At 53.2% G+C, this 223085-nt stretch overlaps 11 protein-coding genes, 5 long non-coding RNA genes, 1 other non-coding gene and 2 pseudogenes across 64 annotated transcripts; 7 read left to right on the forward strand and 12 right to left on the reverse strand.

The window, feature by feature from the left end:
* Positions 1-6351: 6351 nt before the first annotated feature.
* Positions 6352-12615, reverse strand: FAM50A (family with sequence similarity 50 member A). 2 transcript variants are annotated; one of them, XM_078064998.1, is made up of 13 exons: positions 12406-12611; positions 11113-11197; positions 10911-11010; positions 10523-10668; positions 8273-8349; positions 8097-8163; positions 7956-8017; positions 7641-7717; positions 7364-7418; positions 7098-7146; positions 6927-6997; positions 6716-6826; positions 6352-6582 (listed from the first exon to the last, which is right to left on the reverse strand). In XM_078064998.1, the coding sequence occupies exons 1-13, from the start codon at positions 12514-12516 to the stop codon at positions 6574-6576; spliced, it is 1020 nt and encodes a 339-aa protein (XP_077921124.1). In that variant the 5' UTR covers positions 12517-12611; the 3' UTR covers positions 6352-6573. The 2 variants fall into 2 exon arrangements, with proteins under 2 accessions (XP_077921124.1, XP_077921125.1); XM_078064999.1 differs by lacking the exons at positions 6352-6582; positions 7098-7146 and having other exon boundaries at positions 12406-12615.
* Positions 12616-13375: 760 nt separating this feature from the next.
* GDI1 (GDP dissociation inhibitor 1) lies at positions 13376-19464 on the reverse strand. The gene is made up of 11 exons (XM_078064376.1): positions 19303-19464; positions 17949-18056; positions 17705-17804; positions 17424-17558; positions 16758-16956; positions 16355-16486; positions 15666-15765; positions 15099-15270; positions 14655-14799; positions 14469-14523; positions 13376-14379 (listed from the first exon to the last, which is right to left on the reverse strand). Exons 1-11 carry the CDS (start codon positions 19345-19347, stop codon positions 14227-14229), a joined length of 1344 nt encoding a protein of 447 aa, XP_077920502.1. The 5' UTR covers positions 19348-19464; the 3' UTR covers positions 13376-14226.
* A 524-nt stretch (positions 19465-19988) lies between these two features.
* Positions 19989-27670, reverse strand: ATP6AP1 (ATPase H+ transporting accessory protein 1). Its single transcript, XM_036092579.2, has 10 exons — positions 27475-27670; positions 27094-27220; positions 24650-24724; positions 24171-24364; positions 23656-23696; positions 22750-22835; positions 22069-22307; positions 21412-21459; positions 21093-21324; positions 19989-20840 (listed from the first exon to the last, which is right to left on the reverse strand). Exons 1-10 carry the CDS (start codon positions 27615-27617, stop codon positions 20631-20633), a joined length of 1395 nt encoding a protein of 464 aa, XP_035948472.1. The 5' UTR covers positions 27618-27670; the 3' UTR covers positions 19989-20630.
* Positions 27671-27863: 193 nt separating this feature from the next.
* On the forward strand, positions 27864-29103 carry LOC118535939 (uncharacterized). Its single transcript, XR_013444629.1, has 2 exons — positions 27864-28014; positions 28724-29103. It is a non-coding gene; the product is annotated as an uncharacterized LOC118535939 (long non-coding RNA).
* A 1530-nt stretch (positions 29104-30633) lies between these two features.
* Positions 30634-51257, reverse strand: TAFAZZIN (tafazzin, phospholipid-lysophospholipid transacylase). 43 transcript variants are annotated; one of them, XM_078064312.1, is made up of 11 exons: positions 50777-51257; positions 50480-50608; positions 49403-49448; positions 49071-49156; positions 40549-40596; positions 39646-39726; positions 39534-39575; positions 39283-39345; positions 39034-39140; positions 38536-38613; positions 36087-37741 (listed from the first exon to the last, which is right to left on the reverse strand). In XM_078064312.1, the coding sequence occupies exons 1-11, from the start codon at positions 50883-50885 to the stop codon at positions 37472-37474; spliced, it is 1059 nt and encodes a 352-aa protein (XP_077920438.1). In that variant the 5' UTR covers positions 50886-51257; the 3' UTR covers positions 36087-37471. The 43 variants fall into 43 exon arrangements, 39 of the variants coding, with proteins under 39 accessions (XP_077920446.1, XP_077920451.1, XP_035948490.1 ...); XM_078064315.1 differs by having other exon boundaries at positions 36092-37741; positions 39034-39086; XM_078064324.1 differs by having other exon boundaries at positions 37537-38384; positions 39034-39086.
* A 1343-nt stretch (positions 51258-52600) lies between these two features.
* DNASE1L1 (deoxyribonuclease 1 like 1) lies at positions 52601-59847 on the forward strand. 2 transcript variants are annotated; one of them, XM_078064385.1, is made up of 9 exons: positions 52601-52655; positions 52849-52934; positions 55914-56126; positions 56477-56565; positions 56650-56736; positions 57895-57995; positions 58139-58251; positions 58344-58592; positions 58675-59847. In XM_078064385.1, exons 3-9 carry the CDS (start codon positions 55995-55997, stop codon positions 58801-58803), a joined length of 900 nt encoding a protein of 299 aa, XP_077920511.1. In that variant the 5' UTR covers positions 52601-52655; positions 52849-52934; positions 55914-55994; the 3' UTR covers positions 58804-59847. The 2 variants fall into 2 exon arrangements, with proteins under 2 accessions (XP_077920511.1, XP_077920512.1); XM_078064386.1 differs by lacking the exon at positions 52601-52655 and having other exon boundaries at positions 52701-52930.
* An 861-nt stretch (positions 59848-60708) lies between these two features.
* On the reverse strand, positions 60709-63404 carry RPL10 (ribosomal protein L10). Of its 2 annotated transcripts, XM_078064387.1 has the most exons (6): positions 63232-63399; positions 62282-62340; positions 62088-62195; positions 61760-61898; positions 61007-61169; positions 60709-60922 (listed from the first exon to the last, which is right to left on the reverse strand). In XM_078064387.1, exons 1-6 carry the CDS (start codon positions 63252-63254, stop codon positions 60770-60772), a joined length of 645 nt encoding a protein of 214 aa, XP_077920513.1. In that variant the 5' UTR covers positions 63255-63399; the 3' UTR covers positions 60709-60769. The 2 variants fall into 2 exon arrangements, with proteins under 2 accessions (XP_077920513.1, XP_077920514.1); XM_078064388.1 differs by lacking the exon at positions 60709-60922 and having other exon boundaries at positions 61008-61158; positions 63232-63404.
* On the reverse strand, positions 61217-61350 carry LOC144380653 (small nucleolar RNA SNORA70). The gene has a single exon (XR_013444875.1). It is a non-coding gene; the product is annotated as a small nucleolar RNA SNORA70 (small nucleolar RNA).
* A 2858-nt stretch (positions 63405-66262) lies between the features above and the next one.
* Positions 66263-67123, forward strand: LOC118547834 (uncharacterized). The gene is made up of 2 exons (XR_013444822.1): positions 66263-66524; positions 66749-67123. It is a non-coding gene; the product is annotated as an uncharacterized LOC118547834 (long non-coding RNA).
* A 4445-nt stretch (positions 67124-71568) lies between these two features.
* LOC118547824 (uncharacterized) lies at positions 71569-73815 on the forward strand. Its single transcript, XR_004923288.2, has 3 exons — positions 71569-71712; positions 72420-72531; positions 73530-73815. It is a non-coding gene; the product is annotated as an uncharacterized LOC118547824 (long non-coding RNA).
* A 5699-nt stretch (positions 73816-79514) lies between these two features.
* Positions 79515-81842, reverse strand: EMD (emerin). Its single transcript, XM_036111209.2, has 6 exons — positions 81634-81842; positions 81440-81547; positions 81199-81276; positions 80842-80975; positions 80334-80380; positions 79515-80251 (listed from the first exon to the last, which is right to left on the reverse strand). The coding sequence occupies exons 1-6, from the start codon at positions 81713-81715 to the stop codon at positions 79918-79920; spliced, it is 783 nt and encodes a 260-aa protein (XP_035967102.1). The 5' UTR covers positions 81716-81842; the 3' UTR covers positions 79515-79917.
* A 6077-nt stretch (positions 81843-87919) lies between these two features.
* On the forward strand, positions 87920-113314 carry FLNA (filamin A). 2 transcript variants are annotated; one of them, XM_078065363.1, is made up of 48 exons: positions 87920-88031; positions 91117-91604; positions 94596-94844; positions 94953-95050; positions 95164-95311; positions 95834-95952; positions 96027-96104; positions 96196-96358; positions 96454-96654; positions 97196-97333; positions 97418-97541; positions 97635-97771; positions 97857-98050; positions 98214-98327; positions 98427-98570; positions 99234-99357; positions 99449-99609; positions 99695-99785; positions 99874-100043; positions 100312-100429; positions 100527-100789; positions 100985-101582; positions 101677-101850; positions 101933-102095; positions 102174-102334; positions 102424-102594; positions 102994-103117; positions 103210-103366; positions 103981-104170; positions 104326-104349; positions 106611-106858; positions 106956-107051; positions 107218-107320; positions 107407-107547; positions 107639-107767; positions 107959-108132; positions 108229-108390; positions 108485-108688; positions 108766-108918; positions 109041-109163; positions 109290-109556; positions 109704-109841; positions 110021-110136; positions 110688-110820; positions 111559-111735; positions 111922-112140; positions 112228-112428; positions 112808-113314. In XM_078065363.1, exons 2-48 carry the CDS (start codon positions 91232-91234, stop codon positions 112993-112995), a joined length of 7941 nt encoding a protein of 2646 aa, XP_077921489.1. In that variant the 5' UTR covers positions 87920-88031; positions 91117-91231; the 3' UTR covers positions 112996-113314. The 2 variants fall into 2 exon arrangements, with proteins under 2 accessions (XP_077921489.1, XP_077921490.1); XM_078065364.1 differs by lacking the exon at positions 104326-104349.
* A 4326-nt stretch (positions 113315-117640) lies between these two features.
* LOC144380613 (uncharacterized) lies at positions 117641-119894 on the reverse strand. Its single transcript, XR_013444834.1, has 3 exons — positions 119751-119894; positions 118932-119043; positions 117641-117926 (listed from the first exon to the last, which is right to left on the reverse strand). It is a non-coding gene; the product is annotated as an uncharacterized LOC144380613 (long non-coding RNA).
* A 3479-nt stretch (positions 119895-123373) lies between these two features.
* Positions 123374-126077, reverse strand: LOC118547647 (uncharacterized). 2 transcript variants are annotated; one of them, XR_004923192.2, is made up of 5 exons: positions 125929-126077; positions 124934-125064; positions 124610-124709; positions 124008-124112; positions 123374-123887 (listed from the first exon to the last, which is right to left on the reverse strand). It is a non-coding gene; the product is annotated as an uncharacterized LOC118547647 (long non-coding RNA). The 2 variants fall into 2 exon arrangements; XR_004923191.2 differs by lacking the exons at positions 123374-123887; positions 124008-124112 and having other exon boundaries at positions 124335-124709.
* Positions 126078-128756: 2679 nt separating this feature from the next.
* Positions 128757-147477, reverse strand: TKTL1 (transketolase like 1). The gene is made up of 12 exons (XM_036111210.2): positions 147363-147477; positions 143920-144017; positions 142800-142991; positions 142593-142720; positions 140936-141129; positions 137483-137647; positions 136799-136955; positions 134898-135028; positions 132883-132966; positions 130615-130711; positions 130365-130484; positions 128757-128991 (listed from the first exon to the last, which is right to left on the reverse strand). The coding sequence occupies exons 1-12, from the start codon at positions 147444-147446 to the stop codon at positions 128819-128821; spliced, it is 1623 nt and encodes a 540-aa protein (XP_035967103.1). The 5' UTR covers positions 147447-147477; the 3' UTR covers positions 128757-128818.
* Positions 147478-160278: 12801 nt separating this feature from the next.
* Positions 160279-172003, forward strand: TEX28 (testis expressed 28). Its single transcript, XM_078064808.1, has 4 exons — positions 160279-160290; positions 163624-164354; positions 170879-171014; positions 171647-172003. Exons 1-4 carry the CDS (start codon positions 160279-160281, stop codon positions 172001-172003), a joined length of 1236 nt encoding a protein of 411 aa, XP_077920934.1.
* Positions 172004-172461: 458 nt separating this feature from the next.
* LOC118522192 (long-wave-sensitive opsin 1) lies at positions 172462-185711 on the reverse strand. Its single transcript, XM_036071062.2, has 6 exons — positions 185600-185711; positions 180970-181266; positions 178185-178353; positions 176568-176733; positions 175006-175245; positions 172462-172572 (listed from the first exon to the last, which is right to left on the reverse strand). Exons 1-6 carry the CDS (start codon positions 185709-185711, stop codon positions 172462-172464), a joined length of 1095 nt encoding a protein of 364 aa, XP_035926955.1.
* An 18596-nt stretch (positions 185712-204307) lies between these two features.
* Positions 204308-205597, forward strand: LOC118522190 (protein SET-like; annotated as a pseudogene).
* Positions 205598-210408: 4811 nt separating this feature from the next.
* LOC118546231 (small ribosomal subunit protein uS13 pseudogene) lies at positions 210409-210943 on the reverse strand (annotated as a pseudogene).
* Positions 210944-223085: the final 12142 nt, after the last annotated feature.

The following is a 223085-nucleotide window of genomic DNA, read 5'->3' on the forward strand; positions in this document are numbered from 1 at the left end:
GTGGGAGACAGAGACCTAGCTCCCAACAGCATCAGTATATTGACTCATTTGCTTGACCCTCCATGGACAGAACTTTCACAATAGCTGCACCCATATCCCCAGGACAAATAAACCTACTAAGTGGAGTTTAGGATTTATTTGCAAGATTTTGTTGTTTGGTGTCTTCTGTCTAGTCTTAAGACAGAACTATAATGTAAGAATGCTGTATTTAAATTTGCTTGGCTAGACTTTTTTTTTTACATTTCCCTTTAATATGGTCATGTTTTTCATGTGAAATACTCTTGCGATCATTTCTGTTTGTATTCAGTTTTAGCTTCCCCCCCCATTCTGTTTTTATTCTTCTGGTATATAAAGTAGCAACTCGTGTCCGGAAGTCAGAACTACACAAGAAGATACACCCTCCTGCCTGCACCCCTACCACCTGGTGCCCTCCCCACCCTCCTGTAGGTAACCAATTTCATTAATTGCCTCTGTTTTCTTTTTTCCCTTTAAAATGAACTTTACTGGGGTATAATTTGCAGACAATAAAATGACCACATTTTAAGTGTACAGTTCAATGAGTTTTAACAAATGTATGTACACCTCTGTGTAACCACCGTCGGGTCAAGATATAGACTGTTCCCATCAGCCCAGAGGCCCCTCCGAATTCCCTCTACATCCAGTGGCCCCATCCCTACGTGGCTACTGACATGGTCTCCGTCCCCGTGACGATGGTGAACATCTTCTCATATGCTTTTGCCATTCTTTTTTTTTTTTTTTTTTTTATTTATTTATTTGAGAGAGAGAGAGAGAGAGGGAAAGAGCAAGCATGAGCAGGGGGAAGGGCGGAGGGAGAAGCAGACTCCTCGCTGAGCAGGGAGCACACCGGCCACAGGGCTTGATCCCAGGACATCCCAAGATCATGACCTGAGCTGGAGGCAGAGGTTAAACCGACTGAACCACCCAGACGCCCTGCTTTTGCCATTGTTATATCATCTTGTGTGACATGTCTATTCAAATCTTTTGCCCATTTTTTAAAAAGTAGGATGTCTTTCTCATTTTTATTGACTTGCAAGAGTTTATATATACATTCTATATTCTGGAGATAAGGCCTTTGTCATAAGATATTTCTCTTTTTGTCTCCAAGCCAGTGGCTTGTCTTTTTTTTTTTTAAAAGATTTTATTTATTTATTTGACAGATAGAGACATAGCGAGAGAGGGAACACAAGCAGGGGGGGAGTGGGAGAAGGAGAAGCAGGCTCCCCACTGAGCAGGGAGCCCGATGCGGGGCTCGATCCCAGGACCCTGGGACCATGACCTGAGCTGAAGGCAGACGCTTAACGACTGAGCCACCCAGGCGCCCCCAGTGGCTTGTCTTTTTATTTTCATAATAGTATCTTTTAAAGAGCAAAAGTTTACGTTTTTATAAAGTCCAATTTATTAATTTTTCCTTTTATGATTAATGTTTTTTTATCCTGCCCAAACTTTGCTTAGCCCAAGGTCACAAAAATTTTCTCCCGTGTTTTAATTAGATTTTTTTTTTCAATTTGGGCTTTTACTTTTCGATCTATAACTCATGTCAAGTTCATTTCTCTGTATGGTCAAAACAAGGTGAGTGTCTTGGGGCTGCCCTAAGAAAGTCCCACATACTGAGGGGTTTAAAACAAGAGATATTTATCCGCCCCCCCTCGCTCCGGAGGCCGGAAGGCAGGAATCCAGGTGTCGGCAGGGCGGCGCTCCCTCCGAAGGCTCTAGGGGCCGCTCCGTCCTTGGCCCTCCCAGCTGCTGGTGCGGCCGGCGTCCTTGGCCTTCCTTGGCTGGTAGCCGCACCACCCCTGTCTCTGTCGTCCCGTGGCCTTCTCCCTGCCTATGTCTGTCTGTCTGCTCTCTTCTTAGGACACCAGTCATCTTGGATTAGGGCCCATTCTCCTCCAGTACAACCTCATCTTAACTTGATTCCATCTGTAAAAACCCTGTCTCCAAACCAGGTCACACTCAAGGGTACTGGGGGAGTACTGCAACATTTCTTTCTAGGGACACAGTTAAACCCATGACATCAGGGCTTAAGTTTACTTTTTCCATACAGATACCTGACTGCTCCAGCATCATTTCTTAACCATAAATGTAAGGACTTATTTCTGGACTCCTAATTCTGTGCCATCCTCCTAGGCTCCTACCCTAGTGCTTATACCACATTGCCTTGATTACTGTGGCTTCACAGTAAGTTTTGAAATGAGGTAATGTGAGCCCTCCAACTCTGCTCTTCTTTTTCAAAATTGTTTTTGGATTTCTCAGTCCTTCACATGTCTATATACTTTGAGGGTGAGCTTGTCAGTTTTTACAAAAAAGTATGCTGGGGTTTTGGACAGGGATTGAATTGAATTCATAGATCACCAGGGAAAGTTGTCATCATGGGGCACAATTCTAAGAAGGCCCCAAGCTTCCCACCTCCTAGCATAGAACCTCTGCACATGGTGGGACATTGTTCCCGTGGCTAGGTTACTAATCAGCTGACTTTGAGTTCCTCAAAAGGGGGAGTGTCTGGGTGGGCCTGGCCTAATCAGGTGAGCCCTTACCTAAGAAGGGACCCTTCCTGAAAGTAGAGATTCCAAGCATGAACAGGGCTATGGAGGGCACCAGGTGGCAAGGAATCTCAAGTGGTCTCTGGGAGCTGAGAGCATTCCCTGGCCGACAGCCAATGAGAAAACAGGGACCTCAGTCCTACAATCACGGGAAACTGACCTCTACAAGAACAATGTGAGCTGGGGAGAGGACCCCAAGTCTCCAGTGAGAAGGTAGCCTAGCCAACCTTCATGGCAACCTCGTGAGATCCTGAGCAAAGGATGCAGTGATGTCACGCCTGGACTTGTGAGCCGCAGAAAGTGTCAGGTAAGCGCCCAGCGTTGTTTGAAGCCCCTGAGTTCTCACTGATGTTACCAGGCAGCAGAAACGTAACACACACGCCCCGACTACTGAGTCTGCCAGTCTGTGAGCATGAAATGTCTTTCCATCTACATAGATCTTTAAGTGTTCGATTCCATTTATGTGAAATTTCCAGAAGAGGCAACTCCACATAAACAGAGAGTGGATGAGTGGTTGTCAGGAGCTGGGGAGGGGATGAGGGGAGACTGTTGAATGGGCACAGGGTCTCCCTTTGAGGTGATGGGAAGGTTCTGGGACCAGATAAGGGTGACAGTTGCACAACACTGTGAACATAGTAAATGCCACTTTGAAATGTACGTTTTTAAATGGTTAGTGGTTATTTTTGTTATGTGAATTTTTTCTCAGTTGAAAATTTTTTTAAAAAATTAAATAAGGGGCGCCAGGGTGGCTCAGTCGGTTAAGCATCTGACTTTTGATTTCGGCTCTGGTAATGATCTCAGGGTCCTGGGATCAATCCCCGAGTTGGGCTCTGCGCTCAGCAGGGAGTCTGCTTGAGGATTCTCCCTCTCCCTCTCCCCTTCCCCACCTCTTGCATGCTCTCTCTCTCTCTAGAATATCTTTAAAAATGAAATAAAACCCTATACTGAGAGAACACATGTTCTATCTCAGGTTGCGTATGTCCCCTGGTGGGGAGTGGCGGTACCCTGGGGGCAGGACACTCTCATCTGCTGGGGGGGTTGCTGCAAAATGGGACAGGCCCTCTGGAGAGGAATTTGCCAATGTCTGGAAAATTAATCATGCTGCTTTAGAAGAAAAGAATGAGGAGGCTCTGCATGCACAGACATGGAGAGACGCATAGGATACTCAGATGTGTTGGCAAGTGACCAAAGCAAGCGCTTCTCTGCTGGGGGCATTGTGGGAACTGGGCAGGGAGGGCTGGGCAGGAGGCAGGGCATCTCCATGTCCACCCTTCTTCTTCTTCTTCTTCTTCTTCTTCTTCTTCTTCTTCTTCTTCTTCTTCTTCTTCTTCTTCTTCTTCTTCTTCTTCTTCTTCTTCTTCTTTAAGATTTTATTTATTTGTCAGAGAGAGAGAGAAAGCACAAGCAGGGGGAGCGGCAGGCAGAGGGAGAAGCAGGCTCCCCGCTGAGCAAGGAGTCCGATGCGGGGCTCGATCCCAGGCCCCCGGGATCATGACCTGAGCTGAAGGCAGACGCTTAACCAACTGAGCCCCCCAGGCGTCCCTCCATGTCCACCCTTCTTTGCTGATGTGTGAACCAGGTGAAAACCCGGCCTCTGCAGAACTTCAAGGTAAGCAGGAAAAGATCAGCATCCACCCGTCTGGCTCATATCCCGGGCTCTACCTCTCTGACCTGTCCTCCCTCCCTCTCCTTCCCCTCCCACCTTCCGTCCATTCCAGCCCTGTTCACCTCCGATCTGCCTGCCAGTATCTTCATACTCACTGTCCCCTCCACCTGGAACACCCCGTTCTCCATTTTGGCATGGCTGACTTCTTGTCATCCTTGTCAGCTACCAGGTCATGACCCCAGAAAGTCCTCTTTATCTTGCTTGTTCATTTTTTTGTTTCCGTTTGTTGTTTATATCCACCCACATGCACACTCACCCCCCTCCACCCCCGCCACAGACCAGGAATGAGGCCTGGGCAAGCGAGGGAGGGCCGGCCTTTCTCTCTCGGTCGTGTCCTCAGGACCTAGCCCAACCCTGGCACACGCTGCTCCCTGGAAATATCAGTGGCCGTTCACTGAGCTTGGTGACTTCATGTAGTTCCCGAGTCTGACAGCTTCCCAACTTCTGTCTGCAGCCCACCTTCTCCGAGCTCCACGTTCATATGGGTCCAAGGTCCCCAGAGGGTTCCCGGAGCTAGACAGCCCCCTCCTCACGGGCTCTCTGGCCTGTGCCAGCCAAGAGTGAGGCCAGCTGCCCGGCGCCAGCAGCCAGGAAGAACACCTGCCGCCCCTACTTAGGCTGAGGGGCTCCTCTCTCGGACCCCACCCCCACCATGGCTACGTCCCTTCCCTGGCTGTAAGGAAGTGGGTCTCCTTCCCTTACAGTGCCCCCCTGCCCCTGGATCCTGACCCCCAAAAGACTCCCTCCCTGCCCCCCCACAACCTCCCATAGATTTAGTGGTGCTTCCGAACCAGGTCCTTCCCTGCCAGGACCCAAGATTGGGCCTTAAGGCGCCTGCTTTCCAGAAACTGTGGGGCCCGAAGGCAGTTTCCTTGGAAACCGTTTCAATTGGGTGAGCTGTCTGAGAGGGGCTCCCTTTCCTCGAGAAGCCTACTCTTCTGGTGGCTTTTCAAAGAGGGCAGGATGGGTTGGTGCAGAAGGCCAGATGATCCCCTCTCCAGGGTTCCCAGTGCCAAACAAAAGGCCCCATTGAGGTCCCCAGACTTGTCCCCCCACATCCAGGACCTAGGGTCAGGCTTGGCCACCCACTCCCTGCTGTGCCCCCAAGGTGCTCTACTTAGGCTACCTCCCTCCCTCCTCCAAATGGCCCCAGATGGCTCTGCCCCAGACACCGGGCCGGGAAGGCCAAGTGAGAGCTCCTAGCTGCCAGCCAGCATCCCCCATGCCGCGTCTGAACGGGACAGTCGGGGGAGGAGGGCACAGGAGCTTCCGCACCCAGCGGAGTCCCCCACTGTCAGGTCTGTGTATTTGCCAAGGAGGTGGGACGAGACGCAGAGCTGGGATGCTCTCTGCCAGCCAGGGGTTGCCCCTGTTCCCTCTGCTCTGCCTCAGGCCAGGCGAAGAATGGAAGCAGGGAGCGGTCAGGTTGTCTTCCTCAGCATTCTAGAACAGGACCTGCCTGCCTCAGCTTACCCAAAGGGAACTGGGGGATGTGGCTACTGATGCAAGAGGGCAAGGAGCAGGAGCACCCACCCCCAAGCCAGATTTCCCCCCTTGGGACTGGGAAGAGATGCTGGGAAGGGTGCAGCACCAGGAGGGCAAAGGTGGGTTTCCATAGCTGTGGTAGGGATGTCGGGTATCTGGGAGCCATGGGACAGCCATGTCCCCTACGGACTGGGCAGCTAGGAGCCGGACGAGGAGCCCAAAGGCCTGGGGGAGGGGGAGCACCCCTCCCACTCACCATAAAGAACCACAATGCCACGTAGGTGCCCTGGGGCGTGCAGGTTGGCCGCACAGACTCACGTTACTCTTCCACCCTCCCGCCCCCACCAAACACACACTTTTTCACCAGATACAAAGACCAGAAATACTGTATGATTTCATTTATGTGAAACATCCAGAACAGGCAAATCCATACAGACGGAAAGTAGGGGGGTACCAGGGGCTGGAGGAGACACGGCTAATGGGCACGGGGTCTCCTTGTGGGGCAACAGAAACGTTCTGGAAGTAGACAGACATGATGGTTGTACAACACTGTAATGTGTAAATACGCCTGAACTGTACACTTTCAAATGATCAAAATGGTGAATTTTGTCTCAAAAAAATGTTCAAAACAAAGCACAATGCAGGTGCTCCCACTCTGATGTGTGCATTTATTTATCATCAAAGAAAGCAGTGGTAAGTGACACCACCAGGGGTAGGAGGTGGCCAGCCCCCTCCTCCCTCACCCCTGTCAAGTCGGAGCTGAGGGAAGTGGGCACAGGGCGGGGGGCGGTTGCGGCGCCTGGAGTCCTGGAGACCCCGGGACGGGGCAGAGGACAGAGGGAGCCGGGGGAGCCTCCACGTTCACCGGATCTGGTGTGAGAACAAGAGGACAGAGGAGGCAAGTGGAGCCGAGTGGGGGGGCAGGCCGGCTCCCCTCCCCCCAGCGCAAGCTACCCAGCGCAGTGCCAGGGTCCCCTGGGGGGGGCGGGGGGAGGCTGCTCACCGTGTACTTGTCCCACTTCTTCTCAGGGTCATAGGGCTCCCAGCGACTGGCGGGAAAGATGTGCTTGTTCTTCTCGTACCAGCTGCGCAGCACCACCTTGCCTGCGTGGGACTGCGGGGGGACACGGCCAGGCCCTGCAGCTCACGGCCACCGGCCACGGACGGCACGGCTCTGAGCTCCCCTTCCCTCCGCGCGCCCCGCAGCCCCGCACCTCATCCTTCTCCACGGTGGCATCACTCAGCAGCCGCACGTCGTCGTGGACGTCGAAGTTGAAGAGCGGCCCTGCACGGAGAAAGCAGCCCTCGGACACGGCCCGCCGCCCCGCCGCCCGGGGCTGGGGACTAGGTCCCGGGGCACGGGAGGGGCCGGCCGGGGCACTCACCGCTCTTCCCTCGGGCCTTGGTGACAATGAAGTCATAGAAGCTGTGGTGCTAGGCGCAGAGGGCAGGAAAGCGGTGGCTGAGGACCCACCTCGGCTGCTCCCGCCCGCCGCCCGCCGCCCGCCGCCCGCCGCCCGCCGCAGGCACAGCGACCCCCGGCGGCCCCACCGGCCCAAGCCAGAGACCCGGGCGGGGACGAGCGCACCCGGAGCCCACCGGCCGTCGCGCGGCCGCCCCGCCCAGGCTGCAAGGACGAGAAGGGGCTCACGTGGGGGATGATTAAGTCCTCCTTGATGTACATGAGCTGCTCCACCCCCGCCGACCTGACGGAGGAAAGGCAGGAAGGCGTGGACGCGCCAGGCCGCCCCGGGCCCCTCCGCCTCCGGGCAAAGGACAGAAGCGGGCGCCCCCCCCGCGGAGCGCAGCGCCGCCGTGTCGCCCTGCCACCCTGCCACCCCGCCACCGGGGCCGTCGGCCTGGGCGCCCCGGGCAGCGCCCGCCCCCTCGGGCTCTCAGTCCCAGAGCCGCCCACCCCGCGCCCTGACCTGAGCTCGCTGAAGTCCTTGCGCAGGATTTCCAGCGCCTTCTGCAGGAACTGCTGCATCGTGTTGCCCTTTTTCATCTGCGGCGGCGGCCCGAGCGCCGGGAAACAGAACGCGGCAGCGTGGAGGCCCCGGGCGGGGACCCCGCAGCCCCTGGCCCCCCCACCCCCCAAGGGGCCAGGCCCTCTTGCCTGCTCCCCCCAGGACCCCCGGGGGAGCGCCCACAGGGAAGGACCTGTGAGCTTCTGGGGTCTTCCCAAGGAGCTCGGGGGGCCGCCGCGGTGGCCCGGGGAGCGGGGCGCGCTGCACGCCGCCTACCTTCACTGTCCGCCGGTGCCCAGAGCCATCCCAGTAACTGAAGGTGATTTCGATCTCCTCACCTACGAAGCACAGTTGCCCCTGAACCCCGCGGGCAGCGGCGCCGGCTCCCCCGGGGCAGGCCGCTCAGCGGGCACTCACTCTTGATCTTCTCCTGCTTGGCCTCCCACTCCTGCCGCAGCTCTTCGCGGAGCCGGTTCTCCTCTTCCTGGGAGAGGAAATGGGTCAAGGACGGAGGCCCGGGGCTGCGGGGGGCGCGTGGCACTGCTCGCCCGGAGCCCAGGCCTCTGCCGGAGCCCGGGCCGGGCGGCTGTTACCTCGCGGTCCCGGTCGGGCAGGAAGCTGGTGTCCACATCGGGGTTCTTCCCCAATTTCCTCTTCTTCGTGGTGACCTCTGGAGCAAAAGGCAACACAGGGCTCAGCTGCATCACGGGCCCCACCGCCAGGGCACCCTGAACCTTTGTTTCTCAAGCCTGAGCTCCGACGCCACCTCCTTGGAGGCTTCCCGAAGCATCCGCTCCGGGCCACAGCAGCCTGAGTGTGCTCTTCGCGGCGCTCCGGAGACCCAGCCTTTGCCAAGAGGCCCTGACCTCGGTCTCCGCCGCCAGCAGCTGGACACGGGATCGGGGACTGTTCTTACCCCGTCAGCTGGGACCCGAAGTGCCTTGGGGGACTTAAGGCATCAGTGCCAGCCTCCGACGGCGCCACGGCTCCTCTGCACGGGAGGAACAGGGCATCCCCAGGAGGCTGACGCTCGGGCAGGACCCCCCTGCCAGGAGCTGTGCTCAGCATGCTTGCACATCTGACGTGCCACCGAGTCGTCACGACAGCGCCAGAGCAGCACGGCGCTCCCCGCTCCCAAAGTCCCCCAGGTGCCAACACTGGAGCCAGAGGGGAGGAGGGAAGGGAGAAGCGGACGAGGGCTCGGGCCAGGCTCGGCCCATCAGGGACTCTGACTTGGTTTCTGCAGTTTGGATGTGAACGAACTCGCACGTTGGGTCTTCAGGACCCGCGGACACTCTTACAGGTTACTGAGGACCCCAGAGAGCCCTTGTCTACGGGGGCGGTGGCTACCGATAGTCACCAAATTTGAGATTAAGCCGGAGAAACACCGAAGACTCAGGACCAACGAAGGCACACGCTCTGCTAGCTGTTGGGACGGTGACATCATCACGCTGCAAGCTCAAGAGAGACTTCGATGCCAAAGGCCCAGAATGTTTTCGCACGATTATGAAAGTGTTTTGGAGCTTGCAGACCCCCCGAAAGGGTCTTACAGACTCCTAAGAGCGCTTTTTGAAAACTGGGGACCTAGGAGCCAAGCCTACGCTCCAGGGCCTGCCTGCGCGTTAGAATCACCCAGAGAAAACTCCCACACCAGTGCCCCATCGCAGGGCCCCCAAAACGAAACCACAGCAGGGGGGAGGAAGCACTCACGAAGCCCTAGTGACCCACAAGGACGTTAACAGCCGTCCCCCAGGTCCATGCTGTCCAAAACAGTGGTCCCCGCCACACAGACGCATTGCTCATGGGATGCTACTAACTACTACTAAACACTGAATATTGCTACATAGTACTGAAGTGCACGTCACCTGTTTCGGCTCTGGGACCACACAAGACCCCAGGAGGCACAGGCTCTTCCTCCTGACGGCGTCAGCCGCTCCCCTTGAGGCCACCAGACCGGGCCTGCGGCCGCAGCATGCACCACCATCCCCTGCCTCAGTTCCCTGGCCACCACGCTTTCTAAACCAGCCCAGGCCCGCCGTCACAGCCCCCCAGGTCTTCACATGTGTCCCCTCCTGCCGGCTCGGCTTCTGGGCACACTCACCGCTTGACTCTACATTTCTCCACCCGCCGCCCCCATCCCTCTGGTTGCTCATGAAATTCTCCTCACCCTAAAGGCCCATCTCAACTGTCCCCACCACAGGATGTTTTCCCTGGCCCCGAGCTGGCCCCGGACCCTTCAGCAGGGCACATACCGACCGATGGGACTCGAAGGCCCTGCCTCTGTCTGCCTCGCTGCTGGCACACGGGGGCCCCATGCTGGTTTCCCCCTTGCTACCCAGCCTTCCCGAATTGTCCCTGTCACCCCTTTGTCCCTCGGCCGAGAACTCTACTGTCCAGTTATGTTGCCCCTGAATGTCTGTGGCTGTATCAATTTACCCTGAAATGAATCAAACAGAATTAACGATTCGGTGTCCCAGCCACACAAGCTACGTGCCCGGGGGCCACCTGGCAGCACAGACACAACTTCAGGATCACCGCAAGCCCATCCTTCGTGGCGCTTACGAAGGGCAGCTTCTGCGGGCTTCTTGATTGGGCAGCAGCCTCCCTCTGGCAGCCTCCTACACTGAAGACCCCAGGCCCCTGCCGAGAGGCCACACGCCTGCCTCTGACTCCCTCGGCCCCTGGGGGTAAGCCCCACCCCCCGGAGCTCAGCACGCGGTGCAGACTCGGCCCTCCCCGTCCTGCCCGAGGAGATTCGGGACCACGCACGGGGTGGGCCCGCAAGGCTGGGCGGTGGCTACGCGTCCCCGTGCTAGAGCCTGGTCCCTAGGACCGGCCTTTACCTTCCCTCTCCAGCTCCTCCTCGTATACGGCCGCGTCCTCCTCCTCATCCCCTGCCTCCTCCTCTTCCTCCAGGGTGAAGGACAGGCTGGAGATCTTCCGCTTGGCCTCCTTCTTGCGCTCCTTCTCTCGTAGCTTCTCCAGCTTCCTACCAAGGCACAGGCACCATCACGCACCACGTCCCCACCCTGAGGCTCCTTCCCTGACCCACAGCTGCCCGTGTGCTCAGTGTGGGGCCCGCGTGGCACAGGCCCGGAGCGGTCCTCCCAGCCTGGGGCACTTCAAGCTCATGGGCAGGCCCGCTCTCGAGGGGCAAGAACAGCCTGGCCTGCCCCGAGCACTAGCTGCATCTCGAGGGGAGGACTGCCGGCCGAAATGACAGGGACCCACAGCTGCAGCTCCTTCGACTGCTCTTTCTTGGCCAACTGCTTCTCCCTCTCCTTCACCAGCGCCTCCTGCTTGGCCTTCATATCATTCAGGGTCACAAGACCTGTGAAGTGAGGAGAGATGGGAGCAGGGGCCGGTCACCCGGAGTCAGCGAAGCGGCAGGCCTCCGGTCCAGGAGAGGGGGGCACGCGCGAGCTTCACTCACCGACGGTGCTGGACTTGAGCTCCGCCTCCACGGCGTCATAGTGTGCCGAGAACTTCTTGTCAATGTTAGACTTCATGATGTTCTCCTGTTGGGAAGGGAGAGGAGCAGTGAGGGCCGCCCACCACCCCACTGTGGAAGTGGGGACCTGGGTTCCAGTCCCAGGTCTGCCTCTGGACTCACGATGATGTGACCTTGGGAAAAACGTGTCCTCTTTCCTTTGTCAAAGGAAGGTTCCATAGGTCTATGAGGGGCCCTCCCAGTGCTGAGGATGCCAAATGAGGTGGGTTTTTTGGCGACCTCCATGCTGTTCTGGCCCCTCCATGTCTCCTGCTGGGGACCAGAGTTCCCTCAGTGGCCTGGGGTCACAGGCTCTACCTGCCTTTGGTGTTTTTCATACCTAGCCTTTAAGCTGAAGGTGGAGACCCAAGCCAAGGGGTGACAGGAGAGAGTGAAGAGTGGTCAAGGGGCCTAGTCCCCCCCTGAGCAGTGTTGCTCCCTCTTGGCCCTAGATGTTGCCAACAGCTTCCCACGAGACCTCACTCCAGCCCAGCCCCATCCCACTTGGTACCACACAGGTCCCTCTCTGGCTGGTGGCCTCCAAAGGAGGGAGCCAGCAGAGAAATGCAACTCCAGCGGGCCAAACAGTTCACACTGGGACAGCAGGGCTGGGGCACCAGCGGGAAGTAAGGTCGAGCCAGGCCTTGGCATGCGGCTGCTTCCTTGGGCCTGGCTTCCACAGTACCTAAGGTAGCCTGCTCTTCGGACAAGTCTCCCCAAAAGGCCCCAGCAGAGGAATCCTTTCTTCCTGACAGCCCACCACCACTGGCCACTGACTAAAGCCCTTAGTGAACCGCTCGCACCCCAGACACTGAACTCTGTCTTTGTCCCCGTGCAAAGGGCTCTGGAATGAGGCTCAGTGGCCAGTGGATTGGCCAGGGCCCGTGGGGCCTGACTTTCCTGGCATCCAGAGGCCTCGTTCTCAGGGCCGAGGGGCCAGGTACACGAGGGGAGCCCAAATTCCACCAATGGGACCACTGACTATGGCTCCGCCCAGTTGGAGGCTTGTCACAAGCTTAGCTCGTCTCAGCCTTCTGGGCACATTTTACAGATGAGCAGACTGTCGCCGGACCGCTTCTGCCCTTTGCTGGAGGTGAGCGAGCAAGGGTCCCGCCCCGCCTCGCCATCGGGGCTCTGCGTCCGCCCGCCCCCCCCCACCCCGGGTTTCGCGGGGCCCCAGAGGGCCGGGGCGGCGGGCGGCGCGCGTGCTCCGAGACGCCCCGGCCTGGCCCGCACCTCCGCGATCCGCTGCTTCATCTGCTCCATCTGCTCGCGCTGCTTCTCCCTCTTCTTCATCAGGTGCATGGCGCGGCCCGCTTCGCTCGCGGCGCCCTTGTACTGAGCCATGGCGGCGGCGGCGGCGGCGGCGGCGGCGGCGGCGGCGGCGGCGGCGGCAGCGGCAGCGGCGACAACGGCCTGGTGGAGTCTTAGCGACTGCAGACGGTAGCAGCCGTGCAGTCAGCTGACTCCCGCGCGGTGACGTCGGGCACCAGGGGCCGCGCGGCCGCCCCGCCCCTCCGGCCGGCCCGCCCCCGCCCCGCCCCGCTGGCCTCCGGAGGCTGGACCCGTCCCTGGCTTCCTTGGTTCCCCATCAATTCCTCGACATTAACTCCTGGTCCGAGACTGGGTCCCCGGTCCTCCTTCATCCCGCTGACCCCAAGCCTGGGCCCCCAAGACCCTCCACTTCCTTAATGTTGAGCCCAGCCCAAGGCCAGATCCACACCCCACTCCAGTGCCCTTGCAGCCTCCCTGCCTGAGGCCACCCTGGCTCCCACTCCTTTCTTTCACTCCCCCACCCAAGACTGGGCCCCAGTCTCCTGTTTCCCCAGGCAGGGACGTGAAGCTGGGCCTGGGTGCCCTCTGCCTCCTCCTTGACCTGGACACAAGGACCCTGCCCTCTCCACTTCCACCCCTGCGCCCTAGGCCAGACCCCCTTCTCCCGATTTCCGCCACACTGACCCCAAGGGGTTGCAGTCCCGGTGCCAGCACTAATTTGCCGGGTGGCCTTGGGCAAGTCAACGTGACCTACTTCCTCCATACAGGTCCTTTTGGCTCGGGAGCTAATTCCCTGATGAAGGTGATCACCTTTCACACCCATCCCCAGCAAAGCTAACCCACAGACTGGAACCGATACGACGAACAGCCCAAGGAGCCGAGGCCCCGCCCACTGCCCAGTTTTTTGGGAAGCAAAACAAAAGATCTGGGCCCAGGTTTCAACACAGTTTTATTGGGAGGTTTTCTGTGAAATACACTAGAGGTTGGGGAAGGGGACACATTCACTTTGCAAGGTAAGGGTTTCCCACCACTAAGGGAAAGGTTGTGGGGTGGGGCAGGGCATACTGGGGTTTGGATCCATTTTCCCACCTCCTTCTGCTTTGCTCACATTTTTTTTTTCTCTCTCAGCAAATGCCAGAGAACACAAACACAAGAACAAGAAACAAAAACAGCAAGATCAACCTCCAACTGGGCCGCACCCAAGCCCTCTCCCCTCCCAGGCCGCACCAGAAGGCTGCGGGTGAGAGGCACAGTGCTCCCTTCTCAGATCGGGTGGGCCAAAGTTAATAAATTAGAATAAATTAACGAGGGGGGGGGAGGAATGCAACTTTGTGCTGGGAGGGCCCCTTCTCTCCAACACACAAGAGAGTTGGTGGGGGGAGGCAGGGGGCATCTCCAAAGGCCACTACAGTGGGGGTAAGAGCAGTGGGGACAGAAGTCAGCTTTTCCTCCACGTTCTTCCCAAACAGAGCAGAAGAGTTAGGAGTGGAGGGGGGAGAGACACACACAAGGAAATGAACCCTCTTTTCCCAGAATAAGGAAGGGCCAAGAAAGAGGATGCTATCCAACCCCCCGTCTCCCAGACCATCGCTAAGGTTAAGGATTTGGTCAGTGAATCAATGAGGTGGGTGACAGGAATGTAGAATGTGGTGGGGGAAGCAGAGAATGCTGGAAACCGGGGTGCCCAGCCACACCCATCTCCCCAGCCCTCAAGGAGAACAGACTTAGGTCAGGGGAGAGGGCACCAAGGGCTGGGGTGTGTGCGGGGAGGGGGGTTGTCAATCACTGGTCAGCTTCTCCAAAGACGTCATTCTGTTTGCGCTTCATGTTCTCAAAATCAAAAGCGGAGCCTGCCATGCGCTTGTAGATGTCTTTGATGTCATTGCAGGTTGTCTCGAAGTGTGTGGTGGCATCATAGGAGCAGGAACAGAACACCTGGAAATATCCAGAGCCCAGGGCCAGGATGAGTCGGGCAGGGGCCCTGGGTGGGCAGCTAGGAGCCGGGGCCAAGATGGCCTGCTTACCTGGCTCTCGGAACCATCGTCAATGGGCTCATATAAGTCACTGATGGCCACAAACCTGAGGAGCAGAGAGAAGGGAAGGGAAAGACCTCACAACAAGCCTTACTCTCCCTGGTCTCTGCTTCCCCCCCCCAGCTCCTTGGCTCCCTTCCTTCCCCCCCGTGAGGCCCCAGCCCTTCAGCCCCTCACTTCTGGTCAATGGGCTCCAGCAGCTCCAGGGCAGGTTCAACTTCCTTTTCCGGCTCTGTAGTCTCCACCGTGGTGCTGGCGATGGCGATGTACTTGCCCTGTGCAGCCACGTTGTGTGCGTAGGAGATCATGCACACGTAGATGTCTGCCCACAAGAAGGGGCTCCGTTAGCATGGGCACAGAGGGCCCCTGGAGGCTCGGCCCAATTCAGGCCTGCCTACCCACTCCTCCCCAGCCCTGCACAGCAAGCAGCATCCAAACCCACTCTCACAGAGGAGGAGAGTCCAAGCTACCCAATCGCTAGGGCCTCCAGCCGTGGGGATTGCTATGTAGGTCCCCATTCTTCCATGCAGGAATCAGGCAGACAGCCCCAAGAATGATGGGGAGAGGCAGAGTCACCCCAAAGAGAACACACTGGAGGAAGTCACCTGGGACTCAACCTACCTGACTTCCTGTTAACTTGGTTCTGGGGGATGATGATTTGGCAGGAGTTGGCGTCATTGGTGTTCTTGATGGGGTGGCTGAGGATGCAGATGATGCGGATAACCTGGCCGGCCTTCCGCACTCGGTCCGGAATGTAGCTGGGGTCACAGATCAGCTGCTTGCAGCGGGCCACCTGCGAAGACACCAGAAGACCTATCCAAACACTCCCCTAGGTGGCTGTGGGGCTGAGTCCACGCTGAGGGCTGGCACCGCACTCCTCTGAGCTGTAGCATATAGCTTCATCCTGTCCCTCAGGGACGTGGGCCCCCATATGCAGGGCTGGGAAAACCCTTCTGCTGAGACACTGTGCTCGAGAACACTCCCCGGACCTCTGACACAGCACGTGGGTTTGAGATACCTCTCACCAACAGAAACGGCTCTGTGGACTCTGGAGCTCTGGTCCCCAGCCCAAGGCTCTTAGACCTGATTAGCAGCAGACCCAGCAGAGCCAGAGTCACTGGGAAGACGGCCTCTAAGAAGGCCAAGCCCCACCCAGACCATCATGCTTGCACTGTGGTGAAGGCTTACCTCTCCCTCAGACTTCACACCCACCACCTTGCCATTCTCCATGATGATGTCATCCACAGGTTTGTTCAGCATGTATGTCCCTCCATAGATGGCACTCAATCTGTGGTGGGGAGAACGATGGTGGAGTCCCCGTCCCAGGAGGAAGACAGGGACTGGTGCCACTGTGCCCTCCCCCTGCCAGCACTGGGGTACAGAGAAGGCTGCCCTAGGCAGGCAGAGCTCAGGAGACCTGCTGGTTCTTCCCAGCTCTGTCACTGCCACAGACGCAGGACTGAACCTGGAGTGCTCCTTCCTCTCTGGAGCTTCAGCCTAGAATATTCTGCAAAGGGCTAGTACGAGGGTGGCATGAAGGTACAGCTAGCTCCTCAGGGGAACGGTCTGGGGAACAGAACAAAGGGCTCTGGAGAAGCCCTCTGACTCAAGGTTCAAAGGCCCAGGCCCAGCCCTGGTGCTGCCTGACTCGGGCTGGGAGCCAAGCGAGCCCGGGTGGTGAAGGCCTGGTTCTTCAACCCTGCACCTCAGCTGCCTGCCGCAGCACACCGCCCCCACCCTGTCGCCCAAGCACGGTACGAAGTAAATTAGACCACAGTGGGAAAGTTCGAATGCTACAGAAATGCTCAAGGGTGCCATTTCCATTCTTGGCTTTCGTCTTATTTAGTACTGTCAACAGAAAAAAACCACGTTCTCACCTTGCAAAGCCCTGGGGCAGCTCACCAAGGCCGTAAAGTGGGTATAAATAAGGACTCTTTCCATACCGAGCCAGGGACTCACTGTACAATTTGATGCGGTTGATGGTCTCAAGACAGGGCTGGTCCAGGTAGCTGGGGGGACGGGGTCAAAAGAAGAGGCTCCGGCAGCAGCACGCCCAGCTCACCCCCACCCAAGCACCAGGCCAGCCTTCCCACCACCCTCTATGGCCTGGGAAAGACTATGGGTCAAATAAATGCACAGAAAAAACGAAAAAGACAGTGGATAAGCATGTGGCTGAGTGCAAGAAATGTGCAGGCTGGGTCAAGGGAGCAGCACGCAGGAACGGGGAGGGCAGGGTGCAGGCCAGACGAGGGGCAGTCTGCCATGCCAGCTTCCTCTCACTCATCAGTGCGGTAGAGGGCCAGGGCATGGCCAGTGAAGTCGATGACATCCTGGCCCAAGTCAAACTTCCGGTAGACGTCACGCATGCTGGTGCTCTGGGGGTCAACACCCTCGAAGGTCTTGGGGTCATTTTCATCAAAGTTTGCCACAAACACCAGGAACTTGCGGAAACGCCGTTTCTCAAACATGCCCATCAGATCTGTAGAGGCAATGTGAGAAGAACCTTCACACCACAGAACATGAACCTCTCCTTCCCACAAGGCAGACCAAGAAAGCAGACACCCAACTCCCAGCTGAGTTTTGTTGCTGAGCACCGTGTAACCTTAAATTAACCCCTCTGCCCTTCTTGGCCTCAATTTCCCCATCTGTACGAAGAGGGGATTGGACTGGACAAGCTCTGAGGATCCTCCCAGCTCCAACACCTGGGGACGTTTCACCGGTCAAGTGCAACCCCTGTCAAAAGGCTGAAGTCTTTTAAGAAAGAGCAACCACCCGTGCACCCTCTTTGCGTGTGGACTTCCCTCCTGGCATCCACTGTGAGGCTCAGGGCAGTCGAAGGAGGACAGACCAAGGGGGCTTATGGTACATGGGGAATGTGACCTTGGGCAAGGGGCACCCTGCTCTGCCCCTCGCCATGATTCTCTGGCTCAGGGAACATGTACTCACTGGAAGCCAAGGCTTCAGTCTCGGTGGATGGCACTTTATAGATCTTTCCCCCTTTGTAGACAAAGCTGCCCTCCACCACCTTGAAGTCCAGGTAGCGCGTCACCTCTGTATACAGCAGCATCTTTACCAGCTGCCCTGTGGGGTGGTGGGGTGAAAACAACATCAGCACAGGCCCCCCCCCCCCGAAGTTCCCTAGCTGGTATGGCTGCCCCTTTTCTGGAGCCTGATCCTACTCTGGTCCTCCTACTCACCCCCCACAATACCTCTTTCATCTCTCTCACCATTGGCCATGAGGAATTTGGGGATCAGGTCAACGTTCCAGTCTCGTCCCCTGCCCATCGCCTCAGGGGGCCCCTCCAGCAATTGAAAACGCTTATACAGCTGCAAGCAGGAGAAAGAGAAAGAGAGGCACCTCAAGGACCACCCCCTCCTGCCCCTGCCCCCCTTCCCAGAAAACCTGGGGAGCTACCCTGACACCCTATGTGAGAGGTTAATGGAGGATGGGCCCAGGCCCAGCAGCCTCACCTCCTCCAGGGGTGTGATGGAGGAGCTCTCACCCCCATAGTAGGGGTTCCGGTCCATATGCAGCACTTTCTTGCCGTTCACGGACATGATGCCCGACAGGATACATTCCTGGGGAAGAGGGCAACACTCACTGCACTCCCACCTGCCCACATTCCCACCAGCAGCCCTGATTTGTTCCCCACCCTAAACCTGAGAGGAGAGCAAAGCTAGAGACTCGGCTCCAGTGAAAGCTCCTTCCACCCCTGGCTGGCCGCCTGGCCTAAAATCAGGGATGACAGTTTCATCTGACTAGTCTCTTTCATAACTTTGCTGACCAAAGGGTTGAACGACAGAGGAGAAATAACGAAGGTGCTGAGAAAAAGAGAGTGTCCACCAGACACAGGGATGGTCTCGCAACTACCATGCCAAGAAAGTCATCTACCTACGTAGGGCCATGCTAAAAGGCAGAAAAGACACAATGAGCCACACAGGAGATCCAGCTGAACAGCCAAGGGCACCAGAAAGGGAAGTGAAGAAAGGCTGAACACTGTCCTGCAATCTCAGGCCCCACCCTGGGCTGCTCTTTCCTCAAAGGACGGGAGCCTCTGACCCTGTGCCTGCCCAGCCTCGGGAGGGGCTTCTGCATCCTGACTGAGGAAGAGGAGTCTCTCCAGGGGAGTGGTCCAACAGGGTCTGGGGAAGAGGGAAGATAAACACCCTCACCAGTTACTGTCAGCAGGCCAAGGACAAAGGCTGCAAATACTACCCAGCCTGTAATCTCCATGGGAAACCGTGGTGGGGTAGCGGGAATGTGCTCACTGGCCCCACTGCTCCTCCTTCTGGAACATTCCCTGGGTCCTCGGGCCCCATAAAAAGCCAGGAACGCAAGATGAGGGCCCAACCGGGCGAGACCCCCTTACCCAGGGTCCTTGTACTTCATCCCCACCAGAATTAGCGCAGGATGGGGGGGGGGGGAGGGATGCTGGGTGCGAGTGATGGGTGGGGGCCGGGTGGGCGGGGTCGGGGGCACGGGGGGGGGAACCTCAGGCCGACTTGGGGTGCGTCTTCGGGCCCAGGAGGCCTTGAGAGAGAGGGAGGGAGGGAGGGACTGGGGGGGTCGGGCCCGGGGAGTCGAGGGGGCAGCTAGGTAGAGGGGTGCTTCTCGGAGACGGGGCCACGGCGGAGAAAGACGATGTCGCGGGCGGGGGAGGTGGGGGGGACGTTGGGCACGGGGCTGTCTTTCTGGGGACCCGAGCTCCGGGGAGGCAGCGCCGCGGCCGGCAGTGACGGGAGGATGGAGTCGGCGGCCGGGGGCGGCAGCGCCGCGGGGAGGAGGGGGCGATGCGGGGTCCCGGGAGAACGAGGCCGCACTTACGGTGAGGCCGGTCCCCAGCACGATCACATCGTATTCCTCGTCCATGGTCAGGCCTAGCTGCCAGCGCGCGTCGCTCCTCCTCCTCCTCCTTCACCACAGCAGCCGCCGCCGCTGCCGCCGCCGCACTGGACCAAAGATGGCGGCGACCGACGCCGCTTGACCCCTCCGCCGCGTCAAAGAGTCCCAGCCCCTCCCCGCGTCCCGCCGCGCCAGCAGGGGCCACCGCCTCCCCGCCTCGCCTCCCAGGAGGCGCAGCCCGGGCCTGGGCCCCAGCACCAGCGCGGTTCCGCAGGCGGCGCCGCTCGCCGAGGGCCCTGAGGGGACTGGAGTGGGGCGGGCCGGGCGGGGCGGCCGGTGCTGCGCCCCGCGAGGGATCCGTGCGCGGGAGCCGCGCGCGACCCGCCCGCCCCGCCCCCCAGGAGGCTGGGCGCGGCGGGCGCGCGCCGCTGCGGCAGCCGGGGGCGGCCCCCTCGGGGTGGGAAGCCGGCTATTGTCACGACGGTCTCCCCCCGCCCCCAGGCACCGGCCGCCGCAGCGCCTCCGTACCCTCGCCAGTTAGGGACCCAGCTTAACGAGGACCCTCCGGCCTTCCCTTTGGCCTGGCTCCGTTACATCCGGGCGCCTCCTCCTGCAGCCCTTAGCCAAGCGCATCCCCTCGTGCCCAGTGCAGAAATGAGTGACAAGAGTTCTAAGCATGGCAACCTGTCTTTATTTCATTAAGAAGGAAACCACCGAGAAACCCAGGCTCCTGCCAAGCACCTGGCTGGAACATGCCAGAAAACCAGTGATCACACCCAGGCCAGCTGCTGCGGAGGTCCCTTCCTTCTCAGGCCACAGAGAGAAACCCCAGTGTACTGCTTACTATTAGCACAACATCAGCAAAGGACAATGACACCAGCCACGCAGGACAGTTAAACAGTACTTCCGCCCCCCCGAACTCCAGCTTCTAGCTGCTACAGGGAGCCCCACGAAGCCTGGGGAGGGAGCATTTGCTACACAAAAGCACTATAAACAGCAAGGGGTGAAGATGCAGAGATGAGAATAAATAAGGGGGAGGTGGGGGGCCCTAGAACTCATGTCCTCTCCCCCCTATGATGACTGGGCCTGGGGGATTTGTCTACTATCTATGAAGAATATGTACACCTTGTTGGTAGAGATGGGGGGTGGGAAGCCCCTCAGTGGGTTGAACAGGGAACAAGACAGGCTGAGGGGAAGTGGGGTTCATGCTATGGTAGGAAGAGGGGAAGCCCTTCAGTCCAGTGTGCCTCGAGGTGGGAAAGCAACAACTTGGACACCATCACGCCTGCAACCCCCCCACAGGAACAGGGTCACACAATCTGGGTCAAAGAGATAGTGGGGCCCTTGTGGTCGTCAAAGCGGTCCATGGTCTTGAGACTGAGGATCATGTGTAAGCCATAGGTGAAGATGAAGAGCATGAACAGGGAAGTGAGCAGCCCCATCCAGATGCCTGGGGAGAAGAAGCCCGCACAGTCGCTGGCGTAGGAGAACTGCTCGCCGGTCACGTTGAAGGCTTGGATCTGTTAGGGGATGCAAAGGACCGTGTGGCCCCACACAGAGGGAGACCCAGTGAGGGCTGGGGTTCCCAAGTTAGTGGGTAGTCCAAATCTCGTGGGATGAGAGCACTGCGGGGACAGACGTCTCAACTACATTCCCATCCCCCATGCCCAAGCCCAAGCCCAAGCCCAAGCCCAGACCCAGAGATGCTCAGACTCATCCGGTCTCTGCTCCCTCCCTCCTGCTATCTCCAGTCTGGGCCCCACGTTCCCTACCTGGAAGTCCTGAAGAGTCATCTGCCAGAGAGAGGGCTGCAAGTGGGGCACGAGGAGATTGCCATTCTTGCTAAGGCTGCTGACATACTCGCAGTGAAAGGAGTAGACACTGGGCCCCGTGACCTGGGAGGCATTGAACTTGGCAACAGAGCCGTTGCTGTGGATTTCAAGGCGCTCCATGGTAAACCAGTGCCGGGCAGACACTGGGTAGAAGCGGTTGGCCAGAATGAACCTGAGGGAGGCCATGTGGGGTGTCAGGCAGCTGGGCAGGCTGGAGCCATGCCGGCCTGCCCACATGTCAACCGCCCCTCAGACTCACCTGAATGTCACTGTGGTACCAAAGAGTTGTTCATAGGTCAGTGAAAGCCTGCAGGACCAGAGTAAGAGGTGAGCTGTCAGGCTCTGGGAGGGCCTTTAGCATCTAGCAGCAGAGCAAGTCCCTCAGGTCTACTCTACCTCAGAGCCACCTTGAAGAGGCAGTGTCCTCACCTGACAAATGGCAAAACTGAGGCCCCATCACATCGAGGTCAGAAACCAGCACCCAGGTTCCCTACCTCCAGCTAAAAGCACCTTCCTCTGGTTTCCCTGAGCCCACTGCCCCTCCTTTCAACTCCCCCTTGGGATTGCTGAGAAGCATAGATTGGACTTTGGGGATAAAGGTGGTCTCTCTCGCCACACAGGGAGGGTACAGAAGCCCTCGAAGAACTAACTCAGGCCTGGTAGACACCCTTGGGCAGTCACCCTGAGGCGGTTCAAGGGTGGGGTGGGAGAGAGGAGTATCAGGTTCCCCAGTGATTGGGAAGTGTTAACAACCAAGGTTCCAGGCAAGGACTAGAAGGCATGGAGAGACAAAACTCTGAGCAAGCCCCATCCCAAGAGCCCTCCACCAGCCCCACCCCACGATCCCACCTGCTTCCCACAGTGAACGACCCCCCAGCACACACACCCACCTGCAGTGACAGGTACTTGCCCTTACCTGGCAAAGGAGTCATTCCAGAAGGAGCCCGTCAGGTTGAGCTCCTGGACCCCAAAGGTGAGGGAGGTCAGGTCCTCCCAATGGTCCCTGTATGCCACCGAGAAGTTCTGGGCCCAGAACAGGATCCGAGGGGCAGTGTCATTGTAACTCACAGGGGGATGGACCACAGCTGCCACTGACTGTTTCTGCAGCAGCTGACGACCTAGCCCCCCGGCCACCATGGCTACATCACGGGCCACCTGCACAGAAAACCCACAAGCCTTCTTTCAGCGGCCCTGAGAGCACGGCCCAGAACCAAGCCACCTGCCCTCACTGTCCCCACCGGGCACCCTCTCCAGCAGCTGCAGTCCTACTACTCATACTCAGAGGCCCTTCCTCCAGGAAGCTCTTCCTGGCTGACCCCTAAGCCGCTGAGATCTTCCTAGTCTCTCCAAATTAGGAAAACTTGGGATGTATTGTCCGAATACGCCAGCCCATAAGGCCCACTGGGCAAGATGGAAAGCTGCAGCCTGGAAGGAGGAAGCATGACTTCCCGGTTCATCCTCGTCCCCCCACACAGGCCCAGGGAAGAAACCAGCCCCCCTAAGGCCCTCCACTCTGAGCCACACACCCTCCAAGCCCACTCACCATGTGGCCTCTGCCCACACCTCCCAGAGCCCTGCCAAAGGGTACATTACATACCCTGGAAGGGCGCACCGCTGTGAGGGCCGCTGTGTATGGGACGTCTTCAGACCGGAGCGTGCTCAGCACCTGCCCAATGACCTCATCTGAGGAGCAATGGGGAGAGCAGAGAACCAGGTCACGGGCAGCTACTTACAGTAACATCGCAACGCCTGCTGGACACCGTCCGGCCGTCCCACAGCACGAGACAGCAGACATGAGGCTGTGCCCTTCCATGTGCCACATTAGTGGCCTCTCTTGATGCTGTTTAGTGGGATCACCTCGTTGAGGTAGGGACCACCAGATGTCTGCACTGTCAAGTCTCCCACCCCTGGCAACTGACATGTCCTCTGTGGTGGGACACTGAGACCTTCACAGAGCTGGCTCCCATCAACCTTCACTGGTGTTTTCAGTTTCCATCAAGGATCCCTAAGAGCAGCTACTTCTTACCCCACCCGCCCCCAGCCCCCCCCCCCCCCCCGGGATACCTACGGCCTCAGTAGACTGCTCCTTAATGCCAAGCCCTAACTAAATTAAATGAGAAAAGACCGAGAGATCTAGAAAACTCCAAATTCACTTATAGGTTTTCAATGACCTTTCCCTGGGGAATGACTGTCCTTTATAGCAGAAGAGCAGTCCTCAGCACTGGTTTTTGAAACACTGCTGGTCTATTAAACCCCAAACACTAAGATTCGCACTGCTGGAGTGGAGACTGACTCCACGGGCTCTCACACGGAAGGCCCCAGCTGAAGAGGGGTGAGGCCTGGGGGGGGGGGGGTCTGCATTTCTCTGCTCAGCTGCCAGTTGTTCTGAGAAGCAGGAGGGCCACCCTGGGAGTGGAGAGGGACTCAGGAGCTCTGAGGCAGCTCTCTGCAGCCAACGGCTAGATGAGGCTAGAAGATGTGTGCCCTCCCTGGCCCCACTCACCGTTGCCTGTGAGAACTTCCCTCGGTGCCATCAGACCTGAGCTGCGGAAGGGAGGCAGCGCATTAGAGCCCCGCAGTCCAAACAGCTCCCCACCGCCTTGGGACACCTCCCCTCCCCTCCTCCAGGCCACCGTCCTTCCCTACTAGCCCCATTCAGCAGCGCACTCTAGTTGGGGGGCTCTGGAAGCCACGCTCACTCCTCCCTCTGCACCTCCGCTCACTACATGGCCCTGCCCTTGCCCCTTCTGCCCCAGCTTCACGGTCGCACTCAGGCCCTGCCAGCCACTCTGTGGACGCGTCCCAGCTAGGGGAGTTAGCCCCCCACCAGCAGGGCCCACGTCGGCCTCACTCAGTACCAGGCACTAACGCCTGATTCACCGCTGACCAGAGGCCCTTCCCGCCTCTTCTGGACATACAAGGCACGTCCTGATACGGCTTCAAGGTACTGAACAGGAGGACTGTTGCCTCTGGCTGAGTTGCGCTCACCGCTCTCTGGGCTCCGAGGCTGGGACATACCTGGATGTGTAGGGCAGGCGGATGAGCAGCAAGGCCGGGAGGCTGGCATTGAGTTTCAGCTCCCGCAGGGTGGCCAGGTCCACATGCAGGGGGCTGGCGCCGAGCTTCTCCTGCAGGTAAGTGGTCAGAGTGCTGACCGCATACCAGTCGACAGCAGGAAGCACCAGAGAGGAAGGGGCCAGGTCCAGGGCATTCTGGGGGCCAGGGAGAGGCAGAAGGATGAGTTAGCAAGGGACCAGTGGGCCTGGGCCAGCCCCCAAACCTCTCTGGCAGCCCTCTCTGGCAAGGCACACCCATACCCACACCAGGGTCTTATTCGAGGTCAGGAAGAAGACACCCCACATTCCTGGCCCCTGACACCTCAGGCCTTTCTACCCCCAAAGCCAGCACCTCTGGTTCCTAAGGGGACAGTATTTATTGTGTTGGGGGAGGGAGTGCACGGCAGCCCCCATGGCCCTTGGCTGAGAGAGGACTCTTACCTCCAGGTTAGCAAAGGCACTATCCTGCTTGTTTCCAAAGACGCCACCATAGGCTGTGAAGTCCTCAATGCTCAGCTAGTAGGGAAGCAGAGAAGACGCCTCAGGAGGCGGGGCCCGGGCAGGGGCAGACACCTTCCCCGCCCATTTGCAGGGACAGCAAAATCTCATTTACAATCAGATAGGTTCTGGTCAAAAGATTGAAAAAAGGCACGTTTGGGGGTAGGGAGTGGAGGAATGGAAGGTTCTCTTTTTGTCTTTCAGCATCCTCCTGGTAGGGTGAGAAAACATGGAAGGTAGTCATGGGGTTGGGAGGAAATCTGCGGGCAGCTGACTTGTGGTAACCTCAGGATTAAGAGTCAGCCACCTGCCTTCAGATGAGGAACTGGGTAGGGAATAGGGAAGCTGGGGGAGGGGTTGGGGGCAGCGAGGAACAGTCACTGCAGGCCCCTCCCGCCCCGCCACCGTCCCATCCCACCCCCAGGGCGGAAGTCAGAAAAAAGGGGAACGTGCAGGCCAGTTGCAATGGCTAGCACTGCCTATGTCCAGTCTGGACAAGATCCTTTTTAAAAGAGAGCAAGAAGTTCCTTCCCTGCCTGGTTTTGGTGGAAGTGGGGAGAGAGGTGAAGATGTTGGAATATGCTGGAGAAAGCACTGAAGTCTTCTGAGCACTGCAGACCACAGTAACCATGACCACATTCCTTTTCCTCTACAACCTAGAGATGTCCTTCAACTCCTGCCCCTCCACCCCGACTCCCAGCTTCCTCTGGCTTTTCCCAGCTAGGCCCAGAGGCAATCTTAGTTTCCCTAACCTCATTCTGTTTAGTATACACACTTGCCCAGCCTCCTCTCCCTTCTAGACAGGAATCCTAATGCTGTTGGGCTGCCTGGGTTCTCATTCTGAAAGCCCAGGAACCACTGTGTCCTCTCGGTACTCCTTGCTCAAGACTGCCTAAAGCCTCCTGCCACATTTAGACTGCAACCACCCTTCTCCCCCTCATCGCCTGGCTACCTGGCTAACCATCCCCTACCCCTTTCTCTCCCTCACTACACTCCAGCCACACCAGCTCTTTCATGGGCTCACCAAGAGCACTCCTTGCCCAGGGCCTTTGCACCTACTGTTCCCTCTGCCAGGAACGCTCTTCCAGCCATACCCACATGGCTCTGTCCCTCCCTCCATTTAGGTATCTGTTCAGATATCCTTCCTCAGTGAGCCCTTGCCTGATCATCCTTATCTTCAACAGCCAATCAATCATTCTGTTCCCTTGGCCTGCTTCCTTCTTCTCTGAGAACTATAGCATTGACATTATGTCATACACCAACTTAGCATTTACCTGTTGCCCTCACAAGAATGTCAGCTTCCTCCAGGTAGGGGCTTGGGTTATTCTGCTCACTGCTATGTCCCCAACACCTAATGCCTGGTACATAGTGGGCAGTCCATATTTGGCAAATGAATGAATGGATGAATGCCATAAGGGGACCCCGGAGAGATGTTTTACAAGGACTGTAAGAATTGCTCCTCAGTCTTCTGATACAGGTGGTATCTTCACTTTACAGGTGAGGAAACTGGCATTCACAGATCATCTCAGACGTCCAAAGGCTGGTAACTAGTAGAACGAGCACTGAGGTCCAGTCTAGCTACATTATTCACCACCTCGTGGAAGGACTACAGCACTATCCGCCCACAGAGCAACAGAGCAAGACCACAAGAGGAAGGAGCCACACAGGCCACCACTGAGGAAGGAATAAGCAGAGGCTCGATAACCTCCCAAACGCCAATGCTACACTGCCCTAGAATCTGCTCGTGGTCCATATGCTTGCTTTGGAGGCAGAGACCTGCATGGCAGGGAAACTGTGTGCCAGAGCACAAGCGGGGGGCTGCCTCACAGACTCAGGCTGGAGCCAACTGTGGTGTGCATAAGCCACGGACCATCAGCCAATGGCTGCACCTCTACCAGCCTTAGTTTCCTTGGCAGTAAAACCAAGCTAATGGCATCAGCTTAGCACAGTGCATATGAAGCACTCGATAAATGATCATTTTTCGATTATCTCTATTATGATCATTAAAGTTAGAATCACAACTCTGTCACCCATTAGCTGTGTGACCCTAGGCAAGTCATTTACCGTCCTTGCACGTAAGTCTTCCCATCTGTAAAGAGGGCTGATAATCCCCACCACACAGAGTAGCTCAGATAAGCGCTTGGTACTCAGTAGGCATCTGGCCTCTGACCCCGGGGCTTCAACCCGATTAAGTCAGTGCCATTTCAAGGCCCTCCCCGTTCCCACGGAACCGTCTCCTGCAGGCCTTCCCAAGAGAAGAGCCACACGTCCCTACAGTTGGGACAAGGTCACTGAGGCTTCCCGTGGGGAATGGGCCTCAGTGTCCTGGGCGGAGGGGCCTGACTGCTTCCCGATGACCGAGGGAGAGAGGGCCGGGGCGGGCGCACCTTGTCCTGCAGGAACAGCAGCACATTCCGGGGGCCCAGCTCCAGGGCGGGGTCTAAGTAGGTAGACAGCTGCATGTCGCTGGTGATGTGGCCCTCGTGGGTGGTGGCCGCAGGACCCCACAAGTCCCTGGCAGGGGACAGAAGAGCTGCTGTCAAGTGGGGGCGCACGGCTTGGGGTCTGAAGCTCACGGGCTCCCGTCGTGATGCGTGGGGCCCCGAGTCCTGGCCCGGCTGGCTCGCTACGGGCCGCCGAGGAAGGGACAGCTGCCCCCTGCCCCCCTCGGCCGCCGCTCGCTGAGGACAGCCCTGGAGCCGGGCGAGGGCACCGCAGCCGCCGCGGCGCGCAGCGCAGCCTGCCCCGGCCCGGCCCGCCACGCTCACCGGTCACTCGACCACAGCACCAGCGGCACCTGCTGCTCCGCCGCCGCCACCGCCATCAGCAACAGCGGCAGCCACCGCATCTGCCAGAGCGCTGGGGCCTGCCGCGTCCCCGCCTGCACCCGAGACGCCGCCATCGCCGCCATCACAGCCTCGGCCTCCCCTGCCTGGGCCGCCGCTGCCGCCGCACATCAGGTGACCATCGCCCCCGCCCGAGCTCCGCCCCGCGCCACCATTGGCTCGGGCGCAGGCCTGCTCGCCAGGTCCACAAATGATTGGGCTAAGATCACGCCACTCACGGCCGCTCCTTTTCACGGATTGGCTGTACGTGTCTCCAGGCGCGCACGCTCCAAGTGGGAAAGGAGGCAGGGCGGAGCTCCGCCGGCTCCCACCGCGCGCCGCTGACACCGCGGGCTCCAGACGGGAGTGGGGCGGGGCTGGGACTGGTGCGCTCCCTCGGTCTCCCCCCGCGGGGTTCGCGTCTCCCTGCTTTAATCTTCCTTCCGCTTAAAATTTCCTACAGATGGACTCTCCCTGAGACAGGTGAGGAGAGAATGTCCAGAGGAACGTCCAGCACTGAAAATGGGCAGGGAGGAGGAGGGTCTAGAAGAGAGATCAGAACAGGAGCATCAAGGAGGAGGGGAAGAGCCAGGGACAAGTGTGGTTTCAAGGACACCAAGATTGACAATGTCAGTGTCAACTGCTGCCAGGAAGCAGGTGAGATGAGGACAGAAAACTGTTTCTGGAGACTTTGGCAAGAGCGATGTCAATGGGAGGAAGGAGACATGGTTGTAGATTGTCTTTTCTCGAAGTTTGCTTTAAAGAGAGGAAAGAGAGTGACAGCTAGAGTCAGAAGGTGGGAGACACCGCCTCAAACGAATTGGAAGACTTTTTATCTTTTTCTGGGCCATTTTTGATTTCTCAGATTGGTGACTATTAGAAACAAAAAGCGGGTAACTATAATCAAATATTGAACTCCTGTTAAGGATATGTACACTGATTGATTTAGGAGGAGGTGAACTGATGCCCGCAACTTAGTTTGAAATGCACCAAAAATAAAATGGAGGGAAGTGTGACTACAGATAGGTTTGTGAGAAAGCAACAATAGTAAAACGTTAATGGCAGAACCTAGGGGGTGGATCTATGGGTGGGCACTGTAAGCTTTTTTTGACCTTGCTATATGTACTGGATTTAACGGTGACCCCCTGGAATTCATTATCCATTCTGTAAGTGTGACCTTATTTGGAAATAGGATCTTTGCAGATGTGATCAAGATAAGGTCATGCTGGATTCAGGTGGGCCCTAAACCCCGTAACTGGTGTCCTTATTAGAAGAGGAAGATTTGGACGCAGGGAAGAAGGCCACGTGACAATGGAGACAGAGTGTTGCAGCCCCAAGCCAAGAAACCCCTGGACCTGCCAGAAGCTGGAAGAGGTGGGAGTCTTCCCTAGGGCTTTCGGAGGGAGTGTGCACCTACCTTGATTTTGGACTTCTAGCCTCCAGAACTGGGAGAGAAGAGATTTCTCTTGTCTTAAGCCAGCTGGTTTGTGGTAATCTGTTACAACAGCCCAAGGAAACCAATACACTGTATGTTTGGCATTTTCATAATAAAAATATAGAGAGAAGAAAGTATGATAATGCCCATTGTCGGCAAGGATGTTGGGAAGTAGAGTCTCACTTACACAGTGGTAAGAGGATCAATTAGTAGAACATTTTGGGGGGATGATTTGGCAGCATCTAACAAACTGCAAAATGTGTATGACCTTTAACCAAGCAGTTTCCCTTTTCCGGATCCAGTCAACGGAAATACTCAGCTGAGCACAAGGTGCATCCACAGGGAGGTCCACTGCGGTACTGTATGTGGCTGCAGTTAAGCTGGGTGCTCATGACTGACACCGGGACGCTACACCCAGCCGCTGCGGCTGCCGCCCCTGCCGCTCAAACACCAGGACATTTGTGACTTAAGCCAGGAGGCTGCTGAAGAAAAGCACCACGCGCAGGGCCGTGCCTCTCGTTAGCAGAATTCGGCTTGCACGCAGAGCCCTTGGTACAGTGCGGGATCCCGCGGGAGGGCTGGGTGCCGGGAGCCAGCTCCCAGTGTACAGCGGCTGACAGCTCACTGACTGCCTCTGCTTGTCAGAGAAACTGCTTGAAAGAGCTTGTGGTTGTGGTTGTCACAAGTGTGGCTCAGCCTGGGACAGTGGCAGTTCTGCCTGGGGAGAAGAGGTGAGCTTGACAGGACATGGTCGAGGAAAACAGTGTCCGAAGGTGGCTCTTGGGTCTCTCTGAGTTGGGGACTGAGAGGTAAAGCCAGTTGGGAACAGTTAAATTTAGGGTGTTGTGGGGCCCCCAAGTGGCAATGGCAGTGTCCAGGCCAGCTGCAGGGAGGGGTTTGCACTGGAGCTTATTCTATCCCCAGAGGGCTTTGAAGCCCTGCTGCCATTATCTGATTTTTATTTTAAAGGGCTGATCTGGCTGTGGTAAGCAGAGCAGACTGGAGGGGGTAAGAATGCTAGCAGAGACCAGTAGGAGGCTGTCGCCTCTCTGGGAGAGAGATGACAGGATGACAGGAGCTTGGCCAGAGTGATGGAGGGGCAGAGAGAAGGCTAGAGAAACCAGAGGCTGGTTCCTCGCCATTGGTCTGGGACTGAGGTTTGACCAAGTGGCATGATGGCAGGATGGGGGCAGGGGCCCTGGGAGCAACTGAACTGAGAAGTTGGAGCCAGAACCAGAGCTGGGGCAGCCAGCGGTGGGGAAAGGAGGGACCAGCCCACCGCACGACCCTGGGGCTCAGTTGCACTCCCTCATTCAGTCACTCACCGAAGTCCCGGAGAATCTGCCTGGGCTGGTGCCCAGTGGGGAAAGAAACAAGAACCCTAAATGGCATCCCAGTGTAGGTGAAGTCCTCCAGGCCCAGGACAGACCCAGCAAGTCACACAGTTTGGGAGGAAAGTTCTATGACAGTGCCACAGGAAGGAGTAGAAGAGGTCAAGGGCAGGGATGGACGCCCTGGGGACCAGGAGAAGGTGACACAGAATGACAGGAGCCAAACTGAAGAACACAATAAGCACTGTTTAAATCAAGTTTTGAAGCAAAGGCTTTCTCACAAATGTGATCTTGCTGGCCGGCAGTGTGGTCGAAATGCTCTCATCCTCAGTGGGGGAGCTCACCTGTTGCTGCTTTTATTCCTCTCTCAGTTGTCAGAGGTCCTTGGAGTGGCGACCCTCGAGGCTTCCTAAACGCTTGCTCTGGGCCAGGCACTGAGTCAGACTTGGACCACCCCCCCAAAGTTCACAATCTGACCTAGAGGAGATGCAGGACAGTAGGTCACAACACAGGGTGATGGATGTTGAAAAGGGGGAGAGAGGGCCCGGAGGGAGGCACAGAGAGGGGCACCCGCTTGAGGCTGGTCTGACCAGGAGGTGACATCTAAGCTGAGTGACTCACACCGATTGTTGACAGTACCGATGAGGACCTTCTGTCTGTGGGCTTCATCTTTAGGGTAAAAGCTTCAGGAATTCATTAAAACCCTTCTGGGCCCTCATCACCCCCGTGTCTTCTTAAATTGCTTTAATATAATATTGGACGTATACCAAAATATGTATAATATCTATGTGCTACACAGATTACAGACGTGTTACATGTATACGTGTAATCTAATTACCTGTATGTGAAGTATGCAATAAAAGGAATCCTCATAAACCTGCCCCGGACTTCAACAGGCCACTGCCAATTCCTTGGCCAGGCATCTGTGTCTCCCAAATCTCATTTTTCTGCCTCCCCCCAGAAGTCATTGCTAGCCTGAATTTGGTGTTTGCCTTTCTCTGGTTTTTCTTAGCAGGTTGACCACTTATGTATGTGCCCATAAACAGTCTAATGCTTAGTCTCCTTGTACTGGAGCTCGATGAAATGGCACCGTCCTGCCTTCCACAACGGATGGCTTCATTCTCTCAGGGGCTGACACCGGGGGTGCTTCCTGTTGCTCCCATTTTTTTTTTTTTTTGCCGTGAGGCCCTTCATGACCTACGAATGCCAGATGTCTCAGGTGCCCTGGGAGACGGCATCACCGTTCACAATTATTCAGCCTTCTCCTTCCCTGTAAGAGCAATTCTCCTTGCCCACTGCCAGGCAGGAGAGGACCTGGAGGTGCCAGATTTAAGGATGCCCCCACCATCGCTGTGATCCAGGGATCAGAAGACACCGTGGCTAAGTGGGAGCCTTTCAACCCCCTGGAGGATTGCTGTGCAAACCCAGAGCCCCATGCTGAGTTTGCTGTGAGGATGAGAGGAAGGGGGCCGCCACCTCACTCCCAGATTCCCAATCACCCCAAGTGCGGGCCCCCAGCAGGATGGAATCCACACCCAGGGCCCACTCACCCTGACCACGGCGCCGCCCTTCCCAGGCTCGCCTTGCCTGCACGCTGGCCTGACCCACATGCTGACCACAAAGATGGAAAAGGACAAAAGCACAAAACAAAGATATCCAGTGCAATGACATATCAAAGCAAACACTCCCTTGGCATCGTCCAGTCCAAGAACTCGAATGTCTATACCCCCAAATCCCCTATCATTCCTCTCTAATCGCCTCCCTCTCACTTCCGCCAAAGTGACCGTGAACCTGACTTGTATGATCCGCACTTTGGTTCTTAGGATTTTACCAATTGCATTAATTTGTTCCAGCTGTTTTAACAAAATACCACAGACTGCGTGGCTTATCAACAGCAGAAATTTAAAACATAATAGTAAAAAGAAAAAAGAGGGGAAAAAAAAGAAAAAGAAATTTATTGCTCATAGCGCTTGAGGCTGGAAGTCCGAGATCAGGGTGCTGGCAGGGTGGGTGAGGACCCCCTTCCAGGCTGCAGATCTTGCATTGTACCCTCACTTGGTGGAAGGGGCAGGGGAGCTCTCGGGGGCCTGTCAGGAAGCACTAATCCCAATGATGAGGGCTCCACCCTCAAGACTTAAGCACCTCCCACAGGCCCCACCTCTTAATACCATCAGGGCATTAGGTTTCAACACATGAATTTGGTGGGGGTGGGGGTGGACACAAACATTCAGACCATAGCAGCGGTTAAGCATGCATCTCTAAATATGATGGCTTTGTTGTGTCTATCTGGGGACTTTCTATACATGGAATTATTCAGTATTAGATTTTGCGTCTAGATTCTCTGCTCAAGAATGGGTGGTTAATGCCAGTCATCGCTTAATAGCAATATTGCTGCTTGGCATTCCCCTAGATAAATATTCTGCCAGCCACTGAGCTCCTCCACCGGTGAGGAGGTTTCCCATTTGAGTGGTTTCCCACTTTGGTCAGTAGAGCTAACAGTGCTGCCAACAATTGTGTATACGTCTTGTGTGCATATATATGTGCTTTTCAATGGGCATATACCTAGCTGGGGAATTGCTAGGTCCTAGGGTACATGTACTGGGTTGAATAATGTCCCAGAAAATTCATGCCCACCTGAAACCTCAGAATGTGACCTTATTTGGAAATAGGGTCTTGGCAAATGTAATTAGTTAAGATGAGGTCATGCTGGATTCGAGAGAGCAAGCCCTAATCCAATGACAGGTGCCTTTTTATTTATTTTTATTTTTTAAAGATGTATTTATTTGAGAGAGCACGGGGCAGGGGGCAGAGGGGCAGAAGGAGAGAGAGAGAAGAGCTTCAAGCAGACTCTGCGCTGAGCACAGAGCCTGACGTGGGGCTCGATCTCAGGCCCCTAAGATCAGGACCTGAGCCAAAACCAAGAGTCTGACGCTCAACCGACTGCGCCACTCAGGTGCCCTGGCTGGTGCCTTTTTAAGAAAGAGAAAAAGAGGGGTGCCTGGGTGGCTCAGTTGGATAAGCGACTGCCTTCGACTCAGGTCATGATCCTGGAGTCCCGGGATCGAGTCCCGCATCGGGCTCCCTGCAGGGAGTCGGCTTCTCCCTCTGACCCTCCTCCCTCTCATGCTGTCTGTCTCTCATTCTCTCTCTCTCAAATAAATAAATAAAATCTTTAAAAAAAAAGAAAGAGAAAAAGAGGGGTGCCTGGGTGGCTCAGTCGTTAAGCATCTGCCTTCGGCTCAGGTCATGATCTCCAGGCCGTGTATTCAAGCCCCGCATCGGGCTCTGTGCTCAGCGGGGAACCTGCTTCTCCCTCTCCCTCTGCCCCACCCCCTTGCTTGTGTTCCCTCTCTCACTGTGTCTCTCTTTGTCAAATAAATAAATAAAATCTTAGAAGAAGAGGAAGAAGAAGAAAAGACACAGACACAAAGAGGAGAAAGTGATGTGGAGGGGAAGGCAGAGATCAGGGGTACTTGTCTACAAGCCAAAGAATTAAGCCAAAGGGTTACTGGCCACCACCAGAAGCCAGGAGAGAGGCAGGGAACACATTCACCCTCAGAGCCCTCAGAAGGAACCAACCTTGCCCACACCTTGACCTCAGGCTTCTGGCCTCCAGAACTGGGAGAGAAGAAATGGCTGTTGCTTTAAACCTCCCAGTTTGTGGTACTTGGTTACTGCAGCCGCAGGAAACTCACAAGGTGTATATATTTTCTTTCAGCTCTACCATTTGTCATTCCTCTTCTGTGAAATGCCTGCTCCTATCAATCTTCCCATTTTTTCTTTCTTTTTTTTTATTTTTTTATTTTTAAAGATTTTATTTATTTATTTGACAGAGAGAGACACAGCGAGAGAGGGAACGCAAGCAGGGGCAGTGGGAGAGGGAGAAGCAGGCTTCCCGCCGAGCAGGGAGCCCGATGCGGGGCTCGATCCCAGGACCCCGGGATCATGACCTGAGCCGAAGGCAGACGCTTAACGACTGAGCCACCCAGGCGCCCCTCTTCCCATTTTTTCTTAAGTTGGCTCCAGGCCCAACATGGGGCTCAAACCCACGACCCCAAGATCAGGAGTTGCGCGCTCCACCGACGGAGCCAGTCAGGCGCCCCTCCTTTTCACTCTCTTAATGAGGTTTTCTGATGAACACAACTTCTTAATTTTAGTATAGTCAAATTTACCATTTTTTCCTTTATGATTAATATTTTTATGTCCTTTTTAAGAAACCTCTCCCTGCCTCCAAGAGTATGGAAATATTCTCTTACATTATCTTTTAGAAGTTGTTCTGTTTTTCACACTTTTATGGATGGTGTGAGGGGTAGGGTCAACTTTCTTTTTTTCCATAGAGATCTGCAGTTGTCCCAGTACCGTCTATTAAGATGAACATCCTTTTACCCACTGTCTGGAAATGCTACTTTTGTTGTATACTAAGTGTCCATATAGCTGTGGATCAGTCTTGGGGCTCTCTATTTCATTCCCCTGGTCAGTTTGTCTATCCAACACCACACTGCCCCAATTACTATAGCTTCATAATAAACTGATGCCTGGTAAGGCAAGTTCTCCCACCTGTTCTTTTTCAACAGGCTCTTCTTGGGCTATTGTGCTTCCATATAAATTTTAGAATCAACTTGTCAGATTGATTAGATGATTTCTAAAATCTTGATTGTTTAAAATTGTAGTGAAGTATAAAGTTTGCCATCTTAGCCAATTTTTTAAGTTTTTTTCTTGTAAAATATCCATAATATTAAATTTACCATTTTACCCATTTTTTTTTAAGTAGGCTCCGTGCCCAACACGGGGCTTGAACTCATGACCCTGAGATCCAGACCTGAGCTGAGATCAACAAACACTTAACTGACTGAGCCACCCAAGCGCCCCACCATTTTATCCATTTTTAAGTGTACAGTTCAGTGACATTAAATACATTCATATTGTTGGGCAACCATCACCACAATCCATTAGCAGAACATTGTCATCATCCCAAACTCAAAGTCTGTCCCAACTAAACACTTCCTCCCCATCTCCCCCTTCCCCCAGCCCCTGGCACCCACCGTTTTATTTTCTGTCTCTATAACTTAGACTACTCTAAGGACCTCAAACAAGTGAAACAAATCATAAAGTATGTGGCTTTTATGTTTAGCTTATTTCGCTCAGCATAATATTTTCAAGATTTAGTCACACTGTAACACATGTCAGAATTTCTTTCCTTGGGGCGCCTGGGTGGCTCAGTCGTTAAGCGTCTGCCTTGTCCTGGGATCGAGCCCCACATCGGGCTCCCTGCTTGGCAGGAAGCCTGCTTCTCCCTCTCCCACTCCCCCCTGCTTGTGTTCCCTCTCTCACTGTCTCTCTCTCTGTCAAATAAATAAATCAAATCTTAAAAAAAAAAAATTTCTTTCCTTTTTGTAGCTGAATACTACTCCACTGTGTGGCCACATTTTGTTTATCCATTCATCTGTCCATGGACACTTTAGTTGTTTCCACCTTTTGGCTATTGTGATTAATGCTGCTTTTAACACTGGTGTACAAATATCTGCTTGGACTCTGATTAGCTTTTGATTGGAATTTAGTCTATATATTTATATTTTAAGATTTTATTTAGTTATTTGAGAGAGAGTGAGTAAGAGAGCACAAGTGGGGGGAGGAGCAGAGGGAGAGGGAGAGTGTGGAGCCTGACATGGGGCTCAATCCCAGGACCCTGGGATCATCCGCTGTGCATTATTTTTTATTTGACAGAGAGAGAGAGAGCACAAGCAGGGGGAGTCGATTAAAAATAAATAAAATTTTTAATAAATAAAACCACTCTAAAAAAATTGTCTATATGAAAAAATCAAATTGCAGCATCTATACAGTAAATATCTGTAGTTGTTTGTTTAAATGGATATATGTGGGAAAAGTGATATTGTATTTGGACCTGCAAATGCAAATTGGCCAACAGTCTGTGTTCCCCCTGCCCGAGTGATTTTTTTCCCCTTCTGTTTTTTTTTTTTTAAAGATTTTATTTATTTATTTGACAGAGAGAGAGAGAGCAAGAGAGGGGACACAAGCAGGGGGAGTGGGAGAGGGAGAAGCAGGCTCCCCGCGGAGCAGGGAGCCCGATGTGGGGCTCGATCCCAGGACCCTGGGACCATGACCTGAGCTGAAGGCAGATGCTTAACGACTGTGCCACCCAGGCGCCCCTCCCCTTCTGGTTATTTTTAAAAACCTTGTATTTGGAAATAATTACAGATTCACACACAGTTACAGTCCTGATCATCTTTGAATCTTCTATTCCCGCTGGCTCACTCTTGTGGTTCCATCCTTTCTTTCCACATTTCTGTTACTCTCCATGATCTGTCCGACCCTGTCAATGTCAGAAGCTCCTACAGGTCTCAGCCTGTTGTTCCTGTTGATGCTTCGTTTCCTTATGTCTGGCGATCTTTGTGAAGTGTTTTGGGTTGATCTTAACTTATGGATGGGCTGGAGACCTAAACTGAGCTCACTTTTCTCTATAGGATTTTGCTTTTGCTTCTACCAGGAGCACCACCACCCCAGCCTCTGCTCCTACCAAGGGTCTGAAGCTCAATCAAGGTGTCCCCCCTCTCACCTGGCATCACAGCGCTTGTTGCTCATGGTGGCTTGCTGGGCCCTTTAGAGACCTTGTCCCTCCCGGGAACCAGCCTGGGGAGGATTGAATTGCTATTTGCTTCTCCCTACCTTACTAGATTTGAGTTTTGAAGCAAGTGCATTAGCCTCACTCTGCCTCCTTTGCGAAATAAGATTAATCCCTACTTTTGCTGGTTTGTTATGGGGATTACAGATAATGACTGAAGGTTTGTTTTGTTTTGTTTTTTAAGTAGGCTCCAAGCCCAGCATGGAGCCCAACACAGGGCTTGAACTCACAACCCTGAGATTAAGACCTGAACTGTGATCAAGAGTTGGACACTTAGGGGCGCCTGGGTGGCTCAGTCAGTGAAGCATCTGCCTTTGGCTCAGATCATGATCTCAGGCTCCCTGCTCAGCGGAGAGTCTGCTTCTCTCTCTCCCTCTGCTGCTCCCCCTGCTTGTGTGCTCTCTCGCTCTCTCTCTCTGTCAAATAAATAAATCTTAAAAAAAAAAAAAAGTGTTGGACACTTAACCAACTAAGCCACCCAGGCGCCCCGAGAATGACCGAAGTTTTGAGTGAGAGCTTGACGCCCATCTGCTCTTAAGGGCCCAGCATTCCTGTCCAGCAGCCACCTCCCATCCCTACCCCTATGAGGAAGCCAGAGGTCAAACACAACACAAATGCTTTACTGGTTACAAAACATGAAAACCCAGGCCCCATGGGACTCAAGTGATGCCAGGGAGGTGGAAAAGACAGAGCAGGTGGTGAGCCCCGGCCCGTGCAGGCTCCGTTCAGCTGGGTTCCACTTGTGGCAAAAGGCTGCTCTTCTGCGTGCAGCCCAGGGTTGGGCCCTGCCTGAGGACCCCAGGCCTGTGGGAAGTGTGGGCAGAAGGAAGAGGTGGCTGATGGCCATCCCTGAGGAGGTGGTGAGCAGCTCCCAGGTTGGAGCAGGTGGGTGAATGCCAGGCCAAGGGCCTCACAGACCCCTACCCAAAGTTCTGGCCTGGCCACCTGCCCCCCTTCAAGTACCCTCCATCCTGATGCCAGCCCTGGAAGAGAACACCTGAAGGCAAGAAAGGAGGAGGCCCCTGCCAAAATTTCTTCTTCCTTTCGTGGCCAAGTGGGAGGAGCAGCTGAAACCCCTCCTTCAACTGAAGAAGCTGAGCAGAGGGAATGCTCACCAACTAGGACAGGATACCCATTAGGGGTTATGCACAAATCTGTCTAAAAAAATGTATCTGACCTCAAAACATCAGTCCATCCCCCAGTTCAGCTGTGCTGGGCAAGAACCCAAGGGCAGCACTGAGAGCAGGCGCCTGGGGCTTGGGTTGGAGCTGCCTCTTTCCTGGGCCTGGCGGCCAGCCGCCCCCTTCCAAGAGGAAGCGAGGGCAGGATCTGGGTGGGGTGATGCCTATCTCCCGGGCTGCAGGTGGCTGTGGAGCTGCTCCGCCTGGATCTTCAGGCGCTGGAATTCTTCCTGAATGAAGTCAGTCAGAGCTTTGCGCATCTCCACCTGAGGGGAAGGACTGGGGCTGGCCTGCAGCCCTTGGGGAGCTTGGCCCAGGGGCCCTGGGAGGCTGAGGGTGCCGGGAAAGGCTAAGACAGCTACAGGGCAGCCCAGGGAAGCGGGGAAAAGAGTGGCGCGGGGGAGAAAGACAACTCACAGCCGACTTGTTCTCCGCCCGGAGCCGTTCGAGCACAGGCAGAGCACTGAAGGGCTTCCCGATCAGCACGGTGATTTTCTGTAGGGAGACCAGCCACCATCAGGTGACAGAAACAGGGAGAGTGCCCACAGCCACGGTCCAACCACCCCAGAGAGCCAGAAGCCAAGTCCTGCCCCTAATTTGCTGCGTGCTCCCTCATGGCCACGCTCCCTCTTTAAAACGAGGTGGTCAGGCTCAGTGACATTCAAGTCCTGCAGTCCATGCTCTAGATGTTCTGTTCTGCTCAAACCCCACGGCTCACCCCCACCCAGCCTGATTTCTTTTGTTCTCCTTCTACCGGCCTTGGTGCCAGGAAGTCCCTCTCTCTGTTCCACTCAGTCCCCCTGTTGCAGCTTCAAGCTCAGCTCCTCCTGAATCTGGCCTCAGTAGTGCTGAGTGGGGGACACGAGGCAGATGGCAGACAAGACAGACAGAGGAGGGTCAGCAGCTCCTACCCACCTGTCCAAAGCGGGGGAAGTAGGGCGGGCTGTTAGGAAGGACATCATTCATTCCTGCAGCACAATGGACAGAGGCCAGGAAGCAGGCATGGGGTGGAGCAGGGCAGCCTGGGAAAAGATGAAGCCCCAGCCCCCGCCACCCCAGGTGCCCTCTCCCTGCCACCCAGTGGAAACCCTCCCAAAGCTAGGGAAGCCCCCCCGCCCCGCCCCCATCCCCAGGCTGCAGACCTGGCCCAAGAAGGATGCTCACCGACGTGCCACAGTGGCAGAATGATGGGGTTGAGATGACACTCGGCAATGAGGCGTCCGATTCCTGCCCAGGGAGAGGCGGCAATGTTGGCACGAGCAGAGCTCCAGTGCCAGCCTATAGCAAAGCCAGCCCTGCCCGCTTCCAATTCAGACCAACTGCCCCGGTCCAGCCCCGCAAGGCAAGCCCTTGGTCGGCGCCTGCCTCCGTCCTGCTACCACCAGCAGCGCCCCCCGCCAGGCGGCAGTGCCTACCCCACTTAAAGCGTAGGAACTCAGAGCTCATGTTCACTTTCCCTGTTGAGAGAGAGGACAGAGGTGAGGCTTGGGAGCTGGGGGGGTGTGCAACCCTGCCAACTCCACTGACCTTCTGGGAAGATGTGCACCCAGTCCCCGTGGTTGAGCTTTTCCAAAATGAAGTCCATTCCCTTCTGGTAGACGCCATCTCCTGCCGAGAAAAGGCCTGCACCATCAGTCCCCGTTCTCCCAGGGCTCCCTGCTTGCAACAGCTCAAGGACAACCTCATCCCCCACTGCACCGGCCACGTGGACACCCTCCAATCACTGTCTCTGGGGACTCTGGCTGTACTGTGGCCCTCGACATCCTTTGTTCAGTAATAACCTCTAAACCTCCAAGTACCCGTCGTGTGCAAGGCAGCATCATTGTCTCCAACTGTCTCGAACTAAAATTCTGAACTGGCAATTCGTCCACCAGCCTCCAGCCCCACCTTCTGCCTGTCGGTCCCGCCACCACCTCACCCGCCGAGCCACGGACACCTGCAGTACGCACCCTCGCAGACCCCTGGCTCTGCTCACCACTTTCCTTGCCCTCCCTTCCTCTTCAGCTCTTGGAGCCTTCCTTCTCCTTGGGATGCAGATGCACCGCCCCTGGGGCGAGCCTACCATCTGCTGCCCCTGGCCCAGAGGGCACTGCTGGAGCAAACCACATCTATTCATGATCTCCAGCCCGCACCTGGGCCCCAGATCCTCGACAGCAGCCCTTTCCTGAGGTCTCAGCTAGGCCAGTCCCCACAGCCATTCCTCACAGGCCTCCCAGCCCTGCCTGAGCCCTCAGCCTCCACCATCCCTCCCTCCTGCCGACCGCTTCGCCCCTCACGGGGCTCCCCCTGAAACTAGACTCTCATTATCTAAGCCTCTTGGGAAAGGGAGAACATTTGATGCAATACATGGAGTCACTGAGAGTTGGGAAAAACTCAAACTTGCTAGGCTGAAAAAAGGGGGGATGCATTGCCCCCAAGGCTAACACTCACCTTGGAGGCACCTGGAGGCCATGACACTGGGCCCAGGTGGCCTGGCAGCTAGCAACAACACAGATACAGAATGCCTAATGCTACGTGCTGCCTTTCAACTGGGAGTCCTGTGGAGACAATCTGTGACTACAGGCAGTAAGAATCTCCTCAACCTTGTCCACATAGTGGGCTGTGACAGACGGACTTATCAACTAGGGGACACCTATCATAAAGAGGAGGAGACACACATTGGGACTATCTCAGGTCAGTGCACCAAGAAATGGACTTTTAACCTGTTCTCTGCAAGGCCGAGTGTTTAGAAGGTGCTAGTGGGGCATCCAGGAGTCTCAACCCAAGCCAACCCAATGGGGCCCTGGCCCAGCAGCTCCCTCAGGGGCTACAGTTAAGGAGCAAGCAGTCACCACAGTTTCTCAGGGTATCATGAGAGCGGGGGCTTCCCTACCTGGGATAGCATTACCCGGTAGGAGGGGGGCTTCAGAGGGGTTGTCTCCAGCTCTGCTAAACCCTGCTAATGCAACTGAGCCATCCGCCTTGAAATCAAAATTATACTAAACTACAATGCTCCTAATTCTTTGGGACACAGCAAAAGCAGTTCTTTTTTTTTTTTTTTTTTAAGATTTTATTTATTTATTTATTTGAGAGAGAGAATGAGATAGAGAGAGAGAGCATGAGGGGGGGAGGGTCAGAGGGAGAATCAGGCTCCCTGCCGAGCAGGGAGCCCGATGCGGGACTCGATCCTGGGACTCCAGGATCATGACCTGAGCCGAAGGCAGTCGCTTAACCAACTGAGCCACCCAGGTGCCCCGAGCAGTTCTAAGAAGGAAATTTATAGTGATACAGGCCTACCTCAAGAAACATGAAAAATCTCAAATAAACAATCTAACCTCACACCTAAAAGAACTAGAAAAAGAACAAAGCCTGAAGTTAGTAGAAAGAAGGAAATAATAATTAGATCAGAGTGGAAATACATGAAATAGACTTAAAAAAATCAATGACACCAAGAGCTGGTTCTTTGAAAAGATAAACAAAATTGATAAACCTGTAGCTAAACTCATCAAGAAAAAGAGAGGACCCAAATAAAATCAGAAATGAAAGAGGAGAAAGAACTGATACCACAGATACACAAAGGATTATAAAAGAGTCCCATGAAAAAGTATACAACAACAAATTGGACAACCTAAAAGAAATAGATACATGTTCAAAACAGAATCAGGAAGAAATAGAAAAGCTGAATAGGCTACTAGTAAATGATTATTTGAATCGGTAATCAAAAAACTCCCAACAAACAAAAGTCCAGGACCAGACGGATTCACAGGTGAATTCTGTCAAACATTTAAAGAAGAGTTAATACTTATTCTTCTCAAACTATTCCAAAAAATAGAAGAGGAAGGAAAGCTTCCAAATATATTCTATGAGGCCATCATTACCCTGATACCAAAACCAGTCAAAGACATTACAAAAAAGAGAACAAGGCCAATATCCCCAATGAACACAGACGTAAAAACCCTCAACAAAATATTACCAAACTGAATTCAACAACACGTTAAAAGGATCATTCACCACAATTGAGTGGGATTTATTCAAGGGATGCAAGGATGGTTCAATACCTACAAATCAATCAATGCTATAGACCCCATTAACAAAATGAAGGATAACAATCATACAGTCATCTCAATAGATGCAGAAAAAGCATTTGACAAAATTCAACATCTGTTCATGATAAAAACTCCCAACAAAATGGGTTTAGAGAGAACATAACTCAACATAATAAAGGCCATATATGACAAACCACAGCTAACATCATGCTCAAAGGTGAAAAACTGAGAGATTTTCCTCTAAGATTAGGAACAAGATGAGGAACAAGATGAACAAGATTAGGAACAACTGTCCACTCTTGCCATTTTTATTCAACATCATACTGGAAATCCTAGCCACAGCAATCAGACAAGAAAAAGAAAAAAGAGGGGGGCCTGGGTGGCTCAGTCAGTTAAGCATCTGCCTTTGGCTCAGGTCATGATCTCAGGGTCCTGGGATCAAGCCCCACGTCAGGCTCTCTGCTCAGCGGGGAGTCTGCTTCTCCCTCTCACTCTCCCTCTGTGCTTTCCCTCTCTCTTTCAAATAAATAAATAAAATCTTAAAAAAAAGAAAAAGAAATAAGAGGTATCCATGTTGGTGAGGCAGGAGTTAAGCTGTCTCTATTTGCAGATGACATGATACTATGCATGGAAAACTCTGAAGACTCCACCAAAAAGCTATTAGAAGTAATAAATGAATTCAATAACATTGCAGGATACAAAATTAACATACAGATGGGGTGCCTGAGTGGCTCAGTTGGTTAAGCATCTGCCTTCAGCTCAGGTCATGATCTCAGGGTCCTGGGATCGAGCCCCACATCAGGCTCCCTGCTCAGTGAGGAGTCTGCTTCTCCCTCTCCCTCTGCCTCTGCCCCTCCCCTCTAGCCTCATCCACTGAGCCATGGACACCTGCAGTATGCACCCTCACAGACCCCTGGCTCTGCTCACCACTTTCTCGTGCTCTCTCTCCTTCTCTCTCAAATAAATAAATAAAATCTTTAAAAAAATTAACATATAGGGGCGCCTGGGTGGCTCAGTCAATAACCGTCTGCCTTCAGCTCAGGTCATGATCCCAGGGTCCTGGGATCGAGCCCTGCATTGGGCTCCTTGCTCAGCGGGAAGCCTGCTTCTCCCTCTCCCACTCCCCCTGCTTGTGTTCCCTCTCTCACTGTGTCTCTCTCTGTCAAATAAATAAAATCTTTAAAAAAATAAAATAAAAAATTAACATATAGAATCTGTTGCATTTCTATACACTAATAACAAAACAGCAAAAAGAGAAATTAAGAAAACAATTTCCATTTACAATTGCACCAAAAAGAACAAAACACCTAGGAATAAACTTAACCAAGGAGATGAAAGACCTGCACTCTGAAAACTATAAAACACTGATGAGAGAAATTGATGATGACACAAACAAATGGAGAGATATTCCATGTTCATGGACTGGAAGAATTAATATTGTTAAAACATGCACATGACCCAAAGCAATCTACAGATTCAATGCAATCCCTATCAAAGTACCAACGGCATTTTTCACAGAACTAGAGCAAATAATCCTAAAATTTGTATGAAACCACAAAAGACACCAAACAGCCAAAGTAATCTTGAAAAGGAAGAACAAAGCTGGAGGTATCACAATCCCAAATTTCAAGAGATACTGCAAAGCTGTAGTAATCAGAGCAGTATGGTACTGGCACAAAAAGACACACGGATCAATGGAACAGAATAGAGAACCCAGAAATCAATCCACACTTCTATGATCAATTAATCTACAACAAAGAAGGCAAGAATATTCAATGGGGAAAAGACAGTCTCTTCAACAAACAGTGCTGGGAAACCTGGACAGCCACATGCAAAAGAATGAAACTGGACCACTTTCTATCACCATCACAAAAATAAACTCAAAATGGATGAAAGACCTAAATGTGAGGCCTGAAACCATAAAACTCCTAGAAGAAAACATAGGCAGTAATCTCTTTGACATTGGCCTTAGCAACATTTTTCTAGATATGTCTCCTCAGGCAAAGGAAACAAAAGCAAAAATAAATATTGGGACTCATCAAAATAAAAAGCTTTTTGCACAGCACAGCAAAGGAAAACATCAACAAAACAAACAGGCAACCTACTGAATGGGAGAAGATATTTGCAAATGATATTTCCAATCAAGGGTTAATATCCAAATATCCAAACTATATAAAGAACTTATACAACTCAACACCAAAAGCCCAAATAATCCAATTAAAAAACCTAAACAGACTTTCTCCAAAGAAGACATATAGATGGCTAATAGACACATGAAAAGATGCTCAACATCACTCACCATCAGGGAAATGCAAATCAAAACCACCATGACATATCACCTCCCACCTCTCAGAATGGCTAGTATCAAAAAGACAGGAAATAACAAATGTTAGCAAGCATGTGGAGAAAAAGGAACGCTTGTACACTGTTGGTGGGAATGTAAACTAGTGTAGCCAATGTGGAAAATAGTATGGAGGTTGCCCAAAAAATTAAAAATAAAAATAGCATATGATCCAATAATTCCATTACTGGGTATTTACCCAAAGAAAACAAAAACACTAATTCAAAAAGATATATGCAGGGGTGTCTGGGTGGCTCAGTTAGTTCAGCATCTGCCTTCAGCTCAGGTCATAATCCTGGGGTCCTGGGATTGAGCCCCACATCAGGCTCCATGCTCAGTGGGAAGTCTGCTTCTCCCTCTCCCTCTGCCTATGCCCGTGCTTGTTCTCTCTCTCAAATAAATTCTTTTTTTTTAAAAAAAAAGATATATGCACCCGTATGTTTATTGCAGCTTTACAATAGCCAAGATATGGAACCAAGCCATGTGTCCCTCGATAGATGAATGAATAAAGATGTGGTGTATACACACATACACACACGGAAAATTACTCAGCTATTAAAAAGGATGAGATCTTAGGGGCGCCCGGCTGACTCAGTCAGTAGAGCATGCAACTCTTGATCTCAGGTTTTGAGTCCAAGCATGGAGCCTACGTAAAAAATAAATAAATAAATAAATAAATAGGGGCACCTGGGTGGCTCTGTTGGTTAAGCGACTGCCTTCGGTTCAGGTCATGATCCTGGAGTCCTGGGATCGAGTCCCCCATCGGGCTCCCTGCTCAGCGGGGAGACTGCTTCTGCTTCTGACCCTCTCTCTTCTCGTATTCTCTCATTCTCAGATAAATAAATAAAATCTTTAATAAATAAATAAATAAATAAATAAGGGGTATCTGGGTGGCTCAGTCATTAAGCATCTGCCTTCGGCTCAGGTCATGATCCCAGGGTCCCAGGATCGAGTCCCCCATCGGGCTCCCTGCTCAGCGGGGAGACTGCTTCTGCTTCTGACCCTCTCTCTTCTCGTATTCTCTCATTCTCAGATAAATAAATAAAATCTTTAATAAATAAATAAATAAATAAATAAGGGGTATCTGGGTGGCTCAGTCATTAAGCGTCTGCCTTCGGCTCAGGTCACGATCCCAGGGTCCTGGGATCGAGCTCCACATGGGGCTCCCTGCTCAGCAGAGAGCCTGCTTCCTCTGTCTGCCGCTCCCCCATTTGTGTGTGCGTGCTCTGTCTCTCACAAATAAATAAAATAAAATAAATTTTATTTGAGAAAGAGAGAGAGGGAGCACAAGCAGGGAGAGGGGCAGAGAGAGAAGCAGACTCCCCACTGAGCAGAGAGCTCCAAGAGATTCTCTCTCTCCCTCTGGCCCTCTCCACCTTAAAAAAAGTGAAAAAAGAATTGAGATATTGCCATCTGCAACAACATGGATGGACCTACAGGGTATTATGCTAGGTGAAATAAATCAGAGAAAAACAAATACCATATGATTTCACTTATATGTGGAATATCAAAATCAAAACAAGTAACAGAAATAGACCCACAAATACAGAGAACAAATTGATGGCTGCCAGAGCGGCAGGGGTTTGGGGATGGGCAAAATGGGTGAAGGAGAGTGGGACATACAGGCTCCCAGTTATGGAATGAATATGTCACGTGGATGGAAAGTGCAGCATAGGGAATACAGTGCTGTACAGTGACAGATGGCAGCTGCACCTGTGCTGAGCACAGCATAACATACAGAGTTGTCAATCACTATGTTGTGCACCTGAAACTAATGCAACTTCGTGTGCCAACTGTACTTTAATTAAAAAAAAAAAAAAAAAAGTGGGGCGCCTGGGTGGCTAAGTCGTTGAGCGTCTGCCTTCGGCTCAGGTCATGATCCCGGGGTCCTGGGATCGAGCCCCGCGTCGGGTTCCCTGCTCGGCGGGAAGCCTGCTTCTCCCTCTCCCACTCCCCCTGCTCGTGTTCCCGCTCTCGCTGTGTGTCTCTCTGTCAAATAAATAAATAAAATCTTAAGAAAAAAAAGGGAAAAAATACTACTACCATGATTTTGGAACAACACATGCATATTTAGCTTTTGCAAACGGTATTTCTACTGACTTGTATAGTTTGTACAAGATCACTTTGATACTTCATGTCGTATCGTAAGGCCTACCCTTGGGGGGGAAATGGAATATTTTGGAACATAGAAGCCAAGTATGTCAGATACTTCCTTTAACACGTTGTTAGATCTTTGCTGCACGTCATGTATGTTGATAAATAGCTTTTCCCTGCCCACTTTCTCTCACTGAAGGTGCTTAGAATTAAGATTTTGTTTTGTTTTGTTTTTTAAATATTTTATTTATTTGTCAGAGAGGGAACACAAGCAGGGGGAGCGGCAGGCAGAGGGAGAAGCAGGCTCCCCACCGAGCAAGGAGCCCGATGCAGGACTAGATCCCAGGACCCCGGGATCATGACCTGAGCCAAAGGCAGACGCCTAACCAACTGAGCCACCCAGGCGCCCCTTGTTTTCTGTTTTTAACTGTACAGTAAAACTTAGATGCAGATCAAAAAGAAGAACAAGACAAAAAGTTGACAGGGAGGGTGGCTCAGTCGGAGGAACATGTGACTCGATCTCGGGGTCATGAGTTTGACACCCCACTAAAAAAATAAATAAACTTTAAAAATAAATTTAAAAAACTTAAAAAAAAAAAAAAGAAGTGGACATGGAAGGCCTCTGTGTGAGGTTGCAGAAGGGAGGAACTGAGACTCAGGAACCTGAGCAGAGTCCCCATCTCTCAGAGTGGGGTGTGATAAACAATGCCACAGTCACTAGCCACAACACTTGTAGCTTCTGCTTATGTTTTAGAGAAATGAAATAGCCTTCAAATGCAGCAAGAAGTGAAAGCACTCAAGGCTGTTGTCTCCAAGGAGGAGATCTGAGGATCTGGAGGGGTAGGCACTGCAGCTTTTCATTAAAAGCCCTTCATTTTTTGAGGTTACTTTATTACATTTCATCATGTTTTACTTTGACCACGTAGAATAAGAACCTCTCCCTTGACCTCTGACACCCTTTGATTACCTCCTCCTCTCTCTCCCTCCTCACAGCTGAACTTCTGGGAGGAGTGGACGTCCCTGCTATCCCCTCTCCCTCCTGCCCGACACCTCCTGCGGCTGCCACTTCACAGAAACGGCTTCTCCGGCGCCAAGGGGCCCTGCTTTGCTTCCTTCCTCTCTGGCCGTTGCTTCCTGCTGCCTTGGTGGCCTGCGTCTGTGTTTCCGCCCTGAGGTGCTGTCCTGGCTCCTGCTCTCCATCCACTCTCCCTCTCTGCAATCTTACCTCTACTTCTGTGACTTTGTTAGTGGTTGAGTCCCTAATATATTCCTGACTGCTCTTTTGAGTTCCAGAACTGCACATCCCACTGCCTCTGGGACTGCTCCCCTCCTCAGGTGACAGGCTCCTCAGATGAAACATGTGCAAAACAGAATTCACCTCCCCTCCCAACCCCCACACTGCTTTCCCTTCATCTCATCCTCACAGTGGCTCAGTGTCATCAGATGTCACCTAGTGTCATCTTCAAGCTATCTTTTCCTTACCCCTTCCCATACCCAATCTACCAACAAGTCCTGTTGTTGCAGGACTTCTCCAGCTCCCCACAGCGGCCTCCAGAGGCCCAGCTACAATCCTCTGCTGCCAGAATTACTGAGACAGCCCCTAACTGGGCTCCCTGCCTCCACTGGGCTCTGCTCCCATCCACCAGCCATGCTGCAGCCAGGAAGCTCTCTCTCTCTGAACCACAGACGGAAGCACATCACTGCCCTGATGAGAGAACAGAGTCCACAGTTCTTACCATGATTATTCGAGAACCTTCACATTTGGCCTGCAACCTACATTGTCTACCTTTATCGCTTACCTCTTCAGTGCCTGGCATGGGGTTCCTGTGTCTCGAATGCCTTTCCTTTCGTACTCCGCCTAGAAAATATTGTACTTCCCCAGAGGAAAGAGCAACCTGGATTCAAATCCTGGCTTTGCCACCTCTCACCCCATGACCTTGGACCAGTGGCTTAGTTCCTCCAATCCCCTTTATCTGGAGAATGGGGATCAAAATGGTCCCTACCTCCTGAGGCTCTCGAGAGGTGCTGAGTAGTCACCCAGTGTCACACCCTCACCCCACAAGCCTGTTTTCCCAAACTCTGCAGCTTCCAGCACATGCCACCACCACCACAGACCAACGACACCACACCGCCATCAGTGAGTCTCTTAGCTGTGGACAATGCCTCCTTGACTTCTAATGCAGAAGTCCCAGGTTCACACAGCCTTCAGGCAGTCCCAGGAACTGAGTGCTCTCCGCGAGGCCCTCACTCCCCCAGCCGCCAGCGCCACCTGCGCAGCCATGCCATGCAACTGGGACACACACCGCTGGGGCAGTGGCCCCTGGCTCCCTTTGTGCCCAGGCTCCATGTCCCACCTGGTCCCTCCACTCCCAGTGCTGCTCAGCCAGAAGCACTAGCCACCAGTTCCCGCTCCGAAGAAAACCAGAGAAGGCCCCAGAAGTGCCTCCCTGCGTTCACTCGCCCACGAGCCCCTTCTTGGAGGATCAGCTCACCTCGGCACACGGGCACACACTTGCCCAAGCTGAAAAAGCGGGAGTGCAGCTCTTTGGTGAAGCAGATGTCTGCAGCCGCAGGGGTCCTGAAGTAGGGACAGATGCAGTCATCCCTGCCTCCCCTGCACCCTAATTCCCTGCCCTCCCCGCAACATGATGCCTGACACTGTCGGCAATGTGGAAAGGAGGCACAGGAGGGCCTGTGGAACCCCACCCCGTGCCCTGCCTGTACTGCTGGACGCCGCCTCCTGGGCAGAGCAGGAGGAGGGCAAATCTGGGCAGAGACGGGTGAGGCCTGCCAGGCCCACTGCGAGGGGCCCATTCCTCCTCACCAACGCATCAACTTCAGGTTCCAGATGTGGCGGAGTTTCAGGATCCCTAGAGAAGGAAACGCTTCATGCCCCAGCTTGCCTGGTCCCTAGGGAGCATCTTTTTCTGTCACCCAGTTTCAGGGAATGAGGAGCGGGGGCAGCAGCACTACCATTTCCCTATGGCTAAAAGTAGCATCTTCCAGTCCCTTCGGCTGGACCCCATGTTGTCCCTGGCTTCTCCCTCTCTCCCATCCCCACCCATATCGTATTGGTCCCCACATCTGGCCTGCCTACCTCCCTGATACCTTTTGCCACTGCCTATCCTTCTACACCTGTCCCTCCAGTGTTACTGCCCCCACCCCAGTCCAGGTTACTGAATGGCTCTAAAAGCTCCTTCCTGGCCTCCTGGTATCTGCCTGTGGTACTCTACAGGCCCTTCTCTGCCCAGTGGCCAGGGTGGGCTCTAAAAGGCTCCGATTTGACCAACTGGCTTCCCATGAGCTCTACCACAGTCTAACCTCCTGAATTCATCAATAAAAGCCCTGGGCACCCCTCCACCCCGCCATCTGGGTTACTGGAGCCAAGCAACTCCCTGTGAAGTCAGCAGAGCAGGAACTTCTAGGTGGTGAAGTGGGCTCCCAAATGAGGCTGGTTAAAGGGTACAAACTCAGCCTGGGGCAAACCTGGAACCAGGACACACGTCTCCCAGCCTCTAGCCCAGACCTTCCTTGACAAGATACCCTTTGGTTCTCGGATCTGTTTCAATACTCTGTGGGACCTTCAACAGTTTAGAGAATGGAGGGTTCCACAGGCCTGATGCATCAAAGTAAAGCAGCCATCAATCAGACTTTGCCCTGCAGCTGTTTCCTCACTCCCTCGGTCCCTCCAAATTTCTGAGGCCCTTGCCAAGTTATTTTCTGAGAGGATACTGAAGGGGCCACAAATCCTATTTTAATCCTTGGGGCAGGACACCCCAGAAACAGGAGTGCCAGGGATTTGTAGAGAGCCCAGTGAGAAGTCAGTTTGTTCTACTTCTGTCTGGCCCCCTCCCGGGTTCTCTCCATGCCTCCCTGTGCCCATAACCCTGGTGCCAGGTACCCCAGAGATGAGGGTCATCCATGCAGGACTGGTGATTGGAGACAGTGATGAGGGGCGTGGCCGGGCCTCGGTTCTCGATGAGCTCGTACAGCACCTCCTTGTTGTGGACGGTGAGGTGGTTCATGTACTCTGGGGCGAGAGACGGACTGTGGGGAGAGGTCTTGGCCTCATTCTCCCTGGGTCCCAGGGCTCCCCCCAGCCAAACTAGCCCCTACCCACGCCCACAACCCCAAATCCCAACTCTGGCTGGGCGTGGAGAGCCGTGGCCGACCCTGCCTCGGCTTCGGGCCCACTCACTGGTCCAGAAGCAGCTGTAGGTGCCCACGAGGCCCATGACGACGCTGCTGGCCAGAGTCCAGGTGAACGGCGGCACGGCGGGGAACGGCCATTTCACACGCAGGGGCATCTCCCCCGCCCAGACCGAGCTCCCCCGCTCCCCCCAGGCAGCCCGGCGCTTCCCCTGCCACGGGGCAGCCTGTGGGGCCGCTCTAGGCTTGTGTCCTCAACCGCTGGAGAACTGGGTCCCCGGCAGGCCCGCGCCACAGACGGGCTCCGCTCGACAGGGGACTCGACCAAGGTCACCTCGCAGGTCAGGCCAGAGCCGGGCCGGCCCCCGCTCTCTCGCCACAGACGAGCCGCCACCGAGGTCAGGAGTCGGGGTTCGCAGTGAGAAGCGAGAGGGGCCGGCGGTGGCAGCCAGGGGCCCCGGGCCCCCGCCGGAAACCGAGCCAGCGACGGCGGCCGGCTCCCAGCGGCCTGTCGCAAAATGCTCTCAGGCCGCTTGACGGCAGCAGGGGCGGGCCCTTGGGCGGTGTGGCCCCGCCCCGCCCCGCCCCGCCCCGCCCGTCCCGCCCCGCTCCCGCGCAGAAGCGGGTTCCCGGTCGCTGGCGGCTGCGCGTCCTTTGTAGCTCCTTAGTTCGTGCCCAGAAAAGTCTCCATAGGTAACTTGGGCTAGGCGAACAATTACCTGACACCACTAAAGGTTGGAGCTGACGGGGCACTTTTATTTTTTATTTTTTATTTATTTTTATTTTTATTTTTTTATTTTTTTAAAGATTTATTTATTTATTTGACGGAGAGAGACCCCGCGAGAGAGAGAACACAAGCAGGGGGAGTGGGAGAGGGAGAAGCAGGCTTCCCGCCGAGCAGGGAGCCCGATGCGGGGCTCGATCCCAGGACCCTGAGATCATGACCTGAGCCGAAGGCAGGCGCTTAACGACTGAGCCACCCAGGCGTCCCCGGGGCACTTTTATTTAGGTTTTTTTTCCCCTTTGTTTTTTATTGAGGCAAAATTCATAAAACGGAATTAACCGTTTTGTAATATTTTGTAGCATTTTATATTCTATACCGTATTTTACGTATATAACCTGTTATATGTTACATTATGTAATTTTTATGTAATTTCTGCACACAATTTGTTACAATATTACAGATACGTACAATATGTGTATCTATATGTAACATGTAATATGTGATGTAATACATATGTAGCAACATATGCCAAATAATAAAAAGATACTATGTATAATATAGTATTTTCCGTCATTTAGTACATTTCCAGTGTTCTCAACCACCACCTCTGTTTCCCCAAAACATGTTTATCACCGCGGAAGAAAGCCTTGTATCGGCTAAGCAGTCTGTTTATTTTTCTTCTTATCCTTCTCCTCCTCCTCCTCCTTCTTTTTTATTTAAGTAATTTCTACGCCCAACGTGGGGCTTGAACTCAGAATCCTGAATTCAAGGGTCGCATGCCCTACTGACTGAGCCAGCCAGGCGACCCTAGAAACAAATTTTTTTTTTTTTAATCGATACAACTGTGCTTCAAAAATAATAAATAGGGGCGCCTGGCTGGCTCACTTGGGGTCTCCAGAGGGCGTAGGAGTGTGCAGCCACACTGGCAACGGGCCTGAGGACATGGAGAGGAGGCTCTTGTCCTCGGGGGAGCCCCCAGGCTCGCCGCAGGGCTCCCCTACGACGGGCACAAGCTCGGGCTCCTGTGTCTTCCGTACCAGATGCTGCCTAGAGGCAGCCCGTGTCGGGGACTGAGGGCCGGGCCTGGGAGAGCACAGCTCCGGGTCTGCATTTGCGCGCCGGCTCCTCCTCCCCGCGCACCCTTGGCACAGGCAGCTACTCATTATGGGAATGCTGAGGCTCGATTACTCTCTGTGACTCACAGGTCTGTCATCTGCCCCCAGCTCCAGGCCTCCGCCGGCGCCTGCTTTCCACGTGGGCCAGGGAAGGTGGAGTCCAGCGCTCGGCCCTGGGGGGCAGAGCCTCAGCGCCAAGAAGGGTGGGGCGACCGGCCTGGCCTGACGGGTGGGTCGGGAAGACAGCCTCTTCCTCTTTTCTCCCCTACGGTTCCTGCCCAGACGGCTGCTGCGATTCCGTAGAGGTGTTGCGATCCGCTTACAGCTCCGGCAGGCGTGGATACGAGCTGGTCTGAGGGTCTGAGTAGGTATGGGAGCCCTCTGAGCAGAGGGAGGGAGAAAGTTACCCCCCCCCCGCCCCGGCCTGAGGACAGGGGTGAGAGGGGAAGGGAACCCCTGGGGCCAAGGGTTGGCCTTGGGAGCCTGGGCTAGGCTTTGGGCTGAGGCCAGGAACAGTCACTGTGGTTCTTCTTGACCTTGGCCCTTCTGCGGGCCCCTGACCCCAGAGCCTCCGAGCCTTCCCTTGACAGCCCTGGGCTGCTCAAGTGTCCACATACATCCCAGAATAGTAACCAGGGCAGGGCACCCAAGCCAGCCTGAGTGACAGAGCAGGTGGCCAGGGAGAGACAGGCATTCAGCCCAGCCAGGAGTATGAAAGAGATGCAGAGACTAGATGACAAAGAGGGGAAAACAGAGAAGAGAGGGCGAGAAAGACAGAGGAAGGCAGAGAGGGAGGTGACAAAATGTTACCTGGGATGCAGTGGGAAATTACTCAAATAAGAGGGCTTAAGAGGGCTGAAAGGGGCGCCTGGGTGGCTCCGTCGGTTAAGCGTCCTACTCGGTTTCGGCTCAGGTGGTGATCTCAGGGTCGTGAAATGGAGCTCCGTGTGGGGCTCTGTGCTCAGTGTGGAGTCTGCTCCAGATTCTCTCTCTCCCTCTCCCTTCTGCTCATTTTCTCTCTCTCTCTCCCACCCCCCAAATAAATAAAATCTTAAAAAAAATAAGAGGGCTGAGAGCTATCAGTAGAAGGGAGGGAGGAAGGGACAAAAGCAGAGAAGGAATATGGCTTATTTTGCAGAACCAACAGTTCCAGCCAAGGAGACACCCAACTAACTAGGTGTTTCACCTGATCGCCCCTTGCTAGGTGTGTCTTGCCTGATAGCTGCTTATGTGAGCCAGTTTGAGCTGGATTGGAGCTGAGCATGGAACCCCCCCCACCCCGTTGTCCTAAAGTAACTACCTTTAGCTCATTATAATACTAAAATCTTCTCCTATAGGCAGAGTTTTCCACCCTTTTTTTAAAATTTTTTTAAAAAAATTTTTTTAAAGATTTTATTTATTTATTTGACAGAGAGAAAGAGAGCACAAGTAGCCAGAGAGGCAGGCAGAGGGAGAGGGAGAAGCAGGCTCTCCATTGAGCAGAGAGCCCGACGTGGGGCTCAATCAGGACCTGAGCCAAAGGCAGCCGCTTAACCGACTGAGCCACCCAGGCACCCCTGTCCACCCTTTTTTGAACATACGTTGTATGCACTAACATGTTGACATGCTAGGCATGCACAATTGAACCCAAACTGCCTGTGTAAGCTCCCTGCCCCGACCCCCTAATACACTGGATAAAAGCTTCCTATTATTAACCTCATGGGGAGACAGTGCTTTGAGAGTCATCTCCCTGTCTCCTTACTTTTTTTTTTTTTTTAAAGATTTTATTTATTTATTTGACAGAGAGAGACACAGCGAGAGAGGGAACACAAGCAGGGGGAGTGGGAGAGGGAGAAGCAGGCTTCCCGCGGAGCAGGGAGCCCGATGTGGGGCTCGATCCCAGGACCCTGGGATCATGACCTGAGCTGAAGGCAGACGCTTAACGACTGAGCCACCCAGGCGCCCCCTGTCTCCTTACTTATAACAGGAACTAAAAACCTCTTTGCTTTCAACACTTCCTTGGGTTGTGTTCAATTTGGTGCACCTCAAGTGGTGAACCCCTTGAGTTTGGTTACAAAGGTGACAGAGAAAAGCAGGCAGACAGAAGTAGAGGGACTTACATTGCTTAAGTGAGAATGACACAGATAGGGAGCAAGCAAGGGGCTGAACCCAAATAACAGGACAAAGTTTGGGTGCATCTGAAACAAAGATAAACCAAGAGAAAGAGGGAGCAAAATGCGTTCGTCTTAAAGATAGCATCTCACAAGCAGAGAGAGATGTTGAAGGTGATCCTCCTGTTGCTAATGGTGGTGAAAAGTTGGAATTAGTTGTGAGGTCGAACTCTTGTGACCTGTTGGTGGGAATGTAAAAAAGTAAACCCGGGTTTATCCATACAGTCGAATATTTAATCCATACAGTTGAAATCCGTGTGGTTTATCCACACAGTTAGTTGAATACTATTTGGCCTTAAAAACGACAGAAATTCTGACATATGCTACAACATAGATAAGGTTTGAGGACATTATGCTGAGTGAAATCAGCCAGTCACAAATAGACAGATACTGTATGATTTCTCTCCTATGAGGTGCCGAGAGTAGTCAGATTCATAGAGACAGAAAGTAGGACAGTGGGCGCCAGGGGCTGGGGGGAGGGGGATAGGGAACGAGTGTTAATGGGGACAGGGTTTCAGTTTGGGAAGTTGGAAAAATTCTGGCGATGGATGGTGGTGATGGTTGCACAACAGTGTGAATGTGCTTAATGCTACTGAGCTGTATACTTTAAAATGGTTAAGGGGCGCCTGGGTGGCTCAGTCGTTAAGCGTCTGCCTTCAGCTCAGGTCATGATCCCGGGGTCCTGGGATCGAGCCCCACATCGGGCTCCCTGCTCGGTGGGAAGCCTGCTTCTCCCTCTCCCACTCCCCCTGCTTGTGTTCCCTCTCTCGCTGTGTCTCTCTCTCTCAAATAAATAAATAAAATCTTTAAAAAAAATAAATAAAATAAAAGATTTTATTTATTTATTTGAGAGAGAGAGACAGAGCATGAACAAGGGGGAGGAGGCAGAGGGAGAGGAAGAAGCAGACTCCCCACTGAGCAGGGAGCCCACTGATGCGGGGGCTTGATCCCGGGACTCCGGGATCGTGACCTGAGACAAAATCAAGAGTCAGACGTCCAACCAACTGTGCCACCCAGGCGCCCCACTTAAAATCATTCAGAGGAAAAAAGAATGAAGTCTAGCCCTATGTGCTGATGTTGGAAGTTGTCCACAGGGAGAAAGGCAGGAAATCTGCGATGCTGGCCATTCTGGGAGGCTGGTGCTGGGCAGCAGGATGAACATCACTTCCTCTGTCCCACGCTGCCATGTCCTTTCAGAAGCAGAACTGAGCCTAGCTGGGACCGCACCCCGGGACGGCCTGGATTCCTCCAGAGGGTCCCAGCAACCCCCACAGAGCCATGCACTGCCCAGCCGTGCTCCTGCTTCTCCTGCCTGGTGGGGCTGAGGCCTTTCGCATCTGTGCCTTCAATGCCCAGCGGCTGACGCTTTCCAAGGCAGCCAGAGAGCATGTGATGGACACCTTCGTCCGGGTAGGTTCATCACTGAGGGAAAGCTGTGCCCGCGACCCAAATCCCCCTGCCCTGCCTGGCCAGGGGCACTTCCCAGAGAAGAGGGGACATCAAGAGGCGTGGGTGTGGAGATGTGGAGCACATTCCTTCCCTGTCATTGGCCTCAGTCTCCTCCTCTGTAACGTGGATGCAGTGTGGCTGGGGTGGCACTCGGCCTTCTCCCAAGTCCTTGCTGGTCCCAGTGCTCTCTGTGGGCCTCAGCCAGAGAGCCGTATCACTCTTGGCCACACCGGTGCTAGTTCCCCAGGGACCCCACCTTCCTCCTGGGGTCGCTGGCACTGAGTGGGGCCAGCCCTTCTGCTGTCCTGCAGATCCTGGCTCGCTGCGACATCATGCTGCTGCAGGAGGTGGTGGACGCTTCTGGCAGTGCTATGTCCCTCCTGCTTCGAGAACTCAATCGGTGAGGAGGGTTCTGTGGGTCTAATCTGCACCCCCCCCCCCGGAGCCTCGGGGCCCCTGACCCTGGGTTTCCCTATCCTGGCAGATTTGATGACTCCGGGCCCTACAGTTTCTTGAGCAGCCCCTCTCTGGGGCGCAGCACATACATGGAGAAGTACGTGTACGTGTACCGGTAAGCACAGATGGTGGCCGGGCCGGGCTTGGCACTTGGCCCAGTGCGAGGTGCCTCTGCAGTCCCAACGACTACGGGCTCCTTCCTCCTGGGGTGGCCCTCACCTTCTCATTGCACTTTTTCTCCTCAGTGGGTTTCTTTGGGGATCTTACCCCCCTCTACCCTAGCCAGCTTTGATGCCCATGTGTCCCTACAGCAGGAGGCCTTCGTTTTGCGCGCACAGGTGTGGGGCTTCTTTGCCTCTCACCTGTGGAAGCCACTGTGGGGGCTTGTTGTGGACTTTGGGCAGACCCAGTTTCCAGAGATAGCCCTAAGTCCTTGGGATAGCCTGGGGCAGAGGAGCCCTCGGGGGTCAGGATGGAGAGGGCAAGGGGGGTGGTCAGGTAAGGAGACCTGTTTATACAGATGAAATCATATGTCTAGAATTCACTCCAAAATAATGAGGTGGGGGGTACAGAAACACATCCACATGGAAATGCTCATAACAGCCCCAGATTGGAAACAGCAGTCCGAGTGTCCATCAGCTCTTTATACACTGGAATGTTACCTGGCCACAAGAAGGGATGAAGAAGCTTGAGCCGTGCTGTGGCGTGGATGGACCTTGAAAACCTGTGTGCTAAGGGAAAGGAGCCAGACACAAAACACCACATATGACTTTGATTCCCTTCACACAAAGTGTCCAGAACAGGCAAATCTACAGAGACAGAAAACAGATCAGTGGCCGCCAGCGGCAGAGGAGGGGAATGGGGAGCCACTGCTCATGGGTACATGGCTTTTTCGGGCCATAAGTAGTTTCCAAAACTGAATGTGGCAATGGTTTCACAACCCTGTGAATGTCCTAATTCTTCTGTGGGTCTAATCTGGCCCCCTCCGGAGCCTCGGGGCCCCTGACCCTGGGTTTCCCTATCCTGGCAGATTTGATGAGTCCGGGCCCTACAGTTTCTTGAGCAGCCCCTCTGTGGGGCTGCTCAATACCATTGAATTGTGCGTTTTAAACAGGTGAATTCCATGGTATGTGAATTATATCTCAATAAGAAACAAGTTCTAGAAAAGCAGCTAGGAGGCTGCGGTCACATGAAATAGGGCTGGTAGTGGAGGGCCCCTCGCAAACCAAATCAGTGATGTGGGGCCACTGCTTCTCATCCCTTGGTCCCCCAGGTCACACAAGACACAGGTCCTGGATTCCTACGTGTACAAGGACAAGGATGATCTATTTGCCCGGGAGCCCTTTGTGGCCCAGTTCACTTTTCCCAGCAAGGGTAGGAAGGGAAGAAGGGTGGCCCTGCTATGTGGGAGCAGGAAGGAGGGTCTGGCTGGCTGTACCGAGGGCCTGGTTACTGGGAAGAGGCTGGGTGGGGGTGCCCAGGAGTGGGTGGGAGTCCTCCATTCCTGGGGCTTGCAGTCCTTCGCAGCCTGGTGCTGGTCCCGCTGCACACCACTCCGAAGGCCGTAGAGCAAGAGCTGAATGCCCTGTATGACGTCTTTCTGGATGTCTCCCAGCGCTGGCAGAACAGGGTAGGGTTGGGCAGATGGCACAGGAGGGCTGGGGACAGGAGGGTTGGGTGGCCAGGTCTGACTGCTGCCGCCCACCCCGACCCCGCCTCCAGGACATGATCCTGCTCGGGGACTTCAACGCTGACTGTGCCTTCCTGACCAAAAAGCGCCTGGGTGAGCTGGTGCTGCGGACTGAGGCAGGCTTCCACTGGGCGATTGACGACGACGAGGACACCACAGTGCGGGCCAGCACCCACTGCGCTTATGACCGCATAGTGCTGCACGGGGAGCACTGCCGGAGTCGGCTGCGCTCTGCGGCTGCCTTCAACTTCCCCAGCAGCTTCCAGCTCACCGAGGAGGAGGTGAGGCGGGGAGGCCGGGACGGGGTCCCAGGGAAGTCCCTCCGCCCCGGCACTGATCCTCTGTCCTGCTGCCTACCCCCAGGCCCTCAACATCAGCGACCACTACCCCGTGGAAGTGGAGCTGAACCAGGCAGCACCCAGGGTCCAGCCTCTCGGCCTGGCCCTTCTGTTGCTGCTACTCCTGCTCCCCCCGCTGGGCCTGGTGGCCTGAACCAGCCCCGAGCCTGCTGCCCACAGATGTGAGGACTGTGCTGCCCTCAGGACTCAAATCCTGCTCTCTCCGGTGTGCTCCCCGACTGCTCTAGAGCCGGAGAGACTCCTGAGAAGCTTCCACTGCAGCCCTCCTCCATCTGATTATAGCTCTACCCCACTGGACTGCAACCCTTCTCCATCTGCCTTTTCTTTGGTTTGGCTTGCTCTTTGGTTGGGCCCCTGCCTGGCATTAGGATGTAGAGGGAGGCATGGGCCCTGAGGCTAGACCCATGCCACTCTGCCCCCAGCTAGTGTCAAGAGTGCGGATAGAGCAGGCTCCAGGGCTGGGGGAGAAAAGGGGGCTCAGGTGATTTTGGCTCAACTGCAGGGCTCAGAAAAGGGAATCACAGCAGAACAAAAGATTTTATTATAGGACAAAAAGGAAACTTACACGCTGAGAACAAAAAGCTAAATTGAGGGATATTACATACGTGGAGCAGATGTGCCAGAGGGCCGTTTTTATTGCACACAGGATCCGTATGAATCAATATTAAGATTCTAGCAGACACAAGGATCGATAAGCAGTTTACACACACACAGTAACTAGCGAACAGAAAATGAAGCTTGTTGTAATCCCATACATGAAAATAGCTTCAAACAGCCCTGCTGCCTGCTGTCAAGCCCATGTTCACAACCATGGTGCAGCCCAACCTCGCCCCACCCAGGGTATGGTCAGTCCACACTGGGGGCACGTGTACGAGGCGTGGCTCGGGCTGGGTACCAAGGCTACAGGCACATAGAGAGATGCACCACTTATGTAACTAACAGCAACTGTATGAGTACGTGCTCGTGCAGGTAAAGGGACTACAGGACACTTAGCAAAATGTTACCAATGATCTTATTTAGGGTGTTGGTATCGTAGAACCCTCCCTTCCCCAGCTTCATTTTCCAGAGACAGAGCTCAGTAAAACCAGCTAGCAGGATTATCAGGGCCATTTAAACACTATTTATGGTTTAGAATCATCTCAAGGTCAAAAATAAAAGTAATTTTCAACCTTAGAAATGTCTGTTAAGTAATGATTACAAAAGGCCAGTGGATTCAATGCAACCCAGCCCAGCCTGGGGAAGCGGCAGAGGCGCTCAGTGACCACTGTGGCCCACTCTGGAACCATCTCTCTTTAGGACCTGCTTCTGGCTGGAGAACCACAAGCCATCAGGCCTAGTAGGGATTCTCGGGGGCTTGTTTTTGCTGCCCCGTGATACTGAGCCCAACTAATGCTTTTGGAACCCTGGTACACAACCGTGCCAGACAACACAGAATCCCCAGACCAAGGGGAGCTGCACACTACTTGCCAAAAGGTTGTCTTGCCTATGGGCCATTTCAGGTGGGGGGAGCTTGAGGTCAGGTCGGACACTAGCCAAAGTGGTCAAGCACGTGGAGAGGAGGCCCCAGAAGGGGTGGTAGGTGGTGAGTGTGGGTCAAAGCTGCCTTACAACCTAACACAAGAAACTATTCAAGGGCTAACCGGAGGGCCCATCTCCTAGAGTGCTGGTTGAAACATGGCTGGAACCATGCCTAGTCTTCACTTCTCCCCATTTGCAGTTATGTTGCTGGTCTGGGATCCTCAGGGAGAGCTTCTACAGCAGCCACAAGTCAGCCTTAGGCCACAAGCCCTTTTTAATCGCGGGGGCAGGGCACTTTACTAAAGGAGCACTCAATGCCTATGGACTCATCACAGACTGGACTTGCAAAGGGAAATTTTGAACAGACAACATCTGATCTAGGTACGTCCAAGTCAATGTCCTAACTAGACAACTGAGAGGATGCTGGTCCTGGCCAACTTGTCAGCCTTCTTCTCAAAATAAAGGACCATGACTTGAGAGTTTCCAAAGAGCCCCAACCCTCCATGAATCCAGATGCACAGACAGACAGGAAGTAGGTTTTATTGGTGGGCATGAGTCGGGAGGGGGCAGTGCCGAGATTCTCAGGAGTGCAGAGCCCTCCATTTGTCCAAGGGGCCACGATTAGGGATGTATTTGACCCCACAGCCATCTGGGATAAGCCGCTTTTCAGCCACCATGTCTTCAAATTCATCCGCATTAAACTTAGTAAAGCCCCACTTCTTGGAGATGTGGATCTAGGGAGAGAGAAAGAGAATGGCATGAAGAAGCCTGGACACTAGGGCAAGCACAGGCAGGACAGTGGTTTCAGCACAACTCACCTTCTGGCGGCCAGGGAACTTGAACTTGGCCCTCCGTAGGGCCTCAATCACATGCTCCTTGTTCTGCAGCTTGGTACGGATGGACATGATGACTTGGCCAATGTGGACCCTGGCTACTGTGCCCTGGGGCTTTCCAAAGGCACCCCGCATACCTGTCTGCAGCCTAGATTGGAGATAGCATGAAGTCAGACCTCAGTGTCCACTGGAAAGAGCTGTCTCCAAGGTCCCTTAGGGCAACCCATACAATCAACAGGCTGCATACACTACCAAGGAGGCTACTGTTTGCAGCCATGGCACACTGGGCCCCCATGGACAAAGAGCACAGTCGGCTTAATTGGCTGCAGAGAACAGAAAACTCAAAAACAGACTAGCCAGTCCCTACAAGGTATCATTGGGCTCGTCTGAAAGCCCTCCAAACTGTGACTGCTTCAGCTACCTGCTTGCTGGCAGGTGACTGTCATCAGGATTAAAGCTACTCCCTCAGAAGCACCTCCTTTCACCTGTCATCAAGAGGCTAAATCTTAGTCACGGTGCCTTTTATGTTTGTTTCTGCAAGTCAATTCTGTGCAGTGGTATGAGGGGAAAATGGTCCATTAAAATCCATCTGGTAGCCTTTAACCTAGCTTTATTACAGGTGGCTAAATTCTTTATGTGAGGCCCATTTCTTTGCCCTGATGAAAAAAATCAAACCAAACAAGGGCCTCGAGGTATGGGAAAACACCTGAAAAGGCAGAGACCCACGACCCAGCTCACCTGTCAGCTCCAGCACAGGACAACATCTTGTTGATACGGATGACATGGAAGGGATGGAGCCGCACTCGGATGTGAAAACCATCTTTGCCACAGCTTTTCACCATGTACTTGTTGGCACAAATACGGGCAGCCTCCAGGGCTAGGTTGGCAACGGGGGAGGCAGCAGAGTGAGACAAGATAGCACAGAAGCATTTAGTGTAACCCTCCCTGGCTCTCACAGTACATTTGTATCGGCTATACTGACAAAGGCTCCCCACTGGATACGATTAACTGATAAAACCAGGGCGGTGAGAAGGGATGGAGTGATTAAGAAGGAATCCTGCCTCACCTTCAGAGGAGAGCTGCTCGTATTCATCTGACACCATGTGGCCACATAGTGGGAACTCATCCACTTTTGCCTTCTTCCGCCCCAGGTCAAAGATGCGGATCTTGGCATCTGAAAAGAACTTGGGTAAGTGGGGGGGGGGGGGGGCAACTGAGTCAGTGCAGCAAAACCAGTTTGGGAGCTCTCCCACTACTTACCAGGGACACCTCTGCAGAAGCGAGACTTTGGATACGGCTTGTTCTTACAATACCGGTAACTGCGGGGAGGGGGGGAAACCCAAAGTTACAGTTCACAAGTGAACCCAACAATGGAACACTTTGAGGAATCCCTTAAATTAAGACCAAAGGAGAGCTGGGAATGGGGAGGACAACAATGTGTTAATCCCAGCTGTCTCCACCCCTGGACATTAGCTCTAAGCAAGACATGGTCAAAACAAGGTGGTCAAAAGTTAAGAGAACACCCATGCTAAGAACATAAAAGCAAAAAAATCTCATTTGATCCCTTATTATGGTTTCATGCTTCGCATAAGGTCAAACGGTCCAAAGGGGCTTTTCCAGGAAAAACAAACAAAAAACCTCTCTCTTCAAAGCACTCCAAGTTTGCTATTAGTAACTCAGTTCATGCCAGCCACCGACTTTTGGGCACGTGGCATTAAATCCGCCTCCGGAGCACGTGTGAAGAGATTCTGACGCCCCCTGCAGGGCACACGACGCGGCCGAGCCCGCTTTTCAGGGCGGCCCTTGGCGCCCGAGAAGGGACGGGCATGTCGCCCGGAAATAAGACCGGGATAGCACACAAAGGCCCTGAAAGAGTATTGAGCCTAAAAAGGTGACGAATTTCCAGGACAGGGGGGAAGCAAGGCGGACGTCGCTTCCAGCCTGAAAGTGGCGGAGCATATGCACTCCAGGAGAGCAAATCCACCCCCCCCCCGACAAAATAGAGGAAACGCTCAAGAACAGCATGAACTTTTAAAGAAACATAGTATACACCAAGACCCCCAAGCGACCCGGAAGGTATTGGGAAAACCGTGGAGTCTGTTCCAGTACAGGAAAGCGGCACTAGAGACTCCCTGCCAGGATTGCTTTTAATCGTGAAATACAGTTCTCCCTTTTTCACAGCTACCAAACTGCACGGATTCGGCACTCACCACCGGGCGGGGCGGCGGCCCATGGCGACACCAGGATCTTCAGTGGCTGCAACGAAACAGACAAAGTGGGACAGAAGACGAGGACAGGCCTCAAGCTAGGCCAGAGAACCAGCAAGGGCACCTCACAGATATACTGTCCCTGCTACTCACCTCACCGAAGGAAAAGAGGCGCTCGCTCGCCTGCGCATGCCTTATATAGGCGGGCTATCTTCGCGCACGGGTACCATAGAGTCCTGGCCAGGGCGGGTGGACGCTCTGTCACACTTCCCGGACCATAGACGCAGGGCTTTCTGCGCCTGTGTGCAGGCGTGGCCTCCGCACACGCGCAGAACGGGGGCACAACTGCGTGTTAACATACGGGCGGCCAGCTGGCCAATCTGGCGTCGCCACATCGGCATCCGAAACCCGTTTCCGGCTGGCCATCTTGGGTGTAGAACTCTTGCCCGAGGCTTTGCCCCAACTATCAAAAGACATATATTCCTGGAATTGAAAGAAGGAAAGTACCCTCGAGTGGGGCTTACGGCGGCTGCGTGCGTGTTCCTGGAGGTCACGAGGCTGAGACCCGGCCTCCGAGCCTCCCTCTGGGCTCCAGGACTCCACGACACAAGCCATGCTGGAGTCTCGGTCCGCGTTCCTTTGTCGGCGGGGCGGCAGGCTCACTCCGCCCACGTCTCCCCCGCCCTAACCGAAGAGTCCGGACCTGGCTGTGCTGTGAACTCTGCGCATATCCCGCGCCCACTGGAGACACGGGGCGGGGCTGCGACCTCTCGCGAGAGAAAGGCCAAGGAGAGGCCTCCCCCATGATCCGGGACCCGAGAGACCCCCTGTGCACCTTAGCTCCCGCCCCGCCCACCCTGATCCGGCAGAGAAGAGAAACATTATGCTCCCTGGGATGACTTGGAGAGGGAGGGCGGCGGCCCCACCCAGGTTTGCAAACGAACACTGTCATTCCTTCTCTGGCTGCGCCCCAGTCCTGGCCTCTGAGAGCGGCATCCTGTGTGCTCCCGGGCGCTTCCACCCTCCCAGGGCCCACATTGTGGCCCTGCCCCCCCATCCCTCCCACTGCGTGCCAGCGCCTGGAGAGTGTGCCTCTGAAATGGTTCGATATAAAGCGCCCCTCCCCAACAAGAACAGTATCCAGAAAGGTGGGCAGAATTAGTGCTTGAGCGACCAGCGATCTCAGTAACCGCCAGTGTCCACACTTCTGGAGGTGGAGCTAGGAGAAAGGTAACAAAAGTCTTTCCCACGTCACTTGATAGGTGTGGCCTGCCAAGGCGGGAATCCTGCTCAAGCACACCTGTTCTCCAGGACAAGCAGTCACTTGAGTAAATGCCTGCAGGTCCCTTTGTAGTTTGCACTTAACAGCGATGGTGCAGAGTGTTATCCAGGGCACCCAGCTCCCCATCCATCAAGGGACTTTGGTTCTGGAAACTGGGTGAGAGCCGGTGATTCCACTGGAGCAAATAAAGTCAGGTTAATTTGTTCCCATCTAGAGCATTTAGGGTTATATATATCAAGCATGTTGAAGCACTCTGCCTCATTATTTCATTCGTGGTGATCTTTTTTTTTTTTTTTTTTTTTTTTTTTTTGAAGTAGACTCCACACCCAACATATGGCTTGAACTCACTACCCAGGGATCAAGAGTCTCATGCTTTACCGACTGAGCCGACCGGGCGCCCCCGTGGCGATCTTTATAGAGCTATTAAAAGATGCACGCGGGGCGCCTGGGTGGCTCAGTTGGTTGAGCGACTGCCTTCGGCTCAGGTCATGATCCTGGAGGCCCGGGATCGAGTCCCGCATCGGGCTCCCTGCTCAGCAGGGAGTCTGCTTCTCCCTCTGACCCTCCCCTCTCTCATGCTCTATCTCATTCTCTTTCTCAAATAAATAAATAAATAAAATCTTTAAAAAAATAAAAAATGAAAAAAACTAAAAGATGCACGCATTTCCACTCTAAAGGTTCTCTCAAAGCTTCACTAAAAAGAGCTGCTTCTGCGGGGGCGCCTGGGTGGCTCAGTCGTTAAGCGTCTGCCTTCAGCTCAGGTCATGATCCCAGGGTCCTGGGATCGAGCCCTGCGTCAGGCTCCCTGCTCCGCGGGAAGCCTGCTTCTCCCTCTCCCACTCCCCCTCCTTGTATTCCCTCTCTCACTGTCTTTCTCTGTCAAATAAATAAATAAAATCTTTAAAAAAAAAAAAAAAAGAGCTGCTTCTGGGCATTCCATGGAATATAGTTAGAGGTGGGGTGTTCATATCCACTGTGATGAATATACCCTCAAATTCCTCTCTCTCTCTAACACATTATGTTTTTATTTCCCCTAACACTTAGGATTCCCTTGTCTACCTCATACCAAGACAGTCCTGGCATTGAAACCCATCAAATAAAGGACACCAGTGAGTCCAAGTTTCAGTCAACCTACCAAGTGTAGTGCTAGATTTTCCACCAGCTCATGTGCTACCACATTCAATCTGGAACTTCTACTAAGTACATGGCAATCAGTGACTTCAGCACCATTGAGTATCTCAATTTACCTCAGTCTGACAGCCTGAGAATCCATTGCCATGATGTTCAAATAGGATTCGTTTGTTAGATACCAGTTAAATCTTGGGATTTTTATTGATCTGTGGGCTATTTCCTCATGGTTCAGACTTTCACCCCATGGATCATACTGTGATTGCACCGTAGTTATGGGTTGAATGTCAAAGGGACTGTTGCACAGGGTCTCAAACAACATGAGTTCCCTTGCAAGGCACCTACCCCAGATGAGGTAATGACACATTGTCAAGCAAGGAAATGCCAGTCCTTTAGACACGGGAAAGCAGCAACCTCCACCCGCAAATGAACCTCAGAGGAACTGGTGGCACCCCCATTCTCAGCTTCAACTGAGGCCAACCAGATGTCCCAATGCCAGGCTTCAGGGTCCCACTCCTCCAACCACCGCCCTACCTTTCACATGAGAAACACAGGCTGGGAATTCAGCTGACTTTGGGATTCTGTAACCCACACAGCTAAATGCTGCGTTTGATTTTCAGCCCTGTCAACCCTTGCAGGTAGAGGAAGTGAGCGAATTTTTAGGGCCGTCCTGGAAGTTCTCTGGTTATCATACGGTGACTTGAGCTGAGAGGTAAGGAACCTGAACTTGTCCTTTTTTCTCTGTGCACTCTCAGGTGCACTCGGGAATCATCCCACACCACGGTCTTTACAGCCATCCCTAGCGCCATGACAGTCCAGGGCAGCGGCCGCTCCGGCTCCCCGGGGTGCTTACTGAGGATGGGCCCTTCGTCCCGGTTAACCGCAGGTGAGGGCCTGACAAATTACGAGGTCCCTGCCGGCCACGGGCGCCTCACGTCCCACTGCGCGTTGGCGAGGACCCGAGCCCCGCACTCCAGCCCAAGGGCATGACCAGACCCGTCCCCACACTCCGTCTTTGTGGGTCCATCTTCTGGGACCACTCCCAGTTCCGATCCTGTATCAGTCGGGCATGAGTCAGGATTACAAGAACCAGACAAAGTTTCTCAACAGAGGGGATCGAATATGAGCAGTCGGTCACTCAGGGATCGGACGACTGGAGTCACGGAGATAATACGGGAGGAACCTGCCGCCCCTAGAGCAAGGGGAACAGGTTGGTGTCACCAGGAGCCTAGAAGCCAGGATGAGGGGGCCTTGAAGAGCCAGAGCCTGGACCTCTGAGGAGGGGCTGCTGCAATTTCTCAGGGAAGGAGGAAACCACATTATCCACCGGGAGGGGAAACAGGGCAGGAGGTAATTTCGGAGGCACCATCTTCCAGGTCACTAATCTTTTCTTCAGCGGCACCTATCTGTGATTTAATCCATCTGTTGGGATTTTTTATTTCAATGACGGTGTTTCTTTACTTCTAAAGTTCTTTTTCAAACCTGCCTGGACGCTTTTCTTGTTTTTATTTTATTATTATTATTATTATTATATAAAGGTGGTATTGATTTATTTGAGAGCTAGAGCGAGCGAGAGAGAGAAAGCACGAGAGAGGGAAGGGTCGGAGGGAGAAGCAGACACCCCGCTGAGCCGGGAGCTCATGCGGGACTCCATCCTGGTGTGGGACTCGAATGCTTCTCCTGTGTCTTTATGTTGTTGTATCTCAGAGGCTATGGAAGATTTGGGGAGTCGGAGTAGCTTTCTGTCACAACAATGCAAACGATACGTAAATATCCGAGAGCGCCGCTCTCTGATCTCATGAGAATTCAAAGGTAATGCCAGTCCCTGTTTCGAAGTCCCCCCCCCCGCACCCCCCACCCCCACGATGAAGCCCAAGAGCAGAAGGTGGTTCTCTTTCTCACCCTCCTCCCTTTTTTGTGTGCTGACCCAAGGCCCGCCAGGGGGAGATTCACCTGGGCTCACCTCTCATGCCTTCAGGACATACTGATGTGCCACACGTGCCCCAGGAATCTCCAAATGAGGGAGCGAGCCAGACTGTAGAGCACAGCCCACAAAAAGGGGTCAGGCTCGAAGCCCAACGTCCTTGATCCACACCCTGCCTCAGCCACCTGCTAGCAAGTGATTCAGAAGAAGCCGCTCAACCCATCTGTGGTGTTTTCCTCATTTCCTCACCTGGACAATGGGGCTGACACCGCTAACAGCCTCCTAGGGCTGCCCGGAGGATGGGATGGGGGGAGTCTAGGCCCACGGCAAACGCTCACAGCCGTTACCGAAATTACGTTCTCTGGCCTCTGAGAGTCACACCCTGGGGAATGTCGGTAGGGCCAGTCCTGTCTTTGACAGACCTGCGGATTGTTCAGGAGCGTGGGCGGTGTCTTCAATTGGAGGTCACTGACCCATCTTCAGCTGGGCCCCCCGTGGAGTCCTGGGTGAGCGAAGCCTGGGGTGAGGTATCCTCTTCCGGGGAGGGTGGGTTTGCTCTGCCAGGAGCCCAGCAGGACTACCACGATGGGGGTGGTGGGGGTGTGGAGGGGGGCAGTTCCTCTCTCAGCCAGGGGTTCACTGAAGCCCCTCAGCTTGCAGCCAGCCGGGGGAAGGCAGCCCCTGTTCGTGGATACTAGGACTGGCGTGGGAGGGTTCTTCCCCCGCTCACTCAGACCCACTTCTTTTTATATCCCTGTCCTTCCTTCGGCCCGCCGAGGTCGCCCTTCACGAACACTGGTTTTATTTATTTACTTATTTATTTTAAAGGTTTTATTTTATTTATTTGACGGAGAGATAGAGCCAGAGAGCACAAGCAGGGGGTGGGGGGTGGGGGGGACGGCTGAGGGAGAGGGAGAAGCAGAGTCCCCACTGAGCAGGGAGCCCCACGGGAGCCTCGATCCCCGGACTCCGGGATCATGACCTGAGCCAAAGGCGGGCACCCAACCGACTGAGCCACCCAGGCGCCCCAAGAACACTGATTTTAGGCGGGATCTCCGTTCTGCTCTCTCACCTTCTGAAAGCCCTTACTCCTAGCACCGCGGAAACCCAACCCGGCAGCCCCTGCACACAGCCCCAGCCGCATCCCTGCTCCCTCCTCTGTTCTCATGTGCTCTGCTTCCCCCGGGGGTGTCTCTCGCTTACCTGCGGGCCACCTATGCATTGAAACGGCGTAACTAACCTTTTCTCATTACACATTTCCTTGCCTTTCTCTCAGACTGGACTGGCATCCCTGGACGGCAGCAGCTGGTGTCAGAGCGGCCCCGCCCCCAGCCCCCACCCCCACCCCCCCACCCCCGCCCGGACCTAGCCAGGCAGCTCCGGATCCCGCGGCCAACTGTCCAGGGCCACAGGGACTGGACCAGCGGGTCAACCTGCCGGCCTGGGTCACCGAGGAGTTGGCAACAGGGACTCGTCAATTCTGTCCCGAGTCTCCTCACGGTCCTCACACGTGGGAGGAGGCCTTTGTGCCCAAGATACGCAACCCAGAAATCATCAGTTGAGAATTTAATACATTTGGTTATCTAAAAAGGTCTAACTTCCGGGCGCCTGGCCGGCTCAGTCGGTAGAGCATGCGGCTCTTGGATCTCGGGGTTGTTAAGTTCGAGCCCCGTGTCGGGTGTAGAGATCACTTAAAAATAAAATCTTAAAAAAAGTGTGCAACTTCTTGACGGCCCAAACCAACAAGCCTAGTCTTTCAAGGCAAAAGACACACTGAGGGAAGAGCTTTGCAACATACTTAACAAAGAACTAACAGCCCTAGTGTAGGACAAGTGTGCCTTTTTCGGGGAGGCAATTCCTTGGTGTCTCTCAACATTTTAAAGGCCCGTAGGTTTTGAACCTGGCAATTCCACTTAGAGGTCGTTATCCTAGAGGGAGATGGACACACGTTCACAGTGGGAAGTTGCAGCGCCAAGCTGAATTGCGGAGAGAGAGCGAGAAAAGGTAAAAGTACCATCATCTGGGGACTCGTTATGTAAATGACGGTACACGTATGCTATCAAATACCACGCGGCCAGAGAAGAAATGAGCTAGGCATTTGTTTACTGACGTGGGAGGTTTTTCAAAGACCGATTGCTAAGGGAAAGAAAGTCACAATGAAACGTGGAAAAATAAATAAATACAATAAAATAAATGTGTAGGGTGTAAACCTGTGAATAACTATGTTGGTGATTCCATTAGAAGAATATAGTTAGAAGAGAGAAACAACTGTTAACAATGTGTCTTAAAATAATGTTGCTTTGTAAAAAATTTCAATTATGTGCTGTAAAAATATGCAGGGTGGTAATGGAAAATGGTACAGCCGCGGTGGGAGGCAATTTGGCAGTTCCTTTTAGAGCAAAGCATCCAGGGGCCCCCGGCTGGCTCAGTCGGAAGAGCATGGGACTCTTGATCTCGGGATCGTGAGTTTGAGCCTCACGTTGGGTACTGTAGGGATTCCTTAAAAAAGATAAAAATCTTTGGGGGCGCCTGGGTGGCTCCGTCGTTAAGCGTCTGCCTCTGGCTCAGGCTCAGGTCATGATCCCAGGGTCCTGGGATCGAGCCCCGCGTCGGGCTCCCTGCTCAGCGGGAAGCCTGCTTCTCCCCCTCTCCCACTCCCCCTGCTTGTGTTCCCTCTCGCTGTGTCTCTCTCTGTCAAATAAGCAAATAAAATCTCAAAAAAAAAAAAAAAAAAAAAGATAAAATCATTAAAGCTAAGCACCCGTCTGCACAGGACCCAGCGATTGTACCCTTGGGCATTTATTTATTTTTAAAAATCGTATTTATTTATTTGACAGAGAGAGAGCACAAGCAGGGGGAGCAACAGGCAGAGGGAGAGGGAGAAGCAGGCTCACCAAGCAGGGAGCCCGATAGGACGGGGCTCGTGATCCCAGGACCCTGGGATCACGACCCCCGAGCGGAAGACGGACGCCTAGCGACTGAGCCACCCAGGCGCCCCTCCCTCGGGCATTTATGCCAAAGAAATAGAAACTTAGGATCGCACGAACACTTGTACATGAATGGTCGTAGCAGGTGTATTTGTAGAAGCCTGAAACTGGGAACAAGCAAGGTGTCCTTCAGGAGGTGAATGCTTGAGCCGCCTGGTGGATCCACAGCAAGGACTGTAGCTAGCAACACGAAGGAAGAACTAAGTATGGATACATGCAGAGATTTGGGTGGATCGCAAGGGCATTATGTGAGGGGAGGGGTGGGGGGGGAAGCCCCTCCCAGGTTACGGATACCTTCCGCGTACTGCATGGGTCCATCTACCTAACAGTGTTCAAATAACCCGGAACTCTAGACGAGAATACAATACTGCTTGCCGTGGGTTGGGAGGACATGGGAGGAGGCTGTGGTTATGTCAGGTCCACAGGAGGGGTCCTCGTGAGGGAACCAACCGGACACGGACGCCCGTGGGAGTCACGTGGCTCTACACGCGCGATGACACTGCAGAGCTGGGCGCGCGCGCGCGGATGCAACTCCCACGGAGCTGCCCTCGGATGGCACCCATGCCATTTCCTGGTGTGCAGCTGAACTAGGCGTGCAACACGCTGACCCTAGGGGAACTGCGGCAGGCGCCCTGGCGTCTCTCTGGCACTACCCGTGAGCTTCTTTACTTCGAGAGACAAGTTCAAACCAAAAGCACACAAGCAGGGCTTGGCGTGGACAGACAGGACGACCTGCGCGACTCCGCACAGAGTCCCTACTCTCCTCCCCCTCCCGGGGACGTCAGCCTAGGCGTCCGCCAGTTCCCAGGGCCCCGCCGCTGGGGAGAAGCCCGCGGGAGCTGAGCCCAGAGGGGCGCGCAGGCGACCGGCTTGCTTTGATTGGGCAGAGGAAGTGTCCGTCAGGCCACAGGGGCTGGGCTTCCTCAGGCGGCCTGGGGGGCGGGTCCCGGCAGGAGCCGAGCTTGGTCATTGGCGAAGCTAGCCGGAAGGGGGCCGGAAGGCGGTGCCCCGCCACATGCGGGGCGGAGCTTCCGGTGGGCGCGCTGAGGGACGTGAGAAGACGGACCCGAGGGCGGTCAGGGCGGGGCCCAACACGCCTAGACGACGCCCCAGCCCTCTCGACACCGCCCTCCGTCCCTGGGCTCCACCCTCCGCCCCTCCGGGTGCAGGACCGGGCCGGAGGCCCCGTTCCCCGAGACCTGGGGACGGGGGGGGGGGTGGGGGGGGGTCTACCCATTCTTCCGCGGAGAGGTCCATGAGGAGCCTCTATCGAGTCCAGGCCCCGGGAGGCGGGTGGGGGGGCTCCGTCGGGCTTCTCTCCCGCTGCTCCCCGCAGGCCGCCCCCACGCCGTTGAGGGTGTCCGGCCCCTAGACGGCCAGGGACAGTGTATTGGGGTCCCCAGGGGCCTAGTGATGGGGGAGGGAGGGAGGGAGGGCGGCGACCCCACCGGGATGACAAAGGGCTCCGTCACTCCGTCTCCAGCCCCTCCCAGTCCTGGCCTCTGAGAGCGGCCTTGCTGTGCGCTCCTGGGCACTTCCACCCTCCCAGGGCCCAGATTGTGACCCTGCCCCCCTCCAGCCCCCCCCCCAACACACACACACATTCCTTGCCCGGCCCACTGTGTGTTCCAGTGCCCCTGAGCGTGTATGGGACGTTTCTCTGTAAAGCATAGATCCCAAGATCCCAGCAACACACACACACACACACACACACACACACACACACACACACACGCCTAGTATCCAGGAAAACGTGGGCAGAGCTGGGGCCAGTACCCGGGAAGGTGGTGTTCGCCAGAGGTATCTGTCCCCACTTCTGTGGGTGGGGACAGCGGGAAAGTAACAAAGTCTTTCCCATGTCACTCGACAGGTGTGGCCCCCTGGGAGGGAGTCCTGCTCAAGCACATCCTTGCTCCAGGACCACCTGTGGTTGGGATCCTCAGCTGTGCCTGCCTGCCTCTCACCTGGGGAGGTCAGCCAAGGTGAGCCCAGCAGAGAAAGCTCCTAGCCTTTCTAGAAGTGGGTGCGATCAGGAACCATCCGTCCCGGTGGTTCTCACGCTGGAGGGCTGCATGGGAACACCTGGAGGGCTTGTTCAAACTCTGGGCTCCACCCCGGAGTCTCTGATCTTGCAGATCTGAGGTGGGGCCTGAGAATGCGTGCCTCTAACAAGCTCCTGGCGGCTGGTCTGAGACCGTCCCCTCTGCTCCACCCCCCCCCCACGCCCCGCGCCCCCGCCGTGAGAAGCAGTGCTCTGGAGGCCTGAGACTCCTAGGTGTGTGTGTGTGTGTGTGTGTGTGTGCTCCCTGCCCTCCCTGGGGCTGGCTCCTTTGCAGAGTCCCCACGGGTCTGGCAGATGCCGGGAGGGTGCTAGCCCTCGAGGGATCAGGGACTTCCCATGGAGTGGCAGTCACCCTTTCCTGCCTAGGTGGGCTGCAGGGCACCGCCCACAGCCCAGGCGGGAGAAAGGTGTCAAGCTTTGTCCAGGTGCTCGGGAATTCCCAGACTGGGGCTGGTAACATCTGGAGAGGGGGGTGGAGACCAGCTCGGGGCCCGGGAGTGGGGATGGAAAGAACTCTCTGATGAGACAGAGGAAAGACCCAAAGGCTGGGCTCGGGGATGGGAAAGAAACATGGGCCCTGAGATCCAGAACGTGGATTTGGGGGGGTGGGGAGTGGCGGGGAGCTTGGAGACCGCACAGGGGGCTGTCTGCCCGAGAACGGCCCTGACAGTTGTCTGGTCTGTGCGTGCGGTCGGCCCTCTAGCTGGTGGGAAGCCGCTGCCTTTCTTCACCAAGGTGGTCTCCCGGCTCCTGGCCGATGTTTCCCAGACCTGCTCCATGCCCCACACCACCGCCCTCCCGCTTTGGCCGGCCTTGCTGGTGGTTGGTGTTTGTTTGGTTCCATGGTGGCATGTTGTCTAGTCGGAGCGGCAGGTGAATGAAGCGCGAGGCCAGTCACTGGCCACCGTTTGTCCCCAGAAGGAGCAACTCTGGGACCGCAGCCCCTGCGCGAGTCCTGGCCGTGGGATCGGATGGAGCAGCCTTTGGCTTTCGTTTTCCGTGTTCGCCTCCTCGACCCCCTTTACTTACTGGGTCATCGGGCTTTTCCTCGTGGACTGCTTCAAGCTCTCTGTATGTTCGTGAGATGGGCCCTGAGTCACATCTTGCTGCTATTTTCCCCCCCACTTTGTCACTTGTCCCTTGACTTTGTGGTTTGGGGCTTGTGTTTGGTCAGGCAGACAATTTTAGTTTTTGTGTCATCGGACCTTCCAGGCTTTTCCTTTTTTTTTTTTTTTTTAAGATTGCTTTATTTGAGAGAGGGAGCATGCGCACGCACGTGGGGGGAGGGGCAGGGGGCGAGGGAGAGAGAGGGAATCCTCGAGCGGACTCCCCGCTGAGCACGGAGCCCCACACGGAGCTCCATCCCAGGACCCTGGGATCATGACCTGAGCCGAACCCGGGAGTGGGACGCTCAACCGACCGAGCCAGCTCTTCCGTCTCTGAAGGGTTGCAAACAGAACACGCAGAACGCCAGAGTAAGAAAGCAGAATGTGCAGCAGAGCTCGTGTGTGGCCCACAACGCCCAAGGAGTGTGCTCTCTGCCCTTTGCACAGGGGCTGCCAGGCCTGGTGGCAGTCCTGGCCCCGGGGGCAGCAAGCGCTTTCCCACCCCAGCAGCCCGCCCAGCAGCACCGCCCGGTGAGCTGTGAGGCCCCCACCCGGGCCCCCGGGAGGCGGGAGGCTCCGGACCTCCACCGTCCCCGCCCGGTGGCTCCGTGCTGCCCCCGTGTCGTCGTGTCCTCTCCTTCCCCGGGGAGGGGGGCGGGGGCAGCTCGCCCTGCCTGAGGCAGGTAGGGGTCGCCTCTCTGTGCGCACAGGTGTGGCCCCTGCTCTTGCCCCCCACTCCCCTCTCCTCCCCTGCCCTCCAGCCTCCTCCGTGCAGCTGGCAAGTGGGTGGGGGCGGGGGGCGGAGAGGGGCAGGCCCCTTTTCGTCACCGACGGTGTCAGGCACGTGCTGGGCTCTGGCGGCTCAGGTGGTGGCAGGCACCAGCTCCCAGTGCCGGGGGGGGGGGGGGGGGGCGCGGGGGGGCCGGGTGGAGGCGCAGCTGTCGGTCCAGCGAAGGAGCCCCCACTGTGGCCACGGGAGCCCGGTGGCATCTCCTTTCCCCGGAGAAGTGCCCGCCCCATCCTTCCGGGCTGGGACTCAGAGATGACTTCGCGATGACACGCTCGGACTCGAGTGCTCGGGAGCTCTGAATTGGTCACACGGGTTCTGGGGGCGGTGCTTTCCCCGTTGGCTCTCGCTGCTGGGCAATGCCAGGGAGGGCCCTTGGCGGCAGCTCCTGGCACCGTCTGGGGCCGCCCTGTGCTGTTTGAACCCCAGGACAGTGGGTCTCGGGGGAGCCTGGCTCTGCGTCTCCGGGGAGCAGAAGCAGAGAGACCGGGGCGTGGCTTGCTGGGCCTTGCCTCGGCGGGGACCGTGGGGTCGTGGCTCCTGGGGGACATCCCTCCTCCGCCGGGGTGTCGGGCCGCATGGTCCTGAAGACGGCTCCCCTGGAGACAGACACTCAGGCCCCGCGTAGCCCGGGCCCTCTGACCGGTGTCCTCGCCATCCCCCTGGCCTGTGCCTGAGCTGAGCCACCTTCCTGTCCCTCGGCCCTGGGCAGGAGGCACAGCGAGGAGGGCCCGGCTTCCCTGTAGTCTTCCCGCACAGGCCACCTGCCCAGGAGGGCTCAGGAGGGCTGGATGGGTGCAGAGTCTCCCCCGACCCAGCTGCACAGGGGCTCCCCCTCGTGGCCTGCTCTGCGGGTGGGCGCACTCCCCAGCCGCCAGATCCTGTCCCCGCCCACCTGCCCACCCACCTTCAGGGCCCAAGCCTGGACCTCACGCTCTCTGCCCGGCCTGTCCTCGGCAGGTGTGCTGACCCAAGGGCAACCCCCCAACCCCACCCACTGTGCGGTGCTTTCCTCAGCCCTCGGCCCCTGGCCGTGGCCTCATGGCTGCCTCGGGGACACCTTCAGAGACAGCCCCACGGGGAGGGGAAGAGGTGGCCAAGCCAGCCCAACCTCTGAGCAGCGGGACCGCGGGCCCCCTGCTGGGTAACGCCCTGCCCTGGACGTAGTACCTGCCACCGGAGGAGGAGACCCCGCCCTCGGGGGGGACCTGTCGGCGGTTGGGTTGGGCCCACGGAGTGGGAGTGGGAGGAGGCCGTCCAGAGCTGCAGAGCGCACCTGAGGTCCCTGTGGCTGGCACCTGTCACCCTGCATGCTCGCCGACCCTGTCTTAGCGGCCACCCCATCCTCATCCCACGGGCTCCGTCGGGGTTCCGGGGGTGGGGGCTGCCCTGGAGCACCTTGGCCCTGTGCTCTGGAGTGGGGTGAGGCCACCCGTGCCGGGTGGCCCCACGGGAACCCCAAAGGTCCCCAGGCTAATGTTCCCCTTGTTGAAGTGCTGGGACGGACTCCCCGTCTCGGGTGAGTGGCAGCCCCACCCACCCTGAAGAGCCAGTGCTCCCCTTTCCTCACCCCAGTCCCCTTCCAGCCTCTGGTGGGGGGGGCGGGGTGGGTGGTGGCGACAGGCAACAGGGAGGGTCAGGTGCAGAGGTGTGGCTGGGCCAGGGGTGGGGGCTGGCTGTGGTGGGGGGGGGGCGGTGGTCAGCTGGGCCATCCGCCTGCCTTGCCCTGCCTGGACTCAGACCGGACAGGACCTGCAGGACGGGGGGCTGCTCCAGACTGGGGTGACCAGCGCTCCCCTCCCTAGACTTAGTAGAGGAGATGGGGCCAGCCTGGGGAGGGTGTGTGGCCGGGACCGCTCCTCTGCTCCGGGCGCCTGCTGGCAAACAGGGCTCAGGCGTGGGGCCTGGTGGGGCTGAGCCCCCACCACCTCTGCTGGCTCTGGACGGGTCACCAGGCCTTCACAACCTGTGTGTAGAGCCCGGCTGAGGGCCCAGACCTTGCACCCCTCCCTGTCTCCTCCTAGCAGCCTGGGTGGAGGGTGGGGGGGCCGGCCGGGGGTGGGGGGGGCGTGTCCTCCAGGGATTTTCTTAGTGGGGCAGGGTCCCGGGCCGGTTTGCCCCTAGCAGGATGGAGTCCTGGTGCTCCTTTTCCTGGTGCCATCTGCCTGTCCTACTCCGGGGCCCTCTGCAGGGATGGCGCCCCAGTCTTGCTCCCTCCTGCCCCCTGCCCGCGCGGGCCTCAGGCTCAGGCCTGGTCTGTCCTGTAGCCTCTGTCCGGCGCCGTCCCCAAGGGCTTGTTCTCCCCCAGGCTGGCATCTTCTGCCCTTGCTGCCCCACGTGTGTCGCAGCTGCCTGGGCACGATGTGGTGTCCAGGGAGGGACAGGGACTCCTGGTTGGCTCAGCTCAGCTCTGGAGCTGTGCTTCCGTGGGGGCCCTGGCCAGCGTGCCCGGTAGGTAGAAGCGGCGGGCCTGACTTTATTCACCTGTGTCCTGCCTGCCTTGAGCGGGACGGTGTCTCCTGGGACTGGCCACCGGGGGCCTAGGGTAGCAGGCCAGACCCAGGTTCAAGAACAGTGTGGGCCCGATGCCACTCTCCTATCCTTGAGGCCCTTAAGGCCTGGGGTATTTTCTCTTTCTGGAGCCACAGACTGCGCACCCCTCGAGCTGGAGTCTTTGCAGGGGGCCTGCTCCGAGCTAGGACCCAGCGGCCCTGAGCCATGCTCTCTAGCTGCAGCTGCTGGCTCGTGTGCAGCAAGGGGCCAAGTCAGGTGCACCCCTGGGTCTGCCCTGTGTGGACCTCCTCTTCCCCTGGGAATGTCAGGGGCACAGCTGCCAGACTCTACCCCTTGCCAAGTGTGTAGGGCACTGCTCTCGGCCTCCCTGTCCTGGGGTGCTGCTCAGCCCACTCTGGCGGCCGGAGCCTGCACACCCGGTAGCCTACCTTGGGCTGCCGGGGCTTCTGCCCCAGTGGGGCTGACACCCTGGTACCAGCAGAGCCACTGTCCACTGGATCAAGGGCTGCTATTGCCCCCCTGCTGTGCCCCTGGGCACCTCAGGAGCCCTCGGTGGGGAGGGAGGGGAAGGAGGATGGCCTGAGCCCTTGGGAGTGGGAGAGCTGGAGCCCAAGCTGCCCCAGTGGGCCCTAGGTTGCTTTGGGGAAGGGGGCCTGTGGGAGCTTTCAGAGAGGTAGTCCCAGAGTCCTAGAGAGCACTAGGTGGAGACCCTGAAGCCTGGGGCTCCATCAGAGCCCCATGGAGCTATCGACAACCTTTGGATTGGGGCATATGGAGACGAATGGAGATTGTTGTCCTTGGGGAATAAATGAATGGAAAGGGGGAGACTATGTCACATGGGCGGGACTATTTCCTGTCTTCTTTAATGCAAGAAACCACAGTGGGTGCCAAACACACCTCGCCTCCCCCTTTATTGCAACAGATAGAGGCCTATAGAGGGCCATTCCATCCAGAAGCCATACCGTCTCTCTCCCTTCTTTGGGATGCCCCAAGCTCAGCTCCCCTTCCTCTCATGCTGTCCCGTCGCTCTGCCCCAGCTACTCCAGAGTGTCACCATGTCAACCTTGCCACTTCCCCAGGCCCCATGTTGGGTCCACTAGGCTCCACTTGCCTTTCTGCCCAGACCCATGGCCTGCCCAGGTACTGAGTGCTTGTGGGGCAGCTGCACGCCCAGGCAGGGTCAGGCCCTCCTCTCAACACACTTGATTTGGGATCAGCTGGTGATCAGTTGGGTGAATTAGTTAGTGCCTCTCTCAGGTCCTGGTGCACTGGTGACCTGACCCAGGTTCACTGATCTGCCCATCAGACCCTTTTGTCATCAATGAGGCATCGTGTTGTGCCCATGCCCACCGGCCCCTACAGAATATCCAGGTCTCTGCCCTTGTACTGGCACGGGGAGGGGCAGAGGCGGGGAGCCTGGTGACATCCATGCCAAAGGTGGCTGGGCCCTGGGGGATGAGCCAGGCAGGAGTGACTTGCAGGAAACAAGGGAGGCTGAAGCTGTGGGGGTGGTGAGAAAATTAGAAGCAATTCATTTCTTTCATTTTTTCCTGTATATTCTAAATGCACGTGTTACTTTTAGGAAAACACACACACGTGAGAGAAAGACTAGCATGGAGGAAAAAAATGGCCAGGAGCCAGGGGTAGGTGGGGTTCCAGTTCCATCCCTGACCCAAGCTCACCGTGTAGCCATAAACAGGAGCCCATGGGTGCTGTGCCAAGTGAGGCTGGGTCTGGCTGAGTCCTACCACCTGAACAAGGAGCTGGTCAGAGGCACGGAAGTGATGCCAGGGCCCCACCCATCAGGGAAGTCCTCGTGGAGCCTCTGCTTCCCACCTGAGTGCTTGGAGTGGGGTCCAGCCCCTCTGTGCTTTCCCACCCTCTGCTGGCAGAACAGAACCAGTATGTGTGGCCTCACGTGGCATGCTACCCTGGGTTTCCTTAGCACTTACTTTAAAAAAATGTATGTAAACTTTTCAGGTTATGAAATACCCCCTTCCCCCACAGAAAACCTGGAGAGAAGCAATACAGCCAGGTGAGGGACTGGATTAGACCCAGAAATGATGGGGCATTTCAGAATGCTGCAAACCTTCTCCCATGCCATTCAACAAGCAGCTTTCCAGGAGAAACCCCACCAAACACATGCCTCATTTCCTTCCCATCCCCCTGCCGTGGACACTGAGGCAGGTTGTCAGCTCTTCCCCATTAAAACAGCTGTAGCCAGCATTGTGCATGCACCCTCGCCCGCATTTCCAAGTGGGCTCTCCACATCCCGTGGGGGCATAGTTGTTTGCCTAAGTAGTTATAGCAGCTTTGGGTAACAAGTCAGGGAGTGAACCCTGCAAGTAAAGCACAAACACGTCCATAGGTAGCATGTGATCCCTACCCCAATCCCAAAGCAAAAAGGAACCAACAAAGCCAGATGTCAATCCTGGAGACCCAAGGCCTGGAGAGCCAGGGGAGCCTGATCCCTATCCAGAAGAAAGAGCCCACACATTAAAAATAAATGGTCTTTTTATTGTGTGTCCACGAAAACAAAGTCAGGGTGGCCTTAGTTAATCCCCCCAACGAGGTGACAACAGACAGGAGGCATGCAATGACAACAACCATATTCTCCTCTCCAGGAGAAGGGTCTCGCCTTCCTAGGCCCTAAGGGTCAGAGGCAAGCAGGACCAGGAGACTCCAGAGGAAGGCCTGCCCGGGCCCACCATGCCACGGAGGGCCTGGGCTCACTGCCTCCCTGGCAGAACAAGGCAGGGGGAGCAAGCACTGACCTGGGCCAAGCCCAGCACTCCCAAGCTAGAACACACAGAAAAGCCCCCACCCCCTCCCCCAGCAAACACTACTAAGGCAGTCAGCCAGGACTTCTGAGAGAACAGCTGGCCATGAAGCCAGACCCTCAGGGCTCCGTCCAGAAGGGATTGCCATCCTCAGCCTGCATGGAGTAGTAAACAAAGAGCAGGAAGGCAGCAAAGACCAGGAATAGGAGCAGCTGGCCCCAGAGTGGGACCTGGCGGTCCTGGCCCAGACCAGCCCCAGGGGCCTGCTTTTCTGGCCGGATAGCACGACGGGTGAGCCACGAAGTGGGAGAAGATGAAGATGAGGATATGGGAGAGGTGGAAGAGGATGTGGGATAATAGGACAGGCCCAGGGAGCTTCTGGAGACGTTGGAAACAGGGCGGTAGTGCACGATGTTCTGGTAGGCGCTGTCCCGGCCATAGGCAGGGCGTTCCCTTAGGCAAAGAGGAGAGCAGATGAGCCAGGAGGGCCCGGGCCCAGAATCAGCCCTGGTGCCTGGCCCTTCCTGCTACTTACCTCTCCTTGCTTTCCTCTTCAGAAGAGAAAAAACTGTCATCGCGCACCTATAGATAAGAGTCAGGGAGAGGGGACTGGCCGGCAGGGTCAGTGTGGCCTGTCCCATCCCTCAGTCCAAACTTACCCAGCCGGCTTATTCTGACCATTGCTTAGAGGCCCAGACCCTGTTCCCTCCAAAACTCTTCAGAGTTCCCAGCCTTATGCCTGTAGGGCTTTGTCACTTGCTCAACGACTGTCCTGGCTGCCGGCACCTTACTTTGTGCCCCAGGGTTCTGAGAAAGAGCTCAAGCCTAGATCCCAGACCAGGGTGCAAGGCGTGTCCCACGTGTTCTAGTTTTAACAGTTCTGACAGCCCCCCAGAAGAGGGCCCTGACCAGGAAGGTGTCTGCTCACCCTACCTCTCTGGAGGCACAAGACCTACCATTTGCACCCAGCGGCCCCCTTGTTTTGTCCAAACCCGGCTATGACCCCCCATGGGTTGTACCCAACTGCTCAACAGCCAGCTCACCTGGTGGTGAAAGGTGTCTGTATCTGCGAGTGAAGTTGAGGGCTGGCGGAATCCCTTGGAGGTGCCCACAGGCTCAGGTTCCCCATAAGTCCTGGTGGTCAAATAACTCTCCTCATAGTAGTCATCACTATAGTCTGGGGAAGGGGAGACAGCGGTAGTAAAGGGGACAGCAGTGTCCCCCACCTGGCCCAGTGGCCCGAATCTGAATCCCATTTGGAAGCCTGTGACACGGTTTCTCCCCTCTAGGGCTGCTGAGAATGATGGGGATTGAGATCTCAGGCTCTCCCTGACACCAGGGTCCCTGGGGGAGTGGAATAAAGGTGGCAGGGTGCCCACCCCACCCCAACTCAGCCTTACCCTTGCTCTGGTAAAGTAAGGCGTCCTCTTTCTTCGGCAGATCATACATATCCGAGTCCACGGATGCTGAATCTAAGTCTGAATGGGGGGGGCAGGACCATTTGCCCCCATGGCTCCGCTCCCTCTTCCCCATGCCCCTCCCAGCCAGCGCCCCTGCCACACCCTCCCGACGCCGTCCTCCCCGTCGCCCAAACCCTGTCCCCGTGGGAGGCCAGGTGGAGCTGTGGGGCGGGGGCCTCACCCGAGAACCGATAGGAGAAAGAGGATGCGGACGAGTTCGGCGGCGAGAGCCTCCGCCTCTGGGTCTCGTATTCGAAGATTTTCTTTTCGTAGAGCTTGCGAGTGGAACCTGGCCAGACAGACGCGAGGCGGTCAGGGACGCGGGCCGGGAACCCGGGGACAGCGCGGGGAGGGGGCCCGCTCGCCGCCGCATACCCACAACAGGCCCGTGCGGGATGTTGTACTGGCGCAGCACGGCGGCCAGCTCAGCGTCCGACAGGACCGCGTAGTCGTCCATGGCGGGCGGTGGGGAGCTGGGGGTGGCCCGGGCCTGGCGACACGGGCCGAGCTACCGCTGCCTCAGAGCACGGCGGGGGCAGCGCGAGCGTCTCGGGAGCGGCAGCACTCGCGTCACGCCTGCGTCACGCTCGCGTCACGGCCGCGGGCTCTGCGGACGGCGCGCGCTGTGCAGGGCGGGGCCAGGCCGCGAGGAGCGGCCCCCGTAGCTCGGTCCGGCTGTGGGAGCAGGCGGGGCGGGCCAGACGAGGCCCCCACGTCACAAACGGGCGGGACAGGCTAGAGGCAAAAGAGGGGCGGGGCGAGCGCGGAAGCCAAAACTGCGCAGACCCGACTGGCCGCTGGAGCCGGGGGGGCGGGCTGCGTGCCCCGGGAAGGGGGCGGGGGCGGCGAGCCAAGCGGCGTCACGTGCTGGCGCGTTTGGGCGGGACTTGAGAGAGGAGCTGGGCCTGCGTGGGAGGGGGACGAGCGTGGGCTCGCCGGGACGTGGGAGCGGGGCGGGGCCAGCGACCGAGGCGTCACCCACTGGCGCGTCCCGGTCCGAAGGGAGGAGGTGGGGGGCCGACGCAACTCGAACCGGCAAAAACCGGCCAAGACAGGAAAGCGGCGCAGGACTGACGCGCTGGGCGTGGCTCGCGCTCCCTGCGTCACGTGGGCTCCGACCCGGCCCCGCCGCCCCAGGAGCCCCCACCTCCCCAGCAAGCCCCCGCCGCCCTCTCCCTACCCCGGGCTCCGGCGCCTGGGGCTCCCCGGCCGCACCCTGGCCGGCCGCCCCTGCCGCAGCGGGAAGGGACCCGACCCCAAGAGCGGGCCCCTGGAGAGCGCGGCTCCCGGGCCAGGCGCCGCCGCGAGCGAGCGCTTTGCGCGCGTGCCCCACGCCGGGGAAGCAGCCGCCTCAGACCCCCCGTGCCAGGCCCGCCTTCCCGCTCTCCACGGCCCTGGCCTGCGCACCTGCGCCCGCCGGCGCCCGCCATCCCACCGGTCCCCACCGCCTGCCTCCCTCCCCGCTCCGGCCGGGAGGAAATGGGGCACTGGGCCAGGAGGCCGCCGGCACTCCAGGAGCAAGCGGTCCTGCAAGGGGCCGGGCGTGCCAGTGGGCACTGGCAGAGGGCCCGGTGAGGCGTGCAGACAGCGAGTGTGTGCCTGACCCGCCATGCCATCCACCTGGGGTGCTGGGGGTTTCCTCTCCTGTTGCAGTGCCTCCCCCAATGGCCCCAGGAGGCAGCCTGGCAGGGGGCGCGGGAGAGAGGGAGGCTTCCAGACCCAGAGGGCCTGCTCAGGAGTTCCAGTGAGGCTCGGCGGGCTCTGAGTACTTGGGTCTGGGTGGGCTTCAAGGACCCGTGGCAGTGCAGAGGGGGCCCCGAAGGACAGGGGTCCAGGATACTGATGTGGGTGAACCATGGGAGGCTGCCAAGGCCGGCGGAAGAGCCTGGACTGTCATTAGGAATTGTTGAGGGCCTTGGTCAGGAAAGAGCTGTTCCTGGGGAGATTGGAAAGGAGGTGACAATCATATTCTAAATGAAGCCAACTCATGGAGTGTGGGTCCCACTGAAGCGGCCCTCCCCGGGCAGGCCCAGACCTGGGAGCAGAAAGAGAGGAGGTGCTCTCTCTGATATCAGATGACAGCTGGTGACAGGGAGAAGAGAGGAAGTCTCTGGTCCAACCCAGCCTGGCTGGTCCAGCTGGTGAGGGTCACAGACCAGTTAGTTCTCTGTGGGTCATGGGGTCTAGAAGAGGTAGCCACGCAGGGAGTGGTGAGGTGTGGCCTTGATGGGACCACACGCAAAGACCCTCAGAGGAGTTTTAGGCTACAGGCGAAGCCTGCTGTGTCTCCTGAAATAGGAGGAGGAGGTGTGTGAGCCTCCGGACAGGTGCATGGCAGTAAAAGGGGGATAGCCCTGGGCAGGGCAGAACAGGGGCTTGCTTATCTTTCAGAGCAGGGAAGGGCATGGCATTTGGGCTCTGGGCGCTCAGAGGCTGTCTCATGGAATTTTGAGTTTTGGCAAGATCAGATTCCCCAGCACCTCTCCAAGCCTTCTTCTGCAATGCTGGCCCCTGTCCCAGAGGCTCAGTCCTCCCCCATGCCACCCCTCCCTGTAGGGATCCAAGCTGTTTCCTTATGAGGTCAAGGAATTCTAGGTTTGCCTTCTCCCCAAGGAACACCCTCTCCTCTGGCACCTGCCTCGGCACTCTGTCTTTTATGTCCCACCCATTGCCCCCCTATGGGGGTCCCACCATGGATGGCACCAGGAGGCTGAACTGTGATGGTCCCTTGAGCCCACCCTGTGGGCACCTGTAGCCTAAGCCCAGCCCTGCTGCAGTGCAGACCTGTTCCAGACCTCCAGAAACCAGGCACGCCTTGACTATGGGAACTAAGAGGCACTCTGTGCCACCCCCATCACCTAGAGGAGGAATTGGGGGCTTAGAGAGGGAGGAGACTTCTTAAGGACCTTTAGTGCAGCAATTCAATCACGGACATTCCCACAGCTAGATTTTAGTTCTCAGGGCAATGATCTGGACAGTGTGGCCCAGTGGGGGTTCTGAGTCCTCACAGGGGCTGTTGGGGGAAATCTTCGGCCTCCAGCGGAGTCTTTCTGGGAAGGGTGTGCATAGGTAAATAAGAAGAGGAATTTTTTTGGAACTACAGCCAGGGTGAGAAGGACTAGGAAGCCACCAATTCCAAGTCAAGAATAAGAAGACGGTTTCTCTCGGGGCCCCTGGGTGGCTCAGTCAGTTAAGCGTCTGCCTTTGGCTCAGACCATGATCCTGGGATCCTGGGATGGAGCCCCAAGTTCGGGGGGGAATCTCAGATCAGATTCCTCTGCCCCTCTCCCTGCTTGTGTGCTCTCTCTCTCATTCTCTCAAATAAATAAAATTTAAAAAAAAGAAAAGAAGAGGACAGTTTCTCTTTTAAGGATGGGAATGGCTTCGAAGCAGTACGTTGTGTAACTTGCAGTCCCAGGAGGATTGCAAGTTATAAGAAAAGCTATCAACACGAATACATTTCTCAGCATCCATGTCCAAGGAGAAGATTGTTCACTGAGCTGTTCACATTTTCTTTACGATCAGAATGTTCTTTTTTATTTATTTTATTTTTTTAAAGGTTTTATTTATTTATTTGAGAGAGAGAATGAGATAGAGCATGAGATGCGGGAGGGTCAGAGGGAGAAGCAGACTCCCTGCCGAACAGGGAGCCCGATGCGGGACTCGATCCAGGGACTCCAGGATCATGACCTGAGCCGAAGGCAGTCGCTTAACCAACTGAGCCACCCAGGCACCCGATCAGAATGTTCTTAATACTTTAGTTTGATACAAAACTTAACTTTTCAGCATGCCTGGGTGGCTCATGGACTCTTGATTTCAGCTCAGGTCATGTTCAGGGTCGTGGGATCGAGCCCTTAATTGGGCTCCATGCTCAACAGGGAGTCTGCTTGAGATTCTCTCTCTCCTTCTCCCTCTGCCCCTCCCCCCACCCTCTCATGCTCTCTCTCTCTCAAATAAATAAATATTAACTAACAAACAAACAAAAACTTAACGGGCACCTGGGTGGCTCAGTCGATTAAGCGTCTGCCTTCAGCTCAGGTCATGATCCCGGGGTCCTGGGATCGAGCCCCACATCGGGCTCCCTGTTCAGCGGGGAGTCCGCTTCTCCCTCTCCCTCTGCCCCTCCCCCCGCTCATGCTCTCTCTTTCTCTCAAATAAATAAAATCTTTAAAAAATAAATTTAGAAAATTAAAAAAAAACTTTTCAAGAATGTTAAAGATCCTTTGGGTTTTACCTGGTGATATTCAAATGCTTTGAAACATTGCTCAGAGAGTAACAAAAGCCATAAGATCATGACTATTGTGAAAATTAATATGTGGAAGATTGTCACAATCAATATAAAACAGTGAATGGTTAGCTGACTAAAAGTGTCTTAGAGAATGCCTTGTGTTCCAATTCTAGAACACATTGGTTCATCTTTTTTTTTTAAAAGATTTTGTTTATTCATGTGAGAGAGAGAGAGAGAGCACAAGAGGGGGTAGGGGCAGACTATTGGCATGGCCAGGTGGAGATTCAGCCTGCCTTGGTGGCAAGAATGGAGGTGATTCTAGTTGTTTTCCAGAACCTTCAACACAAGGAGAAAAGGTCTCTAATTTAGTTTGATCTTCACCAGAGAACAGTGGGTGCTGTACAAACCTTTGCTTCCCCTAAGCCTGGAAGAAGTAGAGATCAAGAGCTGCCTGTCTTTCTGGGTTGTGTATGGAGGGGAAGGGAGGCGGTAGTGTAAAAAGGATTCAAATGGAGGTGGGGGTCCCAGGATCCAGCCATGTGGCCATAGCCTCCTTCGTGACCCCCACCTATGGCAATGGCTTCCATTGTAATGTGTGTGGTAGGGTGGGTTTCCATCCTTGAAGGACAGCCTTGGCCATGAGCTCCAGCACAGCTACCTCACTGGCCTGAATCCATGCTGCTCATCCGTGCTCATCTGTCAAGTGATGAGAAGCCACTGCCCTCCCCAGCAGTGTGTGTGGGGGGGTGGGGGCGGTTCCCACCAGAGGGAGCAGCAGGAGACCCCGGCGTTTTTAGGAGATCCCACTGCGGGTCAAGGGGGAAAGGTCATTGCCAGTAGAGGTAGCCAAGGCAGCAGCGAGTGCGTGGAGGCCTGGAGGGCGGTCAGCGTTAACATCGTGGCTGGCTAGCCAAATGCAGTCAGCAGGGACTACCAACTTCTCTCTCCCTCCCTCCCTCCCTCTTTTCCTGCCTTCATTCCCCCCCTTCCTTCTCTTCTTTTTCTTTTACTTTTTATTTTTTTAAAGATTTATTTATTTGAGAGAGAGAGAGTGTGCGTGTGTGAGAGTGGGGGGGAGGGGCAGAGGGAGAGAGAATCCCAAGCAGACTCCCCGCTGAGCGCAGAGCCCAACCCAGGGCTCCATCCCAGGACCTGAGATCATGACCTGAGCCAACATCAAGAGTCCGTTGATCAACCGACTGAGCCCCCAGGCCCCCCTCTTTTTCTCTTTTAATGAAGTAGAATAAATTTTATTTTATTTAGATTTTATTTATTTATCTGAGAGAGAGAGAGAGAGAGAGAGAGAGAGAGAGCACAGAGGGAGCGGGAGAAGCAGACTCTCCACCGAGCAGGGAGCCCGATGCGGGGCTCAGTCCCGGGACCCTGAGATCATGACCTGAGCCCAAGGCAGCCGCTTAACCCACTGAGCCAGCCAGGCGCCCCAATGAAATAGAACAGAATAAAAAAATATCAGAGTGCTTTCCAGGTAGTAAGGAAAAGTTTCATTTGGTGAAATGTTTCTTTCTGTTATTTGTGTGGATATGTGCTTGCCTGCGTGAGCCGTCTCGCACCGGCAAGCACACAATACTGGCTCAGGAAAGAAAATGTCGTTCTCCTTGGGGGTTGTGGGCAAAGCGTTACAGTGGCACTGCTTTCTGGGACCTTCCCCAAGGAAGTGACATTTGAGCTGAATCTGGAGCTCCCACGAAATAGGCCTGTAGAAGAGGAAGAGGGAGCCTGGCAGGGGCAGAGCGTTCACCAGTCCTCGGCTCTTCGTGGCTGCGCCTCACCGCGCACTTCCAGACTTGGCGACGGCACCTAGTCGTGCTCCCGCGCATTCAGTATCTTTGGGCTGCGGGCTCCCAGGCCAGGCCTGGCACGAGCGGGGACCAAATCGGTGGCAGCCAGGATGCTTGCTCTTCGCGGGGCTCGGGTCCCTGCCCCACTGTGGCCTTGCCGGTGGTAGAAGCTCAGGGAACACCTGCAGCGGCCTACTGGCCGTCCCCCACCCCTCGCCCCCGCCACCCCACGGGGCAGAATCCGACTTGCCTGGCCAGCTCAGGCTCGGGGCAGATGCAGGGGGCCGCGACGGGGGGCGGCTCCCTGGAGGGAGTGGCCTTTCCCGCTGCGCTGAGATGTGGGCCCCGTAGACCCCGCGGGAGCTTCAGGCGAGCACCCCCACCCCCAGGCGGACCTCGCCGGGCGGTGAGCTCATCGGGGGTGGGGGGGCGGGGGGTGGCGGCGTCGCCAGGCGGCCCAGGCGCTTGAGCTCACGGCGCGCCCCCACTCCCCCCCCCGCCGGCTCCTGGGCGATTTTACCAATTAAGGCTTTCTCTCCGGGCCGGGCGCGGGGCGGGCGCGGGGCGGGCGCGGGGCGGGCGCGGGGCGGGGGTGCGGCCAAAAAGAAGGCGGGCAGCGGTGGCCCATTCGCGTGGAGGCGCGCGGCGCTCAGCGGACGCCAGCGGAACCCCGAGGCGCCGGGCGCGGGCGCAAAGGCGAATCCGGCGCCACCCCCGCAGTCGCGGGCCGCCCGCAGGGACAGCAGGTGAGGCCTCCGCGCGAGACGGTCACCGCGCAGCTTGCGGACCGGGAACCGGGGTGACGAAGGAGAGCGGAGAGGCGCCAAGAACACGGGCGCCGGCGCGTAACCGCGCCCAGGCCAGGAGCAGCTGGGACTCATGAACTTGGGAGTGCGGTGCCCAGGGGCTGCCTTCCCTAGTGTACTTGGGAGTGTGTATCTGTGCCCAGGGTGGTGGGAGCCCTAGGCCACAGGGGTCCCTCAGAGAGAGGGTGTCTTGAGTGTTTGGCAGGACATGGGCCAAGTGGGCACTCAGTGTGCTAGCCACTGCATTATTGTCTGGGGAAGAAGGGCCCCCGACAGCAGGACATTGTGGGGGCTGAGAGGGAGCGGCCACCTAGAAGAAGGACAATTTGCAGCCAGTGTGGCCCCTGGAAAGGCAACAGTGGGTTCCTCGCTGGCACCCGCTGCCTTGGGCGCCGGGGAGCTGGTTCCGGGGCTGTCGCGCTCCATGGGGGCTGGGGCAGGGGTGTGGCCAGGCGCCGAAGGCAGGGGCTCCTCCTATGGGCCAGATCCGCGGCTGGGCCCTGTCCCAGGTTGGCTCCGAGCTGGATGTTCACCGCCAGTCAGGATGGGAGCAGCAACATCCCCAGATTCCCTTGCCAGCTGGGTCCCGGAAAAGTAGGTGAAGTCCACTGGCGGGTCCACCTGCATGTGCTCCAGGCCACACGGTCAGGGTGGGAGCTCAGGAAGTCAGTGTCCTCACCTGCTGCACCTGGACTTGCCCTTCCAGACCAGGTCTCTTCTCACCGTGCCATTTTGCAGCTTTCTTCACCAGCCGAAGCGCCCCTGTAGGAGGGCCCGGCCTGGGGTCTGAGGGCCCGGGGTGGGGTGGGGGGCGGGGTGTGTCTCACATCCAAGAATCTACTCCAAATAAGGGAAAATATGAAAGAGCTGGATTTTGGTTTCCAAGGACTGCCCGATCTGGGGGCTTTGGGATGGGGCGCCATCTGGTGGCCATACTATGTTTCCTGGGGACAAAACCCCTCTACACCCACCTACCTTGTCGCCCCCAAATAGGGAAAGCCTAGGACTGGAAGCCAGGATACCCAGCTTCTGTCCCCCTTTCTGCTGGGGCTGACTACTGATCAGTTACTGTGACTTAGTTTCCCTGGTTTCTGAAGGTTACTGAAGGAACACAGATGACCCAGTCAATGGCACTTTAGGGAAGAGAAAATCAGTTCTTACCGTAATTCTGTCTGTCCTTGGGAACTTGCTTTCCAGTGGGGCAGGGGGACGGACCAGAAATCTCATTTCGTCCTGAATGGGTCCTGTGTAGGGAGAGGTCCGTGTGGGTTCCCTCTTTATGGCTCCTGCTCCCATTTCCACCCCAGTTCCCAGACACCATTGTGTGTTTTGTGCAGGTGTGTCTGAAAGTGGTCAGGAGGGGGAAGAGTGCACACGAGGTGGGCCTCAGACTGGAAAAACCAATGGGGTGACAGGCAGCCCCAAAGTAAGCATGCTGGAGGGCAGGGGAGATGCTGACTGGACCTGCAGCCCCACTGTGGGTAATGCAGACGCCCAGGGCTACTGCAGAGTCAGCCATATTTGGGCATGACATGCTGGCTGACCCGGGGCTGCCTCTTCCACTGGTCTTTATTAGATAACTTACTGCTAGTCTCAAGTTCAATCTAACAAGCAAGTAGAAGAAAGAGACATGCCTTCCTCGAAAGACGTAAAGAAGGGAACATCCTGCAGAGGGGCGGTAAATAGGACTGGGAGGACTGAGTCCACTTGGGATGAAGCCCTGGTAGGCTGACTTTTCTTGACTGAAGAGGGTGGCAGTGAGCGTCCCCAACACGCCTCTTGCCTCTCTGTGCCTTTGCTGGTTGGTCTCCCCACAGCAGCCTCCCCACTGTCTCCGGAGTTACCTACCAGAAACGTGATTTTGAGTGAATAGCTCCCCATTGCCCTTGCAACCTCCCATGGTTCACCCACATCAGTATCCTGGACCCCTGTCCTTCGGGGCCCCCTCTGCACTGCCACGGGTCCTTGAAGCCCACCCAGACCCAAGTACTCAGAGCCCGCCGAGCCTCACTGGAACTCCTGAGCAGGCCCTCTGGGTCTGGAAGCCTCCCTCTCTCCCGCGCCCCCTGCCAGGCTGCCTCCTGGGGCCATTGGGGGAGGCACTGCAACAGGAGAGGAAACCCCCAGCACCCCAGGTGGATGGCATGGCGGGTCAGGCACACACTCGCTGTCTGCACGCCTCACCGGGCCCTCTGCCAGTGCCCACTGGCACGCCCGGCCCCTTGCAGGACCGCTTGCTCCTGGAGTGCCGGCGGCCTCCTGGCCCAGTGCCCCATTTCCTCCCGGCCGGAGCGGGGAGGGAGGCAGGCGGTGGGGACCGGTGGGATGGCGGGCGCCGGCGGGCGCAGGTGCGCAGGCCAGGGCCGTGGAGAGCGGGAAGGCGGGCCTGGCACGGGGGGTCTGAGGCGGCTGCTTCCCCGGCGTGGGGCACGCGCGCAAAGCGCTCGCTCGCGGCGGCGCCTGGCCCGGGAGCCGCGCTCTCCAGGGGCCCGCTCTTGGGGTCGGGTCCCTTCCCGCTGCGGCAGGGGCGGCCGGCCAGGGTGCGGCCGGGGAGCCCCAGGCGGCGGGGGCTTGCTGGGGAGGTGGGGGCTCCTGGGGCGGCGGGGCCGGGTCGGAGCCCACGTGACGCAGGGACCAGGAACAACACCCCCCACTCCTCCGCAGGGGCCTTGGAGAAGGAAAGTCCCTTCTATGGCGTGCCTGCTGGAGGCCAAGTGGTCCAGCGCCAGAGGCTGCTCAGCCTTTCCTTGCCGCAGCATTTCCTGCAGTGCTGGTGCAAGGCCACGGGGCTAGGGTGCGCCTTGACCCATTCAGGGCCCGACGACCCTCCCCGGAGCCTCGGGGTTGGGTCCGAACGGCCAGGACTGGGGGCTGAAGGGGGCATTCCGACGGGCGGGGCGGGGCGGGGCGGGTGCGGCCCGAAGCCCCACCCACAACCCCGCCCCACGGTGGCTCCGCCCCCACCGAACCGGCGCGGCCGCCCCCCCCCCCCCGCCCGCATTTAAAGGGCTCGTTCTCTCCGCAGCACAATCCCCGCTGCCTGCCTCGCCCTGTGAGCGCGGAGGTGCCTGCAACTTTAATTAAAGGGCCGTCCCCTCGCCTAGGCGGCAGCACCGCCCCTCAGCTCCTCGCGCCTCAAAATGAGTAGCTCCCACTCCCGGGCGGGCCAGAGCGCGGCAGGCGCGGCTCCGGGCGGCGGTGCCGACGCGCGAGACGCCGAGATGCCAGCCACCGAGAAGGACCTGGCAGAGGACGCGCCGTGGAAGAAGATCCAGCAGAACACGTTCACGCGCTGGTGCAACGAGCACCTGAAGTGCGTGAGCAAGCGCATCGCCAACCTGCAGACGGACCTGAGCGATGGGCTGCGGCTCATCGCGCTGCTGGAGGTGCTCAGCCAGAAGAAGATGCACCGCAAGCACAACCAGAGGCCCACCTTCCGCCAGATGCAGCTCGAGAACGTGTCCGTGGCGCTCGAGTTCCTGGACCGTGAGAGCATCAAGCTCGTGTCCATCGGTGAGGGCGTGGGTCGCTCCCGTGGCACGGGGAGGTCGAGGTTGAGGGCGGGGGCTCCACGCATCCTCCCCTCTCTCCTGGGCCTGCCCCTCCCAGCTACGTCCCCCCAGCCCCCGCGCTGCCCCCAGGGCCGCCAGGCTCCAACACGCAGGCCTCGAGAACAAAGGCGCGCTGGCAGGCTGGCCGGGCGTGCAGACCGCTACGCGCCCCCGCCCGCCGCACCCCGGCTGGCCCGCGCCCAGGCTGAGCTCACATCCTCCGCAGGCCGCGCCCCCGCCACTGCACCCGCCGTGGGAGAGGGCCTGCGGAAGGCGGGCACTGGCCGGGCTCTGGCCCTGCGCCCAGTGCCCCATCCTTGAGGAGGGGGAGTCCCGAGCCCTCCCCCCCCCTCCCTTCAGCAGTTTGGGAAGGGCTCTCTGGCCTTCAGGCGCTCCTGTAGGTCCTAAACGGGGTGTTGGAGCTTGTGAGTCCCATTGTCTAGGGCTCTTGGCTGTTTGGGGCCCTGGGAGATGGGTCCTTCCACTGGAGATGGCTCCAACCCCCAGTTTAGATCTCCCCTCGAGAAACTTGTGGCCAGAGAGGACCATAGCTAGGAAAAGGGTACTTGAGATGAGGTGGCCACTGAAGGGAGCTGGTTTGTAGTCCACTTAAACACCAAGTTACTGTTGAGCTTGGGCCAAACTCTTGCTTCCATGTAGGACTTGCTTTTCTGCATCTAGAATGCACGAGCTGGTTGGGAGGTACTCCAGCGTGCACTGGGCTCACCGCCAACCCAGTGTCCGTGTCACTGGGCTGGTGAGGTTGGCATTGACTGGACCTACTGCAGCATCCCAGGCTCTTCTCAAGATGCGGGCCATTCAGGGACCTGCACCGGAACTGGTGACTCGGGGGTAGTGTGTTCCCGCGGGAGGAGGAGCGCTTTCTTTTCTTTACAGTTCTTCCAGTTGTCCCTAAAGCCATGAGCCTTGCTGAGCCTGCGAGTCTGAGGGACACAGGACTCAGGCGCCCCCAGCCACTCAGAGGGCAGGTCTCCAGGGTCCCACCTCTTTCTTTGGAATGCCAGCTGAGGCTGAGGCCCACCCCTCAGTCCCAGCCTCAGTCTAGCCAAGCTGAGTCATCTCTGAGTCTTGGGTGGGGGGGCAACCGGATGTGGGGAGGCAGGCCACACCCCAGCTGTCTAGGGGGGGTCTCCTCCTCCCTCCTCCCTTCTACTCCTCCTCTAGTGAGCTGGCTGGAGCAGGCCTAGTTCCCAGAGCTTTGCCATATAAGGCAAAAAAATGTTGGAAAGCAGCAGTGATTAGGGGAGGGAGGGGGCAGGCTAGCCCGGGGGCTGGGGAAAGGGGGTGGGATGGGGCGGGGCCATCCAACCAGGCTGTCTCCCAACCCTGGGCCCTGGTTCTCTTCCCTCCCTCTTTTGTCAGGGGGATGAGGAGGGCTTAGGCTGGCCTCCTGTGGACCAGGGGGAGGGCCCAGCCCAACCCACTCAGGCTGATGAGCTTGGCCTTGTGTGTCCCAAGTCACAGTAGGACTCTGGAGGAGGGGGCCTACTAGGAAGCTCTCTGGCTGGTCCTGTGCCCTTGGTCTTCTCTGAACCTTCCAATCACCTCTAGCCTGAAGCCCCTTCTCTACCAGCCCCGCCTGCTATTTGGGGACAGCGCAAGGCAGTAGTGCAGAGCTTGGGACCAGCCGCAGTCTGGGAGCAGGGAGGCTGCTCTGCTTTGAGTGGCTCAGCCGGTCCTCGAGGTCCTGCCTGCTGGATTCAGGCTGCCTACCATTGATGGCCCTTTTGGTGGTGTCCATCCCCTTCTTCCCACCCTCGAGTTGACTCATCAGACAAGTATTTTCTCTTGATTTTGACGGGGGGTGGGGGTGGGGGGGTGCAGGACTCCAGTGGCTCTTAGAAAGCCCTCCCCTTTTCAGGGCCCCACCCTTAGGAAGCTGAGACCCAGAAGTGCCTTGGGTGGGGCCCAGAGCCTGGAGGGGTTGCCATGGTGACAGGGCGCTAGGTGCCCGCCCTAACCACTTCCCCTGTGGTGAGCTTGGCAGCCACCCGCCTGAGGCCCAGTGCCCCGTTAGGTGGTGAGGAGGGCAGGCGGCGGGCGAGCTCTGCTGAGGCAGCAGGACTCAGGGACCCCACCCATGGCTTCTGCCACCCCAGCTCCCAAGCTGGGGCCCTGGGTGCCCCGCCCAGGCTCATCAGTTCTGCCTTTCTCCTTGCTGGCTGAGGGGGTCTCTGGAATGTGTCCTGCCCATCACCCTGGCTGGCACGCAGCTCAACCACTGGCTCCTTTGTCCTCACCCCCACCCTCCCCAGGCCTGCTCCCAGTTTGGGTCTGTGGAGGGTGGGGCTCACATCCTCCACTCAAAGGGTCCTTGCCCAACGCCTCTACTTCCCCTGCCTGCTGCGGCCCTGGGCCCACCCACCCACCCTGAGGCAACAGTTTTCTTTCCCAACTGCCCCACTGGCCAGCCTTCCTCTTCCTCCACCCCGGCCCCATCCCCCCTCCCCTCCAGGGTCAGGTCGGGGGTCTCCTATCTAGGCCTGCTGGGGCCACACTGCTCCTCCTGCCCAATTCCCTGGAGACCCCCTGGAGCTGGGCAGCTGCAAAGCACCGTTGGGGGAAGGGCCCCTCCAGAGGCCGCCCTGGGCCCTGTCTGCAGCCTGGGTCTGTTATCTGTCCTTCCTCTGCCGCCCCCCCCCCCCCCACCGTCCAAAGGGCTTCCAGCAACACTCCTCATTGAGCTGTATCGTCACCATGTGTCAATGGGGGGGGTCTCCCCCCTCCCCAGAAGTCTCTTTCATCTCCTTTACCCCCCACAGAGACCCTGAGCAGAGAGGGCAGGACCCGCATGCCACCCCCTCAGGGAGCCTCGGCCTCCTCCCCAGGGACCCCTTGCTGCCACACTCTGCTGCCTGGGAGTGGCCTGAGGCTGCACGCGTGCGCACACGGGCCCCTGCCTGCTCAGCGCTGCCACTCGCTTTCCTCACAGACAGCAAGGCCATCGTGGATGGGAACCTGAAGCTGATCTTGGGCCTCATCTGGACCCTGATCCTGCACTACTCCATCTCCATGCCCATGTGGGATGAGGAGGAGGATGAGGAAGCCAAGAAGCAGACGCCTAAGCAGCGGCTCCTGGGCTGGATTCAGAATAAGCTGCCGCAGCTGCCCATCACCAACTTCAGCCGGGACTGGCAGAGCGGCAGGGCCCTGGGTGCCCTCGTCGACAGCTGTGCCCCAGGTGAGGGGTGAGGGAGTGGGGGGGGCGGGGGGCGGGGGTGGAGGAGACAGCCTGCCAGGGGGCCCTGGGGGCACCTCCCTCCAACTCACAGCCTTCCTTGTGCCGCAGGCCTATGCCCTGACTGGGACTCCTGGGATGCCAGCAAGCCCGTGAACAACGCGAGGGAGGCCATGCAGCAGGCTGATGATTGGCTGGGCATCCCTCAGGTACCCCCTGCCTGCGGCCATCTGGGGGCTTGTGGTCCCCGTGGGGAGATGTGTCACATGCCAGGGACTTGACGCTTGGAGGTCACATGGCTTCTGTCTGCCATCTGTGATAGGTGATCACACCCGAGGAAATCGTGGATCCCAATGTGGACGAGCACTCCGTCATGACCTACCTGTCCCAGTTCCCCAAGGCCAAGCTGAAGCCAGGAGCTCCCCTGCGGCCCAAACTAAACCCAAAGAAAGCCCGAGCCTATGGGCCAGGTGAGGAAGTCGGGCAGGGGATGCTCTGCGTGCTGACCTCATCCCTGCAGGACTTGGAGGTCTTGGGAACTCTTCGGTTACATGGGGGCTAGGTTATCAAATGCCCCCTCCGAGTCAAACGAATGGGTCAGGGCTGGTCAAAACTGGCCACTTGGCTAGAAGGTCCCCCCCCTGAGGCGTCACCGCAAGGTGGAGTGTGGTCAGGGAGGCACGACCCAGCCGCGTGCCTGTCAACAGAGACAAAACCCAGCCGGGGTATCGCACAGGAGCTAGGGCTCAGGCAAACCCGAGCGAGAGTTCTAGAAAACAGACCCAGGCCTGTCCCACAGCAAGAATGAAGCTGGGGCACAAGGCCAGGCTCTGTGTGCTGGGCCAGGGTTTACCTGCCATCAGCTCGCCCGCTTCAGAGCATTCCCGACGGGGTGACGGCAGGGAAGGACGCTGGGCCCGAAGGGGGAGGTGCGCTGGGGTGAGGAGGCAGCCCTACGGGCCGGCTCAGAGCTCCCGGCCCCTGCCTGGCAGGCATCGAGCCCGCAGGCAACATGGTGAAGAAGCGCGCGGAATTCACCGTGGAGACCAGAAGTGCTGGCCAGGGAGAGGTGCTGGTGTACGTGGAGGACCCAGCCGGCCACCAGGAAGAGGTAGGGCCACCGTCAAGCAGGCGGGCAGGTGCCTCCATTCGGAGCAGGGCCTCATGTGCTCCTTCCCGCCACAGGCAAAGGTGACCGCCAATAATGACAAGAACCGGACCTTCTCTGTCTGGTACGTCCCCGAAGTGACGGGGACTCACAAGGTGAGCCCTCAGCCCAAGGGGAGGCTGGTGGGGGAGGCGGTGGCTGGAAGGCCCGGCCCCTGCCCTCACGGTCTGCCCCTCCTGGGGACAGGTCACCGTGCTCTTTGCCGGCCAGCATATCGCCAAGAGTCCCTTCGAGGTGTATGTGGACAAGTCCCAGGGGGATGCGAGCAAAGTGACCGCCCAGGGCCCTGGCCTGGAGCCCAGTGGCAACATCGCCAACAAGACCACCTACTTTGAGATCTTCACAGCAGGTGAGGAGGGCGCTGCTGAGGCTGGCAGGTGCGAGGGGAGAGCGGCGGGGGGCCGGGGGCGGGCCGGGAGCTGAGCTGCGGTTACCTTGTGGCAGGGGCTGGCACGGGCGAGGTGGAAGTTGTGATCCAGGACCCTGCGGGCCAGAAGGGCACCGTGGAGCCTCAGCTGGAGGCCCGGGGCGACAGCACGTACCGCTGCAGCTACCAGCCCACCATGGAGGGCGTCCACACGGTGCACGTCACCTTCGCCGGCGTGCCCATCCCTCGAAGCCCCTACACTGTCACTGTTGGCCAAGGTAGGCCGGTCCCAGCCGCCCCCAAGTGGGGGCGCTGTAGACTGGGCCTCCCTCCGGAGGGGGGGCAGCTAGGGCGAGACTCACTCCAGCCCTAGCCCCGGCACCCTGGGCCTCTCTGCTTCCACTGTCTGGGCTCTCTTTCCTCCCCTGCTGGGGCCCTTCCTCCTCCTCCTCTCGCCCTTCTCCGTCTCTCTTCTCCACGCTTTCACCTTCAGAAGAGCTCGCTCCAGCTGTTTAGAAACCTGCTGCTCTCTGCTCTGCCCACGGGGTCCACGGTACTTGGATCTGTCTTCCTCTGGGAGGGGGCGGGCTGGGCGGGGGGCGGGGGGCGGGGGGGTGCTGGCGGCTGGTGTGGAATTGCTGGGAGGAGGCCTGGCCTACAGGTCCTGGGGTCATCGTTCTTTCCCGCACGTCCTTCACCCGTCTTGTGGGACCACGTTCCGAGGGACCGCCAGATTCTGATGGCCCAGCCCCGTGGGAGGGAAGGGTAGGGGTCACCCAGCGCCAGCTCCCAGTGGCTTAGCTGGCCCTTTCCCCGCAGCCTGTAACCCGGGCGCCTGCCGTGCCGTTGGCCGTGGCCTCCAGCCCAAGGGTGTGCGGGTGAAGGAGAGCGCGGACTTCAAGGTGTACACGAAGGGCGCCGGCAGCGGAGAGCTGAAGGTCACCGTGAAGGGGCCCAGTAAGTTGGGCTACGGCCGGGATGGCGGCGGCGGCCTCAGGACTGCTGCTGGCCAGGCCTGAGGCCCTCCCTTGTCTTGGGCAGAGGGCGAGGAGCGTGTGAAGCAGAAGGACCTGGGGGACGGCGTCTATGGCTTCGAGTATTACCCCCTGGTCCCCGGCACGTACACTGTCACCATCACGTGGGGTGGCCAGAACATCGGGCGCAGGTGAGGCCCCGCGCAGAGCCCCAGGGGCCCGGGCGGCACGCTCCTCCCCCCGTGCCGGGCCCTCAGCGCTCCCCTGTGCGGCTCTCGTCACAGTCCCTTTGAGGTGAAGGTGGGCACGGAGTGCGGCAACCAGAAGGTGCGGGCCTGGGGCCCCGGGCTGGAAGGCGGCGTCGTGGGCAAGTCGGCCGACTTCGTGGTGGAGGCCATCGGGGACGACGTCGGCACCCTGGGTGAGCCGCGGGCCGTGGCGCGGGCGTCCGGGGGCAGAGGGCGGTGCGGCCCCAGGGTGCTCACGCGACTGGCGGCCGTTGGCAGGCTTCTCGGTGGAGGGCCCGTCGCAGGCCAGGATTGAGTGCGACGACAAGGGCGACGGCTCCTGCGACGTGCGCTACTGGCCCCAGGAGGCCGGCGAGTACGCCGTGCACGTGCTGTGCAACAGCGAGGACATCCGCCTCAGCCCCTTCATGGCCGACATCCGCGAGGCGCCCCAGGACTTCCACCCAGACAGGGTAAAGGGCGTGTGCTGCCGGCCCCCCTCTGCCTCTGCCTGGGGACTTGGGGAGGCCTGGCTGTGCTGGTGTCCCCGACCGCGTGTTCCTGCCACTCTGGGTCCTTGGGGGCCTTGCACTTGGTCCCCTGAGATCGGGGGGCGGTGGGGGCATCTCTCATCAGGTGAAGGCACGCGGGCCTGGACTGGAGAAGACGGGCGTGGCTGTCAATAAGCCGGCAGAGTTCACGGTGGACGCCAAGCATGGTGGGAAGGCCAGTCTCCGGGTCCAAGTCCAGGTGGGGTGCCCACCCGTGGTGGGGTTGGTGAGGTGGGGTGCGCGGGTGCCCAGGCCTGGGCCCTCATCAGCGGGCTGCTCGTCCCTGCCCACTTCCCAGGACAACGAGGGATGCCCCGTGGAGGCGGCAGTCAAGGACAACGGCAACGGCACTTACAGCTGCTCGTACGTGCCCAGGAAGCCGGTGAAGCACACGGCCATGGTGTCCTGGGGCGGCGTCAGCATTCCCAACAGCCCCTTCCGGGTGAGCAGCCCTGTAGCCCATCTCCCTCGGGTGCCCGATCCAGCTCCGTTAGGTAGGCCTCCCAGACCGTACAGATCCCCCGTCCCAAGTGTACGACTCGATGGTTTTGAGTACATTCAGGGGTGTGCGGCAAGGATCACAGCCAAAGGTTAGGACATCTTCATCATCCGGAAAAGAAACCCTCTGCCCCGCACGCCCCCTGCCCCAGGCCCGAGCAAGCCCACTCCGGACGGCTGCTGTGGATGCGTGTGCACGCAGTATGGCCTTCGAATCGGGTTGCTGTCCCTCAGCAGCACGTTTCATCATGGCCCCCCCGTATCATAGCACGAGTCCGCGCTTCCCGCCTCTTCCCGCCCGAGGAATAGCCTGTGGTGTGGACGGGCCCCGTGGGTTTTTCGCGTTTGGCCGCTGTGAATAACACCACTGTGAACGTTCGAGGACGAGCGCTTGTGGGGATGAGCGATCTCCTCTCCCCCGGCGCGTCGGTACCTCGGGGTAGGCTTGCTGGGCCAGGTGGCCACTTCGTGTTTAATCGTTTGAAGAACCACTAAACTACTTCCTGAGGTGGCTGTACCATTTTGTGTGCCTGTTGGCCGTGAGTGAAAAAGCCCTGGGCCGCCTCCACGCCGCTCATGCCCTTGCACTTGCCCCTGCGCCCTGCAGGTGAACGTGGGAGCCGGTAGCCACCCGAACAAGGTCAAGGTATATGGCCCAGGAGTAGCCAAGACAGGGCTCAAGGCTCATGAGCCAACCTACTTCACTGTGGATTGCGCCGAGGCCGGCCAGGGTAAGGGCCTGCCCCGGGCGGGTGGGCGGGTGGGCGAGCGGGCGAGGTGTCCGGACGCGATCCCAGCCTCTGCTCCCACCCCCCGCTGCAGGGGACGTCAGCATTGGCATCAAGTGTGCCCCTGGCGTGGTGGGCCCCACTGAGGCCGACATCGACTTTGACATCATCCGTAACGACAACGACACCTTCACAGTGAAGTACACACCGCGCGGGGCTGGCAGCTACACCATCATGGTCCTCTTTGCTGACCAGGTGGGTGCTCTGCTCCCGGCCCCTAACGGTGCTGCGTGTTGGGGCACTGCTGTCCCCTGAGCCCTACTCTTCCCACCCCCTGCAGGCCACGCCCACCAGCCCCATCCGGGTCAAGGTGGAGCCCTCCCATGATGCCAGCAAGGTGAAGGCTGAGGGCCCTGGCCTCAGTCGCACTGGTGAGGATGAGCAGCACCCTGTGCGGCAGTCGGGGCCACAAGGAGGCTTGGGGCAAGGTGCCCTTACATGGCCACCGTGTTTCCTCAGGTGTTGAGCTTGGCAAACCCACCCACTTCACGGTCAATGCCAAAGCTGCTGGCAAAGGCAAGCTGGACGTCCAGTTCTCAGGGCTGGCCAAGGGGGACGCAGTGCGCGATGTGGACATCATTGACCACCACGACAACACCTACACGGTCAAGTACACTCCCGTGCAGCAGGTAGTTACCCGGACCTCCCAACGGCTGCGCTCCTCAACTAACCTACCGAGCGTGTGGGCTTCCTCGAGTGGTGGGCTAGGTGGGCTGCTCCAGAGGGCTTCCCACGCACTCTCGACTCCCCGCTGGGAGAGAGCCAGCTTGGAAGGCTGGGGGCGGGAGAGCAAAGCCAGTGCTTCTCTCACCCTCCCCCCATGCCCAAGTGCGGAAGACACAGGCCGGGGGGACCAAGGTCCTGACTCCTGACTCTGCCTTTCTGTGCCCTCTCCAGGGTCCAGTGGGCATCAATGTCACTTACGGAGGGGACCCCATCCCCAAGAGCCCCTTCTCGGTGGGGGTGTCTCCAAGCCTAGACCTCAGCAAGATCAAGGTGTCTGGCCTGGGAGAGAGTAAGTAACCAGAGCCCTGTCCCAGTCACTGAGGATGCCCCAGGGGCCGCCTCGGCTGGATGCCATAGTTTTCTCCCTGGTTCTGTCATCTCAACAGAGGTGGATGTCGGCAAAGATCAGGAGTTCACAGTCAAATCGAAGGGTGCTGGTGGCCAAGGCAAAGTGGCATCCAAGATCACGGGCCCCTCGGGCACAGTAGTGCCCTGCAAGGTGGAGCCAGGCCTGGGGGCTGACAACAGCGTGGTGCGCTTTGTGCCCCGAGAGGAGGGGCCCTATGAGGTCGAGGTGACTTACGACGGCGTGTCTGTGCCTGGCAGCCCCTTTCCTGTGGAAGCCCTGCCCCCCACCAAGCCTAGCAAGGTAATTGGGGCGTGGGGGGCCCCCCCTCATCTTCTCCAGGCTCACCCTCCGCCTTCCTCATTTTTGTCCTCATGACCAGTGGCCCTGCCTGGACCCCTAGCTGGTGGGGGAGAAGGTAGTTGTGAGGTCAGGCTGGGGGTCGGGGGTCAGGGAGGTGACACGGGTTTGGCTCCTGACCTGTCCCTCTTCCCTCAGGTGAAGGCGTTTGGGCCAGGGCTGCAGGGGGGCAGTGCGGGCTCCCCTGCGCGCTTCACCATCGATACCAAGGGTGCCGGCATGGGTGGCCTGGGCCTGACAGTGGAGGGCCCCTGCGAGGCCCAGCTCGAGTGCCTGGACAACGGGGATGGCACATGCTCTGTGTCCTATGTGCCCACCGAACCCGGGGACTACAATATCAACATCCTCTTCGCTGATACCCACATCCCCGGTTCCCCGTTCAAGGCCCACGTGGTGCCCTGCTTCGACGCATCCAAAGTCAAGTGCTCAGGCCCCGGCTTGGAGCGGGCCACGGCCGGGGAGGCGGGTCAGTTCCACGTAGACTGCTCGAGCGCAGGCAGCGCGGAGCTGACCATCGAAATCTGCTCGGAGGCGGGGCTGCCGGCCGAGGTGCACATCCAGGACCACGGTGACGGCACGCACACCATCACCTACATCCCGCTTTGCCCTGGGGCCTACACTGTCACCATCAAGTACGGTGGCCAGCCTGTGCCCAACTTCCCCAGCAAGCTGCAGGTGGAGCCTGCGGTCGACACGTCGGGCGTCCAGTGCTATGGGCCTGGGATCGAGGGCCAAGGTGAGGCCCCACCGCGGCCCCGGGGGGCAGAGGGAAGCCAGCGCCCCGCGGGTCCCTGGAGCCCCATGCCTCCTCCCCATGCCCGCCCCTGCAGGTGTCTTCCGAGAGGCTACCACTGAGTTCAGTGTGGATGCCCGCGCTCTGACCCAGACCGGAGGGCCCCACGTCAAGGCTCGTGTGACCAACCCCTCAGGTAACCTGACCGAGACCTACGTGCAGGACTGTGGTGACGGCACCTACAAAGTGGAGTACACGCCGTATGAGGAGGGTAGGCGCTGGGGTTCCCAAGGGCCGGGGCTTGAGAGACAGGGCGGCCTGGGCTCCTCCTGACCCAGCCTGCCCTCCTCCAGGACTCCACTCCGTGGACGTGACCTATGATGGCAGCCCCGTGCCCAGCAGCCCGTTTCAGGTGCCTGTGACCGAGGGCTGTGACCCTTCCCGAGTGCGTGTCCACGGGCCAGGTATCCAAAGCGGCACCACCAACAAGCCCAACAAGTTCACCGTGGAGACCAGGTGAGCAAGTGCCTGAGAAGCAGGGGCTGCGATGGGGCTTGGGACCGCAGGAAATAATGGGCTATCCATTTGGACCAGGGGAGCTGGCACTGGGGGCCTGGGCCTGGCTGTCGAGGGCCCCTCCGAGGCCAAGATGTCCTGCATGGACAACAAGGACGGCAGCTGTTCGGTCGAGTATACCCCCTACGAGGCTGGCACCTACAGCCTTAACGTCACTTACGGTGGCCACCAAGTCCCAGGTGAGGAGGCGAGGCAGCTAGGGCCGGTCTGGGGCCATTTGCCAGCCCTCGGCTCTCGCACACAGCTGCCATCCGTGTTCCCTCCGCAGGCAGTCCTTTCAAGGTCCCCGTGCATGATGTGACAGATGCATCCAAAGTCAAGTGCTCTGGGCCTGGCCTGAGCCCTGGCATGGTCCGGGCCAACCTCCCTCAGTCCTTCCAGGTAGACACGAGCAAGGCTGGCGTGGCCCCACTGCAGGTCAAAGTGCAGGGGCCCAAAGGTGAGTGTTCATGTGCCTGGGAGTGGGCGGTCAGGAGAGCACAGTCCTCTTGGGAGGCTAGGGCAGGAGACCGGAGGCGCAGCGCTCAGAGGTTGGGACAGGTATTCAGGTAGTTCACGGAGGAGCCTCGGGTGACAGTGAAGCCAGTGCCCAGGGACAGAGGACCACCAGGAGGTAGAACAGACGGGACTTGGCCACTGGGCAGATGTGGCAGGAGGGAGGGTGGGCAAGGCTCCAAGATGGCACCCAGATTAGTGTCTGGTGTCACATTCCTAGGGATGGGCAGGCGAGGGCAAAGCAAGGTCTAGGCCTGGGGTGGGGGCTGAGCTGGGTGGTCCAGTATGGTGGGGCTGGGGGACCCGGGAAACTGGCTGAGTCTCTCTCTGGGACTGGGACCAGGCCTGGTGGAGCCTGTGGACGTCGTGGACAACGCTGATGGCACCCAGACCGTAAACTACGTGCCCAGCCGGGAGGGGCCCTATAGCATCTCAGTGCTGTACGGGGAGGAAGAGGTGCCCCGCAGGTAAGAGGCAGGGCCTCCTGCCTGTGGGAAGGGTACCAGGGCTGAGCACCAAAAGCCCTCCTGACCGTTCTTGTATCACCCCGGCCCAACAGCCCCTTCAAGGTCAAGGTGCTGCCTACGCACGATGCCAGCAAGGTGAAGGCCAGTGGCCCCGGGCTCAATACTACCGGTGTGCCCGCCAGCCTGCCCGTGGAGTTCACCATCGACGCGAAGGACGCGGGAGAGGGCCTGCTAGCTGTGCAGATCACGGTGAGCTGGCCGCCGGGGTGGCTGCCCGGCTCCGGCGGGTCGCGCTCCAGGCACCGAGGAGGCGGGGGCCGAGAGGGGCCTAGGCCAGCGCGGCGGGCGGCATAGGGTGTGCGACCAGGGCGAGTGGACCAGTCCGGGACTGTGGTCTCCCTCGGGAGCCGTGCCAGCGAGGCCAGGTCCCCTGCCTCTAGGACGGTGGTGACAGGCACAGGCCCCCCCGCGCGCACGCTTGCTCACTGCTGACCTTGGTGCCTCAGCCGGCCCGCCCGTAACGTTCTCGTGGGTCACGCAGGAGGACGGGACCTTGATCTTCCAGGGGGAGCTCCCGCTAGTGCGGGAGCAGGCCCTGGGGCGGAGGCCGGGAGCCAAGGTGGTCATGGCGATAAAGCAGGGTGGGCATCAAGCTCCCCGGCCCCCTGCCTGTCACGGGGGTGGGGGGGGCGCGTGGGGCATCTGGGACTTCCCTTCTGGATCCTGGCCGTGGCCAAGTAAAGGACTGACGCCGCCGGGCGGTGGAGTGACTCGGAGGCTGTCCCTGCAGCCGTGGTCCCTGGAGTTTGCTCCTCCTGAGGGTCTGAGGTAACCCCGGGCCTCCGCTGTGCTCTGCCGCATAGGACCCTGAGGGCAAGCCCAAGAAGACGCACATCCAAGACAACCACGATGGCACGTACACGGTGGCCTATGTGCCAGACGTGACGGGCCGCTACACCATCCTGATCAAGTACGGCGGTGACGAGATCCCCTTCTCCCCGTACCGCGTCCGGGCCGTGCCCACCGGAGACGCCAGCAAGTGCACGGTCACAGGTGAGCCAGGCTGCCGGCGGCCGCGGCGCTGCGCACGGGGCTGGGGGGCGCCAGTGTGCCAGGGCTCGCTGCTTGGGGCGGCGTGTGGGAGTGGGGGCCGCCCCCTGGAGTGACTCACCTGACCTTTCTCCTTGCTCTCTGCCCTCTCACCTCAGTGTCAATCGGAGGTCACGGGCTAGGTAAGCTGCTTGCTGGGGCCACTCCCAATGCCCCTCCTGCCCAGAGGGCAGCTTCCTTTTCCTCTTCCGTGCCGATTCCCAGGACAGTTCCAGCTGCAGCTCTTGGCAGGGACAGGGGGGGAAGCTGGAGGGATAGTGCCCAGGGAGGCCTCCAGAGCAGAGCGTGAGTGCTCCGGCCCTCCCTCTCTCTGGGCCTCCGTTTCCCCATCTGAGACGTCGGGTTGCAGCTGAGAGCTTTGGGGTGAGGTGCATCCTGAGAAGCACCCCACTGGGGGCTCTGGGGTCTGGGGATCTTGGCACCCTGGGGAAGCCCCGGGGGCGGGCAGCAGGCCCTGCCTTCTCACTTCCTCCTTCCGTGGCAAGGGCTCCTGCACGGGCTGAGGGGACAGGGGGTCTCCCCTCAGCAGTGGGAGTCCCCCGGCCCTGGCCAGATCCACAGACCTCCATCCCCATCTCCCAGGGGCGTCTGGGCCCCAGGCCGGGGGAGGTACGGACTGCATGAGCGGGTGGGGCGGCTAGTGCAACAGCAGCAGCGTCCGACTGCTTGGGCGGGTAGCAGGGCAGGGCCCAGCCCAGCCTCAGAGCCCCAAAGTGCACTCGGCGGCCTGCCCGCCCTCCCTGCCTCCCTCCCTCCCCCTGCCCCCCACCCCCGTCCCCCAGCAGTGACGTTATTTAGGCATGGAGGTTCTCCTGCTTGGGCATGGGAGGGGAGCTCTAGCCCCAGCCAGGGACACCAGGGACGCCAGTAAGAGGTGACAGTTGACCTGGGAGCCTCTGGAGGCTGCAGGCCTGGAGCTTGGGTGAGGTGGCCAGGACAAGATTTGGAGGGTGGCTAGAGTCTCGGGACGAGGGCCCAATGGCTTGGTAGAATAGGCTCCAGGATCTGAGAGGACAGGCATGTGTGCCTAGGGCAGGGGAACAGGGCCATGGGGACAGGGGCACGGCCAAGACTTGGCCAAAGGAGTGGTCTCAGTTTACCTGGCCACTGTGTGCAGAATGGAGGCAAAGAGCCCAGTAGGGGAGCCGAAGTCACCTCTGGATCAGTCATAGTGGTGGCTTGGACCAGGTTGGTGGCGATGCGGCTTGAGTGGGGAGCCAACTTGGGAGGCGTAGTCTGAGGACGGAGCAGCCGAGACCCGCTGATGCACTAGGCCCCGGGCGGGCCAAGTGAGCAGCCGCCGACTGGGCGGTGGTCCAGATCACGAGCTGGGCAGGACGGGTGTAGCTGTGAGGCGAAGCCTCCCAGGGCAGGGCGGGCAGCAGGTGGCCAGGTCTAGAGCTTAAGTGAGCCATGGAAGGCCAGCACGGAGCCTAGCGCCGCAGGAGCCCTCGGCCAGGGGTGCCCCTTAAACAGCCCTTGAGTGGGCTCGGTGGGTCACATCAAGCACTCTCACTGCCAGGCCTCGCAGCCCACGGCCCCCCAGGCCTTCACGGCTGAGCTCAAACCATAACGTCACTGCCCCCCCCTCCCCTCGGGCACTCTGGGGCCCTAGAGGCTGCTCAGCTGCTCTGCCCTTGCAACCTAGTGGCGGTGGCTGTGGCTTGGGCCTCCCGTCCCTCTTTCCCCTGGTGCTGCCCCCGCCTGCTGTGCGTGCTGCTTGGGCGCTAACCCCCCGCGGCCTCGCTGCTTCCCCGCTCCCGGCTCCCTGCCTGCGCCGGGCCGCACCCGGCCGCCCCTCCCCACCAGCCTCCGGTTGAGCGAGTGTTCTCAGTTGTCAGGAAACTCCAGTTTCGCCTTCAGGCCCGGGGGGTGGGAGGCAACTGTCACAACCCCCCCCCCCCACGCTGCAGCAGGACTCTGCCTCACCGCATCTGCACACGGCACTGGGGTCCAGGGCCAGGCTGCAGGGACGAAGGCTGCTGCGCACCCAGCCAGGGTGCCGGTGTTGGTCCACAGCACTGGCTGAGGCCAAGTTGGCGGGGGAAGTGGCGGCAAACACTCGTGTCCGGACGGTAGCGGCGGCCTCATGGGCCTCCGGGCCCCTTCCTTTCTCCCAGACACCTGTGTGCCCCCCATCGGGCCTTTCCCATGTAGGGCTATCCCCAAGACAGGACTCCCTGGCTTGAGGCAGCTCAGGGGAACCTTTCCTGCCTTCTGAGAAACCACTCACCGATCCAGCTTGGGGCGGGGGGCGGGGGAGGCCTGGCTGCGCTTGGTGGTGGCAATAAGAAGCCTGGGCGGGTGGCAGGCAGATGGGAGCAGCTCAAGCGCCGAGCTCACACACCGGCCCCCCCTTTGGGGACCTGCCCTGCCCCACCAGGTGCTGGCATTGGCCCCACCATCCAGATTGGGGAGGAGACGGTGATCACTGTCGACACCAAGGCAGCAGGCAAAGGGAAGGTGACCTGCACCGTGTGCACGCCCGACGGCTCCGAGGTGGACGTGGATGTGGTGGAGAACGAGGATGGCACCTTTGACATCTTCTACACAGCCCCCCAGCCGGGCAAATATGTCATCTGCGTGCGCTTTGGTGGCGAGCACGTGCCCAACAGCCCTTTCCAAGTGACGGTCAGGAGGGGCCAGGGTTGAGGGGTCTGGGTGGAGCCTGCCCTGTCCCTGCCCTGTGTGACGCCAGAATCTGCAACTCTTTTGTGTTGCTCCGCAGGCTCTAGCCGGGGACCAGCCCACAGCACAGCCCCCGCTTCGGCCTCAGCAACTGGCCCCGTCTTACACGTATGCCCAGGGTGGCCAGCAGACCTGGGTACGGCCTCAGCTGCCTCGTCCTGGCTCTCCTGGCCCGAGGGGACACTTGGGGGCTGGCCAGCGGGGTGTCCTGTGAGGCCCCATCCTGCTATGCGTGAGGACGGACCCCTGGGACTCCCTCCCCTCCTACGGCCCCTCACTTGGGCCCTCTGTCTCCACTGCAGGCCCCAGAGAGACCCCTAATGGGTGTCAATGGGTTGGATGTGACCAGCTTAAGGCCCTTCGACCTTGTCATCCCCTTCACCATCAAGAAAGGCGAAATCACGGGTAAGCGGGAGCAGGAAGGAGCTCGGGAGCCAGAGAGGCGAGGGTTTGCCAGTGGGTGCCCTGACCCTGGCCCCACTGCTCCGCAGGGGAGGTGAGGATGCCCTCGGGCAAGGTGGCACAGCCAGCCATCACGGACAACAAGGACGGCACCGTGACCGTCCGCTATGCTCCCAGCGAGGCTGGCCTGCACGAGATGGACATCCGCTACGATCACATGCACATCCCAGGTGCGCCTCGTGGGGGCCTGAGTTCGGGGGGCGGGGAGCCTGGGGAGGTGACACCAGGCCCCATTCCACATGGCCCCTTTTCCTGCCTCAGGAAGCCCCCTGCAGTTCTATGTGGATTACGTCAACTGCGGCCACGTCACAGCCTATGGGCCTGGCCTCACCCACGGAGTGGTGAACAAGCCTGCTGTCTTCACCGTGAACACCAAGGATGCAGGAGAGGGTGAGCGGCAGCCCTACTCTTAGCCTGCCTGCGTGCTGAGGGACGCCCACCCTCATCCAGTAGAAAGCTGGGCACAAGGGAGATGCTCCCTGAATGCGGCTCCCCACCCTGCCGCCCTGGCCTCTGCTTGCCTGCTGGGGCTCTTTCCCCGCCGGCGCACTGTTCCCATCCTCACCCGTGACTCTCTCTAGGGGGCTTGTCCCTGGCCATCGAGGGCCCATCCAAAGCAGAAATCAGCTGCACTGACAACCAAGATGGGACCTGCAGCGTCTCCTACCTGCCCGTGCTGCCCGGGGATTACAGCATCCTGGTCAAGTACAACGAGCAGCACATCCCGGGCAGCCCCTTCACCGCCAGGGTCACAGGTGGGTGGCACTGGGAGCAGTGACAAAAGCGGGCAGGCGGCAGGGTGGGCACAGTCTCCCTCCGCACCTGGACATGAAGTGACTGTCCCCTGGCAGGTGACGACTCCATGCGCATGTCCCACCTGAAGGTGGGCTCTGCTGCTGACATCCCCATCAATATCTCCGAGACGGACCTCAGCCTGCTGACGGCCACGGTCGTGCCCCCCTCGGGCCGGGAGGAGCCCTGTCTGCTGAAGCGACTGCGCAATGGCCACGTGGGTAAGAGGTTGAGGGGCAGGGCCTTCTGGAAAGGAAGGAGGCTGTGAGGGGAGGGCATGCCTTTCCCCAGCTGACAGCCCCGCCCTGTGCCCAGGGATCTCGTTCGTGCCCAAGGAGACCGGGGAGCACCTGGTGCATGTGAAGAAGAATGGCCAGCACGTGGCGAGCAGCCCCATCCCAGTGGTGATCAGCCAGTCGGAGATTGGGGATGCCAGCCGCGTGCGGGTCTCAGGCCAGGGCCTCCACGAAGGCCACACCTTTGAGCCTGCAGAGTTCATCATTGACACCCGTGATGCAGGTAGGTGGTGGTGGCCTACCAGCTGGGGCAAGAGCCCTGTGCTTGGCCCTCCCGGCTCAGCGGCGTCCCTTCCACAGGCTACGGCGGGCTTAGCTTGTCCATTGAGGGCCCCAGCAAGGTGGACATCAACACAGAGGACCTAGAGGATGGCACATGCAGGGTCACCTACTGCCCCACAGAGCCTGGCAACTACATCATCAACATCAAGTTCGCTGACCAGCACGTGCCTGGTGAGTGTGGCACCCACACACAGCCCCCATGACCGAGCTGCCCCCACCCCCGTGCCGCACGCCAGAGCCTGCCGGCAGAAACGTAACCTGTACGACGTGCGGGCTGTGCTCTCCTCCCGCAGGCAGCCCCTTCTCTGTGAAGGTAACAGGAGAGGGCCGGGTGAAAGAGAGCATCACACGCCGGCGACGGGCCCCTTCGGTGGCCAATGTTGGCAGTCATTGCGACCTCAGCCTGAAGATCCCTGGTAGGAGCTGTAGGGAGCCAGGGAGGGGCCGTGGGGAGTCCTGGGCGCCAGCCCCAGGTGGCCCGAAGCAGAGGGGTGGGGCGGGGCGCAGGCCTCTTGCTCACCAGGCTGTCCCCCTACCTGCAGAAATTAGCATCCAGGACATGACAGCCCAGGTAACCAGCCCGTCAGGCAAGAGCCACGAGGCCGAGATTGTGGAAGGGGAGAACCACACCTACTGCATCCGCTTTGTGCCTGCCGAGATGGGCATGCACACAGTCAGCGTCAAGTACAAGGGCCAGCACGTGCCCGGGAGCCCCTTCCAGTTCACTGTGGGGCCCCTGGGGGAAGGGGGAGCCCACAAAGTCCGTGCTGGAGGCCCTGGCCTGGAGAGGGCTGAAGCCGGAGTGCCAGGTACGCCTGCTGCTTGCGAGGCTTTTGCTCTTCTGGGCTGGGGTGGGTTTGAGGAAGTAGCTAGCAGCCATGTTGCCGTCAGCCATGCTTGGAGGGGACTGAAGCTGGAATAGTGGCCCTCTCTGAGGGCACCCTGTTTTCCCACAGCTGAATTTAGCATCTGGACCAGGGAAGCTGGTGCTGGGGGCCTGGCCATTGCTGTTGAGGGCCCCAGCAAGGCCGAGATCTCCTTCGAGGACCGCAAGGACGGCTCCTGCGGTGTGGCTTATGTGGTCCAGGAGCCAGGTACCGAGAGCTTGGCTGGGGTCGGGGGAAGCGGCCCCTGGGTGTGGACAGCTCCACCTTGCTCCCACCCTCCACCCTGAGGTCCCAGGGCCACCCAGGCTGTTGGTGGGAAGTGGGAGGTGTAAACACTGACAAACAGGAGCCTTCCAGCATGCCCTCTGTGCTCTCTCCCTGCCCAGGTGACTACGAGGTCTCGGTCAAGTTCAACGAGGAACACATCCCCGACAGCCCCTTCGTAGTACCGGTGGCTTCTCCGTCTGGCGATGCCCGCCGCCTTACTGTTTCTAGTCTTCAGGTGAGGCACTGAGAGAAACCGCCTGCCTGGGGCTCCTGGGCCCGGCCAGACCAGAGCCGCTGCACAGAGCAGACCTTGACCCTGTGTCAAGGGACCCGCCCAGCCCAGCTCGGGGCACCGGGCCTCTGCTCTGGCTGCCGGGCCTCTGCTCTGGCCGGGTGCAGCCCATGCTTGGGGTTGGCAGGAAGCACCCCTGCCCGCTGTGTGGAGTTTTTCTCGTGTCTCAGGTCTAAAGGCTTTGAACAGAAGCCTGTGCCCGTTGAGCACCAGGGCTGAGGTTTAAAGAGGGATAGCCTGCCAGGGCTGAGTGCTGCCCACAGCGCAGGGCTGCCCTCCATTCCTGCTGCCTGGGTGTATGATTGCAGAGTGTGGATCTGGGGGCGGGGGCGTGTGCATGTAGCTTACCGGTCCCCAAGAATCAGTGGCTCTCCCTCTTTAAACCAAATTGGACGCCAGATGGGTAAGTGTAACCCCAGGGGCCTTCCTGCTGCTGGGGCCCTGCTCTCCCGTGCCCCAGCCACCCTGTCTAACCACATCTGCTGTGCTTCCAGGAGTCAGGGCTAAAGGTCAACCAGCCAGCCTCTTTTGCAGTCAGCCTGAATGGGGCCAAGGGGGCGATCGATGCTAAGGTGCACAGCCCCTCGGGAGCCCTGGAGGAGTGCTATGTCACAGAGATCGACCAAGGTGAGGCCCTGTCCCTGCCCGGGCCACCCACCCATCTTCCCTGGCCCTGCTGGGAGCAGCGGGCCTGCCCAGCTGGCTGGAAGCAGACTGAGAGTACAAAAGGAAGGTACAGATTCTATAAGCAGGGCCCAAACGCTGGGGCTCCCTCAGCCAGGCGACCCTTCCCCCATTCGTGACCCAAGCCCTTGGCCGGGGGGCGGGGAGGCTCTGGCTCAGAAGCCACAGCTGCTAGGAAGGAGAAAGCCGCCTGCAGGCAGTGCGGTGCAGTCTCCTGAAGGAGAGACCCGAAGTCTAGCCACGGGGCTGGCCCACTCCTTAGCCAGGGCCTGGCACTTGCCAGATAGGTCTGAGGCAGCCTGGAGGTGAGAAGAGCCGGTTCACCAATTCCACTAGTCTCACAGCTGGTCCTGCCCCTCCACAGCCACGTGACCTCAAGTTCCTGTTGCCTCGGTGCCCCTGTTCACATGCGGAGGCTAAGGCCTTCGTGGTAACCTGTTTAGGGAGGCAGAGAGGCGAGGCAAGTGTTTTGCTCGTAGATTTCCGTCCAAATGAGCACCAACAGTGAGCTGCTTGGGCATCTCAGGCTTCAGGAGGTCTGGGGTGCGGGCTGTGGGTGCCCAGTGTGGTCCCTGGAAGAAGTGACCTGCTGGACCGGTGGGCAGGGGAACCTCCTCACAGATGCCACTTGCCCGGTTTTGGAGGGACCTCAGGCCCACGGCGTGCCCCTCTGTTCCTCAGATAAGTATGCTGTACGCTTCATCCCGCGGGAGAATGGTGTCTACCTGATTGACGTCAAGTTCAATGGCACCCACATTCCTGGAAGCCCCTTCAAGATCCGAGTTGGGGAGCCTGGGCATGGAGGGGACCCAGGCCTGGTGTCCGCCTATGGAGCTGGCCTAGAAGGTGGGGTCACAGGTAGGTCAGCGGATGCAGCTTCCAGTGTGTGCACACGGCTGCTGGGGCCCTTCCCCCAAGTTCTCAGTGACAACAGGAGGCGTGCAGAGGTGACAAAGCTATGCCGGGGGTTGGGGGGTGGGGGGTGGGAGTCAGGGGCTGGGGAAACAGTCCAGGCCAGCTCTTCCTGACCTCCCACGCCCCCAGGGAGCCCAGCTGAGTTTATCGTGAACACGAGCAACGCTGGAGCGGGTGCCCTGTCAGTAACCATCGATGGGCCCTCCAAGGTGAAGATGGATTGCCAGGAGTGCCCTGAGGGCTACCGTGTCACTTATACTCCCATGGCACCTGGCAGCTACCTCATCTCCATCAAGTATGGTGGCCCCTACCACATTGGGGGCAGCCCCTTCAAGGCCAAAGTCACAGGTGAGTCTTGCACCAGACTGCTGGTGCCCAGCCCAGTGCCTTGCCCTCCGGCCATCTCTTAGCACCCTAACCAGCTCTGCCCTGCAGGTCCCCGTCTCGTCAGCAACCACAGCCTCCATGAGACATCATCCGTGTTTGTGGACTCCCTGACCAAGACTGCCAGTGCCCCCCAGCATGGGGCCCTGGCAGGTTCCACTGATGCCAGCAAGGTGCTGGCCAAGGGCCTGGGGCTGAGCAAGGCCTACGCGGGCCAAAAGAGCAGCTTCACGGTGGACTGCAGCAAAGCAGGTGGGTGCCCCAGGCCCCGCCCCCGCCCCTCCAAAAGACAAGGCCAGAGAGAAGACGGGATGGCCAGTGCCTGGGAACAGGGGAAGAAGGGGGTTAGGTGCGGCCGGAGTGCCCTTGCGGGCATGCTGGTCACTTCTAAAGCCACTTCCCCTCTGGGCTCCCTGCCATCTTTACCCTTCAGGAAAGTGGCTTGGGAGGAGCTGGACTTTCCTACACTGGCCTAGGGAGCAGGGGTGCTGGCAACTCTTGAGGAAGGGCTGTCACCCCGCAACAGATGGGGGCGGCAGGGGGAGGATACGAAGACAGAAAGAGGGGTCAGCGTATTCTCCGCTGAAGGGAGGAGACTTGGGGCTTAGAACTGAGGCCTCTTCCCCACCAGGCAACAACATGCTGCTGGTAGGGGTGCATGGCCCCCGGACACCCTGCGAGGAGATCCTGGTGAAGCACGTGGGCAGCCGGCTCTACAGTGTGTCTTACCTGCTCAAGGACAAGGGAGAGTACACGCTGGTGGTCAAGTGGGGCGATGAGCACATCCCAGGCAGCCCCTACCGTGTCCTGGTCCCCTGAGTTCTGCCTATGCCAGCTGGCAGCTCCCAGGATGAGACGTGCCCCACACCCATCCCCCAACCTGAGCAGCCCCCTGGTCTCCTCAGCCCCGGAGCCCCGGCCGGCCCTGGCCGCCCCATCACTGCAGCCACCCCAGCCCTGCGTTGCACTCACCTGCCTCCACTTGGGTAAAGGAGAGAGGCGAGCAGAGGTAGCCCTTTGGTGGCTCTGCCTATCTTCTTTGGTTCTGGGAGGGGTGAGGGATGGGGTACTATGCACAACCACCCGCTAGTTCTCTTCCCTAGCCGAGAAGAATAAAGTTCTGCTTCCATTCTCCTGAGGTGGCTCTAGCTTTCTTGCAAGGGTGCCATCTAGATCTCCAGGCCCGGCACCCAGGGGCTCCTGCTTTTCCCCACCCGTGCACGCCCCGCCCCAACTCCCACCGGCCCACTGGCACTCAAGTGTTCTCTGCCTTCGTGGGTTCAGACCAATGGAAGGGGAGAGATGCATAGCACAGCAGAACAGGACGTGACACCGGTGTGCTCTTCCCAGGCCACACCAGGAACGGATACTGTCCTAAGGGAAAGCCAGGCCATGACCAGACTACGAGAGGCAAAGTGCTGGATGGGAGGGCCAGATAAACAGGCCTTGAAATCCCAGCAGCTCCTGGCCATCTCCCGGGCTTCTTAAATGTGTCATCATCCCACAGCATAAGGGGCTGTCATGAGGACCTCTGCCCCAAGGCATCTCGGGGCCCCCCAGTGGACAGGCGGCTCCATTCAAGGTGCTGCTCACTGGCTGCAGTTCGCCCCGCCCCAGCTGGCCGTGCCTTACGTGCCCTCCTCCCCTGAGAAGGCCTTGCTGTGGGTCCCTCTTCTCAGCACAGTGGAGCGATCTGAGCCCTTCGCTTAACTCCTTTGCTGCATCCCTGTCCATCTCTTCCCACGTCCCACCCAACGATCTCCCACTCTAAAACACAAAACATCCAACACTCCAGCCAAGTCTTCCTTGTTCTGCAGCCATCTAAGAGCTCTGATGTCCTCACGGTGGCCCCTCACAGCCATCCCCCCTACCCACTTCCCTCTACAGCAACCTTGCCCCCCACATGCAGGGAAGGGCTTTAAACCCAGCCAAGCCTCAGCTTTCAGGCCTCCTCCCCTAATGGGACAACTCCAGGATTGCTGGCAATACCCCCACATGGAAGCACTTTCTGGGCCAGCATGAGCACAGGGCCTAGAGCACAGTTACGCCACTGCCCAATAAAAAAAGAGCACAAGCCCAGGAAGGGAGAAAGAACCAGGCCCTGGCCAGCTACCCAAGCCACAGACACCCTGCCCAAAATGCAGTGGTGAGAAAACACAGCAAGGGCAATTACTGATCTGCAGGAGAGTGGCATCGGGTCCACACTGTTTCTGAACCTGGGTCTGGCCTGCTACCCTAGGCTCCCGGTGGCCAGTCCCAGGAGACACCGTCCCGCTCAAGGCAGGCAGGACACAGGTGAATAAAGTCAGGCCCGCCGCTTCTACCTACCGGGCACGCTGGCCAGGGCCCCCACGGAAGCACAGCTCCAGAGCTGAGCTGAGCCAACCAGGAGTCCCTGTCCCTCCCTGGACACCACATCGTGCCCAGGCAGCTGCGACACACGTGGGGCAGCAAGGGCAGAAGATGCCAGCCTGGGGGAGAACAAGCCCTTGGGGACGGCGCCGGACAGAGGCTACAGGACAGACCAGGCCTGAGCCTGAGGCCCGCGCGGGCAGGGGGCAGGAGGGAGCAAGACTGGGGCGCCATCCCTGCAGAGGGCCCCGGAGTAGGACAGGCAGATGGCACCAGGAAAAGGAGCACCAGGACTCCATCCTGCTAGGGGCAAACCGGCCCGGGACCCTGCCCCACTAAGAAAATCCCTGGAGGACACGACCCCCCACCCCCGGCCGGCCCCCCCACCCTCTACCCAGGCTGCTAGGAGGAGACAGGGAGGGGTGCAAGGTCTGGGCCCTCAGCCGGGCTCTACACACAGGTTGTGAAGGCCTGGTGACCCGTCCAGAGCCAGCAGAGGTGGTGGGGGCTCAGCCCCACCAGGCCCCACGCCTGAGCCCTGTTTGCCAGCAGGCGCCCGGAGCAGAGGAGCGGTCCCGGCCACACACCCTCCCCAGGCTGGCCCCATCTCCTCTACTAAGTCTAGGGAGGGGAGCGCTGGTCACCCCAGTCTGGAGCAGCCCCCCGTCCTGCAGGTCCTGTCCGGTCTGAGTCCAGGCAGGGCAAGGCAGGCGGATGGCCCAGCTGACCACCGCCCCCCCCCCACCACAGCCAGCCCCCACCCCTGGCCCAGCCACACCTCTGCACCTGACCCTCCCTGTTGCCTGTCGCCACCACCCACCCCGCCCCCCCCACCAGAGGCTGGAAGGGGACTGGGGTGAGGAAAGGGGAGCACTGGCTCTTCAGGGTGGGTGGGGCTGCCACTCACCCGAGACGGGGAGTCCGTCCCAGCACTTCAACAAGGGGAACATTAGCCTGGGGACCTTTGGGGTTCCCGTGGGGCCACCCGGCACGGGTGGCCTCACCCCACTCCAGAGCACAGGGCCAAGGTGCTCCAGGGCAGCCCCCACCCCCGGAACCCCGACGGAGCCCGTGGGATGAGGATGGGGTGGCCGCTAAGACAGGGTCGGCGAGCATGCAGGGTGACAGGTGCCAGCCACAGGGACCTCAGGTGCGCTCTGCAGCTCTGGACGGCCTCCTCCCACTCCCACTCCGTGGGCCCAACCCAACCGCCGACAGGTCCCCCCCGAGGGCGGGGTCTCCTCCTCCGGTGGCAGGTACTACGTCCAGGGCAGGGCGTTACCCAGCAGGGGGCCCGCGGTCCCGCTGCTCAGAGGTTGGGCTGGCTTGGCCACCTCTTCCCCTCCCCGTGGGGCTGTCTCTGAAGGTGTCCCCGAGGCAGCCATGAGGCCACGGCCAGGGGCCGAGGGCTGAGGAAAGCACCGCACAGTGGGTGGGGTTGGGGGGTTGCCCTTGGGTCAGCACACCTGCCGAGGACAGGCCGGGCAGAGAGCGTGAGGTCCAGGCTTGGGCCCTGAAGGTGGGTGGGCAGGTGGGCGGGGACAGGATCTGGCGGCTGGGGAGTGCGCCCACCCGCAGAGCAGGCCACGAGGGGGAGCCCCTGTGCAGCTGGGTCGGGGGAGACTCTGCACCCATCCAGCCCTCCTGAGCCCTCCTGGGCAGGTGGCCTGTGCGGGAAGACTACAGGGAAGCCGGGCCCTCCTCGCTGTGCCTCCTGCCCAGGGCCGAGGGACAGGAAGGTGGCTCAGCTCAGGCACAGGCCAGGGGGATGGCGAGGACACCGGTCAGAGGGCCCGGGCTACGCGGGGCCTGAGTGTCTGTCTCCAGGGGAGCCGTCTTCAGGACCATGCGGCCCGACACCCCGGCGGAGGAGGGATGTCCCCCAGGAGCCACGACCCCACGGTCCCCGCCGAGGCAAGGCCCAGCAAGCCACGCCCCGGTCTCTCTGCTTCTGCTCCCCGGAGACGCAGAGCCAGGCTCCCCCGAGACCCACTGTCCTGGGGTTCAAACAGCACAGGGCGGCCCCAGACGGTGCCAGGAGCTGCCGCCAAGGGCCCTCCCTGGCATTGCCCAGCAGCGAGAGCCAACGGGGAAAGCACCGCCCCCAGAACCCGTGTGACCAATTCAGAGCTCCCGAGCACTCGAGTCCGAGCGTGTCATCGCGAAGTCATCTCTGAGTCCCAGCCCGGAAGGATGGGGCGGGCACTTCTCCGGGGAAAGGAGATGCCACCGGGCTCCCGTGGCCACAGTGGGGGCTCCTTCGCTGGACCGACAGCTGCGCCTCCACCCGGCCCCCCCGCGCCCCCCCCCCCCCCCGGCACTGGGAGCTGGTGCCTGCCACCACCTGAGCCGCCAGAGCCCAGCACGTGCCTGACACCGTCGGTGACGAAAAGGGGCCTGCCCCTCTCCGCCCCCCGCCCCCACCCACTTGCCAGCTGCACGGAGGAGGCTGGAGGGCAGGGGAGGAGAGGGGAGTGGGGGGCAAGAGCAGGGGCCACACCTGTGCGCACAGAGAGGCGACCCCTACCTGCCTCAGGCAGGGCGAGCTGCCCCCGCCCCCCTCCCCGGGGAAGGAGAGGACACGACGACACGGGGGCAGCACGGAGCCACCGGGCGGGGACGGTGGAGGTCCGGAGCCTCCCGCCTCCCGGGGGCCCGGGTGGGGGCCTCACAGCTCACCGGGCGGTGCTGCTGGGCGGGCTGCTGGGGTGGGAAAGCGCTTGCTGCCCCCGGGGCCAGGACTGCCACCAGGCCTGGCAGCCCCTGTGCAAAGGGCAGAGAGCACACTCCTTGGGCGTTGTGGGCCACACACGAGCTCTGCTGCACATTCTGCTTTCTTACTCTGGCGTTCTGCGTGTTCTGTTTGCAACCCTTCAGAGACGGAAGAGCTGGCTCGGTCGGTTGAGCGTCCCACTCCCGGGTTCGGCTCAGGTCATGATCCCAGGGTCCTGGGATGGAGCTCCGTGTGGGGCTCCGTGCTCAGCGGGGAGTCCGCTCGAGGATTCCCTCTCTCTCCCTCGCCCCCTGCCCCTCCCCCCACGTGCGTGCGCATGCTCCCTCTCTCAAATAAAGCAATCTTAAAAAAAAAAAAAAAAAGGAAAAGCCTGGAAGGTCCGATGACACAAAAACTAAAATTGTCTGCCTGACCAAACACAAGCCCCAAACCACAAAGTCAAGGGACAAGTGACAAAGTGGGGGGGAAAATAGCAGCAAGATGTGACTCAGGGCCCATCTCACGAACATACAGAGAGCTTGAAGCAGTCCACGAGGAAAAGCCCGATGACCCAGTAAGTAAAGGGGGTCGAGGAGGCGAACACGGAAAACGAAAGCCAAAGGCTGCTCCATCCGATCCCACGGCCAGGACTCGCGCAGGGGCTGCGGTCCCAGAGTTGCTCCTTCTGGGGACAAACGGTGGCCAGTGACTGGCCTCGCGCTTCATTCACCTGCCGCTCCGACTAGACAACATGCCACCATGGAACCAAACAAACACCAACCACCAGCAAGGCCGGCCAAAGCGGGAGGGCGGTGGTGTGGGGCATGGAGCAGGTCTGGGAAACATCGGCCAGGAGCCGGGAGACCACCTTGGTGAAGAAAGGCAGCGGCTTCCCACCAGCTAGAGGGCCGACCGCACGCACAGACCAGACAACTGTCAGGGCCGTTCTCGGGCAGACAGCCCCCTGTGCGGTCTCCAAGCTCCCCGCCACTCCCCCCCCCCCAAATCCACGTTCTGGATCTCAGGGCCCATGTTTCTTTCCCATCCCCGAGCCCAGCCTTTGGGTCTTTCCTCTGTCTCATCAGAGAGTTCTTTCCATCCCCACTCCCGGGCCCCGAGCTGGTCTCCACCCCCCTCTCCAGATGTTACCAGCCCCAGTCTGGGAATTCCCGAGCACCTGGACAAAGCTTGACACCTTTCTCCCGCCTGGGCTGTGGGCGGTGCCCTGCAGCCCACCTAGGCAGGAAAGGGTGACTGCCACTCCATGGGAAGTCCCTGATCCCTCGAGGGCTAGCACCCTCCCGGCATCTGCCAGACCCGTGGGGACTCTGCAAAGGAGCCAGCCCCAGGGAGGGCAGGGAGCACACACACACACACACACACACACACACACACCCCTAGGAGTCTCAGGCCTCCAGAGCACTGCTTCTCACGGCGGGGGCGCGGGGCGTGGGGGGGGGGTGGAGCAGAGGGGACGGTCTCAGACCAGCCGCCAGGAGCTTGTTAGAGGCACCCATTCTCAGGCCCCACCTCAGATCTGCAAGATCAGAGACTCCGGGGTGGAGCCCAGAGTTTGAACAAGCCCTCCAGGTGTTCCCATGCAGCCCTCCAGCGTGAGAACCACCGGGACGGATGGTTCCTGATCGCACCCACTTCTAGAAAGGCTAGGAGCTTTCTCTGCTGGGCTCACCTTGGCTGACCTCCCCAGGTGAGAGGCAGGCAGGCACAGCTGAGGATCCCAACCACAGGTGGTCCTGGAGCAAGGATGTGCTTGAGCAGGACTCCCTCCCAGGGGGCCACACCTGTCGAGTGACATGGGAAAGACTTTGTTACTTTCCCGCTGTCCCCACCCACAGAAGTGGGGACAGATACCTCTGGCGAACACCACCTTCCCGGGTACTGGCCCCAGCTCTGCCCACGTTTTCCTGGATACTAGGCGTGTGTGTGTGTGTGTGTGTGTGTGTGTGTGTGTGTGTGTGTGTGTTGCTGGGATCTTGGGATCTATGCTTTACAGAGAAACGTCCCATACACGCTCAGGGGCACTGGAACACACAGTGGGCCGGGCAAGGAATGTGTGTGTGTGTTGGGGGGGGGCTGGAGGGGGGCAGGGTCACAATCTGGGCCCTGGGAGGGTGGAAGTGCCCAGGGGCGCAGAGCAAGGCCGCTCTCAGAGGCCAGGACTGGGAGGGGCTGGAGACGGAGTGACGGAGCCCTTTGTCATCCCGGTGGGGTCGCCGCCCTCCCTCCCTCCCTCCCCCATCACTAGGCCCCTGGGGACCCCAATACACTGTCCCTGGCCGTCTAGGGGCCGGACACCCTCAACGGCGTGGGGGCGGCCTGCGGGGAGCAGCGGGAGAGAAGCCCGACGGAGCCCCCCCACCCGCCTCCCGGGGCCTGGACTCGATAGAGGCTCCTCATGGACCTCTCCGCGGAAGAATGGGTAGACCCCCCCCCACCCCCCCCCCGTCCCCAGGTCTCGGGGAACGGGGCCTCCGGCCCGGTCCTGCACCCGGAGGGGCGGAGGGTGGAGCCCAGGGACGGAGGGCGGTGTCGAGAGGGCTGGGGCGTCGTCTAGGCGTGTTGGGCCCCGCCCTGACCGCCCTCGGGTCCGTCTTCTCACGTCCCTCAGCGCGCCCACCGGAAGCTCCGCCCCGCATGTGGCGGGGCACCGCCTTCCGGCCCCCTTCCGGCTAGCTTCGCCAATGACCAAGCTCGGCTCCTGCCGGGACCCGCCCCCCAGGCCGCCTGAGGAAGCCCAGCCCCTGTGGCCTGACGGACACTTCCTCTGCCCAATCAAAGCAAGCCGGTCGCCTGCGCGCCCCTCTGGGCTCAGCTCCCGCGGGCTTCTCCCCAGCGGCGGGGCCCTGGGAACTGGCGGACGCCTAGGCTGACGTCCCCGGGAGGGGGAGGAGAGTAGGGACTCTGTGCGGAGTCGCGCAGGTCGTCCTGTCTGTCCACGCCAAGCCCTGCTTGTGTGCTTTTGGTTTGAACTTGTCTCTCGAAGTAAAGAAGCTCACGGGTAGTGCCAGAGAGACGCCAGGGCGCCTGCCGCAGTTCCCCTAGGGTCAGCGTGTTGCACGCCTAGTTCAGCTGCACACCAGGAAATGGCATGGGTGCCATCCGAGGGCAGCTCCGTGGGAGTTGCATCCGCGCGCGCACAGCTCTGCAGTGTCATCGCGCGTGTAGAGTCACGTGACTCCCACGGGCGTCCGTGTCCGGTTGGTTCCTTCACGAGGACCCCTCCTGTGGACCTGACATAACCACAGCCTCCTCCCATGTCCTCCCAACCCACGGCAAGCAGTATTGTATTCTCGTCTAGAGTTCCGGGTTATTTGAACACTGTTAGGTAGATGGACCCATGCAGTACGCGGAAGGTATCCGTAACCTGGGAGGGGCTTCCCCCCCCACCCCTCCCCTCACATAATGCCCTTGCGATCCACCCAAATCTCTGCATGTATCCATACTTAGTTCTTCCTTCGTGTTGCTAGCTACAGTCCTTGCTGTGGATCCACCAGGCGGCTCAAGCATTCACCTCCTGAAGGACACCTTGCTTGTTCCCAGTTTCAGGCTTCTACAAATACACCTGCTACGACCATTCATGTACAAGTGTTCGTGCGATCCTAAGTTTCTATTTCTTTGGCATAAATGCCCGAGGGAGGGGCGCCTGGGTGGCTCAGTCGCTAGGCGTCCGTCTTCCGCTCGGGGGTCGTGATCCCAGGGTCCTGGGATCACGAGCCCCGTCCTATCGGGCTCCCTGCTTGGTGAGCCTGCTTCTCCCTCTCCCTCTGCCTGTTGCTCCCCCTGCTTGTGCTCTCTCTCTGTCAAATAAATAAATACGATTTTTAAAAATAAATAAATGCCCAAGGGTACAATCGCTGGGTCCTGTGCAGACGGGTGCTTAGCTTTAATGATTTTATCTTTTTTTTTTTTTTTTTTTTGAGATTTTATTTGCTTATTTGACAGAGAGAGACACAGCGAGAGGGAACACAAGCAGGGGGAGTGGGAGAGGGGGAGAAGCAGGCTTCCCGCTGAGCAGGGAGCCCGACGCGGGGCTCGATCCCAGGACCCTGGGATCATGACCTGAGCCTGAGCCAGAGGCAGACGCTTAACGACGGAGCCACCCAGGCGCCCCCAAAGATTTTTATCTTTTTTAAGGAATCCCTACAGTACCCAACGTGAGGCTCAAACTCACGATCCCGAGATCAAGAGTCCCATGCTCTTCCGACTGAGCCAGCCGGGGGCCCCTGGATGCTTTGCTCTAAAAGGAACTGCCAAATTGCCTCCCACCGCGGCTGTACCATTTTCCATTACCACCCTGCATATTTTTACAGCACATAATTGAAATTTTTTACAAAGCAACATTATTTTAAGACACATTGTTAACAGTTGTTTCTCTCTTCTAACTATATTCTTCTAATGGAATCACCAACATAGTTATTCACAGGTTTACACCCTACACATTTATTTTATTGTATTTATTTATTTTTCCACGTTTCATTGTGACTTTCTTTCCCTTAGCAATCGGTCTTTGAAAAACCTCCCACGTCAGTAAACAAATGCCTAGCTCATTTCTTCTCTGGCCGCGTGGTATTTGATAGCATACGTGTACCGTCATTTACATAACGAGTCCCCAGATGATGGTACTTTTACCTTTTCTCGCTCTCTCTCCGCAATTCAGCTTGGCGCTGCAACTTCCCACTGTGAACGTGTGTCCATCTCCCTCTAGGATAACGACCTCTAAGTGGAATTGCCAGGTTCAAAACCTACGGGCCTTTAAAATGTTGAGAGACACCAAGGAATTGCCTCCCCGAAAAAGGCACACTTGTCCTACACTAGGGCTGTTAGTTCTTTGTTAAGTATGTTGCAAAGCTCTTCCCTCAGTGTGTCTTTTGCCTTGAAAGACTAGGCTTGTTGGTTTGGGCCGTCAAGAAGTTGCACACTTTTTTTAAGATTTTATTTTTAAGTGATCTCTACACCCGACACGGGGCTCGAACTTAACAACCCCGAGATCCAAGAGCCGCATGCTCTACCGACTGAGCCGGCCAGGCGCCCGGAAGTTAGACCTTTTTAGATAACCAAATGTATTAAATTCTCAACTGATGATTTCTGGGTTGCGTATCTTGGGCACAAAGGCCTCCTCCCACGTGTGAGGACCGTGAGGAGACTCGGGACAGAATTGACGAGTCCCTGTTGCCAACTCCTCGGTGACCCAGGCCGGCAGGTTGACCCGCTGGTCCAGTCCCTGTGGCCCTGGACAGTTGGCCGCGGGATCCGGAGCTGCCTGGCTAGGTCCGGGCGGGGGTGGGGGGGTGGGGGTGGGGGCTGGGGGCGGGGCCGCTCTGACACCAGCTGCTGCCGTCCAGGGATGCCAGTCCAGTCTGAGAGAAAGGCAAGGAAATGTGTAATGAGAAAAGGTTAGTTACGCCGTTTCAATGCATAGGTGGCCCGCAGGTAAGCGAGAGACACCCCCGGGGGAAGCAGAGCACATGAGAACAGAGGAGGGAGCAGGGATGCGGCTGGGGCTGTGTGCAGGGGCTGCCGGGTTGGGTTTCCGCGGTGCTAGGAGTAAGGGCTTTCAGAAGGTGAGAGAGCAGAACGGAGATCCCGCCTAAAATCAGTGTTCTTGGGGCGCCTGGGTGGCTCAGTCGGTTGGGTGCCCGCCTTTGGCTCAGGTCATGATCCCGGAGTCCGGGGATCGAGGCTCCCGTGGGGCTCCCTGCTCGGTGGGGACTCTGCTTCTCCCTCTCCCTCAGCCGTCCCCCCCACCCCCCACCCCCTGCTTGTGCTCTCTGGCTCTATCTCTCCGTCAAATAAATAAAATAAAACCTTTAAAATAAATAAGTAAATAAATAAAACCAGTGTTCGTGAAGGGCGACCTCGGCGGGCCGAAGGAAGGACAGGGATATAAAAAGAAGTGGGTCTGAGTGAGCGGGGGAAGAACCCTCCCACGCCAGTCCTAGTATCCACGAACAGGGGCTGCCTTCCCCCGGCTGGCTGCAAGCTGAGGGGCTTCAGTGAACCCCTGGCTGAGAGAGGAACTGCCCCCCTCCACACCCCCACCACCCCCATCGTGGTAGTCCTGCTGGGCTCCTGGCAGAGCAAACCCACCCTCCCCGGAAGAGGATACCTCACCCCAGGCTTCGCTCACCCAGGACTCCCCGGGGGGCCCAGCTGAAGATGGGTCAGTGACCTCCAATTGAAGACACCGCCCACGCTCCTGGACAATCCGCAGGTCTGTCAAAGACAGGACTGGCCCTACCGACATTCCCCAGGGTGTGACTCTCAGAGGCCAGAGAACGTAATTTCGGTAACGGCTGTGAGCGTTTGCCGTGGGCCTAGACTCCCCCCATCCCATCCTCCGGGCAGCCCTAGGAGGCTGTTAGCGGTGTCAGCCCCATTGTCCAGGTGAGGAAATGAGGAAAACACCACAGATGGGTTGAGCGGCTTCTTCTGAATCACTTGCTAGCAGGTGGCTGAGGCAGGGTGTGGATCAAGGACGTTGGGCTTCGAGCCTGACCCCTTTTTGTGGGCTGTGCTCTACAGTCTGGCTCGCTCCCTCATTTGGAGATTCCTGGGGCACGTGTGGCACATCAGTATGTCCTGAAGGCATGAGAGGTGAGCCCAGGTGAATCTCCCCCTGGCGGGCCTTGGGTCAGCACACAAAAAAGGGAGGAGGGTGAGAAAGAGAACCACCTTCTGCTCTTGGGCTTCATCGTGGGGGTGGGGGGTGCGGGGGGGGGGACTTCGAAACAGGGACTGGCATTACCTTTGAATTCTCATGAGATCAGAGAGCGGCGCTCTCGGATATTTACGTATCGTTTGCATTGTTGTGACAGAAAGCTACTCCGACTCCCCAAATCTTCCATAGCCTCTGAGATACAACAACATAAAGACACAGGAGAAGCATTCGAGTCCCACACCAGGATGGAGTCCCGCATGAGCTCCCTGCTCAGCGGGGTGTCTGCTTCTCCCTCCGACCCTTCCCTCTCTCGTGCTTTCTCTCTCTCGCTCGCTCTAGCTCTCAAATAAATCAATACCACCTTTATATAATAATAATAATAATAATAAAATAAAAACAAGAAAAGCGTCCAGGCAGGTTTGAAAAAGAACTTTAGAAGTAAAGAAACACCGTCATTGAAATAAAAAATCCCAACAGATGGATTAAATCACAGATAGGTGCCGCTGAAGAAAAGATTAGTGACCTGGAAGATGGTGCCTCCGAAATTACCTCCTGCCCTGTTTCCCCTCCCGGTGGATAATGTGGTTTCCTCCTTCCCTGAGAAATTGCAGCAGCCCCTCCTCAGAGGTCCAGGCTCTGGCTCTTCAAGGCCCCCTCATCCTGGCTTCTAGGCTCCTGGTGACACCAACCTGTTCCCCTTGCTCTAGGGGCGGCAGGTTCCTCCCGTATTATCTCCGTGACTCCAGTCGTCCGATCCCTGAGTGACCGACTGCTCATATTCGATCCCCTCTGTTGAGAAACTTTGTCTGGTTCTTGTAATCCTGACTCATGCCCGACTGATACAGGATCGGAACTGGGAGTGGTCCCAGAAGATGGACCCACAAAGACGGAGTGTGGGGACGGGTCTGGTCATGCCCTTGGGCTGGAGTGCGGGGCTCGGGTCCTCGCCAACGCGCAGTGGGACGTGAGGCGCCCGTGGCCGGCAGGGACCTCGTAATTTGTCAGGCCCTCACCTGCGGTTAACCGGGACGAAGGGCCCATCCTCAGTAAGCACCCCGGGGAGCCGGAGCGGCCGCTGCCCTGGACTGTCATGGCGCTAGGGATGGCTGTAAAGACCGTGGTGTGGGATGATTCCCGAGTGCACCTGAGAGTGCACAGAGAAAAAAGGACAAGTTCAGGTTCCTTACCTCTCAGCTCAAGTCACCGTATGATAACCAGAGAACTTCCAGGACGGCCCTAAAAATTCGCTCACTTCCTCTACCTGCAAGGGTTGACAGGGCTGAAAATCAAACGCAGCATTTAGCTGTGTGGGTTACAGAATCCCAAAGTCAGCTGAATTCCCAGCCTGTGTTTCTCATGTGAAAGGTAGGGCGGTGGTTGGAGGAGTGGGACCCTGAAGCCTGGCATTGGGACATCTGGTTGGCCTCAGTTGAAACTGAGAATGGGGGTGCCACCACTTTCCCTGAGCCTCAGCATGCTCCAGGACAGGAATGTATTAAGTGTGAGGGCATATTGCATCTCTGCCCCTCCTTCCCCTGGTGCACTCCTGGTCTCCTACCTTGAGTGTTCTGTAACTCTGCTATTTGTCCTCCACACCGAATAGGGAATGAGCTGTGGGACCTTTTTAGGATTCCTAAATTCCAGGCCACTGCTTTTCTGATCCCAAGAATGGCTGGATGGCAGCTCAGTAAGGACGGAGAAGGTACCTGTCTTAGCTTCTTGTGGCAAGCAAGGCCACAGCTGGGCTGGTGTGCCTGTGGGTGGGGTGCTCTGACTAGAGAAGTCAGCTCCCAGACCCCATTTGCTCCAGATGTCTGAGTTGAAGAGGAACACTGTGTCGTGTCTCATTTTCCTTTCACTTTGGTAGTGCAGGAGGGCCTGTGCTGCACACGTCTGCCACCACCCTACTTGCACTTCCACCCATCTCCACCCTCCAGCATCCCCGCACCCCTGCCCCTCCAAGGCCATCACCCCCCCACCACCAGTGTCCCTTTCTCTCTGGCCATACCTCTGTCCATCGCCGGTTGGCCCAAGGTTAAGGGCAGAGCCCCTTCTCCGACTTGTCCCTGGGGACCTGGGCTTTGCAGCTCCTCACACCCCGGGGGCTCCAGCTAAGCACCCGCGCGGATGCTCGTTGTTCAGGGCGTTGACCCGCTCCTGCACCCGCCTGGCGCAAGCAACGCTGATTGGCTGGAGCCCAATGAGTGACGGGACAAAACCCAACAACGTGACCCGACTGCCGCCAGCTCTCAGATTGGCCCGGTATTGAGGGGGGCGCAGGGCCGGCCGGGCGGGCGGGCACGGCTGGAGTGAGGCGGTGTCAAATGGTGGGTAGAGGGAGTCCCAGCAGGGCACAGGCGGTTTGGAGGTGGGTGCGAGCAGCCAAGGGCTGCTGAGGAGAGGGCTGGCCAGGGACGGGAAAGGCGGGGCCTAGTCACTGCGAAGCCCGGGATGAGGCCCAGAAGGGGCTTGAGCACTGGGGGGGGCGGGCCGAGGCTGGGCCTGGGGAGTAGGAATACGCCCGGAACGAAGAGGCCGTCAGTGGGGACATTTCGATGGCACTTCTAAAATCCTGGCCACAGCCTTATGAGATAGATATTATCACCATCATCAGCACCGTCATCCCCTTTCACAGGTGAAAAAACTGAGGCCAGAAGGGTATACCCCCTCCAACAGTCAGACCTATTTTAGCACCTACAAGATTTGATGGTGTGCTTCCTCCTCCTGTTGCTTTGGCTACTCTGTACTGAGGAGCTATAGCTGAGCGAAGCTGCCTACAAGTCCATTTCCTTCTCTTTCTGATCATGGCTCCTCTCAGCCCGTGTTACCAAATGGGTCCTACTGTTTTTGCCTAGCACCTGTGGGGGCCTGAATTTAGACTTTTGGAACAGCACTTTCATCATGGATCGTATTTACTTTATTGTTCTATTTTTGTTGTCGATCTCACCAGATGGGGCATTTTACACCTGAATCAGCAGATGTGGTGCTCATGCATGGCCATACGTTCTGGCTGTATTCCTAATGGCTATCCTTAAGAGTATCCAGTGCTTTACACATGTCAGGGCACCTTCATAATCAGTCTCCCACTCCTCACAAACTTTTTTTTCCCCTTTCTCACACACACACGAAAAGTTGTAAACAAATTACAGGTCTGCAGCTCCACTCCTAGATTTATATACACCCCAGAGAACTGAAAATTCACATCCACGAACTTATGTAAGAATGTTTGTAGCATTATTCACAACACAAAAAGTGAGCAGCACCTAAACGTCCAACTGATGAATAAAATGTGGTATATACATAGGAAGGATTATGTGGCCATAAAAAGGAATGGAGTCCTGCCACATGCTACCATGTGGATGAACCTCCAATGCCATTACATGAAGCGAGAGAAGCCAAAGCCCAAAGGCCATACCCTGTACAATTCTACTCATATGAAATGTCCAGAAGAGACAAATCCAGAGACAGAAAATACGAGTGGTTGCCAGGGGCTGGGAAGGGGAATGGGAGTGACTACTAAGGGATTCAGGGTTTCTTTTTGGAGTCCTAAAACGGATCATGGTGATAGTTGCACAACTCGGGTGAGTATACTAAAAACCACTGAGTTGTGCAGTTTAAAAGGGTGACTTGTATGGAGTGTGAGATGGTTAAGTGAGGTCAAAATTTATTTGTATTTTCTAAATTTTCTACAGTGACCCTATATCAACTGTTACTTTTTTTAAAAATCCATTTGATATTTTTAATATTTTTGTATATTGGTATGTTTTATCTTCTATCAATTGTCTTACACAAAAATAAATGTTTTTGAAATCTTGTGAAACAAGCACAGCAATCATCATGCTAATTTTACAGGCCAGGAAACCAGTTCAGTGATTTAAAAGCACAGGAGCAGAGTGAGTAGGCCCCCACGAGGACTCCCAAGTGCCAGGGTAGTTCTGGGTCTGGGTCTCTACTATTCTTGAACAAAGACCCCTGTTGACCAGTAAATGAGGGCAGTAAAAATTAGGACCATGACATATCAGACATTCCTCTTGTCAGCTCAAGCCATACACTATCCTCTAGTGGTACACCTCCCGCCTAATACCTTTTCCCCGGGCTTCTACTGTAGGGGAACGTAACTCTCTTTCCTGGTTTAGATAGAAACTCCTTCCTTAATTAGAATTTTATTAAGGAGAAACCAAATCACACATACAAAGCACAAATAGAGTAAAGCAGCTGGGTTTTTTTAAATGCTTTATTAACATTAACTAGTACCTTTAGCAGATGAATATGATTGAGCTAACAGTTTGGTCCCTGGGCAAATGAGACATTTGAGTGCACTCACAAAGGAGTGCAGTGTGGAGACTAGAACTAGTTTGTGTCCTCTTGTCACAGCACAGGACACCCGGAGAGCTTCCGCTGCTGCTCCACAGCCTCCGCCCTGTCCAGGGGAGATGAAGGCAAACAAACGCCAGAGGACGTTCCAGGGCACCTACAGTCACACTGTCCCCAGGAAGCTGCAGGTAGGATGGCAGCACGCAAACTGTCAGATGAGGACAGCTGTGTGTGGCAGGGTGCTACAGGGCCACAACATGTGAGCGATTGCAGTTGACAGTGCAATTTACACTTTCTTTACTTACAATACACATTTAAGAAACTTATCCTACGTTGATCCCTAACCCAGTTACCCGTTGTCTTATCAGAAGTTTTGTCAGCTATTCTCTTATTTGTAATCTTATTAATGAGTCAAAGACGAGAGTTACACTTGTATATGTACTTATGATATAACAGGAAAGTAGTTAACTTGCTTAAATTTTTAAGAAAATACAACTGTATAGATTTAAATGATAAGTCTGGCAACAAGCATAAATGTAAGGTAGAGAAGCCAGTCTTCCCAGTCTAATGCCAACTAATGTATTTTAGTTCATTAAAATACATTTCACGGCCACTATGATGTGTCTGGCACTGATTCCATACATATCCAGCAGCTCACTCGGCTTCCCACTCTGAGGCACTCCGGGCACTGCCAGCTGATGGACCAAGATGTCAGGATCCATGGAGACAGCTGCAGAGACAGCCTCCCCGATGCCACCTGGGGAAACAAGGGACAGGAGGCTCTATTCTGGTAGTGGCTAGTCAGCCTTAAAGCCCCCAAATATAGAGGCCTTTGAATTTGCTGGTTCCTTGGTAAAAATATTTTTCACTAGGCACTGATTCATGGGACAGTCATCCTCTGTCCTCTGACTAGCCAGAAGAGTCCTCATTCAAAACTGTGGGTCTCCAGGGTTGCCTGGGTGGCTCAGTTGGTGAAGTGTCTGCCTTTTGGCTCAGGTCATGATCTTAGGGTCCTGGGACCGAGGTCTCTGTTCAGTGGGGAGTCCACTTTTCCCTCTCCCCTCCCCGCTCTCAAATAAATAAAGTCTTTTAAAAAACCCCACAAAACCTGTGAGTCTCCAAATTGCTCCCAGCCCCACTACAGCAGGAGCTCTCTCAACTGGGGCTCCACAGACGCAGGGGGTCTACAAGCTCAGGTTCTTAAGGCTCTCAGCAACCCCAAAATGATTAAACCATCCAATAAACTATACAGAAAAGAACGACTAGGCAGGCCCTCGGCTGACACCTGGACAATGGGCTGGTGCGAGGCCCTGTGAGCACGTGTTTTCCTCTGGGAGTCAGGAAGTTTGGTGTGTGTCTGGCAGAGGGGGTGTGACCAGTGCCCAATAAAACCCAGGTGCTGAGTCTTGAGTCTCCAGTGATGCAATTTGTCACTACTGGAGAAGGGAGAGCACTCAGCAGGCCCCTCATGGAAGGGAGGGAAGGAACTGAAGGTGTGCGGTTCTCCACCTGTGTCTTCTGTTCTCGTGGGTCCTGGTGTGTGTCCTTTCCCTACAATAAACCTCAGCTGTGAAAGCACTGAGAGTGCTCCTAGAAAATCACTATGGCTCACGGATGTGTTCTTGGGCCCCTGACACATGCACATATGAAACTCCCCACTCCCTCATATGTCCCACCTAACCTTCCCAGCCCCCTCCTCCCTAGTCACACAGTTTTTCTGCATTTGCTGTGTTCTCTGCTTACAAGGCACTATTCCCCTTTTGGGAGGGGAGCAAATTATTAATCATTCAAAACTCAAGCACAACTGTGAAGCTTTTTAAGACCCCTCCCTACCCACAATGCTGAGTTAGACACTCCTTTGTGCTGCCACTGAGCCACCTGGGCACCAGGCGCTGCACTGTGCTGAGGTCATACAAATGAGTATGGGCATGGCCTCACCCTAAGGAACAAGTGTAGGTGGATTAAGAGACCCCTACACAACAATACACTTGCAAAGAGCAGTAATAACGGTTGTTAGATGAGTGTCTGGCTGGATGATACCCAGGGGCATGTCATGCTTCCAATCATGGAAATCAAAAACACATCCCACCAAAGCAGACTTTCAAAATGATCTTCAAGCCTTGCACATACCTTCTGGGTAGTGATCCTCCACTGTGATAATACGGCCACCTGTGGCTTTGGCATTAGAGATAATGGTGGTAACATCCAGGGGTTTAATGCTGAACAGGTCAATGACACGGATGGAAATATCTGGAAAAGATCAATATCCAGCTTTGTATGTGAAACAGACTTAGAATAAAGACCAATTGGGACACATGAGGCAGCCCAAGTCCTACCTCTCCCCAGCTTAAACTTCAATGTCCAGCAACAACCAACTGACCTTGCTTGGAAAGATCTTCGGCAGCTGCTAAGGCTTCATGCAGAGTAACTCCAGCTCCAATAACTGTGACTTTGTCATTGACACTGTGGCGGACGACCTGGTATTGTGCCCATAGAACAAAAAAGCTGTAGTTACTATGCACAGAACGCATCTCAAAGAGAACACTGCTATGCTGCTCTTCCCCAATCCTACCAATTTCACTTCTTAATTCACTATATAAAAAAGCTGAATCAGTACACTAACAAGGACACCCTTTTTGATAAACCCTACTTAATGTTCATTTTTAGAAATTCATCTACCATGCTTCATGATTTACGGTGCCTAATTACTAAGTTCTTATCGAATACCCTTTAGCAAAGAAGGTGGATTTCAAACTGGGATCTGAAAGGCAGAAGACCAGAAGCAAATTGTATGGACCATATGTTGCAGACCAGACTCACTCACAGAGGTCTAGAGAGGTTACCATCCCTGGACTACTTGGACATCTTGTTGGGGCATGCACACAGATTGGACTCTGATAAGGAACAAGTTAACGGGGATCATTTTGGGGCATTTGCAACATGCTCTCTGCCCAGCACCTTGCATGCCCAAGGGCCCTGTAAGGCCCATGCATTGGAGGCTCATTCTGTGGCTGGGCAAAGTGAATCTCAGAGTGGGAGGAACTCGCCCAGCTTAACACTGAGGCTAGCAGGCAGGCCTGTCTGACATCAAAGTCCACACTCTTAACCACTTGCTATTCTGCAAGCAAAGACAGGGGCTTAGCCTTTTTTGGTAGAGTTTTATTTTCTCCAAAGCCACCCAACCAAAGGCATCTGAAATTATTCTTCATTTCATCCCTTTGTATAGGTTTCCTTGTAGCTTAAGAACCACTGCTGACAGTACAAATATTCAGGGCTTCTAAGCCACCCCATTCTATTGAGAATGTCCTAGCTTTTTCATATGCATACATATAAACACACACACACTCTCTCCCACACCCTATCTATGTCCTCTTTGCAAAACCTAGCTATTGAATTATCTATGGCATGCACATTATCACACACATTTTAACTCACATCCGTTACCATCAGGAAATTTACTTCATTTTGTCAGGACGGGGCAAATATTAGGGGGGGGAAAAAAAGACAGGATATGAAAAAGCTCTGCAAATCACATGATGTTACCGAGACCTGCCCCCTCCACCCTCAGAGGCAAACATCCTTGAGTTTCAATGTGAGAGTATGGGCGGGGAACAACAAAACCTGTAGTTAACACTGAAGGTGAGTACTGCCGCTTTCTCATTCAGTACTGTCCAGCTACCTAGTAGAGGTCATGGAATGTTCTGGATAACCCGCTTTTTTGTGGCACTAAAGCCAATCACTGCTCAGTCATTCTGAGCACTAAAAACGAATTCTGCAGCAGCCTAGCTATTAGCCATCAAGTCAGAGGTCACATGTTGCTCCTTTATGACTGGCTATTGCTCTTTCACACGTTTGAGTATTAATGATATTCTAAAAAAGCTTAAAAGATAAAAGCAAAATATAAAACTATCTGATGCAGCATGATCTCCTTTATGATATATCGCCTTAAAAAAGGCAGGAAGGAAACATGCCCAAACACCTATAAGCCCTGCTCTCCAGGTGATGGAGCAGAGCCACTTATTTTCTCCAGACTCTGCTGGTTTTCTGCACACATGGCCCCGACAGAGGCCAGGTCAATGCCTGGGTCTGAGTTTTGGTCTTGCTGCTCACTAACTGTGAACCCTGAGTAAGCTGCTTACCTTCTCTCATCTACAACACAGGGCTGCTAACAATCTGTGCTTCTAGGGCTCTTGTGAGAACACAGAAGATCGGAAGTCCCCAGTGATGCTAGCCTTTATCAGGCCCATGGGCAATGCATTCATGTTCTCTTTTATTCTTGGCTTGGATCTGCAAAACCCCAATCTAACAGATTTGTTATTAATTTGAAATGGGTTCTATTATTTGTTTGGCTTGAGGCTGTGGTAATTTACACCAAAAAACTCAAGTACATTTAAGTTGTTACCACTTTATCCTTACAAGTTCAACAAAGAGAAACTCCATTTGGAAAAGAGAAAAGTTTACCTCAGACTGGCAGTGGTAGAATGTTCCTTTCTGAGGAAAAGCAGGCAAAGCTCACAATTGATTTTTTTTAAACTAGAGCAAAGAAAGGATCAAACCTCGACTGTGGGGATACCTAGTGCTAACTTTAGACCACTTCTCTCCACGTGAAAGGATACTAGAAGACACTGGAGAACTTTTAAGGCCTTACCTTGGCCTGTCCGATCACAAAGCTTTCTTGTGGGGTGTAAATCACTGCAGTTTCCGGTCTGCTGGTCCGAATATAGCACATCCCCTAGGGCATAAAACCAGAGCCACAATTTTAAAAAAATCAAACTAAATTTCCAACTAATAAACCTGTTCTTTTAAAAAAACTTTTTTCAAACAAGATTTTATTTATTTTGACAGAGACACCGCGAGAGAGGGAACACAAGCAGGGGGAGTGGGAGAGGGAGAAGCAGGCTTCCCGCGGAGCAGAGAGTCTGATCCCAGGACCCTGGGATCATGACCTGAGCCGGAGGCAGACAGGCAGACGCTCAACGACTGAGCCACCCAGGCGCCCCTAATAAACCTGTTTTAAAAGAGGGAGGGGGGAGGAAGACTAAACAGTTCTTTTTACTAAAAACAAAGTGCACATTTTGGAACAAAGAATAAGCACCTACAACCACTGGCAAACAGGTCAGTGTCACCTGATCAGATTACTACCAAACCAGGCAAAAGCCTATGTAGGACCTGGGCAGATGCCCTCAGTGACAAACTTTCTATGCTGTCACATTCAATGGTAGGAAAGCTTTCTTAAATACATAGACTCGTTCTGTCTCCACAGAACACAAATTCAGGCCACAGCACTGACTCATGTTTAATACAAAGCCCAGAACACAATGTTAAGTAAGCAACTAATTTTTGCCATAACTTGTAATACTTAGTTCTTAGAAATACCTTACACGCTGGAATATAAAAAGACTTGCTATTTTACCAATGAGAAAATGTAAGTAAATACATTTTTATCAACTTAAACAGAGCATAAATACTCAAGTGTCTAAAGTATTTGGTAATTTATACACATATTTAAACTACACATTATAAACTGATATATTAATTTAGAAACACTTACTCTGTTCATTTCTTCACATGTTATAAACCAATTCTATTCAGTGCTTTTATTGAGATAAAATTTACTTAAGTGGAGTACTCCACAAATTCTAACAAAGGCACGTACCATGTAACTATCACCTGAGTATGAATAACATTTGCACCTGCCAGAAAGTTTCCTCAGGTCTCTCTCCACTCTCCCCACCTGAAAAGCAACCTCTAATTTCTATCACCACAGCTTTGCCTTTTTTGAACTTTCAAGAAATGGGATCTTGCAGCACAGAGGAGATCACTCTATATATGCACAGACATAAAGCAATTTCCGGATACAGTAAGTAAAAAAGTATAGACAAATACATACAGTGGTTTAAAAAAAAAAGGTCAAAGAATCATAGGTCTCTAATGTGTCAAAAATACTTAGGAACTTGCATAACCTATCCCAACCATGCCCAGGGCTGTCTATGCAGGACCATGGGTGAGTGCAAAGATGGGTGTTGAGGGGAGTCTGGTGACCATTAGCTGGAGCAGATGAAAAGGTACAGACTCTGTCCTCTAGTCTCCCCTGCAGTTGGGTTCTAGACAGGAATTAGGCTGTCCATCTGCTGCCCTTGTGTGAAACATGAGGAACAAGTGGGACAGAATTCATACTCTTGTCCTTCTAAGATGTTTGGAGGGCAGACTAGGACTGAGGACTCTGAGGTTTGTTTGCAGTGGAGACACTGGCCACTCTTCAAGCTTTCTGGATCTCACGAGGTGGTGACGGCATAGGGTGTATCTAAGACCAGCATTCGAGCCTGCTGGAGCCCACTCCTGTGGCATTGCTGACAGCCCCCTTCTCGGAGCCTCCAGGGCACACTCTTCTCTCATGCTGAGCCCTGCCCCGTATGGGCCATCAGATGTTGTTTGGCATCCTTTTGCACTTGTACAACATGATTGTGTTCACGTTTTATGTGTGTAATCACCTTTTTTGGGCAATTATTCTTTTTTAAAGGAATCCTACAACATTATCTTCCACAATGAATATCTATTATCTTTACACTGAGAAAAAAACCGAGAAAACCCAACCATCAGTATCAAACTAGTAGCAGAGCCCAGAAGCATTTTCTGTCCGAACCAACGTCCCCTTAAAAATACCTTGGTATTGGCTGCCAGGAAAATAGCATGCTCCGTTGAGATGGCATCACTTGGATAGAAAATAGTGCAGTTGGGAATGGATCGGAACATGGCCAGATCTTCCAGGGCCATCTGGGAGGGACCATCTTCACCTGAGAAAGCAAAGCCACAGCCCAACAAAAACATCATCAAGGGTCAACTGGGAACCTGCCCTCTGCTGGATAAGGAACAGCTTATTGCCATGGTGGGGGGGGACCCCACACCTGTAGCAGAACACTACAAAACCGTTCAATTCTTTTGTCAACATGATGCCTTATAATTATAATGAACTGTCACATCTTTATTTCCCTTGAGACATCACAGTGACGCTGTGGGTTAGGATCCTAATTGACCTTCCAGATCAAAATACCAGTGGTCTCATCTGGCCCTGACCCTCGCCAATGTCTGGCATTCAGTCATTGGCACTGCTATCCATGGTGACTCGATGCTCTTTTCCCTGAGCTCTGGTAGCCAAGTTGGCCCCATCAAGTCTCTGTGCCCCTGTCGTCTTCTCCTTAGGAGGATCCCTTCAGAGTCTGTCCTTCCTTCTCCTCTCCTCTTCTATAATTCTCCGTCAAGAGACTGGGGTTTCAAATTGAAGTGGTCTTACTCATTTCTTGAGACCTTCAAAGTACCTGAGCATACCTTTGGGGTATTCTTGGGGGTGCTGTTTTAAGTAAAGGGGGTCTTAGGGTATGCTTGGGAAGAGAGCTTCTGGCGAGAAATGCTGAGCAAAGAGAAAGCCCAATGTACACCACAGCAGCCTAGCTCTTCCAGCTAGGAAAGGGATGGTCACTGTGCACAGTGCCTTGCCTGGGAAAACTATCTAACCTTAGGACCCTAGCTCCTCTGGTTGGACCTAGAGCCACTTCGTCACTTAGCTGACTGATTTTAACACTTACACTACACCTGACCCCGGGCAAAGACCCTGGACTCTGGGCCAGGCTGTCTGCCTGGCTCAGTCCTGAAATGCTGTTGGCCTTTCTCTCTTCCCACTCTGCACCTACCATCTGGCCCATTCAAAGACTTCTCCCAGTAAGTCCCAGAGAGGACTCCCAAAGTCCACTTCCCAGGCCCCCTCCCCTCCAGCATTCTAGCAGTGTACACAAGCTGTCACATCTACCTAGAGGACCTACTCCACCAAAGGCACATCTTGTCATTTCTGTCATTCATGAACACAACTCTCTGATGTCTCTCAAGCAAGAAATTACTGGAGACTTTAACTTTTTGTGCAATTTTGGACTCCTCCACCAGTCAGAAATGTTGACCTCTTTCTTCAGACTCTTACAGATTCACCCTTACTTTCTATCTACTTCTACTGCACACTGTATCTCAATCCTTTTTCTGACTTCCCTGTTTCCCGTTGTTTCTGTCTAGCCTGTCCTGCCAGGTTAATGCCCTAGAGCTATATTTGCCTCAGCCTCACTCCTCTGCATCCCACTCTTCAAGACTTCCGGTTCCATCTGACCAGGAAGCTCAGCCTAGACAGAGAGCCCCAGCAATCTGTGCTCACTTCCCTGGACCCATGCTGCTTGTCCCCACTTAGACAAAGGGCACCACACTAAGAGCAGAAAGAAGTCTGTGATGCTGGGGTGGCCCGATTCATACCCAGTATGCAGCTCGATACATAATGCGCACTCAGGACAGATCATTGTTTCTCAATGACTGAAAGAGTGGGCACTTTACAGTAACACCAAGAAATCCTCTCAAAAGTAACCCAGTGTCCGGAACTTTTAAAACACAACATGGCATGAAAAAAAGAAAGGTTATAAATAATCAAACATTATGGAACCCCCAAGTACATTGGTGGGTCAATCGCTCACATGCTAATCTTTCTCTGTAAGGGAAGAAGGCTATCAATATGAAGCACTGAGAACTCATACCAACGGATACCCCACAGTGGGACCCAATAAGGTTGATGTTGATTTGAGAGATGGCTCCCATCCGGATTTGATCAAATGCTCGGGTCAAGAAGGCAGCGAAGGTGCTAGCAAAAGCAATGGTCCGACCATGGGTGGCGCATCCTAGTGCCACGCTCACCTGCAACACAAAGATGAATCAGAACACCCTTGGAACGGTTGCCAGAGAAGCACCATGAATGAATGTGCAGGCTGGCAGAGGCAGGGACATAGCCAGCTGGCTGTGGACACCCATCTAAAGGGGGATCCCTGCTTGGCTCCAGTCAACTGGTAGGAGGAGGGAATGCTGTCTCCGTGCTGACAGATCTTCCTAACACCTAAAGAACACCTAAAGCTGCTGGCAAGCTTGGGATACTTCAGGTCTGGAGCCCTGGGGTCATGGCTGTGACTCTTGGCCTGCTGCCCTTAGTGTACCTGGAGATGGTTCTGGGCAGTCTACTATGCCCCTCCTAGCAGTCCCAGAAGCCACCCCACAAACTGCCTGGCTACTCTTTACTTGTTTCCTCAGAGACATTTTTATTTTTTTCTCTGGTTCCTTTGCTTTTATAAATGGAAAGAAAACTGTAATTTGGGGCTGGCCTCCTGTACCCAGTAGGCAACTGTTAAGTCAGTGTGAAGGCCCAAGAGGGATGCCCACAGCACACGCACCATGTTTTGCTCAGCAATAAAACATTCGACGAACCGCTCAGGGTGCTCTCTCTTGAATATGTCTGAGAAGGTGGAGTTCTTGGTGTCACCATCCAGCACAATGACTCTATCGTTTGCATGGCCCAGCTTAGCCAGAGCCAAACCACATGCTTTCCGAGTAGCTATCTGGAAAAGTCAAACAGTGGAGTTTTTTAGAGCAGATTTAGAAGGAAGGTGAAATTTTGTGGATTACAAATTGTCTTCTATCTTAAGAAATTCATGATTCACCAATAATCTCCTTTAGGATCTTAAAAATGGGTTGCTAGCCAATCTTAAATCCATACTTGACTCACTGGCTATTGATTCTCAAAAATAAGTTTCTTCTTCTGCCCCATTCATATAGTTTATCAAAATATTTAAATGTCACAAAATGCAAATGCTTGTGACTTTTTAAAACTATAAAACTGATAAGGCTAACTGCAAAAAAATAAAATGTAGAACTTTAGAATCATGATACCAGTAATAAAAAATGCCATTAGGATATTATTTGAGATTGGACTGAATTTATGAATTTAGGGGAGAATTGACATCTTCACAATATTGAGTTTTTCTATTAGAAATCAAGGTTTGGCATTTCCTCAAAATGTTAAACAGAGAATTATCACATGACCCAGCAGTTCTACTCCCAGGTATATACCCAAGAGAAAAATATATCTCAACAGAAACTTGTACACAAATGTTCAAAGTAGCAATATTCACAATAGCCAAAAGGTAGAAACAACCCAAATGTCCATCAAAGATTGAATAGGTAAACAAAATGTATGGCATATTCATAAAATGGAATGCTGTACATGCCACAACAGGGATGGACCTCAGTGACTGTGCTAAGGCAAAGAAACCAGGCAAAAATTTCACGTATTATATGACCCCATTTATATGAAATGTCCAAAATAGGCAACTTTACAGAAACAGAAAGTAGATGAATAGTTACTAGGGGCTGGACGGAATGGAGAATGACTGCTAATGGGTGTGGGGTTTCTTTCTTTTTTTCAAAGATTTGAGAGAGCATGAGTTGAGGGGGAGGGGGCAGAGGGAGAGGGAGTAGCAGGCTCCCCGCTGAACAGGGAGCCCAAAGTGGGGCTCAATCCCAGAACCCTGGGATCATGACCTGAGCCCAAGGCAGATGCTTAACCTACTGAGCCACCCAGACACCCCGGGGGTAGGGTTTCTTCTGGGGGTGATGGAAATGCTCTAAGATCGAGTGTGGTGATAGTTGCAGGATTTGGTTAATATGCTTAAACCATTGGGGTGCCTGGGTGGCTCAGATGGTTAAGCGTCTGCCTTCGGCTCGGGTCATGATCCCAGAGTCCTGGGATCGAGCCCCGCATCGGGCTCCCTGCTCAAGTGGGGAGCCTGCTTCTCCCTCTCCCTCTGCCATTCTCTCCGCTTGTGCTCTCTGGCTCTATCTCTCTGTCAAATAAATAAAATCTTTAAAAAGAAAAAAAAATGCTTAAACCATTAAAATTGTACACTTCAAACAGATGACTGTATATATAGGGAGTCATTCTCTCAATAAAGTCATTACTAAAAAAACAAAATTTGCTTCTTTGTCTTTATCTAAACACTTAAAACGTATTTTTGGGGGGGCAGGAAGGGCAGAGGTAAAGAGAGAGAATCTCAAGCAGGCTCCATGCCCAGCTCAGAGCCTGATGTGGGGTTTGATCTCACAACCCTGAGATCATGGCCTGAGCTGAAACCAAGAGTCAGATGCTTAACCAACTGAGCCACCCAGGTGCCCCTATTTTTTTAAATAAACAATTCATGTAGACAGTACAAAATTCAAGGTCTGAAAGGCTATGGAGCAAAGAGGCCATCTTCTCCCTGATCTCTTGTCCCCCAGCCACCCAGTCCCCTGTCCAGAGGTAGGCAGAAATGATGAATCTATGTAGCATCTTTTTGGGAATGGTCTATGAACAAGTATTTGTTGAGCACCCAGGTGCCCCTATGATGCCCCCTTTTAAGATTTTCTACACAAAGGAAAATTACACTCTATGCTGCTTTACAACTTAAAAAAATTTTAATAATAGGGCACCTGGGTGGCTCAGTTGTGTGTCCACTTATGGCTCATGTCATGATGGGGGGAGTGGTCCCTGCTTAGTGGGGAGTCTGCTTCTCCCTCTCCCTCTGCTCATGCTCTAATAAATAAATAAATCTTTTAAAAAAATTTTAATAGGGTGCCTGGATGGCTCAGATGGTTAAGCGTCTGCCTTCGGCTCAGGTAATGATCCCGGGGTCCTGGGATCGAGTCCTGCATCAGGCTCCCTGCTAGGCGGGGAGCCTGCTTCTCCCTCCGCCTCTCTCTGACTCTCATGAATAAATAAATAAAACATAAAATTTTTTTTTAATAATTTGGGCAAGTTCTTAGCCTCTAGATGGGTCATTTCCAATTTCCTCAGCATTCAGTGCTGCAATCAACATTCATTCTTATAGATACATCTGCATACTTCTGTAGGACAAATTCCTGTGAGTTCTACTATTTGTTCCAAGTGTGTTCACAGTTAAAAGTGTTGCCAAAAGTATCCTTCATTAATATGTGCTTTTCCCTGATTAACGCCTTTTTTTGTTTTCTCATTTCGTGAGTCGTCAAAATTCATTTATTTTAACCCATATTACCAGAACAAAAAACATAAGCAACGCTACAAATGTCTCCAAATAAAGAAAAGAAAAAAGGATTAGAAAATATTTCCTTCCTCTTGGGCTCATCACCACCTTGTTTTCTTAGGTCCTGAAGACACAGCCTATTTTGGGTCTGCTATAATATACCAAAAAGGCAGAATATAAACATGGTAAAAGGCTTTATGTTCAGGGTTTCATGCCTAATTTGTTTCCTTTTTGAAGAATTGGTCTTTGATGAATTGACCTACTTCTTTCTGTAATCTAGGGAATAAGTTTGAAGCCAGGTCCCCACCCTTAGAGTAGACACAAAACAGTGGCAGTTTCATGCACATGAGACTGCCAGACCACAAACTGAATTTTGCAAGCAAAAGCTGTGCAGTACTAGGTGTTAATAAATATCAGCTGACCGCTAAGAAAATTCAGTTTGGTGAGGGGTGCCTGGGTGGCTCAGTCGGTTAAGCGTCTGCCTTCAGCTCAGGTCATGATCCCGGGGTCCTGGGATCTAGTCCGGCGTCGGATTCCCTGCATCGGGCTCCCTGCTCTGCTCAGTGGGGAGTCTGCTTCTCCCTCTGCCCCCTTCCCTCCCACTCACTCTCAAAAATAAATTAGTAAAAAAAAAAATTAAAAAATTAGTAAAATCTTAAAAAAAATAGTAAAGGAGATACTAAAACCACCTCTATTGCTTGTAACCTTTAGTTACATATCATGCAATCTAATAACTGGTTCATCCATGGAGATCAGAGTACACATGAAGAGTCCTGTGTGTATTTAAAAAAAAGCAGAGAACAGTTTGCCTACCTGCTCATCGACTTTGTAAGCAGGTGGAGAGCTCATTTCTATATCCATGATATTGATTTGAGGCGAGTCTTCAATAGGGGGTTTTGGTTCAAGATTCTTGTTAGTCTGTATCTGGCTCTCAATCAGTTTTATAATTGCATCAGCTCTTTCCTTTGGCATTGGTTTTCCATGCCAATTTTCTACATCTTCAACACCTGCGACCAAATAAAACACATTCGTTCCATAAGTATTTAATTGAGTGTCTGTTAGGTCATCTCAAAGACACCCTGATGGAAAAGATGTCAGCCAAGGACCCACAGGAGTAAAAACCTGGCACAGGGAGCCTGAGTTGGTACTGCAGCCCCACAGGACCGCCTAAAAAGTCCCAGAGGCTCTTGAGTAGGGCCACTGGCCCATATACTGGTGAATGGAGTGGAGAGTGTGGGAGATGAGCCTGGAGAGACAGGCAGGGTGGACCATGGAAAATCCTGTGGGTATAAAGAGTTTGAGTTTTGTCAGAAGCAAGACAGGAAACCACTGAGGAATTTGGAGCGGGGAGGTGACTGATCAGATCTTAAATGTAGGAAGATCACCACAGTGGCTGTGTGGAGACTGGCCTGGGGAGACTATAATTAAGGAGAGACGACACGGGTCTGAGCACAGGAGATGGAGAGCAGTGAACAGGTCTGAGATATACTTACTGTAGGAGCAGAATCCATTACAACTGATGACAGACTGGATTTGCATGTAGGGGGCACATAAGGGAGAAGTGAAGGCAAAGATAATACCCAGAATTCTCCCAGGAGCAAATTGGTTAAGTGGTCATTTACTGAACTGGGGATACCACAGTTAAGACTGTATATCTTAAGGGGGCGCCTGGGTGGCTCAGTCGTTAAGCGTCTGCCTTCGGCTCAGGTCATGATCCCAGGGTCCTGGGATCGAGCCCCACATCGGGCTCCCCGCTCCGCAGGAAGCCTGCTTCTCCCCCTCCCACTCTCCCTGCTTGTGTTCCCTCTCTCGCTTTGTCTCTGTCAAATAAATAAAATCTTAAAAAAAAAAAAAAAGACTGTATTTTAGGGAGGAGTCACAGAACAGTTTTATTCTAAAGCACTGATATTAAAACTCACCAGCAATCACACCCTTTGCAACTCTTTATACTTGAAATGAATAATTTCAGGTGTCAGCTTTGAAATCTGCAAGAAGACTTTCAAAACGCCCTTCCTTCCCTGACCCCCAGTTCCACAGGTACCTTTCCCAGAGGTGCTGCTTCACTAGCTCCCTACGTGTCCCCCCAGACAGCGCAGGCGCAGGCAAGGGTGCATGTATGCATGCCCTACCTGCATACCTGTTCGTGCACATAGTAGCACTCTTTCTCACTCTGCACTCCTGTGCAGATCACTCTCTGCCAATTCTCTAACTGATGGACTACCCTCCTAGCCACTCCCTCCTGCACAAAGAAAACCATTGCTCACTTGCTGGGGGTCTGGGCTTCCCCTCCAACCCTAATCAGACCTGCTATCTATGAGGGCCAAGCAAGAGCCTCCAGCACATATTACAGGCATAATCACTGAGCACAAAGCCAGTTTGTCTGCCTTGCCATCCTGAGCCTCCTTCTGCCACATCGCTATGCAGACAGATGTTTTTAAGAACCCTAAGCAGAAAGGAAACATTTGCTTACTTGGAATGCCCCGGCCCTTGAAGGTCTTGGCAACTACAGCACTGGGCTTGTTCTTCACTTGACTTGCCTGCCAGAACACCTGGCACAGTGCCTCCACATCACGGCCATCCACCACGTAAGTATTCCACCTGTCAACCCAGGAGAATGCCAGGTTACAAGGTGAAGGGGGAATTAGACAGAAGGTGACATAAAATAGGACACAGTTACCCAAAGGCTTCACAGCGCTTCTGATAGACATCTATGCAGTGCTCAAGGGGCAAGGCACCACTGTGGCCCAGGCGGTTCACGTCGAAGATGGCCACAAGATTGTCCAGATTGTAGTGGGAAGCAAAAGCCAATGCCTCCCAGACGGAGCCTTCAGAGGACTCGCCATCTCCCATGAGGCAGAACACGCGGTAGCTGGGGCAAGCCAAGAAAGGTTAAGACTGTGCTTAGGGATCTTCTGGGTCACTCAAACAAATATATTTCATGGAGAGAAACAAAGGAACAGACTGAAACAGTTGCTTCACATCATTAAGTTCCTAAGACTATTTCCATTGTCAATTCTGTCCAAACTTGACAGCTAAGGAAACACAGCTTTAAAAACTTGGGCCTCACAAGATGGACTTCACCTTTGGCTAGTTTTCTCATTCTAGCGTTCTTCTGCCATTTCTCTGGGATCCATAAACGAGGGGATGGGGAGAAAGTAGCCCCCTTAAACACCCAAATGACACTTTAAATATACAGGTTTTCTCAGTAAGCTTCGTTTTAAGCACTGCCATCTTCTATTTCTCATCTTACAAATTTATTTACAATAATCATATCAATCAAAACATTCTACCTCAGGAGCATATGTGCTGTTGTAAATGGTAAACTTCTCCGCAACAAAAGCACAAAAATGTTAATAATACCAATAAAACACAACCCCATACCCCCCAAAAATGCTGCAAAATTTTTAAAAAATTTATTAACCACAGGATAGGGACTAATAGAGCAATAATGAGAAATGAAAGAGCCACTGTAGAAAAAGAACCCTTTAATTATTAACATATAGGGGTCCCTAATGCAAATGCACCAGCTACTCACTCTATAACGAAGCTCACGGAGATGCAAAATAAAAAGCTGTCAGTCTTAGAAAATAATAGAAATAAACCTGTTTCTACACTGCAGAACCCAACCAGAGAAGCTAGAACAGTTTCCAGAAACACAATTTCTTTACTGCTTGAACACTTGGTAGTCTGAACTTTCAAAACAATTACCGTCTTCCCAAACTAATAAACCATACATAAAGCCAAAGTGCCCGAGGGATGGGGTGGAAACAAGTAAGTAGTTACTCGGTGTGTCTTACCTTGCTTTGTCAAAGTACTTGCCAGTATAGGCCATCCCGCAAGCGGCCCCCAGTCCTTGCCCGAGCCATCCAGTTGCCACATCAACAAATGAAAGTCTCTGTAAGAGAAGGGACCAAATGAACCTAGATGCACAGGCTGCTCCTTTGAATGGCCCCTCCCACCCTTTAGGGTATCTATCTCTTTACCACATTTACATGCACCCCAAGTCTCAGATCAACATCACCAAGACAAGGGGAGCCATAGTAATCCAAGTTCAACTGAACCCGTGGGAACATACAAAAGGACAGTCTCTCTCCACACAGCAGCCTAAACAGAGCCCAGGAGCAAAGCAGGAAATGTAAGCATGAGCCTTGCCATTTTCATAAGGTCTTTTATCTAGTCATGCACAAACCAGATGTTCAATCTTTTTGGAGAATGTGGGTTCTTAAACAGAAACCAAAAACACTGAAGATGATTACAATTTCCCTGGTTTGTAACTCAGGTCAAATGAGATTTCAGAAGTGGTCATCTAGAAGTGCCAGAAATAAATCACTACACCACTACTCTTCCTCTCCCCTCCTCCTGTGTCTATGCACAAGCTATCTTTATCCCATGGAAAAAATACCCTCTGGGTGCCACAAGGGAGTGCCAAAGGTCCCAAGCTTCCAAAGACACACTGAGCTTATTCAATGCTTCCACTGCCACCACCTTGAACTAGCCACAAACGACTGTCACTGCAGCGACCTCCAAACTTCCCCCCCCATAGCTATTCTCAACACAGCCATCAGGGGGAGCCTGTTAAAACCTGTCCACTCATCACCCTGCAGAGAGACCGGTCCAAGGTCTCTCCATCTCCTGCCAAGTAGAGCCCAAGTTCTTGCACCAGCCTGTCCACTCCAGCCCCCATCTGACATGCTGGTTATCTAGGTTTCTTGTCTGACCCTTCCCACCAATGTCAGCTCCATTCAAGCAAAGAATTAGGTGTTGTTGCTACCAAAGATGGGCCAAAATAGTCTCATCCCTCTCCCGTCCTGCTCCACCCTACCCCTCTGCTCCTCCCAGGGCTCTTAACCTTCTCGACCTTTTCTTCACATGCTTTGTGCCCCCCGAGACTCCCTCTGTTTTGTATCTCTAGCCCGGTAGAACCATACCACTGAAGCTCTTTCTTCCACCCCATGGTTCCTAGCCTTACTCCCATAATAAGGTCTGGCCCCCAGTTGCCTTGTGTGCCCTTGGACTGAGCCTGGGCTCTGCACCCAGACCAACTCTGCTTCCCCCTGGCTTTAAAGCGTGAGGGGTGTGTGTGTAAATGAGCCCACTTCTTCAAGGCTTCTTCATTTTATGGGTATGACGAAGAGTCCCCCTCAGGCAGCAGGAGACTGTAGAACTGATTGAGAAGATTGGCAGACACCAGCATGATGCCTGGCACTGTGGAAGTACTCCCACAGGAGTTCCCTTTTCTTCCCTAAAGACCCTTATGCTGGGTGTAGGGGCATACACTCACAATTTAGGGGGGGGCAAGAGCTACAATAAAAATGCATACTAGGTGCTATGTCCACTCAGAAAAGACTTCTCCCTCAGGTGATAGTCCTCACCTTTGTTCTGGCACAAAGAACAAGTTTACAAAAAAGCCTTCTGGTTTCTTCCCTGGCCTGCTTGACTGGAGAAAACAAGAGCTGATAAATCAAAAACAAAGGCCTAGTGGGGAGAATTGGGGGATCACAAGACCCTCCTCACAAGCCTTCACAGTACTTCACAGTCAGCAATACCAATACTGCCAGGCCTTAACGGTGAGCCTCCTAATGCAGTTGTTTGTGTTGGACGTTCACGCCCCAGAAGCACCAGTAGTGAAAACCTTGGCTCCTTCGCTGTAGCAAGTCCACTCATTCCATTCTCACCACCAATGCCATGATGGACTATGCTCCTATGTGTTTTCTCCTTCCTTCCAATTTTATCTGCTTCTTAAATCTGATGAATATATAAGTTCTGGCAGCTAAACAGTGCCCAGCCTGCTACTGCACACCAGAAAGCCTCTTTATCGCTCTCAGGCCAATAACCATGAATACGATAGCAGCAGTTATGGGATAGTCTAGCCATCTTACCATTTTTTAAACCACAGATGTGAATGCTCATACTGTGTTTCTACAGCTACATTTGTTCAATTTTTATTGTGAAGGAAGGTCAAGCTTATAAAAAATTTTTGAGAATAGTACAATGAAGTCCCATATATTCTTCACCTAGATTCACTGCTAATAGACCATTTTTGCTTCATCTTGCTCTTTTTACACACACAGTCATAAATTTTGGTTTATTTTTTGATAAACCTCATTTGAGATTACATTTCAGACACCAAGACATGGTCAAAATTATGACCCCAGATACTTCAGCCACACCCACATTCTGACTTTTTTTTTTTTTTAAAGTAGGCTCCATGCCCAGTGTGGAGCCCAACATGGGGCTTGAACTCACGACCATGAGATCAAGACCTGAATTGAGATCAAGAGTCAAGACAGTCAACTGACTGAGCCACCTAGGCACCCTCTGTCTTTATTCTTTAAACTAATTCCCACTGCCCAGATCTGGGGTTTGTTTGTACATGGTGCTCTACCAGTTGAATTTTAAATGTTTTGCTTAGGACACAGCAAACTTTCAGATAGCATCAAAAGAACTGCACATTCTTGGGGCGCCTGGGTGGCTCAGTCGTTAAGCGTCTGCCTTCGGCTCAGGTCACGATCCCAGAGTCCTGGGATCAAGCCCCGCATCAGTCTCCCTGCTCCGCGGGAAGCCTGCTTCTCCCTCTCCCACTCCCCCTGCTTGTGTTTCCTCTCTCGCTGTGTCTCTGTCATATAAATAAAATCTTAAAAAACAAACAAACAAACAAAACTGCACATTCTTCTAGATTGACCTTGCTTTTAACATCACTCCTCTTTCCTGTTCCCCAAAGTCATGCAGTACCTGGTACTATACTTAGTATAATGAGAAAGACCCCCATTGTGTCAGGTCAGATCTACAGAGATATGAAAAATAAAGCTTATTGATAGGTAGACTATCAATAAGGGGGGGCTTTGGGTGGTGATTAGGTCAGAAGGGCAGAACCCTCACAAATGAGATTAGTACCCTTATAAAAGAGGGCCTAGAAAGACTATTTCCCCTTCTCCTATGTGAGGATATAATAAAAAATCTGCAACCAGGAAGAAAACTCTCACCAGAATGTGACCATGTGACCCTGACCTTGGACTTCCAGTCTGCAGAACTATTAGAAATAAATTTCTATTGTTTATAAGCCACCCAATCTGTGGTTATTTTGTTATAGCAGACTAAACAGACTAAGACATGAGGCAAAGAAATAATAACCAAAAAGATAAACAGAACCCATTTCAGGCCTGGTTACCACACAATGGGTTTTAAAATCATTTAAAAAAGCAAGCATCTGAGCAGGCCCTGGGCTCCTGTGCAGGCTTACCTTGGAGAGAATGAAACGGTCATTGTCTACGTTCTCCGGATCCTCCTGTTTATATCTCATGATGTGGAAAAACAGCACGGACATGATCTCAGCAGCACTGCTGGAGGATGTAGGGTGGCTTAAAGACAGACATAGCACAGGTCATTTCTCACAGGTAAGTTACTCACCAGGGACACGGTGCATGCGGAGACTTTTAGTACATAAGCTCCTCAGACTGGAAGCAGCAGTCATTTCTCCCAGGCATGGAAGAATCCAGCCAAGGAAAAGGGATGCAGGGTCCCTGCCTCCCAAGTTCATGGCTTTTAAGGATGCTATAAAGCTCAGTAACCTCATAACTTCTCTCCCTGGGGAGAGCAAGACCTCCAAGACCACCCCCCCCAGTTAACGGAGCACCTGTATACTTGGGGCAAGTTCACCTAGTGACTCTGTAAACACTTGAGTATTGTGTAATTTGTTTGAAATCACCTGTGATATCATTAAACACAAACACCATAAAGCAGAAATAAACCCATATGTATATGAGAAACTAATATTTGACAAGGGAGTCAAGAATACTCAATGGAGAAAGGACAGTCTCTTCAATAAATGGTGCTGCGAAAATTGGATATTCACATGTGAAAACATGAAACTAGAAATCCGACCTTACGCCACTCAGAAATTAACTCGAAATAAATTAAGATGCCTAGAAGAACGCAGGAAAAAACCTCCTTGACATGGGTCCTCATACTCATTTTTTTTGGATAGGACAACTAAACCACAAGCAACAAAATAAAAAATAAACAAGTGGGACTACATCAAACTAAAAAACTTTTTTTTTTAAAGATTTTATTTCTGGGGTGCCTGGGTGGCTCAGTCGTTAAGTGTCTGCCTTTGGCTCAGGTCATGATCCCAGGGTCCTGGGACTGAGCCCCGCATCGGGCTCCCTGCTCGGCGGGGAGCCTGCTTCTCCCTCTCCCACTCTCCCTGCTTGTGTTCCCTCTCTCACTGTGTCTCTTCCTGTCAAATAAATAAAATCTTTAAAAAACAAAGATTTTATTTCTTTATTGTCAGAGAAAGACGGAGAGAGAGAGCACAAGCAGGAGGAGGGGCAGGCAGAGGGAAAGGGAGAAGCAGACTCCCCGCCAAGCAAAGATCCTGACGTGGGACTCGATCCCAGGCTCCCGGGATCATGACCTGAGCTGAAGGCAGACGCTTAACCGACTGAGCCACCCAGGCATCCCCAAACTAAAAAACTTCTTCACAGCAAAGGAAACCATCAACAAAGTGAAATAACAACCTACAGAATGGGAAAAAATATTGCAAACCATGTATCTGATAAAAGATTAATATCCAAAATATATAAAAACTCCTAAAACCCAACTGCGAAAAAAAGAATTCTGTTAAAAAATGGGCAAAGAACATGAATAGACATTTTCCTAAGAAAGACATATGAATGACCAACAGGCACATGAAATGATGCTATCACTAATCATCAGAGAAAAGGAAATCAAAACCACAATGAGATATCACCTCACATCTATCAGAATGGCTATTATCAAAAAGCCAAGAGTTATCTTTTCTTTTTTAAGATTTTATTTATTTGACAGATAAAATAAGAGACGGAACACAAGCAGGGGGAGTGGGGGAGGGAGAAGCAGGCTTCCCGCCGAGCAGGGAGCCTGATGCGGGGGGCTCGATCCCAGGACCCTGGGATCATGACCCAAGCCGAAGGCAGACGCTTAACGACTGAGCCACCCAGCGCCCCAAGAGTTATCTCTTTTTGTTATCATTTGCTCATTTGTTATCAAATGATGGCCAAGTTTTAGGCAAAAGGGAATCTTCTTGCACTATTGGTGGGATTGTAAATTGGTGCAACTGCTATGGAAACCAGTGTGGAGGATCCTCATAAAATTAAAAATAAAACTACGATCCAGCAATTCCATCTCTGGGAATATATCTGAAGGAAATGAAAACACCATGTCAAAAAGGTATCTGTACCCTCATGTTCATAGCAGTATTATTTATAATAGCCAAGACATGGGAATAACCAAAATATCCATTAACATAGATGGATGAAGATGTGGCACATATATACAATGCAATATTAACCTGCCATAAAAAGAGAGAAATCTTAAAAAAAAAGAGGGAAATCTTGCCATTTGTGACAACGTGAACAGATCTTGAGAGCATTATGCTAAGCGAAATAAGTTGACAGAGAAAGACAAATACTGGATGACCTCACTTACATACACGTGGGATCTAAAAACAAAACGACCTCCAAGGTGGAAGGTGGTCAAAAGGTGCAAATGTGCGATCCTAAGTACCAGATATGTAATATACAACATGACTATAGCTAACCCTGCTATAGAGTATATTTGAAAGACAGTAGACCCTAAGCATTCGCATTAAAAGGAAAAAAATTTTCCTTTTTGTATGTATAGGTCATGTATGTTAACTAAACTTACTGTGATAATCATTTCATGAGCTATATAAATCAAATCACCATGCTGTATACCTTAAACTCACACAGTGCTGTATGTCAATTACATCTCAATAAAGCCAGAAAAGAATTAAAAAAAAAAAAAACACCACGAAGAGCCCATAAAATGATCATCTTTTAGAAAGAGAATGGTGGCCAGCGAAGTTTCTCATGGCGGAATAACTGGAGGTCCTTACTGAATGCCAAAATAACAGCTGCTCATAGAAGGCAGCTGACATGGGAGTCCAGTCAGTCCCTCCTTAATTCAGGAGGGAAGAGGGGACAGGACAGGAACAAAACCAACTTCCCAGAGCCCCTGCCTCAACTTTCAGAAGAGATTTTAAGGTCCAGCTCATGTATGTTAACCATCTCCTTTCAAAGTTCACAATTAAAAAATGGAGACTTAAACCTCTTGCCTTGCACGTATTCCCTAAGTGGATGATGAGGTTTTAAAAATTGTTAGATACCTTAAAAATATAAAAATTGCTAGATATACCTTGAAAAAACACAAGCCATTACTAATTTTGAAAGTGAAAGGAGTAAAATAGAAGTGTAAAAAAAAAATCCAAAATATGCAGGTGTTAAATTCATCTAGACTGTACTTTTAACGTTATAGCTCAGGATGAAAAACAAGATTTTAAAAGAGACATACCATGCAAAATATTTTATTCCACGAACATAGAAATTAGAAATCATTAAAGAAAACTGGAAAATCCACACATTTGTGGACATTAAGCACCACACTCTTAACCAATGCATCAAAGAAAAAAACAAGAGAAATTAGAAAATACTTAGAGAAAAATGTAAATAGAAACACAGCATACCAAACTTTATGGAATACAACAAAAGCAGTGCTAAGACAGAAATTAAGAGTTGTAAATACTTACATTAAAAAATTAAGATCTCAAATCAAAACCCTAACTTTACAACCTAAGAACTAGGAAAAAGTAAACCCAAAGCTACCAGTAGAATAATAAAAGGTAGAACAGAAATAGAGACAAAGAAAACCCATAGGAAAAAAAAAATCAAGAAAAACGAAGATTGGTTTAGAAAAGATAAACAAAATTAAATCTTTCCCCTAAACTAAAAACGAAAAAATTTAGTTTTTAAATGTACTAAAATAAATTTAAAATAACTTAAAAAAATTTTTGACAGAAAAAGAGAGCGCTTGAAAGCACGTGCATGCACAAGCAGGGGGAAGAGGCAGGCAGAGAAAAGAGGGAGAAGCAGGCTCCCCGTTGATCAGGGAGCCCGATATGGGGCTCGATCCCCGGGCCCTGGGATCGTGACCTGAGCCAAAGGCAGACACTTAACCGACTGATCCACCCAGGCGCCCCATGAAATTACTGATTTTATTTCAGAAACGAAAGAACAGTACTACCAACTGTACAGAAATAAAAAGAACTACACAGCACCGTGAAGAACTCTACGCCAATAAATCGGTTAGCCTACAAGAAGTTTCTGGACACCTGGGTGGCTCAATCAGTTAAACATCTGCACCTCAGTTCATGATTTTAGGGTCCCAAGATCGAGCCCCACATCGGCCTCCCGGCTCAGCAAGGAATCTACTTCTCCGTCGTGCCCCTCCGCCTACCCCGTCCCCGCGCGCTCGTGCTTCTCCATCTGCTCCTCCGTGCCCCGTGCACTCGTGCTTCTCCACCTGCACCCCCCCCCCGTCTGCCCCATGCGCTCGTTGTTCTCCGCCTGCCCCTCCACACCTCGTGCTTCTCCGTCCGCCCCTCCGCCTGCCCCCGCCCGCTCGTATTTCTCCATCTGCCCCTCCGCGCCTCGTGCTTCTCCGTCGGCACCCCACCTTGCGCTCGAGCTTCTCCGTCCGCCCCTCCGCCTGCCCCCTCCCCCACCTTGCGCTCGAGCTTCTCCGTCCGCCCCTCCACCTGCCCCCGCCCCCGGCTAGTGCTTCGCCTGCCCCTCCACGCCTCGTGCTTCTCCGTCGGCACCCTCCCCCCACCCTCGTGCGCTCGTGCCCCTCCGCTTGCCCCCGCCGCCATGCGCTCGTATTTGTCTGCCCCTCCGCGCCTCGTGCACCTCCGCCTTCCCCATGCGCTCGTGCTTCTCCGTCAGCACCCCGCCTCGCGCTCGAGCTTCTCCGCCTGCCCCCGCCTTGTGCTCGAGCTTCTCCCCCTGCCCCTCAGCGCCTCGTGCTTCTCCGTCAGCACCCCGCCTTGTACTCGAGCTTCTCCCCCTGCCCCTCAGCGCCTCGTGCTTCTCCGTCAGCACCCCGCCTCGCGCTCGAGCTTCTCCGCCTGCCCCCTCCCGCGCGCTCGTGCTTCTCCGTCGTGCCCCTCCGCGCCTCGTGCTTCTCCGTCAGCACCCCGCCTCGCGCTCGAGCTTCTCCGCCTGCCCCCGCCTTGTGCTCGAGCTTCTCCACCTGCCCCCCCCCGCGCGCTCGTGCTTCTCCGCCTGCCACCCCCGCTCGTGTTTCTCCGTCGTGCCCCTCAGCGCCTCGTGCTTCTCCGTCGGCACCCCGCCTTGCGCTCGAGCTTCTCCGCCTGCCCCCGCCTTGTGCTCGAGCTTCTCCACCTGCTCCCCCTCCGCGCCTCGTGCTTCTCCGCCTGCCCCCCCCGCGCGCGCTCGTGCTTCTCCGTCGTGCCCCTCCGCGCCTCGTGCTTCTCCGTCAGCACCCCGCCTTGCGCTCGAGCTTCTCCGCCTGCCCCCTCCCGCGCGCTCGTGCTTCTCCGTCGTGGCCTGCGCCTGCCCCCCCCCCGCTCGTGCTTCTCCGTCAGCACCCCCGCCTTGCGCTCGAGCTTCTCTACCTGTCCCCCCCCGCGCGCTCGTGCTTCTCCGCCTGCCCCCCCCGCTCGTGCTTCTCCGTCGTGCCCCTCAGCGCCTCGTGCTTCTCCGTCAGCACCCCGCCTTGTGCTCGAGCTTCTCCCCCTGCCCCCCCCCGCGCGCTCGTGCTTCTCCGTCGTGCCCCTCCGCGCCTCGTGCTTCTCCGTCAGCACCCCGCCTTGCGCTCGAGCTTCTCTGCCTGCCCCCCTCCGTGCCTCGTGCTTCTCCGTCAGCACCCCGCCTCGCGCTCGAGCTTCTCCGCCTGCCCCCCCCGCGCGCTTGTGCTTCTCCGTCGTGCCCCTCCGCACCTCGTGCTTCTCCGTCAGCACCCCCGCCTTGCACTCGAGCTTCTCTACCTGTCCCCCCCCGCGCGCTCGTGCTTCTCCGCCTGCCCCCCCCGCTCGTGCTTCTCCGTCAGCACCCCGCCTCGCGCTCGAGCTTCTCCGCCTGCCCCCGCCTTGTGCTCGAGCTTCTCCCCGTGCCCCCCCCCCGCGCTCGTGCTTCTCCGTCGTGCCCCTCCGCGCCTCGAGCTTCTCTGCCTGCCCCCGCCTTGTGCTCGAGCTTCTCCGCCTGCCCCCCCCCCCGCGCGCTCGTGCTTCTCCGCGCCTCGTGCTTCTCCGTCGGCACCCCGCCTTGCGCTCGAGCTTCTGTACCGGTCCCCCCCGCGCGCTCGTGCTTCTCCGCCTGCTCCCCCGCTTGTGCTTCTCCGTCGTGCCCCTCAGCGCCTCGTGCTTCTCCGTCAGCACCCCGCCTTGCGCTCGAGCTTCTCCGCCTGCCCCCGCCTTGTGCTCGAGCTTCTCCCCGTGCCCCCCCCCCCGCGCTCGTGCTTCTCCGTCGTGCCCCTCCGCGCCTCGAGCTTCTCTGCCTGCCCCCGCCTTGTGCTCGAGCTTCTCCGCCTGCCCCCCCCCCCGCGCGCTCGTGCTTCTCCGCGCCTCGTGCTTCTCCGTCGGCACCCCGCCTTGCGCTCGAGCTTCTCTACCGGTCCCCCCCGCGCGCTCGTGCTTCTCCGCCTGCTCCCCCGCTTGTGCTTCTCCGTCGTGCCCCTCAGCGCCTCGTGCTTCTCCGTCAACACCCCGCCTTGCGCTCGAGCTTCTCTACCTGCCCCCCCCCCCCGCGCTCGTGCTTCTCCGTCGTGCCCCTCCGCGCCTCGAGCTTCTCTGCCTGCCCCCGCCTTGTGCTCGAGCTTCTCCGCCTGCCCCCCCCCCGCGCGCTCGTGCTTCTCCGTCAGCACCCCGCCTCGCGCTCGAGCTTCTCCCCGTGCCCCCCCCCGCGCTCGTGCTTCTCCGTCGTGCCCCTCCGCGCCTCGAGCTTCTCTGCCTGCCCCCGCCTTGTGCTCGAGCTTCTCCGCCTGCCCCCCCCCCCGCGCGCTCGTGCTTCTCCGCGCCTCGTGCTTCTCCGTCGGCACCCCGCCTTGCGCTCGAGCTTCTCTACCGGTCCCCCCCGCGCGCTCGTGCTTCTCCGCCTGCTCCCCCGCTTGTGCTTCTCCGTCGTGCCCCTCAGCGCCTCGTGCTTCTCCGTCAGCACCCCGCCTTGTGCTCGAGCTTCTCTACCTGCCCCCCCCGCACGCTCGTGCTTCTCCGTCGTGCCCCTCCACGCCTCGTGCTTCTCCGTCAGCACCCCCGCCTCGTGCTCCTCCGCCTGCCCCCCCCCCGCGCGCTCGTGCTCCTCCGCCTGCCCCCCCCGCGCGCTCGTGCTCCTCCGCCTGCCCCCCCCCGAGCGCTCGTGCTCCTCCGCCTGCCCCCCCCCCGAGCGCTCGTGCTCCTCTGCCTGCCCCTCCGCGCCTCGTGCTTCTCCGTCTGCCCTTCCCCCCCCCCCGCACTGCGCACACGGTCTCAAAATCTTTAACAAAAAAACCTTGAGATACGAAAAAAATGAAATTTCTAGAAACAAAATTCAAGAAGGCGAAACAAGAAATAGAAAATGTGGGGCTCAAATTCACGATCCTGAGATCAAGAATCAAAAGCTCTACCCACCGAGCCAGCCAGGGGCCCCAGAAATAGAAATTCTAACTACACCCGTAACTAATAAGGATATCGAGTCAGTAGTCAAAAACCTCTCTGCCGAAGGAAAACTCTCGACCTGATGGTGAATCCTACCAAATATCTAGAGAATTAACATCAATCCTTCTCAAACTCTTCCAAAAAACTTGAAGCGAACCGAATCATTCTGAGGCTAGCGCTGCCCTTGCACTCAAGCCACCCAAGCACCCTACAACAAAGCTTACATTAAAAATGCTGGATCAGAAGTCCTCAAGACACTACCTGACTACAAAGTCTCCTTTTCTCCAATTCTTACTCGCCCATAGTTTTCTTCTGTTACACTCCCCAAACTGGGATCGGGACGCTGGCATCGAGTGCAACAGCTTCCAGGGAAAGCCCCGCCCACGCACCCCGTTCCAGCGCCAGCCTGGCCGCGAGCCCCCAGACTTATCCCCGCTCGCCCACGCACATTCCGGGCTCCTCACTGCTAAGTGCGGGAGGCCCTGAGGGTCAGGGTCGCCAGCTTCGCCGCTGCAGAGCAGCGACGGGAGGGCCCCCCGGGCGCGCCATCTGCGCCCCCACGGTCCCAAACGGGGCTTCTACGACTGAGCCCGCCCAGCCCCCCGAGGACTCCCTTCACGTCAGGCTTCTGTTGCCGCCAGGCCGGCTGCTCAAGGCCACGAAAAATTGGACGACGGAACCTTACCCGAAGCTCGAAGCACACGTGGCCCTGATAGAGTGGATGCGCAGGCGATTGGCCATGTCCCGCAGCACCTGGAGAGTCTTCGCATCAGGCTTGCCTTCCTCGGCGACCGTCGCGGTGTCAGGATTGGCGTCCGCCATCGCTACCGCCGCGTCGGTGTCTGAGGAGTGAATGCCGCAGGGTGTGTGAGGCGGTGCTTTATATCTTCCTCGTGCGGTGCTGTGCAGATCCCTCCGCGCGGTGTGGTGCGGCTCCCTCGTGCGGTGCTGTGCAGATCCCTCCGCGCGGCGTGTGCGGCTCCCTCGTGCGATGCTGTGCAGGTCCCTCCGCGCGGCGTGGTGCGGCTCCCTCGTGCGATGCTGTGCAGATCCCTCAGCGCGGCGTGGTGCGGCTCCCTCGTGCGACGCTGTGCAGATCCCTCCGCGCGGCGTGGTGCGGCACCCTCGTGCGATGCTGTGCAGATCCCTCCGCGCAGCGTGGTGCGGCTCCCTCGTGCGACGCTGTGCAGATCCCTCCGCGCGGCGTGGTGCGGCGCCCTCGTGCGATGCTGTGCAGATCCCTCCGCGCGGCGTGGTGCGGCTCCCTCGTGCGACGCTGTGCAGATCCCTCCGCGCACAGCTCCCTACGCGCACAGCTCCCTCCGTGCGACGTTCCCTCCGCTAAATGGATTTTTGAACACTTGTACTTAGCGTGTGGGACATTAATCGAAATAATTTAATTTCTTTATATATTTCACTGTGCTATCAATTCAAAGAGGACTGCCTCTGGGGGGGGGGTGGTGGTGGTCCAGGATCTACTTTTGGGGTGATAAAACAATTCTGGAACTATATGTTGCAGTCGTTCCGCTCGTGGTGAATGTAGTGAAGGGGTCTTTTTCATGCGCTTTAAAGTGTTACAATGGTGAAGTCGTGTTTTACGCATTTTATCACAATATTAAAAAAGAAAGCCATGCTAGAATTTTACCCCTTGTTGGCCCCCGACCCCCACCCTCCAAAGCAGCCCTGCCCCAGTCAGGCTTCTCAGCAGATGAGGCATGCTATCCTGAGACAGCATGGTGTCTTTGCACTACCTCTTTTTCTCTTTCTAGAACCTTCTGTATGGCAAGCCGCAAGGTCCTTGTGACCCTTGAGGTGGCGTTAGCCCAACGCTAGCCTGTAGCTTTCCTGAGAGAGTTTGACTTCTGGGAGCTCCCCATCTCCTCAGGGTCACAAAGTAGTCTCAGAGAGCTGGTCCCTCTGACTTTGAGCTGATCTTACAAGAACCAGAATGGCTCTCACAGTGAATGACACCATCTCCACAACACTATATCGTAAGTTCAAATACTGGGGAGCATCTTAATTCAAAACTGCCGAGCCCTTAAATGTCCCTGAATGCAAATGGGCTCCTGCGTTTTTGCTCGGGTAAAGGGCACATGCATTGAAAATGTCATTTGATATTGCCTAAGTGCTCCACAAAAGCTATGTGTACTCCTACTGCAGAGTATGAGTGCTCATTTCCCCACATCCTCATCAACACTGGATATTGTTAGTCCTTTTAATGTGTGGCATTCTCTGGATGAGAAAATAGTATTCAGTCATTGCTTTGATTTATGTTTGCCTGATATTTTTGTAGTTGCACATTTTTTGTATGTTTATTGCCATCTCAGTTGTTTGTCCTTCCTGAATTGTCTATCACTATCCTTTACTGTTTTTATACTGGATTGTTTGTTTTAGCTCCCTAATTTGTAGGAATTTTCTACATATTATGTTGATTAGCCTGTTCTCTATTAGAGGTAATTGCAAATCTTTTTTCTCAACCTGTTGCTTTTTATTTATTTTTAATTTTTAAAAATATTTATTTGAGAAAAGAGAGGGGGGAAAGCATGAGTGGCAGAGGGAGGGGCAAGGGAGAGGGACAAGCAAACTACCCCTGATCAGGGAGCCCCACGCAGGGCTGATCCCAGGACCCTGAGATCATGACCCTAACCGAAAGCAGACACTTAACTGACTGAGCCACCCAGGAGCCCCTGAGAAAATTTTTTTTAAGATTTTATTTATTTATTTGACAGAGAGAGAGAGCACAAGTAGGCAGAGTGGCAGGCAGAGGGAGAGGGAGAAGCAGGCTCTCCACCAAGCAGGGAGCCGGACATGGGGCTCAATCCCAGGACCCCAGGATCATGACCTGAGCCAAAGGCAGCTGCCCAACCGACTGAGCCACCCAGGTGCCCCCAAACTTTTTTTTAATGTAGTAAAATATGTAAATCTTTTTCCTTTTTTTTTAAACAGTTTATTTATTTATTGGAGAGAGAGAGAGAGAGAGAGAGGGAACAAGCAGGGGGAGAGGGAGAAGCAGACTCCCCGATGAGCAAGGAGCCCGATGCAGGACTTGATCCCAGGACCCTGAGATCATAACCTGAGCCAAAGACAGCTGCTTAAGGCCTGAGCCACCCAGGCACCCATAAATCTTTTTCTTTATGGAATTTTGGGTTCAGTCTTGTTTAGAAAAGTCCTCTTCACAAAAAGATTGTAAGAACACTATTATGTCTTTTTAACGCTTTTATTGTTTCATTTTTATGTTTAGTTCTTTATTTACATAAGGTAGCACTTACATCATATACAGGTGCTTAAATAACTTAATTTTTTAAAAAATAGCCAACTGTCCCAACACTATATTTATTATTCTTTTTCAAAAATTTCTTTGCTATTCTTTTGCATTTTCTCTTCCAAATTAATTATGGAAGGAGCTAATTTAAGATTCATAAGACACTTCCGTTGGGTTTTTAATTGGGATTTCATTGACTTTATAGGTTGATGTGTAGATGGCTGACATATTTATGGTATTAAGTGTTCTCTTTAAGAGCATGGTATAGAATCATTGATAATCACATCTTTTTTTTAAAGATTTTATTTATTTATTTGACAGAGAGAGAGACACACAGTGAGAGAGGGAACACAAGCTGGGGGAGTGGGAGAGGGAGAAGCAGGCTTCCCGCCGAGCAGGGAGCCTGATGCGGGGCTCGATCCCAGGACCCTGAGATCATGACCTGAGCCGAAGGCAGACACTTAACTACTGAGCCACCCAGGTGCCCCTGATAATCACATCTTATTGGCGTCCTACTTTATATTTTCTTTTTTTTTTTTTTAAAGATTTTATTTATTTGAGAGAGAGAATGAGATAGAGAGAGAGCATGAGAGGGGGAGGGTCAGAGGGAGAAGCAGACTCCCCGCGGAGCAGGGAGTCAGATGCGGGACTCGATCCTGGGACTCCAGGATCATGACCTGAGCTGAAGGCAGTCGCTTAACCAACTGAGCCACTCAGGCGCCCCTAACTTTATATTTTCTATTTACCCTAATATCTTGTTTCTTTCTGTGCCTCCTTTCCTTACTTTTTTTTTTTTTTTTTTTGAATAATAGAGTTCAATTGTTTTTCTCTTCTTGGTTATTTGGATATTATGTACCTGGCTTTTTTTCTAGTGGTTACCTTTAATTTTCCACCAACATATTCTCTCAATTTTGAGTTTTTAATGATACCTATATCTAAATTCCACAATAGAGCCAGTCTTTAATAAATTTTAATCTTCTCTATTTCCTACTTCCTTTATATTTTATTTTTTTAAAGATTTTATTTTTAAGCCATTTCTACACCCAGTGTGTGGATAGAACTTACAACCCTGAGATCAAGAGTTGCATGCTGTATGGATTGAGCCAGCCAGGTGTCCCCTACTTGCTTTTTAAAAAAGATTTTACTTATTTATTTGACAGAGAGAGAGAGAGAGCGAGCGCGCACCACTAGGGGGAACGGCAGGCAGAGGGAGAGGGAAAAGCAGGCTCCTAGCTGAGCAAGGAGCCCGATGCGGGACTTGATCCCAGGAGGATCATGACCTGAGCTGAAGGCAGATGCTTAACCGACTGAGCCACCCAGGCGCCCCTAAATAAATTGTTTATAGTGCTATTTTTTATTTTTATATTTTAGGAATTATTGATTGGTTTTTTTCACTATAGAAGATGATAATGTAGCTCTCTCTCACACAGCCCCTCCAAATTCTTCTAATGTGGTATGTAGTAATCTGGGTTAGATCATTAGTGTTCACATTATCAAGTCTATGGAAACACTGGTTATAATTGAGCCATCATGCTGATGACTTTTCTTTTCTCTCCCAGTGTTTTGTTTACCTTAGACTTACGCTTGCCCCCCCCCCCCCACATTGCTTGGTCTCTACTACTTTTCATTGGCCAGCACTTCCTCTATCTCCTCTATATCTCCTCTCCAGCTGGCCAAAGATGCCCAGCATTCCATGCACTTCATTTCCTTGGAGTGCTCTCTCCTGGAGCCTTTTTTAAAAAAGATTTTATTTATTTATGAGAGAGAGGTGGGGGGGGGCACAGCAGAGGGATAAGAGGACAGCAGATTCCATGCTGAGCACCGAGCCAGACGCGGGGCTTGATCCCAGGACCCTGAGATCATGACCTGAGCTGAAACCAAGAGTCAGATGCTTAATCGACTGAGCCACCCAGGCGCCCCTCTCCTGGAACCTTTTGACTTGCCCTCCAGCTGCCAGCCTGGGCACCGCTTCCATCATTCCATCATCCTGGAGATTCTGTTTGCTTCCTTTTGACCTGTTTTATAGATCCCATCTCTACCTCGTTCTTAGGTTCTTCTCTGGTTTTGGTGGTGCTCCTTCTCTAGTAGCTTCCAGAGAAAGAATGCAGGTGAGGTAAAGGATTTCAGTTCTTTCATGTCTTTAGTCTAATCTCACAATAGGCAGTTTTGGTGTAGAATTCTGGGTTGGAAAATCATCCCCCCCCAAATTAGGAGGCATTACTTCATTGTTTTCTTGTTCCCCAGTGCTTTGCTGAAAAGTCTGAAGACACTGTCTTCCGATTATTTGAATATGACCTATTTTTTTTTCTCTCTGACAGCTTTTCTCTCAGCATATTGAAGATATTACTCAACTCTCTTCTGGATTTCATTGATGCCCCTAAGAAGTAAGCTTTCAGTCTGAAGGTCATGGTTTTAAAGGTAATTAGCTTTTTAAATCTGGCTGTTTTAAAAATCTCATGTCTAGGTGTGGGTCTATTTCTGTTTTCCTGTTTGGGATTTATTTGGCTTCTTGAATTTGTGGAGCTGTGTATTTTGTCAGTCCTGGAAAGTTCTTTGTGATTCTCTCTTAAAATTTTGCCATTCCCTCATTTTGTTAGACTTTCTCATTCTATCTTCCATGTATTCTGTTTTTTAATATTTTTTTCAAATTTTCTATTTGTTTGTACCTCTGTGTTACAGTCTGGATGCTTTCTTTTTTTTAGATTTTCTTTATTTATTTGAGAGAGAGAGCATGCAGGGAGAGGGGCAGAGGGAGAGGGAGACAGAGGATCTCAAGCAGACTCCATGCTGAGCACAGAGCCTGATGCAGGGCTTGATCTCACAACCCTGAGATCATGACCAGAGTCAAAATCAGGAATTAGATGCTTAACCAACTGAGCCACCCAGGTGTCCCTGGATGCTTTTTTAGCTCTGTTTTACAATTTACTAATTCTCTCTCCAGCTATTTCTAATGTGTTATAAATCCATCTATTGACCATTTAAAAACTTTTATTTTATTTATTTATTTATTTTCTTTATTTATTTGGCAGAGAGAGAGCACAAGCAGGAAGAGCAGGGGAGGGAAAAGCAGGTTCCCCACTGAGCAGGGAGCCTGATGCGGGGCTCGATCCCAGGACCCTGGGACCATGACCTGAGCAGAAGGCAGATGCTTAACTGACTGAGCCACCCAGGTGCCCTAACCATTTAAAAACTTTTAAAAATGTGAAACTTGGCAGATGTACATAAAGGCACAGAAAACATCAACATACATTTTAGGAAACAATGATAAGATGAACTTACTTGTAACTACTATTCGGGCCAAGCACCTTGGCCTCCACGTGTCTCTCCCGATCAATTCCCCTTCTCCCAATTTAGTGGGAGTCACTATCCTGATGTTTATGCTACCAGTGCCCACACTTTTCTTTATAGCTTTATTATCTCTTGTCCCTAAACAACATCATTTTGTTTTGTCTGCTTTTGAACTTTATATGAACAAAACCATATAGAGTATGGATTTTTCTGTGTTTAGCTTCTTTTGTTCAACATTATGCTTATTCATTCATGTTTTCAAGGCTGTAGTTCATTTTCATTGCTGTATAGTAGTATATTGTTGAGTATTTTACAGTTCACTTGAACATTTTACTATTAATGGGCAGATGGGTTATTTCTAGTAGTTGGTTATTGGGAACATTAGTGTACCTGTTTCCCAAGGCTATACCTATTAATGCAATTGCTGGGCCATTTGTTATGCATGTCTTCAACTTTACAATTTACCAGTGCTTTTCCAAAGTGCTTGTACCAATTTGCTCTCCCACCTGCAGTGATTTAGAGTTCCTGTTGCTCCATATCCTTGCCAACATTTATTATTATTAGTCTAAGTTTTGCCAATCTGCTAGGTGTATAATGGTATGACATTTTTTTAATCAAGGTATGATTTGCATACAATAAAATACACAGAACTAATCTATGTATTACAATATAATCACTCCTGATTTACCACCAGGAAATCCTTTGCAGACTGAAAATGGCTGTGAAGGCTCTAACAGTTAAAAAGTAGAAACAGAACGGAGGCTCCACCTGTTCTTTCTTTTTTAAAAAAGATTTTATTTTTTTAATATAAAACAATACCACTTCCTACTGATTGTTTTTAAAGATTTAATTTATTTATTTGACAGAGACACAAAGAGAGAGGGGAACACAAGCAGGGAGAGTGGGAGAGGGAGAAGCAGGCTTTCCACCAAGCAGGGAGCCCGACGCAGGGCTCGATCCCAGGACCCTGACACCATGACCTGAGCCAAAGGCAGACGCCCAACTGACTGAGCCACCCCAGGCACCCCTGATTTTTTTGTTTTTAAAAACAGTTATTTTTCAGGGGCGCGTGGGTGGCTCAGTCAGTTGGGCGTCTGCCTTCGGCTCAGGTCATGATCTCAGGGTCCTGGGATTGAGGCCCAAGTCGGGCTCCCTGTTCAGGGGGGGACAGGGGAGCTTCTCCCTCTTCTCCCTCTGCCCCTCCTCTCACTGGCTCGCTCTCTATCTCTCTCAACTAAATAAATAAAAATCTTTTAAAAATAGTTATTTTTCAATAAATGTTTACATGCACTGGGGGAAAAAATAAAAGATTTTATTTTTAAGTAATCTTTACCCCCAACGTGCGGCTTGAACTCCCAAACCCAAGATCAAGAGTCGCATGCTCCACCGACTGAGCCAGCCAGGCACTCCTCCACTTATTCTGACTTCACCTACCTCTCCTAGCTCATCACCATCCATTCTGCTCTGGTCCACTGTGTTCCAGCTATGCTCCTATGGGCATCTTTATTTTAGAGATGAGAAAAATGACCCTCCAAGTGGTTTATTAACTTGCCCATGCGAGAGACTCATTCATTTGCATTACAATAGACATTTTCACCCTTGACCATCAGCTCTATATGAACAAGGAATGTGTCTGGCTTCTGTACCACATGGTAAGCGTTCAGGAAATGTGTGTTGAATGAATGACTGAATGAAGGAATGAACCTTTCAGGATGCAAATCTCCTTGCCTACTTCTTCTATCTCCCTGGGAGTAGCAATATAAGAAACCGTATGGGTTGATGGGAATGCGCTTATTCCATACTTTACAAGAGTAGTTCTTTATGAAATGAGATTTAGGGGCGCCTGGTTGGCTCAGTCGTTAAGCGTCTGCCTTCGGCTCAGGTCGTGATCCCAGGGTCCTGGGATCGAGCCCCTCATAAAGCTCCCTGCTCAACGGGAAGCCTGCTTCTCCCTCTCCCATTCCCCCAGCTTGTATTCCCTCTCTCGCTGTCTCTCTCTCTCTGTCAAATAAATAAATAAAATCTTAAAAAAAAAAGAAATGAGATTTATACCAGTACAGTTAGTATTTCTTGGAAGAGAGGAAGTCCAAGAACAGACAGAACAGGTGTGGAGGGAGGATTCTAGCCATCTGGGGGTTCTAGTGAGGGACAGTCATAGAGCAAAAAGTCGTGCTGGGGATGCCTGCCTGGTTCAGTCGGAGGAGCGTGCGACTCTTGATCTGAGGGTTGTGACATCTAAAAAAAAAAAAAAAAGTCAGGTGCTGAAAAGAAGGGGAGAGGGGCCTGGAAGTTGAACTTAACCTCCCCAGCCCGTGCTGGGCCCATCTTGAATGCACAAATCTTGCATATGTAAGAATCTGTGCTTACGCCTAAGTATTTTTAGAGTGAGGCAATACCAAGTCCAGTTCTACTATTTGCAGCTCACAGAAGTACCTGTTAATGATTTCTTGTTTCCCAATGCAGGAAGAATACACCAAGAGCCCAAGTGCAACCGTTCCCTCCAATGTTCCCTCATGTAGGTCCCTGTCATCCACTGAGGATGGCCCAAGTGGCCATTCCAGTCTCTCAGATGGGGAATTGGCCCGGAACTTACAGGATAGCGTCAAGCACCGCATCCTCTACCTCTCTGAGCAGCTGAGAGTGGAGAAGGCCAGTCGGGATGAGAATACTGTGGGCTACCTCAAGCTGGTGTCCAAAGCTGACCGGCACCAGGCCCCCCACATCCGGCAGGCCTTCGAGAAGGTGAACCAGCGTGCCTCTGCCACCATTGCCCAGATTGAGCGAAGGCTCCGTCATTGTCACCAGCAGCTGCAGGAGCTGGAGGAAGGCCGCAGGCCCAAGGGCTTAGTGCTGAAGGCAGAAAGCAGCCTGGACGAGTGCAAGCAGCCCAGCCAGAAGGCCCCGTTCGCAGAGCCTCCCAACCCAGGTGGGGAAGACAGCCTGTCCACCAGCCTGCCTGACATTGGCAGACACTTGCCCCTGGAGAGTCACTTCGCGGCCTCGCAGCAAGGGAAGCCCTCAGAGACAAAGTGTGTGGCCCAGCAGCGAAACCTGCTGTTGCAGAAGATGAAGGAAGACCTGAAAGAAGTCAGGGAGCTCCACCTCAGCCTCCAGGTGTCCTATCAGAGCCTAAAGGAGAAGCATCTGACGGACCTGCAGGTGTCACTAGAGTCCCTTCGGGAAGAGAAATGCAGGTGAGCTGGAGCCCCTTCTGCGGCCTTGGCTCTGGGGACAGCAGCCCCCAGGACTGTCTTCAGGAAAGTGAAGGGGAGCGAGGACATGGACTTGGAGGGTCAGGGGGAGGGAGAGGGGGGAGAAGCTGGTCAGTGTTTCTCTGGGCAACTGGGCCGCACAGTGGAGAGGGCTTATTTAGTTGTCATGTCCTACAAAAATCACATCCAAGGGGCGCCAGGTGGTCCCAGAAGCCATGGGCTCTGACTGGGGTGGTGAGAGGCAGTTGCGGTGGTGGTGAGCCCAGCAGATGCCCCTCATCAGTCAGGGAGGGGTCCTGCATCTGCTAGAATAGCATAGTGTGGGAAGCAGGATATCTCACTGGCCATTGTCCCTTCACCTGTGCTCATAGCTGAGTTGGGGCCAAAGGTCCTGTATGCGATATTTATTCTGAAAATGTTTGTCTTCTGGGGAATGCTTTCTCCCCACTGTATGGTGGGTCAATTGCATTTTCATCTAAGACAAGACTAGGGCCCACAAATAGGGGGAAAAAGGCATACTCAGTCTGTCAAAGGACCCTCACCGTTCCTGTTTGGACCTTTCGTAGGGTCCTGCTGGCCTTCAGTGGTGCCATAGTCCCCCCCCCCCCCCGATGCCCACAGTCTGTTGCATCAGGTACTGCATTAGCTCTAATCCTCCCAACAGCCTGGCCGTGGAAGGAGAGATTCACTTAGGAACCAAGATTCTCAGTAAAGTAAGAACTTCGTGGTCCCTTAGTACCTCTGTGTATGGTGGGGGGTGGGGGCACTTGGGAATCAATCCTCTTCTGTTTTCATAGGGAAATGTTACCTGCATTTACACTGCTTGAAAAATCCATAAAGGACAATTAAAAATATTATGGGGGTGCGCTTGGGTGGGTGGCACCATCGGTTAAGCATCCGACTCTCGGTTTCGGCTCAGGTCATGATCTCAGGGTCGTGGGATGGAGCCCCGCGTCAAGTTTCTCTCCCTCTCCTTCTGCCCATCCTGCTCATGCTGTCTCTCTCTCTCTCTCTCTCAAATAATAAATAAATCTTTAAACAAATATTACGGGGCAACCCACTATCAAATAAGATAATGAATCAGAATTATAGGTCTCTTTTAGATGTGATTTTTAAAAAAAGATTTTATTAATTTATTTGACACAGAGAGAGAGAGCAAGAGAGGGAACACAAGCAGGGGCAGTGGGAGAGGGAGAAGTAGGCTTCCGGCTGAGCAGGGAGCCTGATGCGGGGCTCGATCCCAGGACCCTGGGATCACGACCTGAGCCGAAGGCAGACGCTTAACGACTGAGCCACCCAGGCGCCCCTTGGATGTGATTTTTGTAGGACATGACAACTAAATCTAAAATGTTGGGACTCTTGGGGCGCCCCTTGGATGTGATTTTTGTAGGACATGACAACTAAATCTAAAATGTTGGGACTCTTGGGGCGCCCCTTGGATGTGATTTTTGTAGGACATGACAACTAAATCTAAAATGTTGGGACTCTTGGGGCGCCTGGGTGGCTCAGTCGTTAAGCGTCTGCCTTCGGCTCAGGTCATGATCCCAGGGTCCTGGGATCGAGCCCCGCATCGGGCTCCCTGCTCAGCCGGAAGCCTGCTTCTCCCTCTCCCACTGCCCCTGCTTGTGTTCCCTCTCTTGCTCTCTCTCTCTCTGTCAAATAAATTAATAAAATCTTTAAAAAAAATAATAAAATGTTGGGACTCTTAATGCCCCTTTGTCAAAATACCATTCATTTTCAAGGTTCAATTTATATAAAGTAAGACTAGAGCTCAGTGGCAGTTACACAAATCCCCGTAAGTTTCCATACTGCCTCGGCCAACAGCACTGTTTTGCTCTCGTAAGCTCTTAACCCTTTAGCAAATCAGAATCTGCCAGCAGTGCAGGGGAGCAAGGTGACCTACCTCCCCCAGATTTCCCGTGAATTCTACAAGCTTGCGCTTCTGAAACAGCTGCCCCCACCACCACTGGACGGTGACGGGAGTGTGAAGTAAACTATAATTGTGTTCAGCCACTGAGATTTTCTGCTTGTTGGCTATAGCAATTAGCCTACCTTGATTAATATACATGAAGCAACAAAGTAGGTCTGTATGACTCAGATTTACCAGGAGACAAGGAGAACGGGTGGGAGATGACTTTATATAATAACAGTGACAGCAGGGAGCAAGTAGCATTGTCCCCTGTACCATTCAGTCACCCACTTTACAGATGGGGAAATGGAGCTTCCGAGAGGCACAAGCCTGAGTACATGTCAGTGTGTCCCGGCCACATGGCTTCCTAATCTAGCTGAAGGGGACGCAGGAATTCGTTGCAGTTTTTAAAACATATGTCTCCTTCAAATCTTTTAAAAAAACCTTTATGTGAGCTAGATGCAGACATGACATATGTGTTGAGGTCAGTGAAGTGTCACCTGGTGTCCACACCTGTGTGGGCACCACCCAGGCCCCTGTGATTGTCACGTCTCCTCTGGTGTGTCACAAACTGAGATTTCAAACTGAAAAGTCCTATGACACTTCTCACAGGTAAATGTGCTTTCAAGAGGGCTTTCTTTTTTATTTTTGAATTGAGATGAAATTCACAGAACAAAATCATCCATCTTAAAGTGTACAATTCAGTGACATTTAGTACATTCACAGTATTCTTTTTTATTTTTGAATTGAGATGAAATTCACAGAACAAAATCATCCATCTTAAAGTGTACAATTCAGTGACATTTAGTACATTCACAGTATTGTGCAACCACCACCTCTATTTGGTTCCAGAACATTTTCATCACTCCAGATGGAGACCCCATCCCTCCCCGTTCACCTTGCCCCAACCCCTGGTAACTACCAATGTACTTCCTGTCTCTCAGCATTTGGCTTTTCTGGATATTTCATGTAAATGGAATCATACAATGTGTACCCCTTTGTGTCTCTTTTCTTTCACCTGGTGTAATAGTTTTGAGATTCATCCAAGTTGTGCATAGGAGTAGTTCACTCTTTCTTGCTCAGCGGTATTCTGTTGTATGGATGCACCACAGTTAGTTGACCCATTCAGCTGTTGCTGGTTGGGGCTGTTATGAATAAAGCTGCTATGAACATTCTTTTTTTTTTTTTTTTTTAAGATTTTATTTATTTATCTGACAGAGAGACAGCGAGAGAGGGAACACAAGCAGGGGCAGTGGGAGAGGGAGAAGCAGGCCTCCCGTGGAGCAGGGAGCCCGATGCGGGGCTCGATCCCAGGACCCTGGAATCATGACCTGAGCCGAAGGCAGACGCTTAACGACTGAGCCACCCAGGCGCCCTACTATGAACATTCTTGCACACCAGCTTCTGGTGGCTGCCGGGCTCCTTAGCTTGTGGCCACATCACTCCAATCTTCAAGGGCAGTATCTTCACATCTCTCTCTGCTCTGTCTTCATATGGGCCTCTCCTCTGTGTGTAAAAGCTCCCTCTGCTTCTCTCCTATAAGGATGTGTGTGATTTCACATTTGCTCTGGAGAATCAACTCTGTCCCTGCTGCATTACCCCACCCTACCCATAGAGCTTGATCCCTCCTACATCTCTTTCTCCATCTCAGACCTTTCAAGTTGCAAGCCACTAGTTTCTAGCTCAGTTTGCTGAAAACCAATCTTCAGGTATGATCAAGAATATACTCTTCTTCAACAACAATAAAGTTTAGGACAATTTATACTGGCAAGGGCAGCTTTCACAGCTTTGGAAGATTTCGGGGGCATTTTGGTTGGCTGGTCATCATTTTGTCTTTGTAAGAGTGTTTTCTCTCTCTTTTAAAAAAAGATTGATTTATTTATTTTAGAGAGAGAGTGAGAATGTGGAGGGGAGGGGCAGAGGGAGAGGGGCAGAGGAAAAGGGAGAGAGAAATTTTAGCAGACTCTGCCCTAAGCACAGGGCCTGTGGGGCTCTGTGGGGCTTTTGGGGGCTTTGTGAGGCTTTGTGGGGCTTTGTGGGGCTCGATCTCACAACTCTGAGATCAGGACCTGAGCTGAAACCAAGAGCTGAACGCTCAACCGACTGTGCCACCCAGGCGCCCCTGTAAGGGCATTTTCTAGAGTGGTCCACTTGCCTCTGCAGCTGTAGGAGTGGGACAGAGAGGGGTCCTTGACTCAGGGAGGGACAGGGAGGAGAGTCAGCTGTACTGCAGGGCACAGAGGTTGGGGGCCAGAGACGAGGGGAGACTACGAGAATATCCTTATGACTTAACATTTTCTTATTTGATAATCTATTCCAGAATGCATTTAAGAATACATTTGTAAATTCTTATAAATATATTAATGAAGAATCTATTCATTGACTTCTAACCGTGAAGAGTATATTCGTGAATATGTACTTGAGCATAGCCAATATCTTGAACGTTCTTGTGTCTGAATCCTTCATGTAAATGGAAAGACAGGCATGGGGAATGTCCTTTCAAGTGGACACCGTGCTGCCTCCCCCTCTCTGTGGGCATTGTCAGTCCACTCTCTTCTCTACGAGGAGTAGGGCAGGGACTAATGGACTATTCTTTGAAACACTGTCATGAACCAGCTCTTGACAAATTGGTTTTCAACAAATGATTGTTTAAGCTCATTAACTGCCTGGGGGACAACTCCATGTGGGTGTCAGTCAAGTCCCTGAAGCAGGACCAAACTGACCTCCTTGCCTCATATTCCCTGTCTGTGTGACAGCACCCCTGGTTATGTTCTGTGCATGCCAGAACCCCGTGATCTGATCGGCCGCATCCTCCATTACCCTGTTTTCCACAGGGTACCAGGCTTCAGCCATTCTGTGTCTCCAGGGCTCTCCGGTACCTTTCCACTTCTGCAGCGTCACCACCCACCCCGCACCCATGGGACAAGCCTTCCTTGGCTCTTCTCTAAATGACGACGCTAAAAGCCACATGGCCTCTGGCCTCCAGTCTGTCCTTCCTGGTGCTCAAATAAAGAACCTCAAAAAGTTTTTTTAAATTATGAAATATTCCAAACCCAGGGGGAAATGTAGAGGATAACATGATCAAGACCGTGTACCCACCCACAGGTTTTTCAAATCTTCACATTTACCATATTTGTTTCACATATTATTTTATTAAGAAGTAAAACTTTAGAAGGTTCACTTGAAGCTCTCACATCATCCCTTCCCAGCCCCACCCTCCTTCCACCTACCTCACTAACCTCATTGGGCCCTTATCTTTTCCATGCATGTTTTTATGCTTTACAACTTATACACATAGCTGGCTAAATACATACTGGTTAGTGACGTTTTGTTTGTGTTTTTAAGAGGTTTACTGAGATATAAGTTACATGCCATAAAATGCACCATTTTAACTCTATGTTTCAATGATCATTAGTAAATTTACTAAGTATACAACCATTGCCACAATTCATTTTTTGTTTTTGTTTTTGTTTTGTTTTGTTTTTAAGATTTTATTTATTTGTCAGAGAGAGAGAGAGAGCACAGGCAGGGGGAGCGGCAGGCAGAGGGAGAAGCAGGCTCCCCGCTGAGCAAGGAGCCCGATGAGGGGAGCCCAATGTGGGACTCAATCCCAGGATTCTAGGATCATGACCTGAGCGGAAGGCAGATGCTTAACCAAATGAGCTACCCAGGGATCCCTGTTTTTGTTTTAATAACAACTTTATTGAGATATAATTCCCATCCCATAAAATTCACCCATTTACAATCAGTGGTTTTTAGTATATTCACATAGTTGTACAACCATCACCACTGTCTCATTCCAGAACATTGTCATCACTCCAAAAAGAAACACTGTCTCATGAGCAGTCACTCCCCACCCACTCCCCATGCCCAGGCGCCAGGAACCACTCATCTGTTTCTGCCTCTATGGATTTGCCTATTCTGGACATTTCTCTTTTTTTAATATTTATTTATTTATTTATTTATTTATTTATTTATTTATTTATGAGAGAGAGAGAGCACGAGCAGGGACAGGGGCAGAGGGAGAGGGAGAAGCAGACTCCCCATCGAGCAGGGAGCCCGACTCAGGGTTCCATCTCAGGACGCCGGGATCGTGACCTGAACCAAAGGCAGACGCTTAACTGACTGAGCCACCCAGGCGCCCCTGGACATTTCATATACAAGACCAGTGCTCTAACCCCTGAGCTATGGAGCCTGGACATTTCATATAAATGGAATCATACAATATGTGGTCTTTTGTGACTGCTCCATCCCTATAATCAATGGACTTTTATGGAATAACTACTGCTTGCCAAACACTGGTGCTGGGAATTTATATGGAATTTAATAGCAGGCATGGACAATTCAGAGTTTTCTTTCTACAACTTTTAGTCTATGGCTAGTTTTATAAAGCTGTCGTGAAAGAGTAACTGTCTATGAAATACACCTGTGTATCAGTGTGTGTGTGGCTGCTGTGCATCTGAGGCCGACCTGGAGGAGGAGAGAGGAGGAAGGAGCAATCTGAACCCAACTATAGTCCTGACATAGGGCCGCTCACCACCAGCACGACCTCTGGGCAGGCACTCAGGGGAGGGTTACTTTCTCTTTTGCTTCCAAGACAAGCGCTGATGGCAGAACAGGTGAATGAGCATCTGCAGGGGCACCTGGATGAGATTTACCACCTCAAACGGACTCTGGCGTGCACGGAGGAGAAAATGGCCTATCTGTCCTACGAGAGAGCCAAGGAGATATGGGTGAGAACTTCATGGCGGGGGGGGGGGGCGGTAGCTTTTAAAGAAATGACCAGTGAGAAGGATATAGGGATGAGAGAAGCAAAGGATGAGCAGGTGCATTCTGATACCCCTGCAAACTAAGGAAAGAGGGTTCAGTCGCAACTCACACATTTGCTTTAGAGCGAGCGGCATCTATTTCTCTGTTCATGCTGCACTCCCGCCCCACCCCCTGCCCTGATCCAGCTGAGCTGACCTGGGAATTTGGGCTCTGCAGTTCTCATACTTGGGGGTGCTTCAGAGCCACCTGAGGGGGTGCTGATGAGTCACCAGCAGCTTCTGATGGTGCGGGGAGCTCCCTCTGCGAGGCCCTGCTCTTGACCCTCGGTTAGCAAGCACACCTGTAATGGTTAGCCTCACTCTCTTCCACACCCTTAGACCCTACTCCGGTCCTTGGTGAGCTCTCGCATAGCCAGGTTCTCAGTCTTAGGCCACACTGGATGTTACTGAGACAGGACAGGGCCCTTAGCATGTAAGTGCTCTAGTTTCTTGACTTCCCTCCTAAATCTTCAGCTCACCAACATTTGCTGGGTACCTCAGAGGAACTCAGGTAAGTGACGGCACTTCATGAGGGTGTGTGTTCTTGTCACGTGCAGGAGGTCATGGAGACTTTCAAGAACCGTATATCTAAGCTTGAAACTCTACAGCAAGTGACACAACTGGAGAGGATGGAGAACTTCAGGATCCGTCCACAGAAGTTTATGTTCCGATTCGTGAGCCTGCTCCTCACGCTGGCCACCATCTTCTTGGTCTTCATCTCCACCGTGTGCACCTGCCCCTTGCCACTGGTGAATTCCCGCCTGCGCACATGCACCACATTCATGCTGATTGGCCTTGGGGCCCTGGCCTGGCAGAAGCGGCATGCCATCCCTGCCACAGACTGGCAGGCCTGGGTCCCGTCCAGATGGAGACTGTATTCCAAGGACTCCAAGCCTCTATCAGATGGGACTTAAAGGGCCTGGGTTTGCTAGCTCATGCTGCTTCCTGGGTGTCAAGGGCATCCAGCCAGCCCTACCTAGATAGTGACTTCTCAGCTCTCCCTTTCTGATTCCATCACCACCAGCCCGCCTTGCACTTCTCTTCCTCGTGATCCTTCCATACCATCTGCAGACACAAAGCTTGGAAAATATTAAAGTGTCTGAAGCTGATCTGGGAACTTGGGCTCTGCAGTTCTGTCCCCCTCATGCCCTCTTGTGACCCAGTGACCGGACCCTCAGAGGCTCAGGGGTCCCCAGGCTGCAGTGGTAGCTTCTATGACTTTGTTGTTTTTGGCAAAGAGAAACTACATTTCTTTCACAGGGATGGAGAAGAAGAGGCAGTGGGGGGGGGGTGGCCAAAGTGCTGGTGTGGGGACAGGGGTTATGTTTTCTGGTGGGAAGCAGACCTTTTTGTTGTCATGGCTGGGAGAGACTCATGCAGGTGACACTGAAGACACAGAGGAGGCCTCTGTTTTGGAGGCGCTGGAGAGTTCAGAGCTATCGTCCACCTTCTTCCCAAAAAGCTGTAATATGCAGTTTCGAAACTGGCAGGACAGAAAGTGTTACTCAACAGAGCAGAAAGGACGAATGTACTCCGCTAAAGGTCATTCTTGGGGAATTCTGAGGAAGGTATTCATTAAGGGTCATCTTAATGACTTAACACCTTCTCTGCTACTATTCAGAATCCTATACGGAGAATGGAGGAAGCCTGAGGTTATTACTTGCACGTGGGGATAGTCTATTCCTGACTATTCATTCATCTAAGTCATCTAATTTAGAATCTGATGGTGACTATTGTGGGTCAAATTGTGACACTGCCCCCCCCCCACCAAAGCTATGTTTGAGTCCTAACCCCTAGAGCCTGTGAATGTGACCTTATTTGGAAATAGAGTCTTTGTGGATGTGATTAAGATGTACATTACCATGAGGTCATGCTAGAATAGAGTGGGCCCCAATCCAGTGACTGGCGTCATTATAAGAAGGGAATTTGGACACAGACTCAAAGAGAAGGTCACATGGAGGTGAAGGCAGATATCAGGGTGACTTGTCTACAAGCCAAAGAATACCAAGGATTACTGGCTACCACCAGAAGCCAGGAGAGAGGCAGGGAACAGATTCACCCTCAGAGCCCTCAGAAGAAACCAACATTGCCCACACCCTGATCTTGGACTTCTGGCCTCCAAAACTGGGTGAGAATAGATTTCTGTTGGTTTAAGCCCCCCAGTTTGTGGTACTTTGTTATGGTAGTCTCGGGAAACTTGTACAGTAACCAAAGGTGATGCCAGCTAAGGGGCCCATGCATAGGGTGACCCATCCCCAGAATGTCTGGGAAGAGACTCAGAGGCATTTTAGTGAAAAAGAATGTGATTGTCATCTTGTTTCTATTCCACAAGGACTAGGTAGATAACAGTCTAGCCACTACCTCATGTCTTTAGCCAAGAGAATCTTCCGGCACCAAGAGGGCTCCAGTCTTTGCTGCTTGGCCCTAAAGAGATCTAGAATGTATTCATTTCTCAAATTATGTCTCATATCATCACTGAGCTAACCACAATGGCTTAAGAATGCAGACCAGAGGCATCTCCTCCAGCTCCCTCCAACATCAAAACTCTCACAAATACAACACATAATTATTGAAATCAATAACACAAGAAATGGGCCAAATAGCAGAATTGACTTAACTGAGGAATTCATTTGACATCTATCTACTGAGCACCCACTCTGCGCCAGACTGTGTCCCAGAGGGATCAGCAGTGGAGAAAAAGAGTAACATTCTCTGTCCTCATGGAGCTCCATTACAGAAAATTCTCTCAGAATGCAGCAGGAAGGGATGACAATGTGGAAAGGGTGAAAGCAAAGTTTGAAAGCCTGGAGGGGTCCAGAAGTACAGATGTCTTATCTAGGAGAAGGAGTTCTGCAAGGGGAGGATGGAAAGACTCAAGTAAACATAGTACAAGGCAAGATAGCCTAGGGTTCCATAAACAAGAACCAGATCTAACAAGAGACCCACGTGAAAGCCAGGAAATAGGAGCCAGGGATAGAACTACGCTCAAGGTATTGAGGTGCCAACAATGGAGTCCTGGGGAATCAACTGCAGTACTGGTCCTACTAAATACCTGAACATTACCCAAAGAGTGTGTGCTTAATGAACTCTACAGAGAGTCAGGGCCAGGCCAGAGGGAGTGAGCCATGGGGCAACTGTTAAATGGAGGAGCAGAGAAGAGCTAGTTGGAAGGAATGGGGACTGGGTCTGGTGCAATGCAAGGCCAATGCAAGGCCAATGCAAGGCCCCTGCGAAGGTGGTATTTCTGGCCCATGGACCTTTCTGGTCACCATTAATTCACACATCCACAGCTGTGCCTTAATGAAGTAGATTTGATGGATTCAAGGAAGAATAAGGCAAATTATGCTTGGAAGATGATGAACCTCAGTGGTCACCTGTAACCTTCCGAGAGGTCTAAGAGTCCTGGGCGATTTGCTGCTGAGGTTCGATATGCCAGCCCATGACGGCTACCATGTGGCAAGGCCTTGGGCAAGACCACAGCATGTTCCCCTGAACTAACCCATAAAGTCACAAAAGCCACATATCAGTGTAGCCAAGAGGGCCTCTTAAAGGGTTTAAAGATGGATAGATGAAAATTAAGAGGAGAGTTGTGCCTATAAAAGCAAAACGGGCACAGGTAGGGTAAATGTAGACATGTTCAGGCATCCCCTGGGTGTTCGAGCTCCAGGGTAGCCCTGAGACCAACAGAACGGAAAAGTAGCAACATACAGGATGCACTGTGGAGCTGCCCACCCTCAGGTCAAGGCTCTGAAAGGATCCAGAGGGAGGGCTCGCTGAGCTTTCATGTGCTGAGCCTTCCCTGGTCGTTGTCCTGGAGGTCATTAACAGGTTCCCCCGGACATGATTTCAGGTGGGAGCCATCACTGGGCTCTTCTGCGGTCTATTTCTGGTTTGTCCTGCTAACGATGTGACTTACCTGCCGGTTCATAAAGACATAGATAATGGGGTTGTAGATAGTGGCACTTTTGGCAAAGTAGGCTGGCAGAGCGGCCACCAGAGGGTGGAAGGCGTAGCCAGGGTGGGCAGCGGCGAAGCATGCAAAGAAGGTGTAGGGGCCCCAGCAGACGCAGAACGCGAAGACCATGACTACCACCATGCGTGTCACCTCCTTCTCTGCCTTCTGGGTGGACTCAGATTCTTTCTGCTGCTTTGCCACCTGGGGGAGACAGAGATTCATGCCCGGGGACAGTGAGTGGGCGGGTCCCTCTGGGCTCTTCATCCCAGGGGACTCTGTTGCTATCGCTTGGGCAGTGAGTCAGGGAGAAGGCAAGAGACAGGTGGCCCGGGGATGGGGAGTCATGGTGAGAAGGAGATGGGCCCACCCGGGCCAGTCAGCGGCCAGCTCCCACCCGCGTGAGTCGGCAGCCTGGCTTAGGCTGCACTGGGCTGGCCCTGAGGGAGCTTGTGTAGGTTTTGAGGTGGTGCACAGCTGGCCCTAGAGAAGACGGCCTTGAGCCAGGGCCTTCCAAGCTCTTGGCTTAGCTTGGCTAAGCCACACATAAGGAGTTTGGGAAGGAGCTAAGGAGGCCATCCTTAGCACCACCTGGTCCCTTATCAGTGTGTCCCCTCCAGTGCTCAGGTCTGAGGGGCTGAGCAGGAGGAGACCCAGAGGCTGGACACTGCTTGCTGTTAGCCCAGAGCTAACATGGCTCAAGCAATGGTTGGATACCTGCGGGAGCCAGCTAGGTTGCTTCCGATCCTTGACCGCCAATGGGGTTGGGGGAGGAAGCGGGGCAGGGGGCACATCACAGGCTGCAGGCAGGGAGTTTGTGGCCTTCACTCTAGAAAGAGCTTATGAGCACTTGTTGATCTGATTGTGGGCACAAGCAGCTTCATATCAGAAAGGCACCACCCCAAAGGGCCTTCTACCAACTGTGCCAAGCAGGATCTCAATAGGAACAGATGGCGCAGCCCGATCAAACTAATTGTAGGTGAGTTGGCTGACAAGGGGACAACTTATGTACGATGTTCTTCCTCTTCTGCCTCACTCTGATTGCCTACGTAGGGGGTAGGGGGTGGCTGCAGACAGTATCAACTTCCCAGTGAGGAGAGTGGAGAGCGGGTCTTGGGGACAGATGGCACATGCGAATCCACTCCTTGGCCTGCCCCAACAGCCCCGTGAAGGGGACAGGGTCACTCTGGTGGCAGTGTTTCAAAACCACCTTTTGATGCGCAGGTTTCACTTGCGGGTCTGGCTGTCTTTCCACCCAGGGGAGAACTGTCCTGGGTCAGGGAAGAAATGCAGCTCTGCTCCCTTATTGGGCCCCACATGAAGGGCGGGGGACAGTCCCTTCCCATCTTGTAGGGGCAAGGACAAGGGAGCCAGGGCTGTAGTGGCACTTCCAAAGGAATTGCAGGACTCATGTGTGGTTTGAGGTCAGGAGAGAGGACTGGGTGATCCTTTGTGCCAGCCTCAACGTCCCTGGCCCTCATGATCCTGCCAGGCAGGGGTGAAGCCAGGAGGGTTTGGGGGCTTACTGCTCGGATGGCCAGCCACACTTGGAGGTAGCAGAGTATGATGACACCGAGTGGGATGATGCAGCACGTGGTCATGAGGACGATCATGTAAGACTGCACCCCAGGGTACGAGCTGCCACTGAACACGTCCGGGCCACACGACGTCTTCAGGCCGTGGGGCCAGTACCTGCAGAGAAGGGCTGGCAGCCTGTCCTGACGTAGGCATGGCAACACAGGACCCCTCAGGCCAGGCACACCACTGACCTGGGCTGGAGGATTGTTGGTTTTGTTTTTTTTTTAAAGCTCTATCCATTTATTTTAGAGAAGGGGGAGGGGCAGAGGGAGAGGGAGAGCGAGAATGCTCAAGCAGACTCCCCGCTGAGCACGAAGCTCAACGTGGGGCTCCAGCCCAGGACCCCGAGACCACGACCCGACCTGAAATCAAGAGTCGGCCACTCAATGGACTGAGCCACCCAGGCACCCCAGGATTGTTTGGTTTTTAAAATCACAGTGAAATTCACATTACATGAATTAACCTTTTTTTTTTAAAGATTTTATTTATTTATTTAAGAGAGAGAGAATGAGAGAGAGCACATGAGAGGGGGGAGGGTCAGAGGGAGAAGCAGACTCCCTGCCGAGCAGGGAGCCCGATGCGGGACTCGATCCCGGGACTCCAGGATCATGACCTGAGCCGAAGGCAGTCGCTTAACCAACTGAGCCACCCAGGCGCCCGAATTAACCATTTTTGAAGTGAACAATTCAGTGGCATTTAGTACGTTCACAATGTTGTGCAACCACCTCTATCTACTTCCCCAATACCTTCATCGCCCCCAAAGGAAACCCTTGGGTAGAATTTTGGTAAACCTTTGTCCATTTTTAGGTCTCATATCCCCTTCTTTTTTTTTATTGCGGTAAAATACACATAACACCTGAGCCCCCAAAGAAGCGGCCTGGCCAAGACACAAATGACCTATTATAGGCCCTGCTGTACATGCAACCCAAGTAGCCTCTGAAAGGGAGGCCCCTCAGAATGTGCTAGAAAGAGGGCGCCTGGGTGGCTCAGTTGGTTGAGCGACTGCCTTCAGCTCAGGTCATGATCCTGGAGTCCCGGGATCGAGTCCCACATCGGGCTCCCTGCTCAGCGGGGAGTCTGCTTCTCCCTCTGACCCTCTTCCCTCTCATGCTCTCTGTCTCTCATTCTCTCTCTCTCAAATAAATGAATAAAATCTTAAAAAAAAAAAAAAAGAATGTGCTAGAAAGAGGCCTGGGGCAGAGTGGCTTAGAGGGCCCTGCTTTCACTTACAGCTATTCCCAAGGCTTGAGCTTGTCACCTTTCTCTGTGGGCTCCCACGAGCAGCTCACGCTTAGGGGAAACAGACCGTTCCAGAGGCTCGGAGACGACAGGGGCCCATTTCCATGTTGCAGCCAGGCAGATTTATACATTTGTAGACACTGCACCCTCAAAGGGGTCACAGGGAGAGTTGGGTCCATATTCACTTTACTCATGGGGTCACAGAGGCCCAGAAACAGGAAGCAATTTGCCCCAAGGTCACGAATGGAATCGGGAGTCTGACCCTCCCCACCAGCCTTCACCCTCTGCACTAAATGACCTGCCTTCCTGCATGCTGGTATCCTTACCTGCTCCAGCCAAAGATCGGGGGGGCTGTCCACAGAGCAGACCAGACCCAGGAAAAGGCAATGCCCACGATGGCTAGTTTTGCATCAAATCTCACGTTGCCAAAAGGCTTGCAGACTACCATCCACCTCTCCCAGGAAATGATGGCCAGGGACCAGAGACCCGTGATCCCTGCAGGGGAGAGCAGGCAGATGAGGGCTTTGAGCCTCCAATGTCACTCCTTCCATCCAGACCAGCCGACAGTTTTCAAGATCAAGAGGTTCCTTCCCACCTACCTGAAACACCTAATTCTCCCCAAAAGTGTATTCAGGTCCAGGGGGCAGTGGGTCTCTTGGTCAATTCCTCTAACACCCTCTTTTCCCCGTTCTTTCCTCTTGGGCCTGTACCACCCTGATTCCTAGCTCTCTTTCAGTTGGCCACCAGCCTTTCTTCGAATGCCGACACGCCTCCCGATGGCCATGCCCACACCCACATGACCACACTGAGGTGCTGTGGTCCCAGCCAAGGGCAAGGAAACAGGACCTGCGTCTTGTGACCTGTGCCCCCTTCTGCCAGTATGCACACTTGTTTAAGTTTCCAGATTTCCCACCACCGCCCACCATCTGGCAGGTGGAGACGGTGTCTTCCTGTCCTGCTTACACACTGGAGGTCTGTGGGCAGAATTCAGGGCTCCGTGAACTGGGGCAGGAAAAAGACAGCTTTGTTTCCAGTAACCTCTAATGGACACTGGGCATTTCCTTCCGTTATTAGCACGGTGGCATTAGCAGTGCCTGGGGCTTGGTCACTTTCCAGAGGTGGCAGACATTTCCCAATATCACTGTATTCCTTACCATTTTGAAATTTCAGTGGCTGTCGGCCAGATCCAGTTATCTGATACTTTAATAAAGAATGGTATCATTAATACTTCTAAACAATACATTTACTAATAATTTTAACGAAGGACTATGCCACTAATTAATTTTTAATACTTTGATTACTATATTTCAGTATCATCTCTGTTGACTTGAAAACAGACCTCAAGGGCGCCTGGGTGGCTCAGTTGGTTAAGCGACTGCCTTCGGCTCAGGTCATGATCCTGGAGTCCTGGGATCGAGTCCCACATCGGGCTCCCTGCTCAGCAGGGAGTCTGCTTCTCCCTCTGACCCTCCTCCCTCTCATGCTGTCTCTCATTCTCTCTCTTGCAAATAAATAAAATCTTAAAAAAAGAAAAAATTGAAAACAGACCTCAAGCAGATGCAGAGGCGAGAGGGGAATCCTGACAGAACCAGAGACAGATTTGAGTGGACATGAAGGTACACAGAGCACTTGGACTTGGGGGATAGATTTTCTCTGCCCAACCTTCCCTGGTCACTGCTACTCTGTACCTTTGGGAGAGTGCTGGACCATCATCTGTAAAATGAGAGGCAGTTAGATATGGGGGGACAGTGTCCGCTCTTGTCCCGTGGGCTTCATGTTGGCACCTACCTCATAGGGTTATGAGAGAGGCCAATACGTTCATTTAAATCTTGCCCCTAAGTCCTGCCCCCATTTTACAGATGAGAAAATGGAGGAGCGGTGTGGTAAAGAGATTCAGTGTTATTCACAGCACTAGTAATTCAAATCTGGGGCCAGGGTCCCCCTTCCTTCACCAGGCCCTCACCGTCCTAGTGTCTTTTTTTTTCTCTTCCTAATGTCCACCTCCTCAGAATGTGGATTGGAGATTAGTTTAGGTAGCAATTAGACAAACCCAAGTTAGATGTGGGAACTAAGGACCCAGGAATGGTGACCAGATCGTTCTGGGAAACTTTTCAAACGGAAGAGCAGCTGCGAGCCTCTGCGGGTGTGACAGCTGAGGGCCTAGAGACCCAGGCTGCGTGTGCGGAGCGCCATGGCCCTAGGCTCCTTGTCTTCTTGGACGGACACCAAGCTGCAACCCTCAGCCCTCTGTTTTTTCATGGGAGGCCTGGCGCAAGAGCTCCCGGAGGGGATCTCAGCCTCATCGGGCCTGCCTGTCCTCCCCTTCCTTGTGGGCCCCAGAGAAAGAAACCTGGCCTCATGGCAACCCTCCCCCCTCATCTGGAGCCCCCTGCGTGACAGACCCAGCTCTTGCTCCAGCCTCCTCGCCACTCCTGCTCACTCAGCCTCACTCTGTCAAGCGCCAACCACACCCGGCTCTCCCTGACTGCCTCGCCCCAGCTCAAGATTCAGGTCCTCCGTTGTCTCCTCCAGGTGCTCTGAGAGAACTGATGGTGCCATGTGGTCACCATTTGGGATAGGGACCCCTCTTGCCAGGGGACTTGGGACTACCTCCGGGCAGGGATCCTATACTTCTGGTGCCCAGCACATGGGTTCTTCTCTGCCAGTGTTGGCCTGAGTAGAGCCAAGGCCCACAGAGATGTTAGTGATGGGGATGGGGAACGGGATCTGGGATCTAGTTTCAATATCCCAAAAGCTCTAATGGGAAGTGTTTCTTTCCCTGGAAAAATCCAACACAGATGAGCTGAAGGGGCACACATCCCTGATTTGAATGGAAATTCTGTTTGGGGTGACCAGAGCCCTTCCCTCCCACATGGTCCTGGGATTACCTGGTACTGTATCTGGCCTGTCTCAGGGCAGGCACTCAGTACACCTACTTGTTGGACTACAACCACCCCCCCCACCCCATGATGACCCCAGCCTTGTTTCCCCTGCAGGTCTGTCTCCCTTCAAGTGTGTACCGTGGGCACACCTGGGGGGTCGCTGTGTGAGTGTGTCCTTCACACACAGCGGGCTGGGTCTTCCCTGAGCCTGGGCCCCGGGCTGGCTTACCACACAAGGAGACAGTGTAGCCCTCCACGACACACAGGGGGTGGCCCAGCACAAAGTAGCCGTAGATCTGGTTCACAATGCTGATGGTGCTGGCAATGATGGTCTCTGCCAGGTCAGCAACTGCCAAGTTCACCAGGATCCAGTTCAGGGGGTGACGCAGCTTCTTGAACCTCATGGTGGCAACCAGCACAAGCCCGTTAGTGAAAACAGACGCAATGACCACAAAGATCATCCAGGTGCTGGTGAGGTGGTACACCCATCTGGGAGCGATGTGGTAATTGGGACCCTCGAAGGGACCTAGGATCAGGAGGTACAGAGTGGGGGAGGAGCTGGGCATCAGCGTTACCCAACTGCACGGCTATGCCCAGCCCGCCCCTCCCTGCCTTGTCAGAGCCTTCCGCCAGTCGTCCTGCCCCCCTGCCCACTACCTTCGCCTCTGCAGTCAGCCTCTTCCCTTTAGCTTTGCCTATCTGCAAACAACCTTCCTTCCATCCGTCCCTCAGGCCAGGCATTCTTGACCTTAACAAAGTAGAACTCCTCATCATCTAGGCCAGGCATCACTCCCCCATCTGATTTGCCACCCCCAGGATGTGGGTCAGCCCTCTGGGGTGCCACTGGCAGGCTTCTCTCCCTCGAACCCTGCACCCACTGTGCTGCTTCCCATGAGGGCTCCATGTCTCTCTGTTGTTGGATCTTTGCTCACATTCTCCCCTGCACCTGGGTCCACTTCTCTTCTGTACCATAAAGCCCAGCTCGGATGCCCTTGTCCTCTGGAAGCCTTTCCAGATTCCTCAGCTGAGTGTCAACTCGGCCCCTCGGGACTACCATCTCCACGCAGCTCTATGACGTTCTAACCTGTATTGGAATTACCCATGTGCACATCCTGTCATTCATCTCATATGGCAGGTCCAGCACACAATCAGTGTTCAGAGAATAAATGAATGAATGAGTTATGAGTTGAATTGTGTCCCCCCCCAAAAAAAGAGATGTTGGAGTCCTAACTCCCAGTACCTGTGAATGTAACCTTATCTGGAGACAGGGTCTGCCCAGAGGTAATCAAGTTATAATGAGGCCATTAGGGTGGGCCCTCATCCAATAGGACTGTGTCCCTATAAAAGGGGGTCATTTGGACACAGAGACAGGCACACAGGGAGAAGGCCATGTGAGGAGGAAGGCGGAGATCCGGGTGATGCTTCCACAAGCCAAGGAACACCACACATGGCCAGTCACCACCAGAAACTAGAGGAGAGACCTGGAGCAGATTGTCCCTCAGAGTCGCCAGGAGGAGCCAACCCTGCCCACAGCTGGACCTTGGACTTCTGTCCTGGTCTGTGATGGAAGGAATTTCTCTTGTTGTTTGAGCCACATGGTGTGTGGGGCTTTGTCATGGCAGCCCTAGGAAATGCACACAGAACGAAAAGGAGAGCTAATTCCCGTTTATTACAACACAGTAGCTCCGCATGTCTCTGTCTTGGAAGGACCTTTTTCACCACCATCATTTTTGGCAGAATACTTGACGGGGTTGTAAGCCATGTAACAAAGCTGTACAGCACCTAGGAAGGCATCCACGCAGAATCCCCAGATTTACCAGGACACTTCAGTTGTGTGTTTCAAAACCCCAACTCAAACTAGTTTTAGAGAAGTAGGGCTTTCTTGGGTCCCCTGGCTAGAAGGGATGGGGTAGATCTTGCCCCCCCAGCACAACCAGCCCCCACAGCACCCATGATGTTCCAGTACTCTGTGCATGAGCCTCATTTGCCCCTTTCACAGGGAGCTCCTGGAAACCCATCCACGATATCTGCAACCATGCTAGGTGGCACAGGCTCCCTGGGACCAGACCTCTGAGTACTGAAGGCCTGCATGGTACCGGTTTCTATGCAGAAGGAAGCAGAGAGAAACAATGGAGCTGCTGATAGACTGGAGAACAGAGACTCACCCCCCCCCCCAAATTGCCAACAGATCTTCCCCGGAAACTACAGCGGATTAGTTTGAGAACAGCAGCTGGAACTGGGAGGTGTTTGGAACACTCCGGCTTTGGGATAATTTCAAAATGAGGCAGCCAGAGCATCCTTCCCAGACAGCTCATGGAGTCCAGATTGGGCAGGGCAGGGACAAGAGGGACAGGGCAGTGCGTGGTGGGGGAGGGGAGAGGAGTGTTCTGAATGCGGGAGGTCACAGAGGAGGGTCTTCTAGCAGTGCAAGCAGAGCAGATGTCTCGTCCTGCCCCTCCCTCCTGAAATCTCCAGGACAAATTTCGTACAGAAATGGGTATCACAGTTTACTCCCAGGCGAAGGTGTTCTAAAGAATATTCGGCGGGGAGGGAATTGGGTGTGGGGGCAGGCAAGGAAACAAGATTTCCTTGAATATACCTTGTTCTCTAGATTTTAATTTGGAATCTTGTAAATATTTTATTACATAATTTAAAATCAACGTTAAATTTTAAAAAGCAATCCCGGAAAATCAAAAATAAGACAAACGAAACTAAATGCGTATCCACTCAGAGGCATAATCACATAGAGAGGGACTGTTCTAAGGGACTTGAAAAGACACTAGCTTGACTACTCGGACCTAGTGGCATAGACCCTAAGACTAAAAAGACCTGTCCAACTGTTAAGTTTTGGGTAATCATGTTGTTGATGGTAGTGTTGGTGTCCTTATTCTGAGACCATTGTGAGTGTGTTTGAGATCAAGCAAATGAGTAATTAAATGATATTCTAATTCTTCTACCCAAAGCCCTTGAGAACAGGATTCCTAGTGGGAGAAAAGGAGACACAGAGGTCAAACCCAATTGGCTCCACTGGGAAACCAAGTCATTACTTTGGAATGGGAACACTAAAAGGAAAGAAGAGGCATTTCTCCTGCCTTTCCCATACACACTGTGCCCCTGGGGAACCCAAAAGTAGATGAGGGCATGTTTCTCTCTATCAAAGTACTCTAGCTAATAGATGAAGATGGGGTATGGAAGCCAGAATGTCACCATTTTGCAATCCCCAGTGGTTTAATGGGTCCGGCCATCGAGCTTCAGCAGCTGCCAACACCCCAGAAAAAGGGACACCCTCTTAATGGAGAGGTCTTGCCAAACACCCAGCAGATCCAACTGACCTCTAAGCAGATCTTCAGATCAACTACCAATTTACACAAACATAATGACAAACGAGGTGGGAGGGGCGTGGGAAGCTACACATGGGAAACCATCAGCAAAGTCTGAAGTGGATGAGTCCAGGGACAAACGACCCATTTTCTTCAACAAATAAATTACAAGGAGATAGAGGGGGAACCTCTAAATTCAAAGAGGATGAAAAGAGAACGAACAGTCTGAACCTGTGGACCTTATTGGAGCCCTGATTCAAGCAAAGGGAAAAAAATGTATGACCTTTTTTTCAATTCTGACTAGGAGATCCGATGATATCAAGGCAATGTTACCTTATGGGTGTGGCAATGGCACTATGGTTATGTTTTTAAAGAGTCCTTTCCCCTTTGAGGTGCATCCTGAAGATTTACAGAGGCAATGATGTGATGCCTTAGATCTGCTTCCAGAAATCAGGAGGGGTGCGTGGAGGCAGTTATAGATGAAATAAGTGACGGATACCCAGGGGCTCGTTACATGCTTCCCTCCACTTCGGTAGATACTTGAATTTTTGAAAAAAAAGAAAAAAAAAAGCACAAAAAGGAATCTCAGGCATCCATGAAGTCCTATGGCCCTCCAGGGAGAGCACTGTTGCATCTCCATCGAGGACAGTCTGGGACACGGACAATCAGGTCAGAGCAAACTTCAGGGTTCTTAATTAGTTTGGCCTGGGAACCCTGGCCATCAAGGAGTTGGTGTGGCTTCTGGAAACCAGGGCACGTGAGACATTCCTGAAGGAACAGATGGGCTTTGGTTTGGAGGAGGGACTGGGGAAGGGGGGCCGGGGGCTGGGGGTCACCAGTGTCCTCAGCTCTTCGCAGGGCTTGCATGCAAAGCTTTTGGACTGCCCCCCCCCCAGGGCATAACTCAGGCCGCCTCAGCAGAGGAAAAACTGCCCTGGGAGCCAAGCGAGCCTCCTCCCCAAGAACGCACAGCCAAAGGCTGCTGGCCCCAGCTGCACAGTTGGACAAGATGACCACTACCGTCTCTTCCGACCCTAAGGTTGAAGAAGTCACTCACCCTCCTCCGGGCCAGCTGCCCAGCCTCCCGCTCCTGCCGTTTGCCTCCTTTTGGCTTCAGGAGATGCAAAAATGAGTCAGACCCGGCTTCTTCCCCAGGAAGCTCAGGGCAGTGCGGCCAGGTAGATACACCAGAACTGAATGTAATGAGTGCTCACTAGCAGCCTGGGGCCACAAGGAAATAGTTAATGAACGTCCCTGGGACAGGGATTCTCAAAAGGTCTGGGAAGCCTATGTGGTTTGAAAATGCATGTTCCATATTATGGTGTCCTTTTATATTCAGAAAGCCCCCCCCCATTTCATGTCATCATAAAGACTAAGGGAGAAGACCATCTCGGCTGACCACGATGTGCAGAAGAGAAGTCTCCCGAGTGGGATGGGTGGCCAGCGGGCCCCTGCCCCCGTGTGGCCACTCAGGCCTGGTGTCCCTGGAGGGCGGCTCCAGCCAGTGTGACCCAGCCTTCACAGCGCCTGCTCGCTCACCTCTGGTTGCGTTGCTGTTGGTGTAGGTGAAGATGCTTGCCTGGGTGCTGTCCTCATAGCCGGGCTGCGGCCGCCCGTCCGCAAGCCTTTGGGGGCCCCACCGCTGGGTCATGGCTCCAGAAAGCCCTGTCCCCAATGCCTGCCAGCCCTGGGGCTGCCTGGGGGTCGTGGCGCTTTATACTAGGCTGAGGGATCAGCCCAGGCTTCCTCACCTTAAAAGCCCCCGAACCCTTCCCCACCTGATCTCTTAATTGGGCCCGGGACTTAGACCTCCTCCTCCCCCACCCCTTGCCTCCTAGCTCCTAAGATGAGCCTGTGAGGGCGGCTCAGAAGGATTTTCTGGGAGCCCAACTCAGAGCCCCCAGCTTGCCAAGGTGGGCCCTCCCCCATGTTGACATACCCTTTCCTCCCTACTGTCCTGACCTCGCTCTTAGGTCAGCTGGACCCAAGGGTCAAGATTTCCAGATTGGGGTGTGGGTTAGGGAAGCAGCCCAAAGCCCAAATCTGCCTTTCCCACCCAGTTCTCCCAAAGCCCTGGGAGGTGGGGCGGGGGGAGGCCAGGAGGCTTTGCAGGGCTGAGGCCTGGAAGTGGAGCCTCCCCGCGGGTAGACCCAAATGGATGCAAGTTGTACTGCTGGGGGTCCTCCCCACAGAAGCCAAAGACAGGTGTGGGGCGGGGCGGGGCGGGGGGAGACTCCACTGCGCATCTCGCTTTCCGCTCCCGGCTCCCCCTTGCTTCCCATGAGCTGCAGCTCCTACGGTCACCAGGGTGCTCATCCGGGCCCTCCCAGCAGCCTTCCCGCAGCTCCTGAAGGTGCCCACAGGCACTCACAATCCACCTGCTCAAGTCTCCGTCCCCTGAGTTCATGACCTTTCCTTGGACTGTTCCTGACTACACCTCCTTCAAAAGCAAACCTGTCAACAGAGTGTTCCAGACGGGCTGCCTCCTCTGTCCCTCTTCGCCCACTGCAGTCTGGCTGCAGGCCCCATGCTTGGCAGCGCTCTGATTACGTGCTGATTGCCTAATTCTGCAGCCCCTGTCCCCGTCTACAGGGGAGCACATCCTCTCTCGTGGTTCCTGCCAGCTCCTCTCTACACAGTCCTGAAATTCAGCTGCCTTCGACACCTCCTTTGGGTTGGCCTGAGGCTCGGTAAAGCCAAGACATGGGCACGTGACGTCACCTTCCCACTCTCAGTGCCATGACTCTGCAGGCTAAGGCTCCCGGTGATACGGCTGCTGCTGCGGGTGGGGGGGAAATCCCAGGCTGCCATGCTGCGGGCTGGGGCTCCATGGAGCCCCAGTGCGGCCGCCCATACCGAGAATGGCTCCTAGCACGGGTCAGTACCTGCCGCGGGCCAGGTGCCAGGCCAGGGGCTCCGTGTGGAATCGAAGGAAGGAGTCCCGATCACAGTCTTGCCAGGGCCAACTGGCGGCCAGGAAAGCTGGGCTCATTGCCCAGGGGTACCCGGGAAGCTGAGTTTTGCCTAATTGCAAGAGAGTGTGCCCCCAGTACTTACACTCAGGAGAACTGAAGACACATGTCCCCAGCTTGCACTCAGAGCAGCACTATTCACAGGAGGTCAAAATGTAAAAACAGTCAAAGAGTGAATCGACGGGTGAATGAATAAACACAACGTGGCCTATCCATGCACTTGAATGCTATTAAGCCAAAATAAGGAATGAAGTTCTGACCGCCGCTACATGAGCAAGCCTGCAGAATATGATGCTGAGTGAGAGAGGCCAGACGCAGAAGCCCACATACCGAATGATTCCATTGATAGGAAATGTCCAGAAGAGGCAAGTCCACAGAGACAGAAAACAGATGAATGGTTGCTGGGGGTGGGGGTGGGCAATGGGGAGTGACTGCTCATGGGAACAGGGGTTCTTGTGGGGGGTCTGGCAATTCCTCATATGGCCCAGCAGCCCCACTTCTGGGTACCTACCCAAAGGAATGGGAAGCAGGGGCTCCTAGCATGAACACAGCAGGTTCAAGGGGCCTCACAAAGTAGCTTGATGTAACAAGGTTGTTGTGACTTCCCAGTTTATACCTTTTCCTCCTCCTGGCTCCCAGGGAGCTTTATCTGTCTGTCCCCCACCAGGGTCAAAGAATCAGAGCATCCGAGAATGTCAGAACTAGAAGTGGGCCTCCTCTGAGGTGACTGCCCAACCTGGCCCCTTCTGAGCACTGGACACGGGATCGCCTCTTCCCAGCACCGCCAGGGACCGGCAGCGTGGCCTTGGATGGGCTGACCCCTCCTTCTCAGGCCAAGTTCACCCTCTTTCTGCAGGGAGATGACCAATCCTGCCTGCCCCCCATCCCATGGGGCTACCACGGACACCCAGGGTCGCCTGTTGTTCGGAAGGTGGGGGTCTGGCAGAGCTGGAGCAGGGCATGTGGGGGAGCCTCCAGCTTGAGCCCCGGAGCTCGCCCTTGTCTAGCATTACACTAATGACTGAACTCAGTCGTGGGTCTACCTGAGGACCCGCGGAGGGGGAAGGGAGGAGGTGGAGATTGCCGTGAGGCCCTGACTGTCACGTCTCTGCAGAGTGGGGGTGCTAATTGATGATTAGGGCTAACAGAAGATCAAGTCTCATTTTAGCCCAAAGCAGATTACTGCCCTGGAAAGTCACCTAGCACCTGGGTGCCCACGTGTGTTCCCCGAGGCCCACGCTGGGTCCCCCGCTCTGGCGAAGGGTGGATGAAAGGGGAGGGGCACTGGAGAGGGAGATGGAGAACAAGTGGCTGGGCCAAAATGTGGGTGAAGAGCAGCAGGAGAAATAGGAAGGGGAGGAGACCTTTCACAGCTGAGGGGCTTTGGGCTCACTCCCCTCCCCAGCCCCCACGGGGCGAATGTGCCACACTGTCCACTCTGTCCTGGTCACCACGCCCTCGCTGCCCCCTGGGGCCACCTGGCCAGGCTGGAAGATGACATGCCGGCCTCGTCTCTAACCCCCTACTCCTAAGTGATGCAGCGTGGGGGTGCTGAGTAGGACCCTCGATTCAGTGCTTGGCTCTGGCTTTGTCAGTAACAGCTAAAGGTACAGGGCAAGGGACTGTTTGCTCATTTGTCTTTGACTTTTGTGTGTGTGATGAAATACACATCACGGGAAATTTACCATCTGCACCATGTGGAAGCGTATAGCGCGTTCACAGTGCTAGTGCAGCCATGCCCACCCTCCGTCTCCAGAACTCTTCCCATCGTCCCAAACTGGAACTCTGTCTCCATTAGACACTGACAGCCCCCCCCAGCCCCCAGCACCCACCGTCCTACTTTCTGTCTCTCTGAGTTTGCCTACCCTACGTGCCTCATAGAGGTGGACTCCTACAATATCTGTCCTTTTGTGTCTGGCTTCTCTCACTTGGCATGTTTTCAAAGATCATCCACTGCCTTTGACTTTGGAATCGATTTACATACATCAAATTTTAATTTTTATGTGGCCAAATGTGACTCTGTTTCGTTTTTGGTTTCTGGTTGGAAAAGTTCTCCCACTGTGAGTCCCTCGGAGATCCGTAAACATGCACCATGTGTATAAGGTCCAAAGGCAAGGGTTGGACAGTTTCCCTATTCCCGTGACTGTCCCATGGCATCCCGAACTGCTCACCTCAGAACCCGACAACAATCAGATTTTCTTCACCCTCCAGCTGACCGATTCCCCCTACAGCCGATGTCCCCTTCTTGGTCCAATCTCCATGCTCTTCAGCTCAGGCCCTTAATCTCGCTCCATCTGCTGCGGGCCTCCTGGAGTGCTGCCATGCCTGCCCTCTGTGACCTCGAGCAAGTCAGTCACCATCTCTGAGCATGTGTCCTTATCAGGAAGAGGGGATAACATTTACTTGCTGTAAGGCTTGAAGGAGATCATCCTTTTGAAAAGTTCTAGCACAGTATTTGGTACAGAGAATTCGGTCAACAGTTCATTACACAGATACCCACCAAGCACCTGTTGCGGCCAGGCCCTGCTCAGCACCCCAGGGGACAAACACATGGACACCCCTGCCGTCTTACAGCTGCCATTCTAGCAGGGGAAGAGAACGTGAACACCAGACATCATAAGTAAGCTGTGATAAGTAGGATGGAGAACAGGACAAGGAAAACAGGATGCAGGGGTTGGGGGTGCCAGGGTAGAAAGGGAATGGATGCCCATTTTCCTAGGGCATCAGGATGGGCCTCTCTGAGAAAGGGCTATGTGAGCAAAGACTTAAAGAAAGGAGGGAGGGAGCCATGCAGAGATCTGAGGAAGACATCCCAGGAGAGACCCAGCAAGTAAGTGCAAAGGCCCTGGGGCAGGAGCATGCCTGGAATGTTCAAAGAACAGTATCCTTACTGTTCTAGAGACCAGGGTGGCAGGAACGGAGTGAGTGAGTGGAGACTAGGAAGAAGAAAGGTCAGAGAGGGGTTGGCAGCCAGAGCATGTGTGTCCTGGAGTCCATTTTTAACATGTTAGCTTTCACGGTGAATGACATGGGGAGCACTGCATGATTTTTCAGGGAAACGTGACGCAATGTAACCTGGTTGCTGTCCTGAGAGGGGAAACGACTGAGGCAGAAGTGGGGCGATCAGGTGAGAAGCACTCTGGGGGTCCAGGTGAGAGATGGTGATGGCTTCACCAAGGAAGGGCCAGGCCAGCAGGATGGGGAGGAATGTCAGATTCCGGATAGCTTCTGCAGGTAGAGCCAGCAGGATTTCCTGGTGGCATCGGTGGAAGCAGTTGGAGAAAGGGACGAGTCAAGGCCGACTCCAAAGTTTGGGGCCCGAGCAACTACAGGGACGGAGGTTGTCCTCAGCCGAGAAGTCGGGGCCACGGGCAGGGGGTTCGGCTGCAGGAGGGAGGCTGTGAACATCAGGAATGCAGGCGTAAACGGCCCATGTAAGGAACAAACAGGGGCCATCCCCTTGACCCACAGACATTATTCAAAGAGAATATGCTGAACAACTTATCCCAATCGGTGTGAAAATTTGGATGAAAAGACCAACTTCTAGAAAAACCTAGCTTAACAAAATGGACTCAAGAAGTAGAAAATCTGAAGAGATCTGCAGCTATGAAGACAGCAAAGCCCTAAGCACACACCCGGCCACGGGGGTGTGTCCTTCTGTTCCTGGTCTGTGCGGCCTTGTTGGTTCCAAGCTTCCCTTGTATTGTCTTCAGCAGTAATCCTCAGACCTTTGCAGCTCATCCCCGGAGGGCTTTGTATCCACACAAACAAACAGAATCCATAAGTCACAGCTAGAAAATTTTGGTGTAAATATCTGAAATTTGAATGGACTAAAATTCACCATGCCTCCAATGAGAAGAAACACAAGTTTTGTTCATTTATAATATTATGAAATTTTACTCCAGAAAAAGCTATTGGGTCTCTGTTGCTTCATTTTTCCCTTCTTCATTTCTTTTTCCTTGTCTTTTTGAACCAATTTTTCCTGTTTTTACTCGGAGAAAAAGTGTTTTCTTTCCAATCTGGTCCATAGTTACAATTTAGTTCAGAGCCAGGCCTTAAACCGTACGTAATTTCTGCTGTAATTTAAAACTATTTCATGTTTGGGTATAAAGAACCTTCAAAAAGATATAGCCTACAAAGGCAGCCACAAAAGAACAAATACTATATGATTCCACTTATATGAGGTCCCTGGAGTAGTCCAAGTCATAGAGACAGAAAGTAGAAAGGTGGGTGCCAGGGGCTGGGGGAGGGGGGGAATGGAGAGGAAGTGTTTCATGGGTAGAGAGTTGCAGTTGTGCACAATGAAGAAGTTCCCGAGCTTGGCTGCCCCAAATTTAACACTACTGAATTGTACACTTGGAAATGACTAAGATGGTAAACTTTATGTTATGTGCATTTTACCACAATTAAAATTGGAAAATATATATATTCTCCATTATATTAACTCCATCACAGCCTATGGTGAATGTATGTGTCTGCCTGGCCAAATAAAAATGGTGAAAGTCCTTCTTGGAAGCAGCGGATCGCATCGGGAGACAAGCTCCATCAGTTCCACGTGTAAGAGAACTCCCGAGGAACACAAAGAAGTCCTTAAACGGTTGACACTGAGGTCTCTAATAGGGCGACTGGTGCATCTCTAACACTGGCTACTCTTCAAGTGTCCGTGTCCCTGTTGGCCCCGCGGCAAACAGGCGGAGCCCGCATTCGGCTTTGGCCTTGCAGCTGGGCTAGGCCAGGGCCTCTAAGTTCGTAGCCACCTGGGGTTTGTTGGGGCAGCGTCGGCGCCCGAGAGGCCCGGGGGAGCCATCTGCTGGGCGGGAGCCTCCGGGGGGAGGAGGCCGGCGACAGCACGGCGCGCACGCTCAGGCCCGGGGCCTTCTCGCAGGGGGAGGCCCTGCCGCAGAGACCGCGCCCCGACTCCCCACTGCAGGCGTCTCTGTTCACGCTAGTGCTGTTCCGTCCAAGCTGGCTGTCTAAGACAAAGAAAGTAAGTTCGCTTTACAAATCCCGATCTTCCGGGTAAGAGAGAGGAGAGAGCTAGCTGGCAAATCCAATCTGAACTCTTGTTTTAAATCGACAGGTCTATGGGGGCGCCTGGGTGGCTCAGTCAGTTGAGCTCCTGACTCCTGGTCTCAGCTCAGGTCTTGATCTCAGGGTCGTGAGTTCAAGTCCCCTGCTGGGCCCCACGCCGGGTGTGGAGCCTATGTAAAAAATAAATAAATAAATCCACAGGTATAGATTATACATTGTATTCGCATTTCCCAGTGCTGTCCATCCACAGAGGGTCAAGATGAGCCAGGAGCACCTCTGTTGTGCCAGAAACTGTGGGGAGCGGCAAAAGGGCACGGGAGCCAGCTCGAGGAGGGTCGCCCTGGCCAAACTTGTGACAAACTGAGCATCACAAAGAATTCCTGACAGGAGTGGAGTCTGCGCGAGGCCCCGACCGCACACTGACGCGCAGGACGTTTCCCGTTCGTGTTGCAAAGCCCCGGGGGGGGGCCTAACAGCGGCTCTCGGCCCGGGACGCCTGCGGGCGGGAAGGACCCGCGGCTCGGCTGCGCTCTAGCTCTCGCGCGCCCTCTCCCGGCGTCGCCGTGCGCCTCGCCCGGCTGGGTGGCACTGCGCGGCGCCCGGGCCGCTTCCGCTGTCTTCTCGGCTGAGCCGCCCCCCCGCGCTCCCCCAGCGCCCGCCTCTGTCCCGATCCTTCTCACTTCTGTCCCCAGCTGTCCCTATGCAGGATCGGGCCGTGTCCTGCGGGAGTAGATCCTGCTCGGTGCGTCCCGGGGACCAACGGGACCCTTCGTACCAGCCCCGCTGCCCGGCCTCACCCTAGTGGCTTCTGGTCCTACAGATCCCTCGGGTCGCCAGTTGTCTGTGCTTCCTGGTTTCAAGAAACTCTCGTAGATTGGTGGGGGTGGGGGTGGGGGTGGGGGGCTGTGGTGGGGGCTGTCACTCGTTCTATAAAAGCCGGGGAGTTCGGGTTTTTTGCTGCCTTCCTACTCCTACCTGAACTCAGAAATCTCTTCCTTATCTTTTTTTTAATTGACTTTTAAATTGTGGTAAAGTACACATAACAAAATTTACCACGGGAACCATTTGTAGGTGTGCAATTCAGTAGCATTAGTACATTCTCATTGTCTTTATTGTCTTTTTTTGTATTAAGATCCTTAATTCAATTCGTGGTCCAGTTAATTGGTTTTTTATATTCATTTCCACAGACAGTGGGAATCGAACAAAAGCTTACAGGATATACACGCAATTAAAATTATCAACAAGATGTGCCCATACGATACGGTTCCCTTTAACTGTCTGCCCCCGTTAGGGAAAGATATTCCAAATAGAAGCCCAGGGTCCTTTGTTTTTATTGTGTATATTCTCTTTATCCGTTGCTGTGTGTGTTCTTCATCTGTCCTGCCTTTTTTACATAGTGCAACAAGAGATATGTTCTGTTTCCATTGTTCTAGAGATGGTTTTGCTGCCTTTGAGTCAGGCAACCGAGGACAGAAAGCTTGACCCCAATGGGTCTGACTGCCCCGCCCCCCTCCCTCTGGCGGGGTGGCTTGCTTGCTGCTCTCTCTTGCTGTGACCCTCCAGGTGGTTGTTAGGGGAGGCCCCAGGGCATTTTCTGTGAAGTCCGTCCACACCTTGGTCTGTGAGGCTGGATGTCTGAATCTGATTAGTTAAGCTTTGCAAGTGACATTTCTGGTGAGGTTGTGATCACAAAATCGATTTATCCACTTACAGTCTAGTAGGGAAGAGGATTGACTCTGATTGACCAATGCAAACAACCACTTTGCTCTGAAGCCCAGCGGCCAGTGGGAAAAGGCACAGCGTGCGGCCAGCACTACAATGCTTAGGGATGAATCAATTGCCTTTAGTCGAGTTCTCCTTTGACTTGCTATAAACTGCACCTGAGGTGAGTTATACATGTCTCATAATTTTGCTATGGTCTGAATGTTTGTGGCCCGCCCCTCGCCCCCACCTCTTACGCTGAAATCACAACGGCCAACGTGCTGGTATTAGGACGTGAGGCGTTTGGGAAGTGATCAAGTCATGAGGGTGGAGCCCTGGAAAATGAGATTATGCCCTTATAAAAGAGGCCCGAGAAAGACCTCTTCCCCTCCTGCCATGCCAGGGCACAGCGAGAAGTCTGTGATCCAGACGAGGGTCCTCATCCAACCGTGCTGGCCCTCTCATCTCTGACTTCCGGCCTGTAGCCCTAAGACACCGGTTTCTGTCCATAAGCTGGCCCGATAGAGGCTATTACAGCAGCCTCAACAAGCTGGGACTGTAAGTTGGTCCCAAATATTGGGGCACTGCTGTAACAGCTCCCTAAACGTGTGATAGCAGCTTTGGAAGTTGGTCATGGGCTTTTGGAGGCATGTGCTGGAAAAAGCCTACATTGCCATGAAGGGCCCTTCCCGAGGGGTTCTGATGAGGTCCCAGAAGTTAAAGAGGAGAGCTGGACAGAGAGCCTTCTCAGAGAATACTTAAGGGGTCATGAGCAGAACGTTGGTAGAAATAAGGATGGAAATGAGGACACGTTTTGGGAAGTTGTAGGAGAGGCCACCCTTATGAAATGGCCATGAGCTTGGCTGAACTGTGTTCATGTGCTAGCGTCTTGTGGAAGGTTGAATTTGTGAGTGATGGAATTGCATATTTGCTTGAGGAAATATCTAAGCAAAGTGGTGAAGGTGCAGCTTGGCTTCTCTTGAATGCTTACAGTAAAATTCGAGAAGAAATGACTTTAAGATGGAATGGTTAATCAAAAGGGAAGCGAAACTTAAAAATTTGGAAAATTCTCAGCCTAGCCATATTGCAAAATATGAACAAGCATATTGGGGAGAGAACGCTAAGGGTGTGGTCACGCGAGCCTCTGGTGAGGAGACTAGTGTGGGTGTGAAACCCTGGGCTTCGTCAGCCATCCCAGCAGGCGAACTGGTTCGAGCTGGAGGGGAAGGAGCCAGGCAGGAAGGCAGGCGGGCTGGGGGACGGGGCCAGAGAGCTACTCTTCCAGACAAAGGAAGGACCCCAAAGACTCTTCAGAGATCGTCAGTGCTGCCTCCTCTGTGTCAAAGGGGGGCCACTGGCTGGGTTTCATCAGGCCGGATAACCCCCGCCCAAAGCTGTGGGGTCAGTGCCACCCAGAGCATGGGGACTGACTTGACTCCTGCCCAGCGGAGCTCTGGGGGGCATGGCTCCCTCCACCTGGATTTCAAAGGATGGAGCCACCTGGAGATGCAGTGTGTGACCCAGGCAGAGGGCCGTGGCTAGGGTAATGTCCCGCAAGGGCTGCGGGGTTGGGGCCACCCCGGGGGACCCGGACTGATGGAGGCACCAGCCTGGGAGAGCCACATGTATGCAACTCCAACCCGTGAGAGCTGCCATGTGGGTCGTGCCCAGCAAAGCTTTGGGGACAGGGACGCCCCACTGTGTCTGAAAGGCAGGACCCCCACCCCGGTGGGCCTGGTGGGCAGAGCATCGAGTTCAAGAACATGATTCTCAAAACTTCAGATTTGAGGGGGCGCCTGAGTGGCTCCGTCGGTTAAACGTCTGCCTTCAGCTCAAGTCATGATCCCGGGGGCCTGGCTCCCTGCTCAGCAAGGAGTCTGCTTGTCCCTCTCCCTCTGCAGCTCCCCCTGCTTGCGCTCTCTTGCTCTCTCTCTGTCAAATAAATAAATAAAATCTTTAAAAAAAAACAAAACACAACAACAACTTCAGATTTGATGTCGTTTGCCCTGTTGGATTTTATACTTGCCTGGCATCTTTCAGCTCTTTCTTGCCAATTTCTCCTTTTTGGAACGCAAGTGTTTATCCTCTGCCTGTCCTACCACTGTATTTTGGAAGTACAGAACTTGTTTGATTTAAAGGTTCACAGCTGGAGAGGAATCTGCCCCAGGATGAATCATACCTCGAGTCTTACCTATTTCTGATTTATACAATATTTAGATGAGACCTTGCACTTTGGACTTTTGAGTCAATGCTGGAACTGGGGCTGTTGGGATGAAATACATATATTTTGCATGTGAGAACAACATGAATTTGGGGGGTGCAGGGTCAGAATGCTAAGATAAAGTCAAATGAATAGAAGTCAAGGTGAATATGCTCTTGGCACAAATTCCTCTCTCAAAAGACAGGTGTGGGGTTTTGAATCCATGCGTTACCCAAGCGTCTGAACCTCGATCCGTAGTCCCTGTCTTCAGGTTTTCTTACACGTTTTCTGCCTTGTAATACTTCTCTTTCCCGTGGTGGCCTCTACGAAATCTAATGTGATCCTGATGTCAGTGGGCTGTTCAGGCCAGTCTGCACAAATATAACCTTTGAAATGGAGAAATAGAGAAAGAGCAAGAAGAAAAGTTTTCATTGTATATGGCTACTAGAAAATGGAGCACTGAGGACAATGCCAAAAATATTCTAGGACAGATAATGACAGCTGGCTCTCCCTCATCAGTTTCACTTGTTCCCTGAAAGGCCTTTGTAATTATGCCTTACTCCACTGGTCCTGAGCCAGCAGCCTGCCCCAGGAAGTCATCTGCTTCTGGTTGGAATTGGTCCTAGGCATCCTGGGCTTTAGTCCTCTGCAAGCTTTTCAGGCGTGTTTTTCAAGAACTTCTGGGCTATTCTCAGGAGCTTACACATATTCTATGATTTGGTCTGGATCTCAAGTGTATCTGCTGACAAGCCACCCCCAAACTTCGTGGCCTAAAACAACAATGATTTGTCATTTCTTATGAGTTTATGCGTTGACTGAGCTCTGGGGGGGTGGTTCTTCGCTCCACATGGTGTTGGTCGGGGTCCCTCGTGTGACTTCATTCAGCTGGGAGCATAGCCAAGGAGGCTGGAACATCTGAGACGGCCTCAGTCTCATGTCTGGCAGTTGGTGCCGGCTGTTAGCGGGCTTGTGTGATTCTCTTTCATGTGGCAGCTCATCCTCCAGGGCTTCTTTCTCCTCGCGGCCTCTCGAGTAGGACAACCCAGACTCCTTTCCATGGTCTTACTGATTTCCAAGTGGGCAAATACAGAAGGTGCGAAGCCTCTTCTGGAAGTCACGCAGTGTCACTTCTGCCACATTTTGTTAGTCAAAGCAAGTCACCGGGCCAGGCCTGGTCAAGAGAAGGGGAAATAGGCCCCACCTCTTGTTGGGAGGAGGAGTGGTGCCGAATGGGAGCGACTGAGGTGGCCATCTCGGGAAACAGTCCACCCGTCCAGTGAGAAATGCTCTGTCATCCCTACATCTAAGAGAAAACCTAAGAGACCAAAAGAAGTTGTTAAACAGTTGGCACTGAGGTCTCCGGTAGGGGAACCTGTGGGTCTATGACAGCAGCACTGCCCTTCCCCAGTGTTGGTGTCCATGTTGTCACCAGTCCATAAGCCTTGCTGTGGATGCAGTGGCCGGGCCGTGCGCCACGACACTGGCCTGCTGGGCCATTCATTTCCAACCACCTTGAGCCTGACAATCTGTCCATTTTGTGTGTCACTAAAGCTATTAATAAACAAGGGGATTTTATTTTATTTTATTTTATTTTTTTTAAAGATTTTATTTATTTATTTGACAGAGAGAGACATAGTGAGAGCAGGAACACAAGCAGGCGGAGTAGGAGAAGGAGAAGCAGGCTTCCCGCGTAGCAGGGAGCCCGATATGGGACTCGATCCCAGGACCCTGGGATCATGACCTGAGCCGAAGGCAGACGCTTAACGACTGAGCCACCCAGGCACCCTAAACAAGGGGATTTTAAACCTTGGAATATGATCTTAGAGAAGGTATAAAAGTCATTGTGCCAAGAATACTCATGTTAGCTCTTTCATAAAAATTCATTCTAAGAAGTTATGTGATTACCAAAACATGTTTTAAGTGTTTTCTTTTTCTTTCTTTCTTTCTTTTTTTTGAGATTTATTTATTTATTTGAGAGAGAGAGAGAACAAGTGGGAGAGGTAGAGGGAGAGGGAGAGAGAATCTTAAGCAGACTCCGTGCTGATCTCGGAGCCTGACTTGAGGCTCCATCCCACGACCCTGAGATCATGACTTGAGCCTAAACCAAGAGTCCAATGCTTAACCGACTGTAACCACCCAGGCGTCCCAACTGTTTTCTCATTGAAGTGAAATTCATATAACATAAAATTAACCATCTTAAAAAGTACAGTTCAGCGGCATTCAGTACATTCACAATGAACAATTATCACCACTAATTCCAGAACATTTTCATTGTTCCAAACAGAAACGCTGTACCCATTAGCAGTTACTTGTCATTCCCTGCTCCCCGCCCCCCAGCCCCTAGCAACCCATAATGTGCTTTCTGTTTCTGTGGATTTGCCTATTCTGGGCATTTCATATCAATGGAATCATGCAATATGTGACCTTTTGTGACTGGCTTCTCTCACTCAACAGAATATTCTCCGGGTTCATTCATGTTGTAGCAGGTGTCTGAACTTCATTCCTTGTTATAGCTGAATAACATTCAATTGCATGGCTAGACCACATTTTGTTTATTCATTCACCTGTGGACTCACTTTTTGACTGTTTCGGCCTTTTGACCTCGTGTGAGGTGCGTAATGTTTTTGAGATTCGTCTGCAGTGCAGCATATGTATCAGTATTTTATCCCTTTCTACCAGAACATATTTAAATTTGTTTTAATTAATTTAATATTTTAATTTAATAATTTAACATATTCAAATTAAATTTTGATAAATGTACAGGGTAGCTTTTATAATCCCATTGAGCTGTTTTTAATAACTATGGCACATTGATCATGCCTCCTTGTTCCCAACATCCCCCCTTACTCACATGCACTGCCCGGTGGGTCACCGAGCCAGGCAAAGGAGCAAACCTTGGCCCTACAAAGCAGCCATCTACCAAGGACAGCGGCACGGAGAAGAATCTCGTCAGCGTTATTAATCTGAGGACTGATCTTGGAGAAAGCCAGTATCCAAGAGAGTTGTGGCAACGCAGAGGATCATAGGGGATGAGAGGAAAAAATGAAACAAGACGAAACCAGAGAGGGAGACAAACCATAAGAGACTCTTAATCTCAGGAAACAAACTGAGGGTTGCTGGAGGGGAGGGAGGGGAGTAGGGAAAAAAGGAAATTAGTTAATTAAAAAAAAAGAGAGAGAGTTGTGAGCGGAGACTGGTCAGTTGCTTGATAAGAGCACAGGTACCCTAGAAGCAGAAATACCCATGGCCTTGACAGTGTAACCAGAGTCACAATACTTGATAACAACCCACAGGAGAAGGTAACACGATAACCGGTCGGAATCTTAGCTCCTCCTCTAAAAAAGAGCCTTTGCTACTTGTTTTGCTTGCTTGCTTATTTTCTTATAATTGGCCTCTGTTGTGAAGAAGCCATGCTGAGGGGCAGCAGAGAAGCACCTCTGTTAACAGAATTTTGAGCTGTCAGTTCCTACTAGGGTGAGAAAAACTTCTGCCCTCTGGATAGAATACCAGTGCGAAAAGCTAGTGATCACAAAGACCCAGGCCTCTCTACTCTGTTATACATAAGCTTTTAAAACATTTATTGACTTAATACACCTTTATATGTACACTTATGTACAGTCACAGTAAAGATGTTCTGATGGCAATACTACTTAAAGCTTTAAGACTTTAGGTTTTTAAAATATAATTAAAGCAGCCAGGCATAGCACAAAGCAATGTTTATACTACAGTGACTTTCTGAGTTTGGGTGGTATGAGGGGCAATTGTGTTTATACACAGACAACAATATGTAAGTAAAAAGTAATGGAATACTTCTGCGTTCTCTGTTTGTATGAATTTTAATCCCTTTTGAGATTGTCCAGGTTCAGATTACTTGCTAACCGCCTCAATTTATTATTCACCCAGGGTTGCAAAGTCAATGGATTAAGAAATTATAGTAGGTTGACATTGAAAAACAATACAATCACAGTGAATAAATAAGTACTTGCTTTACAAAGTGGAGTAACTTTGTGGGACTACATAATTATTTAGTGTAAGAAGTGATAACTTATTTGATGTACAGGATAAGCATCGTGAGTTTAGGAAGTTCCACATAATAAAGCTTCTTGTAAGAAATGAATAACAAATACATCTCAGATCTTGCAAAAACCCAAATGTGGTGTTTGCATGATACTTTATACTGTAATAAGATTGGGGAGAAGACAGAACTATCTTTTATATGAAAATTAACAAAACTATTTAAGGGTTTGCCTTGCAAACAAGTATTGAAGGAGTTTAGGAGTTTTAGATGGTTTTCTTGGCTTTATTTTCCCAAGGGGACTACCACTAAAGCCGTGACTTCATAAGTGGGCTCCAAAACTTTTAATCACAAACAGTGAGAAGTCACGTCATCTGAAGATGAATGTGATGACCAGGGCCTTAGCACACAAAGCCACCCAGTGCCCCGCTTACATGGCCAGAGAATCCCGTGACTGGTGAGGCCTGTGGCACCCATCCTTTGGCCCCGTGGAGGCATGTGGGGCGGGGAGGAAACCCTCTGCCTTCCCTTTCCTGTCAGACTTGAGGCCACTTCCCCATTTGTCTCTCTTATGTTGTTAAAGCCCTTGAAATATTGGGAAGAGTGTTTAATACAGGAGGAGGTTCCTGAAGCTTCTTCACAACTGTTACTGTTTGGCCTGATGGCAATGTGTGTTTCCTTTTTCCTTATCCTGTAACTTAGCAACCAGGACATCATGGCAATTAAAAAAAAAAAAACAAAAAACCCAGTTTTCATTTTCTCTTATCCAAACCTGTTTTAGAGAGAGAGAGAGAGACAGAGAAAGAGTGTATTGAGGAAACAAGACTACTGTTTAGACTTTTACTAATAGCTTAGTTGGTTTTATATGGTTATTCATACATATTTTATCTTTACTTATTAGAGTATGATAACCAAAAATTCAATGATTTTATTGATTAATTTTTCTCTTCCTTTTTGAGCACTTGGAAATTACCTTTGTGCATAGAAGAAACCAGGATATGATATTGTCCCCACAAGATCGATATCTTTAACTTATTTAAGTATCTGAACAGGCATACTGGAAGACAGATCCACGTTGCATGGGGACTGAAGTTTATACAATTTGGGTCCTTCTTTTTTTTAAAAAAAGATTGTATTTATTCATTTGAGAGAGACAGGGGGAAAGAGAGATAAAGAGCGCATGAGCAGGGGGAGTGGCAGAGGGAGAGGGAGAAGCAGACTCCCTGCTGAGCGGAGAGCCCAACGGGGCTCAATCCCAGGACCCCGAGATCATGACCTGAGCCGAAGGCAGACGCCTAACTGACTGAGCCACCCAAGCACCCCTGGGTCCTTCTTAAAGAAAAAGAATACAAAGTTAGTTCTAAAAATGTTTGTTTAGGGCGCCTGGGTGGCTCAGTCAGTTAAGCGTCTGCCTTCAGCTCAGGTCATGATCCCGGGGTCCTGGGATCGAGTCCCGCATCAGGCTCCCTGCTCAGCGGGGAGTCTGCTTCTCCCTCTGCCTGCTGCTCCCCCTGCTTGTGTGCTCTCTCTGTGTCAAATAAATAAATATTTTTAAAAAATAAATAAAAAATAAGTAAATAAAAATGTTTGTTTATTTGGAAAAAGAAAAGAAATCACAACAAATAACTCCCTGCTCTGACACCAGCCCTTTGGATGTGGCCAAGGGTGTGAGCTGAAGTGGCCTACCTCCCTCTTTGTACCTACAGGGTTGCTGTCAGGGCAGTGCCATACCCACGCTATCCACTCCAGGACCATCCTGATGACCTTGAAGCCCAGCTGCAGCCGCCCCGAACCACCCTAACCCGCCACCCTTGACCTAGCAGCTCTCCTGTGGTTCCCTCTCCTTGAGGTCAAAGAGAAGTCAGGCTACTTGAGGAGGTCCTCCAGCACTGGAACGACCCCTGACCAGGGTATGAGGGTGGCCTGGGCCTCTAGAGCCTGCCCCCTGATCCTGGGGACAGCCCTCTGAGCTGTGAGAGTTTTGCTCAGGAAACCTGCCTAGGCTCTAACCCAGTCTGTGGTTTCTTGTTTCCTAACCTTAAGGAGCCAGTACTTTCACAGCATCACAGGTGTGGGCTTAAATTTTAAAATGTTTTCCTCCAGTCTTCAAATGTCTTTGAAACCGATGGAAATAGGAATTCCTTTGGCTCTGAAAGACTCCGTGTCCTCATTTGTTAATTTCCTCCAGATGCGGTCAAAGCTACCTTTCAAGGAAATTCCTCCCACTGATATGCATACAGAGAAAAAGCCCCGCCTTCATCCCACCGAAGAATCTCCTCAAACTCTCCCACATGCTAGAGACTGTCAAGCAGGCCTCCTGTGGCAACAGAAGTCCCCCCACTGCGACTGTGTGTGAATCGGGGGTCTTCGTTGGGTTCCAAGTTTCAGTGTCTCCCAAAGCGCTGAGCCCATAAGCTCAGGAATCCCTGGGTGCAGATTGACAGGTGCAGGGGGCTGCCCCATTTCACGTGTCACTACAGAAAGTTGGGACTTTGTTGGAGTGCACGGAGGGCAAGTTAAGAATCAGTGGGAAGGTTCCAACATCATGCTGGTATCCACAGCTTCTCCTGCCATTCTGCCTTAGCCCACTTGTGTGTTTTCCTGAAATTCCTCTGGTTCTTCTAAGGGGGAGAAATAAAGAAAAAGCAGTCAGAACCAGCTTCAGGAAGCTTGGGTAGAGGTTGGGCTCATGAGCTGGAGGGGACTCCACTTGTTTCCCTCCCAGTACAAGACTCAGACTCAGACCTGCTATAGCCGTGCTCCAGATGTCACAGGTGCCCTGGACTCTCCCAGGAACCGACCTCTTCTCTAGGAGACCATTCTCATGGGGGCACCTCTCTTGAGCACCTGTTCCATTTCTCCAGCTACTTGTGTGTATCTTTCCTTAAAAGACGCAGAAATGCAGCATTCCCTGCTTCCCTAGACTCCAGAGAGCAAGAGCTCTGGGCAAAGACCACAGAAAACAGGCAGAACCAGTTCGGCAGCTAGAGCTAGAAGCTAAGTGTAAACAGAGCCCGGGGTCCACAGGGAGGGCTACTGGGCTGGGGCTGGCCCAGGCAAAAAGCGCTAACACTTGGGCACAATTACTCTGGCCCCAGACTGGAAGCACAGAAAGAACAATTGGCCTGTCACTTCAGTCTGGGAGATGGGACACCTCACCCAGGCTTGCAGTTTCTAAACCGGAAGACAAACATGCTACAGGGGCCCAGTCAGTTTTGTATCCTGCAACACAGTCACAATTCACAGAAACAAGACTTTCAGTCTCTCACCACGAAAGACAAGAGAAACTAACCAAGATGGATCAGGGAACCAGAAACCTCAAGTAGCCACCAGACTTTGACAGTCAAGAACCCAGAAACTAGCTCAATCGCGGCAACCAACAGTCAACTGCCCAGTCAGTAGCCACCCCAACTCTTGGGAAGGAGGGCTAGAGACTGAAGGACCTTCACAGCCCGCTGCTGGGACTTCCCAAGGGCCAAGGCTCTGCTCTGATGGCAGCTACCTTGAGGTGAGTGACCACGGGGGAAACCTCCAAACTGTGAAAGCAATAGTATTAGTCAGAGATATGGTAAGCACGTGTCCAAGTGCAGTGAGGCAGCCAGCCAGGGAAGTCTGGCTTAATGTGCAGCTCTCACGGACAGGCTGCAGAGAAAGAGGGGTGTTTAGACAAATTTCTTCCATAGGTGTAAAGCATGTTACTTTCCCAAGGGCTAAAAATCTGCCATGTCTTTATGACTTGTGTGAGTGACACCTGGGTCATATTAACCCAGATACATCTCCAAGAAATGCTCGGTATGGCAATCTTCATTAGAACTAACAAGCAATATGGTTGTGAGCTTCAATCAGAAAAACAGTGGAAGAAAGTCCAGTTCTTTTTTCATGACAAAGTCCTGCTTAAGTTGGGAGAAAATCCACTTTTTCTTAAGTTTGGAATGAAGTTTACCCACTTGTAGATGGGGTCTTTGTGTCATTCCCACTTCAGACATCAATGTAGACTGTTGTCACCAGCATGGTGACACGATCGATAGAGCAGGTGGCAAAGCGATCTGCCTGGCTGAGGTAGAACCTTCCCCGGCAGGATCATAACCTTGACATACCTCATCAGGACAAGATGAAAGGCTCCAAAGAACCATATCATGAATGGAAAATGGCACATAACCACGGATGCAGTAATGTTTTCAAATAATGGGTGTTGTGAATAACTTTATGTCAATACATTGGAAAATGCTGTTGAAATGAACAAATTCCTAGAAAAAGAAAAGGCAGAGAGTAATCAGAGCTTCTTCCAGGTGCGCATCTGCCATTGTTTCGTGGACTTTACTCACAACATGACCCCCAAACGCTAGTCTTCGTTCCCGCCTCAAATGAAGGAACCAAGATTGCCTCTTGCCCCCAAGCTGGAGGAGACGTTGACCTCTCAGCACTTGCTGAAGGGAGAAAAGGAACAGCAAGAAGCAATTGAACAGACTGATGAAGTACAAAAGGAAATAGACAGACTTAATGAACAAACCAGTGAGGAGATTTTGAAAGTAGAACAGGAATAAAACAAACTCTGCCAACCATCTTTTCAGAAGAGGTTGGACTTTATCACCAAAATTCCAAATTTGGGGGTAACAACATTTGTCAGTCATCCACAAGTGTCTGCACTGCTTGGGGAGGAGGATGAAGAGGCGCTGCATTATTTGACAAGAGTTGAAGTGACTGAATTTAAAGATATTAAATCAGAGTACAGAATAGATTTTCTTATTTTGATGAAAGCCCTTAGTTTGAAAGTAAAGTTCTGGGTGACTGGGTGGCTCAGTTGGTTAAGCGACTGCCTTCAGCTCAGGTCATGATCTTGGAGTCCCAGGATCGAGTCCCGTACCAGGTTCCCTGCTCAGCAGGGAGTCTGCTTCTCCCTCTGACCCTCCCCCCTCTCATGCTCTCTCTCTCAAATAAATAAATAAAATCTTTAAAAAAAAAGAAAATAAAGTTCTTTCCAAAGAATTTCATCTGAATGAGAGTGGTGATCCATCTTCAAAGTCCACTGAAGTCAAATGGAAATCTGGAAAGGATTTGACAAGAAACGTTCAAGTCAAACGCAGAATAGAGCCAGCAGGAAGAGACAGCATGAGGAACCGGAGAGCTTCTTCACCTGGTTTCCTAACCATTCTGATGCAGGTGCAGATGAGTTAGGAGAGGTCATCAAAGATGATATTTGGTCAAATCTGTGACAGCACTACTCGGTTCCCGATGTGGATGACGGAGGAGGGGAAGGAGAAGAAGAAGGGTTGGAAGATACTGATGAAGAAGGAGATGAGGATGAAGGTGAAGATGAAGATGATGATGTCGGGGGGAAGGAGAGGAGGAGGAAGGAGAAGCTGAGTAATGGAACACTGGTGGATTCCAACCTTCCTTTTTTAATGTTCTCCGGTCCCTGGGAGCAAGTTGCAGTCTTTTTTTTTTTTTTTTTCCTCCTCTTGTGCTCCTTTGCCCTGTTTTTTGAAGTCTCTTTTCTCTCCCTCTATACCATGGTTCTCAAGTTATTTTGGGGGGAAAACACCTTGAGAAAAGAATATCTACCCCTTTCTTTCCAAATTCATTTTTATCCCTTCCTGTCTCAACAAAAACTTTATGGAATCAACACTACTGTGCTCTATGGGAAAAAAGAAAAGCCTTCTGCTCCCTTAGCAGAAGGAAGCTGGAAGCTGAAGGGTGGGAGGCTCCAGTACAGTAGTGCCTAGAATTTTAGCTGTTTTCCTCCTTTCTCTGGATATTGGGCTCAGAGATTACACTGTGTCTCTACATGAATATGGACAGTTAGCATTTACCAACTTGTATCTGTCCACTTTCTCTTGTTTAAAAAAAAAGAAAAAGCACCTTAAAAATGTGGTTATATAGGGCGCCTGGGTGGCTCAGTCGTTAAGCGTCTGCCTTCGGCTCAGGTCATGATCCCTGGGTCCTGGGATCAAGTCCCACATCGGGCTCCCTGCTCGGCAGGAAGCCTGCTTCTCCCTCTCCCACTCCCCCTGCTTGTGTTTCTGCTCTCGCTATCTCTCTCTCTGTCAAATAAATAAATAAAATCTTTAAAAAAAAATGTGGTTATAGAAGGTCAGCAGAGGGTGGGTTTGAGATGTTTGCATGGGTTAAGTGGGTATTTTGACAACATGGCTTCTCCTCTGGCATGTTTAATTGTGATGTTTAATGAACATCCTTGCAATTGAAGATGACACTTTTATTTAATTTTTTATTTTTTTAAAGATTTTATTTATTTATTTGAGAGAGAGGGAGAAAAACAGCATGAGAGGGGAGAGGGTCAGAGGGAGAAGCAGACTCCCCGCTAAGCAGGGAGCCCGATGCGGGACTCAATCCTGGGACTCCAGGATCATGACCCGAGCTGAAGGCAGTCGCCCAACCAACTGAGCCACCCAGGCGCCCTGAAGATGACACTTCTAAAATAAAATTCTCTCTTAAGAAACGAAACAGATGTGTGGCACCTGGGTGGCTCAGCCAGTTGAGCATCTGACTCTTGATTTCGGCTCAGGTCATGATCTCGGGGTCATGGGATGGGGCCTGCATTGGGCTCTGTGCTCAGTGGGGAGTCTGTTTGTCCCTCTCCCTCTGCTCTCTGCCCACCCCCCTCACGCGTGCGCACTCTCTCTCTAAAATAAATAAATAAATAAATAAATAAATAAATTTTTTTTTTTAAAAGAAAGAAACAAAACAGATGAACATAGGGGAAGGGGATAAAAAGAGAGGGAGGCAGGGGCGCCTGGGTGGCTCAGTCGTTAAACGTCTGCTTCGGCTCAGGTCATGATCCCAGGGTCTTGGGATCGAACACCACATCGAGCCCAGCATCAAGCTCCCTGCTCAGTGGGAAGCCTGCTTCTCCCTCTCCCACTCCCCCTGCTTGTGTTCCCTCTCTCGTTGTGTCTCTATCAAACAAATAAAATCTTAAAAAAAAGAGAGAGAGAGAGGGAGGCAAACCATGAGAGACTCTTAAGGATAGAGAACAAACTGAGGGTTGCTGGAGGGCAGGTGGGTGAAAGATGGGTTAAATGTGTGATGGGCACTAAGGAGGGCACTTGTGATGAGCACTGGGTGTTGTATATAAGCAATGAATCACTAAATTTTACTCCTGAAACCAATATTACACTATATGTAACTAACTAGAATTTAAATAAAAACTTAAAAATAAATAAATAAAATAAAATTCTCTCCTAATGATGACTTGAGCCCTGCTACTCAATGGGAGAATCCGCAGAACCTGTAGGATCTTACTGGGAATTGACATTCTCTATTGTAATTTCGTTCCTGTTTATTTTTATTTATTTATTTTTAAAGATTTTATTTATTTATTTGAGAGAGAGAGAATGAGAGACAGAGAGCATGAGAGGGAGGAGGGTCAGAGGGAGAAGCAGACTCCCTGCTGAGCAGGGAGCCCGATGCGGGACTCGATCCCGGGACTCCAGGATCATGACCTGAGCCGAAGGCAGTCGCTTAACCAACTGAGCCACCCAGGTGCCCCGTTCCTGTTTATTTTTAAATTTTCTTTTTGTTTCACTGGAAAGGAAAGATGATGCTCAGTTTTAAACATTAAAACGTACAAGTTGCCTAGTTACAATAAAACTAAATATGTACACACAACACACAAAGAAAAGGCAGAAACCCTAAATAGTCATATGATCATAAAATATTTTTATTGATAATCAAATATCCCCCCTATAGCAAACTCCAGGCCCAGATGACTTAATCAGCAAGATCTACCAAATATTCAAGAACAAATGGTTCTACTTTTATACACATTTTCCCAGAGAATAACAAAAGAGGATATACTTTTGTTAGAAGGCAAACATAAACTTGGCACCAAAACTGTTAAAGACATTATAAGAAAGAAAATTATTGGGGCGCCTGGGTGGCTCAGTCGTTAAGCGTCTGCCTTCAGCTCAGGTCATGGTCCCAGGGTCCTGGGATCGAGCCCCGCATCGGGCTCCTGGCTCGGCGGGAAGCCTGCTTCTCCCTCTCCCACTCTCCCTGCTTGTGTTCCCTCTCTCGTTATGTTTCTATCTGTCAAATAAATAAATAAAATCTTTAAAAAAAAAAAGAAAATTATTGGCCAAGCTCACTTATGAGCATAGATGCAGATGAGCATAGCAAAATATTAGCCATATATAGAGATGATCATACGTAGTGACCAAGTTGCATTTATCTTAGGAGTGTGAAGTTGGTTTAACAATAGAAAATAATTTATTGTAATTAACCACATTAATACGTTAAAGAAGAAAAGTTATGGGATCATCACAATAGGTGCAAAAAAGGCATACAGTAAAATTCAACATCCATTCATAATTAAAAAGAAAACTCAGGAAACTGGGAATTAAAGTGAGCTTCCTTAACAAAAGCCTTATAAAAATAATTATAGTCACCACCACATTTAATGGTAAAATGTTGAAAGCTTTCCCTGGAGATCAGAAATCAGAAAAGGATGCTCATTGTCATCACCACTTTTGTCAACATTGTCATGTTGGTCCTAGTTTGTGCAGTGGGGCAAGAAAAATAAGCAAAAGCTAAAGGCAAGAAATGACTGGCATTATTCACAGGTGATTTGATGTGTACTATGAAATACCAAAGAATCTAGAGATAAATCATTACAGTTATTTTTTTTTAAAGATTTTATTTATTTGACAGAGAGAGCACAAGCAGAGGGAGAGAGAGAGAGAAGCAGGCTCCCTGCCGAGCAAGGAGCCCGATGTGGGACTCGATCCCAGGACACTGGGATCATGACCCAGGCCGAAGGCAGCCGCTTAACCGACTGAGCCACCCAGGCGTCCCTAAATCATTACAGTTATTAAGAGAGTTTAACAAGGTTGCTGGATATAAAATCCATATATATAAATTATTTATATTTCTATCAGCAGTGAACAGTTCAAAAATGACATTTTAAAAATTAATATACCATTTGCAATAACGTTTTAAAAAACACAAAATACCTAGGAATACATTTATAAAAGATTTGCAGGCCTTTTGTGGAGGAGATTATAAAACTTTAATGAGAGACGTTAAAGAAGATCTAAATAAGTGTCCGGATTGGAAGACTCGATACTGTTTCCCCAAATTGATTTACAGATTCAGTGCAATACCTAACAAGATCATAATACAACTCACGATTCTAAAATTTCTGTGGAAATGCATAGCCCCAAGAATACAAGAAGCACCCTTGAAGATGAAGGAGAAGGGGAAAGACTTGCTGTTTCAGATTTGGAGCATATTCTAGAGTTGTGGAACTTAGTGCAGTGTAGTTTGGTGCTGGGACAGACAAATAGAGCAGTTGGGCTGAATAGAGAGCCTAGAAATAGGACCCTTTCTTATGTGGACTCCTGATACATGACAGAGGCGGCATTTAGGGCCGTGGGAAGAGGATGAACCGTTTAATGAATTGTGGCAGGACAGCTGCATTCATATGGAGATTGAAATGAAATGAAACTGTACCTCTACATCACACCATATACAAAAATCAATTTCACATAGATTAGAAACATAAATATGAAGGGCAAAACTGTAACTCTTTTAGAGAAAAATATGTGAGAATATCTTCATTGCTAGGAGTAAGCAATGTTTGTATACAAGATACAAAAGCACTAAGCACAAAGGAAAAGATTGAGAACTGGTGTACATTACAATCAAGTATTTGGATTCATCAAAAACATCATAAAGAGAACGAAAAGCTACAGAAGACTCACATATAGAACGCAGAAAGAATTCCAATTTAATAAGAAAAAGCCCAACAACTTCATAGAAAAATGGGCAAGAGGCTTGAATGGGCACCTCACAAAAGCCGAACTTTTCATAAATGTATGAAAAGGTGCTCAATCACAATAGAAATCAGGGAAGTGGAAAATTAATGCACAATAATATACCACTACACATCTACTAGATAGGCGAGAATTACAAATCCCAGCCCTGACAGGACCAACTGTTGGTAAGGACGTGAGGTAATGAATGCTCAGATGTTGCTGCTGGAACTGTAACTTGGTACAATCACTTTGAGAAACCGATTGGCATTATCTGCTCAGACCGAACACACACATATCGTGTGCCCCGGGTGGACGGCATGCACGCATGCACACAGGCTCCAAGAAGAATGTTCATGGTAGAACGTTTGGCTCTCCTTAATAAGCAAAAACTGGAAACCCCCCAAATGCCCAACAATACTAGAATGGATAAATAAGCTGTGGTATATTCACACACTGAAATATCATACAGGAATGCAAATGAATGAACTGTAGCTATATTTAATAACAGAAACATAATGGTTAGTGGAAAGAGAGAAACAAACTCAGACTGCATTATTCCATTCAAAATAGGCCAGACTAAACCCTTGTTTGGGGAAGCTCATTTAGGTGGTAAAATTCTTTTATTTTATTTTATTTATTTATTTATTTATTTTAGGTGTATAAACTATTTTATTAACAGACAAGGCCTACAGATTTATTTCTTCTTGGACACACCCACGGTGCGGCCACGGTGCCCTGTGGTCTTGGTGTGCTGGCCTCGGACACGAAGTCCCCAGAAGTGGCGCAGCCCTCTGTGGGCCCTAATCTTCTTCAGTCTCTCCAGGTCTTCACGAAGTTTGTTGTCCAGACCATTGGCCAGGACCTGGCTGTACTTTCCATCCTTCACGTCCTTTTGTCTGTTCAAAAACCAGTCTGGGATCTTATACTGGCGAGGATTCTGCATAATGGTGATCACACGTTCCACCTCATCCTCAGTGAGCTCTCCGGCCCTTTTGGTGAGATCGATGTCTGCTTTCCTCAACACCACATGAGCATATCTTCGCCCCACACCCTTAATTGCAGTGATGGCAAAGGCTATTTTCCGCCGCCCATCGATATTGGTGTTGAGTACACGCAAAATGTGCTGGAACTTCTCAGGGATCACTAGAGACATGGCGGCGGCCCTAGCGGCGGCGTGTAGGCCTCCTGTGGAAGAGCAAATTCTTTTTTTTTTTTTAAAGATTTTATTTATTTATTATGAGAGAGAAAAAGAGACAGAGACAGCAACAGAGAACACAAGCCAGGAGGAGAGGGAGAAGCAGGCTCCCCGCTGAGCAGGGAGCCCCGAGGAGCTCGATCCCAGGACCCTGAGATCATGACCTGAGCCAAAGGCAGACACCCAACTGACTGAGCCACCCAGGCACCCCTAGGTGGTAAAATTCTAAAGAAAAATGAGGAAATGACGATGACAACAGTGAAAGCAGGAGTGACAGCCGGCAGCTGAGGAAGGACACCTGGCAATGTTGATTCAGAATTGTCCTTTAGATTGTACAATATACTTGAAGCACTTTATTTCAAACAGCTTTTTTTTAAAAAAGATTTATTTCTTCATTTTAGAGAGGGAGAGAAGGGGGAGGGCCAGAGGGAGATGGAGAGAGGAGAATCCCAAGCAGACACCCTGCTAAGTGCGGAGCCCGAAGCAGGGCTCCATCCCTCTACCCTGAGATCAAGACCTGAGCCAAAATCAAGAGTCGGACGCTCAACCGACTGAGCCACCCAGGCGCCCCTCAAACAGCTTTATTCAGGTATAACTTACATACATCCAAGTGTAGTGTTTAAGGTATACAATCTGGGGGGCGCCTGGGTGTCTCAGTCAGTTAAGTGTCTGACTCTTGATCTCAGCTCAGGTCTTGATCTCAGGGTTGTGAGTTGAAGCCCCGCATAAAAAAATAATAGAATATAAAGTATACAATTTGGCACATTTTGACACATATATAATCCTGTAAAACCACCACAATCAAGATCATGAACATAGCCATGAATCTTCATGCCCCTCTGTAAATCCTCTCTCCCACCAGTCCCTATGGCCCAATCCTCAGGCAACACTTTCTATCACTACATGTTCATTTGCCTTTTCTAGGGTTTTATATAAATGGAATCATGCAGTGTAGACTCTTTTTCTGCCTAGCTTCTTTCACTCAGTGGGATGACTCTGAGCTTGCCCTTGAGTAGCATTCCCTCTCGTAGATGTACCGCACGATGCTTCCCGTTCATTCTCTGAAGGACATTTGCCTTGTTGCACCTGGCGAGGGCACTAAAATGCTACCTGGAATGGGGAGAGCTTGTGAATGTTTCCCGTCTATGTGCTCAGAACGGACATCCCTACCTCCGCACCCAGATCCAAGTCTTCGGGGGGGGGGTGTTAGAAGTATCTTCTCCAGAGAATTGGGCTGAGACCGAGCTTCTGGTCATAGTTCCAGAACTGAAGGACAGGACCTGCCAAATTGAAAAGGCCCACGGAACGCCCAGCACATGGGTGAAAATAGACCCTCTCCAAGGTACGTGCTTCTAGATGCTGGAGGAAGATCATTACCAACGTGGAATTCCATAAGTAGCCAAATTATCACTCATATCTAAAGGCAGAATACAGACTTTGTCAGACAGGCAAGTTCTCAAAAATTTCTCTCCTGCACGCTCTTTCTTAGGGAACTGCTGGAGAATATGCCCCTCTCTCAAAAAACTGTGGGTAAACACAACAAAAAAGGACAAGGGCCACAGGGACACAAGTTTCAACAGAGGGAGGAGAGAGGGAAAGGAGTCTAAGGAGGAGGATCCGGCCTGACTCCAGGTTCCAGGTTTGGGGGAGCCAGTCTGGATCAGAAAAGTGTGACATAAAAGACAGACACATGCAGTCCTTGGTCTCCATCACAGCCTTGCCAGATGCCCACCTGGGGAGCCCTGTTTCCCAGGAGTCTCTCATGACCTTGTCCACTGCCTTCCCCGGAAGGGAACTCCCAGGGAAGCTGAGGGAGACCCCAGCCCAGAAGCTCTGTTCAGCTTCTCTTTCCCGGGGGGAACTTGACTCTTCAAGTGATGAGGTTGCCCTCTCCTTAGCCATCACTCAGGGTTTTTTTTTTTTTTAAAGATTTATTTATTTGAGGGAGTAAACAGGAGTGGGAGGGGCAGAGGGAGAGGAGGAATCTCAAGCAGACTCTGAGCTGAGTGCGGAGCCTGACGTGAGGCTCAATCCCACGACCCTGAGATCGTGACCTGAGCCAAAACCAAGAGTCAGACATGTAACCGACTGTGCCACCCAGGAGCCCCCAATCCTCAGATTTTATATACATCAGCTTTCTCGTGCATTTATACAAAGCGAGCTTTCCCTGTCACCCTGTCTAAACTTGCAACCCTCCCACTGAGCATCATTCCAGACTGGAGCTAGTGATGCAATCTGACAAAGATGCCATTTCCTTCTTGACACTGATAACAATGACGATAGAGGTGCAGGTGTGTTTGGGAATTTCTGTCGGGTCAACAGACACTTGAGTGCTGACTGTAGCCCAGGCCCTTTTCAGGCACCGGATAGAGCAGAGAACAAGGTGCAGCCCTGTCCTCACGGCGTTCACCTTTACAGTGGGGGAGACAAAAGCTAACACTGGGGAGAAATAGGTGCCCGGAAGGGAAGCAGAACCAAGGCACAGAGCAGGACAGCACTGCTGCTCTTTAAGGTATGGTACATAGTTTGATACGTAGTTAGAAAACCAATGTCACAGATTATAGTTTTAGCGAACTATATTGTAAAGTTTGTACATTTCCTGTGTATTTTGATGTTTTGATATCCTAAAAAAAACTTTCGGGACACCTGGGTGGCTCAGTGAGTTAAGCGGCTGCCTTCGGCTCAGGTCATGATCCTGGGGTCCTGGGATCGAGCCCCGTGTCGGGCTCCTTGCTCACTGGTGAGCCTGCTTCTCCCTCAGCCTGCAGCTCCCCCTGCTCGTGCTCTCTCTCTTTTTCTAATAAATAAATAAAATCTTTAAAAAAACCCACAGCTTTCTGGCTGGGGAGAGACTGCCCTTCCCAGGGCCCAGGATCATGTCTTTGATACGCAAACTAATCAAGCCAGTTCAAGACCTCCTACAGCGTAGGAGGCAATATTCCTCTGCCTTAATCATCCCAGGGTTAGGTGTCAGGCAACTAGAGACACCCCAAAGCCTAAAGCCCACTAAGATTATTTAAACTAGTCAACCCTAAACTGATCCCCCTGTCCTGCCTTGCCTTTCTCATGGAAACTGCAGTAAAGTTTCTGGTCTAAACCTTCCCCTCACTCCTGTTGTCTGCCTCCTGACCACCCTGGGGTGTCCCCATGTGGCCCCACATGGCATGTGTCCTGTCTCTAAGACCTATGAGTGTAATAAACTCTGTTTTTCTTAGCCTCTCTTCCGTCTTCTCTTGTGGTTGCACCTGACTGATCATCCCATAAAAAAATACAAAACACCAACTTGTGTCGTTCTCTTTGTTTTGCCCCAAGAATAAGACTGTTATATTTCTGCCCATTTCATCACGTATTTCCAGCAAATTGTGCTTCCTCTGCCCGAATGAAATACTGCTCTGTTCGGGAAGATTCATTACAGTGACTTCTTTATTGCAAAGTGCTCTCCCTATTGACATGAACAGATACTTCTTGGGTGCCATTTAATATTCTTTGAATTCTCCTTTGTCACACACCAAGATTACTTTTTCCGTTGGTATAGAAAGGAAGCAGCTGAAAGCAGACATGTCTGTGAAGAGTTCAGCCAGTGCACAGGCTGTTCAAATTAACTGGCACATCTAAGGGATAAACCAATGAGCCGTGGCTTCGAGTGGCAGGCCCATGGGGTATAGGTAGGCCAAGGGGTATAGTCAGTAACGGGTTCAGGTGGAATCATTCCATTTTGTAAATGAGTGATCACCTGAAACCCATGCCAAAATGCTTGCTGCCAAACGCTAGCCAACCCAGACACTTGGAGTGGCAGCACTCTGAAGACTAACAGTGAACATGAAATCCACAAAGACCAGGAACTGTGAGAAACAGAGCCACGAGGATACAGAAATAAAACTCAGAGAATGAAACCAAGGATGGAGAGAGAGAAGAGGCGGGAGAAAGTTCAAGTGGGCTGATTTCTTTATCTCTCAACAAAAATTGCTCTTATCAGTAGATATTGTTCAGTGGGTTTCCTAAGGCTGGAGAGGCACAGGGAGAAGACCTGGAATCAAGGAGGGCCTCTCAGTGGGAGCTCCAGTCTTAGGGGTGGCAGCGACTTCCTACCTGGACGGGTCTCCGAGCTGTCTCCACAGCAACCTCCCAGTAGTCCTAGGTGCCCCTTTCCTGGCATTCAATGCCCTCGGTTGATGTAGTTCCTGTTTTCCTGGGAGGACCTTAATGAATAAAATAGCAAGTTTGAGACCACAACAGGGAACAGCCCATGGTGGCATCATGGCAGAGGGAAGTGAGAGATGCACCACTGACCAAATTTTAAGCCAGAAAGAGTCCTGAAGAAATTTCAAAAAATAGAAAAGAATACAGAACACATTCTTGGAATAGAATGTTGACGACTAAAATGGAAAACAAAACAAAAACCTACCTTTAGAATTTAATCTCCCTTTAAAAAAACCTTTGGTTAAAAAAGTCTGAGAAAAGAACTGCAGAATATCTAGAAAATAGGAATAATGAGAACAGAAAGTACTGAGTTGGAACACAGAGAAACCAGAGAACTAATAAATCAATCTCAAAACTGGTTCTTTGAGAACCCGAAAACAAGACCAAAAGATAAAACAGTAGCCAACCTAAGCAAGGGGAAAAAAGAACCAAAAGAAAACAAAATGAAAAGCCCAAACTGGGAAATAACAGAAGTGGCCATAAGTCTCCCACGGTCACAAACAACTTGTGATATAGGCAACAGAAAAAGTAATTATGGTGGGGGAACCCTTAACCACAGAGAAAGTTCTCATGAAGAGATCCCTGATGCCTGATTGAGCTACTGCCACTGTTTCAGATGTCACCTCCAGACACAATCCAGTCCAGGAGAAGCAGAAGGCCTGTGGCTTAACAGAAGCCCCTGGAGGACATCCCTGAACTTAACACTCGCTAGAACTAGGTCACTGGCCACCACTGTTTCCCACAGCAGGATTTCTTCCTGAATCACGCAAGAAGAGGGGGAGCCGTGGGGCATCTGGGTGGCTCAGTAGGTTAAGCATCCCACTCTTGATTTCAGCTCAGGTCATGATCTCAGGATCCTGAGATCAAGTCCTGCGTCGGTCTCTACATTGGGCGTGGAGCCTACTTGAGACTTTCTGTCTCTCCCTCTCCCTCTGCCCTTCCCACTTCCTTTCTAAAAAAAAAAAAAAAGAGGGGGAGCCAGAATCTGAGAAGGGCTATACAAACAGGGCGAAAGTGGGATCTGTCCTGACTGTGTCTGGGTCTCTTCAGGGCTATACTCAGTTCCATTGATCATTTGCCTCTTTCAGCACCAAAGTTGTGTTATATTCATTTCAGAATGTGTTTGGATATCTGGTAAGGCAGTCTTCTCTTGAGTCAACAGTTTCTTGGCCCATCTTGTGTATTTACTCTGATGAACCCTAGAATCATATTCTTAAGCTCCATGACATTCAGGTAGGGAAAAAATGGATATCGCCTATTGGGACCCTTCAATCTCCAATGTTTCTGTTCCCCTTTCCTCCACTCTCTCACTTCTTAGAGATTATCTTTTCCTCTTTATCAGGATGAGATGTAAATGTTGACTCCCACAGTTCAAAAGTCAAGTGAAGCTGCTATCGAGTGGTCCAAGATACATTACTATTGAAAGTTAGGGCGCCTGCGTGGCTCAGTCGGTTAAGCGTCAGCCTTCAGCTCAGGTCATGATCTCGGGGTCCTGGGATCAAGCCCCGCATCGGGCTCCTTGCTCGGGGGTGGGGTGGGGGTGGGGTCTGCTTCTCCCTCTCCCTCGGCCTCTCCCCCTGCTTGTGCTTTCTCTCTCTCCCTCTCAAATAAATAAATGAAATTAAAAAAAATAAAGTTAATAGAAGAAGTTCGAGTGTAATATTTATACTTACAAACAACTAAAGATAACAGTATGAATATCAAATATGGTGTGGCAGGGGTCCCTAAGACCACCCTCAGGAACACCCAGGCCTGCTGAGTTAACACTTCACTATATATAAGGAGAAGAGGGCTGTCCCATCCTGCAACAAAAACCTATCCCTCCATGTTCTGTGTATATAAACAAATTTTCTACAAGTTGAAAACCAAAGACACAAATGTGGGTTATATTTATATAAATATTTTTTGATGCCAGATCAAGAAGATACATGCTAGGATTACATTTCCTTCATATAATTTGAATTTGATGAACCCTAGGCCATTGGGAAAGAGAGTTGTTTCGGCATCAAGGTCCAGTGGATTCTCTCTTCTTGTGCACAATCAGTTGGTAAAATTATAATATATTTTACTTTCTTTCTTATTTTGATCATAAATTCCTCATCAGTTCTTTTTTTCCTGTTTCTAGTTGCTTTTCCTTATTTTCTTGTACTAATTAACCATCATTGCATTCACTTTTCTTCAAACTCCCAATCGCACCATCTCATATGTTGAGTTCACAAACACATGCCCTTTCTTTTTTGAATCCTTGGAGTCCTCTCTCCCAGAGCCTGCCATTCTCCTACTTCAATCTACACTGATTGCCAATCAGGCCTTCTGCCCAGTTGGCATCCCTGGTATTTCCTATCACTGCGCTCCTGGATTAGATCCACTGTTTTGTGGATCCCACGTTTTCCTTTTTCTTGGCGTTCACCCTTGATTTGCTGGAGAACATCCTCAAGTAATTTCCTAAGAAAGTATATTTGAGAGGTAAATTTTCTTAGCTCTTGCATATCTAAAAATATTTTAATTCCATTGTCATACTTGATGGATATTTTGGCTGGTATAGAATCTGAATTGAAAATCATTTTCTCTTAGAATTTTGAAAGCATTGCCCTATTATCTTTTTTTTAAAGATTTTATTTATTTATTTGAGAGAAAGAGAGACCACAAGCAGGGAGGAGAGGCAGAGGGACAGGGAGAAGCAGAGCCCCCGCTGAGCAGGGAGCAGGTCACAGGGCTAGATCACAGCACCCTGGGATCACGACCCAAGAAGAAGCCAGACGCTTAACCGACTGAGCTACCAATGTGCCCCACCCTATTATCTTTTTAAAATTGTTGCCCTATTATCTTTTATCATCCAGTGTTGTTATGAAGTCTGATGCTACTTATTCTGATTCCTGTTCTTTTTTCTCACCTTTATTTTTCAAGAACTCTTGTTAATTGCTTGCTGGACTTCCCAGATTGTTTTTCCCAGTCCTTATATTTCCGCTTATTTTTTGTCCGTATTGTTTTGTTCTATTTCCTAGCAGACTTCTTCAGTTTTGCCTTTCAATATTTCTATTGGAATTTGAACTTCAATAATCACATTTAATTTCCAATAATTCTTTCTTCTTCTCCACTCCTTTTACATAATATTCTATTCTTGTTTTGTGGATACAGTATTTTCTTTTAGTTCTCTGAATATGCTAATTAAATTAAAATTTTCTTTCCATATGTTCCCTGCATTTTCTGGAATTCCTCCAAGTTCATTTTTTCCTATAGGTTATACTTGATTATTTTTAATGTCGAAGACCTTCTTCAAATTTCTGATAATCCTTAGTGGTTTTTTATATTTAATAAAGAAAGGCTGGATAGCTATTGTGGATTTAAGCTGCTTTAGGGCGAATAGGTCTGTTTTCCTGCTATGACTCTTCTGTGTAGGGCAGGGAACTAAAGAACAGAGTTCACATTCTGCAAATGCTAGAACGAGGAGAAAATTGTTCAGGAATTGCCAACATCCATGCTGGAAACTAGCTCTCTATAGACATTTCATTCCATTTCTTTAGGGAACTGTCAGGTATTTTTCTTGCAGGCCTGCCCCAGCTGCCAGCTCAGCTATCTGGTAGAGGAGAGGAGCTCCAACTGTTGGAGTCATTCTGTACTGGGGTCTTCAGTTAATTCCCATGTGTTTGGTCCCATGCAGTTCTATTGCCTTCCATCACATGCCTGCTGATTCTGAGCCTACTCTCTGGTCTTATATCTGGCAAACTGACTCCCACCTCCTCAGTAGTTCCCTTATCAAATGTTCCAGGCTAGATTTTTCCCACCTATTTTATTCAACTAATTCCTGCCTGCTTTCCAAAAAATTGTTGAAATCTGTCCTTTGAGGATAACCTCCCATTTTCACCACATTTTCTTTACTTTGATGGGTTTATTTCTTTCTGTTTGTTATCATCTGAGATGCTAGTTCTACAACTCTGGACCGTCCATTTTGCCGTTCTCATTTTCCATTGTCATTTTGGATGTGCTTTTCTAAAAATATATATATATATATTCCTATCAGTCCAAGGGATTTTTATTTTTATTTTTAAAAAATATTTATTTTTTGACAGAGAGAGACAGCAAGAGAGGGAACACAAGCAGGGGGAGTGGGAGAGGGAGAAGCAGGCTTCCCACAGAGCAGAGAGCCTGACGCGGGGCTCGATCCCAGGACCCTGGGGTCATGACCTGAGCCGAAGGCAGACGCTTAACAACTGAGCCACCCAGGCACCCCTGTCCAAGGGATTTTTAGACAGATGGATTAGGAGTTGGTGCTCTGTCATATTGATAAAATCCTTCCGGTTGTTGGTTTTCTGTCAATTGCTATTCATACTATATTTTCCTGTGTGTCTTTTTTAAAAGATTTTATTTATCTATTAGAGAGAGAGCGAGAGAGCACAAGAGGGGGAGAGGCAGAGGGAGAGGGAGAAGCAGACTGCCCCCTGAGCAGAGAGCCTGATGCAGGGCTGGATCCCAGGACCCCAAGATCATCAACTGAGCCAAAGGCAGACACTTAACCGACTGAGCCACCCAGGTGCCCCTATTTTCCTGGTTTTTATCTTTTACAGTCCACATTTTAAGGGGACCCATTTAAAAAATATTATAGCCCATTTTTTAAAATGACACATTTTTTAAAAAAGATTTCATTTATTTATTTGACAGAGAGAGACAAAGCAAGAGAAGGAACACAAGCAGGGGGAGTGGGAGAGGGAGAGGGAGAAGCAGGCTTCCCGCTGAGCAGGGAGCCTGATGTGGGGCTCGATCCCAGGACCCTGGGAACATGACCTGAGCCGAAGGCAGACACTTAACCGACTGAGCCACCCAGGCGCCCCTAAATGACACATTTTTAATTCTACTAGTGAATACTTTAAACTCTAGTATATTTTTCTACTTTTCAATGGCAAAAGTGAAATTGTATTATTTAAGTCCTGCTTAGTCAAACTAAGGAATTTAGCAAGATCCTCCTCATTGGTTTTCTCTTTAAAAAATGTCTCGACTTCTAGGGGCGCCTGGGTGGCTCAGTCATTAAGCGTCTGCCTTCGGCTCAGGTCATGATCCTAGGGTCCTGGGATCGAGCCCCGCATCGGGCTCCCTGCTGAGAGGAAAGCCTGCTTCCCCCTTTCCCACTCCCTCTGCTTGCGTTCCCTCTCTCGCTGTGTCTCTCTCTGTCAAATAAATAAAATCTTAAAAAAAAAATGTCTTGACTTCTAGTCTTGTACACTTACTCTTCCCAATCTAGAATTAACTTGTTACAGTCCACAAAAACTCCTTGATTTTGACTTGGGGAAAAAAATTTCCAGATTAATTTATGAAGAATTGACATTTTTATTATGTAACTCTTTGCTTCCAGGACTGTGGTAATTTCTTTTTCTTTCTTTCTCTTTTTCTTTCTTTCTTTCTTTCTTTTTAGGTCTTCTTTTATGTTTTTCAGTCAAGTTTTATAGTTTTTAAATATAGGTTTTTGGCATTTCTTAAGTTTATTCCCAGCCATTTTATATTTTTTGTAGCCAGAGTGAGTTGAATCTTTTTTTTTTTTCATTACATTTTCCAGCTTTTTATTACTGGCTGTATCTATATGTCTGCATCCTAAAAACCAGGGAATTGGTCTTTCTTTACTGGGTCTAATGGGTTCTTCTCATGATGAAACTCCAAGGATGAGGTTTAAAAGAGAATCAGAGGAGGATACATGTGTTTTATTTTACATGAATGATGTTGCACCATAGATCTTGTTCTGTTTCTTACTTTTTTCCCACTTAACACCATTAAATATGATGTTTGCTCTAAGTTTTGTAATAGATACCTTTGATCAGATTGAGGAGGCTCCCTTCTATTCATAGCTCTCTAAGTTGTTGTTTTTCTCATAAGTAGGTGTTGTATTTTATTAAACACTTTTTCTGCATCTATTGTAATAATTGTATAATTTGTTCCCCTTAAATCTGTTAAGGTTCATTTTCTAATTTTATTTATTTATTTTTAAAGATTTTATTTATTTGACAGAGAGAGAGAGAATACAAGTGGGCAGAGCAGCAGAAGAGGGAGAGGGAGAAGCAGGCTCTCCACCGAGCAGGGAGCCCGACGTAGGGCTCGATCCCAGGACCCTGGGATCATGACCTGAGCCGAAGGCAGACGCTTAACCGACTGAGCCACCCAGGCACCCCTGATTTTCTAATTTTAAACCATCCTTGCATTCTTAGTAAAAATTTCAACTTGGTTATGATATATAATTATAGTCTGCTGGATTCAGTTTATTTGTCTAGAATTTTTACATCTATTTACTTATCCTATGGCATGCTTTCATTGGCTCATTATAGTAGTTCTATTATGCTCATAAAATAAGTTTAGAGAGGTTTTTTTTCTGTGTATGGTTGGAATTACCCATTCATTAATAATTGGGTAGAATTCATCTATAAAGCTCTCTGAGCCTTTTTTTTTGCAGGGGGTAGATTTTTAAAATACATAGTCATTTGGGAGCCCTGGGTGGCTCAGTCGTTAAGTGTCTGCCTTCAGCTCAGGTCATGATCCCAGGGTCCTGGGATCGAGCCCCACATCGGGCTCCCTGATCAGCAGGGAGCCTGCTTCTCCCTCTGCCTGCTGCTCCCCCTGCTCATGCGCCCGCTCTCTCTCTCTCTCTCTGACAAATAAATAAATAAAGTATTTTTAAAAATACATAGTCAATTTCTTTGCGGTCATAGAGGGTCTATCCAGGTTTTATGTTTCTAGGATCAGTTTTGGTAAGCTGTGCTTTTCTAGGAATTTGTTCATTTTGTTTATGTTTTCCAATTTTCTAACATACAGTTGTTTATAATATCCTTTTTAAAAATTTATGTTTTATCTACTATCTATTGTATAATCTATTGTATCTGTGGTTGCATCTCTTTTTCATTTCTAATATAATTTGTCTTTCCTCTCTTTATATTTAGGTTGTTAAAGGGCTGGCTTTTGTTTTTCAGCTTTTCAAAGAATCAGCTTTTGATGTTCCAATCCTATCATTTGTTTCTGTTTCATCATTTTCTACTCATCCTTATTTTTCTTCTATTTTCTCCAGGTTTACTCTGCTGTTTCTTTCATAGCTTTTTTTTTTAGATTTTATTTATTTATTTGAGGGAAAGAGAGCAAGAGAGTGCGCGCAAGCAAGCATGAGCAGGGGGAGGAGCAGAGGGACAAGCAGACTCCCTGCTGAACAGGGAGCCCAACGTGGGGCTCTATCCCAGGACCCTGAAATCATGACCTGAGCTGAGGTCAGACGTTTAACTGACTGAGCTACCCAGGCACCCCTCTTTTATAGCTTCTTGAGTTGGATGCTCAACTTGTTGACTTGTTAACCCAAACGCCTACTCAACACCTCCACTTGCACATCTAATAGGCACCCCAAGCTTAACATGGTCAAAACGGAACTCTTGATATGTACCTCTAAAAATGTGCTTTTCCTTCAGTTTTTCCCATTATAGTGAAAGGCACCGATTCATTCAGTTGCTCAGTGAAAAACTCAGGAATCATCCTTGTTTCTTCTTTCTCTATACATCCAATCTTTTCTGCTCGATTTTGAAAATACAGATTGAGTGTCACAACATCTCAGAACCTCCACTGCTACCACCCTAGTTAATGCCACTATCACCTTTCTTAGACTGTTGTCAGGGTCTCCTGATTGGGCTTTTGTTCCTAGTTTTGTTTCTCCATGGGCAGGTCGCCACACTGCACCTACAACATGGATCTGATGATGTGAACTCTCAGTTCAAAATCCTCCGAGGGCTTCTCATCCCAGAAGAAGCTCTCAGTTCCCACAGTGGCTCTAGCTGCCTCTCCAACCGCACACCCTACTATTCTCTAGCCACGTAAGCTTTCTTCCCAACATGCCAGGCATAGTATCACCTCAGGGCCTTTGAACTTGCCTGGAACGTTCTCTCCCCAGATGTCCATATGGGGGAATAAAACGAGGGCAAA

This window comes from Halichoerus grypus, chromosome X (assembly GCF_964656455.1).
Source record: "Halichoerus grypus chromosome X, mHalGry1.hap1.1, whole genome shotgun sequence".
Taxonomy (NCBI): Eukaryota; Metazoa; Chordata; class Mammalia; order Carnivora; family Phocidae; genus Halichoerus; species Halichoerus grypus.

What these genes read in the sequence shown, in the direction of transcription:
- TKTL1 (XM_036111210.2), bottom strand. Translation starts at nt 147,446, where the DNA reads ATGTCCGTGCTGTTTTTCCACATCATGAGATATAAACAGGAGGATCCG. An exon ending in AAGCGCTGTGAAGCCTTTGG is followed by an intron (nt 142,721 to 142,799) that starts GTAACTGTGTCC and finishes CTGGGTTGACAG; the next exon opens with GTGGAATACTTACGTGGTGG. An exon ending in CTTACAAAGTCGATGAGCAG is followed by an intron (nt 137,648 to 140,935) that starts GTAGGCAAACTG and finishes TGACTTTTCCAG; the next exon opens with ATAGCTACTCGGAAAGCATG.
- TEX28 (XM_078064808.1), top strand. An exon ending in CTTCGGGAAGAGAAATGCAG is followed by an intron (nt 164,355 to 170,878) that starts GTGAGCTGGAGC and finishes TTTGCTTCCAAG; the next exon opens with ACAAGCGCTGATGGCAGAAC. An exon ending in AGAGAGCCAAGGAGATATGG is followed by an intron (nt 171,015 to 171,646) that starts GTGAGAACTTCA and finishes TGTCACGTGCAG; the next exon opens with GAGGTCATGGAGACTTTCAA.
- RPL10 (XM_078064387.1), bottom strand. Translation starts at nt 63,254, where the DNA reads ATGGGCCGCCGCCCCGCCCGGTG. An exon ending in GGCCGCCGCCCCGCCCGGTG is followed by an intron (nt 62,341 to 63,231) that starts GTGAGTGCCGAA and finishes CCCTCCCCGCAG; the next exon opens with TTACCGGTATTGTAAGAACA. An exon ending in CGAGCAGCTCTCCTCTGAAG is followed by an intron (nt 61,899 to 62,087) that starts GTGAGGCAGGAT and finishes TTGCCAACCTAG; the next exon opens with CCCTGGAGGCTGCCCGTATT.
- TAFAZZIN (XM_078064306.1), bottom strand. Translation starts at nt 50,868, where the DNA reads ATGGCCGTTCCCCGCCGTGCCGCCGTTCACCTGGACTCTGGCCAGCAG. An exon ending in GTGTGTGCCCGTGTGCCGAG is followed by an intron (nt 48,452 to 49,070) that starts GTGAGCTGATCC and finishes CCTCTGGGGAAG; the next exon opens with TACAATATTTTCTAGGCGGA. An exon ending in GGGCGGAGAACAAGTCGGCT is followed by an intron (nt 37,742 to 38,535) that starts GTGAGTTGTCTT and finishes CACTTCCCACAG; the next exon opens with GCCTGGGGTCCTCAGGCAGG.
- ATP6AP1 (XM_036092579.2), bottom strand. Translation starts at nt 27,617, where the DNA reads ATGGCGGCGATGGCGGCGTCTCGGGTGCAGGCGGGGACGCGGCAGGCC. An exon ending in TGCTGTTCCTGCAGGACAAG is followed by an intron (nt 24,725 to 27,093) that starts GTGCGCCCGCCC and finishes CTTCCCTACTAG; the next exon opens with CTGAGCATTGAGGACTTCAC. An exon ending in TGACTCTTCAGGACTTCCAG is followed by an intron (nt 20,841 to 21,092) that starts GTAGGGAACGTG and finishes ATCCCCTAACAG; the next exon opens with ATCCAAGCCTTCAACGTGAC.
- LOC118522192 (XM_036071062.2), bottom strand. Translation starts at nt 185,711, where the DNA reads ATGACCCAGCGGTGGGGCCCCCAAAGGCTTGCGGACGGGCGGCCGCAG. An exon ending in CAACAGCAACGCAACCAGAG is followed by an intron (nt 181,267 to 185,599) that starts GTGAGCGAGCAG and finishes TCCTGATCCTAG; the next exon opens with GTCCCTTCGAGGGTCCCAAT. An exon ending in CCGATCTTTGGCTGGAGCAG is followed by an intron (nt 176,734 to 178,184) that starts GTAAGGATACCA and finishes CCTTCTCTGCAG; the next exon opens with GTACTGGCCCCACGGCCTGA.
- GDI1 (XM_078064376.1), bottom strand. Translation starts at nt 19,347, where the DNA reads ATGGACGAGGAATACGATGTGATCGTGCTGGGGACCGGCCTCACC. An exon ending in CCATCACACCCCTGGAGGAG is followed by an intron (nt 17,805 to 17,948) that starts GTGAGGCTGCTG and finishes TCCTGCTTGCAG; the next exon opens with CTGTATAAGCGTTTTCAATT. An exon ending in GACTGAAGCCTTGGCTTCCA is followed by an intron (nt 16,957 to 17,423) that starts GTGAGTACATGT and finishes TTGCCTCTACAG; the next exon opens with ATCTGATGGGCATGTTTGAG.
- EMD (XM_036111209.2), bottom strand. Translation starts at nt 81,715, where the DNA reads ATGGACGACTACGCGGTCCTGTCGGACGCTGAGCTGGCCGCCGTGCTG. An exon ending in TTTCTCCTATCGGTTCTCGG is followed by an intron (nt 81,277 to 81,439) that starts GTGAGGCCCCCG and finishes CCCCCCATTCAG; the next exon opens with ACTTAGATTCAGCATCCGTG. An exon ending in CAGACACCTTTCACCACCAG is followed by an intron (nt 80,381 to 80,841) that starts GTGAGCTGGCTG and finishes TCTTATCTATAG; the next exon opens with GTGCGCGATGACAGTTTTTT.
- FAM50A (XM_078064998.1), bottom strand. Translation starts at nt 12,516, where the DNA reads ATGGCTCAGTACAAGGGCGCCGCGAGCGAAGCGGGCCGCGCCATGCAC. An exon ending in GCTCAAGTCCAGCACCGTCG is followed by an intron (nt 11,011 to 11,112) that starts GTGAGTGAAGCT and finishes CTCACTTCACAG; the next exon opens with GTCTTGTGACCCTGAATGAT. An exon ending in GGAGGAGCTGGAGAGGGAAG is followed by an intron (nt 8,350 to 10,522) that starts GTAAAGGCCGGT and finishes CTTTTGCTCCAG; the next exon opens with AGGTCACCACGAAGAAGAGG.
- FLNA (XM_078065363.1), top strand. Translation starts at nt 91,232, where the DNA reads ATGAGTAGCTCCCACTCCCGGGCGGGCCAGAGCGCGGCAGGCGCGGCT. An exon ending in GGCCAGAACATCGGGCGCAG is followed by an intron (nt 97,542 to 97,634) that starts GTGAGGCCCCGC and finishes CTCTCGTCACAG; the next exon opens with TCCCTTTGAGGTGAAGGTGG. An exon ending in GAGGAAGAGGTGCCCCGCAG is followed by an intron (nt 103,118 to 103,209) that starts GTAAGAGGCAGG and finishes CCGGCCCAACAG; the next exon opens with CCCCTTCAAGGTCAAGGTGC.
- DNASE1L1 (XM_078064385.1), top strand. Translation starts at nt 55,995, where the DNA reads ATGCACTGCCCAGCCGTGCTCCTGCTTCTCCTGCCTGGTGGGGCTGAG. An exon ending in CTGCTTCGAGAACTCAATCG is followed by an intron (nt 56,566 to 56,649) that starts GTGAGGAGGGTT and finishes CTATCCTGGCAG; the next exon opens with ATTTGATGACTCCGGGCCCT. An exon ending in AAGTACGTGTACGTGTACCG is followed by an intron (nt 56,737 to 57,894) that starts GTAAGCACAGAT and finishes TTGGTCCCCCAG; the next exon opens with GTCACACAAGACACAGGTCC.